The sequence below is a fragment of the Centropristis striata genome, chromosome 18, assembly GCF_030273125.1.
Source record: "Centropristis striata isolate RG_2023a ecotype Rhode Island chromosome 18, C.striata_1.0, whole genome shotgun sequence".
Taxonomy (NCBI): Eukaryota; Metazoa; Chordata; class Actinopteri; order Perciformes; family Serranidae; genus Centropristis; species Centropristis striata.
Window position 1 is genome coordinate 11,288,541 of NC_081534.1, and position 212,901 is coordinate 11,501,441.

A 212,901-nucleotide genomic window follows, 5' to 3' on the forward strand; every position below is an offset into this window, starting at 1 on the left:
GCAGTGGGCCCGGACAGGCTCAGAGGCCGGTTGCTCAAAGAGTGCTCCACCCAGCTCGGCGGAGTGTTCACCAGGCTGTTCCAGCTCCTCCTGGACTCCAGCACAGTCCCAGCACAGTGGAAGGAATCCTCCATCATCCCCCTTCCCAAAAAGGCCAGACCCAGGGACCTGCAGGACTACAGGCCAATAGCTCTGACCTCGGTCAGCCACAACCCTCTCCATGCACTTGCAGAGGACTAACTCATGTCTGAACTGTCCGACAAACTAGACCCGCTCCAGTTCGCATACAGGTCCAAGCGTGGCACGGAGGATGCAAGCCTCATGCTTTTAGACCGAATCACCAAGCAACAGGATTCTACACACCCCCACACAAGAATTTTATTCATGGATTTTTCGTCAGCCTTTAGCACTGTAAACAATAACATTCTGTTACAATGTCTCTCATCACTGCAGACTCACACAACACTAATTTTATGGATCAGGGAGTTTTTATGTAACAGACCACAGCATGTGCTCCTGAACGGTGTCAGATCCAGCCAAATCGTCTTGAAGACAGGACTTCCCCAGGGCTGTGTGCTGTCCCCCATCCTCTTCTCTGTCTACACCAACAACTTCTCCTGTCACAGAGAGGGAATGTCCCTCCTAAAGTACGCAGATGACATGGCTCTGGTGGCACACCTCAAAGACGCACAGGCACTGGCACAATACCAGCAGGAAGTCCACGCCTTGGTCTGTGGATTTGAGCAGAGCTCACTGGAGCTCAATATCTCCAAAACCAAGGAGGTCTGCTGTGGCGCTGCAGGGAGGGGGGGCTCACTGGATCTGTTCCAGCCCCTTCTCATCCATGGACAGGAGGTGGAGCAGGTGGGCTGTTTTAAATACCTGGGGACAGAAATTGACAGCAAACTGTCCTTTGGACACCAAACAGACTCTGTTTTTAAAAAGGCACAACAGCGCCTCCACCTCCTCAGAAAGCTGAGATCTTTTAATATCAACAAGGACATTTTATCTTTGGTGTACACTTCACTCATTGAATCCATCCTCACTTACAATATCTCTTCCTGGTTTAATTCCTCACCCTCAAACACAAAACAAAACTCACCAGAATAGTAAACCAGGCCCCTCTGTGAACTGTACAGACGATCAGTGCGGAGGAAAGCAACCCTCATCACTGATGACGTCACTCACCCTCTGCATCACTCCTTTTCTCTGCTGCCATCAGGCAGAAGATACAGAACCCCACTGGCCCATAAAAACATTTATAAAAAGTCATTCCTACCATCTGCAGTCGCTATACTAAATAGTGGCCGGTAACACTGTACCCCACATCATTCATTCTTTTTATTGATGTGTGTTTTTACTGAAGTGTTGTTGTTTTATTTTATTTATTTATTTCACTTCATGTAATTGTTGTGTGCTCTGCATGAATTTTTATAGCCGTGTGGAAAGACAAATTTCTGCTCTGTTGAACAGACAATAAAGATATATTCTATTCTATTCTAAAATAGGCTCAAGTTCAAACAAACACAGTATGTGTGTTGGGCTATTATGTCACATGTGAACAGAATGTAGTGTATCCAGTTTAATTGGGCAAGATAACGTGTAAATATGGTAATTAGGCGGGGATTAATTATTTTAATATCACATCCAAAGGTTCTGCAACGTGGCACAGAGGACACACATCATCTCTGATGTGCCAGCTAACCCGAGGCGTACGGTAAAAACTTAATTAACTGTTGTGTTGTTGTTTTAACTTAGTATCTCTGATTCTTAATCACACTGATGAAAAAAGATTTAATGTTTAAACAGTTTTCTCAATGTAATCTATTAATGTTGAAAATTTCAGGATTCTAGAAGCATAAAAGAAGAAATGACTGTCAACGGGACTTACAGTGTTATTGACACACATCCCTGCTATGTATCAGATAATACAAGATATGTATTTACAAGCAACCCCTCCATTATATGCGTATTATTATATATTTTTCTTGGCTTATTGTCTTTTGCCACAGTATGTGGAAACCTTCTTGTAATAATCTCTGTCATTTATTTCAAACAGCTCCACACTCCTACTAACTACCTTATTCTCTCTCTGGCTGTGGCTGACTTGTTTGTTGGAGTTTTAGTTTGCCCATTCAGCATGGCATTCACTGTAACCTTTTGTCAATACAATGCAGCTTTATTTTGTAAAGTACGAGTAAGCATTGATGTTACACTGAGCACAACTTCAATTTTGAACTTGTGCTGTATTTCTATTGATAGATATTATGCAATATGTCAGCCTCTCATATATAAAACTAAAATAAATGATCGTGTTACTGGGATTATGATCTTGCTGAGCTGGGCAATTGCTACTGTTGTTGGAATCAGCATCATGGTAGTAAGTTTTTACCAAGGAAAATGTGACAAAGGTTGTTTAATTGATGCTGTATTAGCAACCGTTATGTCATGCGTTTTCTGCTTTTATATCCCAGTCATTGTAATGCTTACTATCTACCTAAAAATTTTCATTGTTGCACGAAAACAGGCATTTAGCATCCAGAACACGACCTGTCAGAGCACGAAGTCTGGAGCAGTTGTCAGTAAGATGGAGAGAAAGGCCACCAAGACTCTGGCTATAGTTATGGGAGCGTTTCTCTTATGTTGGACTCCTTTCTTTTTTTCAGTGACATTTCTTTCTTTTGTCAGGCTTCCAGTGCCACTCTCTGCGATTGAAACACTTAACTGGATAACACTGTCAAACTCGATGCTCAATCCATTAATTTATGCTTTCTTTTACAGCTGGTTCAGGGCAGCTTTTAAAATGATCATCTCAGGAAAAATATTTCAAGGGGATATTTCTAACTCAAAGCTCCTTTGATGTGATGATGATCAATACAGGCGTTAACAACTTACATCTATATATCTATCTATCTATCCATATATATATATATATATATATATATACACACACATAATATTACTAGGTGACTATGATTGCAGAGTTTGACAGTATATATTTGGCATGGAGAGTAAATGTAACAGGCAGGAATTTAAAAGACTGGCTGCCTTGGCCATATGACTGGGCCTCTCCTACTTAATTAAAATATTGCTTAGATCAAAAGTATTACAAATAAAGACAGTGTTGAAATGCCTCTACCATAATGTCAAATTGAAATATTTAGTGTGTCTTGTTAATTGTTACAATCTTCCCATAAAGGTCAGCCTGACATATTTAATTTTGAAACTGTAATACTCTGGAACAATAATTTATCTTTTGTGCATAGTTCTATGGGTTTTTAACAAATTTTGTCCACACAAAACTAGTTTGAATTAACTGACCAAATATGCAATGTCTTTTAACTGTATAAGGCAATGGCTCTATTTAAGTTTTGGAATCATGGAGTTTTCCTTACAAGAAACGTTTTCTTTGTTTTGGACGTGAAAAGTTTTAAATAGCATATCAAATATCCCGTCAAGAACAAATGATGACTCTTTCTACTATGAATGTACTTTGTAACACAAGTGACCATCACCTTGTCAATGTGATTTTATTCATGAACTTATATGAAATGTAATGCCATATATAATTTATGTGGTCTAGGTTTTGCATGTTTAGATGCATGCAAAACAATCAGAATTCACAATAAATATGTAAATTATAACATGAATAGATTGTATCATACATTACAAGTACGGAAAATACTGTCAAAGGTAGGGTGGTTTGCCAAAGGCGTCAATTACTGTTGAACGTGCAATATGTATGATATTATCCTACTAATATCATGACTATTTGCCTACATTGCCTATTTGATGCCAAGCTATCATAACAAAAGTAATAATAATATGTATATTTACATCAATAAAATCATATATTAAGTGTGATTGAAGTAATTGTAATAACTGAATATTTCTGGGAAAATCTATAACATATGACACAATTTACACATGTCTGTATGATTGTATGTGTATGTGTGAAAGAAGAGAAAATATAAAAAATTGCAGGCAAATAGTAAATAAACCATTATTTCAATTTTATTCTTGTTTTTTCACATTTTTCTATGTAACCATTATAATAATCACCACCATGTAACAATCAAAAATGAAAAAGGTCATAAAAGACAGCAATTAATAGTTACAGTAATAATAGGGGGAAAATAAAAATAAAAAACAAAAACATTGTTTGTAATTGATATGAATGCCTGTGGAAGCATGTCAGCCAGTAGAGGAATGTCGAGGATAGTAGTATAGCTGCTTGCTCATATGATCGACTTCACACTCCATACTCCACTCTCTTGGTTCCTCAGTAAACACTGTGAAGTCAATTAGATGACATGAACACCTTGACATATGCTTAGGACAATTATACATACACACACATACACACTGATTCCTTCCCTTGTCGTTAGATGGTGCTGCTTCGGTGCCACGTATTTGCCAAATGGCACCCAATTTGTCATGGCCACTCAGATATGATATCTACACATGTCCACTAAATATGGCTGCACAAAGCATTTAGGTAATATCACGTCTTTGTACCAAGAGTCCTGTCCACTGCATTTGAACATTTAGTTATGGCAAAACTGAATGGAACCTCAATAAAAAAGATTAGCTTTTTTCAAGCTTGGTCTATAGATGTTCTACCAAATATGGCATGGTATCTAGAATTCAACACATTTGAAAAGGGAAAATTAGGGAAATGACATGGCTTACATGGATAAATCTGTCTTGAATCACAGGATCCAGGAAAAAATATTTTGTTTCTAAGATGGTTCAAAATTAATAGACAAAAATATGAAGCTCTTTTTTTAATGCCCTCATCTGACTGAATACTAGACGGTGAGAAACCTGGAGGGGTGTGATTGGGAGGAATGGCCTGCCTAAACTGAACCAGAGTAAGGCTTTGTTACTGAACTTCTTGGGCCTGTCATGGAACGTCTGTGAGAAATGGTCCCTGTTTTGACCGAGTGTACTCTACATGGTACCAGAACATATGAGATCAAAGATCAAATATCAACTCTGATGATATGTCCTGAAGTCCTGAATCTGTATCTGGTCCAAACTTCCCTTGAGGAGGAGGCAGTCGCACAATTTAGGAGAGGCCTTCTGCAAAGTCTTGATACAATGGTCCAACGAGGATTAATTTTACTGACTTTGGTGAGATCAGATTCTCTGATTTTCCTCAAGCGCTTTTATCAGGTGGCCAAAGATGGGAACAAAATGTTCTACAGATATTAGTGGTTCTCAGACGATGATGTGTGATCCTGTGTTTTCCTCTAGCATCTGACATCTAGCATCTGGTTGGGAGTTTAAATAAAAACTTTGCCAAAATCCATCCTTCCACCTTGTTTTTCCCTCTCTCTGTCACTCTATATCTCAAACTCACACACCCTGTTGGTTATAATCTGATAAGAAGGATGATGTTGACTAGAAAAGACTGGGCAATGGTGACACTTTCCAATCTGACTCTAGTTAAATTGGACCATAAGGTTTTGATTTTTTATTGACTGAAACTAGACTAAGATTATGAAGGCCAAAAATGAAAGTACCTGGAAGCCTTTTTGTCCAAAGACTTAAACTCGGTGCAGATTAAACAATTACTCTGCCTCAGAAATGAACAATTCAAATAAATTGAAAGCCCAATATTGCCATGACAATCATGTCCATTATGTGTGTATCTAACAATGAGGCCTGTGTAGTGCCTCAGCTGAAGCCAGGCATGTGGGCAACATAACTGGGTTCAACAGCCTCTATGGACTTAATGACAGAAGCTAAAAAACCAAAGAGAATATTGAACAAGGAATCCAAGAAGAGAAAAGGAGAGAGTGACCGACTATCTCAGACTGGATTTTAGAGAGCTTCAACCAGATGGACGCTTAGCTGGTCATCTTGCTGTTGGATTAGTAGGTACTATTAGCTTATGTGACCTGTGACATATAATGATAGCACAAATGTAAGTGCAAATCTTCTAAATTACTATCTCCATCGTATCCAAGCTGCTGGCAATCTAAAGCTATATATTGTAGCTTCTGTTTTGGATAGGTTTTTGTTGTGCAAAAAATGCAGTTATCCACATGATCCATGGCAATGTCCTTACCAGGTATTTCAGAATGACAATCCACCATACATCATATTATTATATAAGCATTTTGATAATTATTTTTTTGCTGTGAAATATCTGGTTATTGTTGAAAAGCTGACTGATCTCTGTCACAAAATGCATAGCAAAAAGAGAGCCATCTGTCAACAGCTGTGCATAGTGTATGCATAAGTGATTTCAAAGTGCTTTTAAATTCCTGTTTGCCATGTGAACTATCACCCTGACTCTTGCATAATAATAAGAAATACTGAGAGTTATTTTTGTGTCACCATGTTGGGTCTTTGTTATTTCTTAGCTGCTCTTCGTTACAGCTTGTAACTTTGTTGGAAAGATTACATCATTGCTTAGTGACAATTAGAGAGTCTGCTTATACAAGGTACCTCGGGGAAAGCAGAGCCCTGTGCACCACAAGAGCAGTCAGAGACGATACGCGCAACTGTTTTTCACACCTCTAATGGGAGAGGTGTCAGTTTTCACAATAGACTTTAAACAAACTTTGAAGGCAGAACTGAGTTCATTGTATGTTTAACAGTTTATGTTCATGTAATATTTATTTCAGTAATACAACTTAAACCTGGCTTTTGCATAGTCTGTATTAATTATATTAATGAAATATGCCCATAATTTTTAGACATACTATTAATTTACAAGGAGTTAAGGGGTCTGACAAGGAGATGAGTTTTAAAACAAATGTTTTGTGGCATTTTGGCTGTTTTGACAATAAGGCAGAGATATGAAGCTCTTTCCAATCGATCTATTTGGGGTGGCAATAACAGACTAACAACTGTACAACCCCTTTGAACACAGATGGATGGTGGGGTATCTAACCAAACCCCCCACCATGGTCATGGTAACATTACGGTAAAACATAAAACACATGAGTAACTGCCTTATACAAACAAGCCTAACATAAACACAACAACTACACTGATTATGACAAAATACCAGCAGAACACAACAATGAATGAAAAACAACAAAGCATCATGGGAGGCATGTTTACATTTTTAAATGTGTGGACTCCAGCGCTACACAGCCCTCACATAGCAGGTTAGCTGACCCCAGCAACCCAAGTGTCCACCACAGATAGAGTTCTCAGAGGTTCTGTGGCAGCCTAAGTGTTCGCCGAGTCTGCCTGGGAGGTGTTTCGAGTTGGTCAGGAGGACAAGCAGGGATCGAGGGTCTAGCCTTCACATCAACCCCGTTGCGAGTCTAGATCGAAGGGACCTTATCATCCTGTGTCAAGGGCTGGTAGGGGGCAGTGCCACCACCCGACCCCACTTGAACATCCTGACTTGTACACCACATCTGAAAGTCTCTCAAGCACTGTGCACTGCCCCACCCACTGGCTCATCAGTTTGGGGGACAAACTCTTTTTCTGCTAAGGGCTATACACCCACACTTGGTCTCCTGCAGCAAAGTCATACCCCTGGCAACGATAGTCATAGGCCTGCTTCTGGCGGACCCGGCATTGGTAAGGGCCGGCCAGTTCATGAACCTCTTGCAGCCTCTCACGGAGGCAATGGAGGTAGTCAAAACCCTACTTCAGGTTCTGGAGAGGGGGCCAAGAGGTGGTCTGGTCACGAATAGCATACGCCTCAGGCCACTTAGTGAAGTAGTACATGGCCACTAGGACATACTGGTTTCCTCTGTCTGAGACTAGGAATGGCTGTTGACCTGCCTCCAGACAAGTGCAGACTCATGAGTTTCCTGGAGTTGCAAGGGGTCGAGGCTTGCCAGGTTACTCGGTGCCGTGTCACCGGCGTTGTTGACTGGGGGAACGATTTGCAGGGCCGCTTTCCTTGGGACTCACATTCACCCACCTGTTGGCAATGTCAGCAGTCTTCCTCCTTGCACGGCCATCAGAACAGGGCACCGGTGTTGTTGTGGAACCGGCCGGACGGATGTTGGACCTCAAAGATTTAGTCTTGTAGTATCTCGAGCCATCTGGCCAGATGGTCCTCAGGTTCCTTGAAGTGTAACAGCCATGTGAGGGATGTAAGGCAAGGCAAGGCAAGGCAAGTTTATTTGTATAGCACAATTCAACACAAGGTAATTCAAAGTGCTTTACATACACACTAAAAACAGCAAGACACAATTGAAAACAGTAAAAACAGTCAATTAAAACAGGGAAGATACAGCAGGATAAAAAAAGAGATAAAATAATAAAAAGCACAAGTCAAACATTGTGTAGTTAAAAAGTAAGGGCAGTAGAGTAGAGCAGATAAGTGTTAAAGTTAAGAGTACGCTTCAGTAAACAATAGTGTTTTTAGTCCTGATTTAAAGGAGCTGACCGTTTGGGCAGACCTCAGATCTACAGGTAGTTTGTTCCACAGGTGAGGAGCATAATAACTGAAAGCTGCCTCACCCCGCTTAGTTCTTGTTTTTGGGACACGCAACAAGCCAGTTCCAGATGACCTAAGGGGTCTGGATGCTTCATAGAGAGGGAGCAGATCAAGCATGTAATTTGGTCCGAGACCATTCAGAGCTTTGTAGACCAGCAGTAAGATTTTAAAATCTATCCTCTGACTCACAGGAAGCCAGTGTAGTGATTTAAGGACCGGTGTAATATGGTCCAGTTTCCTGGTGTTTGTGAGGACTCTGGCGGCAGCGTTCTGGATCAGCTGCAGCTGCCTGATTGATTTTTTGTTAAGACCTGTGAAGATGCCATTGCAGTAATCCAACCTACTAAAAATAAATGCATGGATAAGTTTTTCCATGTCTTGTTTGGACAGAAGACCCTTAATTCTAGCTATGTTTTTCAGGTGGTAATAGGCAGATTTAGTGATAAGCTTTAGATGGCTGTTGAAGTTCAGGTCTGAGTCAATAATTACACCAAGATTTCTGGCTTGATTTGTAGCTGTCAATGACATAGAGCCAAGGTGAGCGCTGATCTTAGATCTTTCATTTTTAGGGCCGAAAATGATCACCTCTGTCTTCTCTGCATTTAGCTGGAGAAAGTTCTGGCACATCCACTCATTGATTTGATGAATACAGTTACTCAATGAGAGTAAGGGACTGTAGTCGTGTGAGGACACTGAAATGTAGAGTTGTGTGTCATTGGCATAAGTATGGTAGGCGATGTTGTGATGTTCCATAATCTGAGCTAGCGGTAGCATATAGATGTTGAATAGAAGCGGCCCGAGAATGGACCCTTGAGGAACCCCACATGTGATCTTAGTTCGCTCAGACTCACGGTTTCCAATTGACACAAAAAAGTCCCTATCTTGTAAGTAAGATTTGAACCATTGTAGCACAGTGCCAGTGAGCCCCACCCACTGTTCCAGTCTGCTGACTAGTATGTTATGATCAACTGTGTCAAATGCAGCACTGAGATCCAGTAAAACCAGGACAGAGGATTTGCCTGCATCAGTGTTCAAATTAATATAATTTAAGACTTTGATAAGTACAGTCTCAGTGCTGTGGTGTCGCCGAAATCCAGACTGAAATGTGTTAAAAAGATTATTTTGCATCATAAAAGCATGAATTTGCTCAAAAACAACCTTTTCAATGATTTTCCCCAGAAATGGCAGATTTGATATTGGCCTATAGTTACTAATTGTTGTGGAATCCAGATTAGATTTTTTTAGGAGAGGTTTTATTACTGCAGTTTTCAAAGTCTGTGGAAACTGTCCTGCTTGGAGAGAAGAATTTATTATCTGCAGTACATCCGGAGCTATGCAGTTGAAAACAGTTTTAAAAAAGTTTGAAGGCAGAATATCAAGGCAGCAGGTTGTGGGCTTTAATTTTGAAACCGTTTCCGTGAGTGTTGTGTAATCTAGGAGGCTAAAATGTCCTAGCTTGACTAGAGGATGGGAAGGCACCAGTGTAATCATTCCTGAGCTGGAGCTGCACACTGCTTGTCTTATCTGTAATATTTTGTTTGTGAAGAAGGCTGCAAAGTCATTGCATGACTTGTTAGACAGCAGCTCAGGAGGGACTGATGCTGTGGGATTTGTCAGTCTGTCTACTACAGAAAAAAGTGTGCGGGCATTATTACTGTTTCTATTGATAATCTCTGAAAAATATGACTGCCTTGCATTCTTCAGTTCCTGATTATAGTTGCGAAGACCCTCTTTATAAATATCGTAATATACTTGGAGTTTGTTCTTTCGCCACCTGCGTTTCTGCACTTTAACCAGTTTGGCGTTTCTCCAGGGTGACTTTTTCCTCCCCGACAGAACTTTGGTCTTAATTGGGGCAATAGAGTCGATAACAGTCATAACATTGGAACTAAAACTGTTAAAAAGGTCATCAACTAGAGCTGAGGGCAGGGTTGGTGATGGTGTAAAATCCTGGGTGAATAATGCACAAGTGTTTTCATTTATATAGCGCTTCCTGATTACCTCTGCTTCACCTTTTGTTGGATTGGCAAGGGTGGTCATTTTAAACAAAACACAGTAGTGATCAGAAAGAGCAACATCATTCACCACAACCTCAGAAATATTAAGACCTTTGGTAATAATTAGATCTAAAATGTGTCCTCTGTTATGTGTTGGATCTGTGACATGCTGAGAAAGCCCAAAGTTATCCAGAATATTTAAAAGTTCTTTAGCACACCCATCTTCAGGATTGTCAGGCTTGGGCAAAAAGGAGGACTCAGATGCAGATAGGCAGCAGTAATGACATGAATGTAATGTGATGAAATGAAAGATTTCTCTTTAAACAGCAATGATAAATAAACAGGCTATGAACTTCTAGATGGTCCGAAGACACAACAAGAACACAAAACAAACACAGAACCAAAAACGCTCCCGAAGGAGGAAAAAAACCTACTCTGATCTTATCAGGAAAACACTATAAAAAGTTAGAAACAAAAAATCACTCCGAAGAGGAAAAGCACAACGGCTAAGAAACTATCTACTCTAATTTATATTACAAAATTTACAAACAAAAAACGCTCCAAAGGGAGGAAAACAATGCTACAAAAAATTACTTAGACTTAGAAAATAAAAGAAGCTAACCAGAAAACTATGAACAAAAAATCACTCTGTTAAAGAGGAAAAGTATTCAATAAACAAAACTTGACACACTTAACTTTGGTACAAGACAGGACTGTGAACAAGGCTGGAGGTATTTGACAGGACGACAAATACTCTGGCAACATGGACAGGGGAAGACAAAGACTATATACACACGGGGGAGGGGAACACAGGTGGAAACAATCAGGAATCAGGGAAGACACCAGACCTGACACAGGAGGAAGGGCAAGTGACCTGAAACGAGAGGGAAGTTACTATTTCAAAATAAAACCAGAAGTTACTTTTCAAAATAAAACCGTAAATTCACAAGACAAAAAAAACCAAGACAAGACATCCCTCACCGCGGTGTGACAAGGATTATCAACATGAATGTTAAAATCACCTACTAAAACAACAAAGTCAAAATCTATGCACACAACAGAAAGTAGTTTGGCAAAGTCATCAAAAAACCTTGCATCATATTTGGGGGGTCTGTAGATGGTCAAATAGATTGCTCTATAGGGTGATTTTAACTGAATGGCAACATATTCAAAGGAGTCAAACTGACCATAAGACATGTTTTTGCATTGGAAGGCTGCACTATTATCCTGACTTAACCAAGGTTCAGTTAAAAACATAAAATCAAGGTTGTGCTTGTGAATAAAATCATTGATTAAGAAAGATTTGCCAACCAGAGATCTGATATTTAAAAGAGCTAAATGTAAATCCTTAACAGGAGACGCTGGTGAGTTTGGAGGATGACATGCTATACTCAGTAGATTGGCAGAGTTAATTGAACTCTTTTTATTTCTCACCAGTTTGGTCCCTTTTCTGTTACCTATTATCACAGGGATTGAGAAAGCTGACTGAACTCCATGGGGCCCTGACTGCTGCTGGAACAGAGCAATCTTGATATTGATATCAGAGTCTGGACCCGGCACATATCAGTCAGACTCACAGATAGGGTCATTCAGGGATTCCCAGGTATGGTGATTCAGAGGGGGTGGGGGAGGGCGGTGACTTTTGGTTGAGCGTTCTTTCCGAGGTGGTGGAGTGGGAGGGGCTGGATGTGGGAGGTTAAGGGGGGTAAATAAGGGATTTTGGCGAGGTGTTAGCTGGATTCCAATCTTGACAAGGCTCTTCATCCTGTCTGTGAAATCCAGAAGTGGGGAGTCCTGGCTGCATGGAGAGAGTTGGAGGCTGGGTGGGGTCTGGGGGGGTGAGGATTGGGGGCTGGGTGTTCATCATGTTGTGTTTTTTCACACAAATTACAGCTTCAAATTTTTTTTATGGTACGCTGACTTGTGATTGGGAGAATGGTGCCCCAAACAGCTAACTGCTCCTAACTGTAGCTGCTGTCATTTAGCTCAGTGAGCTGTACTGCAGGGTTGCTTGGAGTGCTGGGAGATTGTTGATGTTTACACCACTAGCACAGAGCTTTGGACCGTGAGGAGAAGTAGGTTTTCAGGTCTGGGATGAGGAGCATCTCTGGTGTTGTACCATTACTGGTACTGGGCAAGTGGTCAACGGACCCTACAGCCCGAATTTTTATACTGCAACTGCTGCACAACAGTTTCTCTCAGGATTAAATTATAATTCTGTCCATTTTAAATTTAATCTAAATGTGTGGTACATGTGTTCAAAACAATTGAGATATTGAGTCCAACTATATTTTCATGCTGGGTCTAATTACAATAGATGTGTACTAATTGTTGCTTCTGTCAACAGTGCAGTATATCTTGTTAGCCATCTAACAAACATTACATTATTCATTTTAAAAGTTATTGAGAGAAATGTTAAAACAGACCCAAGGACACACACACTGTCTTTTATCATTCATATCACATGCAAACATAATGTAGGGGCTCTCAAATCTGATTGGACAACAGACATAATTCTGGTAATTTGATGGCATTGATCATTTTAATATTAAGTCAAAAGGTTCTGCACAATGGCACATTGAACTAGAAAATTTCCTCTGGGGAAATTCTGAAAAGGCCACGGGGGCTACTGCCGGTGTGTGTACACTATGATGAGATTCTTCAGAGATTTCAAACTATGCCCTTTAACCTCAAAATGTGTGTGTGTGTGTGTGTGTGTGGCGAAAATGGCATAAAGTTACCTGTGGGTCCACAGAGAGCCGGAGGCCTTGAGATGAATTCAGATTTAAAAGTTTTGAGCCAATCAAAGTCGCCCCCCTTATCTGGCGTTGATGGTTGTTGCACCCACAACTTAAACAGTGTGGGTTTTTAAAGACGAACCAAATGTTGGTTCATTGCCGGAAAACAAACAGTTAGTGGCTGTTGTTCACTTTCTGGAATTAAAATCACATAAAGTTTGAAGCATGTGTATGCATGTGTGAGGAGTGTGCGCGCTTACGCGCATGTGTGTGTGTGTGTATCTGTAACTGTAATCACACCAAAGATCAAAGGCAATCAGATCAAAGCAATCAACAGAATTAACTGACACCTGTCCCGGAAGAGTAACAGCAGCCAGAGGTGGACAGAGCTTCTGGCCTCGAACAGAAAGCATTTTTGGCAAAACCATAATACCTATCATTGATCCGACTTCACCTTGAGCGTCCTGAGTTCTTCCTGAACGATATTTTAAGAAAAACTAGAAAATTTCCTCTGGGGGAAATTTTGAAAGGGCCACGGGGGCTACTGCCGGTGTGTGTACACTATGATGAGATTCTTCAGAGATTTCAAACAATTAATACTAGTAATGTTATGATACTATTCCTCTTCAAGTATCTATTTATACAGCAACCTATGCCCTTTAACCTCAAAATGTGTGTGTGTGAAACATTTGTATCTGGAGGAGTGTGCGCGCTTACGCGCGCATGTGTGTGTGTGTGTGCGTGCGTGTATCTTTAACTGTTATTACATTAAATGACCAGTGTGTGTGTGCGTGCGTGTATCTTTAACTGTTATTACATTAAATGACCAGTGTGTGTGTGCGTGCGTGTATCTTTAACTGTTATTACATTAAATGTCCAGTGTGTGTGTGCGTGCGTGTATCTTTAACTGTTATTACATTAAATGACCAGTGTGTGTGTGCGTGCGTGTATCTTTAACTGATATTACATTAAATGACCAGTGTGTGTGTGTGCGTGCGTGTATCTTTAACTGATATTACATTAAATGACCAGTGTGTGTGTGTGCGTGCGTGTATCTTTAACTGTTATTACATTAAATGACCAGTGTGTGTGTGCGTGCGTGTATCTTTAACTGTTATTACATTAAATGACCAGTGTGTGTGTGCGTGCGTGTATCTTTAACTGTTATTACATTAAATGACCAGTGTGTGTGTGTGTGTGTGTGTGTGTGTGCGTGCGTGTTTCTGTAACTGTAATCACATCAAAACATCAAAGCGTTGGGTCGACCAATCAGAGCAGAGCAATCAACAGAATTAACAGCTGTGGAATCTTCTGGCAGAGTGAAAGCAGCCAGAGGTGGGCAGAGTGAAATTTCTGGCCTCGAACAGAAAGCATTTTTGGCAAAACCATAATACCTATCATTGATCCGACTTCACTTTGAGCGTCCTGAGTTCTTCCTGAACCTCTACATATGTTTTTTTTTTAAGAAAAATGAAAAAATAGCTTTGTTAGAGCGATCTAAAAAAACAGTTAAATCTCACTTTTTCCGAAATCTTGCTGCGTTTTTAATATGGGACCCAATGAGGCTGTTGGTGGTTTTGGTGGCGCATCTTTGCGTCGTACGCCCAAATTATAACTCTGACAGCTTTACCAGAGGATTGTGAGTGAGAAGACAAATTTTCCTACATTTCTATGTATAAATTATTTCTGTAGAGTGGAATTTTCGGCCTGGAGCGCAGTTTTCAAATTTATTTTTTGACAGTTTTACCTCTCCCTCTACACTCTGAGCGATGACATCACACACTCTGACACGAACATTCCGTGCAATACACACCCATTATAATCTCAGAATTTCTCCAAAAATGATCATGGTCATTGAACAGGGATTGATAAAAAACTATATGACCTATCGAAACGCAAAGTAATACACCAATACACAAGACTTGTGTCTACTGTTTAAAGTTTAAATGGAGTCTCTAGGTGAAATTATGCCGGAGAAGTAGACGTCTGAAAATCTTCAATTAATGTTCTTTTTTGCTCATTTTCTTTCGGCCGTCCCATTCATTTCAATGCAAAATTTTGGGCAGTTTTTCGCTTACGTCGCGAAAAATTCATATTCCGTAGAGAAAAGTAATAGCACACCGATCCCGATCAAACCGCACATTTTGATATATAATTTGTGACTAGTAGCGGGAGGAAATTGCGTCCGGAAGAGGAATAAGAAGAAATCCACAGTATAACAGTAGTTCTCGGTGCGATTGCCCCGAGGCCCTAATGAAAAAATAGCTTTGTTAGCGCGATCTAAAAAAACTGTTAAATCTCCCTTTTTCAAAACTCTTCCTGCGTTTTTAATATGGGAGCCAATGAGGCTGTTGGTGCATGTTGGTGCATGTTGGTGGCGCATCTGTGCATCCTACACCCAAACTATAACTCTGACAGCTTTACCAGAGGATTGTGAGTGAGAAGACACATTTTCCTACGTTTCTATGTATAGATTATCTCTGTAGATTGGAATTTGCGGCCTGGAGAGCAGTTTTGAAATTTATTTTTTGACAGTTTTTTCTCTCCCTCTCTCAGAATTTCTCCAAAAATGATCATGGTCATTGAACAGGGATTGATAAAAAAAAAAAAACTGTATTACCTATCGAAACGTGGATTATTACACCGATACACAAGTCTTGTGCCTACTGTTTAAAGTTTAAATGGTGTATTATTATATGTTTTTCTCGGCTCATTGTCTGTTGTCACAATATGTGGAAACCTTCTTAATGTAATTGATCTGTACTTATTATTGTGTCTGTCAACAGTGCGGTATAGCTTGTTAGTCTTCTAACAAACATTACATTATTAATTTTAAAAATTATTGAAAGAAATGTTAAAACAGACTCAAGGACACACACAAACACTGTCTAATATTATTCATATCACATGCAAACATAATGTAGGGGCTCTCAAATCTGATTGGACAAGAGACCTTTGTAATAATTATGGTAATTTGGTGACATTGATCATTTTAATATTAAGTCAAAAGGTTTTGCACAATGGCACATTGAATAAGGACACACATCAACACTGATAGTGAGGTGTATGTTATTATCTTAACTTATCTATCTAGAAGTTTAGGACCAGAAGCGGCTGTAAACAGTACTTATAATATCAGTATGCATCCCTGCTATGAATCAGATAATACAACTTATATATTTACAAGCAACCCTTCTATAATATGTGTATTATTATATGTTTTCCTCGGTTCATTGTCTGTTGTCACAATATGTGGAAACCTTCTTGTTGTAATCTCCATATTTTACTTTCAACAGCTCCACACTCCTACTAACTACCTTATTCTCTCTCTGGCTGTGGCTGACCTGCTTGTTGGAGTTTTAGTTTTTCCTTTCAGCATGGCATTCACTGTAACATCATGTTGGTATTATGAGGGTTTATTTTGTAAAGTACGAGGGAGCTTTGATGTTACACTGAGCACAGCTTCTATTTTGAACTTATGCTGTATTTCTATTGACAGATATTTTGCAGTGTGTCAGCCTTTGACTTATAAAAGTAAAATAAATGGTCGTGTCATTGGGTTTATGATCGGGGTGAGCTGGGGAGTGGCTGCTCTCATTGGCATTGGCATTATAGTTGCAGGTTTTAATCAAGGAAAATGTGAAGACAGTTGTTTAATTGATGCTCTAATATCAACCACTCTGGGATGTATTTTTGCATTTTACATCCCAGTTATTATAATGCTTAGTATCTACCTAAAAATTTTCCTTGTTGCACAGAGACAAATGCAGAGCATTCAGAGCACAACCTGTCAGAGCACAAAGTCTGTTGCAACTGTCACAAAGATGGAGAGAAAGGCCACCAAGACTTTGGCTATTGTTCTGGGAGTGTTTCTGTTATGTTGGACTCCTTACTTTATTTGTATCATTTTTCAGCCTTTAACATATGATGTTACACCAATTTTTGGGATTGAAACACTAAACTGGCTTGCATTGTCAAATTCAACACTGAATCCATTTATTTATGCTTTCTTTTACAGCTGGTTCAGATCGGCATTTCGAATGATCATTTCTGGACAAATATTTCAAGGCAGTTTTGTTAACTCAAAACTCCTTTGACCTGTTTCAAATGTTCAAATAGCATTTTAATTAGAGTGATGATCAAGGTTGAAACAAAAAAGATAGCCTAACTTACTTAAACAGACATTCAAGTCTACGCCTCTGTGATAGACAGTTTTCCTCTTTAACCTTAATGTCTGTTATAACAGGTAGTCTCTGTTTCAAAGAGTCCACTTACATACAGTCCGACAAGGAATCAATTGACAAATGTTACGTGACTGTTGGCCTGTACAGTACAAACCAATTCTAGTACTTCTACACACCTATGTTCATAATTTGTCAAGTCCATCTGACAGACAAAAATGAAAGCCATATTGAATGCTGTATTCATTCCTCCACTCTGTACAGACTGTAAAGGTGTTTTTATGCAGAACAACCACACACACACACACACACACACACACACTTTTATGTAAATCGTCCTTGGGTTTTTTGAAAGGTGCTGTATGAATTTAAGTTATTATTATTATTGTTATTATTATTATTATTATCATGGGGCTCAAGTTCGGCTGTATAAATGTCTGATGCATTTAAATGAAGTTGGCATCTTCAAAAGTGAGGGCCCAGTAGATGTTTTTATTTTGCTAATCATATAGAGTATACAAAAATAATAATAACAAAACCTTAAAACTTGTAAAACTGCTGAAGAAATAAAGTACTCAAAACAGCCTGAAACCAAATGTCTTTCTTCACACTGGGAACAGAATCTATGTTTTACTCAGTTGCTTTGGTAAATGGTAAATAGACTACTTACACAGCGATTTTATCCAAAGCGATTCACACTACAGACTGCACTCATTCACCCGTTCATGCACACATTTATACAGGTCGCAGAGGCTACTAGGGCACAACGTGCCACCTGCCACCATTAGGAGTTCATTCACACACACCGATGAACATAGTACGGAAGTACGGAAGCCCTGAACCGCAAGTGAAGAAATTTTTTTTTGAGATGTTATCTCGTTATTTCGAGATCATATCTCGTAATTACGAGATAATATCTCGTTATTTCGAGATAATATCTCGTTATTTCGAGATAACACACCTATGTAAAAAAAAAAAAATTTTTTTTTTATTTTTTTTATTTTTTTACTCCCTTCCGTACAGGGCTTCCGTAGAGAGTAAAAAATAAAAAATAAAAAAAAAAAAACGTTTTTGTTTTTTTTACATAGGTGTGTTATCTCGAAATAACGAGATAATATCTGAGAGTAAAAAATAGAAAAAAAAAAAAAAATTTTTTTTTTTTTACATAGGTGTGTTATCTCGAAATAACGAGATATTATCTCGAAATAATTAATTAATTAATTTAATTAATTCATTAAATTAATTACGAGATATGATCTCGAAATAACGAGATAACATCTCAAAAAAAATTTTCTTCACTTGCGGTTCAGGGCTTCCGTAACATAGCATTGGTGGGCCATTTGGGGTTCAGTATCTTGCCTAAGGATACTGAGACATGTAGGCTGCCATGGTCGGAGATTGAACCACCAGCCTTCCGATCAGTGTGTGACCGATGTACCAACTGGGCCACAGCTGCCCCTTTGGTAAATTTCGCAGATCAGAATTCAGATCAGGTCGCTTGTGCACACCTTAAAAGCAATTTTACATTGTTTTGAAGAATTTGCAATTGATTTGGCACACAAGGAGAAAGACAAACTAGTAAACTAGTGGCAAGCAAGGAAAAACATACATGCATATCCTTCTCACACAGCAAATATATATATATATATATATATATATATATATATAATACCAAAAAATATATATTTTAAAAAGACACACTTCTGAGTATACTGGTATTCTTATCAAACTAATCGAACAAATGCTTATGTACAGCTGTTCATATTTAAGAAGAGGTGTAAAAGTAAATTGCACTCTGAAACTGTATTATTTGCAGAATAGGCAAATGCTACGCAATGTTGTGTGAAAGGCTCAGTTGTTTACAAGTAGGGATGGGGCAAGGTTCACCACTTTCTGAAAACTGTGTGGTCAAATAATGACTTGATAGTATAAAGGACATTCCTACATGGTCTCAGCAGCACTTCAGAAAACTGTTGTCAGTGAATACAGTTTGTCACTGCACCTAAAAATGAAAGTTAGGACTCTACCATGCAATGAGAACGACAGAAACGCCGCCGACTTCTCTGGGCCCAAGCTCTTCTGAGATGGACTGACACGAAGTTGAATAGTGCACTCCGGTCTGATGAATCAACATTTCTAATTGTTTTTGGAAGTCAGGGACGTTGTGTCCTCCAGCTAAAGAGGCAAAGGTCAATCCAGATTGTTACCAGTGCAAAGAGTAAAACCCAGAACCTTAAATGGTTAATCCACCAATACTTCAAAGGAAATGAGTGCAGGTGCAAGAATGGCCTGCCTGCAGTCCAGACCTGTCTACCACTGAAAATTTGTGGCGCATTATGAAGCACAAAATATGACCGGAGACCCAGACTGTTGAGCAAGTCCTATATCAAGCAATAATAGAAAAATAATTTTGTTTTCAACACTACAACAGTTGGTGATGTAGCATCACTTTTCAGTTAAGAGAGTAATTAAACGCCACACATTACTTGTCATTCTGTATTTCTGTACCTCACACAAACATGACAATGGTGCCAGAATCTGATTGGACGATCAAATGTTTTAACATTTAGCTAATGAGATTGAGGTTTATAAGTACTGAAGAAGTCCAAAACCTGTGCACTGTGGCACAGTGACTGGCATAGATTGGGCTCAGTAGGTAAGGGAAAGAAATTGGTGGAATGCTCAAATTGAAAATCATGTCTTGTTTTCTTTGTAAGATTGTTTCTGCTCTAGTTGTTCATGCATTCTGAGCTAAATATATTTTAAATGTTTTTAATATAACAGATTATTATCGGAGAAATCGAAAAACATGGAACAAGAATTGACTGGTTCTTCCACTGTTGATGACATTCATCCCTGCTATATATTAGATAATACAAGTTATGTATTCACAAGCAACGCTTCCATAATATGTGTATCAGTATATATTTTCCTTGGCTTATTATCTGTTGCCACTATATGTGGAAACATTCTTGTAATAATATCTGTCATTTACTTCAAACAGCTCCACACTCCTACTAACTACCTTATTCTCTCTCTGGCTGTGGCTGACCTGCTCGTAGGAGTTTTAGTTTTTCCTTTCAGCATGGCATTCACTGTAACTTCATGTATGTATGATGAAAATGTATTTTGTAAAATACGAGACAGCTTTGATGTATCACTATGCACATCTTCTATTCTGAATTTATGTTGTATTTCCATAGACAGATATTATGCAATATGTCAGCCTTTGATATATAAAACTAAGATAAATGTTCATGTTACCGTGATCATGATCCTGGGGAGCTGGGGGGTTTCTGTTTTAATTGGAATTGGCATCATAATTGCAGGATTCAGTCAAGGAACTTGTGAAGAAATGTGCTCAGTTGATGTTATAATGGCAAACACTATGGGGCCTGTTCTCTCATTTTACCTGCCTGCCATCATTATGCTCTGTATCTACCTTAAGATTTTACTTGTTGCTAAAAAACAAGTGAACAGCATCCACAATAGCACCAAGTCCGGAGCAAGTGTCAGCAAGATGGAAAAAAAAGCAACTAAAACTCTGGCTATTGTTATGGGAGTTTTTCTTTTGTGTTTGACTCCCTACTTTCTTTGTGTTGTCTTCCAGCCTTTATCTTATAATCCCCCACCAGTTCAGGTGATTGAAACACTAAACTGGCTTACACTGTCAAATTCAATGCTTAATCCATTTATTTATGCTTTCTTTTACAGCTGGTTCAGATCGGCTTTTAGAATGATTATTTCTGGACAAATATTTCAAGGAAATTTTGCTAATTCAAAACTCCCTTGACTTGTTTTACATGTTCAAATACCATTTTAATTAGAGTAGTGACCAAGTTTGAACCAAAAAAACAACACTTTAATGTACTCACATAATTTATTGTCTGAGAATAATGTTGTGTATGTACACCAGCAATTTGTATAGGTAACATTTGATTGAAATTAATAAAAGTTATGCCCATAAAACAGCCATTTTTCAAAAGTAATTAATTTCACCACCCTAAATTACTCATGAAGACCATTCAATTCTATGCGTCCGTGACTTTTACCCTAATGTTATAACAGAAAATCCCAGCTTCAAAGAGTACACTGATACATAAAGTTGAACAGGGAATAAGGCAAAGAATGCCGTTGTATCACAAGAATAGGTTTGTTGAAGCCAATGTGCTTGAATATGTTAGATCAGCTTTGAGAATTCTCATATTAATAAAAATACTTAAAGCTGATTTGACGCTAAGACAGTCTAAAACAGCAGCTAGGCTTCTTGGGTCAGCAGGTCTCAGGGGGAGGTATATCTGTGTGTCATCTGCATAACAATGGAAAGAAACATTGTGGCTTTCAATGATCTGGCCAAGGGGGAGCATATAGATAGAGAATAAAATTGGACCTAAAATAGAACCTTGCGGTACACCACAGGTAATGTGAGCTGACGAAGACGAATAATTACCTGTGGTGACCGAGAAGGTTCTTTCTAAAACATAAGAGTAAAACCAACCAGGTGCAGAGTCCTTGATGCCCACCCAGGTTTTGAGGCGGTTAATTAAAATAGAGTGATCTATAGTATCAAAAGCTGCACTGAGATCTAAAATAATTAAAATTGCACACTCGCCCCTGTCAGCTGCTAAAAGGAGATTGTTTGTGACTTTGAGGAGGGCAGTTTCAGTGCTATGGAGCTTTATTAACCTGATTGAAATTCATCAAAGATGGTGTTGTGACTCATAAAAGATAGAAGTTGTGAGGAAACAACTTTCTCTAAAACCTTTGATAAAAATGGAAGTTTAGAAATTGGTCTGAAAGAGCTAAAAACAGAGTTGGGTTTCTTTCAAACATGCTGTGGTCCAGCCCCTTTTAAAGCAGAAGGATAGATACCTTCTTCGAGGGATCTGTTAATAATAGATGAAAAAAAAAGATGCTCTTGCTTCTTTGGAGAAGATAAGGATATCGTCTAAGCAGACGAACACACAGCGTTTCAGCATGTCTCTGAGCACGTTGATCACCAAGGCCTGGAACACTGCTGGGGCATTGCTAAGCCCGGAGGGCACTGCTAGGTATTCATAATGTCCTGTGAGGGTGTTAAAGGCAGTCTTCCATTCATCACCCTCTCGAATCCGCACCAGGGGATAGGCTTTGCGAATGTTGAGCTTGGTGTAGATGGTGGCTCCCTGAAGGAGTTCGAAGGCCGAAGAGATGAGAGGAAGGGGGTAGCGGTTCTTGATAGTGATATCATTTGAACCCCGCTAGACAATACAGGGTCTCAGAGTCTTGTCCTGCAGGTGATGAAGAAGGGCGGATGATGCCAGCAAATGAGTCATTGATGTAGGCCTCCATGGCCTCTCTCTATGGGGCAGACAAGGAATACGGCCATCCCTTGGGGTTGCAGGTCTATGACAATCGTAGGGATGTTGAGGAGGCAGAGAGTAGCCTTGGACATGCTGAACACCTCCTTGAAGTTGTGGTACTCGAGCGGGACCCTGCCAGATCCAGGACAATGCTTGTAGAAGGTGAATGCTGAATCTAGTGCGTCCAAGTTGCATTGGTTCCGACCTTGGTTCGTAAGAAACCAGTTCTTCTTTTTTATAATCTGCAGCCTGTGCAGGAAAGCATCACTTGTGCAGCTAATGCAGCTAACACCTGCTCATGGGCTGCTGTTGACTCTCTGGATTCAGTGGTGGCAGAATTAATTTGAGCCTCATGCTGCTCGAGGATGGCCTCAATCTTCTCAAAGCTGTTCTGTGGTGAGCTGACATGTGCTCGGTCCATGCCTGGCCAGACCCAATGGTGTGTGAGGACCCAATTTCAGTAACTCAAACCACAGGATCGTTAAATACAGAGTCTTTAATCTCTTCTTGGATGGTCTTTACAGCAAACAGGCAATAACAATGCAGCCCAAAAATAGGCTTAAACACAGGTGCGACACCGGCAGGCAAACACCAGGAAGGGTTAAGACAGAGGTCATTGCTCACAGACAGAGAAAATTGCTGGCATAGCAGCAGAGGAATGGATTGTGACAGAGCCAGTCAAAGGCAAAAACAATGGATTTTCAATGAAAGTGTTCCCCCTTGTGATTAAACTGCAGCTTGAGTCACAGCACTGTTTCTCAAAACTGGACTCATTTTTTTTTTTAAATGCTACTCGTAGTCACTTTGACATGAAAACATTAAAACAAGGGCCAGGGTGGAAAATATAAAAGTCCCCTTTAATTGCTATCAAAGGTTTCTACAAGGTATTGTGTAATATTGCCAGAAACTTTTATTTAATCAATTTGAAATTCAATTTATTTCACGAGTTTGCAAAAATGTATTATTCTGTAAAAAAGTATGTAAATACCAGGTATTTCATTCCAGAAGAGGAATAGTAATGTGTTTGTAAAGAAAATACAGTTTTTTAGTTTAAATTAGTTTTCAGGATTCAAATTTACAATTGTGTGTGGTTATGGGAGATTGAAAACATACATACACATACAAAATAAGTGTGGTCTGCACTGAACGCAACTCCTTTAAGACTGATATGCTAATGAGCTCAGGACAATAAATACAACTTAAAAATACAGCTCAGTGGCATACAGACCCAGGGCCCCTAACAGTGTAATTGGAAATCTCAGTTTAATCAAAGTTATACTGTTGTGTTAATAATTTCTGATTTAAGGTTCATCATTACAAATGTTACCCGAGTATTAATAATTATTTGTGCATGGAACCTGAATTCTCTCTCAACAGGGATGATGATCTCTGTAATGATTCCTCAAATGTATCTGGTATAACAACAGTCATCAGTTCATATTTATTATGTATTTGTGTTGGTTTTTTATCAGTTCTTATCATGTGTGGAAATCTTCTTGTAATAATCTCCATCATTTACTTCAAACAGCTCCACACTCCTACAAACTACCTCATCCTCTCTCTGGCTGTGGCTGACCTGCTTGTTGGGGTTGTAGTTTTGCCTTTTAGCACAATTCTGGTTGTAACTTCATGTTGGTATCTGAAAGATTTACTCTGTAAGATACGAGGCAGCTTTGATGCATTTCTGAGCGTATCTTCTATTTTGAACTTGTGCTCTATCTCTATTGACAGATATTACGCGGTGTGTCAGCCTCTGAACTACAGAACTAAAATGAATGTTCATGTTATTGTTGTCATGATCCTGTTGAGCTGGACTGTTTCTCCACTAGGAGTTGTCATCAGCAAATGGGGACTCAAGCCAGAGGAATCAAATAGGTGTGTTTTATTTCAACAAGCAAGAACAGCAATTTTTGGAATTTTTTTTTATTTTTACCTCCCAGCTATCATAATGTCCTCCATCTACCTAAAAGTTTTCATTGTGGCACGGAGACAGGCACGCAGCATCCAGAACACAACCTGTCAGTGCAAAAAGTCTAAAGCAGCTGTCAGTAAGAGTGAGAGAAAGGCCACCAAAACTCTGGCTGTTGTTATGGGAGTATTCCTCATCTGTTGGTCTCCTTTTTTACTGTGTATCACCTTTTACCCTTTAAGTAATTACACAATACCAGTTCCTTTGATTGAAACATTTAAATGGCTTGGATGGTCCAACTCAATGCTCAACCCATTTGTCTATGGTTTCTTTTACCGCTGGTTTCGATTATCTTTCAGAATGATTATTTCTGGGAAAATATTTCAAGGTGATTTTACTAATTTTAAGCTCTTTTGACTCAATATTGAAGACAGTGAAAGTTAGCATCTCTTTATCATGATTTACATCAATATTGTAACTGTACTATGTATACAGTATGGGTACAGCTCAATGTGATAATACTTTAACAATCTGATTTTGAAGAGATTAATAAATGGTCCAATGATCTTTCCTGGTGCAGTAGTTTTCAGTCAGCACCTTGCATTTTGTTTTGGCTGTAATTTAATCAAGTCAACTAGCAAGTATTTAATGGGTATATTTTTAGTTAGATCTCAATCAGTCATAGTACCAGCAAGATATGTATTGTTTGCAAAACTGAGACACTTACTCGATGACAACCAATCTTTCCAGCGACCTTTAACATCCTGGCTAGGCCATCCTTTGTGACCTCTGACAACTCAATGTGAACATTGTAAGTGCCTAGATGGATAAAGATGTTCCTCACGCAAACAGCAGAACAGTTGTATTCCTTTTTTAGCTTTTGAAATGATAAAAACGCAAAGAGACTCGACTTCAACCTACGATAAAGAGCAGCAACAGAAGTTACGATAATATTAAACTATTAAAAAGACACACAGTTTTAACTATATCGGTATTCTTAAACCTAGATCCTCTTTTGCACTATTTTCCTATTTTTTCTAAACCACGCAGAAGCAAAAACAGAAGAAGCAAAACCTCTTGGTTTCACTCTGTGAAATTGGCTACATCCTTCTTTGTGTAGCCTGCTAATGTATTCATGATAAGACTAGATAAGATAATACTTTTGTGTCCTTTATTATACAAGGAGATAAAAGTTAGTGTGTTCTCATTAAGCCTTTGCTTTGACTATGTTGAAATTATGTGAATGAAAGATTTAAAGGAGATAATGTCCACTTTTCTTATGACCTATGGTGAAAATGGCCATTTACTGTATCCACAGTGCAGGAAGTGTTTCTTCCCAGTTATTTGTTTAACTTGGATTACTAGTGCTAAGTTATTTTTCTCAAGTGAAATTACTTATGTAACAAGACCAGGTCTAAACCGAGTGTATGGCTGACCGCATTAAGTCAATTAATACAGAGATTTTGTGAGTGAATATTTTGGATATGAGTAGTTAGTATGCTTTTGTGTCTGTTTACTAACAAGTAATAATATGCTTAATGGTATAATGAACTCCACGTCCATCACTCTGACGAATCAATAAGTTAACTTTCATAATATTAATTTTGATGTCTCACTATATTCTACACTACCTCTCCTGTCCTCCTCTCCTTTTATACATCAGTTAGGACCATTCCTGTATTAGCACTCCAGCTAATATTTCTTAAATTTATTGTCTTTATTATTAGCACTCCTGCTCATGAAAAGAGAACCTAACCTCCCTCACATCCATGGCTGGACTGGGACAAAAAATCGGCCCTGGTATTTTTTTCCCTGACCGACCCACCACAACTGCTTACTCACCAACTATCTAAGTGCTCTGTTAACCATGTAGATATACTAACCATCACTCCACTCTACACTACACCATGTTAATCAAAACATAAGAAGTCAAAATGGATAATTTTCACTTTTTAACATAAATGCAATAACATGCAGCACAACAGTGCAAGTCCATAGGCCTGCAGGAAAATATGAAAGAACACAGTACTGTAAAAATAAAGTGGAAACTCCATTGCTCACTGAAAAAGTGTGTTTTATTAATGTCATCATCTACCAGCACTGTGCTAAGTAAGGTCCAGCTACACTAAACATTTAAGTTAGTTTAGTGTTTTATTTTCTGGCTGCACTGATTGATTGATTGATTGATTGATTGACTCTTTTTTTTATTGTCCATTGGCCAATGAGTTGTAGGGGTATGTGGTTACAGATACAAAATGCCTCTCAAAAATATGTAAGGATTTTGCTTATTAAGATCAATCTTGCCATCAGAAATTGACTAAATTAATATTAATACTTTAAATAAATTTTGGTTTAAGTTTTACAGGGCAACATCCCTTTTCTTAGAAAAGGGAAAGACAACCAAATCAGGTCAAATCAGTCTCATAAAGTTACAAAACTTGCAATTTGGAACACCGATAAATGATCAACTTAATAATTATAATCAAATTACCATATTCATATGAAGTAGTGGTTGAAGGAATTCAGAGTTATTTTCATAGAAGAGGTCGGCATGTCACTCATTCATGTGCAACATTAAATGAAACAGCGTGTATAGTCCAAAAATATTGTTCTTGTTTGTTCTAACTGTCCATAGTACTATACCACAAAAAGGGGGAAGCATTCCCCTTTTTCCAGCCTCACTGTTTATCCAGTGTGCTACCAGGGGCTTTGCATTGCTGCTGCATGCACTGCCAGATCAACACTCACACAGTCCAGCCCTGAGAGGGAGAGGCTTAATTGCAGGGACAAAAGAATTCTGGGCAGCGCTCCCATCCTCGGCCTTGGTGCTGAGAACAATATAACAGGGATACAGGCTGCAGTTCGACTGTCACCCCCCCTCGCTTCTCAGGCATAATATATTCCCAGGTTCTCGGAGAGTCAACTCGCATTCTACAGGAGGAAATTCACACACTGTTAGATAAAGGAGCAATATGTATTTTGCCTCCCAATCAGAGTCAATACCTCAGTAAGAAATACAAATTCAGGATGCTCACTCAATCGTCACTACTGTGTCTGGTGCGTCGGGGCGATTGGTTCACTCCTGTCGATCTGAAAGATGTCTATTTCCATGTTCCAATTTACCCCCCATACAGGAAACATCTGAGGTTCGCTTTTCGAAGTGTTACAAATACATATTTTTGCTGACCTCCAGCACTAGGATTTGTTTCACTGAAACAAGCAAAGCTGTCAAGGGGCTGCGATGGTTTCACAGAGAAATTAACCTCATCAACTAACTGTGGTGTTTTTGCAAAATATGTTTGTTACACTAACTAGGACAACCCTAGTGACCACAATGTACACATCATTTGATTAGGAACCCAAACAGAGTGTGAACAATGCTGTTTGGTGTTTGTAACTGCGTTAACCAGTGACACAGCTAAATGTGTTGTGGTTACTCATTGTTCAGAAGGTCACCCACTCGCACCATCAGCTGTGCATGCGGTCCCCATGACATTACGTTACATCTTACTGATCCAGGGACCAATAGGATTTCAGCAATTAAGTATCTTGATTGAAGAGACTCTCCTTAGTTCAGTTGCTGTCGTCCCAGGGGACACTGCTATCATATCTAAACTTTCATTGTAGTTTCACAGTTCATCTTCTGGATTACACGCCATTTCAAGTTTGGACTGTGTTTTCTTTCTTTTTCTTTCATATCTGGGTGCGTCCTTAAGAGGTGAGTGCAGTGTTTTGTTTGTTTCTGTGTTTTTTGTCGCCCTGTTTTAATTATTATACTTATTCCTATATCATGTGTATATTGTTCAGTTTATTTTTCATGTTTATAATCAATATATGCATAGTTTATGTCGGACTTTTCCCTCCCGTTAGGGTCAGTTAGGGACTATCATGTAATTACCTATTCTGTGTGTGATTAATAGGCCTATGCAGCAGCACCTTTTCGTTTAAATATGTAAAATATTGACGCTCCCTTATTCATTTCATGCCTCTCCTTAGAATCATTCATTGCTGTTCAATTTGTTCATCATATATGTCATTTTCAAAATTGTTTATATTATATTATATTGTTTATTCATTACTGTTTCAGATGTTTAAACTTTTATATTTGTTTACATATTTATTTTTCTCTTTCTAGCCGACTTTCATCTGCGCTAGAATCCTCCAAAACACCTTAGCTCTCAGACCACAAGCAATACACTGATAAGGGATGTAAGCCACCACAACTGGGAAGCTCTCTCTGGGAAATGCGTGCAAACGTTACATTGTTTTTTGGCTAATAGCCATGGCTAACCGTAGCATATACAGAGTCGAGGCAAAATAATATGATCAAAACAGTGAAACTTACCTACTGCGCTGAAATCCTGCTGTATCCATTGCTGCAACACTTGAACATCTGCCTCTTCCTGTCCATGGCCAGATTCGGGAACTAGCATGTATTCTTCTTAATACATGTAAAGCAATTAGCTTAGTGATATATCTATCAAGACGACATACAACAGGACCTATTGTGCCAACTGTCAGCTGGGTTAATTGTGTCAGTGTGTGCACTGATAGTGCAGCAGCAATGACTGGCCGCCTATCTGGCTTACCGCCAGAGTAAAACAGGTTGCATCACATTGTGAGTTCACTGACTGTGTTATTCATCATTAAATTTTGACAAGTAAGAAAGTGACTCTGCAGCAGACTAGGGGATTAAGAAAGATTAATGAGGCAGCCAAATAACCCCTACATTTGCAATATGAAGGTCATATTTGGTTACTTCTGGTAGTCTATGTAATTTAGGTATCGTCATAACCAGGGGCCTCATGTATGAAAGAGTGCGTAGCTTTCATACTGAAAGATGGCGTACTCCCAAAACTAGAAAAGTACGTACGCAAACTCACCTCCACATGTATCAAACTCTTCCTACGCCAGGTTCAGCGCATCTTTCCTTGATACATCCCAACCTGCGTGGAACTGAGCGCACATGCACGAGCCACCAGCCATGCCCCGGCTCCTCCCGAAAATGAATCGTAAAATGACATGCAAATGACTATAAATCGCCGGCATGCCCGCTGATTATCGACAAAACAACGGCAAATCAACTCACTGCCACTGCGCGCGAGGTGGACGTGGTGATCTCCAGATGGAGGCAGGAAAACTGAGCTTTTTATTGCCTCAGGTCTGGGATCAGCAACAAGGTGTCACTGTGGCTGTTATCGCAGCCGGATCAGAGACCTGCACCATGGTAGAAGGGTCCCTCCACACACGCTCCTTCTAAACGCCACCGTTATTGGATGTAGTGCGTTATGCGTGCCAAAATCATTTTTACGCATCAGTTTATAAGCCACACTTAACTTGTTGTCCCAATTAAACATCACATACGGGATCAAATATGCACCACACCTGACTTATTCTGAAAGGATTTCATACATGTTTTTTAGGGATCTGTGGTCATGGATCACTGTACACCTGCAGCGTTAACATCTCCATGTTCAACCAAAGGGGAAACAGTCGGCGATCGGCACTTTGACACAGTAATCAAGGCAGGTTAACTTTGAAGAATGTATACGTCCATAATCAGAATCTCAAGTACTTTATTGATCCCCGGAGGGAAATTCGGTATATATATATAAAAATAGTGGCAATAGCAGAATATATAGACTTAAGAAAATATACAATCTTAACATCAAAACAAATAGACTTCAACATACTTTCATTGCACAAGTAAGCAGCAGTATGCAGGTGAAGAAATATGATAATAGATGAAAAAAAAATCATCCATCCCCTCATATTTAGAGCGGGTTATTGATGGTGGAAAACGGCATTTTCTATGAACTGTAAAAATAATGTCAGTTGTGTGTAGTATGAGTTTAGACATGAAACAAGTTTTAAATAGAGCATAAAAGACAGTAGTTTCTGCCAAACAAAAGTTTGTGGTGCCACCGCACATTCTCACGGCACCTCCAAAGGTTGCAGAGCGGTCAGCACATTGTCACGGCAAGTTAACTTTTCATACATGTGGCCTGTGCGGAAAAAACAGCGTACGCAATGTTTTTGTGCCTATGCAGCGTTGATATATGAGGCCCTAGGTCCATCCCTATGTGTTCATCGACTTTTGCATTGCCCAGAGTGAAAAAATGTGAGTGTAAAAATGTTCCTGTTTAAGTCTGACCTTTCCAACATGAAATACTGGCCCATTATGCCCATCCTAAAGAGTAAAATAAAACCTATGTATAACTTTATAATGAGTAAACTTTCCCCAAGCCTTCTTTTTCTACTTCCCCGTACTTTGGATTTGTGACCAGTCCTCCTCACTTAATTAACATTTTAAATCTTTCTGCCAGATGATTTTTACATACACCTTTTTGTAACCCATTCAATAGTTTGTAGAACTGAGCTGCCCTATGTGCTTTAAAGGGTAATTCCAAAAATTCAATCACATGGTTCTTACTCTGAGTGAATTGGCCCTTAGTAAAACAGTTGCCCTTCATACTCCAAATAATATTTTTGTGGGTCTCTTTTATAAGCCATTGATACCAAATGACAGACCTTTTCCCAATCCGTATGTCCAAGTTGCACCATAAAGAAGCATATCATTTTGTTAAGTCAGACGCTCTACATATCGTGGGAACTTCTTTTCAGACTGATTTAGAACCTTTCTCGTTTAGTTTTGATCCAACTCAACTCATTGTACGTTAACCCAGAGATACTTGAGTTCAAGTTCAAGGAGTCTCTATTGTCATAACCATCTAACGTACATTGGTGGAAATGGAAATTTGAAGTAAAATACAATCGAATAAAGCTAAATGCAATAAAATAACAATAAAACACCATAAACAGCCAAAGTGGCTATCAAATACAGTCCGTGCACATGCTGCCCATGTGCAATTACAGTCAATGAGCAAAAATAGTACTTGCAAATTTGCAAGTAGTCTGATGGCAGTGGGCTACAGAGCTCCACCAGAGTTCAAAAGTCTAAAGCCTCTGGGTAAAAGCTGTTCCTCAATCTGGTGGTCCTGCTCTTAATGCTCTGCAGCGGGGTGGGTGGGGTTTTTCATGATGCAGGAGGCCCTTCTCCTCCTCATGAAACCACCACAAACCTGTAGAAAGATGCCAGGACTGAGCTCCCCAGTCCAGTGCACCACAGCCTCCTGAGGAAATACAGGCGCTGCCATGCCTTCCTGTCCACAGGAAGTGGTCTTACTCCAGGTGAAGTTATTAGTTTGATGTACGCCCAGGTACCTGGAGCTGGAGACCACCTCCACTGCTGTTCATCTCCTTGGTCAGAGAGTTTGTGAAACAGGGTTTATTGAAGTGATATTGTGTTAAATGCTCATGTGAAGTCCATGAAGTGCAGGCGGAAATAAGAGCTTTTGCCCTCCAGGTGGGTGAGGGTTGTGTAAACCACAGATGATATGGTGTCCTCTTGCGGCAGGCATATTGTTGTGAGTTCACAGTGATGGAGTCCTTAACGTGGGTCATGACCAGTCTCTCGAAGCACTTCAAGGCGATCAGGTTGAGAGCTACCGGCCGATAGTCATTCAGGCTTGTCACTGTGGAGCTTGTGGGGATGGGGATGATGGTGGTAGTCTTAAGGCAGGTGGGACAACTGCCTGTGTGAGGGAGGTGTTTAAAATGTCCACCATTGGGGCGCTGTCGAGCTGGCGATGGAGTAGGACGTGTTTGTTTGAGCTCCTGTCGAACTTCTTTTTTATTTTTAGTTAATAAGCGCGCTGTACATTAAAACATCGACTAATCTGCTCTGAAAATATTTCCGAAGCTGAGAGAAAGTCTACATGTGAGTGAATGGCGACGAATCTGCGTAAATTTCAATATACTCCGGCAGCGAGCACGAGGACCAACACCACCACTAGCCACACTGCTAGTACCAACACGGCAAGAACATCTCCACCACAGCTACGGTCAGCTAACGCTAAACCAGAGATGGAGTCCAAGTCCCTGAAATCGGAGATTCTTCTCTCGCTGAAAACTGAAATTTCAGCTGTGATAAAATCGGAAATGAAAAACGCACTTGCCGACGACTTTGACTTCCTTAAAAACGAGCTACAGGCACTAAAAGCAGAAGTTAAGAATAACACGGCGGCGATTCACTCGGAGATCGACCAAGTAAAACCACAGTCCGAGACATGGAGACTGGATTATCAGCATGGTCAGACGAGGTGGTGATTTTGCAGACTACGGTGAACACCCTGAAGACGGAGGTGGCCGAGCTCCGGGACAAATGCGAGGACATGGAAGGAAGAGCGCGGCGGTGTAACATCAGAATACTGGGGGTGCCTGAGACGCCTGGATCGAGCTCCACGACATCGGTCTCAAAGCTGCTGCGGGACGCGCTGCAGCTGGACAAGGATATGCTCATTGATCGCTCACACAGAAGTCTGGCTCCAAGAAAACCCGGCGGGAAACCACGAGCGATAGTAGCCAAACTTCACTATTTTCAAGACTGTGTTGAGATACTAAAGCGGGCGCGCACCCGTGCGCCACTTCGGTATGACGGAGAAACCGTTGCTGTCTTCCCGGATTATACTACGAGAGTCGCCAAAGCCAGAGCCGCGTTCGCCGAGGTCAGAAAGCTGCTCCACAACCGCCAGAACGTCCGGTTTGGCATACTGTTTCCAGCCCGTCTTCGTGTCACGCACAACGGAGAAGAAAAGGAATTCACCGACGCAGAAAAAGCGATGACCTACGTGAGGAGCTTATATTTCTCTTACTTGAACACATAGCAGATGTTATAATGTTACAATAACAATGCGCTGAATTGGTTTTCATGAAGCGTTTGATGGGAGCTTGAGCAGTTGGCTCTATAGAGGTCCCCAACACAAACACATATATGTGTGGATTTGTTCTTGAGGGGTACCATGTTCGCCTCGTTTCTCTAGGCACTAGGCGGGGTGGGGGAGGGTGGGGATTATACCAGACTTGTTCATTTCTTGGATTTATTTTATGTATGTCTTTCTTCCTTTATATTTGCTTAGCCAGATGTGAATTTCAAGTGCATTACATCTCTTACCTAGTAGGTTATGACTGATCCTAACTCTGCCAGAGGGCCGGATAGACTTTCATCAGTGAACTTTGTGAGCTGGAACGTGAAGTCACTTAATCATCCAATTAAGCGAAAAAAGATATTTACACACTTAAAACAACTTAAAACCGATATTGAATTTCTTCAGGAGACGCACTTGCGCACAACAGACCTGTTCCGAATAAGAAGAGGATGGTCAGGGCAAGTTTATCATTCTAATTTCCATACCAAGACTAGGGGGGCAGCCATCCTCATTGATAAAAATATACCATTTACAATGACTAATGTCGATTCTGATCCTGCAGGGCGCTACATTATTGTGACTGGAGCACTTTTTTCATTTCCAGTCATCCTGGCCAATATTTACGCACCAAACTGGGACAATCCAGAATTCGTTTCAAATTTTTTTTCGTCTACCAAACATGACATCACACCATCTTATCCTTGGTGGTGATATAAATTGTGTCCTTTCCTCTACCTTAGATCGCAGTTCTTCCAAAAAGACGTCTAAATCAGCGCACACAATCCAGCTTTTTCTTAATACATATGGTGTAGTGGATGTTTGGTGATTTCGTAATCCCACTGATAGAGCATACTCCTTTTTTTCCCCTGTGCATGAGAGTTATTCTCGCATAGATACTTTTTTCCTGGATAAAAGACTCCTATCTTCTGTAACTAAGTGTGATTATGATGCCATAGTCATTTCAGATCATGGTCCGTTAACCACAAAAATCATCATTCCTAACACACAAAATAGCTACCGCCCATGGAGATTCAATCCTCTTCTCTTATCAGAAGAGTCTTTTACCAACTTAATTTCATCTGAAATAAAAAATTTTCTTGATACTAATCAAACGCCAGGAATGTCATATTCAACTATATGGGAATCTTTAAAAGCATATCTACGAGGCCAAATAATTTCCTATTGCGCAAATAAGAAAAAAACGAATACAGTACGTCTTAAAGAGCTCAAATACTGGAATTAGATATGTTATACAGCCATCAACCATCTGCTGACATAGCAAAAAAACGTCTGTCTTTGCAGACTGAATTTGATATCCTATCTACACAACAGGCTGAATATCTCCTCTCCAAATCTAGACACGGATGCTATGAACATGGGGAAAAAATTGGACGTATTCTCGCAATCAGCTACGACAAAGAACTGCCAATCAGATTATACCTGCAATCAATGATGAACAAGGCTCCAAGTGTACAGATAGCCTCAAAATTAACTCGTTTTCAAAATTTTTATCAAGTATTATACACATCAGAATGTCCAACTACACCCTCCGTGTCGGAGGAATTTTTAAGATCTCTACATGTTCCATCCGTAGACCCAAGCATAGCTGATTCTTTGGAGAAAGACTTCTCTGCCCTGGAAATAATATCTGCAATCAGTTCTATGCAAAGTGGTAAATCCCCAGGGCCAGACGGATATCCGACAGATTTCTTCAAAAAATTCTCGGACCAACTTGCCCCTTTGCTATTGTCTGTTTTTGAAGAATCACTTTCATTTAAGACCTTACCTCCGACCATGCGGCAAGCAGTAATCTCTGTAATTCTCAAAAAAGGAAAAAACCCTATAGAATGCAATTCATTCCGCCCAATTTCTCTCCTTAATACGGATGCAAAAATCCTTGCCAAGTTTCTGACACGCCGACTTGAAGGTGTTCTTCCTTCCATTATATCACCTGACCAAACAGGTTTTATTAAGAATCGTTACTCTTTTTTCAACGTCAGACGCCTTTTTAACATCCTTTATAGCCCCTCTCCACCTGGTGTGCCAGAGGTCGTCCTCTCACTCGATGCTGAAAAGGCGTTCGACCGGGTGGAGTGGGGATATCTTTTCAGCACACTGGAGAGGTTTGGATTTAATGTCACCGCTTCTTTTTGCGGTTGCAATGGAGCCGCTAGCTCTAGCTCTGAGGCAAAATACTGATATCAGAGGAATTCACCGAGCAGGGGAGGAGCACAAAGTCTCGCTTTACGCGGACGACATGCTACTATACATATCACAACCCCTTTCGAGTTTTCCTAAGCTAATGGCCTTACTAACAGAATTTGGCAAATTATCCGGCTACAGGGTCAATGTTCAAAAAAGTGAGCTGATGCCTGTTGGCGCTACCGATGACGTGACATCCTTAAATTCACTCCCCTTTAAAATTAGCCCCAAAAAATTCAAATACCTCGGTATATGGATTACAGATCAACATAAAGATCTTTTTGCTGCTAACTATCACCCCCTGTTGTCAAACTTAAATCAGGATATTGAACGATGGGATCCCCTGCCTCTTTCTCTGGGTGGAAGAATTAATACAGTAAAAATGAATATACTGCCCAAGTTTTTATATATATTTCAGTGCCTTCCCGTCTTTTTAACTAAGTCTTTTTTTACCAAATTAAATAATCAAATATCAAGTTTCATTTGGAACAAAAAACTGCCCCGGATAAAGACAAGTGTACTTCAAAGACCTCGCTCAATGGGAGGGATGGCACTCCCTAATTTCTTATATTACTATTGGGCAGTTAATATTCGAGTATTGTTATACTGGTTGGATAAGGATAATGATAACACTAACACAGACACTGAATGGCTAAATCTGGAGGGGGCATCTGTAAATTCCACTTCTTTAAAAGCCTTACTGTGTTCCAAGTTGCCATTCACACAGCCCATTTCTAACTTTACCTCTAATCCGGTTGTTTTGCACTCAATCAAGATCTGGAACCAATTTAGAAGATCCTTTGCACTTACAGATCTATCTCAGGCTGCTCCAATTGCGATGAATCATATGTTTGTTCCATCATTAATAGATGGGGTCTTTGATATGTGGTCCAGAAGAGGTATGGTATCGCTATCTGATTTGTATATTGATGGCAGCTTTGCCTCCTTTGAACAGCTGGTACAAAAATATCACATTCCCAAATCACATTTTTATCGATACCTGAAGCTTCGGAATTTTGTGCTCTCAAACTTTAAATGTTCTTCCTTACGTCCTCCAACTGGCCTGTTGGACTCAATTTTTAATTGCAAACTGGTCAGAAAACGAACTATTAGCACAATATATGATATACTATATTCTCATAACTTGATGCCTTTGGACCTCCTCAAAAATAAATGGGAGACAGATTTAAATGAATCACAGATGACACTTGGCACAAAATAATACAGGGATTTTTTTCATCTTCCATTTGTCTTAGACATGCTGTCATTCAATTTAAAATTGTACACCGTCAGCATTGGTCTAAAGTTAGACTCTCTAAGATCAATGCTGAGATAGACCCCACTTGTGATAGATGCAGACAAGATACAGCCACTCTCTTACACATGTTCTGGACATGTCCAAAGCCGTGCACTTCCTGGCAGCCCATCTTTTTTCTAAGATCTTTGCAAAAAAGCTTGCACCGTCTCCATTCATTGCGCTGTTTGGTGTAACCCAGATAGACTCTCATCTGGGGATGTGGGAAAAAATAATGGTGGCTTTCTGCTCTCTCCTAGCTAGGAGACTGATATTATTGAAATGGAAAGACCCAACACCTCCAACATACAGTCATTGGATTAGGGAAATCATGTACCATATAAAGTTGGAGAAGATCAGATACACAATTAGGGGGTCTACTAGAAAATGTTATAACATTTGGCAGCCTTTCTTAATGTTTGTTGAAGATATGGAGGCAGACAATATAATACTGTAAACCTCTGCTGTTGGCCTCAGTCATCATTATAATTATATTTATGTATTTGTTGTTATGTTTTTGTTTCTTTGTTTTCTTTTTTTTCTTTCTGATTTTTGCTAATTTGGCTATGTGAATTCTGTATTTTGAACTATGTATTTCACACTGTGAACTCTTAAGTCTGGTACTTGGGGAGGGGGGGGGGGGGGGGGGGGGGGGGGGGGGGGTGGTTACTGAGGGGTTTTTTTTCTCCCTTTTTCCCTGTGTGTTCTGTTGGACCTATGTTAAATTGTAAACTATAATCTGTAAAACAAAATAAAAACACCTTGATCAAAAAAAAAAAAAAGTCCACCAGCACCTCAGAGACCTGGTGTGCACAGTCCCTCAGCAACCGCCCAGGGATGATGTCAGGACCAGCAGCTTGGTCAGGGGTTGATCCCCTGGAGGGTCCTCCTCACTTCCACTGTGGTCACACTGAGGGGCACTTCTCCTGGTGGTGGGGTAAATCTGGTGCTGGGGGAGTGTTGGGAACCTCAAAGCGGGCATAGAACCTGTTGAGAGCATCGGGCAGAGAGGGGTCCTTGGGACACTGTTAATTCCAGGTGTTGTATTCTATAATGCACTTGACCCCACTCCACATGCTCCCTGGGTCGTTGTTCTAAGCGTATGTGGCTTTTGCCCTTTTAATGCCTGTCGTTGGCTCCCTTCTTGCCACCGTGAGTACTAGTGTGTCATCAGACCTGAACACAGCATCCCTGGCTTTAATCAAATAACTGGGAAGATGCACCTCCAACACTGTGGATGCAGTAAATGGCCATTATCATCATAAAATTAAAATAAAGTGGACATTTTATCCAATAAATCTTTGGTTCGCATCAATTTCAAAATCACCAAAGCAAAGACTCAATAAGAAAATCTTCACTTTTATCTCCTTGTATGACAAACGGCAAAAAGTATCAATCCATTAATGTTTTATTTTCATATCATGAATACATTTAGCAGTGTACACAAAGACGGATGTAGCCAATTTCACATAGTGAAACCTATAGGTTTTGCTTCTTCAGTGTAAACTTCTTCTGTTTTTGCCTCTGACTGGTTTAGAAAAATAGGAGAAAATAGGATCTCGGTTTTTGACTCAAAACTTTGTGTCTTTTTGATAGTTTAATATTATCGTGTCTTCTGTTGCTGCTCTTTATCTTAGCTTGAAGTCGAGTCTTGCCTAGCATGCCTGTTTTTTCTCTCTCACTTGAAAGCTAACAAAACATCACAAGCTTGTTACAATGGTTTTGGTTGACTGTTCGGCTGTTGTCCTATGGGCCTTGCGTGAGGAACATCTTTATCCTTGTTGGCACTAAAATGTACAGATTGAGTTGTCAGAGGTCACAAAAGATGGCCTCGCCAGGATGATGTACTTCGCCAGAGAGATGGGTTGCCATTGAGCAAGTGTCTTAGTTTTACTAAGACTACTCTGCAGTCAAAACAAAATGATGACGGTGCTGACTGAAAACTACTGCACCAGGAAAGATCAGTGGAGTCAAAAGAGCTTAGAATTAGTAAAATCATCTTGAAATATTTTCCCAGAAATTATCATTCTGAAAGATAATCGAAACCAGCGGTAAAAGAAACCATAGACCAATGGGTTGAGCATTGAGTTAGACAATCCAAGCCATTTCAATGTTTCAATCAAAGAAATTGGTATCGGGTAAGTACTCAAATGGTAAAAAGTGATACAAAGGAAAAAAGGAGTCCAACAGATTAGGAATACTCCTATAACAACAGCCAGAGTCTTGGTGGCCTTTCTCTCACTCTTACTGACAGCTGCTTTAGACTTTTTGCTCTGACAGGTTGTGTTCTGGATGCTGCGTGCCTGTCTCTGTGCCACAATGAAAATCTTTACGTAGGTGGAGAACATTACAATGGCTGGGAGGTAAAAAGCAAAAATTATTCCAATAATATCTCCTCTTGTTTGTTGCAATATAACACACCCATTTGATTGCCCTTCATTCAATGCCTGTATTGTGACGCCAATTCCAATTTGTGCAGAAACAGTCCAGCTCAACAGGATCATGACAACAATAACACGAACATTCATTTTAGTTCTGTAGCTCAGAGGCTGACACACTGCGTAATATCTGTCAACAGAGATAGAGCACAAGTTCAAAATAGATGCTACGCTCAGAAATATATCAAAGCTGCTTCGTAACATACAGAGTAAATCTTTAAGATACCAACAAGAAGTTACAACCAGAATTGTGCTAAAAGGCAAAACTACAACCCCAACCAGCAGGTCAGCCACAGCCAGAGAGAGGATGAGGTAGTTTGTAGGAGTGTGGAGCTGTTTGAAGTAAATGATGGAGATTATTACAAGAAGATTTCCACACATTATAAGAACCGATAAAAAAACAACACAAATACATAATAAATATGAACGGATGACTGTTGTTATACCAGATACATTTGCTGATTCATTGCAGAGATCATTAGACCTGTTGAGAGATAATTCAGGTTCCATGCACAAATGATTATTAATACTCAGGTAACATTTGTAATGATGAACCTTAAATCCTAATTTATAACACAACAGTATAACTTTTATTTTCAGTTATTTTTTGTGCCAAGTATGTTTCATAGCATGCCTGTTATTCCAGGTTTGTGCATATGCACTGTTAGGGGCCCTGGGTCTGTATGCCACGGAGCTGTATTTTTTAAATCATATTTATTGTTCTGAGCTCATTAGCATATCCCTCTTAAGGGAGTGGCGTTCAATGTAGGCCAAAATGCTGAGCAATCATTCAACTTCTTTTGTATATGTATGCATGTTTTTAATCTCCCATATCCATTAGTTTTGTTGAGATAAGGGACAAAACAAAATATTTGGATAATTTCCTATATGTATGTATATGTTTCCTATATTCCTGTATGTTTGCTCAATCAACACTTATTTTTTGTCAACACCATCAGACACATAAAAATACTTAAAATTATTTACAATGGTAAAGATCCAAACACACACAAAGGTGGAAGAGGAGCTGCACAAATAAATCAATTTCATTCATCCATGTACTTATTCACTCTCAATTAACAAACACTTACTATATTTACTTCAAAAGAGAGTGCAACATAGTAGTGTAACAAAAGTACATTGCTTTATATTAACTAAACCAGACATATTCAACAGGGGGTCTACAAATCATTGAAATACACATTTCGATTTCTTATTCCAAAAAAAAAGAAAAAAAGAAACGGAACAAATCAAACCTAATGTCTTGGGTATTAGTCTGTTGATAATCATTACATTTTTGACAGAGTATTACAATGTACTTGACACTACCGGCCTCTTACATGTTAATGTTGGCCTGGTTAGTTATCCAGTTAATGTTCAGTGGGTCTGCCGGTGGACCAGCGGAATTTCCGCCGTATTTTTTTATGACATAGCAGGCTCAATATTAGGGCTATCCTGAAGATACTGATATTATATCAACTAGAACTGAACTGAAATAGAAATCTAAGGAATCTATAGTTGTTGAAAAAACTATACAAAGTTAGTGTTTTTTTGTGATTTTCAAAGCAGTCATGTGACCTCATGCTGAATGACAATCTGTGTTCCCACAAGTCTCTCCTTTACAGCCATGCCTACTTTACAGTCATGTGAAAAAATTATGACACCCTTTGAAATAAGTGTTTTTTTTCCACATATTTGGACATATGGATATTTAATATCAATTTCAACAATACTGAGAGATTCAAATAATATAACTAAACAATTTAAACTGAATAAAATATTTTTTAAAACCTGTAAAATATAATTAAAAAAAAATAATTTCTGGTGAGGAATAAATTAGGACACCCCCACATTTATTCACACTTGATGGCTAAAATCACACACAGGTGTATCACATCAGGTGCACATGATTAGAACATCGTTACTCTGCATTTTGAAGGAGGCTTGCCCTCTTTAAACCTCAGACATTTAGCTTGGTGTGCTCCTGACTGTTGAAGTGAGAGTGAAGACCATGGTGAGATCAAAAGAGCTGTCTGAGGCCTTCAGAAAAAAGATTGTAGCAGCTAGTGAGTCTGGTAAGGGATTTAAAATGATCTCAAAAGAATTTAACATCAGCAATTCCACTGTCCGGAAAATAATCTAAAAGTGGAGGACATTCAAAACAACTGCCAACATGCCCAGGTCTTGCCGTCCAAGCAAGTTCACCCGGAGAGCAGACTGCAAGATGCTGAAATTAGTCACCAAAGACCCTAAAATGTCATGACGGGACTCTTGGCTCTTGCTACTGTTGATGTGAAAGTGCATGCCTCTACAATCAGAAAGAGACCACACAAGTTTAACTTTCATGGGAGGCGTGCAAGGAGGAAACCATTGCTCTCTAAGAAAAACATAAAGGCCAGAATGAAGTTTGCCAGCGAGAACATAGACAAAGACCAGGACTTCTGGAATAATATTCTTTGGACAGATGAGTCCAAAATTGAATTATTTGGACACCAGAACATAGGACATGTTTGGCGTAAACCAAATACAGCATTCCAGGAAAAGAACCTCATCCCAACTGTGAAGCATGGAGGTGGAAGTGTCATGGTTTGGGGATGCTTTGCTGCAGCAGGACCTGGCCAGCTCACCGCCATAGAATCCACCATGAATTCTACCGTGTATCAGAGAGTGCTTGAGGAACATGTGAGACCATCTGTAAAAAAAATAAAGCTGAAGAGGAACTGGACCCTGCAACATGACAATGACCCAAAACATACCAGTAAATCCACCAGGGACTGGCTGAAAACTAAGAAATAGAGAGTCCTGGAAGGGCCGAGCCTAAGCCCAGATCTTAATCCCATTGAGATGCTGTGGGGTGACTTGAAACGGGCTGTAAATGCAATAAACCCCTCAAACATCTCACAGCTGAGAGAATTATGTGTTGAAGAGTGGGGCAAACTTTCCTCAGACTGATGTCAGAGACTGGTAGATGGCTACAAGAAGCGTCTCACTAAAGTTATTTCAGCCAAAGGGGTAATACCAGCTATTAGGGGGTAGGGTGTCCTAACTTTTTCCTGACTTAGAATATGCATTTTTGTTGTTATCTTTTGTTTAATGAGTAAATTAAGGTTATTTTTTGTTGTTTAGCTGCAATTAAATCACTTTCTTTCCCATAGATAAATAAAAACAAGATTAGATATCAGTATGTGAACATTTCTTAATAAAGAACTGAATATTTAATGGGGTGTCCTAATTTTTTCACATGACTGTATGTGGATAACATGCAATTTCAGGCAAAAAACACATAGTTTTTCTCATGTATTCAAATTTGCCATTTCCACCTACTGTCTGTGAATAATTGTGCATACTGTTGTTGGGATCGCACCACAGGTGAATCTTGGGTTCATTTGTGGATTATTTTTTATTTTTTGGACTATATTTTTTCTGAGTCAACTCACAAGATGGCAGGTCAACTCCATTTTGTGTCCTCTCAAGAACTTTCCTCCCAGAATGCTCGGAATTTACGACACCTTCCAGGTCACGTCATTGGTCAATGGACCTTGACACTGCAGGAGGTCCCCCCCATCTCCTGCAGAGCCCTGCTGTGATGAGGCCTGTTCCTCAGAAAATCAATTCTGGTACAACTGCAACTCTGACCTTCTCTGCACACCAAAGTTGCATTAATGAACACAAAGTTCATTGCAACTGCCAGAGAAAGCTTTACCTCAACAACAAGGACAACCAGCAACTTGATTTGCAAGACGGCAAATTATTGAACTCAACTTCCTTCTTTCCACGCCTGCCACTGAAAAAGGATTCCCTCCCTTTTCAACTGGATTTGTGAGTAATGTAACTGGGCTTAGATAAGCAATCAGCAAGGACTTTAGCAGAAAGGATTTCCTCCATAGCCTCCCCGAATTCCTCCAATACCTGAGTTTTTGCTTCAGTGACTGCTGCAGCTGCGGTCCTATTGGCCGAACGGTACCTCTCTGCTGCTTCCGGAGACCCCTCGGCCAACCAAGCCCGAAAGGCCTCCTTCTTCAGCTTGACGGCCTCCCTCACTGCTGGTGTCCACCGGCGGGTTCTTGGGTTGCCGCCACGACAGGCACCGACGACCTTCAGACCACAGCTCCTACCAGCCGCATCAACAATTGAGGCTTTGAACATGGCCCATTCAGATTCCATGTCCCCAGCCTCGCCCGGGATGCTGGAGAAATTCTTCCGGAAGTGTGAGTTGAAGATCCTGCAGACAGGGGTCTCCGCCAGATGTTCCCAGTTCACCCTCACTACACCTGGGTTTTCCAGGTCTGTCCAGCAGCCTCTGTAGTATATTTTGTGCCACAAATAGTATAATTCATGTTACATGGGGCAGAGGAGATTGGCACCGGTAAAGAGGGGCCTCTCTGACCCTTTGGGGCACACCCTGACCCTTTGTAGAAAGAGAGTCACCAGAGTCTGCCTCTTGGAGACTGGGGACAGGTGGATTTGACAGAGGAGATGTTGGAATGTGAACATAGATCAGATAGAAGAGGGGTTGAGATGTCGGCCTAAATAAGGTTAAAAAGTAAATTTAGTTAGTGTATTTGTGCCCTTGGAAGACGCGCCCATGCGTTGAACCGAGGGCTTAAAAAATAAAGAAAACTAAAAGGAACTTCAACTTGGTCTTCAATACATTTTTTCTCACTCAGAGTGGTAGTGAACTTACACTACACCTCCCCCGCTACCTGATGCAACTCACCACCAGGTGGTGATCAGTTGACTCTCTTCACCCGAGTGGCCGCAGATCTGACGATACAATAATAAAATCAATAATCGATCCTTCGCATAGAGTGCTCTGGTACCAAGTACACTTATGAACACCTCTATGTTCGAACATGTTTTTTGTTATTGACAATCTGTGACTAGCACAGAAGTCCAATAACAGAACACCGCTTGGGTTCAGATCAGGCAGGCCGTTTCTCCCAATCATCCCTCTCCAGGTACCATCATCATTACCCGCTTGAGCGTTGAAGTCTCCTAAAAGAACTATAGAGTCCCCAAGTGGTACACCACCTAGAGACTCCAAGAAGGCCGGGTACTCCAAACTGCTGTTTGGTGCATAAGCACAGACAACAGGGGACCCTCTCCCCGGTCGCAAGGAGGCGACCCTCTCGTTCTTCGGGGAGAACTCCAATACAGCGGCGCTCAGGGCATGTGAGTATCCCCACACTCGCCCACAGCTCTCACCCTGGGCAACTCCGGAAAAGGAGAGAGTCCAGCTTCTCTCCAGGAGTTTGATTCTAGAGCCCACGCTATGCGTTGAGGTGAGCCCAACTATTTCCAGCTGGTAACGATCCACCTCCCGCACAAGCTCGTTACACATCCCCAGAGCTAGCTGCTGCAGCCTATTAGTTTAAACTTGACACATGAAACTGCAGTGGCAATAAAAATGCATAAAAAGTGATATTATTGGTGTAAACAAACAAACAATAAGATGGTCACAAAAATGGCATTAGTCAACACCATCAGGGAAAGCATCAACAACACCAAATTTTGTGTCTGATGGTGTTGATGCTTTCTCTGGTGTTGACAAATTGGCACATTTCTTCTTATATCACACAGGATTCTCACAGTAGCCCTCCAGTTTATCATATGTTGATCATGGTCCAGCCAATCTATATAAATCAGTGCTATATTGCACTACATTGCTCAAATTTAGACTTTTAGTTAATTTGGAGTTGACATACATAGTAAAGGTTGTGACATGTGTATATTAGTAAATAGATGAAAATACAAAGTATTACTAGAAACTTACTAGAGCTAAAATTGTCTCATGCCATCAGGAAGACCAAGGAGGAAGTAAATGGGTCCTTTGAGTTATATCCATCCATCCATCCATTCTTGTCCGCTTATCCGGGGCCAGGTCGCGCGGGCAACAGGATAAGCCAGGCGCCCGACTCTCCAGCCACAACCTCCAGATCCTCCTGGGGGACCCCGAGGTGTTCCCAGGCCAGGCGTTGAGTTATAGCTGCACTAAATTATTACTGATTGTGTTCCCAATGTAAAAAAAGTCTGATGGTGTTGACGAAAACTCTGGATACATTTTCAATCAAAAAGAAAGCACATAAACATTTCAAAACATTTTTTTTTATTTACACATAGTATTGATAAAGTGGTGGTGACATTAGTCGATCTCAGGCCTGTTTCTTCAGAGAGCTGAAATCATTAAATATAGGTCTAGGAGACTCATTAACCACCTGCAGTTGTAATGACCTCTCTGAAGAGGGAAATGTGAATGAAGAGACAGGACACAGTTGAACCCTTTGCCAGCTTCATTACAAGTGAAAAAACATAATTTATACATTTAACATTCTCATGTACTCATTAATACACAAGAGAATAACCTTACTGAGAATATACACACAATATTTCTCTCAGACTTTAACACACGTGCACACACAGTACTTTCCCAGACCTGAGAATATTAACCGGGAGCCACAGGTGGCTAGTTAGCTTAGCTACTGCTACTTAACAATGCTTCACTAGCGACACACAACAAAAGATACAAAATAACACTTCCGACGACTCTCTACTTTACGTCCGGGCACTCACAAATTATGAACAATATATACCTGTAACCACATTACACAATTACTGTGTTTTTCATACCTGAAGAGGGAAATGTGAATGAAGAGACAGGACACAGTTGAACCCTTTGCCAGCTTCATTACAAGTGAAGCATCGATCGGCAAGGGCTCCCTCTTCAGGCCTGTAGGCAAAATTAATCAATCACTGAGAACACAGGCAAAATGAATCAATCACTGAGAACACATCCTCTTAACAACACTGTGCACTGTAATGAAGTTTTTACCATTTAACATGTATTTTAACGCATTTTACTCAATTTTTAACCCATGAACACATATTTTTAATACCTTTAATGAATTATGAGTTTTTAACCCTTTTTAACATAATTTTACCAAACATATAAACATATTTATTCTGTGTCTTTAACCACACATGAACTCATACTATCACACACTCCCCTGCAAAATTAGATGTCGTCCCGACATCACATACTCTCAAGATTCAAAAGCTTGCATACTGATGCCTTAACTATCGCTTGAACATAATATCAACACAATGACAATAAGTCTGGATGTACTACCCAAGCATAATTTCACTAAGCATAGTGATTCTCTTTCTTTAATCCAATACCCTCTGTTTGTGCTAAAACAGTTTAACTTAGTTTTTATGTCTAATATCCATGCATATATACAGGCTGGTAAAACTGAAGTGGATTTGCCCACATTGTTGGTTGAACTTCTCTATATGACCCAGGTTGGTACTGGTTGAATATCTGATCTGCCTGTACTCTATTGTAACATACTGGAGTCCCAAGTTGGTCATAGGTGAACACTTTTGGAGCTCTCCTTTCTCTCATCGGCCGCTGTTCTCTTGGTTCGTCCTCGTTAGCAGTCTCACTGTTCGTTGGATGAGGGGAGGGCATTTCCTCTTCCTCCATCACCTCATCTGGTTGTCCTTCACTGTAAGACTCATTACTTTGTGTCCCAATGTTTACCTGATCTTGATACTCTTCCATCTCATGTGCTTCCTCAAGTTCAAACTCTGTGTTGGTCACTTGTGTTTCCAGTTCTTGGTTCTCTGGTTGGTCAGTATGGATGATGTCTCTCCCTCCTTCGGTTGCACAGGTTGGTCTCATGTTAGGGTATGCAGAGGGCTCAAAGAAGAATCCATCCTCCTCTTCCTCATCCTCTTCCTCCAAGTTTGTACCTGTGGCAGGAGTGGCTGATGTGTTTTTCTTTCTTTTAGGCTTTGTCTGGAGATCTGTTTCCAAAGGTAAGTGATCACATGGTAACAATAGATTTCGATGTAGAACTCTTGATCTTCCTCTTCCTTGTTCTGGCTTCACTTCATACACTGGGATTCCTTCGCCCATTTGACGAAGCACTACATGAACACTATCCTCCCAGTGATTGCGAAGCTTCCCGGTGCCACCTCTAGGAGTCAGATTCCTGACCAAAACACGGTCACCTGGGTACAGGACAGAACTTCGCACTTTGCCATCATAGTTCCGCTTATTTCTTTCTGTCGCTTTTCTCACATTCTCTCTTACTATGTCATAAGCCTGTTGCATTTCCTGTCTCCATTTCTCCACGTATGTCTTATGATCTATGTTCCCACTTTCAGAGTCACGACCAAACATGATATCAACTGGTAACCGTGGTGACCTCCCAAACAGTAAGTAGAAAGGCGAGAAACCTGTCACCTCTGACTTGGTACAGTTGTATGAATGTATGAGTTTGTTGAGTGAACCCTTCCAGTTTCTCTTTTCTTTTTCAGTAAGTGTTTTGAGCATCTGCAGGATTGTGCGGTTAAAACGTTCTACCTGCCCATTTCCTTGGGGGTGGTACGGTGTCGTCCTTGAGCCTAAAACACCGCAATGTCTCTTTAACTGTGCAAAAAGTTGGTTTTCAAACTCACCACCTTGATCATGGTGAATCCGGGCTGGGAGTCCAAACTTTAAAACATAGTCATTAAAAATCTTGTCCGCCACTGTTTTTGCAGATTTCGAGCTGGTGGAATAAGCTTGGGCGAAGCGGGTAAAATGATCAACAATGACCAATATGTACTGCTGCCCGCCTGGACACTTATCTAGATGAAGAAAATCAATTGGCACTAGTTCAAAGGGCTGGGTAGTGACAATGTTAACCAGTGGGGCTCTCGTTCCTCTAGGGGGAGTCTTCTGTTTCAAGCAGGTGCATGTTCTGGTGACATAATGTTCAATTTCTTTTTGCATATATGGCCAGAAAAATCTCTCTCTAATTAGTGATGTTGTTCGATCGATGCCCTGATGGCCCATCTCATCATGCAACTGCTTCATCACTGTGGCCTTATATTGCTCAGGTAAAACCAGCTGAGTGTCACTTGCTACCTTCCGATAGAGAACGCCGTCCCCATCTAAATAGAGTTTCTCCCAGCTACGTACAAGACACTTACTCTGATCACTCAGGGCTCTCAGTTCACGTGTTGATGGTTTTATGTCTGTGAGTTTGAACTGTACTACTGGGCTAATGTGTTGGTCGTCTCGCTGTGCTTGCCGGATATCAGCTGTTGAGAATGATGCTAACCTGTCTCCACAGTCAGTGGCGCACAGCAAGGGTGACGTGATCATTGTGCAGGCCCAGGGTATCGAGTCTTGGGTTTGAATTGCTTGAGTTGTTGCTGCCACACAGTCAGACGAGAGCTCCTCCGTACATTGACTCATCATTGCTTCTATGTCCAAAGGCATCCTGGACAAACTGTCCGCGTCCACATTCTCTCTGCCTGGACGGTAGCGAATGGTGAAATGGAAGTCTGCGAGTTCCGCCACCCACCTGTGTCCGGTGGCGTTGAGCTTGGCACTGGAGAGCACATACGTTAAGGGGTTATTGTCACTAAACACAGTGAATGTGGGGGCGTAGTACAAATAATCTCTAAATTTTTCCGTAACTGCCCATTTTAGTGCTAAAAACTCTAATTTACCTGAGTGTAAATGGTAGTTCTGTTCTGCTGTGGTCAATGTCCTAGACCCATAAGCTATTACTCGAAGTTTTCCCTCTTGATGCTGATACAAAATGGCCCCAAGTCCCTGATTTGAAGCGTCAGTATGTAAAATAAAAGGTTTTAAGAAATCTGGGAACCCTAGCACTGGCGGCTCAACCAGACAGTCTATTAACTGTTCAAGTGTAGCTTGATGTCTATCAGTCCATACAATTGGTGTATGTGAGGGCACACCTTTGTTTTTACTTTTTGCATGTCTTGTGTTTGCGTTTGCGTTTGCCCTGTTCGGTTTCTCTTTGTCACTGTCTGGTGTTCTTTTTAACAGGTTGTAAAGTGGCCCCGCAATCCAAGAGAAATCTTTTATGTACTGTCTGTAATAACTCAATAAACCCATTATTGCTCTCAGCTGCCCCACTGTACTTGGTCTCTTATCTTTCAATGACCTCACAGCTTCTGTGTCAGCTGGGTCTATTTTGCTCCCTTCAGCTGAAACAATTCTCCCCAGGTAACGAACCTCACGCCTGAAGAGCTCACATTTGCTTGGCTTCAGCTTTATCCCATGCTCTCTCAATCTTTGCAGCACCTGTCTCACATGGTCCAAATGACTCTCAAATGACTGACTGTATACCAATGTGTCATCCAGATATGGTACACAGATATTGTCCCGCAGATCTCCCAGACACTCTTCCATACAGCGTTGGAACGCCGCAGGGGCGTTCATCAGTCCAAACGGGATTCTTATCCATTCATAAAGGCCCCACGGAGTCACAAATGCAGTCAGGGGTCTGCTAGCCTCGTCCATAAAACCTTGATGATATGCCTTCCCCTGATCTAATACTGAAAACCAGCTGTTGCCGCCAAGGCCATCAAGAATATCCTGCACCCTCGGGATTGGTTGTCGATCTGGGTGGGTTTTCCTATTTAGCTCTCTGTAATCTATACAAAGACGAAGGCTACCGTCCTTTTTTCTAACACACACTACTGGCGAGGCGTAGGAGGAGTCTGATTTTTTAACCCACCCCTGTGCAATGAGGTTGTGGAGGTAGTCTTTTATCTCTTTGTATAGCGGCTTTGGAACAGACAGGTAAGTGCGTGCTACTGGATCCATATCTTTCAGGGATATGCTCATTTTCAGTGTTGGGATATTTCCAATGTCATCATCAGATTTTGCGAATGAAGCACACTCCTCACGCAGCATCTTCTGCACCTCTACTCTTTCTGTTGAACTGAGGTAACTTACGTCGACAGGTGGGTCCCACACACTGTCGTTCAGTCGCTCACTGCCAGCCTCGACCTCGTTCACTGACACTGTAGGAGGTGGGATGAATTTTTCAAAAACACTCGCTGGATACACCGCTTGCACTTGGTTTAGGGTACCCACCACAGTCTTCCCTGACAATGTGATATCATGATCTGTGGGGTTTTGAACATCAAGTACAACGTAAGGTGGGGCTCCACTTCTTAGAGTCACCAGTGTCTCACAAAATTCAAGCCCTTCACCCCACTGAGGGTTCACATCTGGCTCAAATAGAAGTGTGACATCTCTTTTTTGAGGCCGTGTCTGTACTTTACATTCAATCTGAACTGAGGTGAGCTTTGGGATGTTGACTCTTTCTTTTGTTGTCTTTACAACATAGTCACAAGATGTTTCAGCACTCACTAAATCTACGAAAACTGGGACACTTGTCTTTCCTAAGCTAGGGAATGTAGCTTTAAGGAGTGCATGTAACTGTTCTCTGCTTGTCTCATCTGGGTGATTTATAGCTGTTGTCACTATTCTTTCGATAACATTATAGCCTATTATGGGCTGGGAAAGATGTTGACCCCTCATAACTAGCATAGGAACAACAACTTCCTCTGCAACAGCGCCACCTGCAGCTAGTTCAAAAGTGGTCTCTATCCACCCTATGTAAGGCATGTCCTGCCCATTAGCGGCTGCTATTCTTAGATCATCAGGCCCATCAATCAATTCAGACACATTTCTCAATTTTTCAGCAGGTAAGTATGTTTTTTTCCATTTCTCATTTACAATAGAAACTTGGGATCCAGTGTCCCATAATGCCTGAGTCTTGGAACCCTGAATGTAGCAGTCAATGACACAGCGTTTTCCTACAAGATCAACTAGCTGAGGCTGTCTGTCTTTTCTTGTTGTGTGACCTTGTACTCTAGGATGGTTCTCAGATCTACATTGTTTCTTATGTTTAGACCAATGTTGTGCTTGACACATCTTTGAGCAGTAAGTGCCCTTCTTACAAGATGAACATACTCTTAGTTCCTGACATGTTGCAGAGACACCACAGCGCAAACAGTCCTGCTGGGACACTTTATCACCCCTGGTTACTCCCTGTCCCGTGGGGGTAACCTTTGCTCGTTTAAATATCCTTCTGGCCTTGTCTCCCTGAACCTACACCCAGCAAGGTAGTGTTCCCCACTGCCACATCTGTAACAATGAGTACAGTATTCTACATTATGTTGTTGACAGCCAACACATTTTCTCTGGCGTGCACGTGGTGATGGGTGATAGTAACGCTGTCTTGCAAACCCTTGTTGGTATTGTGCCATGTGATTTCTCACTCCTGGCCCTGGGGGAGGCCAGTGATTTGGTGATAGCTGTTGGAACTGAGGGGCAGGGGTATACTCTTGCATGACTGGTGGAGATGGAGTTTGCACTGGCATGGGAGAGGGCTGTCGGATTGACTCTTTAATCTGTGCCACTTCAGCACTCAAAGTTTTCAGTAATGCCATGTCTGAGCGCATTGCTTTCAGTTCATTCAGTACATCTGGTTGTGTCTTGCCTGGATTGTCTCTGTTTGGTTCTTTGTTTTTCCTCTCCAGGACGGAATCATCAGATTGAGTTGCATGGACAGTGGCTGACCGTTGCTGTGTTATCTGTTTTCTTTTATTTTGTCTTTCAGTTTCGTTTGCACAGGCGATGTTCAGTTTTTCGAGGAGCAGTTCATCACTACAGGTTTGTTGCTGTAAGTATGGGAGGAGGTCGCTCCTGATGCTCTCGTTCTGTAAACCAGTGAGGACAGTGTGGAGGAACATGCTCTGCACGAGGACTGGATCATATCTTAAGGCTGACTCAGCTTCTTGGGAGGCAAATAGGATTTTCTGTCTTAAGTCAAGGGCTCTGATCACAAAGTTTTGTGGGCTTTCCTTGCTACCCTGCACTTCTGAAGTTAACTGTTTGTACAACTCTGTCGCACCTTTTTCCTGATAATGAAAGCGAAGGATTCGCCTAAGCGTGGGTAAGGTCAAATCTGCTTTCCCTTCTAGGTAGCTGCGGAGCTGTAAACCTGGTGCAATAGCCCTAACCACAGCATCAACTATTTCTGCCTCAGTGTACCCCCTATTTATGCCTTGCTCAATTTGGTGGGCTAGACTGGAGAAACTGAGTTTTTCTTTCTGACCTGGTTCACCCACCTGACCGGAAATCTTAAATTCTCTGCCCCACTGCAAGGGGAAGCGTCCCTGTGGCATCCGCTGCTGAGCAAAAACCTGATCTTGGCTAGTACTGGACCCACCCACACGTTCAGGTTCCTGACTCCCATCTTTCTGTAATGATAACTTCAAAGCTAAGGTTACTGCTTCTAGCTCCCTTTTTAACCTTTGCTCTTCTGAGACCTGAGATACTTGTTCCTGAATTTCTTCTATCTGCGCTTCACCTGAATCTGTTTGATTTGGTATGTTAGTTTCAGCAGACTCTTGTAATTCACTTATTTTGTCCCTCAGCATTAACAACTCTGCCATGCCCTCATCTTCTAATTCCTGCAACTCATCTCTGTCAAGGTACTGTACAATATGTGCAATGAAAAAGGAGCGTGTTTTCTTAGATAAATCTAGCTGTCTCAAATCCTTTATGTCAAGGGCGCAGCATATTTCTAAAAGAACATCTTTTGTCAAAGTATACAGTGTTCCTATAACTTCAAGTTTCAAGTCCTCTGTTTCTGATGAGTCCATTTTTGTTGATTATTGTTTCGGTGTGTGTGCCACTTATCTCCTGTGTTATTGTTCTTCCAATGCCTTTTGACGTCCTCCTGCTGTAGCTGGTCCCCTGTAGGCTAATGCTGAATGTCCATGGGCTGGTGTCAGAGTTCCTCGCACTGTCGTTGGTAGCCAGACGTCGTTGCTGTTGTCTCCCCGCTGCCTCTGGAGCACTGCTGTGGTGGTCTACTGCTCACCGCTGCCAGGCCTCCGCTGCTGCCACTGGAACACTGCCGGACGCTGCCAAACCGCCACACACCGTCACCGCTGAACCCCCGCCGAACTGCTGCCACTGAACCGCTACACACAGCTGCCGCCGAACCGTGCACACTGCAACCGCTGCCGCTGAACCCCTGTACACTTTGCGTCGTTGATGTGGGTAGGGATGAATAGAGAGAGGGCAGTCACCGTCTGAGAAACTGGCCCTGGTCACTTTCAATCCCAGCGGTGCCTCCAAATGTAATGACCTCTCTGAAGAGGGAAATGTGAATGAAGAGACAGGACACAGTTGAACCCTTTGCCAGCTTCATTACAAGTGAAAAAACATAATTTATACATTTAACATTCTCATGTACTCATTAATACACAAGAGAATAACCTTACTGAGAATATACACACAATATTTCTCTCAGACTTTAACACACGTGCACACACAGTACTTTCCCAGACCTGAGAATATTAACCGGGAGCCACAGGTGGCTAGTTAGCTTAGCTACTGCTACTTAACAATGCTTCACTAGCGACACACAACAAAAGATACAAAATAACACTTCCGACGACTCTCTACTTTACGTCCGGGCACTCACAAATTATGAACAATATATACCTGTAACCACATTACACAATTACTGTGTTTTTCATACCTGAAGAGGGAAATGTGAATGAAGAGACAGGACACAGTTGAACCCTTTGCCAGCTTCATTACAAGTGAAGCATCGATCGGCAAGGGCTCCCTCTTCAGGCCTGTAGGCAAAATTAATCAATCACTGAGAACACAGGCAAAATGAATCAATCACTGAGAACACATCCTCTTAACAACACTGTGCACTGTAATGAAGTTTTTACCATTTAACATGTATTTTAACGCATTTTACTCAATTTTTAACCCATGAACACATATTTTTAATACCTTTAATGAATTATGAGTTTTTAACCCTTTTTAACATAATTTTACCAAACATATAAACATATTTATTCTGTGTCTTTAACCACACATGAACTCATACTATCACACAGTCTGCTGAGCATTAAGTACAGTATCTATGTCAAAGTTGCTGAAAACACCTGTCTGTATTCCGAATAAAATAGTAGTGACTACTCCACTCGGTGAAGGCCATCTGCTCTCAGCATGTCGGGACAGCACCAGAAAGAAGTTTATGACTAAACTAAGAGCAGAAATAAGCCAGCCAGCAGATGATTGCAGTAAGCAAATTATCCCTCACAGTTAAGGGACACTTATAGTCCATGGGCCAGACCAGATTTTGGTACCACTCAAGGTGGCAAAATCTAGTAATGTTTTTTGAAAAGGTACATGTCCATAGATGATATTTTGGTATGATAGCCCATCCAAAGTGGTAGCTTTATGACAGTTATCAGCACATAAAGTTATACACCCCCTGCAATAAATAGGTCTCTAAATGCAGGGGGCATATCCTGTTTGGTGCACATTTTAAGATCTTTACTCATATGTTATGAGGGCATGTTTGGTATCATTGTAAAGTGTACAATGCTAGCTTTCATTTAGACCTAGTTTTGGGCCTATCTAAAAAAATATAAAGGTCACAGGTCAAAGGTCAAACTGTCTTAACAACTATTTTAAAACTATTTTCGCCTAAACTGTTGTCTTTTTTATAGCACTGGGAAATGTAGTAACAGCACTAACACAAATAACAAAAACTAAAATACTCACAGGACTGTAACAATTCAGGAAATGTATAATCTTCCCATAATATCCTACTATGAGGGATGAATATCTGTCTCAAAGTGGAACATGGTAATTCTTTGGTATTTCTCAAAGAGCTTTTATTTAGTTTTGGCCTAATCATCATCACCATCATCATCATGGTCCAGGGTGAAGGTAACTTCTTCATCCTCCTCCACCCTCTGATTTGTGCATTTTTGAAGTTTGCACATTTCTGTGCACTTCAAGTTGTTGGCGAGGCAGGAGCAGCCTGGAAGCCTACAGGTCTTTACACACTTGCATGCCAAGAGCTCCAAGACAGCCATTGGAGCTGGGGGCCCTTTCATCCAGTCCAACACCAGGATACCTACAGTAAAAAAAATGGGGTGCACTTTTATAGCGATATCCAAAGCGCTTTGCACGACTCACTACGCTCATTCACCCATTCACACACACATTCATACTGGTGGCCGAGGCTACCAGTGCATACTGGTGCCACCTGGCATTGAATTAATTCACACACCGATGAACGCAGCATCGGAAGCAATTTGGGGTTCAGTAGCTTGACTCAACTTCACCCCTTAAGCTGCAGAACAGCAGATACCGAAGGTCGTTCACGTCACATATTTCAGATGAGGGTGTGAGTAGCATGCAGGAGCATGCGGGTGTCTGCCTCCTCATGGGAACACTTCAACTCCATCACAACTTTACATTACATTACATTACATGTCATTTAGCTGACACTTTTGTCCAAAGCGACTTACAATAAGTGCATTCAACCTGATGGTACTAGACATAGACCACAGAAATCAAGTAAGTACAGAACTTAAAGAGCTAACTGTCATTGCTACGGGAGTGCTATATGTTAAAGAAGAAAAAAAGAAGAGAAAAAAGAAGCGCATTTTTTTTTATTATTATTTTTTAAAAATAAATATATATGTTAGGTGACCATGACTTAACCGAGGTATTGTTGGAAGAGATAGGTCTTGAGCCTGCGGCGGAAGATGTATAGGCTGTCTGAGGTCCTGATGTCAGTAGGGAGCTCGTTCCACCATTTGGGATCCAGAACAGAGAAAAGTCTGGAGGAGGTTTTGAGGCGAGTTGACCCACGCAGGGTGGGAGTCTCCAGCTGTTTGGCTGATGCAGAGCGGAGAGGACGGGCAGGAGTGTAGAGTTTGACAAGGTCCTGGATGTAAGTAGGACCTGAACCATTAGCAGCGGAGTACGCCAGAGCTAAAGTCTTGAAGCGTATCAGCAGGGGTGAAAGTAGTTTTAAATTCTTGCCGGTACTATTACAAAAACCTTCATCTTTCTTTCACTTCATGCATTTTAAAATAGCAAAGTCAAAACCCAAACAAATAAAAACATTGAAATATTTTACTGTAGACTATCTGTAGGCCAGGAATTAGAAACACTTGACAATATGGTAACCCTAACCCTAACAAAGAAGTTATTTTTCTCTGCATTATTACTTTGGGGAAAAATTGACTGTTTTGTAGTGTTTCTCTCGGTTTTATTCCCAAAATTTGATAACTGACAGATATTTAAATCAAGTTGAAAGTGTTTCAGGCAACCACAAGAATTTGTGGAATTTCGTTGGTTTAATTTATCGTTCGTCCTGTCCTGGCGCAAGCGACAGACAAAGTAGTTTTTAAGACTGCATATTGCTAGCGTATCTATTTTCTGACCCAGAGTGCGGCCGTGACTGGCTTTGAATGAGGGTCATATAGCAGGCAGCCGCTCTCCCATCTTCTTGGTACTGCGTACCGCCACTGAATCTTTTAGTGGTATGCAGTACCGGCTTACTTTAACCCCTGCGTATCAGCCACCGGTAGCCAGTGGAGGGAGGGAGGAGGGGTGTTGTTACTCAACGCCAACCCATCTTTCTGGCCAACTAAAACATCCTGGCTCAGTTATCTTCTGCAAAAAGTAAAAATATGTTCTGCTATTGTATGCCTCAGCAATCTTTAATTTTGTAAAAGAGTATGTAAATATACTGTATATACTTTATTTAACCAGGTAAAAGTTTCGTGTAGATTTAAAAAAATCTCTTTTCCAAGAGAGACCTGGCCAAGAAAATACCAGATAAAAAACAAAATAAAAGAGGAATAGTAATGTGATTGTAAGGGAACTACAGTGTGTATTTGCTTTAAATTAGTTTCTTTCAGTTGTAGGAATTTATTTATAAAAAGATAATTTACAATTATGTATGGTTATGGAAGAGAAAAAACATACATACACATACAAAATAAGTTAAATAATTGCTCAGCATTTTGGCCTGCATTGAACACCACTCCCTTAAGAGGGATATGCTAATGAGCTCAGAGCAATAAATATGATTTAAAATCACAGCTCAGTGGCATACAGACCCAGGGCCCCTAAAAGAGCAGATGCACAAACCTGGAATAACAGGCATGCTATGAAAAATACTTAAATTAACTGAAAATCTCAGTTAAACCAAAGTTATACTATTGTGTTATAAATTCTGATTTAAGGCACATCATTACAAATTTGATGTGCTATTAATAATTATTTGTGCATGGAACCTGAATTCTCTCTCAACAGGGATGATGATCTCTGCAATGAATCAGCAAATGTATCTGGTATAACAACAGTTATCAGTTCATATTTATTATGTATTTGTGTTGGTTTTTTATCTGTTCTTATCATGTGTGGAAATCTTCTTGTAATCGTCTCCATCATTTACTTCAAACAGCTCCACACTCCTACAAACTACCTCATCCTCTCTCTGGCTGTGGCTGACCTGCTTGTTGGGGTTGTAGTTTTGCCTTTTAGCACAATTCTGGTTGTAACTTCATGTTGGTATCTAAAAGATTTACTCTGTAAGATACGAGGCAGCTTTGATGTATTTCTGAGCGTATCTTCTATTTTGAACTTGTGCTCTATCTCTGTTGACAGATATTACGCGGTGTGTCAGCCTCTGAGCTACAGAACTAAAATGAATGTTCGTGTTATTGTTGTCATGATCCTGTTGAGCTGGACTGTTTCTCCACTAGGAGTTGTCATCAACTCAAGAATCAAGCCAGAGCAATCAAATGGGTGTGTTTTATTTCAACAAACAAGAACAGCAATTATTGGAATTTTTTTTGCTTTTTACCTCCCAGCTATTATAATGTTCTCCATCTATGTAAAGATTTTCATTGTGGCACAGAGACAGGTACGCAGCATCCAGAACACAACCTGTAAGAGCAAAAAGTCTGGAGCAGCTGTCAGTAAGAGTGAGAGAAAGGCCACCAAGACTCTGGCTATTGTTATGGGAGTATTCCTCATCTGTTGGACTCCTTTTTTCCTTTGTATCACTTTTTACCCTTTGAGTAATTACACAATACCAGTTCCTTTGATTGAAACATTTAAATGGCTTGGATGGTCAAACTCGATGTTCAATCCATTGGTCTATGGTTTCTTTTACCGCTGGTTTCGATCATCTTTGAGAATGATAATTTCTGGGAAGATATTTCAAGGTGATTTTACTAATTCTAAGCTCTTTTGACTCAATATTGAAGAATTAAAGTTAGCATCTCTTTTCCATGATTTACATCTGTATTGGAACTCTGCTATGTATACAGTATATATGGGTACAGCTCAATTTACAGATAATCCTTTAACAATATAAAAACAAAGGCCCTAAACGTAACACACAAAGCTTTATCTGACCTGGAAGGGATTAATAAATGGTCCAATGATCTTTCCTGGTGCAGTAGTTTTCCGTCAGCACCTTCATCATTTTGTTTTGACTGTAATTTAATCCAAGAGTATACTCTTAGTAAAACTAAGACACTTGCTCAATGCCAACCTATCTTTCTGGCTAAGTACAACATCCTGACGAGGCTATCTTTTGTGACCTCTGACAACTCAATCTGTACATTTTAAGTGCCAACAAGGATAAAGATGTTCCTCACGCAAGGCCCATAGGACAACAGCAGAACAGTCAACCAAAACCATTGTAACAAGCTTGTGACGTTTTGTTAGCTTTGAATGGAGAAAAAAGCAAAACAGGAATGCTCGGTGAGACTCGACTTCAAGCTAAGATAAAGAGCAGCAACAGAGGTTATTATAATACTAACCTATTAAAAAGACACACAGTTTTGGGTATACCTGTATTTTTCCGGAATGATAATTTTCCGGTAATATCCTATTTTTTCCAATATTTTTCTGAGCCAGTCAGAGGCTAAAATAAAACATTACACTAAAGAAGCAAAACTTTCACCTTGTGAAATTGGCTACTTCTGTCTTTGTGCCTTCATGTCCTCAATACTAGATTTTTGCAACTCGTTGTACGTAGGTTTAGACCAGCGCTCATTGCGAAGCCTACAACTTGTGCAAAATGCTGCTCTCTTTTAACAGGCACTGGCTTCCTGTCCGTTTCAGAATTGATTTTAAGATCCTGATGTTTGTTTTTAAAATTTTAAACAGATTGGTCCCAGCTTCACGGACCGACCAGAGTTCTGATGTCTGCAAATGAGTCATACATGGATGTGCTTAAATGCAGGCTAAAAACTAAAGGCGTTCGATCTCTTGCAGTGGAAAGTTGTTTTTGTGTGCTGTATTGTATATCTAATATCATATATTACTTGATGTATTTATCTTTTTTAATTTTATCTTTGATTTTATTGTTATTTACGGAGCCCCCCAGGGGACACGGGGGAAAAAAAAAGATGGGTGAAAAAAAAAAAAAATGATGGGTGAAAAAAAAAAAAGGACGGACTTTTGCGAGATCCCGAGTTACTTTTGCGAGATCCCGAGATAGTTTTGCGAGATCCCGAGTTAGTTTTGCGAGATCCCGAGATACTTTTGCGAGATCCCGAGTTACTTTTGCGAGATCCCGAGATAGTTTTGCGAGATCCCGAGTTAGTTTTGCGAGATCCCGAGATACTGACGAAAGAAGAGGAGCAATGGAGGAGCGATATTCGCCTATTTTCCGGCCTTCTAACTGGAATAGCGTCACGAAAACCGCACCAATTTCCCCCAGGATGGTTTTATTTTGTACATAAAACTAAGACTGACATTTCACAGGCTTGATCAACTCCCCAAAATCAGCGAGTCTGGCGAAAGATTAAAGTAACCGGGCCGAATATATGTCCTAGTGCCCAACGGCAGCCAGAGTGCTTAGGGACCGTCGCAAAAGTGCAACGTCTTTCTTTTCTATTTTTAATAACTCACTGGAAATTCATCTAATAAACACCAAACGACTTCTGATGTGTTCATGAACTCACTGTGGACTTCCCACACCCTTTATTTTCAATACACACCTTTTCAATTCCTTTTATTCAGTGTGTACAATATTTAAGCCTTTTATTTTGTAATAGCTCTCTTGTTTTTATAGATAGCCTATCATCACCAAACCACTTCTGATGTGTTCATGAATTCATTGTGGATTTCCCACAACCCTTTATTGTCATTAAAAACTCTTTCAATTTTTTTAAAAGGCATAAGTAATCAGTATATATAATTATTTCACATCTTAGGCTTTTATTTTGTAATAGCTCACTTGATTTTATAGATATCAACACTAAACCACTTCTGATGTGTTCATGAACTCATCGTGGATTTCCCACAACCCTTTATTTTCAATAAACCCCCTTTTTTAAAGGCACAAGTAATATGTGTGTATAGTTCTTTCATATATAAGGCCTTTCTTATTTGATAGCTGTTTGAATCAGTCACAACCCTTTAGTTTCAAGCAAAACCTTTATAAGTTGTTTAGATATAAGGAGCAATAAGCGTGTATATTCTATTCATACTTAAGGCTTTTATTTTTTAATAACTCACTTGTTTTTCTACATATCGACTTCAAAACACTTCTGATGTGTTCATGAACTCACTATGAAGCTTCCACAGCTTCTTGCTTTCCTTTAAAACCCTTACAAGATTCTTAGACATCATTCATTTCTTTACATTTCTCATTTTTTATTTTGACTTCACTGTTCTTTTTCTTCAAAATTGCTGCTGTTAATTCAGGTCAAGCATGCAAATTGTCATTCAAGCATGACACATACAACCTTTCAGGTAGTTTAGCATTAATTGCAAGCTGTTAAAGCAAAGTGAATAAACAAAAATATGATTACTACAGCCACAAGTATGCATCTGTACTTGACCATCAGCTCGTGATGCTTTCCAAAACAGAAAATCGAGAACAACTATAGCAAGCAATAGTGAGGAGTTAAAATACTAAGAGCAGTCTTTGTCTTTTGTTGAACATAGTCATATATAAATTGGGCTGCACAGTAATTAAATACGTAAATTACATTTTTATTCATTGTCTTACAGATGTCTTATGATTGGTGACACACTGGAAGGAATGATATCTGAAATTTAAAGTGTTTGTTTTACGACAATAAAGGATGTGGGGAATCCACAATGAATTCATGAACACATCAGAAGTGGTTTGGTGTTGATAGGCTATCTATAAAAACAAGAGAGCTATTACAAAATAAAAGGCTTAAATATTGTACACACTGAATAAAAGGAATTGAAAAGGTGTGTATTGAAAATAAAGGGTGTGGGAAGTCCACAGTGAGTTCATGAACACATCAGAAGTCGTTTGGTGTTTATTAGATGAATTTCCAGTGAGTTATTAAAAATAGAAAAGAAAGACGTTGCACTTTTGCGACGGTCCCTAAGCACTCTGGCTGCCGTTGGGCACTAGGACGTATATCCGGCCCGGTTACTTTAATCTTTCGCCAGACTCGCTGATTTTGGGGAGTTGATCAAGCCTGTGAAATGTCAGTCTTAGTTTTATGTACAAAATAAAGCCATCCTGGGGGAAATTGGTGCGGTTTTCGTGACGCTATTCCAGTTAGAAGGCCGGAAAATAGGCGAATATCGCTCCTCCATTGCTCCTCTTCTTTCGTCAGTATCTCGGGATCTCGCAAAACTAACTCGGGATCTCGCAAAAGTAACTCGGGATCTCGCAAAAGTATCTCGGGATCTCGCAAAACTAACTCGGGATCTCGCAAAACTATCTCGGGATCTCGCAAAAGTCCGTCCTTTTTTTTTTTCACCCATCATTTTTTTTTTTTTCACCCATCATTTTTTTTTTTTTTCACCCATCTTTTTTTTTTCCCCGTGTCCCCTGGGGGGCTCCGTAGTTATTAAATCATGTATCTTGGATTTTTTGTTGTTATTCATTTATGTAAAGCACTTTGGTCAACCTTGGCTGTGTATAAGGTGCTCTAGAAATAAACATGACCTTGACCTTTGTGTGTCATGCTAATGCATTGATGATAAGAAAATAAAACATGAATGGATGGATACTTTTGCATCTTTTGTCATACAAGGATGTATATAATATGTTCTCATTTAGTCTTTGCTTTGAATTTTTAAAAATTGATCCAAATCAAATATTTAACTGACAAAATGTCCCCTTTTCTTATGACCTATATAGCCATTTACTGTATCCACAGAGTAGGAAGTGTATCTTGCCAGTTATTTGTTTAACATGCCATTGTGAGCAGTTTCGTCTTAAATTCAGTGGTGAAAGGAAAACTAGTGCTCAATTATTATACTTAAGTATAAGTACTTATGTAACAATACCAGGTCAAAACTTGACCATGTTAAGTCAAGTAATTCTGAGATTTTGTGGGCAATGTGTGTTTTGTTGTGAATATTTTGCAAATGAGTAGTCAGTATGCTTTTGTGCCTTTTATACAAACAAGCAATAATAAGCTTAGTGATATAATAAACTGCATGCCCATCATTCTTATTCATATCAAATAAGTTCTCTTTCATAATATTATTTTTGATGTCTTACCTCCACCACGGACTGGAGCATTCATCACCTGCCATTTAACACGTCAGTTGGCACCATTCCTGTATTAGCACTCCAGCTAATATTTCTTAAATTTATTGTCTTTATTAGCACTCCTGCTAATGAAAATGGAACCTAACCTCCCTCACACCAGAGGAGAAAGGGACACTGGGCTCGACTTCGTGTTTGCGGCAACAACATATCGACGTTCCCCTTTCTGCAGCCTCACATTTCTACAGTGTTTAACGAGGGGCTTTGCAGGACCCCTATCCACTGCTGCTGCTTGTGGTGCCAGAGGGACACCCACACATCCAGCCAAGAGGGGTAGAGGTAAGAGCTAAGAATGATATCAGAGGGATACAGGCTGCAGTTCGCCACCATTCCCCCTTACTTCTCAGGCATAATATATTCCCGGGTTCTGGGAGAGTCAGCTCACATTCTACAAGAGGAAATTCACACACTGTTAGATAAAGGAACAATATTTATTGTGCATCCCAATCAGAGTCAATACCTCAGAAATAAAAAAAATTCTGGATGCTCACTCAATCGTCACTACTGTGTCTGGTGCGTCGGGGTGATTGGTTCATGTGTGTCGATCTAAAAGAAGAAGATTTTCATATTCCAATTTACGGTTTGCTTTTCGGGGTGTTACAAATGCATATTTTTGACTGACCTCCAGCACTAGGAAGCTAAGCTGTCCAGGGACTGCAGTGGTTTCACAGAGAAATGAATTTATTCAACTGACTGTGGTGTTATGGTTACTTTGAGTAGGGCAACCCTAATGACCATGTAGTATATTTTATGTCACATGTGGTATTTTATATTACTTTTGAGCATAAGTCTTCTGCTTTAGTTAAAGACCCATTGTGACTATCTGGATGCATAACAGCCAGCATCCAGCCAGAGTCTCCTTGTACGTTTACAGTCAGACTATGAGGTGATGTCAGATATTAGAGGCGTTTGGGAGCATAATATAAACAGTATCCTTTTAAGGTTTAAAAGTATAACCTAGAAGTTTGCACGTGTGAGTACACGTGCGCCATGCATTGAGCTGTAGGCAGGCACAAATTCTGGTTTGCAGAAGGGTTAAATACGCCCCGACAGAGAGAGAGAGAGAGAGAGGCAGAGAACTCAGGACTGAATTGGAGACGGGACCCTGTTAATCAGTTCTTAAGATCTGACAAATTGTTCTCCCACTGTTTGTAGGCAGTGTATTTGATGTCTGTCAATAAAAAGACACTACCAGGAATTTCATCGTGTTCTTTGATGTTATTTTCCTCACTCAAGAGGGGCAGTAGTATGTTCACTACAACCACAATGTACACATCATTTGATTAGGAAACCCAATGAGAGTGTACACTGTTGTCAGGTGTTTGTAACTGCGTATTAGGGGACACAGCCAACTGTGTCGTGGTTGGTCATAGTGACAGCAGCCATTGAAAACATTAACAGAACATGAAGATGTTCTCTTAAAAGCCTTCAATGTTAAATACATAATGTTATATATCCGTGTGAACTCCTCTGTAACCATGCTTACCAAGATACTACTTGAACTAAAATGAACCGAAACACCGCAGCAATGCTTCGTAAGATTGATGTTTAAATAATGGAGAACATATCTGTTATTTTGCAGTCAATAACATACGTTGAAGTGTAACCCTTCTCTGAATGAAGAGATTTTCTCTCCATTCTGTGACATATGTCATATGTATGGGTAATGCCCCCCCGCTTGTCAGGGTACGTGGTAATTTCTTTAAGGCACACCAGCTTGCCCGCCATGACTAGAGACTATCTCTCCACTCCGTTACATATTTCATAAATACGGAGTGCAGTGGCTCAATTGGTAGCACGGTCGCCTACTGATCGGACGGTTGGTGGTTTGATCCCTTACCGTGGCAGCCTACATGTCGAAGTATCCTTGAGCAAGATACTGAACCCCAAACTGCTCCCGATGCTGCGTTCATCGGTGTGTGAATGAATTCCCAATCGTGGTAGGTGGCCCCAGTGTACCCTGGTAGCCTCGGCCACCATTATGAATGTGTGTGTGTGAACGGGTGAATGAGCGTAGTGTCTAGTGTAAAGCGATTTGGATAAAAGCACTATATAAGTTTTACCATTTATGTATGAGGTAACACTTTAAGACTCCACGTGATGAGACAGTGCAGCAAATAAAGTCTAACACCATTTTGCGATTTGACGTATGCCAAGGTACCTGAAGCTGGAGACCACTTCCACTGCTGTTCATCTCCTTGGTCAGAGAGTTTGTGAAACAGGGTTTATTGAAGTGATATTGTGTTAAATGCTCATGTGAAGTCCATGAAGTGCAGGCGGAAATAAGAGCTTTTGCCCTCCAGGTGGGTGAGGGTTGTGTAAACCACAGATGATATGGTGTCCTCTTGCGGCAGGCATATTGTTGTGAGTTCACAGTGATGGAGTCCTTAACGTGGGTCATGACCAGTCTCTCGAAGCACTTCAAGGCGATCAGGTTGAGAGCTACCGGCCGATAGTCATTCAGGCTTGTCACTGTGGAGCTTGTGGGGATGGGGATGATGGTGGTAGTGTTAAGGCAGATGGGACAACTGCTTGTGTGAGGGAGGTGTTTAAAATGTGCACCAGCACCTCAGAGAGCTGGTGTGCACAGTCCCTCAGCAACCGCCCAGGGATGTTGTCAGGACCAGCAGCTTGGTCGGGGGTTGATCCTCTGGAGGGTCCTCCTCATTTCCGCTGTGGTCACACTGAGGGGCACTTCTCCTGGTGGTGGGGTAAATCTGGTGCTCGGGGAGTGTTGGGAACATCAAAGCCGGTGTAGAACCTGTTGAGAGCATCGGGCAGAGAGGGGGCCTTGGGACTCTGTTCATTCCTGGTGTTGTATTGTATAATGCACTTAACCCCACTTCAAATGCTCCCTGGGTCGTTGTTCTGAGCGTATGTGGCTTTTGCCCTCTTAATGCCTGCTGCTGGCTCCCTTCTGGCCGCCCTGAGTGCTAGTGTGTCATCAGACCTGAACACAGCATCACTGGCTTTAATCAAATAACTGGGAAGATGCACCTCCTACACTGTGGATACAGTAAAGGTCCATTATCATCATAGGTCATAAATTTAAAATAAAGTGGACATTTTCTCCATTAAATCTTTGGTTCGCATCAATTTCAAAATCATCAAAACAAAGACTCAATAAGAACATCCTTACTTTTATCTCCTTGTAATAAAGGGCAAAACCGTATCCATCCATTAATGTTTAATTTTCTTTTCACGAATACATTTAGCAGTGTACACAAAGACAGAAGTAGCCAATTTCACATAGTGAAACCTAGTGGTGTTGCTTCTTCAGTGTAAACTTCTTCTATTTTTGCCTCTGACTGGTTTAGAAAAATAGGGAAAAATAGGATCTCAGGTTTTTACACAAAACTGTGTGTCTTTTTGATAGTTTAATATTATTGTGTCCTCTGTTGCTGCTCTTTATCTTAGCTTGAAGTCGAGTCTCGCCTACACAGTAAAATCGCCAGTGTACATATAACACTTAAAGAGTTAATTTTAACACTATCTCAGTGAACATATGGTCCCTATCTACAGAGTGTAAAATGTACACTGAACACAGAGTTAAATTTCCAGAGTCAATTTTACTCTGGTAAGAGTTAATATTTTACACTACACCACACTATGAAGTGTCAAACAATTTTTACACTATGTAAGAAGTAACACCCATAGTGTTATTCACATTTAACACTAAAGAGTTAAGTGTTAAGAAATAACTTTTCCAGTGTTAAACCTATTTTACACTATGTTGATTATGAAATTACTCCAACGAGTGTTGATTTTTAACCAACTCCTACCAGTGTTACATATGATCTACTTGTGCAGTCCCAGTGATATGACACAAAACTTGCATGGGGAAAAAACACACAATTGTATCCATGCCTTAATACATATTTATTCCAAGTAAACATGAAATATTGGCATTAAAAGTAAACATTTAAAAGCTCAAATCTTATCACAGTCTCCATTATAAAAACATATGTTCAGTTGAACGCTGGAGAAAATCTCTTGGTACATGTTAAACTGCATAATACTGTATTGACATTTCTCACAGCCATGAAAATGTCTTTAAAGTGCATTTATAACACTACACATTGAATAATTTCAGCAGTGTTAAACCAAGAGCAAACTTTGCCATCACTTGGAAACAATCAACCAAGTCAAACCAAAATCTAAGGTACTAAGGTACCTTAGGTAAAAAAGGTACTAAGAACACGACAACATCCTCCCTGAGCACATTTTAGGCGAAGTGATTTACCTGGATATAAACCATGAATCAACCGCAAATGCCTCACAAGGGCATTGGTTCCCACAAAATGACAGTGGCAAACAAAACAAATCAGGCCCATGATATCAATTAAGGCTGAGTGACATGGGAAAATCACTCAAAATACAGATACAATAGCTTTTAGTGAAAAGTGACAAATATGTTGCTGACCCTGAGTCATCTATTAACTAGTGCAGCAGCCTGGCCCTAACCTCAGCAACACGTGGGCTCTCCTGGACTTGACCAATATCTATGTTGTAAATGGTTGTCTGAATGAAGGTGTACATGTTGTGGAGCATCTGGTTGTACATGGTACCAAATACAAAGTGTGCTTTAAAGAGTTCGTCAAAAGCTCCGAGGGTACTGGATGACTTGCACGGTATGACCTGCTTGTCCAGAATGATGAAGAACTCATGGATGGTGCTCCTCTTCATCCCAACAGCAAGAAGATACGGTTGAGTGGTGCATTTGATTGCATCAACATGTTCTTGAATACTCGTTCCACTCTGAGGATAAAGAATAAGTCAAAATCAAAAGTTGAAACTCACAGATTAAAACAGTCCCAATCTCTTATTGCCATCTGTAAAGATAATACTCATAAGCAATAACACAAACCTTCTTGAACACGACAAGATGTTTCTCAGCTTGGGCTGCTGACACCTTGCCTGGTCTTTTCCGGCCTTGGGCTGAAGGAGGTATCAGGTGGAGGAGGAGGATAATGGATGAAAGATCACTGTCCCAGCCTGTATTTGGAAATAACAGCAAAATGTTTCATAAATTGTTGCATACCATGTTATAATTTAAAAACATCATTATTTTGAATTACAGCTGGACCAAAAAAAGATGAGAAAATAAAATCAGAAATCAAAAGAAATCAACCCCCTAAAAAAGATAAACCACACTACCAAGGGCAAGAGTGTCATCAATTTCCTCTTCATCCAGTGTAGCTTCAGCACAATGGATAAGCTCTTCAAGGTCACTTGTAGAAGGGAGAGCCTTACACTGCTGAATGACTTTTTGCTTGAATATTGTTGGCCACCTAGATAGAGAAAAGGTTATTTATGATCAAAACATTCAAACACCCATAGATAGTGAGAAACAGAGAAGATCCAAGAATAATTAATGTACAAGAATAAAAACTAAGTGCCAAAAATATCAAGGAACCATTTTGCCATTGGCATACTAACATGGCAATGCCAAATCCCAGAATTCCCCACTGTAAGGCAAGTGTAGATGTGACACAGAATGAAAACAATGGCCATTTGGAAGACCTCATCATAAACCCTCAGCTCAAACCACTACTGTTGTGACTAACCTTTCCATAAATCTTGCAGCTACATCTTCTCCAAACTGCAGGATGAAATCTTGCTCAATCTGCAACAGAAAAATGAAATACCAAAAGCTTTATTAATTGGGACTGACTGGAAAAATATTACGTTTTATATTTAGCAGTTGAGCAGATACAGTATGTATGTATACACCTAAATGTATGGATGTGCAAACAGTTTAAAAGTGTATTTATTCAATTCAAGAGATTGAGAGAGAGAAATGTTGCTGTTAACAGTAATTCATACTGAAAGGACAATTACATGTTTTAATGCAAAAATTCAATTACCAGGCCTTTGACATCTTTGAAGCGGGGAAATTCAGTCAAGACATCTGAGGATTTCTCTCCATCGAGGACCATACTGCGACGATGTTGAAATGTCATTTTCATCTTCTGCTTGATAGTAGCCTCGTCAGTACAGTATCTCATTAAGGCCATGGCCTCCTTGCATTGCTCTTCACTTAAGGTCATCTCAGGACTAAAGGAAGCCTCTCTTCTGGCTGCTGGTCCTCCAGTCAGCTGACGTGATGATCCTCTGCTTTCTGATGAAGCACTTCTCCTCTGTATAGTTTTGAGCCGCCATGCCAGATAGCCACTGCCACTTTCACCATCATAGAAATGTTCCTTCAAAAATACAAAAACTTTATTAGTTCCAGAAAAGCAAGATAGTTGAAATTAGGAAGTTATATTAATGTAAAACTGGATCATTGGTGTGGAAATATAAATGCATCATTTTCAAAATCAGGTCTCTAAACAATTTTATTAGCACATGCACACAATAATTTGCTCTCAGTCTGCAAACTCTTTAAAAGGCTTACATATCCATTTTTAGAGTAGGGATCCATCAAGTACGGGAAGAGCTGAACTATGCCTCGAGCGTACATCTCTCTCACATTCCGTGGCGGGGCCGTCCTGACAAGAGTAAACTCAATACTATTAAAAGACATACTTCCAATGATTTCACAGCAAAGCCAATAACAAGAACAACATAAATGTTTTCAGCACAAAAAAGTTCTCGCAGACACAACCAAATTACCCATGTGCTTCTGTCATATCAGCCACAAGTATGTTGACCATTTGTCGGCGTGAGGAGTCGGTCAGACTTTTAGTGCGGTTGTACTCTTTGATGATACGGTCGCCCCCAGGTCTCCTTGTTAGCGCCAATTCAACCACCTGTGAAGTGGACAAGCCTTTCACAACTGACAATACATACACTCAAAAATCTAACCGAACATGGTAACTCCCAGAGTAATGAATTGCAAAAAAGATTTCCTACACCAACTTACACGTTTGGCCTCTTCATTTGCCCTCTGTCGCTTTCTGGGTGGACTGTCACTCTCCTCCAGTATGATTGTGTCATCTGAGTTGCAGGACACGATTTCGAGGATGACTGTGTCATCACTGCTACCAGTAGACAGTACACTGGAATTTGCTTCTTGGGAACTGCTGGACAAAGTTTCCTTCAAATTTGTAGTTCAGGAGAAAGAGACAGGACAGAATAATACAAATTTGTTTTATTCTGTAACAATAAAAAAAGTTGAGTTCATCATTCCATTCCATGAATTATAGTGAGCAACTATACCGTCATCAAACTTGATGGTTAGTATGCCAGTATTGGTCTGCTGCGCTATGTCAGAGAAGACCTCTGCATCCACCTCAGTTCCTGTTTCATCAAAAACCTTGACACCATTGACTGGCGGAACTGAGAACTTCAAGAAAGCTATGACCAAAAAAACAAAACAAGATTTCAATCACTACAAAATGCTCATGATTAGCCAAGGCCATTCTCCAAAAACACATCAATGCATTTGTAGCATGGTCTGAGGAGCCAACATGCCCTGATGCTGCGAGGCATTGAATCTTTCAGTGGTGTACAACTGAACAACTTACCACCTAAACCAACCACAAAACTCAGATCTTAATTGCTAACCCCTTAACATTCCAATAGGGTAGCTTGCCAAAAGCAATTATTTAGCAACAATTATTTTCAATAAAAAAAAAAAATATGAACACACCAACACGCTTAGTTTTACCAAAGGTGTGTAACTGACAGTGCCATTCTGGGTACGACTTACCAGAATTTAAGAATTCCTCAAGGCTTGGCTCTTTTATCTTGACATATTTCTGACTACTGTAGATTCTGGTTTTGATCAACATGATGGTATCTGCAAAGACAGCAAACTGAAATCAACATTATGATCCACACCAGTACAAGATGACAACCTGAAAATTGCCTATTTCAGCTTTAAAAATCACAAACACAATTCAATTTTCTATCAAGTACATCAACTTATTACTTACCACCAGAGCACCACAGTACATTACAGAACAGTCTGAAAGAAAAAAGAAGAAAAAATTATGCACCTTAAGTAAACCTCATATTCTCAGAGAAAAACCCATGAAAGATGTATTTGTAACAAAGCCTATCTGTTTTAAAATAGTTTACCCCCAGAAAACTTGTTGTCATGGAAACGTGTCACTCATCTACTGTTTGGACCAGAGTGAAAACATGTGTCTGAACAGAACCGAGTGCGCAACGTGTGAAAGCAGCAGCAGCTTAAACCAGCCTTGTGGCGCTGCTGCTCTGGCTAACGACTAACAGCTAACAGCAGCTACAGACAAACACATATAAAGAGTAGACGCTGCATCGGCTGCTGCTGCCTATTGGCGCTGACGAGACGTGGGGCCGCCATCTTGGACTGGTCACCCGCTCCACTCAGTGTAATCTGTCTGGCAGGCGCAATGAAGTGTCAGCACATTTAATCAATCATTACTCAATGAATTCAAAACTTATTTTTACGAGATTTTTTCTGCAAATGTCATACATGTAGGCATGATACCAGACACAAGATTCAACGTATTTTAATATTCATTGTGTATTATATTATATATCGTGTGTCTTTTGCAAAATACCTATCATACATAACATATATCACATACCAGAATATTCTTTTACTGTTAAGCCTACTATGAATATTAAAATACAACGAATCATGTGTCCGGTATCATGCCTACAGGACGTTTGCAGAAAAAAACCCTTTTTCACCTTTTTTTCACCGTTTTCACCTCGCAAAAACTGATTGAAGGCATAGTATAGTTACTGAGAGGTTATTTCTGCCTAAATATGACTTGATCTCATTCATGAGCTTCATAATGTAAACACTAGAGCTCACAGGACAGCTTGGAATCCCTTTAAAGCACCATTACAACACAAAATAGGCATTTTCACCTGCCAAAAAATGATTGAAGGCCAGATACAGTTACTCAAAGGTTATTTCTGCCTAAATATGACTCGATCTCATTCATGAACTTCATAATGTAAAGATCTGACCGCTCAACGGGCTGCCGTGCGCGCTCCCGCGGCCAGAAATCAGATTCTGGCAGGCAATCACTTTTTGGCACGACACCGGTCGAAGACGGCGGCCGTATTTCTTGCGCCTCAGCAGCCAATGCGGCGTCCACTCTTTATATGTCTATGTCTACTTTGTATATGTCTGTCTACAGCAGCTGACTGAGTATCTTGGAGCCGCGGCTCGGTTCCCGTTAACGGGGGTCGACTCGGTGCATTGCTCTCAGTCTGCCGGTGAACCAGCAGGTCCAATGAGCATGTCCGCATGTCCGTGACATGTCCCGGTATGCTCGACCAAATTGTGACGTGACGCTAAAGCAATTTGCTACGGCTCAAATATAAATAATAAATATGACTGCGCGAATTTTTGTCGTAATTTTACTGAAATAAATGTGCAAGCATGACACATAACACACCACGACAGCCCGTCCTCGCTGACATTAACGTTACCTCGTGTCTTTTTTGTTCAGTTTGGTGTTGCGTGGTTGCGTCCTGCTACATTTAAGCTAACCGTGACCGAGCTAACGTTAGCCACTTGAAATTCGCTATTTGAAGACACGTACCTTACATTGACTAGTGTGGTGAATGACGACGTCCCTTTATTCTTATACAGATTCTACTTGAATGAAGAACAAAAACAATGGCAATAGTTTATCTAGAAAAACTTACCACAGTATTTTGATGCGAGGAAGATGTCGATGCCAGAGTCCAAATTCTCAGTTTGACCGGTCAAGTTGATGGGCGGGGCTTTTCAGAGTATTGACACTGAATCTTGTTCTAATAGGTGTTGAATTAACTCTGAGAGAGTCAATGACACTGACAGAGTAAAACCTCTGTTAACTCCGATTATTTTCACCAACACTGGAAGTTTTCTGGTTCAATTTTACTCTGTCCATTGTTGGAAGAACTCCGTAAGAATTAAAATACTTTGACACTGCATTTTTAACACTGGCAAATTTACTGTGTAGCATGCCTGCTTTGCTTTTTTCTCACTTGAAAGCTAACAAAACGTCACAAGCTTGTCACAATGGTTTTGGTTGACTGTTCTGCTGTTGTCCTATGGGCCTTGCATGAGGAACATCTTTATCCTTGTTGGCACTTAAAATGTACAGATTGAGTTGTCAGAGGTCACAAAAGATGGCCTTGCCAGGATGTTGTACTTAGCCAGAAAGATGGGTTGGCATTGAGCAAGTGTCTTAGTTTTGCATACAATGCTAATCTTGCTGCTAATATTACTGATATAATTCTAATTAAAAATACACCCGTTAAATACTCTGCAGTTGCTTTGATTAAACTACAGCCAAATCTGCACATTGACCTGTACCCATATATACTGTAAACATAGTACAGTTACAATACAGATGTAAAGCATGGGAAAGACATGCTAACTTTCATTGTCTTCAATATTGGGTCAGAAGAGCTTAGAATTAGTAAAATCATCTTGAAATATTTTCCCAGAAATTATCATTCTGAAAGATCATCGAAACCAGCGGTAAAAGAAACAATAGACCAATGGATTGAGCATTGAGTTGGACAATCCAAGCCATTTCAATGTTTCAATCAAAGGAATTGGTATCGGGTAAGTACTCAAATGGTAAAAAGTGATACAAAGGAAAAAAGGAGTCCAACAGAGGAGGAATACTCCCATAACAACAGCCAGAGTTTTGGTGGCCTTTCTCTCACTCTTACTGACAGCTGCTTTAGACTTTTTGCTCTGACCCGTTATGTTCTGGATGCTGCGTGCCTGTCTCTGTGCCACAATGTAAACTTTTAGGTAGATGGAGGACATTATGATAGCTGGGAGGTAAAAAGCAAAAAAAACTCCAATAATTGTTCTTCTTGTTTGTTGAAATAAAACACACCCATTTGATTGCCCTTCATTCAATCCCTGTATTGTGATGCCAATTCCAATTTGTGCAGAAATAGTCCAGCTTAACAGGATCATGACAACAATAACACGAACATTCATTTTAGTTCTGTAGCTCAGAGGCTGACACACTGCGTAATATCTGTCAACAGAGATAGAACACAAGTTCAAAATAGATGCTACACTCAGAAATATATCGAAGCTGCTTCGTAACATACAGAGTAAATCTTTCAGATACCAACATGAAGTTACAACCAGAATTGTGCTAAAAGGCAAAACTACAACCCCAACAAGCAGGTCAGCCACAGCCAGAGAGAGGATGAGGTAGTTTGTAGGAGTGTGGAGCTGTTTGAAGTAAATGATGGAGATTATTACAAGAAGATTTCCACACATTATAAGAACCGATAAAAAAACAACACAAATACATAATAAATATGAATTGATGACTGTTGTTATACCAGATACATTTGAAGAATCATTACAGATATCATCAGACCTATTGAGAGAGAATTCAGGCTCCATGCACAAATGATTATTAATACTCGGGTAACATTTGTAATGATGTGCCTTAAATCAGAATTTATAACACAACAGTATAACTTTGATTTTCAGTTAATTTTAGAGCCAAGTATGTTTCATAGCATGCCTGATATTCCAGGGTTGTGCATCTGCACTGTTAGGGGCTCTGGGTCTGTATGCCACTGAGCTGTATTTTTAAATCGTATTTATTGTTCTGAGCTCATTAGCATATCCCTCTTAAGGGAGTGGTGTTCAATGTAGGCCAAAATGCTGAGCAATCATTCAACTTCTTTTATATATGTATGCATGTTTTTAATCTCCCATATCCATTAGTTTTGCTTGAGATAAGGGACAAAACAAAATATTTGGATAATTTCCTTTTTTTTTTTTTCTCATGTAAATTGTGTGTTTGCTCAATCAACACTTATTTTTTGTCAACACCATCAGACACATAAAAATACTTAAGATTATTTAAAGTGGTAAAGATCCAAACACACACAAAGGTGGAAGAGGAGCTGCACAAATAGATACATGTCATTCATCCATTTACTTATTTTCTCTCAATTAATAAACACTTCAAACTATATTTACTTCAAAAGAGAGTGCAACATAGTAGTGTAACAAAAGTACATTACTTTATATTAACTAAACCAGACATATTCAACAGGGGGTCTACAAATCATTCAAATACACATTTCGATTTCTTTTTCGGAAAAAAAAGAAGAAAAGAAAAATGTCTTAGATATTAGTCTGTTGATAATCATTACATTTTTGACAGAGTATTACAATGTACTTGACACTACCGGCCTTTTTACATGTTAATGTTGGCCTGGTTAGTTAGGGCCTCGGGGCAATCGCACCGAGCACTGGTCCCATACAGCAATAGCTGTAGGGACCTACTGTTATACTGTGGATTTTTTCTTCTTCCTCTTCCGGACGCAATTTCGTCCCGCTACTAGTCCTACAACTTAAAGAGTTGCAGGACAAATTATATATCAAAACGTGCGGTTTGATCGGGATCGGTGTGCTATTACTTTTCTCTACAGAATATGAATTTTTCGTGACATAAGTCGCGAAAAACTGCCCAAAATTTTGCATTGAAATGAATGGGACGGCCGACAAAAAATGAGCGAAAGAGAACAATAATTGGAGATTTTTAAACGTCTACTTCTCCGGCATAATTTCACCTAGAGACTCCATTTAAACTTTAAACAGTAGACACAAGTCTTGTGTATCCGTGTATTAATCCACGTTTCGATAGGTCATATAGTTTTTTATCAATCCCTGTTCAATGACCATGATAATTTTGGGAGAAATTCTGAGATTATAATGGGTGTGTATTGCACGGAATGTTGGTGTCAGAGTGTGTGATGTCATCGCTCAGAGTGTAGAGGGAGAGGTAAAACTTTCAAAAAATAAATTTGAAAACTGCGCTCCATTCGAGTCTGTCCACCTCTGGCTGCTGTCACTCTTTCGGAACATTAACAGCTGCAGTTAATTCTGTTGATTGCTTTGATCTGATTGCCTTTGATCTTTGATGTGATTACAGTTACAGATACACACACACACACACATGCACTAAAGTGCGCACACAGGTAACTTTATGTGATTTTAATTACACCTACACACACACACACACATACACACATTTTGAGGTTAAAGGGCATAGTTTGAAATCTCTGAAGAATCTCATCATAGTGTACACACACCGGCAGTAGCTCCCGTGGCCCTTTCAAAATTTCCCCAGAGGAAATTTTCTAGTTATCCAGTTAATGTTCAGAGGGTCTGCTGATGGACCAGTGGAATATCCACTGTATTTTTTTCTGACACAGCGGGCTCAATATTAGGACTATACTGAAGATACTGATATTATATCAACTAGAACTGAACTGAAATAGAAGATCTAAGGAATCTATAGACCCCAAGCATGTCAGGATATCATATTGGGAAGTTTTTGAAAAAACTATACAAAGTTAGGTTTTTTTGGTGATTTTCAAAGCAGTCATGTGACCTCTGATGTCATGCTGAATGAAAATAGGCTATCTGTGTTCCCACAAGTCTCTCCTTTACAGCCATGCCTACTTTACGTGGATAACATGCAATTTCAGGCAAAAAACACATAGTTTTTCTCATGTATTCAAATTTGCGATTTCCGCCTGCTGTATGTGAATATTTGTGCATACTGTTGTTGGGATCGTACCACAGGTGAATCTTGGGTTCATTTGTGGACTAAATGAAACATTTTTTCTGAGTCAACTCACAAAATGGCAGGTCCTCTCCATTTTGTGTCCTCTCAAGAACTTCCCTCCCAGAATGCTCGGAATTTACGACACCTTCCAGGTCACGTCATTGGTCAAGGGACCTTGACACTGCAGGAGGTCCACTGGTCTGCTATAAGGTAGCCAGTCCTCCCTCCCTTCTTTCTCCACTGCTCCCCAGAAAAGCAACACCTCTTCTTCAGGAGGGGGCCAGAGGCCTAGATTCACCAGCCCCACCCCCCTCATCTCCTGCAGAGCCCTGCTGTAATGAGGCCTGTTCCTCAGAAAAGCTCCTGTCCAGGAGTAATTCTGGTACAACTGCAACTCTGACCTTCTCTGTGCACCAAAGTTGCATTAATGAACACAAAGTTCATTGCAAGTGCCAGAGAAAGCTTTACTTCAACAAGGACAACCAGCAACTTTATTTGCAAGATGGCAAATTGATTGAACTTCCTTCTTTCCACGCCTGCCACTGAAAAAGGATTCCCTTCCTTTTCAACTGGATTTGTGAGTAATGTAACTGGGCTTAGATAAGCAATCAGCAAGGACTTTAGCAGAAAGGATTTCCTCCATAGCCTCCCAGAATTCCTCCCATACCTGAGTTTTTGCTTCAGTGACTGCTGCAGCTGCAGTCCTATTGGCCGAACGGTACCTCTCTGCTGGTGTCCAGGGTTATTGGGTTGCTGCCACGACAGGCACCGATGACCTTCAGACCACAGCTCCTACCAGCTGCATCAACAATTGAAGCTTTGAACATGGCCAATTCAGATTCCATGTCCCCAGCCTCGCCCGGGATGCTGGAGAAATTCTTCCGGAGGTGCACTCAAAAAAAGGAAATGTCACTGTTGTTAGCTATAAAACATAGTATTGTGTTTGAATTACTCAAAAACCACAAGTTTTTAGTGTCAACTTCAGTTAGTTGTAGTGGTTGACAGCAAAAATATGCAACGTAAGGTTTACTTGGCTGTGTTAGTTACCCCTACTCAACTCTGTCATGTAAAAATTAAATAAAACCGAAAGCAGTAGTAGCTAGTTTGTCCCTTTGAGGACACCACTCATCCCCTCTAGTCTCGTTCACAATCACGCAAGTTTGTATTACATCCACCATTATCCTGTTGATTGCACGTGGAGAAACACGCCCTGGACACATACACAGCCATCCTCCAAATAGAGGTAAGTAAAAACATTTTTCCTGCCAGTAAGTCACGGCATTTTACTGCAAGTAAGTCATGGCACCGATCACATCAGTTTACCATTTAGCTCCGTTAGCGTCGTTAGCGCGGCTACAGTCGAAAGCGAGCGGCTTCTTTATTAAACACTATGAGCAGCTCTGTGAACATATATATATATATAAATATATATATATATATTTATATATATAACTGTATACTAGTATGTGTGAAAACGGCAACTGTGGCTGCATCTAGGCAGTTTGCAAATCAATTATTCTTAGTGTTTCCCCTACCACTATATTGTATGTCTAAACCCATTGGGGGTTTCATTGCCTTTTTCCAAAGACCAAAATATTGGACCTTCCGACAAAATTCTTCCCATCTTCCTTTAAGCTCATTCATGAAGTTTGGGTTGTCTTTGTCCAGAATGCGCTTAAGCTCGTCCATCACCTGTGAAATATATACCAATAAAGACATTTGAATATATCATTTAAATCAGGGGTGTCAAACTCAAATACGCCGTGTGCCAAATTTAAAACTTGGCAAAGTCGAGGGCCGGACAGGTTCAATTTTTGCGAACTTATTGAAATGACCTTAATGCACTTATTGAACCTGATACTAACAAAGCCTGTAAGTTACAATATATAAAACAACATTAATCATTAAATAAATTAAAAAATCAGTTTCATTAATTTCTTATGGCTCTACCTGCAGCTTTCCAAAGTAATTTCTAATTAGGGATGCACATGATTAACTGTTAACTAATAACAAGAACTGACCAGACCGATCAGTACTATTGATTAATATTTCTTTATTAGTTTCTGTCTGGGTGTCTTGAAAGAAACTATATAAATCGAAATTATTATTCTTATTTATTTTATCAACTTATGGGGGGCTTGCTGACACGTGCAGACGCACACATGCCTCCAGTAATATTTTGCAGCAAGAAGTTACACAGGAGGACCGACAGTATGTGCCACTTCTGCAGCGAAGCCCCGTGAGGGAAGATCAGACGACAAACTTACAGGGACATCTGCATGTGCTTCACCTGTAACAACGGTACTGCTAAAATAAAATAAAATTTTAAAAAAGACAGCTGCTCTCTCTGCAGCTCCACAGACGAGCTGTCAGAAGAGCTTCTGCTTTTCCTCTCTTCAGGCTGCACTTTGTATGAAAAGCTGTAGCATGTGTGTTTTATAATGGCAAGAAGAAAAAAAAAACACTTTGTCATGCACATTCAATAATAACTTACATGGCCTATGTCCTTGAAACAAGGATATGCTTCAAGAACCTTCTCGTATCTCTCCTCCTCGCGAATGGTATTTGAATCAATGAAGGCTCTTCTGGCTACGAATTCCAAATCCAAGAGATGAGAGACGTCCTGGTGGTTTGGATTTTTTCTTTTAAACAAAGCTTGTAGGGTCTTGTAGTGCTTGGCCAAGGTTGCTGGACTGTAGGGGTCTGGACTGTCAACATCTGCAGACTCAGCTGTAAGATACATAAATACATAATGCCTCAGTGGCATGACAAAAAATATGCAAAAAAATTCCATTTTCAAAAACGTAATAATTTTTGTATACTAAATGCATGACAACTATTTGCTTGAAACTCATATGATCATGCACACCCCCACTACACACATTCATGAGGAAGTTGGACAAACTCACCATCAGGACTGGACAGGGCAGAGGGTGCTGCTTCAGGTGGGCTTTGACCCACCCATGTGTCCTTCAACACATAACACAGAGATATTTCTGATAGGATCATGTACTTTAAGGATGATTTCGGTATTTTGGAACCCAAGCCAAAAATAACATTCAGGACTGTCATCTTGACCAATAAAGTGGGTTTATTAGTTTATCTAAAATATAAACACATTATGGCAAATATGTAAATGCAAAATTGAAACTCACCTTCTAACTCACTTTCTTTACTGGATGAGCCTGGGCTGCCACTTCCTTCTGTGGACCGATCCAGAATGATTGTTGAGTCACTTGAATCGATTTCATCTTTGTCTGTTGTTGGTTCAAGACGGCACCTCTTTTTAGAGCTGCAAAGATTAGTCAGTTAATTGACAACTACTAAAATCATTCCATCTTATTTTATTTGTATAGCACTTTTCATACAAACAAAATGTAACACAAAATGCTTCATAATAAAAAGCAACATCCTCCACACACATCCACAATTATTTTGTAGTCAACACTAAAATAAGAGCACTCATTAAAAAGGGGAAGTGAGGAAACACTAGGGACAGATCACCAAGGACATTGACATGATTGATCATTTTGAGTAATTTTTATTTACTTTTTTGAATGTCCAAATATGATTTCAGCTTCTTCTGTGAATATTTTCTATCTTATTTAATCCTCTATGACAGTGAAATTAATCTCTTTAGGTTGTGGACCAAACAAAATTTTTGAGGACATCACCTTGGACTTTATATTAACAAGACAACAGATCAATTAATCTTGAAAATGACTAACAGATGATTTTTTTGATGAAAATAATCATTAGTTACAGCCTCACCTCTTTGAATGTCTCCCATCTGGACTTATTTTTTGGGGGATCTCACATTTTGCAATCTTTTGTATAGCTGTGAGTACACAGTGACCTGCACAAGACATTCAATATTTTTTTTTAAATCACTACTAAAAATGTCCAACATGAAACACAGTCATCAACTTCATGCATTTCACTTACCCATGTAGGAAAGCCTTGGTCCTGCAGCATGGGGTAGTATAGTACCATTCTCTTTGCCATTGCTGTGTGATTCTCCATCCCCCTTTGCCCTCAGGATTGCAATCATACTGGTCATGGTGTTTCGAATGAGCCGGCATCTGAGGTCCTTTAACATCTGGCAGTTGCGCTGTTCGCCTCTCGATGACAACTCAAAGTACTGTTGTCGCACTTGCTCAAGTTCTGTGTCGGTGTGCAATACATATTCTGGAAAGGATAACTTCACAACCTTTTCAGGGGTTGTGTACTTTGCAGGACTTGCATTTAAGGGAATGGAGGTCTGTTGCATGGGTGACGCATTAAAGGAGGAACTGCCCAATAATTTTGAGTGTTCTTGCCCAGACTCCTGTAAAATAAAAGATAATGAACTATTGCAAAAAGCTAAATTTTTTATTGACACCTTAATCTAAACTGAATTGAACACACATGTACACTACCATGCCTGTTCCAAAAACACTGTGATTTTAGCTAAATGTGCTGCTGCAAACTTAAATAGATGATTAGTTTAGGCCATTTACGTGAGAAACTGACCTCCTCCGACGCACCATGACAGGCACTCCAGACCGCTTTTCTCCGTAAAAAGTTCTCTGGGCCTGGGAAAATATCCCACAAGTCTTCACAGGACAGGGTGCTCATCATTGTCTCTGTGATGTTTGCAGCTATGAACATTGGAAGACAAGCAAGATGAAACAGTGCCCTAGAAATGAAACTGCATGAGACTATTACAAGTTGACACCTCAATGCTAACCAGATACCTCATTGGCTACTGTTGTATGTCATATAGACGTTAGTATAACTCGAGCTGCCACCAACTAAGAATTTTCCTAGTGACCAACAATTGTCAACAATTTGTCACCATTAGTTGACTAGTCTCCACAGTTGATGAATTTAACTGTTAATGGAAAATGACACAAGTAATGGTAGGCAAAAAATAAATTTACTTTTAGTCTGAACACAACAACATAATATACAACATTATCCTGAAAGCGCAATTCAGTTCCTACAGTCCGACCACACATAACACTTCACACAACAGGTGACAGAAGGAGCGCAATGGGACAAATGGGTTTGAGGCCCACAGTGCTTCTATAGAGGGTCACATGTGGAGCAGCGCCAGGAAGCCTTTAGCTTCTTTTTTTGTTGCTTAAATTATGTGTAAACTAATTTCGTTTACACTCCTCTGCATTAGTACGTTCATATATGATAAAGAAAAATATTTGCATACGTTACCCCTTAAAGTCAACACTGCGACATCATCCAATTTTTCCATGCTGTTAGCTTACTGAGCTAGTTATCTCTGCTGATGTTAGCTCGCCTCGCTGTCTCTGTTTGGCTGCAACGACACACGATAAACACTGAAAACACATTGAAACATCGATAACGTCAAAGGGTGTGCAATGTGAAGTACAAAGAAGGAGCACTGGGATACAACGCTTTACTTTACTTTACTTACAATGAAAATCCAAGTCGAACGGTCAACGCCTGGACGGCAGGCAGCTCTGTCGACCGTTAGTTTTCGCCAGGCGACTTTGTTTACACCCACATTCTCATTTGCAGCAGCTAGCGCGCGGGTGTAACCATAGTAACGACTTTTTACGGAAGTTTTGTTTTACTGACCTGTGACCAGTTTACCGTTCTGCTACGTATTTGTGGCATTGACTCTGAAACAACTTTTGAGTCACATTAACACCATGCACAGTCGCAGCCCTGACTTTCGCGTCGTGTGCGGGATTGATGGCTGTCCAAGTGAGTACAGGGTGTACAACTCCTTTTACTATCACGTGAAGCGGACACATGCGCATCATCTTCTCCGAGTTGAAGCGGCGGAGGAGGAGGTCGGAGTGACTTCTGGTTCACCTGGAGCAGGTGAAAGAACAGCTGCAAGCCCTGTGACTGAAGCGGAGGGCTCAAGCATCGTCATTCCAGCGGTAAGTCGTTACACAAGCTGAAATTGAACTTAACATTTATTTAGGTCAACTATGCCTGATCCAAGTACGTCCATTTAACATTGTTTTTGTCAATGAAATGCTCAGGTTTTAATTTTAAGATAAAGTAATAGCAGTGTTGAAAGTAATGCGTTACTGTGATTCCACTATTGTCAGTAACGAGTAATCGACCCAGTAACGCAAATAAAACTAGCCTACTGAGATTGAAATCGGCTAATGCTAACATTTATGTTGATAAACGCAGCCTACCGCCCCACAGGTTGTTCAACGTATGATCTAATGTCACCAGACGTTACATTACAGCGAGCATCAATTAAACTGTGCAGTATTTGATTGCAAACATATGAGACTCAGTAATGATAAACTTACCTTGGTTGAAAAGTGGAGTGGAGTGCATACGGTACAGATATACTGGGCTGCAGCTTTGTGTCTCTACCTCTTGCTGCTGCAGCAGTCCAGTCAGACAGTTTTTACGAATCCATCCGATGGTAAATACATTCAAAGTTAGTAGCAAGTCCCGTTAGTTAAAAATGGTAATCCTGTGTTGAAACACCTGTTGAAAACAGCAGGGTGAAAGCTACCCGACAGAAGGAGGTTTACTATGATGTGTTCAAAGGGGGGCTGCAGTAAAATGACTATTTGGTAAAGTTAAATAAAATGTCACCATGAGGTGTTCAAATGTGTAACATTGTAATGTGTAATGTGTCAAAGTCTTTTGTAGTACTGTTTTGTTTTGTTTTTATTACTTGTTGTTTTTGTTTTTTATTTTACATACTCAAAATAAAGACACCAATCAGTAAAAATACACCCATCATGTACCTTTTTATAGGGTAGTTTTTGTCAGATTGTGCTACCTACAAATGCCAGTATTTTCTCTGTTTTAATAAATATGTTTGTTGTTAATCTCTTTCAGAGTGGATTTCAAGAAGATGGAGAGGGTCGCATGATTGTTGACCTTTCTAAACATGCAACTGCATTTCTTCTTCAAGCTAGAGAAACCAATCGACTGACACAGGTAATTTATGCAACTGATTTTCCAATTAATTGTATTTCATTTTAATAGCAAGCCTACTTAAAAACAATAAGCTTAAACCGTAGAATGTCTTAGCCACTGTTCATACCTGGCATCTTGATTGATCCAATCACAGGTGGACAGCTAAAGGTATGCCAGAGAAACACCTGACATTAGAATGTGTCTCCACATGCATCTTCAGTGACCACTTGTGATCGGATCTGCACTTCCCTGCTATATATGCAAATGTGCACATACTTTGCTTACAAAATCTGCCCATCCACTATATTTGTTGAGCATGGGCTAAGAATAGAGACAACATAATACACCCAACACTTAAACTTTTATTTAGCACTGTCCATTTGTGATCCTCAAAACACATTTTAAGACCAAGTGTAAACAAGCTGCAGAAGGCAATAGTTTTTCATGATAGTTTTGCTGGAAAGCAGCCTATTTTGATCATTGCATGTCACTAACAATATGTAATTGAAGGGTTACTTTTTAAAAAATGTCTGAGTTTGCATGTTGACTGCATTTTTATATGGATTTTATAATTTAGTTTTTTTGTTTGTTTGTTTGTTTGTTTTCTATTCCCCAGAGAGCTGTTAACCAAATGGTGAGTGGAGTCCAGCAATATCAGGCCGCATTATTGGAGCAACTAAAACAGCAAATGAGCAACGTGATTAAGAGACATTCTGGGGACCTGGATCAACTAAAGAGTGATGCAATGGGGATATTTGACCAGTTTGTTGACCCTTACAGTCAAATTGCTTCCCCCCATTTGCAGGATAAGACCATCAAATAACTGTTAAAACCAGTTGAACCAGAGATTGTTGTTGCAAAACAAACAGTATGTTATGTGAAACATGGAAACTCCAGAGTTCTTACCATTAAGGACCATTTTTTTCATTATATACCGAAAGGCTTGTTGATTGTACACCATGCTACTATGTAAACTTCAATAATAGCAAGTACATTCCACTGAAGTATGATCTCACAGACATCATCAAACATCATTCTTGAGTCTGTATTGAGTATGGGTATTAGGGCTGAATTTTTTTTAAGCACTGACAAAGACTGTAATTGATGACAGCATTTATTTTTACTTATTACTTTTGGAATAATGTGGTGCAGTATGTCCAGAGTGCAAACGAACAGAGAAGGAAACATAATTCCTGCTTTTGCCTGTGTCTTTTTTTACATATATGGACATGTTTTGACACACGCTGTACTGTGCATTGTGAGTTGTGAGTTAGGCATGTAGACCATGCAGTTTTCAATAAAGCAGATGTGTTGTCTCAATTCAGGTTAAGTCTTTTTCTTGAAACAAGAATATTCATGTCTTACAAATAACACAGCAGCTTAAAAACCTTATGAAATGTCAAAAAAGCTTGTTTCATCTGAGTTATGACTCAAAACAAGATGATTTCAAGACTGTTTCACTTAACAAGATATTAAAGATGCACTGTCTTAAAACAAGCTCCTTTATCTCAGTAAAATCACTCTTTAGGTGATTTTGTCTTAAATTAAGTGTGATGAGATATTTTGACTTGAAATTAGTAAAATATACTTGGCAAGATTTTGAGTTTTTGCAGTGTAGCATGCCTGCTTTCCTTTTTTCTCACTTGAAAGCTAACAAAACGTCACAAGCTTGTTACAATGGTTTTGGTTGACTGTTCTGCTGTTGTCCTATGGGCCTTGCGTGAGGAACATCTTTATCCTTGTTGGCCCTTAAAATGTACAGACTGAGTTGTCAGAGGTCACAAAAGATGGCCTCGTCAGGATGTCGTACTTGCCAGAAAGATAGGTTGGCATTGAGCAAGTGTCTTAGTTTTTACTAAGAGTATACTCTCCAGTTGCTTTGATTAAATTACAGCCAAAACAAAATGATGAAGGTGCTGACTGAAAACTACTGCACCAGGAAAGATCATTGGACCATTTATTAATCCCTTCCAGGTCAGATAAAGCTTTGTGTGTTACATTTAGGGCCTTTGTTTTTATGCTGTCAATGGATTATCTGCACATTGAGCTGTACCCATATATACTGTATACATAGCACAGTTTCAATACAGATGTAAATCATGGGAAAGAGATGCTAACTTTCATTGTTTTCAATATTGAGTCAAAAGAGCTTAGAATTAGTAAAATCATCTTGAAATATTTTCCCAGAAATTATCATTCTGAAAGATGATCGAAACCAGCGGTAAAAGAAACCATAGACCAATGGATTGAGCATTGAGTTTGACCATCCAAGCCATTTCAATGTTTCAATCAAAGGAACTGGTATTGGGTAATTACTGAAATGGTAAAAAGTCATACAAAGGTGAAAAGGAGTCCAACAGATGAGGAATACTCCTATAACAACAGCCAGAGTCTTGGTGGCCTTTCTCTCACTCTTACTGACAGCTGCTCCAGACTTTTTGCTCTTACAGGTTGTGTTCTGGATGCTGCGTGCCTGTCTCTGTGCCACAGTGAAAATCTTTACATAGATGGAGAACATTATAATAGCTGGGAGGTAAAAAGCAAAAAAAATTCCAATAATTGCTGTTCTTGTTTGTTGAAATAAAACACACCTAATTGATTGCCCTTCATTCAATCCCTGTATTGTGATGCCAATTCCAAAGTGTGCAGAACCAGTCCAGCTCAACAGGATCATGACAACAATAGCACGGACATTCATTTTAGTTCTGTAGCTCAGAGGCTGACACACTGCGTAATATCTGTCAACAGAGATAGAACACAAGTTCAAAATAGATGATATGCTCAGAAATGCATCAAAGCTGCTTCGTATCATACAGAGTAAATCTTTCAGATACCAACATGAAGTTACAACCAGAATTGTGCTAAAAGGCAAAACTACAACCCCAACAAGCAGGTCAGCCACAGCCAGAGAGAGGATGAGGTAGTTTGTAGGAGTGTGGAGCTGTTTGAAGTAAATGATGGAGATTATTACAAGAAGATTTCCACACATTATAAGAACTGATAAAAAAACAACACAAATACATAATAAATATGAATTGATGACTGTTGTTATACCAGATACATTTGAGGAATCATTACAGAGATCATCAGACCTGTTGAGAGAAAGTTCAGGTTCCATGCACAAATGATTATTAATACTCGGGTAACATTTGTAATGATGAACCTTAAATCAGAAAATATAACACAACAGTATAACTTTGATTTTCAGTGAATTTTAGTGCCAAGTATGTTTCATCGCATGCCTGTTATTCCAGGTTTGTCCATCTGCACTGTTAGGGGCCCTGGGTCTGTATGCCACTGAGCTGTATTTTTAAATCGTATTCATTGTTCTGAGCTCATTAGCATATCCCTCTTAAAGGAGTGGTGTTCAATGCAGGCCAAAATGCTGAGCAATTATTCAACTTCTTTTGCATGTGTATGCATGTTTTTAATCTCCCATAACCAACAGTTACGCGTGAGATAAGGGACAAAACTAAATATTTGGATAATATCCTAAATATATTAAATCAATTTTATTCATCTATTTACATTCCATTCATCTCCATTAACAAAAACTTCAAACTATAATTACTTCAAAAGACAGTGCAACAAGACAGTGTAACAAAAGTACATTAATTTATATTAACTAAACCAGACATATTCAACAAGGGGTCTCCAAATCATTGAAATACACATTTTGACTTATTTTTGAAACAAGGAAATCTAAACACCCCAAGCATGTCAGGATAGTTGTTGAAAAAACTATACAAGGATAGGTTTTTTTGGGTGATTTACAAAGCAGTCATGTGACCTCTGATGTCATAGTCAATGATAACAGGCTCTCTGTGTTCCCACAAGTCTCTTCTTTACAGCCATGCCTACTTTCATATATTTCATAGATTACCTGACAGGAAGACTACGGTATGTCAGGTTGGGGAACTGTGTTTCTGGGACATTAATGAGCAGCACAGGGGCTCCACAAGGGACTGTTCTGGCTACATTCCTGTTCACACTGTACACAGGGGACTTCAAATACAACTCTGAGTCCCGCCACATCCAGAAGTACTCCGACGACACTGCTATTGTGGCGTGTATGAGGAATGGGATCTGAATATAGGGATCTGATAAAAGTCTTCAGTGACTGGAGTCACAACAACTGTCTCCTACTGAACACCTCAAAGACTAAGGAAATGATCATAGATTTCCGCAGGTTCAACCCCGCTTTTCAGCCAGTGAATACCTGTGGGGTGGACATGGAGGTGGTGCCAAGTTATAAGTATCTAGGTGTATACCTGGATAATAAGTTGGACTGGTCCCTAAACAGTGATGCTCTCTACAAAAAGGGGCAGAGTCGCCTCTTTTTCTTAAGGAAGCTCAGATCTTTGGACATCTGTAGTAAGATGCTGCAGATGTTTTATCAGTCTGTGGTGACAGTGTGTTGTTTTATGCTGCAGTCTGCTGGGGAGGCAGCATCAGACACAGAGATGCAAGGCAGTTGGATAGACTGGTCTAAAGAGCTGGTTCTGTGGTTGGAGCCAGGTTGGACACACTGGAAGAGGTGGTGGAGAGATGACCTGTCAAGATGAAAAACAGCAGTGGACGGCTCCTCTCTCTCCGTTGCAGGACGGAGAGATTCAAAAGATCCTTCACTCCTACAGCCATCAGGCTGTCTCATTCTTCAAGAGATTTGATTTGATCTAAGGATTTGATTTGATTTGATTTGATCTATGTGGATAACATGCAGTTTAAGGCAAAAAACACAGAGTTTTTCTCATGTATTCAAATTTGCCATTTCCACCTACTGCATGTGAATATTTGTGCATACTCAGGTCCCTAAAAGGCTTTTATTTACACAAACTGGGTATCACTGGTAAGCTAAGACTCTTGTGGATTCAGTGAGGCCAGTTTGCTTTCTGGGATGATGTTAGTCATCAGTAATAGCCAGTTCATTGCAGTGAGGGCATTTCTTGAGTCTCTACCCCTCTGTATAAAATGAGGTGCTGTGACCTCTAAGATAATCACAGCCTCATGAAACTTTACAACCACAAACTAAAGACCTAGAGCATTCAGAGGTTGTGCAGCTTTCCTAGGTATATAGACAATGAGGAAGTTTCTCAGCAGTTTGAAGAACAGAAGTGCTTGTCATCTAATCGCTGAAAATACAGAAATCTCCAAAATGACCAAAGCTTTTGAGCCCAAATCACAGCATGGATTCTTCTATGTTGTTCCAAAGGTATTGGCATATTGATGTTATATACTGGAGGGTTTTCTGACCATTTTTATCCATTCTCAATATGAATAAAATTGCATTATTCAGCACAAAATGTGTGTAACAAATGGTATCAACCTGAAAATTGCTGCAACCACTTATGGGACATAGTTGAACATGGAAATGGACTTCAGAAAGCCACCCCTAATTTTATGACCCTTTATACACCATAATAAGTTGCAATAATTAATTAAGTCATTATAATTACACATTTTTGACCAGAACAACTTGACACACAGTGCTGAGCTGCATCTGAAATTAGTCTTCCCGTTCACAGCTTTCACATGATGTTCACATCTTCTATGTGGCAATTATATTTGGCCTGCTATCTCCCCCTAAACATCCATTGCCCACAACAAACAATTCTCAACAAAAGGATCCTGATTGATAAGTCGGTATACCATTTTAAATGTTAGCTAACATTGTAGGATTGTAGAATTGCCAAGGTCCCCTCAGTTTATAGAGAGACAGTGGAGGGGACCCTATGTCATTTAGCAGATGCTTTCATCCAAAGCGACGTACAAATGAGAGTTAATACAACACAAGCAAGGAAGTCAAGAAACACAGCAAGAGTAAGTGCAGTGGGTTAAGTTTGAGTCCATTAGGACAAAAGTGCTTTTAGGTCGCATGATCGGTCAGTGCGTTACTTGTCGTAGTCATCAGTGTAGATCAAGAGTGAAGGTGTTCAGTAAAGAGTTGGGTCTTTAGTCTCTTTTTTTAAGATTGAGAAGGACTCAGCAGAACGGATGGAGTTAGGAAGTTCGTTCCACCACCGGGACACTACAAAGGAGAAGAGTCTGGTTTGCGACGCAGAGGCCTTCAGCAGCAGAGGAGCCAGACATCTTTCACTCGAAGAGCGTAGTGGGCGGGAGGGTTTGTAGACCTGAACAAAGGAGTTCAGATAAGCAGGGGCTGTGCCCATTGCTATTTTGTGGGCAGGAGACAAGTCTGTGAATTTGCACGCTGGAAGACCTGCCAGTAGCGAGTTGCAGTTGTCTAAATGAAATAACACAAGGGCCTCAGTCAGGTAGGGTCTGATTTTCCTGATGTTGTACGGGGCAAATCGACAAGATCAGGCAATTGACGAAACATGAACCTTGAAGGTCAGTTGGTCATCAATCATGACATCCAAGTTTTGTGCAGAGCTCGTAGGTACAAGTTGCATGGATCCAAGCTGAAGTTTGATAGGCTGATATAAAGTGGGACGGGGTGGGATTAAGAGGAGCCGTCTTTGAGAGGCTGAGCTGAAGGTGATGTTCTCCACAAGACAAGCAGAGATGCGGGCCGAGACTGTAGGGTCGTTCGGTGGGGAGGGACACTGAAGACCCCTGAACTAAACTATCCCTCTTTGAACCTACAATGAAATAAATCAAACATTAATGAATCACATTTTTTTTGCATTAACATGTACTCCTAATTCTTTCCATGGAATTACATTTTCTAGCTCAAAAAATGAATTATTTAAAATCATTGAACACTAAAAGACTTCTATTCTTGAAAGTCTTATATTCTTCTTCTTAAAACAAATGCCATTCTAAGTCATGGCATTGTTTAAATCTTAACTTTGGCATTAGGGTTTAAACAGATTCAAATACACTACTGTATATCACAGCTAGTTTGAACTTCCATACCGCCGCTTATCCGGGGCCGGGTCGCAGGGGCAGCAGGATAAGCAGGGCATTCCTGACGTCCGTCTTCCCAGACACACGCCTCGGGGGCCCCAGACCCCCGAGGCGTGTGTCTGGGAAGACGGTTCCCTGGCCAGGCAAGAGACATAAGCCCTCCACTGTGTTCTGGGTCTTCCCCGGGGTATCCTACCAGTTGGACGTGCACGGGAGGCATCCTTACCAGATGCCCAAACCACCTCAGCTGGCTCCTTTCGATGCAAAGGAGCAGGGGCTCTACTCCGAGTTCCCTCCGGAAGTCTGAACTCCTCACCCTATCTCTTAGGCTGAGCCCAGCCACCCTACGGAGGAAGCTCATTTCAGCCGATTGAATCCGCGATCTCGTTGTTTCGGTCCCTAACCAAAACTCATGACCATAGGTCAGTGTTGGAACATAGATGGACGGTAAATTGAGAGCCTTGCCTTCTGGCTCAGCTCCTTCTTTACCACAACGGTTTGGTACAACGCCCACATCACTGCTGACGCTGCACCAAACCACCTGTCGATCATGCTTAATGGAGGAAGCTAATTTCGGCCCGGCTGCACCTTGAGATCCTGTCCATGAAGACCATGAAGACTTTCGAGACTCCTGGAGGGGGAGTTTGCTCATCCAGTCTACATGTGTTTTGTGGATTTGGAGAAAGCTTACGACCATGTCCCTCGGGGAGTCTTGTGGGGGGTACTGCGGGAATATGGGCTATCCGGTCCCTATAGAACATGCAGATTTCCCTGCCTCCATTTAGGACTGCAAAAAGTACAGGATGTCGTTGGCTGTGGCTGAGTAGGGGTCTGCCTGGTTGGACCCGTACTGATGTACTTTAATTTATAAGTCAATATTGGGACTGCTGCCTTCGTACATTTGCACCTTAATTACTGTGAGAAATGCTGGATCTTATTCTCTTCGTTCACAAGATCAATTGTTGCTTTCTGTCCCTTATGCTCGTACGGTGTTGGGTAAAAGGGCATTTGTTTACTCTGCACCTTATGCATGGAATATGACTACAGAAAGACTGGAAACTAAACGACTTTGTTTCTTTGAGCACTTTTAAATCCAAACTAAGAGTTATAGAGGCCAATTCCACAACATGCACTTGTTTCTCATGACGTGTTTAAGGTCTGTATCTTATGTAAATATGTAACTAGGAAGCCAATCAGAGTGGCTCCTCATTAACACAGCTTCCCCATCCCTCAAAACAGTCTCTGTAGTCAAGGAGGCAGAAACCCAGTGAAACTCAGAGTAAAGCTTAGTCAGGCTGTATGTGTGTGTTTATTTAGATTTCATAATCTTGATTTAAAGGCCCATTGGACATGTATTACAAAGTTCAAAATAGCACAATAGGAGACCTTTAAGTGAGAGGAGAATATCTGAACAAGACAGTCAGAGGCAAGTGCTGAAGTCTGCAACTTCAGTTAATGTTGCTGCATCGAAAGCCTCATATTTGGTGGCGAATTGTATCCCCAAGGCAAAGAAGCCTTTTTAAAATTGGGGGGAAATTGATTCTTCCAGCAGCAAAGAATTTTTGGGCACATTTGCAACGCAGTAAAGAGGAGAAAAGATGAGATGGCAGACGATACTGAAACCCAACTGTTTGATAGGCTCAATGTATCCTCCGTGGTATGCCAAGTACAAAAGTCCATAATCATGCAAAGTAAGGCAATTTTTCTCGTTTATGTGCGATATATCAATCAAAATGACAAACAACAGAACCTATTGTGCCAACCATCAGCTGGGTTAATTATGTCAGTGTGTGCACTGATAATGCAGCAGCAATGACTGGCCGCCTATCTGGCTCACCACCAGAGTAAAACAGGTTGCACCACACTGAGTTCACTCACTGTGTTATTAATCGTGAAATGTTAACAAGTAAGAAAGTGACTCTGCAGCAGACTAGGGGATTAATGAAGATTAATAAGGCAGCCATTCAACCCCTGCATTTTTCATATCAAGGTCATATTTTGAAACTTTTGGCAATTCTCTTTGATCCCCCAGTCTATGTAATTTAGATATCGTCATACCCAGCTCCATCTCAATGTGTTGTTCGACTTTTGCATTGCCCTGAGTGTAAAAGTGTGAATGTAAAAATGTTCCTTTTTCAGTCTTTCCTTTCCAACATAAAATATTGGCCAGTATGTCCATCCTAAAGAGTAAAATAAAACCTATGTATAACTTTATTTTGAGTAAACCTCCTTTACATACTTCCCTGTACTTGACAGGATTTTTGACCAGTCCTCCTCACTTAATTCACATTTTAAATCTTTCTGCCAGATGATCCTCAGATTTTTACATATACCTTTTTGTAACCTATTCAATAGTTTGTAGAACCCAGCTGCCCTATGTGCTTTAAAGGGTAATTCCAAAAATTCAATCACATGGATCTTACTCTGAATGAATTTGCCCTTAGTAAAACAGTTGCCCTTTATACTCCAAATAATATTTTTGTCGTTCACCGTTGTACATAAACCTTCCATTTAATATAGGTCACTTATCTTCTCTTTTATAAGCCATTGACACCAGTCGTTGTCCCATAAAGAAGCATATGATTATGTTAAGTTAGACAGTCTACATATCATGTGAACTTCTTTTCAGACTGGTTTAGAATAAGCCAGCACTGGGTTTGAAGGATAATCATGTCCATAAGGTCTTGATTCATGTAAGAGAACATCTCTTGTTTAGTTTTGATCCAACACAACTCATTCTACATTGACCCAGAGATACTTGAGTTCAAGGAGTGTCTCTTGTCATAACCATCTAATGTACATGGGGTGAAACGAAAATGTGTGCTAATATAAAATATAATAAAGCTAAAAGCAATAAAATAACAATAAAATATCATGAATGGACCAAGTGTCCATCAAATACAGTCCGTGCAAATGCTGCCCATGTGCAAATAGTCAATGTGCAAAAATACTGTCCATGTACAAATTGCAAATTTGCAAGTAGTGTGATGGGTGTTTCAGGGTGGGTGGGGTTTTTTATGATGCAGGAGGCCCTTCTCCTCCTCATGAAACCACCACAAACCTGTAGAAAGATGCCAGGACTGAGCTCCCCAGTCCAGTGCACCACAGCCTCCTGAGGAAGTACAGACGCTGCCATGCCTTCCTGTCCCCAGGAAGTGGCCTTACTCCAGGTGAGGTTATTAGTTTGATGTACGCCCAGGTACCTGAAGCTGGAGACCACTTCCACCGCTGTTCATCTCCTTGGTCTTCTTCACATTGATGCAGAGGTTGTTGTCTCTGCACCAACTCTCCAAGTGTTCCACCTCCTCAGTCCAAGTGCAGAGAGTTTGTGAACCAGGGTCTGTGGAAGTGGTATTGTGTTAAATGCTCACGTGAAGTCCATGAAGTGCAGGCGGAAATAAGAGCTTTTGCCCTCCAGGTGGGTGAGGGTTGTGTAAACCACAGATGATATGGTGTCCTCTTGCGGCAGGCATATTGTTGTGAGTTCACAGTGATGGAGTCCTTAACGTGGGTCATGACCAGTCTCTCGAAGCACTTCAAGGCGATCAGGTTGAGAGCTACCGGCCGATAGTCATTCAGGCTTGTCACTGTGGAGCTTGTGGGGATGGGGATGATTGTGGCAGTCTTAAGGCAGGTGGGACAACTGCCTGTGTGAGGGAGGTGTTTAAAATGTCCACCAGCACCTCAGAGAGCTGGTGTGCACAGTCCCTCAGCAACCACCCAGGGATGTTGTCAGGACCAGCAGCTTGGTCGGGGTTGATCCCCTGGAGGGTCCTCCTCACTTTCACTGTGGTCACACTGAGGGGCACTTCTCCTGGTGGTGGGGTAAATCTGGTGCTCAGGGAATGTTGGGAACCTCTAAGCGGGCATAGAACCTGTTGAGAGCATTGGGCAGAGAGAGGTCTTTGTGGCACTGTTCATTCCTGGTGTTGTATTCTATAATGCAGTTGACCACACTCCACATGCTCCTTGGGTCGTTGTTCTGAGCATATGTGGCTTTTGCCCTTTTAATGCCTGTTGTTGGCTCCCTTCTTGCCACCCTGACTGCTAGTCTGTCATCAGATCTGAACACAGCATCCCTGGTTTTAATCAAATAGCTGGGAAGATACACCTCCTACACTGTGGATGCAGTAAATGGCCATTATCATCATAGGTCATAAAATTAAAATAAAGTGGACATTTTATCCAATAAATCTTTGGTTCACATCAATTTCAAAATCACCAAAGCAAAGACTCAATAAGAACATCTTAACTTTTATCTCCTTGTATGACAAACCGCAAAAAAGTATCCATCAATTATGTTATGTAATGTAATGTAATTATGTTTTATTTTCGTATCATGAATACATTTAGCAGTTTACACAAAGACAGATGTAGCCAATTTCACATAGTGAAACGTATAGGTTTTGCTTCTTCAGTGTAAACTTCTTCGGTTTTTGCCTCTAACTTGTTTAGAAAAATAGGGGAATATAGGATCTCGGTTTTTTACTCAAAACTGTGTGTCTTTTTGATAATTTAACATTATTGTATCCTCTGTTGCTGCTCTTTATCTTAGCTTGAAGTCGAGTCGAGGCAGGAATGCCTGCTTTGCTTTTTTCTCACTTGAAAGCTAACAAAACGTCACAAGCTTGTCACAATGGTTTTGGTTGACTGTTCTGCTGTTGTCCTATGGGCCTTGCATGAGGAACATCTTTATCCTTGTTGGCACTTAAAATGTACAGATTGAGTTGTCAGAGGTCACAAAAGATGGCCTTGCCAGGATGTTGTACTTAGCCAGAAAGATGGGTTGGCATTGAGCAAGTGTCTTAGTTTTGCATACAATGCAAATCTTGCTGCTAATATTACTGATATAATTCTAACTAAAAATACACCCGTTAAATACTCTGCAGTTGCTTTGATTAAATTACAGCCAAATCTGCACATTGAGCTGTACCCATATATACTGTATACATAGTACAGTTACAATACAGATGTAAATCATGGGAAAGAGATGCTAACTTTCATTGTCGTCAATATTGAGTCAAAAGAGCTTAGAATTAGTAAAATCATCTTGAAATATTTTCCTAGAAATTATCATTCTGAAAGATAATCGAAACCAGCGGTAAAAGAAACCATAGACCAATGGATTTAGCATGGAGTTGGACCATCCAAGCCATTTCAATGTTTCAATCAAAGGAACTAGTATTGGGTAATTACTCAAATGGTAAAAAGTCATACAAAGGTAAAAAGGAGTCCAACAGATGAGGAATACTCCCATAACAACAGCCAGAGTTTTGGTGGCCTTTCTCTCACTCTTACTGACAGCTGCTTTAGACTTTTTGCACTGACAGGTTGTGTTCTGGATGCTGCGTGCCTGTCTCTGTGCCACAATGAAAATCTTTACATAGATGGAGAACATTATAATAGCTGGGAGATAAAAAGCAAAAAAAATTCCAAGAATTGCTGTTCTTGTTTGTTGCAATATAACACACCTATTTGATTGCCCTTCATTCAATCCCTGTATTGAGATGCCAATTCCAAAGTGTGCAGAAACAGTCCAGCTCAACAGGATCATGACAACAATAACACGAACATTCATTTTAGTTCTGTACCTCAGAGGCTGACACACTGCATAATATCTGTCAACAGAGATAGAACACAAGTTCAAAATAGATGATATGCTCAGAAATGCATCGAAGCTGCTTCGTATGATACAGAGTAAATCTTTCAGATACCAACATGAAGTTACAACCAGAATTGTGCTAAAAGGCAAAACTACAACCCCAACAAGCAGGTCAGCCACAGCCAGAGAGAGGATGAGGTAGTTTGTAGGAGTGTGGAGCTGTTTGAAGTAAATTATGGAGATTATTACAAGAAGATTTCCACACATTATAAGAACTGATAAAAAAACAACACAAATACATAATAAATATGAATTGATGACTGTTGTTATACCAGATACATTTGAGGAATCATTACAGAGATCATCAGACCTGTTGAGAGAAAATTCAGGTTCCATGCACAAATGATTATTAATACTCGGGTAACATTTGTAATGATGAACCTTAAATCAGAAATTATAACACAACAGTATAACTTTGATTTTCAGCGAATTTTAGTGCCAAGTAAGTTTCACAGCATGCCTGTTATTCCAGGTTTGTACATCTGCACTGTTAGGGGCCCTGGGTCTGTATGCCACTGAGCTGTATTTTTAAATCATATTTATTGTTCTGAGCTCATTAGCTCTAATTAGCCCCTCTTAAAGGAGTGGTTCAATGCAGGCCAAAATGATGAGCAATCATTCAACTTCTTTTGCATGTGTATGCATGTTAATCTCCCATAACCAACAGTTACGCGTGAGATAAGGGACAAAACAAAATATTTGGATAATATCCTAAATATATTAAATCAATTTTATTCATCTATTTACATTCCATTCATCTCCATTAACAAACACTTCAAACTATAATTACTTCAAAAGACAGTGCAACATAGTAGTGTAACAAAAGTACATTACTTTATATTAACTAAACCAGACATATTCAACAAGGGGTCTACAAATCATTGAAATACACATTTTGACTTATTTTTCCAAAAAAAAGAGAGAGAAAGAAATGGTACAAATCAAACCTAATGTCCTAGATATGAGTCTGTTGATAATCATTACATTTTGACAGAGTATTACAAAGTACTTAACACTCCCGGCCTCTTTACATGTTAATGTTGGCCTTGTTAGTTATCCAGTTAATGTTCAGAGGGTCTGCCGGTGGACCAGCGGAATTTCCGCCGTATTTCTTTCTGACATAGCGGGCTCAATATTAGGACTATACTGAAGATACTGATATTATATTAACTAGAACTGAACAGATATAAAATATATAAGGAATCTATACACCCCGAGCATGTCAGGATATCATGTCGGGAAGTTGTTGAAAAAACTATACAAAGATCGTTTTTTTTGGGTGATTTACAAAGCAGTCATGTGAACTCTGATGTCATAGTGAATGATAACAGGCTCTCTGTGTTCCCACAAGTCTCTTCTTTACAGCCATGCCTACTTTCATATATTTCATAGATTACCTGACAGGAAGACTACGGTATGTCAGGTTGGGGAACTGTGTTTCTGGGACATTAATGAGCAGCACAGGGGCTCCACAAGGGACTGTTCTGGCTCCATTTCTGTTCACGCTGTACACAGGGGACTTCAAATACAACTCCGAGTCCTGCCACATCCAGAAGTACTCCGACGACACTGCTATTGTGGCGTGTATCAGGCAGTGGATCTGAATATAGGGATCTGATAAAAGTCTTCAGTGACTGGAGTCAAGAGCTGGAGACAAGAACTATCTCCTACTGAACACCTCAAAGATTAAGGAAATTATCATAGATTTCCGCAGGTTCAAGCCCCCTCTTCTACCAGTGAATACCTGTGGGGTGGACATGGAGGTGGTGCCAAGTTATAAGTATCTAGGTGTATACCTGGATAATAAGTTGGACTGGTCCCTAAACAGTGATGCTATCTATGAAAAGGGAAGCTCAGATCTCTGGATATCTGTAGTAAGATGCTGCAGATGTTTTATCAGTCTGTGGTGGTAGTGTGTTGTTTTATGCTGCAGTCTGCTGGGGAGGCAGCATCAGACACAGAGATGCAAGGCAGTTGGACAGACTGGTCTAAAGAGCTGGTTCTGTGGTTGGAGCCAGGTCGGACACACTGGAGGAGGTGGTGAAGAGATGAACTGTCAAGATGTTCCAGGCCATCCTGAAATACCAGGATCATCTGCTAAACAAAACCTTTATGGACCAAAAAAACAGCAGTGGACGGCTCTGTCTCTCCGGAGAGATTCAAAAGATCCTTCGCTTCTTCAGCCATCAGGCTGTCTCATTCTTCAAGAGATTCTACCAGACTTACTGAATGTCCCCTTGGGGATGAATAAAGTCATTTTGATTTGATTTGATTTATGTGGATAACATGCAGTTTAAGGCAAAAAACACAATTTTTCTCATGTATTCAAATTTGCCATTTCCACCTACTGTATGTGAATATTTGTGCATACTCAGGTCCCTAAAAAGGCTTTGAATTACACAAACTGGGTATCACTGGAACGCTAAGACTCTTGTGGTTTCAGTGAGGCCAGTTTGCTTTCTGGGATGATGTTAGTCATCAGTAATAGCTGGTTCATTGCAGTGAGGGCATTTCTTGAGTCTCAACCTCACAGTATGAAGTGCTCGTCATCAAATCACTGAAAATACAGAAATCTCCAAAATGACCAAAGCTTTTGAGCCCAAATCACAGCATGGATTCTTCTATGTTGTTCCAAAGGTATTGGCATATTGATATTGTATTCTGGAGGGGTTTTCTGACCATTTTCATCCATTCTCAATATGAATAAAATTGCATTATTCAGCACAAAATGTGTGTAACAAGTGGTTTCAACCCGAAAATTCCTGCAACCACTTATGGGATACAGTTGAACATGGAAATGGACTTCAGAAAGCCACCCCTAATTTTATGACCCTTTATACGCCATAATAAGTTGCAATAATTAATTAATTAAATCATTATAATTACATATTTTTGACCGGAACAACTTGACACACAGTGCTGAGCTGCATCTGAAATTAGTCTTCCCGTTCACAGCTTTCACATGATGTTCACATCTTCTATGTGGCAATTATATTTGGCCTGCTATCTCCCCCTAAACATCCATTGCCCACAACCAACAATTCTCACAAAAGGACCCTGATTGATAAGTCGGTATACCATTTTAAATGTTAGCTAACATTGAGGATTGTAGAATTGCCAAGGTCCCCTCAGTTTATAGAGATACAGTGGAGGGGACCCCATGTCATTTAGCAGATGCTTTTATCCAAAGCGACATAACAAATGAGAGTTAATACAACACAAGCAAGGAAGAAACATAGCAAGAGTAAGTGCAGTGGGTTAAGTTTGAGTCCATTAGGACAAAAGTGCTTTTAGGTCGCATGATCGGTCAGTGCGTTACTTGTCGTAGTCATCAGTGTAGATCAAGAGTGAAGGTGTTCAGTAAAGAATTGGGTCTTTAGTCTCTTTTTTAAGATTGAGAAGGACTCAGCAGAATGGATGGAGTTAGGAAGTTCGTTCCACCACTGGGGTACTACAAAGGAGAAGAGTCTGGTTTGCGACGCAGAGGCCTTCAGCAGCAGAGGAGCCAGACATCTTTCACTCGAAGAGCGTAGTGGGCGGGAGGGTTTGTCGACCTGAACAAAGGAGTTCAGATAAGCAGGGGCTGTGCCCATTGCCATTTTGTGGGCAGGAGACAAGGCTTTGAATTTGCAAGCTGGAAGACCTGCCAGTAGCGAGTTGCAGTTGTCTAAACGCAATAACACAAGGGCATCAACCAGGAGTTGTGTTGACTGCTCGGTCAGGTAGGGTCTAATTTTCCTGATGTTGTACGAGGTGAATCGACAAGATCCGGCAATTGAGGATACATGAACCTTGAAGGTCAGTTGGTCATCAATCATGACATCCAAGTTTCATGCAGAGCTCGTAGGCACAAGTTGCATGGATCCAAGCTGAAGTTTGATAGGCTGATATAAAGTGGGACGGGGTGGGATTAAGAGGAGCCGTCTTTGAGAGGCTGAGCTGAAGGTGATGTTCTCCACAAGACAAGCAGAGATGCGGGCCGAGACTGTGGGGTCGTTCGGTGGGGAGGGACACTGAAGACCCCTGAACTAAACTATCCCACTTTGAACCTACAATGAAATAAATCAAACATTAATGAATCAAATTTTTTTTGCATTAACATGTACTCCTAATTCTTTCCATGGAATTAACCATGGAAAGAATTAGTTCAATTAAATTAAATTCTATTCTTTAAATTCTTATATTCTTCTTCTTAAAACATATGCCATTCTAAATCATGACATTGTTTAAATCTTAAATTTGGCATTAGGGTTTAAACATATTCAAATACACTACTGTATATCACAGCTAGTTTGAACTTCCATACATTTTCCGCCGCTTATCCGGGGCCGGGTCGCGGGGGCAGAAGGATAAGCAGGGTATTCCTGACGTCCGTGTTCCCAGACACACGCCCTGGCCAGGCAAGAGACATAAGCCCTCCACTGTGTTCTGGGTCTTCCCCAGGGTCCTCTACCAGTTGGAAGTGCCCGGAACACCTCTAACAGGAGGTGCCCGGGAGGCACCCTTACCAGATGCCCAAACCACCTCAGCTGGCTCCTTTCGACGCAAAGGAGCAGCAGCTCTACTCCGAGTTCCCTCCAGATGTCTGAACTCCTCACCCTATCTCTAAGGCTGAGCCCAGCCACCCTATGGAGGAAACTCATTTCAGCCGATTGTATCCGCGATCTCGTTGTTTCGGTCACTAACCAAAACTCATGACCATAGGTGAGTGTTGGAACATAGATGGATGGTAAATTGAGAGCCTTGCCTTCTGGCTCAGCTCCTTCTTTACCACAACGGTTTGGTACAACGCCTGCATCACTGCTGACGCTGCACCAAACCACCTGTCAATCATGCTTAATGGAGGAAGCTAATTTCGGCCCGGCTGCACCTTGAGATCCTGTCCATGAAGACCACGAAGACTTTCGAGACTCCTGGAGGGGTCATGGGAGTTTGCTCATCCAGTCTACATGTGTTTTGTGGATTTGGAGAAAGCTTACGACCATGTCCCTCGGGGAGTCTTGTGGGAGGCACTGCGGGAATATGGGGTACCGGGCTTGTTGCTACGAGCTATCCGGTCCCTATATTACCAAAGTGAGAGCTGCGTCTGCATACTTTGCACAACGTTAAACACATTCCTGGTGGGTGTTGGCCTCCGCCAGGGTTGCCCGCCCGACCCGTCCAGCAAAAATCTGCAACAGTCACTATGAACTGACAGGGCTTGGAGCTCGTCTATTCTCCTGGCCGAAGTTATGGCCAGCAGAAACACAGTTTTAAGGGACAACCATTTCAAATCAGCAACCCCCAAGGGTTCGAAGGTGAAGTGCACTGAGAAATACATCCAAATCTCATGTCGCAACCAAATGTTTAGTCCTGGAGATGGTAATCCTCCAGGCGCCTCTGAGGAACCAAGAAATTAGAGAGTAAACATCCTCATTCAGTGAATGTTCACTTACGCGAAAATGCAGATTTCCCTGCCACCATTTAGGACTGCGAAAAGTACAGGATGTCGTCGGCTGTGGCTGAGTAGGGGTCTGCCTGGTTGGACCCGTACTGATATACTTTAATTTATAAGGCAATATTGGGACTGCTGCCTTCATACATTTGCACCTTAATTACTGTGAGAAATGCTGGATCTTATTCTCTTCTATGGAATTAGAACACTGACATAAATCGCGCACTCGTAATGAGACCTGTGCGATCGCAAATCAAACATCCGCGGGCGCATTTTGTTTTTTGGAGCGCTTTCAAATCACTCGCAAGCTTTTTTGTGCCCTGCATCTCTGCTCCCTAGAGCAATATAGCAGCCTGTGAGGAGGAAAACACGCTTTGCACGTGCGCGGGTCCGCTCTCCTCTGCTCACTCGCGACCATAGACTGTGCTTGAGACACTTTCACCTGCCCGCTCTCGAGTGAGTTTTTTTAGTGGGCGGTTTTTGTCAGTAAGGGGGCGGGCGTGCCAATCACCATTGTACCAAATATGATTGGTTGAGCGACTTCGCTGATTCGACAGCAAGGTACGGCAGTTCCACTAGGACAAACGGGACAAATCTCACAGCCCTGAATGCCTGAAGAACATGGGTTGTGATTTGGTGCTATATATTGCCCTGACTTGAAAGTTTACCACCCCTCTGAGTGAGAAGAGTGGATTAAAAACCAAGTCGAAGTTCCTTTTAGTTTTCTTTATTGTCAATCAATCAGAACACTGCCTAAATACAGCGGAGACAAAACTTTGTCAATTTGAGGCTGCTGAAAAAAGGTGTCCCGAATCCAATGAAGCCCTCAGTTCGTCTGACTCTCTGTCTGTGTGTAAGATAATTTAATTCAAATGTTACAGCCCATGCATGTGTACGTTTTCCCGGACACGAGCACGCTGCTAAGCCTACTTTTTAACCTTAAAAGGATACAACCTATACCTGTTTATATTCAAGTTCCAATGCCTTTACATTCTGACAATTCCCAGATATTAATGGTCATTAAACTGGTTGGAACCAGTTTCTACCGGAAGACTGGCTGTTCTGAACAAAGGTTCATACAGAGGCCTTTTAACACAGCATAACTTTTAGTATTAGAGTATTAGAGATGTAAATCTGGAGAGGAAAATACACTACAGTTTGCAAAATGTCACACAGAGCAATGTACTCCAATATGTTTGTCTGAGCGCTGTCTTTTGTTTCCTCCATCGTTGACATTAATCTGATAAAACGCTCTGATTTTTGTAACTTGGATCGTTTTATTTTGATAAAAATGTTTTGTTCATATTCTAGATGTAATTATTTGTCCCTGAAAATCATAAACGTGAAAATCCGAAAAATTCAATCACACAGTTCTTACTCTGAGTGAATTTGCAATTTGTGAAACAGTTGCTTTTATACTCCAAATCATATTTCTGTAGTTCACAAATATACATAAACCTTCCATTTAATATAGGTCGTTTATCTTGTGGGTCTCTTTTATAAGCCATTGACACCAGTCGTTGTCCCATAAAGAAGCATATGATTATGTTAAGTTAGACAGTCTACATTTACATTTACATTTAGTCATTTAGCAGACGCTTTTATCCAAAGCGACTTACAGGAAGAGTAAAAGCAAACAATCAAGGTATAGTGCAATAAGAGCTATCAGTGCATCAATAAGTGCTAGTGACAATTCTTTGAGGAGTAGAATTATCGTGTGGTGCTAGGAGTGAAGATGCTCTCTGAAGAGCTAGGTCTTCAGGAGTTTTTTAAAGGTAGAGAGGGACGCCCCTGCTCTGGTTGGAACTGGTAGTGTGTTCCACCAGCGGGGAACAACAAATGCATAGAGTCTGGATTGCCTTGGACCAACGGGGGGTAGAGCCAGGCGCCGTTCATTGGAAGAGCGCAACGGTCGTGAGGTAGCATATGTCTGAATCAGGGCATTTAGGTAGGTAGGAGCAGTACGGGAGACAACTTTGTAGGCCAGCATTAGAGATTTGAATTTGATACGGGCTGCAACAGGTAGCCAGTGGAGCTCAATGAGCAGTGGTGTGACATGTGACCTTTTTGGCTGGTTGAAGACCAGGCGCGCCGCCGCGTTCTGGATCATCTGAAGCGGTTTTATTGTGCAGGCTGGCAGGTCTGTCAGGAGGGCATTACAGTAGTCAAGTTTGGAGATGACAACAGCTTGTGTCGAGAGTTGAGTGGCATGTTGAGTTAGGTAAGGTCTGATTTTTCTGATGTTGTAAAGTGCAAAGCGGCATGACCGGGTAATTGAGGCGACATGACTGGAAAAGGTGAGTTGGTCATCAATCATCACCCCTAAGTTCCTCACCACCCTGGTGGGGGCAAGACACAGGGAGTCAATTTTGATGTTGATGTTGTGGTGTATTGTAGGTTTAGCAGGGAGGACCAGCAGTTCAGTTTTTGAAAGGTTCAGCTGGAGGTGATGTGCCTTCATCCAAGTGGCTATGTCAGAGAGGCAGTCAGAGACCCGTGCAGAGACCGATGGGTCATCAGGAGGAAATGACAGCTAGAGCTGAGTGTCATCTGCATAGCAGTGATAGGAAAAGCCATGTGAGTGGAAAACATCACCCAGAGAGGTGGTGTATATAGTGAATAGCAGGGGTCCCAGCACTGAGCCCTGGGGAACCCCTGTGGTGAGGCACGACAAAGTAGACAACTGTCCATGCCAGGATACACTGAATGAGCGTCCTTTGAGGTAGGAATCAAACCAGGACAGAGCCAAGCCAGAGATGCCCATTTTAGAGAGAGTAGAGAGGAGGATGCGATGGTTAACTGTGTCAAATGCAGCTGACAAGTCAAGCAGAATGAGAACTGAGGACTTTGCTGCTGTTCTTGCTTCTTTTAAGGCTTCTGTCACAGACAACAGAGCAGTTTCAGTTGAGTGACCGCTTTTGAAACCAGATTGATTTGGATCAAGAAGATTGTTCTGTAGGAGGAATTCTGAAAGTTGCTTAGCGACCGCCCGTTCAATAGTTTTGGATAAGAATGGAAGAAGTGAGACAGGACGATAGTTCTCGACTTCAGCAGGGTTGAGAGAGGGTTTCTTGAGAAGAGGAGTTACCCGAGCTGCTTTGAATGCAGTGGGAAAAGTGCCGGAGGACAGTGAGGTGTTAATCACATGTGTGACAGCTGGCGTGATGGTTGGGCTATTGGACTGAAAAAGGTTTGTTGGTATAGGGTCCAACGAGCATGTAGTAGGACGGCTACATGTCAACAGTTTGGATACCTCACTCTCAGAGAGGGGTGTAAAGCCAGAAAATGAGGTGCTAGCAACTGATTCAGTGCCGCCCAGCTGAGATACAGAAAGACATGTAGTAGGACTTCTACTTGTCACAGTATTAGGAGTCGGGTGGGGGTTCGGAGAATTGGCTGGCAATTGCTGCAACTTTGCTTGTAAAGAAGGATGCAAATGTGTCCTCGGTGAGGCAGGTAGGAGGAGGAGGAGGCGGAGGGTTGAGTAGTGATTTGAAGGTGGAAAAGAGTTTCCGGGTGTCAGTGACACTGTTGACTTTGTCGTTGTAAAAAGCAGTTTTTGCATCGGTGATGCTGCCTGAGAATGAGGACAATAGTGTCTGATAGTTTATGAGATCGTCGGCAAGTTTGGATTTGAGCCATTTTGTTTCAGCAGCTCTGAGCTTGGTGCGCTGTGATCGGAGGGTATTAGTCAACCATGGGTGGGATTGGTTGGGTCGAGCAGGCCTTGTAGATAAAGGACATAGCCAGTTCAGGCATGAGTTCAGAGTAGAGCAGAGTGAGTCAGTGCATCATTAGCCTTCAGAGAGGAGAATGTGCTGAGTGGAGGTAGGGCAGAGGCGACAATAGAGGAGAAGTGAGCTGGGGATAAGTTCCGGAGGTTACGGCGGAACCATTGGTGCAGGAGCAGAGGGTTGCTCTGGTAGAGTGTCATTAAACTGGATAAAAAGGTGATCTGACAGGTGGAGAGGCGTTACCACCAGTGCATCTGTGGCACAGTTACAGATGAGAATTAAGTCAAGGTTCTTGCCAGCTTTGTGAGTAGGAGGACTTTGGACCAGCTGGAGGTCAAATGAATGAATTAACGTCATGAAGTTATTAAAGTCTGGACTGTCGAGGTGGATGTTCATGTCACCCAGGACAAGCAACGGACAGTCATGATCAGGTATGGAAGAGAGCAGGGTATCTAGCTCATCTGTAAAGCCACCCAGCTGGCCTGGTGGACGGTAAATGAAAACAACGTAGGGTTTTACAGGAGCAGTTACTGTAATGGCATGGTATTCGAAAGTGTCATATCTGATGGAATGTAGCAGAGGGGTGAATTTCCATTTATTGGAAATTAGCAGGCCAGTCCCACCTCCTCGCCCAGAAGGACAGGGGGTGTGGGAGAGGGTGTAATTAGTGGAGAGAGCAGCAGGGGTGGCTATGTTCTCAGGTTTGATCCAGGTCTCAGTGAGAGCAAGGAGCTGAAGAGAAAGGTGGTTTGTGTAAGCCGTAATAAAATCGCTTTTGTTTACTGCGGATTGGCAGTTCCACAGGCCCATGGAAAAGGAAGTGACAGTGTGTGAGGACTGTTTGAGGGGCCGAAGGTTATTTAGGTTTCTGCACCTTTTGGCAAGATTTCTGCATGGACCAGAGACAATGACAGGAATGGAGTGGCACATGTTGTAAGACTGGGGAGGGAATAGGACTGGTTCCCTTTGCTCGGTTAAGCACAGGTAAACTTGCTTGTCTAACGCCTGGATTCCACTGGATGCGTAACGACTCCGACAGGGGTCTGTCCGCAACGGCTGCGTATCTACGCAGTCCGTCAACACCCACCAGATCCGTCTGTGTCGGAGCTGTTGCGGACAGCAGAGTCCCGAGGACGCACGAGATCTCGCGAATTCACGCCTAATCAATTGATATAACTGGAAGATAATCAACATCTCCTCGTTAATGACTGGAGACAAATCCAGCGACTCCGTCTTAACGAGCGCTAACGAGGTCGGCCGGCTTGTTAACGAGCCGTTAGCGAACCCGAGGTATTTTATTTTGAAAATATACCGGTGTTTTATTTTGTGTCTGTGCAAGACTTCCTGTCCCGAACGATCTGCTCTGTGCTGAATTTATGCGTAGTGCTCCGTCGTCCGACAAAAATAGAAGCTCTGCGCAAGTGTTGCGAGGGCTGTCGGATGGCCCTGCGTTGTCGGAGTCATTACGCAGCGGATCTGCAGTCGGTGGAATCTCACACATTGATTATAATGGGTGCGTAACGGCTCCGACGACGGATCTGCAGCCGTTACGCATCCAGTGGAATCCAGGCGTTAGCCTTGTCCGTCTTACCCAAGGACGGCTGCCGCTGCCGCTTTAGCAAACGCCCCTGTTATTATACTGTGATTGGAATTGAACGCGGCACATATAATTTGAACTTCTTTTCAGACTGATTTAGAATGAGCCAACACTGGGTTTGAAGGGTAATCGTGTCCATAAGGTCTTGATCCATGTAAGAGAATGTCTCTCGTTTAGTTTTGATCCAACTCAACTCATTCTACATTGACCCAGAGATACTTGAGTTCAAGTTCAAGGAGTCTGTATTGTCATTACCATGGGGTGGAAATGAAATTTTGTACTAATATAAAATAGAATAAAGCTAAAAGCAATAAAATAACAATAAAATACCATAAATAGACCAAGGACCAAAGTGTCCTTCAAATACAGTCCGTGCAAATGCTGCCCATGTGCAAATAGTCAATGTGCAAAATTACTGTCCATGTGCAAAGTCCAATTTTGCAAGTAGTCTGATGGCAGCGGGCTACAGAGCTCCACCAGAGTTCAAAAGTCCAACAGCCTCTGGGGAAAACCTGTTCCTCAATCGGATGGTCCTGCTCCTAATCGTCTGCAGATTCCTGCCTTAGGGGAGGGGAACAAACAGTGTGTTTTGGGGTGGGTGGGTTTTTTCATGATGCAGGAGGCCCTTCTCCTCCTTCCCCAGTCCAGTGCACCACAGCCTCCTGAGGAAGTACAGGCGCTGCCATGCCTTCCTGTCCACAGGAAGTGGTCTTACTCCAGGTGAGGTTATTAGTTTGATGTACGCCCAGGTACCTGAAGCTGGAGACCACTTCCACTGCTGTTCATCTCCCTGGTCTTCTTCACATTGATGCAGAGTTTGTTGTCTCTGCACCAACTCTCCAAGTGTTCCACCTCCTCAGTCCAAGTGCAAAGAGTTTGTGAACCAGGGTCTGTCAAAGTGGTATTGTGTTAAATGCTCATGTGAAGTCCATGAAGTGCAGGCGGAAATATGAACTTTTGCCCTCCAGGAGGCTGAGGGCTGTGTCAACCACAGATTATATGGTGTCCGCATGAGGCAGGCATATTGTTGTGAGTTCACAGTGATGGAGTCCTTAATGTGGGTCATGACCAGTTTTTCGAAGCACTTCATGGCAATCAGGTTGAGAGCTACCGGCCGATAGTCATTCAGGCTTGTCACTGTGGAGCTTGTGGGGATGGGGATGATGGTGGCAGTCTTAAGGCAGATGGGACAACTGCCTGTGTGAGGGAGGTGTTTAAAATGTCCACCAGCACCTCAGAGAGCTGGTGTGCACAGTCCCTCAGCAACCGCCCAGGGATGTTGTCAGGACCAGCAGCTTGGTCGGGGGTTGATCCTCTGGAGGGTCCTCCTCATTTCTGCTGTGGTCACACTGAGGGGCACTTCTCCTGGTGGTGGGGTAAATCTGGTGCTCGAGGAGTGTTGGGAACCTCAAAGCGGGCATAGAACCTGTTGAGAGCATCGGGCAGAGAGGGGTCCTTGGGACTCTGTTCATTCCTGGTGTTGTATTGTATAATGCACTTAACCCCACTCCACATGCTCCCTGGGTCGTTGTTCTGAGCGTATGTGGCTTTTGCCCTCATAATGCCTACTGTTGGCTCCCTTCTGGCTGCCCTGAGTGATAGTGTGTCATCAGACCTGAACACAGCATACCTGGCTTTAATCAAATAACTGGGAAGATGCACCTCCTACACTGTGGATACAGTAAATGTCCATTATCATCATAGGTCATAAATTTAAAATAAAGTGGACATTTTCTCCATTAAATCTTTGGTTCGCATCAATTTCAAAATCATCAAAACAAAGACTCAATAAGAACATCCTTACTTTTATCTCCTTGTATAATAAAGGGCAAAACCGTATCCATCCATTAATGTTTTATTTTCTTATCACTAATGCATTTAGCAGTGTACACAAAGACAGAAGTAGCTAATTTCACATAGTGAAACCCAGTGGTGTTGCTTCTTCAGTGTAAACTTCTTCTATTTTTGCCTCTGACTGGTTTAGAAAAATAGGGAAAAATAGGATCTCGGGTTTTTACACAAAACTGTGTGTCTTTTTGATAGTTAAATATTATTGTGTCCTCTGTTGCTGCTCTTTATCTTAGCTTGAAGTCGAGTCTCATCTAGCATGCCTGCTTTGCTTTTTTCTCACATGAAAGCTAACAAAACGTCACAAGCTAACAAGCCGTCACAATGGTTTTGGTTGACTGTTCTCCTGTTGTCCTATGGGCCTTGCATGAGGAACATCTTTATCCTTGTTGGCACTTAAAATGTACAGATTGAGTTGTCAGAGGTCACAAAAGATGGCCTTGCCAGGATGTTGTACTTAGCCAGAAAGATGGGTTGGCATTGAGCAAGTGTCTTAGTTTTGCATACGATGCAAATCTTGCTGCTCATATTACTGATATAATTCTAACTAAAAATACACCCGTTAAATACTCTGCAGTTGCTCTGATTAAATTACAGCCAAATCTGCACATTGACCTGTACCCATATATACTGTATACATAGTACAGTTACAATACAGATGTAAATCATGGGAAAGAGATGCTAACTTTCATTGTCGTCAATATTGAGTCAAAAGAGCTTAGAATTAGTAAAATCATCTTGAAATATTTTCCTAGAAATTATCATTCTGAAAGATAATCGAAACCAGCGGTAAAAGAAACCATAGACCAATGGATTTAGCATGGAGTTGGACAATCCAAGCCATTTCAATGTTTCAATCAAAGGAATTGGTATCGGGTAAGTACTCAAATGGTAAAAAGTGACACAAAGGAAAAAAGGAGTCCAACAGATGAGGAATACTCCCATAACAACAGCCAGAGTTTTGGTGGCCTTTCTCTCACTCTTACTGACAGCTGCTTTAGACTTTTTGCTCTGACCCGTTGTGTTCTGGATGCTGCGTGCCTGTCTCTGTGCCACAATGAAAACTTTTAGGTAGATGGAGGACATTATGATAGCTGGGAGGTAAAAAGCAAAAAGAATTCCAATAATTGCAGTTCTTGTTTGTTGCACTATAACACACCCATTTGATTGCCCTTCATTCAATCCCTGTATTGTGATGCCAATCCCAATTTGTGCAGAAACAGTCCAGCTTAACAGGATCATGACAACAATAACACGAACATTCATTTTAGTTCTGTAGCTCAGAGGCTGACACACTGCGTAATATCTGTCAACAGAGATAGAGCACAAGTTCAAAATAGAAGATACACCCAGAAATATATCAAAGCTGCTTCGTAACATACAGAGTAAATCTTTCAGATACCAACATGAAGTTACAACCAGAATTGTGCTAAAAGGCAAAATTACAACCCCAACAAGCAGGTCAGCCACAGCCAGAGAGAGGATGAGGTAGTTTGTCGGAGTGTGGAGCTGTTTGAAGTAAATGATGGAGATTATTACAAGAAGATTTCCACACATGATAAGAACTGATAAAAAACCAACACAAATACATAATAAATATGAAGTGATGACTGTTGTTATACCAGATACATTTGAAGAATCATTACAGATATCATCAGACCTGTTGAGAGAGAATTCAGGCTCCATGCACAAATGATTATTAATACTCAGGTAACATTTGTAATGATGTGCCTTAAATCAGAATTTATAACACAACAGTATAACTTTGATTTTCAGTTAATTTTAGTGCCAAGTATGTTTCATAGCATGCCTGTTATTCCAGGTTTGTGCATCTGCACTGTTAGGGCCCTGGGTCTGTATGCCACTGAGCTGTATTTTTAAATCGTATTTATTGTTCTGAGCTCATTAGCATATCCCTCTTAAGGGAGTGGTGTTCAATGTAGGCCAAAATGCTGAGCAATCATTCAAATTCTTTTGTATATGTATGCATGTTTTTAATCTCCCATATCCATTAGTTTTGCTTGAGATAAGGGACAAAACAAAATATTTGGATAATTTCCTTTTCTTTTTCATGTAAATTGAATGTTTGCTCAATCAACACTTATTTTTTGTCAACACCATCAGACACATAAAAATACTTAAAATTATTTAAAGTGGTAAAGATCCAAACACACACAGAGATGGAAGAGGAGCTGCACAAATAAATACATTTCATTCATCCATTTACTTATTCACTCTCAATTAACAAACACTTCCAACTATATTTACTTCAAAAGAGAGTGCAACATAGTAGTGTAACAAAAGTACATTACTTTATATTAACTAAACCAGACATATTCAACAGGGGGTCTACAAATCATTCAAATACACATTTCGATTTATTTTTCCGAAAAAAGAAAAAGAAAAAAAGAAATAGAACAAATCAAACCTAATGTCTTGGGTATTAGTCTGTTGATAATCATTACATTTTTGACAGAGTATTGACACTACCGGCCTTTTTACATGTTAATGTTGGCCTGGTTAGTTATCCAGTTAATGTTCAGAGGGTCTGCCGGTGGACCAGTGGAATTTCCGCCGTATTTTTTTCTGACATAGCGGGCTCAATATTAGGACTATACTGAAGATACTGATATTATATGAACTAGAACTGAACTGAAATAGACGATCTAAGCAATCTATAGACCCCAAGCATGTCAGGATATCATAATGGGAAGTTGTTGAAAAAACTATACAAAGTTAGTTTTTTTTGGTGATTTTCAAAGCAGTCATGTGACCTCCGATGTCATGCTGAATGAAAATAGGCTATCTGTGTTCCCACAAGTCTCTCCTTTACAGCCATGCCTACTTTATGTGGATAACATGCAATTTCAGGCAAAAAACACATAGTTTTTCTCATGTATTCAAATTTGCCATTTCCGCCTACTGTATGTGAATATTTGTGCATACTGTTGTTGGGATCGTACCACAGGTGAATCTTAGGTTCATTTGTGGACTTTAACATTTGTGGACTAAATGAAACATTTTTTCTGAGTCAACTCACAAAATGGCAGGTCCCCTCCATTTTGTGTCCTCTCAAGAACTTCCCTCCCAGAGTGCTCGGAATTTACGACACCATCCAGGTCACGTCATTGGTCAAGGGACCTTGACACTGCAGGAGGTCCACTGGTCTGGTATAAGGGAGCCAGTCCCTTATAGCCCTGCAGTGTGTAATCAGACCTGAACACAGCATCCCTGGCTTTAATCAAATAACTGGGAAGATGCACCTCCTACACTGTGGATGCAGTAAATGGCCATTATCGTCATAGGTCATAAGATTAAAATTAAGTGGACATTTTTTCCATTAAATCTTTGATTTGCATCAATTTCAAAATAGTCAAAGCAAAGACTGCATCAGAAAATATTAACTTATGTTAATTACGTATGATAAAGTAAGCAAAAGTATCCATCCATTAATGTTTTATTTTCTTATCATGAATACATTTAGCAGGTTACACAAAGACAGAAGTAGCCAAATTCACCTTCAGTGTAAACTTCTTCTGTTTTAACCTCTGACTGGTTAAAAAAAAAAATAGGAAAATTAGGAATACCGGTTTAAGAATACCTGTATACCCAAATCTGTGTTTCTTTCTAAAGTCAAATCTAAAACTTGTTGCAATGGTTTTGGTTGACTCATCTACTGTTGTCCTATTGACCTTAAGTGAGGAATATCTATATCCATGTCGGCATTTACAACGCAGGGATCCAGTTGTCAGAGGTCACAAAAGATGGCCTCGCCAGGATGTTGTAGTTTGCCAGAAAGATGGGTTGGCACTGAGTACGTGTCTCAGTTGCACATACAATTCAAATCTTGCTGCTAATACTACTGATTTAAATCTAACTAAAAATACACCCATTAAATATTTGCTAGTTTATTTGATTAAATTACAGCCGAAACAAAATGATGAAGGTGCTGACTGAAAACAACTGCAACAGGAAAGATCATTGCACCATTCAATAATCCCTTCCAGATCAGACAAAGCTTTGTGTGTAATTATCTACACATTGAGTTGTACATATACTGTATACATAGTAAATCATGGGCAAGAGATGTTAACTTTCATTGTCTCCAATATTGAGTCAAAAGAGCTTAGAATTCGTAAAATCACCTTGAAATATTTTCCCAGAAATTATCATTCTGAAAGATGATCGAAACCAGTGGTAAAAGAAACCATAGACCAATGGATTTAGCATTGAGTTGGACCATCCAAGCCATTTAAATGTTTCAATCAAAGGAACTGGTATTGTGTAATTACTCAAAGGGTAAAAAGTGATACAAAGGAAAAAAGGAGTCCAACAGATGAGGAATACTCCCATAACAACAGCCAGAGTTTTGGTGGCCTTTCTCTCACTCTTACTGACAGCTGCTCCAGACTTTTTGCCCAGACAGGTTGTGTTCTGGATGCTGCGTGCCTGTCTCTGTGCCACAATGAAAACTTTTAGGTAGATGGAGAACATTATGATAGCTGGGAGGTAAAAAGCAAAAAAAATTCCAATAATTGCTGTTCTTGTTTGTTGAAATAAAACACACCTATTTGATTGCCCTTCATTCAATCCCTGTATTGTGATGCCAATTCCAAAGTGTGCAGAAACAGTCCAGCTCAACAGGATCATGACAACAATAACACGAACATTCATTTTAGTTCTGTAGCTCAGAGGCTGACACACTGCATAATATCTGTCAACAGAGATAGAACACAAGTTCAAAATAGATGATACGCTCAGAAATACATCAAAGCTGCCTCGTATCTTACAGAGTAAATCTTTCAGATACCAACATGAAGTTACAACCAGAATTGTGCTAAAAGGCAAAACTACAACCCCAACAAGCAGGTCAGCCACAGCCAGAGAGAGGATGAGGTAGTTTGTAGGAGTGTGGAGCTGTTTGAAGTAAATGATGGAGATTATTACAAGAAGATTTCCACACATTATAAGGACTGATAAAAAACCAACACAAATACATAATAAATATGAACTGATGACTGTTGTTATACCAGATACATTTGAGGAATCATTACAGAGATCATCAGACCTGTTGAGAGAGAATTCAGGTTCCATGCACAAATGATTATTAATACTCAGGTAAAATGTGTAATTATGTGCCTTAAATCAGAAATTATAACACAATAGTATAACTTTGGTTTAACTGAGATTTTCAGTTAATTTTAGTGCCAAGTATGTTTCATAGCATGCCTGTTATTCCAGGTTTGTGCATCTGCACTGTTAGGGGCCCTGGGTTTGTATGCCACTGAGCTGTATTTTTTAAATTGTATTTATTGTTCTGAGCTCATTAGCATATCAGTTTTAAGGGAGTGGCGTTCAGTGCAAGCCAAAATGCTGAGCAATTATTCAACTTCTCTTGTACGTGTATGTATGATTGTAAATTATCTTTTATAAATAAATTCCTACAACTTAAAGAAACACATTTAAATGAAATATGCACTGTAGTTTCCATACAATCACATTATTATTCCACTTCTGTTTTTTAAAGTGCTATTTTCAGATTTTGTAAGTCTTTGTAAATTTAATTTCAAATTGATTAAATTGAGGTCTTGGGCAATACTACACAATACCTTGTAGAAACCTTTGATGGCAATCAAGGTTGACCTTTTTTCCCCCACATTGACGCTTTTTTAAATATTCTGGTGTCAAAGTGACTAGGGGTAGCATTTTAAAAAAATCTATTCCAGTTTTGAGCAACTGTGCTGTGACTCAAGCTACAATTTAATCACAAGCTGGAACACTTTCATTGAAAATCCACTGTTTTTGCCTTTGACTGGCTTAAAAAAAAAAAAAAAAGGAAAAGAGGTTTAAGAATACCAATATACATCAAACTGCCTGTCATTTTAATAGTTTAATGTAGGGCTGTCAATTGATGATTGTCTAAAGTTAGCTTGCGAATAATTGCACATTTTTTATCTGTTCTAAATGAGAGTGGACACATATGCTGCTTCATGCAAATGTGTCTTAATTATTATTGCAACAATCCAAAAGAATGACAAATACTGTCCATGATATCCTCAAAGGTACTGCATGCTCAAAAAATATGATGAAATCATAACATGGCAAACTGAGGCCCAACAAGAAACAACAAATGGATGTAGCCTGACCAGAGCCAAGGCATTATAAGCGAACTAAGCGACTGCTTAGGGCCCCGTGGCCGCTAGGGGGCCCCTAAGAGGAATTAAAAAAGATATTTTTTATTTTATTTTTTTGCATGTATGAGTGATGATTTATATTTGATCAAATATATATTATTGTACAAAAACACAATTTAATGTCAACAGAGTGCTGCTGCTGTAGGCTTAGTGATTCTTACTGCCTCTCTTTATAATGTAAAAGCTCCGCTGCTCCGGCAGTGCGCACTGCTCGTCCAAAGCGCAGGTAGTTGGAGGCAAAATATTGTCGCAAAAAGGACATATCCTTCAGTGGCAGAGAAAAGAAAGAGGAAGAAAGAGGAGGAGGAGAAAAAACGCCAAGATAAAGGTATGTTTTCATGGCTTGGTCTATCAAAGAGATTTGTGTAGCTGTTAATAGCAAATTAGCCAGCTAGTTAAAAACGAGAGAAATGTGTCTTTTAACTGGCCTGTTAAATACATACTAGTCATGCTAACATGTTTGTATTTGAGGGTTGGTCCTATATATTTCTGCTTCAAAATAAAGTTTTTGCTAATGTTTGATAGCAATCATTAATTAAAACGTCACCTCGTTTGCTAGCAAGTGCGGTGCTAGAAATATGTTTTTGCATCGGGCTACTAGTTATAGTTTGTTTGCACAAATTGTTTGCTGCAGAGCATGGTTATTTTTGTGAGTTAAATAAACATTCTTTATCACATCATCTCATAAGGTATGTGAAACTTCCCCAGGAGTTGTTAAACTTTGGAGAATCAGCCCAGAGCCATTCCACATCCTCAGGCTCCACTATGGGAAAAGCATCAGGTGAGGGAAAGACTGTCACCATACACTATACATTTAATTTATAACTATCAGAATTGCACCTAGAGGGAAATTAATTTTGTCAAGTATCTCATTAATATGTGTGTATATGTAAGTATGTATTTCATCTTAGGTCCATCTCCATCATCTACAGAGCTCAGTCTGTCCCCCATCCTCTGGGCCCACTGTCCCCTCCGTGTCTGCAACCACAGCTGATCTACCTGGTAAGTTAACAGTAAACACCCTTTATAACTGCTCATTGTACTGCAGAACTTTCTGAGATTAATAATTATGCCCAAAACTTAATTAATGTCCATATTGTTTGTCATTGTCTTTCTTTGGTCACTTCCTTAGCACCACAATGTCCCCTTGATACCATGAATCATCATCAGCTCACGTTGACCCAGCTGAGTGGCCTTGAGGTGGTTGACTTATTCATGAAGTAAAGGTGTTATATGATATATATAGATATATAGATATTTCTAAGTGATTTTATTTGTTGTTGCACTTTATTGTTGTTCTTGCACTACAATGCATTTTCACACAATGCTGCTGCAGTTTTTTGAAGCCAAAAATAATAAACCATATGACACTTTTACTAAATTATCTATAATACAGTTTTTTTATATAATGTCTTACCATTTGGACCGTTGTGTGAACCAACCCTAGCTCGCTCTTCTAGTTGAATATGCTACATTTTGAGAATAAAAACCATTTGTGACACCCTGGACATCATTCATTCATTGGTATTATTTGTATTATTATTGCATTGGTATTATTCATGTTATTACATTACATTAAGGATAATGTAAACAACACTATTGGCAGAGTTAGAGGGCCCCAAAATCAAATTCTGCTTAGGGCCCCATGGAGGCTTGGGCCGGCTCTGAGCCTGACCCAGTAATACTAACACCATGTAGTGTATGCATGTAATGTATTGAATAATGATTGTCCCTTGTTAGCTGATGACATAGTGTCATTCCAACTCCTGATCCCTTTGCAAAAACATGATATTTCAACGGTGTTGTCAAAATGCCAAAATCAAGGTTTCAAACCAGAGTCCATAAACTCACGTAACTCACGGGTAATATCACAGTGATTAAGTCCACTATTTGATTTTACAATCTGTGCCCTGAACAGTTGTTTTTCAGCGACACAACTGCATCTATGCTTATTGATATGACCACATTATTTTGACCATGAGTGAAAGTATGGATGCTGGGTGAGAATGTATGCATGTAGTATGTGTTTCTTTGCTTGCCTTGGTTTTAGTAGTTTGTCTTGCTCCTTGTGTTCCAAAGCAATTTGCACTGTGCACAAGTGACCATGAGGTGAAAGTTTAACAAATAATTTTGATGTTGTTTGGAATTCTGATCTGAGAAATTTACCAAAGCAACTGAGAAAAACTGTCATAGATTCTGTTCCCAGTGTGAAGAAAGACATTTGGTTTCAGGCTGTTTTGAGTACTTTATTTCTTCAGCAGTTTTACAAATTTTAAGGTTATTATTATTGTTATTATTATAAAATACATAATAATAATAATAGTAATAATAATAATAATTTACTCTGTGTGTGTGTGTGTGTGTTCTGCATAAAAACATCTTTACAGTCTGTACAGAGAGCATGAATACAGCATTCAATATGGCTTTCATTTTTGTCTGTCAGATGGACTTGACGAATTATGAACATAGGTGTGTAGAAGTACTAGAATTGGTTTGTACTGTACAGGCCAACAGTCACGTAACATTTGTCACCTGATTCCCTGTCGGACTGTATGTAAGTGGACTCTTTGAAACAGAGACTACCTGTTATAACAGACATTAAGGTTAAAGAGGAAAACTGTCTATCACAGAGGCGTAGACTTGAATGTCTGTTTAAGTAAGTTAGGCTGGTAAAATTAACTGCTTTTGAAAAAAGCTGTAAATAACCTTTACTAACACAACTTTTATTTATTTCAATCTAATGTTACTGATACGAATTGCGGGTGAATATACACATTATTCTCAGACAGCGCATATATAAGTACATTATAGCGGTAATATAGGAATCTTTTTTGTTTCAACCTTGATCATCACTCTAATTAAAATGGTATTTGAACATTTGAAACAGGTCAAAGGAGTTTTGAGTTAGCAAAATTTCCTTGAAATATCCGTCCAGAAATTATCATTCTAAAAGCCGATCTGAACCAGCTGTAAAAGAAAGCATAAATAAATGGATTGAGCATTGAATTTGACAGTGTCAGCCAGTTTAGTGTTTCAATCACATTAATTGGTGTAACATCATATGTTAAAGGCTGAAAAATGATACAAAGAAAGTAAGGAGTCCAACATAACAGAAACACTCCCAGAACAATAGCCAAAGTCTTGGTGGCCTTTCTCTCCATCTTTGTGACAGTTGCAGCAGACTTTGTGCTCTGACAGGTTGTGCTCTGAATGCTCTGCATTTGTCTCTGTGCAACAAGGAAAATCTTTAGGTAGATACTAAGCATTATAATAACTGGGATGTAAAAGGAAAAAATACATCCCAGAGTGGTTGATATTAGAGCATCAATTAAACAACTGTCTTCACATTTTCCTTGATTAAAACCTGCAACTATAATGCCAATGCCAATGAGAGCAGCCACTCCCCAGCTCACCCCGATCATAAACCCAATGACACGACCATTTATTTTACTTTTATAAGTCAAAGGCTGACACACTGCAAAATATCTGTCAATAGAAATACAGCATAAGTTCAAAATAGAAGCTGTGCTTAGTGTAACATCAAAGCTCCCTCGTACTTTACAAAATAAACCCTCATAATACCAACATGATGTTACAGTGAATGCCATGCTGAAAGGAAAAACTAAAACTCCAACAAGCAGGTCAGCCACAGCCAGAGAGAGAATAAGGTAGTTAGTAGGAGTGTGGAGCTGTTGAAAGTAAAATATGGAGATTACAACAAGAAGGTTTCCACATATTGTGACAACAGACAATGAGCCGAGGAAAACATATAACAATACACATATTATAGAAGGGTTGCTTGTAAATATATAAGTTGTATTATCTGATTCATAGCAGGGATGCATACTGATATTATAAGTACTGTTTACAGCCGCTTCTGGTCCTGAAAATTCTAGATCCCCGAACGTTCAATTTTCCAATTTTAACCAAATTAATTTAGGAAACTTCTTAAAGATTTGATTTTAGCATGTGAACACTTCAGTGCTGACATTAAGTTAAGATAATAACATACACCTCACTATCAGTGTTGATGTGTGTCCTTATTCAATGTGCGATTGTGCAGAACCTTTTGACTTAATATTAAAATGATCTATGTCACCAAATTACCATAATTATTACAAAGGTCTCTTGTCCAATCCGATTTGAGAGCCCCTACATTATGTTTGCATGTGATATGAATAATATTAGACAGTGTTTGTGTGTGTCCTTGAGTCTGTTTTAACATTTCTTTCAATAATTTTTAAAATGAATAATGTGTTTGTCAGAAGGCTAACAAGCTATACCGCACTGTTGACAGACAGAATAATAAGTACAGATCAATTTTGTATGTTAAAAAATAAAATTTTGACCCAGCTTGAAAATATTAATGGACCAAATATCTCAATTGTTTTGAACACATGTACCACACATTTAGATTTAAATTTAAAAAGGACAGAATTATCGTTTAATCCTGAGAACAAAGTGTTTTACCGCAGTTGCATTATAAAGTTGGAAATATATATATATATATATATATTGCACAGAGTACAACAAAATTATAGATGCTCAACCCAATCAGTGCACAGGAAATATATAATAAAATACAAGATGAATTAATAAAGATAAAAAAGACATGTGAATTATAAACATGAGGAAATTATTGTATAAATAAGTGATGAATATTGCACAGAAATGAGTAGAAGATATTGCACAGGTCAAGTAGGTTCTATTTAGGAGTAATAAATATGAAATATTGAACAGTGGGTGGGGAGGAAGGAAGTCTGAACAAGTGTTCTCTTAACAGCTTTCCATTCCATACATGAATCAGCTTGAAAAACACAATGTTATCAATCCACATTAACCAAGATACTTCAAGCAATCATGGAAGCTGAAAACAGAATCTCACGGAAACTTTTAAGTGTGTCACAGGAAGTAGAGTCACAATTAGCCTTGCATTATGACATTTGGGCTTGTTCCATCCTCAGTATGGAGATGGTCACTTCAAATCCTCATGTTGTGTTTCTTCTTACAAATTGCAGCTTTAAAAAATGTTTTATGGTACGCTGACTTGTGATTGGGAGAGTGGTGCCCCAAACAGTTAACTGCTCCTAACTTTAGCTGCTGTCATTTACAGTTTTTCCCGATCGTTTTGGCCCATTTTTCCATTCACAGTTTACTTTTTCAAAACAGCTCACACAAAGCCCTTAACAGAAGCTGAAATAACCAAAACACTTTATGATGTTTGCAGAATGACACCACTTTCTCAAAACTTGTCACACATCCATCAAAACCAAACTTTTCCATCAAAACCTACAATTTGTGCTCAATTGAACATGTATGTTTTCTCATTTATTTAACAATGGATAACAAAATTGAAACTACAGCTATCAATATCAACTTTTGTTCAACACCCTCATAGTATTGACTATTTTACAACTGACAACATACTACAATTAGGGTTTTGTATTGAGCACTCTAACTTAGTTATATAACTTAGAAATATACTGTCACAGAGTATTTACAGTAAAATCAGAAAATGTGTATACAGTAAAATATTGTAGATCTGTTTTTGTATTGCTGAAGTACCTGTCAACACCATTGATTTACATTTGTTCTACTGTGTACAAAATGGCAAGATTCTGACACGATTCTGACAGAAAAATATTTATTGCAGTACTTGTCACATGCACATACTGTAAGCAATCAAAATGACAGGGTTCAATATGCAGTACAACAAAGGTCAATTCTCAAAAAAGAAAGTACTGTAAATGAAACACAATGAAATGAAACCCTGTAAATATGAAAAAAATAAAAATACAGGAAAATTACGCATTGTCGACACGGGCCTGACGATCAGGCCACATGTTCTCATCCACGTCACATAGTATGTCATCCATTGCAATACATTGAGGGAAAAAACGTCTTGAATGGCGAATCCACCCCTGGCAGTCTTCTGCGCGGATTGTCAAGCATGCAGCATTCATTGCATCGAGCAATGACATCTGGTCATGAGGCCTATGGTCATATACTTTCCAACGCCAGCAGGAGAAAAACTCCTCGATTGGATTTAGCATGGGAGAGTATGCAGGGAGAAACAATATCATCAGGCGTGGGTGAGCCGTGAACCAGTCATTCACTAACCTTGAATGATGGAAGGCCACATTGTCCCAAATTATGACAAAATGGGACATGTTTGCCCTGAACAGGCCTCTCTCCTGTGGCAGTACCAGCCGCTCATGCAATGCATTGAGGAATGTGATTAGGCGATCACTGTTGTATGGGCCTATAGATGGGATATGGCAAAGGACTCCATTTGTGGAAATAGCAGCGTGCATAGCAACATGGTGATGTTTGCTCCCCTCTGTCCAGGCACGGTTACTGTGGCCCTCTGACCAATGATGTTTCGGCCACGTCTCCTAACTTTGGAGAGGTTGAATCCAGCCTCATCGACGTAGATGAAGACATACTGCCTTTCGTCTGCTTCCAGATCCATTACTCTCTACATTCAAAAAGAAATTCAGAGTAAATCATACAGTAACATATACAGAAGATGCTGTTTTCTACTGTAATTGAATTTTACAGTATGCAGCAAGACAAATCCAAATGCAGTGACAGATCCATACCTGTACATACTGTGCACGTGCTGCCTTGACGCGGTCGCTGTTTCTTTGAAATGGCACCTTATATAGCTGCTTGGTTGCCACCAGATTGCGTTTCAGGATGCGGTCTATTGTTGCCAGACTGACACTGTTTATGTTCATAAAAGTCACCTGGTCAGCTAAGACTGCTGCCTTTATCTCACGCAATCTGATGGCATTGTTAGCAACTACCATGTTCACAATGGCAGCCTCCTGTTCAGCAGAGAAAATTCTTCCCCTGCCACCAGTGTGGGCCAGTGTGTTGATTCTGTGAAAATAGTGCCAATGACTGTCAATACTGTAAATGTACAGTAATCAGAATTCTACTGTATATTTTGAAAGTCAGTTACAGTACTCTATTGGAAATGACTAGTAAAACTACAGTAATGCATTGTATTACTGTATGGCAACACTTTACAAAAGTACAGAAATGGCTGTTGCCAAGAGTGCAAATACAGTGAAACACAGTACAGTACGTAAATTGACCAGCAAAGTGACTTACCTATTTTCATTGCGGAAAGTACGAACTATTGATGCCACCGTATGCCTGCTCAGGTTTGGCTGCACCCTTAGTCTGGCCTCTCTCATGGAGAGACCATGATTTACAACATGGTCAATGATTGTTGCCCTAATTTCATTGGAACTCCTAACACCAGGGCCACCTCCCCTGGCAGGGGCCTGTCTAGCTCTCCCACGACCTCTTCCTCTTCCTCTTCCTCTTCCTCTTCCTTGTCCTCGTCCACGTCCTCCTCGATCCATGCTTGGTATCAACTTCAAGCTATTGACCTCTTTGATAGGTTGAGAACTACTTGCTTTGTTTTGCAAAGAGAGTTCACACAGGTGCTGATAATTTTTAGAATTGAGAGAGCAGTTCCAATTGGCTGCTACTAAGTGTCTGCAATGTGTTGCCATGGTAAATCAGTTATGTTTCGTGTCTCTTTGTGAGAAGTGTGTTAACTGTTTTGAAAAGTGTATTAAAAGTCAAAGAAAATTGTGTGAAAGCACTGAGAAATAGTTAACTGATTCACCAGAGAGGACTCTTGCTGTGCAAAGAAGGTGTGAGCATTAGATAAAGTTGACCCATGATGTGCAAAATGTGTCAAAGCAATCAAGAAAAACTGTAACTCGGTGAGCTGTATTGCAGGGTTGCTTGGAGTGCTGGGAGATTGTTGTTGTTTACACCACTAGCACAGAGCTTTGGACCGTGAGGAGAAGTAGGTTTTCAAGTCTGGGATGAGGAGCATCTCTGGTGTTGTACCATTACTGGAACTGGGCAAGTGGTCAACGGACCCTACAGCCCGAATGGACTTTATGGTAGAGATGAATAAGGTGAAGGTGAAATATAATTCAAATCACTGATTCACTAAACTACTTTCAAATTCACTACCACCTACTACTACTACTTACTGTACTAAGATCTTATATTGTAAATACTATAATTTTATGCCACTTTTAAGCCACAATTCTACAAATAAATTTGATACTTAGATTGTGCATGTTTTAGATTTGCACCGTACTGATATCTTTATGATCCAAACTGTTAATGTTAACATTTCTGGCATTGTGTACGTTTGTTTTTGCACATTATTGATCATCTTTATATTTCCAATCAATACATTGACATCCTTCCTGGGCCATGTTGTCAGTGCAGCAGGAGTTTCCACCGATCCTGAGAAAGTGGTGGCCGTGAGGGACTGGCCGGTTCCCCAGCACCTTCGGGAGCTGCAGCGTTTCCTGAGTCTGGCCTCCTACTACTGACGGTTCATGAAGAACTGCGCCAGCATTGCCAGCCCTGTCCATCGGCTGACACAGAAAGGTCAGATGTTTCATTGGAGTGAAGAATGCACCTTTGCATCCTTTCATTGTGGACACCGATGGCAGAAATGTGGGTCGGCATTGTGCTATCCCAGGAAGGAGAGCAGGGAGAGCGGCTCAGTGGGTGGGGCCGTGCACAGTGCTTGAGAGACTTTCAGATGTGGTGTACGAGTCAGGATGGTCAAGTGGGGTCGCGTGGTGGCACTCCACCGCAACAGGTCTGCCCCCTACCAGCCCTTGACACAGGATGATAAGGTCCCTTCAATCCAGACTCACAACGGGGTTGACGTGAAGGCGAGACCCTCTATCCCTGCTTGTCCTCCTGACCAACTCGAAACAGACTCAGCAAACACTTTGGCTGCCACAGCACCTCTGAGACTTTGTGCTGGACACTTGGGTTGCTGGGGTCAGCTAACCTGCTATGTGATGGCTGTGTAGCGCTGGAGTCCACACATTTAAAAATGTAGACATGGCTCCCATGATGCTTTGTTGTTTTTCATTCATTGTTGTGTTTTGCTGGTATTTTGTCATAATCAGTGTAGTTAGTGTGTTTATATTAGGGTTGTTTGTATAAGGCAATTACTCATGTGTTTTATGTTTTACCGTAATGTTACCATGACCATGATGGGGGGTTGGGTTAGATACCCCACCATCCATCTGTCTTCAAAGGGGTTGTACAGTTGTTAGTCTGTTATTGCCATCCCAAATAGATCGATTGGGAAGAGCCTGATATCTCTGCCTTATTGTCAAAACAGCCAAAATGCCACAATGCATTTGTTTTAAAAATTAACTCCTTGTCAGACTCCTTAACTCCTTGTAAATTAATAGTATGTCTAAAAATATTTTATAGACAGGGTGGACTCTGGAGTTGTCAGTTCTCGACACATTTCAGTAAAAAAAACAACTAATATATAATAAGTATAAAACTCATAACCCAAAAAATTATGGGCATATTTCATTAATATAATAGAATCAGGCCGTGCAAAAATCAGGTTTTAGTTGTATTACTGAAATAAATATTGCATAATTAAAACATACAATAAACTCAGTTCTGCCTTCAAAGTTTGTTTAAAGTGTGATGCAATGCTGAATGAAAACTGACACCTCTCCCATTAGAGGTGTGAAAAACAGTTGTGCGTATGGTCCCTGACTGCTCTTGTGGTGCACAGGGCTCTGCTTTCCCTGAGGTACCTTGTATAAGCAGACTCTCTAATAAGCAAGTCACTAAGCAATGATGTAATCTTTCCAACAAAGTTACAAGCCATAACAAAGAGCAGCTAAGTAATAACAAAGATCCGACATGGTGACACAAAAATAACTTATTATTATTATTATTATGCAAGAGTCAGGGTGATAATTAAAAGCACTTTGAAATCAGTTATGCATACACTATGCGCAGTTGTTGACAGATGGCTCTCTTTTTGCTTCAACCAGATGGACGCAGCAGTCTCTTGCTCGGTCACTCCCTTCTTAGATTCCTTGCTCAATGTCCTCTTTGGTCTTTTCACTTCCGCCATTAAGTTCATAGAGGCTGTTGAACCCAGTTATGTTGCCCACATGCCTAGCTTCAGTTCAGGCACTACACAGGCCTCATTGTTACATACACTCATAATGGACATGAATGTCATGGCAATATTGGGCTTTCAATTATTTATTTGAATTGTTCATTTCTGAGGCAGAGTGATTGTATAACATACATTTTAATAGGAAAAAAAAAGAATTTGGTACACAAGTTTTAATTAATTTGTTTTTTTCTGTCAGCAACCTGTATGCAAGTTATACATACAGGGTCAAAAATATGCATACAGCTCACATAGATTATTAATTCAGTGGTGCTGAAAAGTTCCAAAATGTCTACTTTTTTGTCTTACTTTTCTCCACTTCCTGTTTGTGATTACGATTGACTACAGCTTGTAGCATATGTGCCAGCACTCATTGGACAGAGCAACACACAGTACAATGGGAAAGTCCAAAAAGTGTAGTGCAGATCTAAAAAAGAGGATGGTACATTTACATAAGTCAGTAATGTTTCTGTACAACTGCAGATTCCAATATCATCAGTTTAAGTTATTGGGAAGTGTAGCCACTTTGCCAAGATCTGGATGAAGACCCAAACTGTATATTTCTATTTCTTCCCCAACACAAAAGCTTGATAATGGTGTGCAAGCTTTCCTAAGAAAAACACTAAATCTGTTTTCATAAATTTGCACGTAAGTTTTTCAAACAAAAATCTGTGCCGAGTTTAAGTTTTTGGACAAAAAGGCTTCCAGGTACTTTCATTTTTGGCCTTCATAATCTTAGTCTAGTTTCAGTCAATGAAAAATCAAAACCTTATGGTCCAATTCAACTAGAGTCAGATTGGAAGAATGAAGTGTCACAATTGCCCAGTCTTTTCTAGTCAACATCATCCTTGTCATCAGATTATAACCAACATTCAATTCAATTGTGCTTATTAGTGATATGTTGGTCAGCTGCACTATTATTAAGGCCAATCCACACTGTCCAACAAGCAAAAATATGCATTGGTCAACTCACCAAACCCACCCAGACCAGCAAACCACAAACTATACATTAAGGCTACGTTTACACGAGGACGGTCTGAACAGAAGACGCAAAAGTGCCGTGGCGTCTTCACTTTTTATTCCTCGTTTAGACGAGTGTTTTCGGGAGGAAATTTGCGTGCATACGGTGACGCAAAAGTGTGTGAAATTCGATTGTATGCGTGCCAGGCGGCATCACTTAAAGCGATAAGAGCATCTTTGGGTATGCAGAAGTTTTCACGCCACAAATTTCATCATCTACTCCTTCCACAAAGTTATCCACCATCCACTAGATCTCCCAGGTCTCGTTCACAGCCGTCTGGTTCGCCTCCGACGAATTGCTGCATCCAAAATGTGATAGAGGTAATTACAGATCCTTCTCTGTTCAGTAATACTATCTGTACATATCCTGTACATTTGGTGGAAAGACTCCTGTAAGTTTATTAGAGCTGTCAGAGCAGCTTGAAGGTCCGACGTATGTAAATAATACCACATGTTTGTTTATTTTCCTGTACTGGAGCATGTATGTGACGTAAACACATACGTGACGTGAGCAGATCTGAGCAGAGTTTTGCGTCTTGGCAGTGTAGACGGACACGCTACGGCGGAGCGTATTTAACTTTTCCACTTTGGAGGGTGGTTTCAGATTTTTGATTTATTTAGCAATGCCATCTTGTCCTCATCATAGAAAAAAAGATTCATGAAAAAGATTTCATCATAGATTTCATTCATGAATAGCAAAGTTGTCAGGTCTGATGAGGACAGAGACAAATCTCTGCAGATGTGTCAATAGGGTGTGTGAGTTTGAGATATCGAGTGACAGAGAGAGAGAAAAACAAGGTGGAAGGATGGATTTTGTGCAACTGCCTTTTGTGCAACTGAAATTGTGCGACTGCCTCCTCCTCAAGGGAAGTTTGGACCAGATTCAGGACATATCATCAGAGTTGATATTTGATCTTTGATCTCATATGTTCTGGTACCATGTAGAGTACACTTGTTCAAACAGGGACTATTTCTCACAGACGTTCCATGACAAGCCCAAGAAGTTCAGTAACAAAGCCTTACTCTGGTTCAGTTTAGGCAGACCATTCCTCCCAATCACACCCCTCCAGGTTTCTCACCTTCTAGTATTTTATTAATAATTCAGTGAGATGAAGGTGTTAAAAAAAGAGCTTCATATATTTTTCTAGGGCTACACGGTGGTGTAGTGGTTAGCGCTCTCGCCTCACAGCTAGAGGGTCGCCGGTTCACCTCCTGCCTGAGGCTCTTCTGTGTGGAGTTTACATGTTCTCCCCGTGTCAGCGTGGGTTCTGTGAATGAGAGTGTGATTGTCTGTCTCTATGTGTACCCCCGCCTCTCGCCCAATGACAGCTGGGATCGGCTCCAGCCCCGCTCGGCTAATGGATATATTTGTCTATTAATTTTGAACCATCTTAGAAACAAAATATTTTTTTCTTGGATTCTGTGATTCAAGACAGATTTATCCATGTAAGCCATGTCATTTCCCTAATTGACCCTATTCAAATGTGTTGATTTTTAGCTACCCTGCCATATTTGGTAGAACATCTATAGACCAAGCTTGAAAAAAGGTTGTTTTCTTTTTCTTTTTCTTTTTTATTGAGGTTCCATTAAGTTTTGCTGTAACAACGAAATGTTCAAATGCAGTGGGCAGGACTCTTGCTACAAAAATGTTATATTATCTGAATGCTTTGTGCTGTTGCAGCCACATTTAGTGGAGATATCATATCTTAGTGGCCATGACAAATTTTGGCAAATACGTGGCACCGAAGCAGCACCATCTAACTATAATGGAATCAGTGTGTATGTGTGTGTATGTATAATTGTCCTAAGCATAAGGTGTTCATGTCATCTAATTGACTTCACAGTGTTTGCTGAGGACCCAATTGAGTGCAGTATGGAGTGTGAAGTCGATCATATGAGCAAGCAGCTATACTACTATCCTCGACATTCCTCTACTGGCTGACATGCTTCCACAGGCACTCATATCAATTACAAACAATGTTTTTTCTTTTTACTTCCCCCCTATTATTACTGCAACTATTAATTTCTTTCTTTTATGACCTTTTTCATTTTTGATTGTTATATGGTGGTGATTATTATAATGGTTACATAGAAAAATGTTTAAAAAACAAGAATAAAATAGAAATAATGGTTTATTTACTATTTACCTGCAATTTTTTATTTTTTCTCTTCTTCCACGCATACACATACAATACATACATGTGTATATACAAGCATGTTATAGATTTTCTCAGAAATATTCAGTTATTAAAATTACTTCAATCACTCTTAATGTATTATTTTATTGTTGTAAATTTACATATTATTATTATTATTATTACTTTTGTGTGATAGCTTGGCATCAAATAGGCAATGTAGGCAAATAGTCATGATATTAGTAGGATAATATCATACATATTGCACGTTCAACAGTAATTGATGCCTTTGGCAAACCACCCTACCTTTGACAGTATGCTCCGTACTTGTAGTGTATGATACAATCTATTCATGTAATAATTTACACATTCATTGTGAATTATATATTGATATATATTGATATTTGATATGCTGTATAAAAATGTGCACGTCCAAAACAAAGAAAACATTTATTGTAAGGAAAACTCCATGATTCCAAAACTTAAATAGAGCCATTGCCTTATACAGTTAAAAGACATTGGATATTTGGTCAGTTAATTCAAACTAGTTTTGTGTGGACAAATTTTGTTAAAAAGATAAAATATTGTTCCAGAGTATTACAGTTTCAAAATTAAATATGTTAGGCTGACCTTTATGGGAAGATTGCAACAATTAACAAGACACAAAATATTTAAATTTGACACTATGGTAGAGGCATTTCAACACTGTCTTTATTTGTAATACTTTTAATCTAAGCAATATTTTAATGACGCAGGAGAGGCCCAGTCATATGGGCCAAGACAGCCAGTCTTTTAAATTCCTGCATGTTACATTTACTCTCCATGCCAAATATAAGTTGTTAACCCTTATTATTGATCGTGAGTAAAGATATTAAACTTTGTGACAACCTTAATCATGAATATTAACAAATTAATTTTCCAATTCAGCTTTATAAACAACACATCAAAGGAGCTTTGAGTTAGAAATATCCCCTTGAAATATTTTTCCTGAGATGATCATTTTAAAAGCTGCCCTGAACCAGCTGTAAAAGAAAGCATAAATGAACGGATTGAGCATCGAGTTTGACAGTGTTATCCAGTTAAGTGTTTCAATCGCAGAGAGTGGCACTGAACCCCTGATAAAAGAAAGAAATGTCAATGAAAAAAAGAAAGGAGTCCAACATAAGAGAAACGCTCCCATAACTATAGCCAGAGTCTTGGTGGCCTTTCTCTCCATCTTACTGACAACTGCTCCAGACTTTGTGCTCTGACAGGTCGTGTTGTGGATGCTAAATGCCTGTTTTCGTGCAACAATGAAAATTTTTAGGTAGATAGTAAGCATTACAATGACTGGGATATAAAAGCAGAAAACGCATGACATAACGGTTTCTAATACAGCATCAATTAAACAACCTTTTCCACATTTTCCTCGATAAAAACTTGCTACCATGACGCTGATTCCAACAACAGCAGCAATTGCCCAGCTCAGCAGGATCATAATCCCACTAACACGATCATTTATCTTAGTTTTATATATGAGAGGCTGACATATTGCATAATATCTATCAATAGAAATACAGCACAAGTTCAAAATTGAAGTTGTGCTCAGTGTGACATCAATGCTTCCTCGTACTTTACAAAATAAAGCGGCATTGTATCGACAAAAGGTTACAGTGAATGCCATGCTGAATGGGCACACTAAAACTCCAACAAACAAGTCAGCCACAGCCAGAGAGAGAATAAGGTAGTTAGTAGGAGTGTGGAGCTGTTTGAAATAAATGACAGAGATTATTACAAGAAGGTTTCCACACACTGTGGCAAAAGACAATAAACCAAGAAAAATATATAATAATACGCATATAATGGAGGGGTTGCTTGTAAATACATATCTTGTATTATCTGATACATAGCAGGGATGTGTGTCAATAACACTGTAAGTCCCGTTGACAGTCATTTCTTCTTTGATGCTTCTAGAATCCTAAAATTCGATTTTCAACATTAATAGATTACATTGAGAAAACTGTTTAAACATTAAATACTTTTTCATCAGTGTGATTAAGAATCAGAGATACTAAGTTAAAACAACAACACAACAGTTAATTAAGTTTTTACCGTATGCCTCGGGTTAGCTGGCACATCAGAGATGATGTGTGTCCTCTGTGCCACGTTGCAGAACCTTTGGACGTGATATTAAAATAATTAATCCCCGCCTAATTACCATATTTACACGTTATCTTGCCCAATTAAACTGGATACACTACATTCTGTTCACATGTGACATAATAGCCCAACACACAAACAGTGTTTGTTTGAACTTGAGCCTATTTAAACAATTTACAAAAGTAACTTCTTCCTTTTTTAAGAATTTGTTTGTTGGGATTTTTAGATGAAAATAAGTCCAGGATTCATGGATAGGTTAGGAAAAAGGTCTTAAAGTTTAGATATAATATGGATGATTCATTATCTGACTAAATGTCAAGTATGAATTATGTTGTTTAATAATGGCCCAAAAAGTGTTGTGATGTAAAGTGATGCTGACCTTGGATTTTTCAGATATAAAACGTCATCACTTTTTCCTATTAAACTTTTTTCTTTTTAATTGATCCGATCCCAGGTCACAGTGACCCTGACCTATTGCCACAAAAATATAATCAGATCATTCTTCGTTGGATCAAGGGTTAGGCTTATCTGTCTCGCCGACTGTCTAAGGCGGAGCGAAATTATGACGTCGCCAACAGAGAACTGCTCGCAGTCAAGGTGGCTCTGGAAGAATGGCGGCATTGGTTAGAGGGGGCCAGCCAGCCGTTCATGGTGTGAACGGACCACAAGAACCTGGAGTACATACGTCAAGCTAAGAGACTTAATTTACGCCAGGCCAGGTGGAGGCTGTTTTTTAACCGTTTCTCTTTTTCTCTCTCTTACAGGCCGGGGTCCCGGAACGTTAAGCCAGACGTCCTATCTCGACTCTTTGACCCCGAGCCTGTAGCCAAGGAGCCTGAACCCATCCTCCCACTGTCCTGTGTGGTTGGAGCGGTAACTTGGCAAATAGAAAAAGCAGTTAAGTTGGCCAACGGTGTAGCTCCACCACCTAGTGGGTGCCCTGAAAACAAGCTTTTTTTCCCAGTTAATCTGCGCCCACAGGTGATCCATTGGGCTCACACCTCGCCGCTTTTCTGTCATCCGGGAGTCAGGCGGACCATGTTCGCCATCTCCCGGAGGTTCTGGTGGCCGTCTATGGAGCCGGAGGTTCGGGAGTACGTCGAAGCCTGCTCGGTCTGCGCCCGCAATAAGTCCTCCACTGGATCACGCATGGGTCTGCTGCAACCACTTCCCATCCCCTCCCGCCCATGGTCAGAAATATCCCTGGATTTCGTCACGGGGCTCCCGGTCTCTCAAGGTAACACCACAGTCCTGACTGTGGTGGATCGTTTTTCTAAAATGGTTAGGTTTATTGCATTGCCCAAACTCCCATCAGCCAAGGAAACTGCTGAAATCATGTTGACTCACGTTTTCAAGATCCATGGTTTTCCAAGGGACATTGTTTCTGACCGGGGGCCCCAGTTCGTCTCCAGATTTTGGAGGGACTTCTGTAAGCTAATCGGAGCCAGGGCCAGCTTGACGTCGGGATATCATCCAGAGGCTAACGGCCAGACCGAGCAGCTTAACCAGCAACTAGAGACCGGCCTCCGGTGTCTTGTGTCACAGAACCCTGCTACATGGAGCAAACACCTGGTCTGGGTTGAGTATGCGCACAACACACTTCCTACATCTGCCACAGGATTCACCTGTGTTGAAACTTGGACACAATTGAGTGTTCCAACAGGACAGTGACCCTAAACACACGTCAAAGCTGGTTGTGGAATGGATAAAGCAGAGTAAAATTAAGCTTTTGGAATGGCCTTCTCAGTCCTGACCTCAAACCTATTGAAAATCTGTGAACTATGCTTAAAAGTCGAGTCAGGGCCAGAAAAAATAACAAATGTCGTTGAACTCTACCAATTCTGCCAAGAACAGTGGTTAAATATCCTACCAGAAGCTGGTTGATGGCTACTAAAAGGTCCTGCTTAAGGTGAAACGTGCTTAGTGACATTCAACTAAATATGTATAATTTTGGAAATTAGGACCTAAAACTAAATTATTTTTTTCCCAATAAAGATGTATGTTATACAATCACTCTGCCTCATAAAAAGAAAAATTCAAATAAAGCCCAATATTGCCATGACATTCATGTCCAATATGAGTGTATGTACACTTCAGACAACAACTGTATATTTCTATTTTAGCCTCGCAACACAACAGCGATGATGGTGTGCAAGGTTTTCTTGAAACCCACAAAATTAGTTTTCATAATTCGTAAGTATGTTTTTTTTTCTGACAAAAATCTGTACTTGTTGTGTGAGACATATTGGGCCTTCATAATCTTTATCTAGTTTCAGTCAATGACAAATCAAAACCATATGTTTTTGCCTTGCTATTATTGTTTTGTAGCAGATATGCATAGACGAGACCTGACTTCCAGCTAAGATAAAGAGCAGCAACAGAAGATACAATAAGCTAAGCTATCAAAAAAAGAAGCAGTTCTGAGTATACTAGTATTCTTAAACCTAGATCCTATTTTTCACTATTTTTTCCTAAGGCCAGTCTAAGGCAAAACAAGCACTTTTAGTAGATATACACCAAAAGTGCGCAGTTTCCCCTTGCGATTACTTTGCAGCTTGAGTCACAGTGCTGTTGCTCAACACTGGACTAAAATTTAAAAAAATGCTGCGAGCATTAGTCATTTATTTATGAAAACATTACAAAAAATAAATAAATAATGAGGTCCAGGTGGAAAAAAAGTTCCCTTTTAATTGCTGCAAAAGGTGTTTCTACAAGGTATTAAAAAGTTGATGAATACTTAATAAAAGTTTATGACCCAAATGGCTTTTTATAAAAGATAACTTAAACGTATGAATGGTTATGGGAGAATAAACACATCCACACACATCATAAGATGCATCATTACTTTTCTTTGTTTTTAAGCTACTTTGAATGCCACTCCCTTGAGCCTAATATGCTAATGAGCTCAGAGCAATAAATCCTCATAAAAGAAGCTGAAAACCTCTATACAGAAACTGATACTGCTATGTTTTATTTTCTTGATTTAAGGCATGTTATTTCAAATGTTACCTGAGTATTGATAATCATTTATGCATGGAACCTGAATTCTCTCTTAAGAGGTCTGATGATCTCTGTAATGATTCAGCAAATGTATCTGATATAACAACAGTCACCAGGTCATATTTATTGTGTATTTTTGTTGGCTCTCTATCTGTCCTTATAATGTGTGGAAATCTTCTTGTAATAATCTCCATCATTTACTTCAAACAGCTCCACACTCCTACAAACTACCTCATCCTCTCTCTGGCTGTGGCTGACCTGCTTGTTGGGATTGTAGTTATGCCTTTCAGCATAATACTGACTGTAACTTCATGTTGGTATCTTGAAGATTTACTCTGTAAGATACGAGGCAGCTTTGATATATTTCTGGGTGTATCTTCTATTTTGAACTTGTGTTCTATCTCTGTTGACAGATATTACGCAGTGTGTCAGCCTCTGAGCTATAGAACTAAAATGAATGTCGGTGTTATTGTTGTCATGATCCTGTTGAGCTGGACTGTTTCTGCACTACTTGGAATTGGCATCACATTACAGGGATTGAATGAAGGGCAATCAAATCGGTGTGTTTTATTTCAACATACAAGTTCAGTAATCAAGGGAACTTTTTTTGCTTTTTATCTCCCAGCTATCATAATGTTCTCCATCTATCTAAAGATTTTCATTGTGGCACAGAGACAGGCACGCAGCATCCAGAACACAACCTGTCAGAGAAAAAGTAAGAGGGAAAGAAAGGCCACCAAAACTCTGGCTGTTGTTATTGGAGTATTCCTCATCTGTTGGACTCCTTTCATCCTTTGTATCACTTTTTACCCTTTGAGTAATTACACAATACCAGTTCCTTTGATTGAAACATTTAAATGGCTTGGATGGTCCAACTCAATGCTCAACCCATTTGTCTATGGTTTCTTTTACAGCTGGTTTCGATCATCTTTGAGAATAATCATTTCTGGGAAAATATTTCAAGGTGATTTTACTAATTCTAAGCTCTTTTGACTAATTATTAAAGTGCTGCAATTTCACTAATGCTGTAGTTTGACACTGAAGATTAGCATCTTTTTCTCTGCATGTCATAGATTTACCTGTATGTACAACAGATACTTATGAGCATACATTAGACATTTGTATATGTGCATGTTTATTCATATAAAGTGCAATTAATAACAAAACAATTAAAATTGTTTTACCGAAATACATATACAATCAGGCATTATTATATACAGAAAGGCACCATTTGCAAAAACACAACATGGATGTCAAAGTAAACTATTTACAAGTGTGCAATCAAAGTTCAAAGTTGATCACTAATTTTCAGTTGCACCAGTGAAGCTGTGATACACCTTGTGACAGTTCCTGTCCACAATGACACACAGCGGCACTTTGCATGCCTCACATATGAAGGGAGCGCACTTTGCACACAGCTTGCACTTCCTGCGCACCTGTGTGACTTTTTTGAGCCAGATGACAACCCAACAACATTAAAAAGCCAATTTCATAAGAAGATGCCAAAAGTTCAATGTATGTGAAAACACACATTAAGACTTAAAAGCCACATCTTAGCCACATCCAGCCGTCTTTTGCTGTGATTGGTTGCAGGTGGTTTTTTCGCTCGCTCCTGTTAATTTGAAGAAGTGGAGAGGCCTTCTGTTGTGATCTCCGGTTGTTGTAGTGAACCTTATGTTCACTTATCAAAGTATTGAGGTACAGAGCAGTCGGTCATGTGGCTGCAGGACTTGTGTCTCTGAAGAAAGATCTCTGTAGGAGGCCTCCAACCTGAGGAGCAGGAGAGAAAAAGGGAGGGTCTCGTCTCTGGAGGATCCAGACCTGTGTCCCTTTGCAGATCCAGTTGAGAAAAGAAAGTAGAGGAAGTGAGACTTTTGGGTCTATTAGGGTCTACAAACATTTGTGACACACACACCTGTGGCCCCTAGATATCCCCCTTTGGTCACATAATTTATCTTTGTTATCTTTCGTGTTAATGAAAAGAAAAAGGGTTCACAGTTGACAGGGTTCATTTTTCAGTTCATTTAGTTTGTAATGTCTGGGCAGTTCATTCTATCTATCTACCTTAGCTAAGCAAGAAGTTAGTAGTTAAAAACACAATCCAGTACAAACAAGAAGTTGGTCCAAGTGTAGATGCAAAAATAGACAGTGGTGTGTAAGTCCAATCAGAAATTAGGCTTTTATTCAACTAGTAGGACCATTACTAAGTTGATTTTTTTTTTTAAATGCTGCTGTTGCTAACAAACCCAAGTTTGCCTTATTTACTGCAGAAGAAACAGAAGAAGAAAGGAACTGAATCAGTATTTGGTTTGCTGTCAGTGTGTGACAGGGTGTGAGTAGTGCCCTCTGGAGCTCTTGTGACTTCTCTGTACTCGTGGCTCAGGGCTGTAATGCTCCATGTGGCCAGAGGTAGAGATGCAGTCGGAGGTGATGTCAAATTGATTATGAGCATGTTGTGAGCCCTGGTCAGAGATGCTGAGGTCATCATCTGAATAGTTCACTGGCAGCTCATAATTTTGGGCCAATATTTCCGAGTAGGCTTCCTACAGCTTCGCTTGCGAAAATGCTTGTCTCAGCACAGTTGGTGGACAATGCGGTTCGCTGACTGTCTCTGTGAGGCCTTTTGTCACCCCCCTTTTTCCTGATGAGAGGGTGGGAGTTTGAAGCACGGGAGCTGTTACACACTGCAGTGTTTCAGCTAGCAGGCACTTTACCTTCAGCATAGAGGGGCTACTGTGATGTGCCGTGAGTACAATGTACACATGGGTGGAAGTTCTGCAAGAATAAGGCCATAAAGTTGCAGTCTTTCTCTAAACCTGGTGCATTCTTGACCTGAAAGTACACCTGCCTTAAACACTTGTAATAATCCCTGGGATTCTCACGACGGGAATGTTTAATTTGGAGGGCTGCAATCAAGGATGTAAAGTCATTAATCGTAGAAGAGAATTCTTCTATTGATGCCTGACGGAAGTTGATGTAGTCATCCCTGACACTAGGAGGCCACATATGACAGAGGAGTCATATGACAGAGGAGAAGTCGGACCTAAAGTCTCCAATAGAGATGTTGAAACTTCTGTCAGCGAGATATGATGTAAACCAGTCTAACGCTATGCCTGATATGCCCACACAATCCTGTAATCTCTTAATGAGGATATGATGATCTCCTGTGTCAAACGTGAGGTCTGAGGTCAAGTAGAACCAACACTGAGCAGTCACTTGCATTGGAGGACATTAAAATGTTGTTTGAAACTCTCAGAAGAGCTGTTTCAGCGGAGTGTTGTTTTCAGACAACCTGATTGAAATGTATCATAAAATATTGTACCTTTCCAAGAAGTCAATTAATTGATTAGCCACAACCTTTTCTAAAAAAAAATTTATAAAATTGGGAGTTAGATATAGGTCTAAAATTGCTGGGCAGGGACATTAGAACCTAAAACCAAATTATTTTTTTCCCAATAGAGATGTATGTTATACAATCACTCTGCCTCATAAAAAGAACAATTTTTCCTCAGGGGAAATTTTGTAAGGGCCACGGGGGCTACTGCCGGTGTGTGTACACTATGATGAGACTCTTCAGAGATTTCAAACTATGCCCTTTAACCTCAAAATGTGTGTGTGTGTATGTGTGTAGCGAAAATCGCATGAAGTTACCTGTGTGTGTGTGTGTGTGTGTAGCGAAAATCTCATAAAGTTACCTGTGTGTGTGTGTGTGTGTGTGTGTGTGTGTAATTAAAATAACATAAAGTTACCTGTGTGTGTGTGTGTGCGCGCTCGTGTGCGCGTGTGTGTTTGAAGCATGTGTATGCATGTGTGAGGAGTGTGAGCGCTTACGCGCATGTGTGTGTGTGTGTATCTGTAACTGTAATCACATCAAAGATCAAAGGCAATCAGATCAAAGCAATCAACAGAATTAACTGCACCTGACAGTGACAGCAGCCAGAGGTGGACAGAGGTCCAGAGGTGGACTGGAATTTCTGGCCTCGAACAGAAAGCATTTTTGGCAAAACCATAATACCTATCATTGATCCGACTTCACTTTGAGCGTCCTGAGTTCTTCCTGAACCTCTACATATGTTTTTTTTAAAGAAAAATGAAAAAATAGCTTTGTTAGAGCGATCTAAAAAAACAGTTAAATCTCACTTTTTCCGAAATCTTCCTGCGTTTTTAATATGGGACCCAATGAGGCTGTTGGTGGTTTTGGTGGCGCATCTTTGCGTCGTACGCCCAAACTATAACTCTGACAGCTTTACCAGAGGATTGTGAGTCAGAAGACAAATTTTCCTACATTTCTATGTATAAATTATTTCTGTAGAGTGGAATTTGCGGCCTGGAGCGCAGTTTTCAAATTTCTTTTATGACAGTTTTACCTCTCCCTCTACACTCTGAGCGATGACATCACACACTCTGACACGAACATTCCGTGCAATACACACCCATTATAATCTCAGAATTTCTCCAAAAATGATCATGGTCATTGAACAGGGATTGATAAAAAACTATATGACCTATCGAAACGTGGATTAATACACCGATACACAAGACTTGTGTCTACTGTTTAAAGTTTAAATAGAGTCTCTAGGTGAAATTATACCGGAGAAGTAGATATTTAAAAATCTCCAATTATTGTTCTTTTTCGCTCATTTTTTGTCAGCCGTCCCATTCATTTCAATGCAAAATTTTGAGCAGTTTTTCGCGACTTACGTCGCGAAAAATTCGTATTCTGTAGTGAAAAGTAATAGCACACCGATCCTGATCAAACCGCACGTTTTGATATATAATTTGTCCTGCAACTCTTTAAGTTGTAGGACTAGTAGCAGGACGAAAAGCGTCCGAAAGAGGAATAAGAAAAAATCCACAGTATAACAGTAGTGCTCGGGGCTTCGCCCCATACAGCAATAGCTGTAGGGACCAGTGCTCGGTCCGATTGCCCCGATAAAGCCCAATATTGCCATGACATTCATGTCCAATATGAGTGTATGTAAACTTCAGACAACAACTGTATATTTCTATTTTAGCCCCGCAACACAATAGCGATGATGGTGTGCAAGGTTTTCTTGAAACCCACAAAATTAGTTTTCATAATTCGTAAGTACGTTTTTTCTTCTGACAAAAATTTGTACTTGTTGTGAGACATATTTAAGTTTAAGTCATTAGAAAAAAAGGCATACAAGTACTTTTTTTTTGGCCTTCATAATCTTTATCTAGTTTCAGTCAATGACACAAAACCTTATGTTTTTGTCTTGCTATTATTGTTTTGTAGCAGGTATGCATAGACAAGACCTGACTTCCAGCTAAGATAAAGAGCAGCAACAGATGATACAATGAGCTAAGCTATCAAAAAAGAAGCAGTTCTGAGTATACTAGTATTCTTAAACCTAGGTCCTATTTTTCACTATTTTTTCCTAAGGCCAGTCTAAGGCAAAACAAGCACTTTTAGTAGATATACACTAAAAGTGTGCAGTTTCCCCTTGCGATTACTTTGCAGCTTGAGTCACAGTGCTGTTGCTCAACACTGGACTAAAATTTAAAAAAATGCTGCGAGCATTAGTCATTTATGCATAAAAACATTACAAAAAATAAATAAATAATGAGGTCCATGTGGAAAAAAAGTTACCTTTTAATTGCTGCAAAAGGTGTTTCTACGAGGTATTAAAAAGTTGATGAATACTTAATAATAGTTTATGACCCAAATGGCTTTTTATAAAAGATAACTTAAACGTATGAATGGTTATGGGAGAATAAACACATCCACACACATCATAAGATGCATCATTACTTTTCTTTGTTTTTAAGCTACTTTGAATGCCACTCCCTTGAGCCTAATATGCTAATGAGCTCAGAGCAATAAATCCTCTGTCAAAATAATGCTCAGCAGCACAAAGACCAGGGACCCCTATCTGTGCAGATGGATGGACAGTAATGCATAGTTGGGTTGAGAAACATAAAAGAAGCTGAAAACCTCTATACAGAAACTGATACTGCTGTGTTTTATTTTCTTGATTTAAGGCATGTTATTTCAAATGTTACCTGAGTATTGATAATCATTTATGCATGGAACCTGAATTCTCTCTTAAGAGGTCTGATGATCTCTGTAATGATTCAGCAAATGTATCTGATATAACAACAGTCACCAGGTCATATTTATTGTGTATTTTTGTTGGCTCTCTATCTGTCCTTATAATGTGTGGAAATCTTCTTGTAATAATCTCCATCATTTACTTCAAACAGCTCCACACTCCTACAAACTACCTCATCCTCTCTCTGGCTGTGGCTGACCTGCTTGTTGGGATTGTAGTTATGCCTTTCAGCATAATACTGACTGTAACTTCATGTTGGTATCTTGAAGATTTACTCTGTAAGATACGAGGCAGCTTTGATATATTTCTGGGTGTATCTTCTATTTTGAACTTGTGTTCTATCTCTGTTGACAGATATTACGCAGTGTGTCAGCCTCTGAGCTATAGAACTAAAATGAATGTCGGTGTTATTGTTGTCATGATCCTGTTGAGCTGGACTGTTTCTGCACTACTTGGAATTGGCATCACATTACAGGGATTGAATGAAGGGCAATCAAATCGGTGTGTTTTATTTCAACATACAAGTTCAGTAATCAAGGGAACTTTTTTTGCTTTTTATCTCCCAGCTATCATAATGTTCTCCATCTATCTAAAGATTTTCATTGTGGCACAGAGACAGGCACGCAGCATCCAGAACACAACCTGTCAGAGAAAAAGTAAGAGGGAAAGAAAGGCCACCAAAACTCTGGCTGTTGTTATTGGAGTATTCCTCATCTGTTGGACTCCTTTTTTCCTTTGTATCACTTTTTACCCTTTGAGTAATTACACAATACCAGTTCCTTTGATTGAAACATTTAAATGGCTTGGATGGTCCAACTCAATGCTCAACCCATTTGTCTATGGTTTCTTTTACAGCTGGTTTCGATCATCTTTGAGAATAATCATTTCTGGGAAAATATTTCAAGGTGATTTTACTAATTCTAAGCTCTTTTGACTAATTATTAAAGTGCTGCAATTTCACTAATGCTGTAGTTTGACACTGAAGATTAGCATATTTTTCTCTGCATGTCATAGATTTACCTGTATGTACAACAGATACTTATAAGCATACATTAGACATTTGTATATGTGCATGTTTATTCATATAAAGTGCAATTAATAACAAAACAATTAAAATTGTTTTACTGTGTTGAAACTTCAGAACAGATGAACACAAATTAAATAATTTTTTAAAAATCGAAATACATATACAATCAGGCATTATTATATACAGAAAGGCACCATTTGCAAAAACACAACATGGATGTCAAAGTAAACTATTTACAAGTGTGCAATCAAAGTTCGAGTTGATCACTAATTTTCAGTTGCACCAGTGAAGCTGTGATACACCTTGTGACAGTTCCTGTCCACAATGACACACAGTGGCACTTTGCATGCCTCACATATGAAGGGAGCGCACTTTGCACACAGCTTGCACTTCCTGCACACCTGTGTGACTTTTTTGAGCCAGATGACAACCCAACAACATTAAAAAGGCAATTTCATAAGAAGATGCCAAAAGTACAATGTATGTGAAAACACACATTCATACTTAAAAGCCACATCTTAGCCACATCCAGCCGTCTTTTGCTGTGATTGGTTGCAGGTGTTTTTTTCGCTCGCTCCTGTTAATTTGAAGAAGTGGAGAGGCCTTCTGTTGTGGTCTCTGGTTGTTGTAGTGAACCTTATGTTCACTTATCAAAGTATTGAGGTACAGAGCAGTCGGTCATGTGGCTGCAGGACTTGTGTCTCTGAAGAAAGATCTCTGTAGGAGGCCTCCAACCTGAGGAGCAGGAGGAGAGTAAAAGGGAGGGTCTCGTCTCTGGAGGATCCAGACCTGTGTCCCCTTGCAGATCCAGTTGAGAAGAGAAAGTAGAGGAAGTGAGACTTTTGGGTCTATTAGGGTCTACAAACATTTGTGACACACACACCTGTGGCCCCTAGATATCCCCCTTTGGTCACAGAATTTATCTTTGTTATCTTGCGAGCTAATGAAAAGAAAAAGGTTCACAGTTGACAGGATTCATTTGTCAGTTCATTCAGTTTGTAATGTCTGGGCAGTTCATTCTATCTATCTACCTTAGCTAAGCAAGAAGTTAGTAGTGTAGATGCAAAAATAGACAGTGGTGTGTAAGTCCAATCAGAAATTAGGCTTTTACTCAACTAGTAGGACCATTACTAAGCTATTTTTTTTTTTTTAAATGCTGCTGTTGCTAACAAACCCAAGTTTGCCTTATTAACTGCAGAAGAAAGAGAAGAAGAAAGGAACTGAATCAGTATTTGGTTTGCTGTCAGTGTGTGACAGGATGTGAGTAGTGCCCTCTGGAGCTCTTGTGACTTCTCTGTACTCGTGGCTCAGGGCTGTAACGCTCCATGTGGCCACAGGTAGAGATGCAGTCGGAGGTGCTGTCAAATTGATTATGAGCATGTTGTGAACCCTGGTCAGAGATGCTGAGGTCATCATGTGAATAGTTCACTGGCAGCTCATAATTTTGGGCCAATATTTCCGAGTAGGGCTTCCTACAGCTTCGCTTGCGAAAATGCTTGTCTCAGCACAGTTGGTGGACAATTCGGTTCGCTGACTGTCTCTGTGAGGCCTTTTGTCACCCCCTTTTTCCTGATGAGAGGGTGGAAGTTCTGCAAGAATAAGGCCATAAAGTTGCAGTCTTTCTCTAAACCTGGTGCATTCTTGACCTGAAAGTACACCTGCCTTAAACACTTGTAATAATCCCTGGGATTCTCACGACGGGAATGTTTAATTTGGAGGGCTGCAATCAAGGATGTAAAGTCATTAATAGTAGAAGAGAATTCTTCTATTGATGCCTGACGGAAGTTGATGTAGTCATCCCTGACACTAGGAGGCCACATATGACAGAGGAGTCATATGACAGAGGAGAAGTCGGACCTAAAGTCTCCAATAGAGATGTTGAAACTTCTGTCAGCGAGATATGATGTAAACCAGTCTAACGCTATGCCTGATATGCCCACACAATCCTGTAATCTCTTAATGAGGATATGATGATCTCCTGTGTCAAACGTGAGGTCTGAGGTCAAGTAGAACCAACACTGAGCAGTCACTTGCATTGGAGGACATTAAAATGTTGTTTGAAACTCTCAGAAGAGCTGTTTCAGCGGAGTGTTGTTTTCAGACAACCTGATTGAAATGTATCATAAAATATTGTACCTTTCCAAGAAGTCAATTAATTGATTAGCCACAACCTTTTCTAAAAAAATTTTATAAAATTGGGAGTTAGATATAGGTCTAAAATTGCTGGGCAGGGACATTAGAACCTAAAACCAAATTATTTTTTTCCCAATAGAGATGTATGTTATACAATCACTCTGCCTCATAAAAAGAACAATTCAAACTAGAAAATTTCCTCTGGGGAAATTTTGAAAGGGCCACGGGGGCTACTGCCGGTGTGTGTACACTATGATGAGACTCTTCAGAGATTTCAAACTATGCCCTTTAACCTCAAAATGTGTGTGTGTGTGTGTGTATGTGTGTAGCGAAAATCGCATGAAGTTACCTGTGTGTGTGTGTGTGTGTGTGTGTGTAGCGAAAATCTCATAAAGTTACCTGTGTGTGTGTGTGTGTGTGTGTGTGTGTGTGTGTGTGTGTAATTAAAATAACATAAAGTTACCTGTGTGTGTGTGTGTGCGCGCTCGTGTGCGCGTGTGTGTTTGAAGCATGTGTATGCATGTGTGAGGAGTGTGAGCGCTTATGCGCATGTGTGTGTGTGTGTATCTGTAACTGTAATCACATCAAAGATCAAAGGCAATCAGATCAAAGCAATCAACAGAATTAACTGCACCTGACAGTGACAGCAGCCAGAGGTGGACAGAGGTCCAGAGGTGGACTGGAATTTCTGGCCTCGAACAGAAAGCATTTTTGGCAAAACCATAATACCTATCATTGATCCGACATCACTTTGAGCGTCCTGAGTTCTTCCTGAACCTCTACATATGTTTTTTTTAAAGAAAAATGAAAAAATAGCTTTGTTAGAGCGATCTAAAAAAACAGTTAAATCTCACTTTTTCCGAAATCTTCCTGCGTTTTTAATATGGGACCCAATGAGGCTGTTGGTGGTTTTGGTGGCGCATCTTTGCGTCGTACGCCCAAACTATAACTCTGACAGCTTTACCAGAGGATTGTGAGTGAGAAGACAAATTTTCCTACATTTCTCTGTATAAATTATTTCTGTAGAGTGGAATTTGCGGCCTGGAGCGCAGTTTTCAAATTTCTTTTTTGACAGTTTTACCTCTCCCTCTACACTCTGAGCGATGACATCACACACTCTGACACGAACATTCCGTGCAATACACACCCATTATAATCTCAGAATTTCTCCAAAAATGATCATGGTCATTGAACAGGGATTGATAAAAAACTATATGATCTATCGAAACGTGGATTAATACACCGATACACAAGACTTGTGTCTACTGTTTAAAGTTTAAATAGAGTCTCTAGGTGAAATTATGCCGGAGAAGTAGACATTTAAAAATCTCCAATTATTGTTCTTTTTCGCTCATTTTTTGTCGGCCGTCCCATTCATTTCAATGCAAAATTTTGAGCAGTTTTTCGCGACTTCTGTCGCGAAAAATTCGTATTCTGTAGAGAAAAGTAATAGCACACCGATCCTGATCAAACCGCACGTTTTGATATATAATTTGTCCTGCAACTCTTTAAGTTGTAGGACTAGTAGCAGGACGAAAAGCGTCCGAAAGAGGAATAAGAAAAAATCCACAGTATAACAGTAGTGCTCGGGGCTTCGCCCCATACAGCAATAGCTGTAGGGACCAGTGCTCGGTCCGATTGCCCCGAGGCTAGGGTTGCCAACCGTCCCTTGAAAAATGGAATCGTCCCGTATTTAGAAACAAAAGCACCCGTCCCGTATTGAGGTGAAAAGGGACGCACTTTGTCCCGTATTATTGTGACAGTCAACAAATAGTCAGTAAATGCCAATGAAAATTTAATAACCGGGCGCTTTATATGTAAACTTACGGTAAACTTGTTCCCAGGCCCCGTCCTGCTCTGTGACCAATGAACTGACAGCATATTCACAAACGAGTATGACGATACAGAATACGCTCATCCCATTGGTTGAGGAGAAGATAGCTGAAGACAACGAAGCAGCATGCGTAGGTGACAGTGACACAGACGCCGACACTGCTTTACGGGGCGATACACCTTCGAGCAGCAATGTGTCTAGTACCCCTCCGAGAAAAAAACAGAAAAGGATGCAAAAATACTGAAGAATGGGTAAAAGGAAGCACCTAGGTGGAAAAAGTGCTTGATAACATCTATAAAGCACACTGCACGTTGTGCCGGCGCTCTTTTTCCGTAGCCCCTGGTGGACTTACTGATCTGAAACAACATGCTTCCAGTACTGCAGTCACGCCATCTGCACTTTAAATTTTAGTGCGCAATTACATTGCACTTTACGGCCCGTTTGTCAGCTGCATGACTCCAAAATAGCCATTCAATTGTATTCATGCTGCTCCAATAACATAAATACATCAATTTGTTATCAGCAAACTCCAGTGCATTCTTGAAGACCAGGTCCCCATGTGTTCATGACATGAATTTAATGCCTTTTTACTGAACCAATTTGGAATTATGGAATGCTATAATCTTCCAAAATGGCCATTCAATTGCATACATGCTGCATTTTAACCCATTGACGCCGGGAAAGCATTAACGCATTTCTACCATTAAGACCGGGAGTGCTGTTGCGTCACTCTACCATTAAGGCCGGGACAGCAGATATGTCATTTTGTAGTATTTGTATTTTTTTCCACCTATTTTCGGTCTCTTGGCCAATGAAATGCATCAGAACATGATCAGAATACATGCGGGAGTGTCGCAATACAGCATTGGACTTTTCCAGAACTTTGAAATCATGACGGAAGACGACTATAGCGGAGGAGCTCAGCAGTAAGTGACGGAAACAGCGCCGATCATTTAATTGCTGATCCGGACTTTGAACCCTCGGAACCAATCAACCGGGATTTATGGATGAGGAATATGTTTTTAGACGACATATTTTCACCAAAGAACAGACAGATTTGTGGCCATCTGGAGATAATAATAATAATATTAATAATATATTAATATTATTAATAATAATAATAGGCTAATTGATTGTGATGATGATATAAGAAATCATGACTGTTTATGTCTTATATTACTTTATGCGTTGTTGAGTACCCTGAAAAGTGCAATATATAAAATGTATTATTATTATTTATTATTATTATTATTATGATTTTTTTTTTTTATTAGAGTAGGCTAATGAGAACTATGTCTTGTTCTTCCAGTGGTCATATCATGTTTGCATCTTGCTAATGGGCATGTATTAGTATTATGCATAGGATTTTTTATTCAGTCAAATGTTACATTTGCTGAGTTTGTTGATTTAAAAAAAAAATGTATTGAAGGTTTGGACAAATAAACTCAACTTCGTATGAAAGCCACGGGTATAAGCTCTCAAATACTTTTTGAATTTCATTTTTATCTGCTACAGAGGCTGAAAAATCTATTATTTAGTAGGTGTTGAATTTCCAGAAAAACTTCAGGTTTTAGGGGGTCATTTGAAAATCGCCCATAGGTTTTCCAGGCATTTTTTTCCAGGCGCTTTAGGCCTTAATGGGTTAAAAGCCAACAAAAGGAGTGAATCAAGTTGTTATTAGCAAACTCCACTACATCTTTGAAAAACAGGGCCTAGTTGTTATTTTGTGCTAAAGTGAATTGCTGGATAATCATTTGTTTTCCATGTATTCATGTCACACAAAAATATGCATCTAATTCAATTCAGGTTCGAGTCAAATTGTTAAAAAATCATTTTACTTACAAAAAAGGGGCTAAAAAATTTCACCACGCCAGGATGGGTGAAGGCAATCGGGTCAGCCGGCCCTGCCAATGAAGTGTCCCTTATTTATTTTTCTGGGAGTTGGCAACCCTACCCGAGGCCCTAATAAAGCCCAATATTGCCATGACATTCATGTCCAATATGAGTGTATGTAAACTTCAGACAACAACTGTATATTTCTATTTTAGCCCCGCAACACAATAGCGATGATGGTGTGCAAGGTTTTCTTGAAACCCACAAAATTAGTTTTCATAATTCGTAAGTACGTTTTTTCTTCTGACAAAAATTTGTACTTGTTGTGAGACATATTTAAGTTTAAGTCATTAGAAAAAAAGGCATACAAGTACTTTTTTTTTGGCCTTCATAATCTTTATCTAGTTTCAGTCAATGACAAATCAAAACCTTATGTTTTTGCCTTGCTATTATTGTTTTGTAGCAGGTATGCATAGACGAGACCTGACTTCCAGCTAAGATAAAGAGCAGCAACAGAGGATACAATGAGCTAAGCTATCAAAAAAGAAGCAGTTCTGAGTATACTAGTATTCTTAAACCTAGATCCTATTTTTCACTATTTTTTCCTAAGGCCAGTCTAAGGCAAAACAAGCACTTTTAGTAGATATACACTAAAAGTGCGCAGTTTCCCCTTGCGATTACTTTGCAGCTTGAGTCACAGTGCTGTTGCTCAACACTGGACTAAAATTTTAAAAAATGATGCGAGTATTAGTCATTTATTTATGAAAACATTACAAAAAATAAATAAATAATGAGGTCCAGGTGGAAAAAAGTTCCCTTTTAATTGCTGCAAAAGGTGTTTCTACAAGGTATTAAAAAGTTGATGAATACTTAATAATAGTTTATGACCCAAATGGCTTTTTATAAAAGATAACTTAAACGTATGAATGGTTATGGGAGAATAAACACATCCACACACATCATAAGATGCATCATTACTTTTCTTTCTTTTAAAGCTACTTTGAATGCCACTCCCTTGAGCCTAATATGCTAAGCAATAAATCCTCTGTCAAAATAATGCTCAGCAGCACAAAGACTAGGGACCCCTATCTGTGCAGATGGATGGACAGTAATGCATAGTTGGGTTGAGAAACATAAAAGAAGCTGAAAACCTCTATACAGAAACTGATACTGCTGTGTTATATTTCCTTGATTTAAGGCACGCTATTTCAAATGGTACCTGAGTATTGACAATCACTTATGCATGGAACTTGAATTCTCTCTCAACAGGTCTGATGATCTCTGTAATGATTCAGCAAATGTATCTGATATAACAACAGTCACCAGTTCATATTTATTATGTATTTTTGTTGGCTCTCTATCAGTCCTTATAATGTGTGGAAATCTTCTTGTAATAATCTCCATCATTTACTTCAAACAGCTCCACACTCCTACAAACTACCTCATCCTCTCTCTGGCTGTGGCTGACCTGCTTGTTGGAGTTGTAGTTTTGCCTTTCAGCATAATACTGACTGTAACTTCATGTTGGTATCTTGAAGATTTACTCTGTAAAATACGAGGCAGCTTTGATATATTTCTGTGTGCATCTTCTATTTTGAACTTGTGCTCTATCTCTGTTGACAGATATTACGCAGTGTGTCAGCCTCTGAGCTATAGAACTAAAATGAATGTTCATGTTATTGTTGTCATGATCCTGTTGAGCTGGACTGTTTCTGCATTAATTGGAAGTGGCATCACAATACGGGGATTGAATGAAGGGCAATCAAATGGGTGTGTTATATTTCAACATACAAGTTCAGCAATTATGGGAACCATTTTTGCCTTTTACCTCCCAGCTGTCATAATGTTCTTCATCTATCTAAAGATTTTTATCGTGGCACGGAGACAGGCACACAGCATCCAGAACACAACCTGTCAGAGCAAAAAGTCTGGAGCAGCTGTCAGTAAGAGGGAGAAAAAGGCCACCAAAACTCTGGCTGTTGTTATGGGAGTATTCCTCATCTGTTGGACTCCTTTTTTCCTTTGTATCACTTTTTACCCTTTGAGTAACTACACAATACCAGTTCCTTTGATTGAAATATTGAAATGGCTTGGATGGTCGAACTCAATGCTAAATCCACTGGTCTATGGTTTCTTTTACCGCTGGTTTCGATCATCTTTCAGAATGATAATTTCTGGGAAAATATTTCAAGGTGATTTTACTAATTCTAAGCTCCTTTGACTCATTGTTAAAGTGTTGCAATTTCACTAATACTGTAGTTTGACATTGAAGATAAGCATCTTTTTCTCTGCATGTCATAGATTTAACTTTATGTACAACTTGGCCTCTCAAACAGTATGTAACATCTGTGTGAATGTCTATAAATAAATGTAGATCCATAGTCTCCTTTGCTGTTTGCATTTAATAATTATATTTCTTTAGATGCTGCATCTATATGTTAATGCACGTCGTGTATTCTTATGAATTAAAAAGGAAGACCCTTTTTATAGCACACAAAGCTTTAAACTGGCCTATAAGGAATCTGGAAATAAATAGTCCAAAGCTTTTTGCTTCATAGTAGTGTTATCGCCTTCATCTTCTCATTACAGAAATTGAAAGTAAAATTACAATGCAAACATCTTGTAATGCTAATTTTTTGGTGCCACAACATTTTGTTTTGATAGTGTTTCTTAGAAGAACAGCCCTGTGCAAGGAGAGCTGACCCCAAAGTCTTGCTGCCAGCCTTAAGAGTGTCAAAACAGTGCAGATGAAGGCGATGAAGAGAGGTCTGGAACTAGAACCCATTGCAGCAACACATTACACAAAGCTCACTGGTAATCTAGTATATCCTCGTGGCTTTGTTGCAAACAATGGGTTACAAGGTAACCCTGGTTCTCTGAGTATAGAGAATATCTCTCCACTACATATAGAATATATGTTATGTTATGGGATTGCTGACATCCTGGCAGCTGACATGAATCAAAATTTAAGACACACCACGCCTATCGTGGCTCCCCCTGCGCCGTCTATAAATAGACCCAGCTGCGCAGGGTAATGCTGATTATTCTGATTTGAACTGGTCCCAAGCGGCCTCGATGTGGAGAGATATTCTCTATACTCAGAGAACCAGGGTTACCTTGTAACCCAACGTTCTCTTTCTTATGAGAATATCTCTCCACTACATATAGAATATATGTTATGGGACTCTGTAAGACACACCGCGAGAGCACCAAGGAGACAAGAGCAGACGCCGCTCCTATAGCAACTCCCTCTGGTATTTTCGAATGAGACGTCCCCACCACCAAGTGCACAAACAATAAAACACACAGTGTGTGCAAATCACCCAAGAACTACATACAAATACCCTCCTCACACACAGGGAGGGGTCAGTGACACGACACAACCTGAACAAAACAAGCCCTGCAAGACGCAATGGCTGAGTGTGAGGAAGAGGCCACTCAGCTGGCCACCACCCTGCTAGACCACTGACAAAGACTTGGGACATCACCCTGGCTGGTCCAACCAGCACAGGGGCGTGGCGAATCACCTATTTTGGAGTGGCCCTCAGCACCCGCTCACCGAAGGAGGTGCCGGCAGCCACATTCAAACAGTAGAACTGTGTAAACGTGGTCGGAGTCGACCATGTAGCGGCCGCACACACCTCAGAGAGGGTGGCGGTGGTAGACAACCTAGCCTTAGACAGTGGTTCACCCAGGCACTGGGGCCTGAAAGAGACGAACAACTGGTCTGTTTTTCTGAATGCCGCTGTGCGCTGAATATCGACCTTCAATGCCCTGACCGGACATAGCGCTGACATCTTCCTGACCCTCGCCTGCCTCCTGGGGGGGCCTAAGGGAGCGCAGCTCTACCGACTGATTCAGGTGAAAGTCGGTGAGCACTTTGGGTAGGAACACCGGATTCGGACGCAGGATAACTCCTGTGTTGTCCGGCAGAAACCGACAGCAACTCTCATGTACAGAGAGAGCCTGTAGTTCCCCCACCCTCTTGGCTGATGTTATTGCCAAGAGGAATGCCGCTTTGAGCGACATCCACTGAAGGCTCACAGATTCAAGGGGCTCGAAGCGCTCCTGCTCCAAGGCAGACAGAACCCGATCCACGTCCCACGACGGGCTAGCTGGCCTCCTGCTGCGTGGCACAAGCCTCTACGCACCCTTCAGGAACCGCGATAAAAGGCTGCTGTCATCCACAGACTAGTCTAGTCTAGCCAGTCTAGCCTCACCCACATGAGAGGCTTTGATGGCTGCCACCACACCCCTCAGGGTCGATGGGGACTTCCCAGTTTCAAGGAGCTCCTGTAGGTACCTAAGCACCTCTGGGGCCGAACATGTCACAGCGTCGATCTGGTTAGTGGCGCACCATGACACGAACAGCTCCCAGTGGAGTATGCCGCCCTCGTCGATGGGGCTCGAGCACTGTGCAGGGTCCGAACCATCGAGCTTGTGAGCCCCATGTCTAATAGACCGGCCCTCTCAGGGGCCAGGCCAAGAGATTGAGCCCCTGAGGGAAGTGATGAAACAGGGTCCCCTGTGCCTGGCCCAACAGGTCCCGGCGAACTGGAAGTTTCCATGGTGTCCTGTCCAGGAGTGGTGTCACCCACGAGAACCATGTCATGTGGGCCCAGTCTGGCGCCACCAGGATCACCTGGACCTCCTCCCGACTCATCCTCTGCAGCAGGCTTGGCAGAAGGCTGAATGGGGGAAAGGTGTAGAGCAGCCCCTGAGGCCACTGGTGTGCCATGGCGTCGGTGCCTAGGGGAAGCAAGTCCCTCCCCACGGAGTAGAACAGTGGGCAGTGAGCATTGTCTGTGGAGGCAAACAGATCGGCCACCGCTCTGCCGAATCGGCACCAGATCTCTTCTACCACTGCTGGATGCAACCTCCAGTTCCCTGGATGTGGCCCATTCCTGGAGAGGAGGTCCGCTGCCACATTCACCACTCCTGGCACATGCATGGCCCTGAGTGACAGGAACTGTGTGTATGCCCATGTCCACAGTTTGTGTGCAATCCTGCACAGACGCAGAGAGCCCATGCCTCCCTGTCTGTGTCATATGCCGCTGCTGTGGTGCTGTCAGTTCTTACGAGAACATGGCGGCCCTGCAGCCTTGGCAGGAAGTGCCAAAGGGCCAGGTGGGTTGCCCTCAGTTCCAGGAGATTGATATGCTGGCCCTGCCAGAGGACACCTCAGCGGCCGCTGATGCCCCTGCCTTCGTGGAGAGTGCCCCAACCCTCAAGGGATGCATCTACAGATATCAACTGCCGACACAGGACTGGGCCCAGCCTGCTGCTCCTCGAGATGTTCCCTGGAACCTTCCACCAACTGAGGGCTGTGCACAATCTCCTGGTGACCAGCACCACAGCCCGTAGGTCTCTCCGTTGGCACAGGCCCAGGCTGAAGAGACACCACTGTACTGACCACATGTGCAGAAGAGCTAGTGGGACCACCTGCACAGCAGCGGCCATGAGGCCCAAGAGGCGCAGGCACAGCCTCCTAGTGACTCTGGCCCCCAGACGAAAGTGCGCGAGCCAATCGTTGAAGGAGTCCTGTCTTTCCTGCGTCAATCTCACCGAACCTGTCCTGGCATCCAGCCACATGCCGAGGAACCAAGTGGTCTGAGCTGGCTGCAGACTGCACTTTTCGTCGTTGATACACAACCCCAGGTCCTGGATTTGCACATGGCAACAACACTGCTGCTCTGTCTGAGCCCATATGAGCAAGTCGTCCAGGTAATTCAATATCCTGAGACCCCACTGCCGCAGAGGCCCCAAGACCGCGTCCCTACACGTGGTGAAGGTGCGGGGAGCCAGTGAGATGGCAAAGGGGAGGACACAGAATTCGAAGGTTTTGCCATCGAAGGCAAACCTGAGAAATGTCCTGTGGCCCTCCCAAATTGGGATTTGAAAATATGCGTCTTTGAGGTCGAGTGTGGCAAACCAGTCGTTCACAAGGACAGCCTGCTTCACTCGTGGCACAGTCAACATCTTGCATTTCAGGGGCCGGAGGAACTTGTTCAGGTCCCTGAGGTCCAGAATTGGCCTGAGTGTCCCATCGCGTTTCAGAACAAGAAAGTAATGGGAGTAAAACCCCGCCTGCTTGTCTCCCAGCCCTACCCCTCTGATGGCCTTTTGGGTCAGAAGAGTGGACACTTCTGAGCGCAGGACCTCTCTGTGCTGGTGATCGACCGTGACGGAGAGTGCAGGCACCGAAGTCACAGGAGGGGCGCTCAGAAACTGAAGACGATACCCCTGGATCATTGTTGAAACAACCCAGGGGTCTGCCCCCAGGGCCTCCCATGAAGCCTGGGACCCCTGAGGGCGAAGGCAGGCTGGGGAAGATGTGACGTCAGGACCCCTTCCGGCGCGTCCCTTCGTGCCGCATCCAGCCTAACCCTCAGGTCAGGCTGAATGCGGCACGGCTGTGGCTGCAGCTGCTGCCGCTGACGCCCTTCCTGCCAGCCGGTGTTCTGCCTCAAGGTGTTTGACATCTCTCCGGCTGCGCGACGAGCCTCCTGTGCCTGCTGGATCATAGCTGTCGCGTCCGGCCCAAACATGGCTGTAGGCTCCACTGGCAACCTGAACAGACATGCCTTGTCTTCAGGCTGCAACTGGGACTGCGACAGCCACAGGTGGCGACGTGCCTGCCAGAGCCCTGACAAGGCCTTGCCTGCCGCCACCCCTTGCTCTCTCATGAGCTTAGGGAGAAGGGAGGAGACCTCCTGCAGTTCATCTACCAGCAGTCCCCCACCCTCCTGTGACAATTGCTTCACCAAATGTCGTTGATACAGGGACAAAATGGCTGCTGTGTTGGCTAGTTTTGTCTGAACTGCCATAGCACCATGCATTTTTCCCAGCAAGCTATCCATTGCACTGCAGTTCTTGCTTCGGCTTTTCCCTTTCCCGAGAACTGATTTGGAGGAGCCACCAGAGCCGTCGTGCAGAAACAACTCATGCATGCAGCAGGACCTTCCCTTGCTGCCTGCACATGGTCCTCCCCCAAACAGTAAACACCTAAATGATGTGGGTCTTCCATAGGGCTTTTCCTCCCACAGCCCTGGCACAGCAGGCCCTGCCGACTTGCAATAGCCATGACCTCACCGTCACGTGACCCGGAAGTGCCCACAGTGTTTTGATAGCAACGGCTAATTGGTAGCCTGTTACTTTTCAACAACCCTCTGAATGAATGAATGGAGGGGAGAGACAGCCGACAGCAAGCTTGTGTTGCTCTCGTAGCTGTGTGTGTTTTTGTTTTTTTTTGCTTAGTGTAATGTCAAAGCAGACCAGGGGGTAGGACGCCGGCCGTGCCCACGACTCGTCGCTTCTCCGGACCAGCTGTAACACACGCGGTACCCTCTCCCGATGGAAAAACTTTGACCGCATAAAGTGCAAGAAAGGAATTTATTGAGAGAGGACGCTGGCTGCACCCGTGACTGTGTCGCTGCCTCAGACCAGCTATGCCGCACCCGGTCCCCACAGCTCACTTTCCCTTTTTAAACAAAAAGAGCAAGAGAAGAAGGAAGAGCAAGACAGCGACTTTGCAATCCTGAGAGGAGCCCAACGTTAGACCAGCTCTCCACCCAAAGGTACCGGATCACACACAAAGCCACCGTTCAAACTCTCCTCCTTCTTCCTTTGTCTTTCTTTTTCTTTTCTCACGTTGTCTGATCTGCCATAGTGAAAATCAGATGATCAACAATACCCTGCGCAGCTGGGTCTATTTATAGACGGCGCAGGGTGAGCCACGATAGGCGTGGTGTGTCTTAAATTTTGATTCACGTCAGCTGCCAGTGTCAGGCTTGGGCAAAAAGGAGGACTCAGATGCAGATAGGCAGCAGTAATGACAGGCTTTATTTATCTGAATAGATTTCTCTTAGACAGAATGATAAATAAACAGGCTATGAACATCTAGAAAGTCCGAAGACACACCAAGAACACAAAACAAACACAGAACCAAAAGCGCTCCCGAAGGAGGAAAAATTCTACTCTGATCTTATCAGGAATACTCTATGAAAATGTATAAAACAAAACAAAATCACTCCGAAGAGGAAAAGCACACAGGCTATGAAATTTTCTACTCTTATCTATGTTACAAAATTTACAAACAGAAAACGCTCCAAAAGGAGGAAAACAACACTACAAAAATTACTTTGACTTAGAAAAATAAAGAAGCTAACCAGAAAACTATGACCAAAAAATCACTCTGTTTCAGAGGAAAAGCAATTCAGAAAACAAAACTTTACACACTTAACTTGATTCAATACAGGACTGTGAACAAGGCTGGATGCATACGATAGGACGACAAAATACTCTGGCAACGAGGACAGGGGAAGACAAAGACTATATACACACCGGGGAGGGGAACACAGGTGGAAACAATCAGGAATCAGGGAAGAAACCAGACCATGACACAGGAGGAAGGGCAAGTGACCTGAAACGAGAGGGAAGTTACTTTTCAAAATAAAACCGGAAGTTACTTTTCAAAATAAAACGGTAACGGTAACAGACAAAAAACCCAAGACAAGACATCCCTCACCGCGGTGTGACAGCAGGATGTCAGCAATCCCATAACATAACATATATTCTATATGTAGTGGAGAGATATTCTCATAAGAAAGAGAACACCCATGCCCCACATCTTTGAATATCACCAGACCATAAGGTCATAGGGAGAGGAGAGAGCAAAAGCCCAATATATGGGCAATCACAAATTTTTTTCCTGAGGCCAGTCAGACGCAAAAGCACTTTTAGTGGGTATACACTGAAAGTGTGCAGTTTCCCTTGCGATTATATTGCAGCTTGAGTCACAGTACTGTTGCTCAACACTGGATTAAAATTTAAGAAATGCTGCCAGCGTTCGTCACTTATAGATGAAAAAATCACCCCAAAAAAGGAGGTGGAGGAATGTTCCCTTTTAATTGCTGCAAAAGGTGTGTCTTCAAGGTATTGAAAGGGTGATGCATACTTAATAATACTATATGACCCAAATGGTTCTTTATAAAAGATAATTTAAAAGTATGTATGGTAATGGCAGATCAAGCACATGCATGCACATCATAACACATCATTATAATTTTTTTATTTAACCTACTTTGAATGCCACTCCCTTGAGCCTCATATGTTAATGAGCTCAGAGCAATAAATCCTCTTTCAAAAGTTAATGCTCAGCAGCACAAAGACCAGGGACACCTATCTGCAGATGGATGGAAAGTGATGGATAGCCTTGTTGTGAACATACAGAAACTGATACTGCTGTGTTATATTTTCTTGATTTAAGGCACATTATTTTTAATGCTACCTGAGTATTGATACTCATTTATGCATGGAACCTGAATTCTCTCTTAACAGGTCTGATGATCTCTGTAATGATTCAGCAAATGAATCCAGTATAACAACAGTCATCAGTTCATATTTATTGTGTATTTTTGTTGGCTCTCTATCAGTCCTTATAATGTGTGGAAATCTTCTTGTAATAATCTCCATCATTTACTTCAAACAACTCCACACTCCTACAAACTACCTCATCCTCTCTCTGGCTGTGGCTGACCTGCTTGTTGGGGTTGTAGTTTTGCCTTTCAGCATAATACTGACTGTAACTTCATGTTGGTATCTTGAATATTTACTCTGTATGATACGAAGCAGCTTTGATGCATTTCTGTGTATATCTTCTGTTTTGAACTTGTGCTCTATCTCTGTTGACAGATATTACGCAGTGTGTCAGCCTCTGAGCTATAGAACTAAAATGAATGTTCATGTTATTGTTGTCATGATCCTGTTGAACTGGACTGTTTCTGCTCTTCTTGGAATTGGCATCACAATACGGGGATTGAATGAAGGGAAATCAAATCGGTGTGTTATATTTCAACATACAAGTTCAGCAATTATGGGAACTGCTTTTGTTTTTTATATCCCAGCTTTCATAATGTTCTCCATCTATCTAAAGATTTTCATTGTGGCACAGAGACAGGCACGCAGCATCCAGAACACAACCTGTCAGAGAAAAAAGTCTGGAGCAGCTATCAGTAAGAGGGAAAGAAAGGCCACCAAAACTCTGGCTGTTGTTATGGGAGTATTCCTCATCTGTTGGACTCCTTTCGTCCTTTGCATCACATCTTACCCTTTGAGTAATTACACAACACCAGTTCCTTTGATTGAAACATTTAAATGGCTTGGATGGTCCAACTCAATGCTAAATCCATTGGTCTATGGTTTCTTTTACCGCTGGTTTCGATCATCTTTCAGAATGATAATTTCTGGGAAAATATTTCAAGGTGATTTTACTAATTCTAAGCTCTTTTGACTCATTGTTAAAGTGCTGCAATTTCACTAATGCTGTAGTTTGACACTGAAGATGAGCATCTTTTTCTCTGCATGTCATAGGTTTACCTGTATGTACAACTCGGCCTCTCAAACAGTATGTAACATCTGTGTGAATGTCTATGAATAAATGTGGATCCATAGTCTCCTTTGCAGTTTGCATTTAATTATAATAATTCTTTAGATGCTGCATCTATATGTTAATGCATGTGTATTCTTGAATTAAATGAATGAATTAAAAGGGAAGGCCCTTTCTATGGCAAAAAAGGTGAAAACTGGCCTATAAGGAATTTGGAAATAAATAGTCCAAAGCTTTTTGCTTCATAGTAGTGTTATCGCCTTCATCTTCTCATTACAGAAATTGAAAGTAAAATCACAATGCAAACATCTTGTAATGCTGATTGTTTGGTGCCACAACATTTTGTTTTGATAACAATGTTTATTGCATTAGATTTAATTATGTCATTCCAGTTAACTTTATTGCTGGAAATTTCTGATAATGTGCTAAACAATCTTACAATAACATGCAGTTCTTTTTACTCAGTAATAAAATACATGTTTATATGAACGCCATGAAGTGCTGATTCAGATGTTGGAAGACTCTGATTCACCATTGCTGCTCGAGTTTGAGGTAGACATCTGAAAGACAAAAAAATTGTTAATAGAACAGCTTATATTAAGAAAACGGAAAGAAATCTAAATTTAAAATAACTTGCATCTTCTTCCACGCAGTCAACTAAAGCTTAATCCACTGAAAGAGGAAATACCACCACTTGTACTCTATAGTAGAATATAAGTCAAATTAAGTGATTGCCGTTTAACAGGTCTGTAGATTCAGCCACAGACAGACACAAAGAAAACATGCATTGACTTAAAACCAATGTATGAAGTGTTTTTTTGATATATACAGTGCTTAACATATTTGTTAGACCACCTGTCATAAAAACTAGAAAACATAAATATTTTAAACATCTTTTACAAGCTTTTTTAAAACTAAAATGTTATTGTTATTCATTTGGCAAATAACAAACTGAATTCACCTTTTTATAACAAAATTTGAGTCGTCTCACTGGCTTCTCTGAGAAGTCAGAAATGAATGAAGCATAACATTCAACCACTAAAACTCATTTTTCTGTTCAGGAATGCAAGTAAATAACTGTAATTTGATATCTTTATCAAGAAATAATATTGTGCTTTACTGTTTTAACTGTTTTTTGCAAAACAGTAAATTAAAAAAATTCATGGATAACAACGGTACCTATATTTTAGCATTAAAATATAATTTTGTTGAAAGAGCTTCTACATACTGGTGTATTAACCATGACAGAAACATAAAAAAATAATACAGCCCCTCTAATACTTTTTGAAAAAATACTTTTGCATCCCCTTTAATACTTTTTTAAGCCCTTTGCTTAACAAATGTATAAGAGGGGCTGCATTATGTCCTTAAGGCATGCATTAAGTTTGGCTAGCTGATCAATCAATTTCACCTGGCTTGATTGATCTATATAACTGGGTGTCATCAGCATAACAATGAAATTAATCAAATGTTTTTAATGATATTACCGAGAGGGAGCATATAAAGGGTGAATAAAATTGGTCCAAGCACAGAACTCTGTGGAACACTGTTGTTAACATCAGTGTGCATGGAGAATTCATTGTTCACATTAACAAACTGGGAACATACTGATAAGTATGATTCAAACCAGCCCAGTGCCGTTCCTCCAATGCCAATTACATATTCCAGTCTCTGTAATAGGATGCAGCAAATGCAGCACTCAGATCTAGCAAGACAAGTACAGAGACAAGTCTTTTGTCTAGAGCAATTAAAAGGTAATTTGTAATTTTTACCAGTGCTGTTTCTGTTAAGAAATGCTGCCAGCGTTCGTTACTTATACATGAAAAAATTACCCCAAAAAAGGAGGTGGAAAAATGTTCCCTTTTAATTGCTGCAAAAGGTGTGTCTTCAAGGTATTGAAAGGGTGATGCATACTTAATAATAATATATGACCCAAATGGTTCTTTATAAAAGATAATTTAAAAGTATGTATGGTAATGGCAGATCAAACACATGCATGCACATCATAACACATCATTATATATTTTGCTTTAACCTACTTTGAATGCCACTCCCTTGAGCCTAATATGTTAATGAGCTCAGAGCAATAAATCCTCTTTCAAAAGTTAATGCTGAGCAGCACAAAGACCAGGGACCCCGATCTGTGCAAATGCATGGACAGTAATGGATAGGCAGGTTGTGAAACATATACAGCAGTTAAAGAAACTGAAAACCTATATACAGAAACTCATACTGCTGTGTTATATTTTCTTGATTTAAGGCACATTATTTTAAATGTTACCTGAGTATTGATAATCATTTATGCATGGAACCTGAATTCTCTCTTAACAGGTCTGATGATCTCTGTAATGATTCAGCAAATGAATCCAGTACAACAACAGTCATCACTTCATATTTATTATGTATTTTTGTTGGCTCTCTATCAGTTCTGATAATGTGTGGAAATCTTCTTGTAATAATCTCCATCATTTACTTCAAACAGCTTCACACTCCTACAAACTACCTCATCCTCTCTCTGGCTGTGGCTGACCTGCTTGTTGGGGTTGTAGTTTTGCCTTTTAGCATAATACTGACTGTAACTTCATGTTGGTATCTTGAATATTTACTCTGTATGATACGAAGCAGCTTTGATGCATTTCTGTGTGTATCTTCTATTTTTAACTTGTGTTCTATCTCTGTTGACAGATATTACGCAGTGTGTCAGCCTCTGAGCTACAAAACTAAAATGAATGTTCATGTAATTGTTGTCATGATCCTGTTGAGCTGGACTGTTTCTGCACTTCTTGGAATTGGCACCACATTACGGGGATTGAATGAAGGGCAATCAAATCGGTGTGTTATATTTCAACATACAAGTTCAGCAATTATGGGAATTGCTTTTGTTTTTTATATCCCAGCTTTCATAATGTTCTCCATCTACCTAAAGATTTTCATTGTGGCACAGAGACAGGCACGCAGCATCCAGAACACAACCTGTCAGAGAAAAAAGTCTGGAGCAGCTGTCATTAAGAGGGAAAGAAAGGCCACCAAAACTCTGGCTGTTGTTATGGGAGTTTTCCTCATCTGTTGGACTCCTTTTGTCATTTGCATCACATCTTACCCTTTGAGTAATTACACAACACCAGTTCCTTTGATTGAAACATTTAAATGGCTTGGATGGTCCAACTCAATGCTAAATCCATTGGTCTATGGTTTCTTTTACCACTGGTTTCGATCATCTTTCAGAATGATAATTTCTGGGAAAATATTTCAAGGTGATTTTACTAATTCTAAGCTCTTTTGACTCATTGTTAAAGTGCTGCAATTTCACTAATGCTGTAGTTTGACACTGAAGATGAGCATCTTTTTCTCTGCATGTCATAGGTTTACCTGTATGTACAACTCAGCCTCTCAAACAGTATGTAACATCTGTGTGAATGTCTATGAATAAATGTGGATCCATAGTCTCCTTTGCTGTTTGCATTTAATTATAATATTTCTTTAGATGCTGCATCTATATGTTAATACATGTGTATTCTTGAATTAAATGAATGAATTAAAAAGGAAGGCCCTTTCTATGGCAAAAAAAGCTTTAAACTGGCCTATAAGGAATTTGGAAATAAATAGTCCAAAGCTTTTTGCTTCATAGTAGTGTTATTGCCTTCATCTTCTCATTACAGAAATTGAAAGTAAAATTACAATGCAAACATCTTGTAATGCTGATTGTTTGGTGCCACAACATTTTGTTTTGATAACGATGTTTATTGCATTAGATTTAATTATGTCATTCCAGTTAACTTTATTGCTGGAAATTTCTGACAATGTGCTATACAATCTTACAATAACATGCAGTTCTTTTTACTCAGTAATAAAATAAATGTTTATATGAACGCCATGAAGTGCTGATTCAGATGTTGGAAGACTCTGATTCACCATTGCTGCTCGAGTTTGAGGTAGACATCTAATAGGACAGCTTATATTAAGAAAATGGAAATAAATCTAAATTTAAAATAACTTGCATATTCTTCCAAGCAGTCAATTTAAGCTTAATCCACTGAAAGAGGAAATACCACCACTTGTACTCTATAGTAGAATATAAGTCAAATTAAGTGATTGCCGTTTAACAGGTCTGAAGATTCAGCCACAGACAGACACAAAGAAAACATGCATTGACTTAATACTAGTGTATGCAGTGTTTTTATTAAATATATACAGTGCTTAACATATTTGTTAGACCACCTGTCATAAAAACTAGAAAACATACATATTTTAAACATCTTTTAAAAGCTTGTTTAAAACTAAAATGTTATTGTTATTCATTTGGCAAATAACAAACTGAATTCACCTTTTTATAACAAAATTTGAGTCGTCTCACTGGCTTCTCTGAGAAGTCAGAAATTAATCAAGCATAACATTCAACCACTAAAACTCATTTTTCTGTTCAGGAATGCAAGTAAATAACTGTAATTTGATATCTTTATCAAGTAATAATATTGTGCTTTACTGTTTTAACTGTTTTTTGCAAAACAGTAAATTTAAAAATTCATGGATAACAACAGTACCTATATTTTAGCATTAAAATATAATTTTGTTTAAAGAGCTTCTACATACCGGTGTATTAACCATAACAGAAACATAAACATGTTTTGTTTAATTGCAGTTGAAGTTTAATTTTTTTATGAGGTTATTTTGAACAACTCCTCTTCTGTAAGAACCTGGTTTAAATAACTTAGCTTTGGGAGGACGGGGGACAGACACAGTCTCTATTTGGTTTTGGGTGGGAGACTGCTCTAAAGGAAGTGCAGAGAAGTGTTTTACACTGCGACTCTGCCTCCTGGTCTCAACTCTGAGTTGTCATGGGTTCAGACCGCAAATAAACTTGGTCAGGTTGCTAGATATGAGAGCGGCTCCATCCAAAGTAGGATGAACACCATCTCTCCTAATAAGACCAGGTCTCCTCCAGAAAGTTTGCCAATGATTAACGAAGCCCACATTGTTTGCTGGACACCACCTCGGCAACCAGTGCTGGAATGATGAAATGCGGCTACACATATCGCTGGTCAAATTCGGCAGGGGACCAGAGAAAACTACGGAGTCCGACATTGTTTTCGCATATGCACACATCGATTCCACATTCATTTTAGTGACCTCTGATCAACGTAACTGGGTATCATTACCGACCCAAATAATCACTTTAATGAATTTACGCTTATGCTTAGCCAGCAGTTTCAAAAAGGATTCAATGTCGCCCGCTCTGGCCCCATGCACTATGATGCCTGGTTTTGCTAACTCCATGTTCCGGAGGGTGGTGTCACCTATGATCAGAGTTGGTTTCTCAGTAGGTGTGTTACTAAGTGGAGAGAATCTGTTGATGTCAAGCGGTTGGTGGTTAATCATCATTTCAGGCTTCGGCTTCAGACTATTCTTCCTTCGGACACCCACCCAGCCGTCCGGCCGCTCGAGAGGTGTCAGGGAATGGCTAGCTATGCTATGTCGGCTCGCACCAGCAAAGGGTGCCGGATTGGTTTCCGCCGCATTTCCAATTCACTAAGCCTCGCCTCCAACACGGACCAGAGACATGGCTTGAAATTAGCCGACCAACTTTAGTCAGCTGTAGTTCAAACTAGTTAAATGCTCACTGAATGGCAAGAGAACTGATTTTTCCAGACCACGGCAAGACCAGTCAGACGTGGAGTCTAAATAGAACAATCCATTTGGCACAATTCATTTAGATGGATAAAATCCATATCTCGCTGCCAGGTTTCAGTTAAAAATAAGAAGGAAAGTTTTTCTCTTGCAAGCAAGTATTTCAAAATGTGAGCTTTATTCGCTACAGAACGTGGTCATCAGTGCAGAAAATTGTGGGGGTGCGAGCAATTTGCTGGATCACTCCAGTGAATTCCACCATAATAAGGTCGGCATGAGGGCTTATTCGTGATTCTTACTGGGAATTTTATGGGAATTGGGGAAGACACAGGAATAGTGGTAGGAAACCCACCTCGCCACAAGAAGGAGCTAACTTTGTTTGTAGGGGAGGGAGAGGCTTGCTTGTTGTGACCGGAGGTGACCTGAGGACTGTGAGGCCATTTGTTGTGGGTTGGTCAGTGCGAGGATGAAGTCAAGGTGGAGTAGAAGATGTTGTCTGATAGAGAGCGTGAGCCTAGGCTATTGGGGTGAATGCCATCCTGAGCCAGTGTGTGTTTGGTCAGGATGCTGGTAAACTTTTCCTGGTTGGCAGACACTTTAGCGCCAGGAAAGCAAAAAGTAGTTGTGAATCTGGAGATGGACGGACAGAGTGGGGGACAGGACCCCACCATGGAGCAAGTGGAAATTGGGGGATTGAGCGGCGAGTCCTGGCACAAGCTGAGCACTGTGATGTCCGGGTCAGAGGTGACAGAGTGCTGTGGGTGCCAGAAGATGGTCAGAGACATGGCTTGAAATTAGCCGACCAACTTTAGTCAGCTGTAGTTCAAACTAGTTAAAGGCTCACTGAATGGCAAGAGAACTGTTGCTCCTACGCCGCTCGCTAAAGACAGTGTAGGATGACAGACAGTGGACATGCTGCCTTATATACTGTTAGATTGCACATATTCAGGTAAGCACATCCTGATTGGCTGGCTACATTAATACAAATTTCAGTGAATGAATGAGTGCTTATGGTAGGAGGAGTATTACATTCCAGAAGAGGGCTCCGCCTGTGCTAATAGAAATAGAGTTACAAAATCATAACCTTCGTTAGAACCAAGGTATGCATAAGACCATCTCTGAACGCACAAGAAGTCCAACCTAGAAGCAGATGGCTACATCAGCAGAAGACAACAGTGCCACTTTACCTTGCTAGCTCATTAAAGTGGTCAGTGAGTGTACATCATTAATAATATATTTTCAGTGTGTTCCCTAGCCAGAGTTTAGGGTCATGGTGTGTCTAGTTTGAGTAGTCTCGCTGGTTAGCAAGAATGCTGCAGCTTCCATGGCCACTGTAATCACAGCCGAATGCCCTGCATGCTGTGGCTCGGGGTTCACAAAGTATCCAAAGGATGATGCGTAGAAACACAGCAAAATATGCCGAAACCATAACCATGACCATATGGGTCATAAGTGGTGATTGGAAGGGATTATTTTCGAATGGGTCTATACCCATACATACTACATACTACTACATTTATTTATTTTTACAAAAATAAATGTATTCAATGTATTCACTCATTCTGGATTTTTAAACTTTCTCAACTATTGTTAGAGCTGCATTGATCTTGTCATCTAGCTTTCTAAAGACAAGTGAGTATATTTCACAAATTATCACAAACTATTTCTTTGAAATCAACATAGTGTCCTTAACACTAAAATGACTATTGATGAAAAACTATAGTCTAGGCGGGTATCACCATACCAACGCAGTTCAGCCAAGAATCATAGTCCTTCCTGCTGCATCTGTTTCTCTGTACTGTGACAGCAACAGTACGGGGTTCTTATCAATACTGGCAGCAATGATGAAACAGACAATCGCAGTCTGTTACAAGGCAGTATAAATGATGTATGCATGAAGGCAGTGCTATTTCTGGTGATGGCTTTCCAAGCGCACCCTTCAATAATGGGACAGGTGACTAAGCTTACCAGAGATATCCCAACTCTAACATAAGTGATTATATGTGACGCGCTCCATCGAAATGAGTCGGAAGTCGCAACCGCCCGTTCTTATAAAAACACGTTTAAACATGAAAAAAGTGATTTCGGGCTGTTTTGGGGTTTTATGCGTTTCTGAATAAATAAAGTCTCAGCTTTAAGACAATGTTAACATTATTATGATGCCGCACACAGACAGGCTGGATGACGTGATTCAGATAGTGGTCAAGATCGCTGGCTTAAGTAGATGGATTAATGTGAGGAGAACATTGCAAAATGTTTCAATTTAATCAGAGATAGAGGTGCTGCATGTGTTGATAACTGGACAGAGTTAATTACGGACTATTTCACCGCACCGGTAGGTGAGGAGACGAGAGGAGAGAGAGACAGCGGGACCACCGACTAGGACGCGGACGGTGCAGCTAACGTTAGCCAAGATAATGCCGGACAGATTGAGTTGGAGGAAGATGATGAGGAAGATATTGCGCTAATGGATGAGCCGATGGTAGCATACAATGTCTCTGACTGTAGTTATCTAAACGAGGACAATGTTAAAGAGACTGCGATAGCTCAAGAGTACAAGTGGAGCCGCAAACTTCACAACACAACAGCGGGCCTGCTAGCTGCTGTTTACCGGAGGAGACGTGAGAAGACGCGACCTAGTTAAAGAGATGACTGATGGTAAGTGCTTATACTTTATCTACACGATCCTCTTTTTCTCTGTTAGTAAGGGCTAATAAAATCACTAGAGCAGGCTAAGAAAGCAGCTAATAATGCTCGATAACTACACTACACTGTGTGTAACGTTAGCCCAGGTGTGGGCGTGTCAGGTGTGTATCTCAGTTGTCTACTGTCTCCTATAAATTACATTTATTAACATAATGAGGAAAATCAGTGTTTTATTCACTCAAAAAATTGTTGTTTCTGAACATAATCCAGGCAGTGATTACCTTATCACCACACCAACTGATGCTAAATATTAAACAGTAATATACAAACATAATTTGTAGGAGACAGGTTTGCTGTGAGACACAAAAGTGAGGAGATCTTTAGGCTAAAACAAAATAAACAGCCTAAAGTATGGTTAATGTATAGTAAAAGTATTTTTTTTAAAGATCTGATATGGTGAATCAAACTGTATGGTGAATATGTTATGTTTCTGAATATGGGGCTGTATTAAATCCTGTGCAGTCTGTCTATCAGTGAATGCACTGATCATATTGAAGCAATAATACAGAAATGATCAGGCCTCATTCAACAATGATTCAATGTGATTTAGCCAGCCCAAAATGTTTGTGATGACTGGATTTTTCATTTATGCTATCTTATTTTGTAGATGAAAACATTTGGTCCATCCTGTGAAGCCCCATACGACTGTCAGAGGATGCAGTGTGAGAAGCAGCAACACCAGAGGACTGCCTACTTCCTTGATGCATGTGAAAGTTTAATTATGAAATAATATAAAATATATTCTGTATTATTATATTAAAAGGGCCATTGTCTGTATATATATTTTTAATTGTATGGATATGTACTTGTAAGTAAGTAAGTACATGTGTGCACGTGGCTCACTATTTAATATTTTATAAATATTCTTTATATTAATATTTTGAAAGTATTATTATATTTAAATACCCATCATATATTCTGTATTACATCATATGTACAGTATATTTGTTCATATTTTATCATTATTGTATTCCATATGTTTTGGATACTTATCTACATGGGTTTCTAGGCCTGTACTGTGTTGTGTATGTGCTTGTGCACGAGGTCACGTGCACGTGATCACGTGCATGTGTATGTGTGACAGTATGAGTAGACTACACATACAGATGTGGGGTATCACCTTTGACCCAAAAATATTGTGTTCATTTGGACTCTAGTCTTAATAAATGTGTTTTAATGTGAAACATGGAGTAATCTGTATCATTTTCTTTAAAGCCCTTTTTCTCAAAACTAACTTTTGATAACAGTCGAACTTTGGATGATCATATCTCATGGAATATTTGGCGTAGAAACATAATGTTGGTATTGACATGAAGCTAAGAGTCTCCTCTTTACAGACACATCAAAATCTCAAAATGTGTTTCGGGGTCAATGTGACTCATTTTGATGGAGCAGGTCACATATCAAAGACTTTTGTCAGTTTTGGAGGGCTGTTTGTTGCCATCCGAATAGACAGAGGTGAGATGGTTACAGTTGCACCATACTGTGTTGTTTATGTCGGAAACAAACGTACAACCCTCAACATCCAAAGCATCCAGATTATCAAACCGCATGAAGTTCCAACATACTGTTTAGCTTTCTGAATTGTTGCATTTATTTTGACCGAACCTTTAGTACCTGTGATATTCTCGTTGCAGAAGTCAATGACCAACCAGAGTGTTTAGAAAATTAGGTTTTATATCTCGGAGGCAAACATAGTACATCCGTAATGTTTACATAGTAACGGGCTCTGCCGAGACTGAACACCAAAATCTGCTCATGCCCATAAGGGTCATGCAGTACGTCACTGTTGTGACAGTGTTAGTTCTCATCAACATTACTGTACCCCCCACAGAACAAGGACATAAGTCTTCAACAAAAGTCCACAAAACACATGTGGATTGGATGGCCAAACTCCATTGCCAAGGTGAAGAGTTGGTCCACTGCTCTACGACCAGCACCACGAGACGATATCCCCATTCCGGGTCAGCAGTTCTCCCCTGCTAAACACAGCTTCAAACCAAGCCCTGCTCCCCTCTTCCTGAGCCTTCAAAGGGTTTGCCTGAACATCCTCGAGCCCAATTGAAAGTCGTTCTTTATGTTCTCACAGTATTACTCCCAAACCTGAGTTGTTGCTGCTATGCTATTAGTCCAGGAGGCTGTCTGACCACCTGCAACCTGCAGAGCATTAAGTATCTAATGTCAAACTTGCCAAAAAACATCTGTCTGTATTCCTAGAAAAAAAAAAATAGGAGTTGAAGGCAGGGGCAACCTCAGAAAGCTGTTTATGACTAAACTAAATCCCTGTTCCCTACAGTGATGATCGAGCCAGCAGATCATTTTAGTGAGCCAATAGTATATCTAATTGTTAACCCTCACAGTTAAGGGACCAGAGACACTTACTTGACCCCATCCAATCTTTCTGGCAAATTAAAACATCCTGGCTCAGCCATCTTTTGTGACCTATGACAGCTTCATTAATACATTATAAGTACCGACATGTATAACAATGTTCCTAACGCAAAGTCCGTAGGACAAGAGCACAACAGTCAACCAAAACCATTGTAAGAAGTCTGTAACATTTTGTTAGCTTTAGAGTGAAAAGATAGGGCTACGCAGGTATTGACTTTGAGCGAAGATAAAGAGCAGCAACAAAGGTTACAATAAAACTAAGCTATAAAAAGAACAAGCAGTTATGAGTATACCAGTATTCTTAAAACCAGATCTTATTTTTCTTAATTTTTTCTGAGACAGTCATGAGCAAAAACAAGTACTTGTAGTGGATATACAGTGAAAATGTCAGTTGGCCCTTGCCAATACATTGCAGCTTGAGTCACAGTGCTGTTGCTCAACACTGGACTAAAACCCCTTCTAATTGCTACAAGGTATCAAAAAGGTGATGAAGACTTAATAATAATACATCACTCAAATGGTTATAAAAGATATGTATGATTATGGAAAATCTAACACATGCACCCACATCACAAGACGTTTTCATTTCATTTATTTATTTGTTTATTTAACAGGGACAGTGCATGGCTCTCAGCCGTACCAGAATTAACAAAATTCTGCAAAACTGCAACAACAAAGTTTCACACTCATAAAACACAATACAACACAGGACAACAGCAAGAAAAAAATCACAGTATTAAGCCACAACACAAAACAATGTTAAAGTACAACACTTAAGAGATTGCAAAATAGTGAACTAATGTTTGAGTTTATAGTTGGTGGGTGCATGATTGGGTGGATTTAAGCCATGATTTTATTTTAGATTTAAAACCAACGAATGTGCTGATGTCTCTGATCTAATTTGGTACTGAGTTCCAATAATTAGTATTAGTACTTATAGAAAAAGCTGATCTGCCAAATTCAGTACATCTGCGCTGTACTGCACAGTGACCTCTACTGGTCGTCCTAGTTGTTCTCCTGTTGTCTGGGCGCATTTATATAAACTCCTTTAACGGAGGAGCAGCCAGACTATGAATCACCCTATACACTAAGTACACTAACACTGGCAAGACACACAAAATTTTCAAGGTCAAGAGTTTGTGCTTTTGAATGATATTGCAGTGATGATGACTTGATGGCTTTTTGTCGAATACCTTGAGAGTTTGTTTATGGAGCGTTTGTAGTGGAGCAAGTGTTGTTTTTCCAGTTTGTGACCAACTTGTGATGCAGTATGCAACATGTGAAAAAATCATAGAGTGCATATATAATTTGGCGGCATCTAGTGGTAGTTGAATTCGAATGTGTCTGAAATTTCTTAAATTAAATTTGACGGTGTTACAGACCTGTTTTATATGTTTCTTAAAAGACAACTGTGAATCAACAATGACTCCCAGATATTTAAAATGTGACACAGTCTGGATTTTTTCCCCGTTTACAAGGATATCTGGCTGATTTCCATTTTTTCTTATATAAAAATACATGCATGCAGTTTTACTGACGTTTAGTGTCAGGCAAGACTCTGAGAGCCAGGTGGCAATTTTGGCCATCGCTGCTGTCAATTTGGCTGCCACTTCACATCTGTCCCTTCCATGTGCCAGGATGACCGTGTCATCCGCGTAAATTTGGGTTTCAACTTCAGGACATGCAAGTAGTAGGTCGTTAACATACAAACTAAATAGTAAAGGGCCTAAGACTGAGCCGTGTGGGACACCAACAGAACAATTAATAAATGATGACATTTTATTCCAAACTCTGGTACATTGTCTTCTATCACACTTCTAACGTATCATTACTTCTTCTTTTTTTAAACCTACTTTAAATGCCACTCCCTTGAGCCTGACATGCTAATGAGCTCAGAGCAATAAATCCTCTTTCAAATGAATGCTCAGCAGCACAAAGACCAGGGACCCCTATCTGTGCAAATGCATGGACAGTGATAGAAAGCCATGTTATAAAACATACAGAGCACGAATGAAAACCACGTTATTTTAAATGCCATTGATAACCGTTTAATGCATGGAACCTGAATTCTCTCTTAACATGTCTGATGATCTCTGTAATGATTCAGCAAATGTATCCGGTATAACAACAGTCAACATTTCATATTTATTGTGTATTTTTGTTGGCTCTCTAACAGTCCTTATAATGTGTGGAAACCTTCTTGTAATAATCTCCATCATTTACTTCAAACAGCTCCACACTCCTACAAACTACCTCATCCTCTCTCTGGCTGTGGCTGACCTGCTTGTTGGGGTTGTAGTTTTGCCTTTCAGCATAATACTGACTGTAACTTCATGTTGGTATCTTGAATATTTACTCTGTAAGATACGAGGCAGCTTTGATATATTTCTGAGCGTATCATCTATTTTGAACTTGTGCTCTATCTCTGTTGACAGATATTACGCAGTGTGTCAGCCTCTGAGCTACAGAACTAAAATGAATGTTCATGTTATTATTGTCATGATCCTGTTGAGCTGGACTGTTTCTGCACTTCTTGGAATTGGCATCACAATACGGGGATTGAATGAAGGGCAATCAAATAGGTGTGTTATATTTCAACATACAAGTTCAGCAATTATGGGAACTCTTTTTGGTTTTTATCTCCCAGCTATCATAATGTTCTCCATCTATCTAAAGATTTTTATTGTGGCACAGAGACAGGCACGCAGCATCCAGAACACAACCTGTCAGAGCAAAAAGTCTGGAGCAGCTGTCAGTAAGAGGGAGAGAAAGGCCACCAAAACTCTGGCTGTTGTTATTGGAGTATTCCTCATCTGTTGGACTCCTTTTGTCCTTTGTATCACTTTTTACTCTTTGAGTAATTACACAATACCAGTTCCTTTGATTGAAACATTTAAATGGCTTGGATGGTCGAACTCAATGCACAATCCATTGGTCTATGGTTTCTTTTACCGCTGGTTTCGATCATCTTTCAGAATGATAATTTCTGGGAAAATATTTCAAGGTGATTTTACTAATTCTAAGCTCTTTTGACTCATTGTTAAAGTGCTGCAATTTCACTAATGCTGTAGTTTGACACTGAAGATGAGCATCTTTTTCTCTGCATGTCATAGGTTTACCTGTATGTACAACTCAGCCTCAAACAGTATGTAACATCTGTGTGAAAATGTGGATCCATAGTCTCCTTTGCTGTTTGCATTTAATTATAATATGTATTTAGATGCTGCATCTATATGTTAATACATGTGTATTCTTGAATTAAATGAATGAATTAAAAAGGAAGGCCCTTTCTATGGCAAAAAAGGTTTAAACTGGCCTATAAGGAATTTGGAAATAAATAGTCCAAAGCTTCTTGCTTCATAGTAGTGTTATTGCCTTCATCTTTTCATTACAGAAATTGAAAGTAAAATTACAATGCAAACATCTTGTAATGCTGATTGTTTGGTGCCACAACATTTTGTTTTTATAACAATGTTTATTGCATTAGATTTAATTATGTCATTCCAGTTAACTTTATTGCTGGAAATTTCTGATAATGTGCTAAAAAATCTTACAATAACATGCAGTTCTTTTTACTCAGTAATAAAATACATGTTTATATGAACGCCATTAAGTGCTGATTCAGATGTTGGAAGACTCTGATTCACCATTGCTGCTCGAGTTTGAGGTAGACATCTGAAAGACAAAAAAATTGTTAATAGAACAGCTTATATTAAGAAAATGGAAAGAAATCTAAATTTAAAATAACTTGCATCTTCTTCCACGCAGTCAACTTAAGCTTAATCCACTGAAAGAGGAAATACCACCACTTGTACTCTGTAGTAGAATATAAGTCAAATTAAGTGATTGCCGTTTAACAGGTCTGTAGATTCAGCCACAGACAGACACAAAGAAAACATGCATTGACTTAAAACTAATGTATGAAGTGGTTTTTTGATAAATACAGTGCTTAACATATTTGTTAGACCACCTGTCATAAAAACTAGAAAACATAAATATTTTAAACATCTTTTAAAAGCTTGTTTAAAAGTAAAATGTTATTGTTATTCATTTGGCAAATAACAAACTGAATTTACCTTTTTATAACAAAATTTGAGTCGTCTCACTGGCTTCTCTGAGAAGTCAGAAATGGATAACAACAGTACCTATATTTTAGCATTAAAATATAATTTTGTTTAAAGAGCTTCTACATACCGGTGTATTAACCATTACAGAAACATAAACATAAATATGTTTTGTTTAATTGCAGTTGGATTTTTATCAGGTTATTTTGAACAACTCCTCCTATGTTAGAACCTGGTTTAAATAACTTAGCTTTGGGAGGACGGGGGACAAACACTATGATGCCTGGTTTTGCTAACTCCATGTTTTGAAGAGTGGCGTCACCAATGATCAGAGTTGGTTTCTCAGTAGGTGTGTTACTAAGTGGAGAGACTCTGTTGATGTCAAGCGGTTGGTGGTTAATCATCATTTCAGGCTTTGGCTTCAGACTATTCTTCCTTCGGACAGCCACCCAGCCGCTCGAGAGGTGTCAGGGAATGGCTAGCTATGCTATGTCGGCTCGCATCAGCTAAGGGCGACTGGCTAACTGCTGCAGTTAACTTTACCGGATTGGTTTCCGCCGCACTTCCAGTTCACTAAGCCTCGCCTCCAACACAGCTGAAGCGCTACACTTATTACATGTACCATTATCATTAAAGGAGGCTAAGCAGTAACTAAACATTTGACACACCGGGCAAGAGAGAGCAGGAGAGTGAGGGGGAGAAGACTAAGCTGCTATTAGTCCAGGAGGCTGTCTGACCACCTGCAACCTAACCTAACCCTAACCCTAACCCTAATCTCAGCATGTCGGGGCAACCTCAGAAAGCTGTTTATGACTAAACTAAATCCCTGTTCCCTACAGTGATGATCGAGCCAGCAGATCATTTTAGTGAGCCAATAGTATGTCTAAATATTATCCCTCACAGTTAAGGGACCAGAAACACTTACTTGACCCCATCCAATCTTTCTGGCAAATTAAAACATCCTGGCTCAGCCATCTTTTGTGACCTATGACAGCTTCATTAAAACATTACAAGTACCGACATGGATAACAATGTTCCTAACGCAAGGTCCGTAGGACAAGAGCACAACAGTCAACCAAAACCATTGTAAGAAGTCTGTGACAATTTGTTAGCTTTAGCGTGAAAAGATAGGGCTAAGCAGGTATTGACTTTGAGCGAAGATAAATAGCAGCAATAAAGGTTACAATAAAACTAAGCTATAAAAAGAACAAGCAGTTATGAGTATACTAGTGATGTGCGGATCGATACTAAAATATCGATACTTCCGATACCAGATCTGTATGCTCTAAAATCGATTCTCAAATGAAAATATCCATACTTTTGATACTTCAGTCATTTGTGGTAATGTATATCATTAACAGGAATACGGTGGAAAGTAACTAAACTATTCAGATCTTGTCTAAATGACACGCTGCTGGTAGGAACTACTTTTTCTTCCGCCTGGGGAAGTGCCTTAACGTAAGCGCAGTGGCACGGTGGCACGCTGCTGCAGCCAGCTGCTCACTCATCTCGTTGTCAGTCAGTGTGTATGTAATTGAATGGCGGAGCGAAAGAGAAGTCGTGTGTGGAGCTATTTTAGCTCCACAAACACCCAAGATGCGACGTGTGACATCTGTGGTAAAAATGTTAAGAGTTGTGGCAAAACAACAAATCTTGTCAAACACCTAAAAAACAACCACACCTCTGAATATGAGGCATTTGAGGAGAGGCGGACAGAGGAGCAGTCCCAGGTTAGGACAGATGCTAGGGGAAGGCAGACGTCCCTGGCGGAGTCCTTCGGCGCGACAGCCAGACAATACCCAGGTAAAGAGAGAGAAAATGCGGAGCTTTCAGCGCCGCTAAGCCCTGTTGTTGTTGGAGTTGTTATAGGGTTATAAGTAACAAAAATGAATACATGCTTCAACAAATAGCTGCATGAGTTCAATTTGGAGTAATAGCCTAATATGTGTATCACTGAGATAATCTCACATATAAAGCCTAGATTTATTCAGGTAAGGTTTCCTAAAATATCGATCATTTAAAGTGGATTACATAGACTAGGTGTCATTAATTAAATTATACAGAGCAATTGTAATAAAACAACCATGGTGAACTTAGAAAAATATAAGGCCTACTGGAAAAGATGGATAAAAAATATTGTATGTATATAATTTATTATTATTTACAATGAGTCTAATTTGCTTTAACTGTTAAATACATATTTTAAACTGTTGGTATTGACCAACTTGTGCAAACATTGTGGCATCTATTTAATTAAATATTTTACTGGCAATTTTTGAGTGACCCAGGATTATTAAAAAAACAAGCATCCCCTTATTCTAGGCTATTTGGAGAGACATACATACATACACACACACACATATACATACATAGTTGAAACTAAATAAGATTAAGCATTCAGTATAAAGTAGCCCCCTCGTTAATTTTGTCCTGTGATTTTATATTGTTTAAAGATGATTCCCCAAGAGCAGCAACACTCACAAGATGCCTGGGAGAGATGATTGCGAAGGATCTCCAGCCTCTGTCCATAGTGGAAGACCAGGGTTTCCAAGGATTTGTGAGAGCTCTTGACCCAAAATATAAACTCCCAGGAAGAAAGAAACTGACAGAGACTCATCTTGTAGGAATGTTTGATGAATGCAAAGGCAAAGTAAGGGCATCTTTGCAAAATGCTTACAGTGTTGTACTTACCACTGATATGTGGACTTCAGTGGCCACAGAGGCATATCTGACCGTAACATGTCATCTCATTGAAAACTGGGAAATGAAGGATTTTGTTTTGGAAACCCACACTTTCAAAGGGTAGCATACAGCCGACAAGATCAGTTTAGCGCTTAAACGCATCACAGAAGAATGGGGCATGTAGAACCTGATAATGTAATAAATTCCCGTTAATGTAATAACCCCGTTAATGTAATAAAAATCTGCACTTGAGTCCAGTGAAAATGTAATAAAACCTGATAATGTAATAACTTCCCAATAATGTAATAAAGTGCATTTCCCAATAATGTAATACACTTTTAACCAATAATGTAATAAAGTATTACATTAACGGGAGGTTATTACATTATCAGGTTAGCCTTCATTTCACAAGTCCTGATAATGTAATAACTTCCCGATAATGTAATAAAGTGCAACAGACCACCCATTACTTGAGTTAAAGTGGTGATACTGTGTTGGCAACACTAGCTCAAGAGCTCTAGCGCCACCAACAGGTCAAAGTTGAATGTTTATTAACTTTTGACCCGTTCATCCGTTTTTCACAAACGAGGTATCCATGACACACGAATGCATTCAAAAGCTTCTTGAAATCTAAAGGTGCTTGGCCGTGACAACCAATCAAACGTAATGGCTATGTCGCCAAACAGGAAATTAGCCCATTTCTCAGCAACCCTTTAACATATCTTAACCAAACTTGGTACATAGAGTCATGACATCATCCTGGGAACACCTAAACAATTTGGTGAACTTTGACATCTAGGGGGCCTTGCAATATCGAAAATGTGTTTTAGCTCCTATATCTTCACATAAGTGGATTGCAAACTTATTTTTCAATGTCTGGTGATATTGCCAGACCTCTCCAAATAGCTCCAAAACTATTTTGCACATCAGAATTTGGCTGCCATTCTGATCTTTGAGCATTCTGCAGTGGACTCCAAATGCAACAATTTTGTATTTTTTTTATTTATTTAATTTCAACACACAAGAAAAGTAACCTATATCCAGAAAAGCCAATACTATATAGTGTTACCAACAGTGCTCTGAACTTTTTAAATATCACTGGCAAATGACAGTGGACTCCAAATGCAACAATTTTGTATTTGTTCAGTTAATTTCAACACACAACAAAAGCAACCTATCCAGAAAAGCAACCTCATTTTAGAGCCACCATTTTAGAACTTCTTTATGGTTGATGTCTTCATCATGGCTATTTTGAACATGGATTTGAACTTTCTTTCGGCATCCATATACTGAACTGGTGTATAATCCATAAACCAATAGCAAATAGACAATGTATTATCGTTATTGATTGTGAATATTATATGAAATAACTTCACTAACCAAAGCCTCATTTGCCCTCCATGTTTAAGTAGATAGACTAATTGAAGTAAATATAGAATATAAAATACATTTATAATAAAACAAGGGACTTTATACACTGGACAGCTATCGATGAGCCTTTGGTACCAGCATGTAGTTAGAAAAACTATGTAGGTAATGCAATACTTGTAATGTAATACTATACTTTTGATTATTCGTATTAGTAGTAATAATATATTACTGGAGATGATTGAAGACAATAATAGTAGTAATAATAATAAAAATTAGAAACAACTAGAGTGGATGCAATATACTGGCTAAAATGTTGCTATGTTGCTGAGCTCACTGAGCTAGCTGCTTAATTTGAAACACGTGCATCAAGGACATATAAGGAGAGACCTTTGACCTTCATCATCAAATCAATTAATCTTGAAGTCCCTACAAACACCCATACCAAATTTGAAGCACTTGCACCAATGCATTCTGGAGATACTGCACTCAAGATTATCATGGCTGTCAGAGAGCCAAATGGTTTTGAATCTGAAAAAGCTGTTTGACACATTTGTTCAACTTGGTCTGAAGATCATATGCCAAGTTTCATGAAGATTGGACAGAATATGTGGCCCCCTAGAGGTCAAAGGTCAACAGATGTTTTGGGCGTCCCCTGGATGATGTCATGAGTCATATGATGATGTCATGATGTTATATGTACCAAGTTTGGTTAAGATATGCTAAAGGGTTACTGAGAAATGGGCTTACTTCCTGTTTGTCACAGCCAAGTGCCTTTGAATTTCGAGAAGATGTTGAATGCATTTGTGTGTCATGGTCTGAAGATCATCTGGGCCAAGATTAGAGAAGAGAAGAAAAAAATTGTGATAAGAGAGGCCTTTTAAAAGGTTTCTGATCAAATCAAAGATGGTAGAAAATCCAATATGGCCGAAAACCCCCATTGAGAATGCATTGAGTTCGGATTGGCCCAAGGGTCCCAGTGATATCTCGTTTGTGAAAAACGGATGAACGGGTCAAAAGTTAATAAACATTCAACTTTGACCTGTTGGTGGCGCTAGAGCTCTTGAGCTAGTGTTGCCTACACAGTATCACCACTTGAACCCAAGTAATGGGTGGTCTGCTGCACTTTATTACATTATCGGGAAGTTATTACATTATCAGGACTTGCGAAATGAAGGCTAACCTGATAATGTAATAACCTCCCATTAATGTAATACTTTATTACATTATTGGTTAAAAGTGTATTACATTATTGGGAAATGCACTTTATTACATTATTGGGAAGTTATTACATTATCAGGTTTTATTACATTTTCACTGGACTCAAGTGCAGATTTTTATTACATGAACGGGGTTATTACATTAACGGGAATTTATTACATTATCAGGTTCTACAGGGCATAACTGACAAGGTTGCTGCAGTAGTGACAGACAATGGTGCAAACATGGTTGCTGTTGTGCACAAGGCTGGATGGAGGCACCATCCATGTTTAAAGGGCATAAAGAACAGTTTAAAAACTGTCCCGGAAGTGGTGAAAGTGCTGGAAAAATGCAGTGCAATTGTGTCGTTTTTTCACCACAGCACACAGGCCACCGAGAAGCTCAAGGCTATTCAGCAACAGTTGAAAGTGGCAGAGCACAAGCTAATCCAGTCAGTGACTTCTCGCTGGAATTCAGTTTTTTACATGCTGGAGAGGCTCTGTGAGCAAAAGAAAGCTGTGACCACGGCCCTTTGCCTTTTAGGGAGGAATACATTGTGCTTAGATGACGGAGAATTATCCCTCATCAAGCAAACAGTTGATGTACTACGGCCATTTGAAGAAGTGACACTGGAAGTTTCAGCTGAAAAGTATGTTTCAGTCTCCAAAGTGATTCCGCTCGTGTCACTTATTCACAGGGCCGTAGCAGCCTGTGAACGTCAAGGCAGCACCCTTGCCACACAACTGGCACAGCAATGTCAGTGCAGATTCAGGGGTATTGAGAACATTTACTGTCTAGCTGCCAGTACATTTCTGGATGTGAGGTTTAAACATCTTGGTTTTCGAGACAAAGACAATGTGGAGGTAATGAAAAGGCGTCTCCTCTCTGAAATACAGGAAGTCTATCAGACAGGACAGGCAGCTCCCAGTTTAGCCCCAAGCTCAACAGCTACTGTTAGCTCTACCTCAGGGCCTTCTACCTCAGGGCCAAACCAGAGTCCTGCCCCCTCAGGTTCAGGTGTATCAAAAGGAGGGATATGGACTGATTTTGACATGCAGGTTTTATCAGGACAACATCACCGGTCAGCTACCAGTGATGTGCTCATTGAAGTACGTTGGTACTCAGAAGAAAAAGTGATTCCCAGAGACAGGGATGCACTGGTTTGGTGGAAAGAACATAAACAAACCTTCCCAGCACTGAGCAAGGTAGCAGTGAGATACCTGGGAATTACTGCCACTTCTGTACCGGCAGAGAGAGTCGGAGAGGCAGGAGAGGTTCTGAGCAAAAAACGGAACAGACTTAAGGGGAAGACAGTAAATATGCTAGTGTTCCTTAACAAAAACTTGTGAATGATGGAAAGTGTCAATGTTGGATGCTTTTGTTGAAGTGTTTTCATGTTAACATGTTCATGTAACGTGAATTAAGATGCAAGCTTTCATTTTTATAGTCGTTCTTATTTTTGTTTATTATTCTCTTATTTATTTTAATGGTTTTATTATTTTATTTATAATCTTTTTTTTAGTGATAGAAACACCTTTTTTTAATACTGTGGGTTTTCTGTTGTTGTAATAGCTCGGCTATATTTTGAATAAGGCCGCGACCTCAGTATACTTCTTCAGTTTAAAATAAATAGCTATATAAGTGACTCTGATGTCTTGTGTTCTTAAGCTATTTGAAATACACTCCTTTTTTATAGATTTACCAGGCACATTAGGTGTATTTGCTCAAAGTATCGGTATCGGATCGGTATCACCGATACCAGCCTGAATTTTACTTGGTATCGGATCGGAAAGGAAATTGGTGGTATCGAACATCACTAGAGTATACCAGTATTCTTAAAACCAGATCTTATTTATCTTCATTTTTTCTGAGACAGTCATAAGCAAAAACAAGTAGTGTGGATATACAGTGAAAATGTCAGTTGGCCCTTGCCAATACATTGCAGCTTGAGTCACAGTGCTGTTGCTCAACACTGGACTAAAACCCTTTTTAATTGCTACAAGGTATCAAAAAGGTGATGAAGAATTCATAATAATATATCACTCAAATGGTTATAAAAGATATGTATGGTTATGGAAAATCTAACACCCACATCATAAGACGTATCCATTACTTCTTATTTTTAAACCTACTTAAATGCCACTCCCTTGAGCCTGACATGCTAATCAGCTCAGAGCAATAAATCCTTTCAAAATAATGCTTAGCAGCACACAGACCAGGGACCCCTATCTGTGCAGATGCATGGACAGTGATAGAAAGCCATGTTGTAAAACATACAGAGCAGTTAAAGAAACTGAAAACCACGTTATTTTAAATGCCATTGATAACCATTTATGCATGGAACCTGAATTCTCTCTTAACAGGTCTGATGATCTCTGTAATGATTCAGTATCCGGAATAACAACAGCCACCAGTTCATATTTATTGTGTATTTTTGTTGGCTCTCTATCAGTCCTTATAATGTGTGGAAATCTTCTTGTAATAATCTCCATCATTTACTTCAAACAGCTCCACACTCCTACAAACTACCTCATCCTCTCTCTGGCTGTGGCTGACCTGCTTGTTGGGGTTGTAGTCTTGCCTTTCAGCATAATACTGACTGTAACTTCATGTTGGTATCTTGAAGATTTACTCTGTAAGATACGAGGCAGCTTTGATATATTTCTGTGTGCATCTTCTATTTTGAACTTGTGCTCTATCTCTGTTGACAGATATTACGCAGTGTGTCAGCCTCTGAGCTATAGAACTAAAATTAATGTCCGTGTTATTGTTGTCATGATCCTGTTGAGCTGGACTGTTTCTGCACTTCTTGGAATTGGCATCACAATTCGGGGACTGAATGAAGGGCAATCACATCGGTGTGTTATATTTCAACATACAAATTCAGTTATTATGGGAACCATTTTTGCCTTTTACCTCCCAGCTGTCATAATGTTCTTCATCTATTTAAAGATTTTTATCGTGGCACGGAGACAGGCATGCAACATCCAGAACACAACGTGTCAGAGAAAAAAGTCTGGAGCAGCTGTCAGTAAGAGGGAGAGAAAGGCCACCAAAACTCTGGCTGTTGTTATGGGAGTATTCCTCATCTGTTGGACTCCTTTTTTCCTTTGTATCACTTTTTACCCTTTGAGTAACTACACAATACCAGTTCCTTTGATTGAAATATTGAAATGGCTTGGATGGTCGAACTCAATGCTAAATCCATTGGTCTATGGTTTCTTTTACCGCTGGTTTCGATCATCTTTCAGAATGATAATTTCTGGGAAAATATTTCAAGGTGATTTTACTAATTCTAAGCTCTTTTGACTCATTGTTAAAGTGCTGCAATTTCACTAATACTGTAGTTTGACATTGAAGATAAGCATCTTTTTCTCTGCATGTCATAGATTTACCTGAATGTGCAACTCAGCCTCTCAAACAGTATGTAACATCTGTGTGAATGTCTATGAATAAATGTAGATCCATAGTCTCCTTTGCTGTTTGCATTTAATAATTATATTTCTTTAGATGCTGCATCTATATGTTAAAGCACGTGTAATTCTTATGAATTAAAAAGGAAGGCCCTTTCTATGGCAAAAAAACTTTAAACTGGCCTATAAGGAATCTGGAAATAAATAGTCCAAAGCTTTTTGCTTCATAGTAGTGTTATCACCTTCATCTTCTCAATACAGAAATGGAAAGTAAAATTACCATGCAAACATCTTGGAATGCTGATTTTTTGGTGCCACAACATTTTGTTTTGATAACAATGTTTATTGTTATTTATTGTGCAAAAGCACTTTTAGTGGATATACACTGAAAGTGTGCAGTTTCCCTTGCAATTATATTGCAGCTTGAGTCACAGTGCTGTTGCTCAACACTGGATTAAAATTTAACAAATGCTGCCAGCGTTCGTTACTTATACATGAAAAAATGACCCCAAAAAAGGAGGTGGAGGAATGTTCCCTTTTAATTGCTGCAAAAGGTTTGTCTTCAAGGTATTGAAAGAGTGATGCATACTTAACTAGAAAATTTCCTCTGGGGAAATTCTGAAAGGGCCACGGGGGCTACTGCCGTTGTGTGTGCACTATGATGAGATTCTTCAGAGATTTCAAACTATGCCCTTTAACCTCAAAATGTGTATGTATGTATGTGTGAAATGTGTATCTGGAGGAGTGTGCGTGCTTACGCGCGCATTTGTGTATGTGTGTGTGTAGCGAAAATCGCATAAAGTTACCTGTGTGTGTGCGCGCGTGTGTTTGAAGCATATGTATGCATGTGTGAGGAGTGTGCGCGCTTACGCGGGTGTGTGTATCTATAACTGAAATCACATCTAAGATAAAAGGCAATCAGAGCAAAGCAATCAACAGAATTAACTGCCACCTGTCCCGGCACAGCGACAGCAGCCAGAGGTGGACAGACTGGAATTTCTGGCCTCGAACAGAAAGCATTTTAGCAAAACCATAATACCTATCATTGATCCGACTTTGCTTTGAGCGTCCTGAGTTCTTCCTGAACGTCTACATATGGGTTTTTTTAAGAAAAATGTAAAAAAATAGCTTTGTTAGAGCGATCTAAAAAAACTGTTGCATCTCCCTTTTTCAGAAATCTTCCTGCGTTTTTAATATGGGAGCCAATGAGGCTGTTGGTGCGTGTTGGTGGATCATCTATGCGTCCTACACCCAAACTATAACTCTGACAGCTTTACCAGAGGATTGTGAGTGAGAAGACTAATTTTCCTACGTTTCTATGTATAAATTATTTCTGTAGGGTAGAATTTGCGGCCTGGAGTGCAGTTTTCAAATTTATTTTTTGACAGTTTTTTCTCTCCCTCTACACTCTGGCGATGATGTCACACACTGTGACACGAACATTCCGTGCAATACACACCCATTATAATCTCAGAATTTCTCCAAAAATGATCATGGTCATTAACTATATGACCTATCGAAACGTGGATTAATACACCGATACACAAGACTTGTGTCTACTGTTTAAAGTTTAAATGGAGTCTCTAGGTGAAATTATGCCGGAGAAGTAGACGTTTAAAAATCTCCAATTATTGTTCTTTTTCGCTCATTTTTTTCCGCCGTCCTATTCATTTCAATGCAAAATTTCGGGCAGTTTTTCGCTAAAAATTCATATTCTGTAGAGAAAAGTAGTAGCACACCGATCCCGATCAAACCGCACGTTTTGATATATAATTTGTCCTGCAACTCTTAAAGTTGTAGAACTAGTAGCAGGACGAAATTGTGTCCGGAAGAGGAAGAAGAAGAAATCCACAGCTTCGCCCCGAGCACTACTTCGTATGTATGGTAATGGCAGATCAAACACATGCATGCACATCATAACACATCATTATATATTTCGCTTTAACCTACTTTGAATGCCACTCCCTTGAGCCTAGTATGCTAATGAGCTCAGAGCAATAAATCCTCTTTCAAATGAATGCTCAGCAGCACAAAGACCAGGGACCCCTATCTGTGCAAATGCATGGCCAGTAATGGATAGGCAGGTTGTGAAACATACAGAGCAGTTAAAGAAACTGAAAACCTCTATACAGAAACTGATACTGCTGTGTTATACTTTCTTGATTTAAGGCATGTTATTTCAAATGTGGACACAGGGGCCCTAAGAAAAGAATTTCTCACAGGTATGTATAATTTAAAAAAATCTGAGAGCAGTTAGGAATTAGGGATGGGTATTGTTACCATTTTCATCGAATCCCATTCTGCTTTTTGAATCTGATCTTTTTTGAATCCCCATTCTTACATTAAAATCTAAACAAATGACACACAATCATTGAAACAATACTATCAAGTATATTTTAAGGATTTTTTGTCATGGTACTCACTGATCAAATCTCATCCTGTGAATCCCCTCTGTCCTCGTGTAGCTGGACAGTGCCTTTTTTTAGTGAAGTTGAGCAGTTGTGAAAAGAGTTTTTATGCTCAGGTTGATGCTTCCAGTCTCTGTATTGTAGCTAATCTATCAGAAATGTATGCTTTATCATGTTAACGTTCACAAAGCCAAATGTAAGCTTATCTGTTTTGCACCAGCCTTTGCTAACGTTAGAACTGCTGTGTTAATGTTTTTGTCGGCCTTCAGGTTATTCCTCTGCTCAGGCATTGCTTTGGTCACTGTGACAAGTTGCACACCCTCACATTAACCCTGTGTGTGCAACAAATGTCTTTTGGAAATGGCTGGTTCATCTGCTTTCTTCTGCACGTAATGAAGACGCACTTTGGAGCGTTCAGATTTCCCACCGATTTCCAGTATGACTTGAATGCGAGTAAATAAACAAGAACAGCTGTAGGGACGTGCGTGTCTGACATAGTGCACTCCTCCCGACAGGTCCTGGCACTTAATACTCCGCTGTTCACTCTGAACGACTCAAAAAACAATCATACCTGCCAGGATTCAGGTACCAAAATCAGGATACCAAATTCACATTTCCAAACGAACCCTACAACACAATGCACTTGGAATTCGGTTCCAATTTCGGAACCAGGTTTCGATGCCCATCCCTATTTGGAAGGTTCCATATTTACATTTTAGTTATATTTGAAATGTTTTTCAAAGTATGCAGGATGTCAAATTGTTTCATTTTTTCATGAAATGGACTTGTTTCATCTAATCCTGTTTCAGGTATGGTGGCAGGCTTTGAAGAGCGATTCTTCGAATCTGGACCTCACGGCAGAAGGCCAAAATATTCTCTGTCCGATTTGGACAAAGGCCATTTCAGGTATATGTTCAATTGTCTGTTATCTTGATGTAAATCAGGTCAACCGCTATGAACAATATACCTTGTCCTGCAATTATGTTCTTTGGGGCCATATAAGCCAGCTGTAACAGCAATTTTGGCACATCAGGTTTGAAATACAAATGGAAAAGATGGCAGCAAGCAGTTTCTCATTTACTCATATACATACATACTCATACACAGCTGTTGGGGAGCAACATTGATTTGAATATTTGTTATTTCACTTGTGTATGAAATCTGTTAATCTATCTGTTAACTCTGTTATGGTTATCTACCCACTGCAGAGGGGAATATCACATCCTGTCGCCACTTAATCGTCCATTACGCTCACAAAGAGATTATAAGGTGCAGTTTCAGAGAGAAAGCTCTGAAACCTGCAGTGAAAACAGTGCTATGAGAGTGCAGATAGTTATAAATGGTAAAATAAAACTGAGCAAGTTTTATCAATGTGTATAACATTGAGAGCATAATACGATTTTTTGTCACATTTCATTGTGATCAGCCTCTTTGAGGAAACTACTAGTTAATTTAAACTGGTTGTGAAAGTGTCATCAGTTTTAGACTGATGCTTCTATACGACCTATGGCAACACTTATGTACTACTGTAGCTTTATGAAGTACAGTACTTACTATGACAAGGGGACAAGACGGTAGGAGCATTTTATGTCCTTTGCTGCATTAAAACTTAATTTTGATTGTATTTCGGCTTCCTCTCAGCTTATGACGAACGACTGAGAAAGACAGTGAGAGCATCCTTAATATAGTGAGGTAGATATTAAAAGGGGAAATCAGTGAATCAGAGCAATAACATATTCTTTTTTTATCGTTATATTTTATGAATAACTTGTACAACCCAGTAGGAAGTTGCTCTATGAAATGCAGCCCAACCTTCATTCAAAGACAGATTTTTACAACTTGATGCAGTGGTGCTCGCATGCAAGCAAAAATTTGTCGTAGTTGCCTCAAAAAGGACTTGTGTTAATGTTTTCTCAGGACTGTTGGAGAAGTTATGGCTGCCAGCTTGGCCCAAGGAGGACCACCCCCAAATTACCTCATGCTGTGGTGCTACAGGTTCCTTTGCACAGGGTCCATCGATTTTGAGCATATGGAAAAGAATGATGTGGGAGATGAAGAATACGTAGATCTCCTTTCAAGAGTAAGAACCTAAATGTTAAGTTGTTAGCCCAACCTTAAAGACACCAATTATGTAAAAACTCCTGAGCACACAGTTACAGAGCTTATGTAAGTCTTTCTTGACATAAAGTAAAGATCCGTCAGCAGTTGAGAAAACACTTGAAGCTTTTATTAATCTCCAGGAGGAACATTCAATACAAGAATAGATTAGGGCACTGACTGTTTGTGTCATTGATACTACCCTGTCAGTTAACACTTCTGTAGCTCAAATTGTGTTACAGTTGTAGAGCCTTTGCAAAGCTGTCTGACCAGCATACATGGTCATATTACTATATTTGATGTGTATCTTCACAATACCTTCAGTGTTTGTTGTCTATTTTAATTTCAGGTGGAGGCAGCCACTGATACCTCACTTCCAGATCTCACCAATGAGATATTAAACTGTGGATACACAGGACAAATCTCTATTGGAAAAAGGGAGGAAATAATGCGGTATGTAGGAGGTGTTGATGCTTAATGTTCAAAAAGTGTGAAATCACTCTGCCCAGAGCTGTAGGTAATGTACTTACTCATATGACTATAGAGATTACGGCAATAGGCAAATTTTCAGAAATGTTGAACTATCCCTTTAAACTTAAAACATTATTACATTTAATACCTAATGTTTTGTAGTGTGTCATTTATCGAATCTCTGACTTTTTTTATAATGTAGTTTCATGTGTTTCTGCCTGTTTGTTTGTTTGTGTGTGCATGTGATTCATATCAAAACAGTGCGATTGTCCTCCATGACAAGCTGAGGCTGCTGCCAATGCTGCTTCAAATAAGGGACGGGTTGAAGCTGTATGGCTTGTTAGACCTCATGGCCAAATACCCTGATGTCTGTCAGCCTTTGTTTGTGCCGGGTCTTGAGATGACTGTAAGTGCACCACAAATAGAATTTTATGATGTATGCTTTCTGTCCCATCAGGAGTCTTATTTCTGTCTTAGGATTTACAACACAGCTGCCCAAATTTGGGCAAGTAGGCCAAATTGTGACCTTTCTTACATATATATTATTTAAATATATATATATATATATATTAGCCCTCTGTAACATATGACAAAATTATGCCCTTTTTACGTTCATTTCACAGGCTGATGCAGACTTCGTACTGTCTGTGTGCCAAGCACAGTACAGTGAAAGAGGCACGAACCAGGAAACAGTGGAGGTAATGGTTATGAATCACCTGCAGGATTTCCTCCAGGAACTGGAGCAAGGTAAAACAAAAATTTGACTCTGGTATTGACACATATTTTTTTTTGCTAAAACTCAATAACTCAATTAAGTTACCAAATATTACAGATTTCCAATATGTAATACTTTGTAAGTACAGTACATCATCTCCTTCAAAAGTATTCTATTTAAGGGAGGTTATGCATCTTTCTCTGTCCGTATTTACAAACAATTTAAAATCGTTGAGGATGAGGAAGATAGAACAGTGGTCAAGCAGCATACAGAGTAGCTGCGCTGTGAGACTAAAGTTGTGATTTGGAGAAATGGGGGGAAAGTACTATTCTTTTTAAGTGGTACTATTCTAAGGCACAAATAAAGAAGTGTGAACGTCCTCACAACCCTGCAGACGGATGATTACTGTCAGATTTGTATGCACTTGGGTTTAATTTTGTCTGGACTCTACAAAAAAACATGCAAAACTGTCCCGAACACACCACAATAACTATAAAACTTAAGAATACTTGTAGAGGGTATGATTTCTACAGATAAGACAACACAGCATTCTTCTGTACAAAGTGATAATTGGGAGGTAACTTTGTACTTGTAACTTTGTTTTTTAGGGCAGGGTATCTTTTTTATGATTTCTGCTATATCAATCACATAAAATGTTACATGCTTTCCTCATTGCCTTAAATTTCACTCTTAACAGAATCTGTGATGGAGAGAGATTCACTTCCCTCATTGTCTCCAAAAACATTTCTCCAGTGGATTACTGGGCAAGGCCATCTTCCTGTCCTTAAGGAAGAGAGGAGACATTTCAATGTCACTATCAAGTTCAATCATCACTGCCAGACAGACTTTGGGGATCACAGAATATGCTATCCATCTATTGCTGCTTGCAGTATTACCATAACCTTGCCTGTGAAACACATGACATCATACGATGAATTTAAAACTATCCTGGTGGAGGCATTCCATCTGGGCCAAGAATTCTCCAGAGTTTAGATTATGGTTTCTCAACAGGGCTGGTACAGACTCCTAGGGGGCGCTCTAAGAACATAGGGGAGCGTTAGTGACATTTTTTTTTTTTTTTGGAAGGGGGGCGTTTAGGTTTGGTAAAATGTTCATAACGTCACAAGTTGAAAATAGCATTTCGGCCAACTTGCATTGCATTGTCATCCATGTTGACAAAACATGTTTACTCCTGTTTCCATTTCCTTCTGAGGTCATCCTGATTTTTTTTTTCTGTGAAAGCATTATAGTGACAAGAGTGACTAAAAACGATATAATTATTATTTTGGACTAATTGTAATGATTTGATCTCCTTTAGGCTGTCAAGCATGTGAAATGTTCTCTAATAAAACAAACATAAAAGAATTAGCAGTTGCTGCCTGTTTATTTTAGTTCACAGAAACATTTGCAGACAACGGCAGTAAATGTTACGACCATGGGAGTCAGAAGGCTCCATTGGGTCCACAGCAGCTTGAAGGTCTACTATTTGTCCTTCAGTCAGGGGCATGGGGAACTCAGGAACAATAACTCCTGCTTCTGGTAGGGTCTCCTCGCTGTCAAGGGCAGACTCCCAGTCGATGTCAAGTTCCTGTAAATCATAGAATTCAGATTTTGTTTCATTTAAATTAAGCACTCATTACAAAGCATTACTAAAGATGCTCTTTAAACAGTTTTTAGTCAATTACGAAAAAATTGTGGAAGGAGATAGATTTGACATGTTTTACATTTTGGGACTAAAGTACATTGATGTACTTCATAATTTTCTCTTGGTGTCAATACTAAAAAGAAAAAGATTCTTCTGACAAAGGGACACATTTTTGCCAAACTTTTGAAGTAGTCACATGTACGGTTCACGAATTATGAATTTTTGTCTTTGGTCAAATTTTTGCCTTTAACCGCTTGCTGTAGCCCTCCCAATGACAAAAATTGGCATTTTTTTAAATTTGCAAATTATCAAAAATGGAATGGACCTTTGTGTCAAGTTTTTGAAAATATCTACCCACGGCCTCTAAAAAGTGTACTTTGTACGTTAAGGGGTCTTAAAAGAGATATTTGTAGAAAAGTGTGCACCTCCACATTGTCAGCCTCATGTGTGCTGTTCTGCAGCAGGCCCAAATCCCACAGCTGTTGAGGGGTCATGTTTCCCTCAGTGCGGAGTGGGTGGTGTTTCCAGCCCTCTGCAAAGGTGTGGAGGTCTCTGCGCAGACGAGGAAGGAACACAAAGTGAACCAGGAAGATGTGCAGTGTGTTTGTGATGTCGACAAGTCCCTCTTCCTCAAGACTGTGCAGGACATCATAGTATCTGCAGGTCACTGCGGTCCAGACATCACGCCAAAGACGTTCAATTCTGTCATGGAGAAATGACAAATCTTAGGGAAAAGAAGCAGTCACATTTTAACTTGTAGATTGTGTAAAATGTATTAGGACTACTGATAATAATCACAGGCCTTGAAATCTACACAATAAAAACCACTGTAATAAGACAATATTTTATATAAAAAAGAAGCAGCCAAAATTAAATGACTAGATGTACAGTTTTAAATTACATTCAATAAATTATGCTGTTTGACATTAAACTTGTCACACACACAAGACAAATTAAGGATTAATTAATTAATCAATGCTGACTCAAGGTTAATAAGACATTGTTATAGATATTTATTTACCTCTGATTGTGAACACTTTTTCCTGAAATATAACTCGACCGATCAGTTCCTCGGTCAGTGAACATGAATCGAGCAATATCTACGTTTTCCACGCCTTGATCACCTCTGACCCTGGTATTTATATGGAAAAAGGAAAGCATAAAATTAACAAAAAAACATGAATGAAGTTCTAATGCATTACACCAGGGTAATTACAACGTGAAGCATATCTAACTGTATAGGCCCTGTACTGTACATACGTACCTTGAGGGCAATCCATTCCTCTCACAAGAGTTCAAGAAAAATGTAAGGCCCGTGGATGCCTTATTATTGTCGGCAGGTTCGAGGTACATGATCTGGACACAAACAGATATGGGACAAAATAAATAGCTGGTGTTAAAGTGTAAGTTAAAATGTAAGTAATTGAAACAGCATCATTAGATAGTATTATGTTGCACAAAACATGTGAGAAATATTCCAAAATTAGTGATAACAGTATTATATTTAATGATATTAATCTCATTTGAGTACCTTTCTCGAGAAGCCATCAATGCCCCCAAAAATGACTATGTTATACCTGTTTATGAGAAAAAAAATAGGTGAGTGTACTGTATGTATGTTACATAGTATTAATATAACTTTCTATGCAATTTGCAATTCAACCTAGAGTTACCTGATCAATTTATGGTTAGTGTCCACATGAACCAGAGAAAGAGGTGCCTTAACAGAATAGCTCCTCCTCACAACACAGCCCACCTGTGTCAAACGAGCAATAGTCCCAGCTGCATCTACTCTGTGCATAGCTGCCTTCACTCTGTTCCACTGCAACCTGTGGCCTAAGGACCTCAGCCTTCCCTGGACTAACCTGTAGCCAATATGGGGCATCTCAGCCTTGATTTCCCTCACTAAACTGTTTAGCTCCTGGTCTGGCATTGAACTGTATGACCCAGCCACAGAAATGCCAAATTCTGCCATGCGACGGAACACTGTCACCTGACTTACTCCCAGCAGTTTCGCAATACATGTAATTGGCAACTGGGTGTCTATCAAGGCCTGTAACTGATCAGGCTTAATATCAAATTTTGGTCGTCCCCTTGCCCCTTGCACCGTCTGTATTTCCACAGATGGAAACGGTTGCTCATTTTCAACCTGACGTCTAATCAGGTTGCGCATCTCTCTTAGAGAAGTAACTATATCCACAGGCAACTCTACTTGGTCTGCCAGTGCGTCCATGATTATTAATTCATGAGTGCACATGAAATCAAGGTAGTCCAAGTCTAGCTCTGAGTCAGGACGGCTGAACACATCTTGCAGCTTGCTCTGCAGTCTCTCCAAGATGTGACGTGCAAGGACATTCTGTGGGAAAAGTAGACAATGATTATGTTGCACACATTTTCTTGGAAAAAAAAAAGCTTATTAAACAGAGTGAGGTCAACATATGATCTTAAATTCAAAATGACATTCAATGACATGTATCACTATGATAAGGCTGTTCAATACTTTTAACGCTTTTTCAAAACTCTTCACACAGTAACCACAACATCAGCCTGTGTGGGCGATACAATTAACACAATTCTTCTTCTTTTGACACAAAATACACACATTTTACACATTTAAAATTAGTTTTAACTCCTTTTACACACAAGCTCAATCAAGACCAAAACAGTAGATGTTAACTGGTGAATTCTCTATTGATTTCACACGGTTTGTCATAACAGAAAACCTCATGTTCAAAACTAATGGATTGAAGATAACTACATTGATCAGCTTCTGCTCCTTTTTCTTTTTGCGTATTTGACAATACAGTAATGAATGACAGCTATTTTTCCCCTCTTTACTCTACTGCAAGTCATTTTCATCAAGTGTTTACTGCAAATCCTGTCATTTACTGTCTTCTTCCATACAGTTTTTTACAACCGTTATGACCCATTTGTCAGAACCTTAACAACTGTTAACGCACATCACATCTGATACACACACTTTTCCTAACAGTTAATTTCATGCTCAAAATCACGCAGTGTAACTAAACACAGACGCACACTTCCAAAATACAATAATACACTAACACAGTTCACCAAATCTACCAAAACACTGACACACGTTGTCTTCCAACAGACAAAATGGTTACTGTACTGTTATTGAAACTACTGAATATGATCGATGTGTTTTGAGTTGTAGCAACATTTAGCAATGAACTTACTTGAGGTCTTTGGCCATCCATTTCGTCTTCCACCATTCGCTGCCGCGCTCATGGCCGCGCTCCGAATCCTGCTCAAAGTCTTCTTCTTGTGAAAGCATTACCAACATTAGCCTGATTATGCGCCCCCTGGCTTTGACCGCGTAAACAGCACGGTGATACACTGCATTACACGCACCAATGTTATTCATTATACCTTTTTAATCACGTAGCCAAGTCTATTTACCCATCATCTCTTGTTAAACGTTTCAATAAGAGAATCAGCTGGTTACGAGGATTGTATTACTGTTACATTAATTTATCAATTAAAATTTTAAATGATAATAAGACATGCAGCAAAAATGCGGCGGACAGGATGCGAACCGGCGTCCCATGGTTTAAAATGCAACAGAAGGTAGTGTACTTCACCACTAGACTATCGTGACACCTCTATTTCAGTGAAAAAAAAACATATATAAAAATAATAATAATAATAATTACAAAAAAAAAAAATATATAATCTAAACTACGATAACTCTTTTTAGGACTACTTAAGATTAATTCTACATAAATATGCTGCGTTTTAAATAGGTGACGATTCAAATAGCTGGCTAATATGGTAAATTGGTGTATTTTAAGAGAGAAGCAGTTTTACAAACAGACCATATACCCGCCCCGACGGAGCGCTCAAAAAGGCGAGGCAACGCACCTAAGACGGGATCACAATCTAGCTGTCTCCCTATTGGCTGGTGAAACACACTATTTCAAGCGCAGGGCGGGACATCGTTCAGTCTGAGCAGACACCTCAACCTGAGAGGACGTGCGTGTTCTGGGTGCGAGCACAAAAGTTTTGAGCGCGCAGAGTTGAGATCTGAGCGCGTAGACTTTAGATTTGAGCGCGCACAGGACATATTTGAGTGCGAGCGGAATGTTTGTGTCCAAGAAGAAGAAATGTGAGCACAAGCATGTGATTTTTAAGTGCACACACACATTTTGAAAGAAAGCAGTAGAAATCTGAGTGCGAGCGCAAATTGTGAGCACGAGGAGAACAAATCTGAGCACAAGAAAGACAAATTATGCTCTCAAACTGAAAATCTACGCTCTTGAATAAAGATAGGATAATTCTTCCATATTTTTACAAGGTATCAAAAAGGTGATAAAGACTTAATAATAATATATCACTCAAATTCTTATTGATAATATATTTGTATGGTTGTGGTGCACACACATCACAAGATGTATCATGACTTCTTTCTTTTTTTTAAACCTACTTTAAATGCCACTCCCTTGAGCCTAATATGCAAATGAACTCAGAGCAATATATCCTCTTTCAAATGAATGCTCAGCATCACAAAGACCAGGGACCCCTATCTGTGCAAATGCATGGACAGTAATGGATAGGCATGTTGTGAAACATACAGGGTACTAAAAGAAACTGATACTGCTGTGTTATACTTTCTTGATTTACGGCATGTTATTTCAAATGTTACCTGAGTATTGATAATCATTTATGCATGGAACCTGAATTCTCTCTTAACAGGTCTGATGATCTCTGTAATGATTCAGCAAATGTGTCTGGTATAATAACAGTCACCAGTTCATATTTAATATGTATTGTGGTTGGCTCTCTATCAGTTCTGATAATGTGTGGAAATCTTCTTGTAATAGTCTCCATCATTTACTTCAAACAGCTCCACACTCCTACAAACTACCTCATCCTCTCTCTGGCTGTGGCTGACCTGCTTGTTGGGGTTGTAGTTTTGCCTTTCAGCATAATACTGACTGTAACTTCATGTTGGTATCTTGAAGATTTACTCTGTAAGATACGAGGCAGATTTGATATATTTCTGTGTGTATCTTCTATTTTGAACTTGTGCTCTATCTCTGTTGACAGATATTACGCAGTGTGTCAGCCTCTGAGCTACAGAACTAAAATGAATGTTCATGTTATTGTTGTCATGATCCTGTTGAGCTGGACTGTTTCTGCACTTCTTGGAATTGGCATCACAATACGTGGATTGAATGAAGGGCAATCAAATAGGTGTGTTATATTTCAACATACAAGTTCAGCAATTATGGGAATTGTTTTTGCTTTTTATATCCCAGCTATCATAATGTTCTCCATCTATCTAAAGATTTTCATTGTGGCACGGAGACAGGCACGCAGCATCCAGAACACAACCTGTCAGAGCAGGGCCGGTTATTCCTACAGGCCACCAAGGCGGCTGCCTAGGGCGCCAAATTGGCAGGGGGCGCCCCCTTGTGGCGCCCTTAAGCATACATCTTTGTTTTAACAACATTGATTAACGAAACATTTTTTAAAAAGTCTTTACAATCAACAGATCTGTGTTTTCTCATTTATTTATTCTTATTTTCAATTCAGTTGTTGTTGGTAAAGTTCCAAAGTTTCTAAAAATTAAAATGTTGAGACCATTATATTGCCTGTATGTAGTTCATGTATCAAATATAAATACATTTAAATTTCATTTTTATGTTTATTTTTATTGCATTTGTATGTCTACATTTTATTTATTTTCAGTCTCAATCTCAATATATCAATATCGCCTAGGGCAGCCAATGGGCTAGAACCGGCCCTGTGTCAGAGCAAAAAGTCTGGAGCAGCTGTCAGTAAGAGTGAGAGAAAGGCCACCAAAACTCTGGCTGTTGTTATGGGAGTATTCCTCATCTGTTGTACTCCTTTCGTCCTTTGTATCACTTTTTACTCTTTGAGTAATTACACAATACCAGTTCCTTTGATTGAAACATTTAAATGGCTTGGATGGCCGAACTCAATGCTAAATCCATTGGTCTATGGTTTCTTTTACCGCTGGTTTCGATTATCTTTCAGAATGATAATTTCTGGGAAAATATTTCAAGGTGATTTTACTAATTCTAAGCTCTTTTGATTCATTTTTAAAGTGCTGTTATTTTACTAATGCTGTAGTTTGACACTGAAGATTAGCATCTTTTTCTCTGCATGTCATAGATTTACCTGTACAACTCACTGCAGAGGAAGCCCCTCGAACATTATGTAACGTCTGTGTGAATGTCTATGAATAAATGTCTCCCTTGCTGTTTGCATTTCTTCAGATGCTGCATCTTTATGTTAAATGCAGGAATTTGGAAATTAATGGTCAAAAGCTTTTTGCTTCTTAGTAGCGTCATCACCTTCATCTTCTCATTACAGAAATGGAAAGTAAAATTACGATGCAAACATCTCGTAATGCTGATTGTTTGATGCCACAACATTTTGTTTTGATAGCAATGTTTATTGCATCAGATATATGTCATTCCAGTGAACTTTATTGTTGGAAATTCCCAATAATGTGCTAACATTTTTTACCATAATATGCAGTTCTTTTGACTCAGTAATGAAATAAACGTTTTTATGTACACCATAATGCGGTGATTCAGATGCTGGAGCATAACACTGATGCAACATTGCTAATTGAGTTTGCCAAATCTGACAAATGATAGACATCTGAAAGACAAATAAATTGTTGATGACAGCTTATATTAAGTAAATGGGAAAAACAATCATCTGAATTTTAAACAACTTGCATCTTCTTCCATGTGGTCGACATAGCCAGCTTAATCCACTGAGAGAGGAATACCACAAGTTGTAAAAAGTAAAATTAAGTATTAAATTGCCATTTAACAGGTCTGTAGATTCAGCCACAGACTGAAACAAAGAAAACATGCTTAAATTTAAAACTAATGTATGCATGTAACGTTTGCACTGAATCATGGCTTGTGTGCAAAAACCCAGTCTTTATTTAATAAATACATTTTTAATTCTATAGACACATTCACTGTAATGTTTACTCTATCAAGACACTACCATGCCATGAATGTAATATTTTACAGAAACATAAGCCAATTTAAGTAATCACTGAGCGAACAGTTAACAACAACAACCACTGCCCTTTATCACTTTGATTATGTTCAAACTTGATTTTTAGGAAAAAGTAACCAAGTTTGCAATGCGTCTTAGGGATGACTCTGCTTTAAAAACAGCAATGTAATAAAGACAATTCATTAATTTGTTCATTCTGTTGGGACCACATTTATGCCATGGATTTAGTCTGTGGTCCCTTTGTTCTCTGAAAGCCAGCAAACTCACGTCCCCACTGAACTGAACTGAACTGTAAATAGGGGCAACAACAGTACTATCCCTCAGATGGGGAAATCAATTATGTAAGGGTTTTCTATGCCTTGAACATGAGCAACACTTGTGTAGGTCTCACAGTTCAAAAGTGTGTATGTGAGGCTGACAGAATTAGAAATGATTATTAGAAAAAGTTATTAATTATAATAAATTATATGACTTGATTAACTCTAAGTTACATTGAGTTGGGGCACCACTCTGGTTCTCTGTAAAACAGAGAAAAGATAGCCAATTAACCCAAATCAGTATCACAAAGTAACTAAACTATTGTAACCCACTTATAGTGAATACACTGAATGGCTAGGTTCGTAAAGAGCTCATGTACCATAGACCTGAACAGCCGAACAATGAACAACACCAACCACGAAACAATTTGCAAAGTAAACTCTTTTAGCGAGTACTGTATCACAATAGTTTACTACATTTATATGAACAATGGTATGGAAAATAACAAACAAAATAAAATGGTGCCTTTAAAATAAAGAGTCTTGTGTTTCTTAGTACCGGTACTGTTTTACTGTGTTCCTTTCAAATGTTCCTCTAATAGGATGATCAGAGTCACGCGCTAACTCTTTTGGGTGTGTAGCAATCCTGCCAACCAGGCTGGCCCTTCCACCACTTGTAGTTAGTGACGAAGAGTCAATCCCGCTTCCTTAGGATCTTTGGGAGGCTCGCCATCTATGAATCACCGAATGATCCCGAATCCTTCATCCAAGGCTCTGGATCCTCTCCAAAAGACTGGATATGAAGACTAGGGGTCTCCAAAAGACCTGACCTGTTTAATTTGATAAACAGGACCTTTAAGTAAACTGTTGTACAACAATAACACTAAAGTATAATGAGAATGTCACCTTTAACATTCTGGCCTTTCATTACACTAAAGCTCAATCATTTCAAATCTAGAAATCAAGTGTCCTTTCATGAACCATTGGGTTATAATTCAAACAAATACATATCAGAAATTGTGATTTAACTCATGAACAAAGTATATTCATTCATTTATCATCATAATATGAGTTTCTATAATAAGGATCACAAAATTAACCTCTAACTCATAACTGAAAGAAGACAATTCCTTCACATTACAATTTGTATAACAAAAAGATAAACTAATTCCCCTTTAACATATATTGACACAATTGGCTGATCAACATGTACTTTGTGCTGCCTGCCGTCATGTGTACTAACATAAACATAATGCTAATCAGCTAATAAATGCGCAGTTTAGTGTATTAAGTGCACAGGTTAAGTGTTCACAGAACAACAAACTTAATGCAACAGTTCACCACAGTATATCTCCATATAGCTAACCCGTTCAGCATATGAGTAGCAGCAGCAGCTAACAGTCATCAGAAACACCGAAAATATCACTCTCATCGATGCGCTTCGTTCCAGTGCTGAGCGCCGTCGGGGACTCTCAGCTCTCACAAGATGACAGACGGTTCGTCTGTGTAACCACTTGAGCACAGTGCTAAACTGTAAACAAAGAAACTAGTTGGAGCGAACATCAACTTAAATGATTTGCGGTAGTTTTACTACAATCAATATCTTACCGCTCTTGTTTAGGGGATTGCTGCCTTCTCGCTGTCGCGGCCAGGGTCAAAAGGAAGTAAAAAGCACTACGTACAGACTTGCTTCCTTCACCATAGGCGGAACATGCACGCTAATTGACCTATGGCTAAGCCACACCCCCAAACGCGATGAGCCAATCACAGTGCGCATAGCTAACTCAATACACTCGGACATTCTCTGCTTCCACATCCATTGAAATGCATTGGAGTTAGTCCGTTTTCGATCATTTTTATGTGTTTTTTGTTGAGATTTTAAGTTTAAAATGGTCAAACGGTGTGCATGGGGTACATGCAACTCTGACACAAGGTATAGCCCAATAATATGGGAGCAGTAACCCGGTTCCCTATGGCAGTGATTCCCAACCGCTGTTCCGCGGCACACAAGTGTGCCGTAAGAAATCAATATCTATCAATATCAAATCCAGCGACTCCGTCTTAACGAGTGCTAACGAGGTCGGCCGGCTCGTTAACAAGAGCCTCTTGTAACGAGCCGGCCGACCTGTTAGCGGCAGTTGGCTACAGTTAGCTCTGTAGCAGTACAGTGTGTATGTGCTGCTGCTGCAGGAGGTGTTCACTTAGCGATCTCTGTTTGTTTACAACAAGCACCGGAATGAGCGGTGTCAGTGGGATGAAAAGACGAGTGAAAACCTCTAACCTGTTAATGAAGGCCCTTTTGGTGACTTCGAGATGATATTTCATTTTTCTGTCTCCAAAAGTGATTAATTGCCTCCTGTGAAATTTCTCTGACTGTCACAGCTGCCATAGCGCCCGTCACCGAATGTTGACAGTTTGTCCGAGTGAGTGGAGGGGGCGGGGCTTAGCCATAGGTCAATTGGTTGCTAAAAGGCTACCTGCCTTTCGTTAGGTTAGATGCGGTGAACCTGGGTGCTGCATTCAAGTGCAGTAGGAATGTGTTGCTTTCAAGTGCAACTCAGAAATATGTTGCAACTCAGAGAAATATTAAAGATATTTTAACACATGAACAGTAACACAATAAAACAACAATTTCATTCTAGGGTTAAACTTATGGTTTAGTTAACCAAGTTTTACACCTGGGTTACACTATCAATTTCAAATTCTGATTAACCCTGCATGGCGTACCATTAGTGGAGCGGCTAAGTGCTCATTTTTGGCAGAATCGTTCAGTTTATGATACAAGCGTTAAAATTGGCATGAACACTCTCCATGGGTCACTTAACAAGAAAATTGTCCGAGACATTTGAAATTTTAAGATGGCGGCCATTTCTCAAGATGGCCGACACCTAAATGGAGCACTTAAGTGATATAATGGTTTATTTTGGTGATACAAGCATACAAATTGGCATGAGCAGTCTCTGTAGGTCACTTGACAATAACCCACCCACAGTTACTTGAAATTCCAAGATGGCGGCCTTTTTTCAAGATGGCCGACACCTTAGTGTAGCAATTAAATGATATCATTGTTTATTTGGTGATACAAGCATAAAAATTGGCATGAACACTCTCCATGGGTCACTTAACAAGAAAATTGTCTGAGACATTTGAAATTTCAAGATGGCGGCCATTTTTCAAGATGGCCGACACCTAGTTAACCGGGTGGTGTACAGATTGTACAGGGTAAAAATGGCATTGGATGAACGATCGGACTAAGTGTAGGGTTAAGGCATGATCTTAGTTGTATCCCATACATCAAAGTGCTTATTAAAAGGTGGTAAAAGGATAAACCCTCGGCCTCCGGAATTTGCTGCAGACATTGCAGAAGCCATCCTAACGGTTGAGAAAACAAACTGGTACAGATGTTTCCTTTGTCAACAGGACACCAAGATCGTACTGGTTATGATACCATTGCAAGAAATGTTCCATTATTTCATAGAATAAATGCTCTGCCTATCTTACTTAGTCTAACCCGACTCGATGAAGGTGATGGATTAGAAAGCACATTGACAAGAAACAGAGCAAAATATCATTCAAGCTGTAAACCTATGTTCAACAACACACAGCTGGAAAGGGCCCAAAAGAGAGCATCTACTGCTGCTAAAGACACTGAAGATACCAAAGATATCCATGTCAAGAGGTCAAGACGATCCCAGACTCGTACTGATGAAAACTATAGTCGAGGCATTTATCACCATTGCCAGCAGGGCCTTTGTCTCAAACCAGTTGAGCCAACAATCATAGTCTTTCCTGATGTATCTGTTTCTCGGTGCTGTGAGAGCAACAGTACGGGGTTCTTAGCAATACTGGTAGCAATGATGAAACAGATGTCAGCAATAGAAAAATTTAGTCTTTTCTACAATATTCCACAAAACACATGTGGACTGAATGGGCAAATTCTCATGTCTGGGTAAAGAGCTGGTCCACTGTTCTACGACCAGCACCACTCCACGATATCCCCAGTCCGGGTCAGCAGTTCTCCTCCCTTTCTAAATACAGCTTCAAATCAAGCCTTGCTCCCCCTTCCTGAGCCTTCGAACAGTTTACCAGAACATTCTCAAGGCCAGCTGAAAGTCCTTTATGTTCTTACAGAATTCCTCCCAAGCCCAAGTTTTTGCTGCTTTACTATTGGTCTAGGAGGCTGTCTGACCACCTGCAACCTGCAGAGCATTAAGTTTCTGATGTCGAAACTTGCTGAAAACCCCTGTCTGTATTTCTAGAAATAAAATAGGAGTAACTACTTCAACTACTTCACTACACTAAACTAAATCTCTGCTCCCTACAGTGATGATCCAGCCCGCAGATAATTTCAGTAGGCCTATCGTCTTGGTCTCTGAACACCTCCATCCTGATAAAGAAGGCTCACCAGCGGCTCTTCTTGAGGAAAATTAAGAAAGCCCACCTGTCTCCTCAAATCCTGGTGAACTTTTACCGCTGCACCATCGAGAGCATCCTTACCAGCTGCATCACAGTCTGGTACGGTAACTGTTCCGTCGCAGACCGAAAGGCGCTGCAGAGGGTGGTGAAAACTGCCCAGCCCATCTCTGGCTTACCACTCCCCACCATCAAAGCTGTCCACATCAAGCGGTGTCTGCGGAGGGCACGCAGCATTGCCACAGCTGGGACAGAGGGACAGCTCCCACCCAGGCCACAAACTGTTTACCCTCCTCCCCTCCAGGAGGCGCTACAGGTCCCTGCGCTCCAGAACCAGCAGGTTCAGGAACAGCTTTTTCCCCTCAGCCATCACCCTCTTGAACTCTACACAGAGGTGACCCACCTACTGTTCTGTAATCTGCCCACATTAATGACTATTTTTGACTATTTATGACTATTTATTACCATCCATTCATCTACCTGCACTGCTGCTTTGCTGTACATTCTTTACTGTATATATTTATATAACATATTCATTCACTGTATATATCCTATAGCATATTCAATTCATACCTGCACTATATTTATACACTGTGTTCATATGTAAATACCTTGCACTTTACTACTCTGCACTTCTGGTTAGATGCTAAACTACATTTCATTGTCCTAGTACTTGTACTCTGTTCAATGACAATAAAGTTTAATCTAATCTAAATATTATCCCTCACAGTTAAGGCACCAGAGACACTTACTTGAGGTGTCTCTGGTCAAATTAAAACATCCTGGCCATCTTTTGTGACCTCTGACAGCTTCATTCATACATTATAAGTGCCGACATGGATAACGATGTTCCTAACGCAAGGTCCATAGGACAATAACACAACAGTCAACAAAAACATTGTAACAACTTTGTGACATTTAGTTAGCTTTGAAGTAAAAACAATAGGGCTTACACCGAAAATCCACTGGGCCCCTCTGCGGCGTGTTGTGTGGGCGTCGTGTATTTGGTTCGTCATCCACACGGCGTCAACATCCACCAGGAGTGTTTAAAAAGCGGCACCTCTTGCGTGCGCCACAGTGTTTACCTTTTGTCCGACAGTGTTTACTTGCTGATATGATGGTATGACTCCCGTCGAGATGTAAAGACGAGCTTAACGTTGATTCTGTTTACGGGCGTTTATTGAGCCGTGAAAACTACATTAACACACAAAGCACAAATAAATACAAAACAATCTCATAATAATTACAATAATACGTACATGATACAAAAATTAAATGCTTGCAGCTTAAGTGAGTAAAATATGCACTTGAGCCTATGCAAATGAGCTCAGAGCAATAAATCCTCTTTCAAATGAATGCTCAGCAGCACAAAGACCAGGGACCCCTATCTGTGCAAATGCATGGACAGTAATGGATAGGCAGGTTGTGAAACATACAAGGTACTAAAAGAAACTGATACTGCTGTGTTATACTTTCTTGATTTACGGCATGTTATTTCAAATGTTACCTGAGTATTGATAATCATTTATGCATGGAACCTGAATTCTCTCTTAACAGGTCTGATGATCTCTGTAATGATTCAGCAAATGTATCCGGTATAACAACAGTCATCAGCTCATATTTATTTTGTATTGTTGTTGGCTCTATATCAGTCCTTATAATGTGTGGAAATCTTCTTGTAATAATCTCCATCATTTACTTCAAACAGCTCCACACTCCTACAAACTACCTCATCCTATTTCTGGCTGTGGCTGACCTGCTTGTTGGGGTTGTAGTTTTGCCTTTCAGCATAATACTGACCGTGACTTCATGTTGGTATCTTGAAGATTTACTCTGTAAGATAAGAGGCAGCTTTGATGCATTTCTGTGTGTATCTTCTATTTTGAACTTGTGCTCTATCTCTGTTGACAGATATTATGCAGTGTGTCAGCCTCTGAGCTACAGAACTAAAATGAATGTTCATGTTATTGTTGTCATGATCCTGTTGAGCTGGACTGTTTCTGCATTAATTGGAGTTGGCATCACAATACATGGATTTAATGAAGGGCAATCAAATAGGTGTGTTTTATTTCAAAATACAAGATCAGCAATTATGGGAATTGTTTTTGCTTTTTATATCCCAGCTATCATAATGTTCTCCATCTACCTAAAGATTTTCATTGTGGCACAGAGACAGGCACGCAGCATCCAGAACACAACCTGTCAGAGAAAAAAGTCTGGAGCAGCTGTCAGTAAGAGTGAGAGAAAGGCCACCAAAACTCTGGCTGTTGTTATGGGAGTATTCCTCATCTGTTGTACTCCTTTCGTCCTTTGTATCACTTTTTACTCTTTGAGTAATTACACAATACCAGTTCCTTTGATTGAAACATTTAAATGGCTTGGATGGTCGAACTCAATGCTAAATCCATTTGTCTATGGTTTCTTTTACCGCTGGTTTCGATCATCTTTCAGAATGATAATTTCTGGGAAAATATTTCAAGGTGATTTTACTAATTCTAAGCTCTTTTGATTCATTGTTAAAGTGTTGTTATTTTACTAATGCTGTAGTTTGACACTGAAGATTAGCTTCTTTTTCTCTGCATGTCATAGATTTACCTGTATGTACAACTCACTGCAGAGGAAGCCCCTCGAACATTATGTAACATCTGTGTGAATGTTTATGAATAAATGTCTCCCTTGCTGTTTGCATTTAGTAATTATATTTCTTCAGATGCTGCATCTTGATGTTAAATGCAGGAATTTGGAAATGAATGGTCAAAAGCTTTTTGCTTCATAGTAGCGTCACCACCTTCATCTTCTCATTACAGAAATTGAAAGTAAAATTATGATGCAAACATCTTGTAATGCTGATTGTTTGATGCCACAACATTTTGTTTTGATAACAATGTTTATTGCATCAGATTTATGTAATTCCAGTGAACTTTATTGTTGGAAATTCCCAATAATGTGCTAAAAATTTTACCATAATATGCAGTTCTTTTGACTCAGTAATGAAATAAACGTTTTTATGTACACCATAATGCGGTGATTCAGATGCTGGAGAATGACACTGATGCAACATTGCTAATTGAGTTTGCCAAATCTGACAAATGATAGACATCTGAAAGACAAATAAATTGTTGAAGACAGCTTATATTATATAAGTAAATGGGAAAAAAATCTGAATTTTAAACAACTTGCATCTTCTTCCATGTGGTTGACATAGCCAGCTTAATCCACTGAAAGAGGAAATACCACAATTTGTACTCTATAGTAGAATATTAAAGTAAAATTAAGTGATTGCCGTTCAACAGGTCTGTAGATTCAGCCACAGACTGGAACAAAGAAAACATGCTTAAATTTAAAACTAGTGTATGCAATGGCTTGAGTATAGTTTAGTATATACACAAAGGTCTTTATCAGCTTCAATTTCCTGGCAAGCCTCCCGTTTGTACTGAATCATGGCTTGTGTACGAAAACCCAGTCTTTATTTAATAAATACATTTTTAGTTCTATGGACACATTTACTGTAATGTTCACTCTATCAAGACACTACCATGCCATGAATGTAATATTTTACAGAAACATAAACCAATTTAAGTAATCACTGAGCGAACAGTTAACAATAACAACAACTGCCTATATCACTTTGATTATGTTCAAACTTGATTTTTTAGGAAAAAGAAACCAAGTTTGCAATGCGTCTTAGGGATGAATCTGCTTTAAAAACAGCAATGTAACCAAATCAATTCATTAATTTGTTCATTCTGTTGGGACCACATTTATGCCAATGATTTAGTCTGGGGTCCCTTTGTTCTCTGAAAGCCAGCAAACTCACGTCCCCACTGAACTGACAGCAAACTGAATGCTGATTCAGTACCTTACCTTTCCCCATTCATGTTGTAAATAGGGGCAACAACAGTACTATCCCTCAGATGGGGAAATCAAATATGTAAGGGTTTTATATGCCTTGAAAATTTGCAACACTTGTGTAGGTCTCAGAGTTCAGTGTGTGTGTGTGTGTGTGTGTGTGTGTGTGTGGCTGACAGAATTAGAAATAATTATCAATTATAATAAATGATATGACTTGATTAACTCTAAGTTACATTGAGTTGGGGCACCACTCTGGTTCTCTGTAAAACAGAAAAAAGATAGCCAATTAACCCAAATTAGTCTCACAAAGTAACTAAACTATCAATTTAGAATTCTGATTAACCCTTTATGGCGTACCATAGAACAAGTCCGCTAGAGCATATCTGTGCTCTGTGTAGTGCCATTTTTGGAGCAATTTAATATGCTATACATCAATACAACCTTTATATTACTTTTTTTTTTATGATATGTTTCTATTTTTAAATGTATGAATAATGTCCCAAACACTAAAATTAAGAAACCCTGGAGAAAGATAGATGACATGCACATTTTTCAAAGATTGTCAGGAAGGACAGATTGTTCTAGTTAACAAAAATACTGCCATGTGAACATAAAATCATACCCTTGTATTTCAATGGATGCAAATACCTGTAGCGAATTGAAGAATGCAAAAGCAATGTGGATTCCCTGAGTTGTTGACGATCAACGATATCATGTTTCCCACTCCCAGAGACCAGGTCAGTCTAAATAAAGGAGTCAAAATGACTACATACCTTAAATTAACTACAAGCATATGCTTTTCATCTGTCAGGGCAATGTCTCCGTCACCTCTTCTCAACATTTTGAACAAAACAACAATTACAACTAGAAAATTTCCTCTGGGGAAATTTTGAAAGGGCCACAGGGGCTACTGCCGGTGTGTTTACACTATGATGAGATACTTCAGAGATTTCAAACTATGCCCTTTAACCTCAAAATGTGTGTGTGTGTGTGTGTGTATAATTAAACTCACATAAAGTTACTGTGTGTGTGTGCGTGTGCATGTGTTTGAAGCATGTGTATGCATGTGTAAGGAGTGTGCGTGCTTACGCGCATGTGTGTGTGTGTGTGTGTGTGTGTATCTGTAACTGTAATCACATCAAAGATCAAAGGCAATCAGATCAAAGCAATCAACAGAATTAACTGACACCTGTTAATGAAAGAGTGACAACAGCCAGAGGTGGACTGGAATTTCTGGCCTTGAACAGAAAGCCATCCATCCATCCATCCATTCTCGTCCGCTTATCCGGGGCCGGGTCGCGGGGGCAGCAGGCTAAGCAGGGCATTCCAGGCGCCCCTCTCCCCAGCCACAACGTCCAGCTCCTCCTGGGGGACCCTGAGGCGTTCCCAGGCCAGGCGAGAGATATAATCCCTCCACCGTGTTCTGGGTCTTCCCCGGGGCTTCCTACCAGTTGGACGTGCCCGGAACACCTCTAACGGGAGGCGCCCGGGAGGCATCCTTACCAGATGCCCAAACCACCTCAACTGGCTCCTTTCGACGCGAAGGAGCAGCGGCTCTACTCCGAGCTCCCTCCGGATGTCTGAGCTCCTCACCCTATCTCTAAGGCTGAGCCCAGCCACCCTACGGAGGAAGCTCATTTCGGCCACTTGTACTCGCGATCTCGTTCTTTCGGTCACTACCCAAAGCTCATGACCATAGGTGAGGGTTGGAACGTAGATGGACCGGTAAATCGAGAGCTTTGCCTTCAGGCTCAGCTCCTTCTTCACCACAACAGTCCGGTACAACGCCCGCATCACTGCTGACGCCGCACCAAACCGCCTGTCCATCTCACGTTCCATTCTACCCTCACTCGTGAACAAGACCCCGAGATACTTGAACTCCTTCGATTGAGGCAGTACCTCTCTCCCCACCCAGAGGGGGCAGTCCACCTTTTTCCGGCAGAGAACCATGGCCTCAGACTTGGAGGTGCTGACTCTCATCCCAACTGCTTCACACTCGGCTGCAAACCGCCCCAGTGAGTGCTGGAGGTCTCGGCTTGATGAAGCCAAAAGAACCACATCATCTGCAAAAAGCAGAGATGAAATTCTGAGGTCACCAAACCGGATCCCTTCCTACCCCCGGCTGCGCCTTGAGATCCTGTCCATGAAGACCACGAACAGAATCGGAGACAAGGGGCAACCCTGGCGGAGGCCAACACCCACCGGGAACGTGTTTGACGTTGTGCCGAGTACGCGGACACAGCTCTCACTTTGGTTATATAGGGACCGGATAGCTCGTAACAACGAGCCCGGTACCCCATACTCCCGCAGTGCCCCCCACAAGACTCCCAGAGGGACACGGTCATAAGCCTTCTCCAAATCCACAAAACATATGTAGACTGGATGGAGCTGCAGCTGTCGCTGAAGCAGAAACTTGGGTATGGGAGGAATTTGGGGAGGCCATGGAGGAGGACTTTCGGTCGGCCTCAAAGAGGTTCTGGAAAACCGTCAGGCGACTCAGGAAGGGAAAGCAGGGCTTGGCCCAAGCTGTGTTCAGCGGGGGAGGAGACCTGCTGACCCGACCTGGGGATTTCCTTAGACGGTGGAAAGAACACTTTGAGGAACTCCTCAATCCAGCCAAAACGTCCTCCGTAGAGGAGGCAGAGTCTGAAGACTCAGGGGAAGACTCATTAATATCCCTGGCAGAGGTCGCCGAGGTAGTTAAAAAGCTGCCCGGCGGCAAGGCACCAGGGTTGGATGAGATTTGCCCTGAGATGCTGAAGGCTCTGGACACTGTTGGGTTGTCATGGTTGACACGCCTCTTCAGTGTCGCGTGGAGGTCTGGGACAGTGCCTGTGGATTGGCAGACCGGGGTGGTGGTTCCCATTTTCAAAAAGGGGGACCGGAGGGTGTGTTCCAATTACCGTGGAATTACACTTCTCAGCCTCCCCGGGAAAGTCTACTCACGGTGCTGGAAAGGAGGCTCCGGCCGATTGTCGAACCGCAGATTCAGGAGGAACAATGCGGCTTTCGTCCTGGCCGTGGAACAACGGACCAGCTCTTTACCCTTTCAAGGCTCCTGGAGGGGTCATGGGAGTTTGCCCATCCAGTCTGAACAGAAAGCATTTTTGGCAAAACCATAATACCTATCATTGATCCGACTTCACTTTGAGCGTCCCGAGTTCTTCCTGAACGTCTACATGTGATTTTTTTTAAGTAAAATTAAAAAATAGCTTTGTTAGAGCGATCTAAAAAAACTGTTACATCTTCCTTTTTTCCGAAATCTTCCAGCGTTTTTAATATGGGACCCAATGAGGCTGTTGGTGGTGTTGGTGGCGCATCTTTGCGTCGTACACCCAAACTATAACTCAGACAGCTTTACCAGAGGATTGTGAGTGTGAAGACACATTTTCTTACATTTCTATGTATGAATTATTTCTGTAGAGTGGAATTTGCGGCCTGGAGCGCAGTTTTCAAATTTATTTTTTGCCAATTTTTTCTCTCCCTCTACACTCTGGCGATGATGTCACACACTGTGACACGAACATTCCATGCAATACACACCCAATATAATCTCAGAATTTCTCCAAAAATGATCATGGTCATTGAACAGGGATTGATAAAAAACTATATGACCTATCGAAATGTGGATTAATACACCGATACACAAGACTTGTGTCTACTGTTTAAAGTTTAAATGGAGTCTCTAGGTGAAATTATGCCGGAGAAGTAGACGTTTAAAAATCTCCAATTATTGTTCTTTTCGCTCATTTTTTGTCGGCTGTCCCATTCATTTCAATGCAAAATTTTTCCTATTCTGTAGAGAAAAGTAATAGCACACCAATGCCGATCAAACCGCACGTTTTGATAGATAATTTGTCCTGCAACTCTTCAAGTTGTAGGACTAGTAGCGGGATAAATTGCGTCCGGAAGAGGAAGAAGAAAAAATCCACAGTATAACAGTGCTTGGTGCGATTGCCCCGAGGCCCTAATAAAACTTTACCATCATGGAATATCTGCACCATCAGGAAAGAAACAACAAAAATACTTGCAAAACAGAAGCGGCAAACAATAGTTCCACTATTACCATAACTTTTCATATTAATTCTACAAATATGAACTTTACTATTTATATATTGTTTATTAAAACTGCTTCTGGCAGTTACAGAATGTTTTCGTCAATATTTTCTTTTCTACCATGGGTAAGCAGGCTTCGTAGTTAAATGTCTTTTGTGTTTTTGTGTGATTTAACTTGTGCTTATTGTTGTTTCATTCCTTTTATGCTATAGCCTGTGTACTTCTATTTACTGCCTAAATTACACTTATAGGCTACGTGAAAAAAGCTTGGTGTCTGTGTTTTAGTCAACAGAAGCATTAAGCCACAATGTTGATGATTGATTCTTAAACCTAGGTCCTATTTTTCACCTTTTTTTAGCCAGTCAGAGTCAAAAATAAGTACTTGTAGTGGATATACACTGAAAATTTCAGTTGGCCCTTGCCAATACATTGCAGCTTGAGTCACAGGGCTGTTGCTCAACACTGGACTAAAATCCCTTTTAATTGCTGCAAAAGTATCAAAGAGGTGATAAAGACTTAATAATAATATATCACTCAAATTCTTCTTGATAATAGATATGTATGGTTGTAGAAAATCTAACACATGCACACACATCACAAGATGTATCATGACTTCTTTCTTTTTTTTAAAATCTACTTTAAATGCCACTCCCTTGAGCTTAATGTGCTAATGATCTCAGCGCAATATATCCTCTTTCAAATGAATGCTCAGCAGCACAAAGACCAGGGACCCCTATCTGTGCAAATGCATGGACAGCAATGGATAGGCAGGTTGTGAAACATACAGGGTACTAAAAGAAACTGATACTGCTGTGTTATACTTTCTTGATTTACGGCATGTTATTTCAGATGTTACCTGAGTATTAATAATCATTTATGCATGGAACCTGAATTCTCTCTTAACAGGTCTGATGATCTCTGTAATGATTCAGCAAATGTGTCTGGTATAATAACAGTCACCAGTTCATATTTAATATGTATTGTTGTTGGCTCTCTATCAGTTCTGATAATGTGTGGAAATCTTCTTGTAATAGTCTCCATCATTTACTTCAAACAGCTCCACACTCTGGCTGACCTGCTTGTTGGGGTTGTAGTTTTGCCTTTCAGCATAATACTGACTGTAACTTCATGTTGGTATCTTGAAGATTTGCTCTGTAAGATACGAGGCAGATTTGATATATTTTTGTGTGTATCTTCTATTTTGAACTTGTGCTCTATCTCTGTTGACAGATATTACGCAGTGTGTCAGCCTCTGAGCTATAGAACTAAAATGAATGTTCATGTTATTGTTGTCATGATCCTGTTGAGCTGTTCAGCAATTATGGGAATTGTTTTTGCTTTTTATATAATGTGCTAATGATTTCAGCGCAATATATCCTCTTTCAAATGAATGCTCAGCAGCACAAAGACCAGGGACCCCTATCTGTGCAAATTCATGGACAGTAATGGATAGGCAGGTTGTGAAACATACAGGGTACTAAAAGAAACTGATACTGCTGTGTTATACTTTCTTGATTTACGGCATGTTATTTCAAATGTTACCTGAGTATTGATAATCATTTATGCATGGAACCTGAATTCTCTCTCAACAGGTCTGATGATCTCTGTAATGATTCAGCAAATGTATCTGGTATAACAACAGTCACCAGTTCATATTTATTTTGCATTGTTGTTGGCTCTATATCAGTCCTTATAATGTGTGGAAATCTTCTTGTAATAATCTCCATCATTTACTTCAAACAGCTCCACACTCCTACAAACTACCTCATCCTCTCTCTGGCTGTGGCTGACCTGCTTGTTGGGGTTGTAATTTTGCCTTTCAGCATAATACTGACTGTGACTTCATGTTGGTATCTTGAAGATTTACTCTGTAAGATAAGAGGCAGCTTTGATGCATTTCTGTGTGTATCTTCTATTTTGAACTTGTGTTCTATCTCTGTTGACAGATATTATGCAGTGTGTCAGCCTCTGAGCTACAGAACTAAAATGAATGTTCATGTTATTGTTGTCATGATCCTGTTGAGCTGGACTGTTTCTGCATTAATTGGAATTGGCATCACAATACATGGATTTAATGAAGGGAAATCAAATAGGTGTGTTTTATTTCAAAATACAAGTTCAGCAATTATGGGAATTGTTTTTGCTTTTTATCTCCCAGCTATTATAATGTTCTCCATCTACCTAAAGATTTTCATTGTGGCACAGAGACAGGCACGCAGCATCCAGAACACAACCTGTCAGAGAAAAAAGTCTGGAGCAGCTGTCATTAAGAGGGAAAGAAAGGCCACCAAAACTCTGGCTGTTGTTATGGGAGTATTCCTCATCTGTTGGACTCCTTTCATCCTTTGTATCACTTTTTACTCTTTGAGTAATTACACAATACCACTTCCTTTGATTGAAACATTTAAATGGCTTGGATGGTCGAACTCAATGCACAATCCATTTGTCTATGGTTTCTTTTACCGCTGGTTTCGATCATCTTTCAGAATGATACTTTCTGGGAAAATATTTCAAGGTGATTTTACTCATTCTAAGCTCTTTTGACTAATTGTTAAAGTGCTGCAATTTCACTAATGCTGTAGTTTGACACTGAAGATTAGCATCTTTTTCTCTGCATGTCATAGATTTACCTGTATGTACAACTCACTGCAGAGGAAGCCCCTTGAACATTATGTAACATCTGTGTGAATGTCTATGAATAAATGTCTCCCTTGCTGTTTGCATTTAGTAATTATATTTTTTCAGATGCTGCATCTATATGTTAAATGCAGGAATTTGGAAATTAATGGTCAAAAGCTTTTTGCTTCATAGTAGCGTCATCACCTTCATCTTCTCATTACAGAAATTGAAAGTAAAATTATGATGCAAACATCTTGCAATGCTGATTGTTTGATGCCACAGCATTTTGTTTTGATAACAATGTTTATTGCATCAGATTTATGTCATTCCAGTGAACTTTACTGTTGGAAATTCCCAATAATGTGCTCACATTTTTTACCATAATATGCAGTTCTTTTGACTCAGTAATGAAATAAACGTTTTTATGTACACCATAATGCGGTGATTCAGATGCTGGAGAATGACACTGATGCAACATTGCTAATTGAGTTTGCCAAATCTGACAAACGATAGACATCTGAAAGACAAATCAATTGTTGATGACAGCTTATATGAAGTAAATGAGGAAAAAAATCTGTATTTTAAACAACTTAAAACTTACAACTTATATTAAAGTAAAATTAAGTGATTGCCGTTTAACAGGTCTGTAGATTTAGCCACAGACTGGAACAAAGAAAACATGCTTAAATTTACATTTGTATTTGTGCATGTTTATCCATAAAAAGTGCAATTCATTTTAAAAAAACCTATGAAAATTGTTTTTTTCTGTGTTGAAACTTCAGAACAGATGAACACAAATGAAATCATACTTATTTTTTATTTATTTATCAAAATACATTTACAGTCAGGCATTAATATATGCAGAAAGGCACCATTTGCAAAAACACAACATGTACATCAAAGTAAACTATTTAGTGTTATTAAGTGTGCAATCAAAGTTGACCACTAATTTTCAGTTGCACCAGTGGAGCTGGTGGCTCTCTTGCGTGAATGCTTGTCTTGGCACAGTTGATGGACAATGTGGTGACACTTACTGTCTCTGTGTGGCCTTTTGTCACCCCCCTTTTTCCTGCTGAGGGTGGGCGTTCGAAGCAGGGGAGCTGTGAGACACTGCAGTGTTTAAGCTAGCAGGCATTTACCTTACCTCCAGCATAGAGGGGCTACCGTGATGTCTCATGAGTACACTCAAAGTTACTGGCTTCCTCTAAGCATAATTTTCAGTTGCACCAGTGGAGCTGTGATACAACTGTTCGTGTCCACGATGACACACAGCTGCACATCACACATGAAGGGAGTGCACTTCGCACACGGCTTGCACTTTCTGCGGGGCGCAGTGTGACTTTTTTTTGAGCAGGATGACCACCCATCAATGTTAAAAAGCCAATTTGATAAGAAGAAAGCCACATCTTAGCCACATCCAGCCGTCCTTTGCTGTGATTAGTTGCAGGCTGTCTTCCAGTAATTTTCTGTTTTGCAAATTCAGTTTTTCACTCGCTCCTGTTAATTTGAAGCAGTGGAGAGGCCTTCTGATGTGGTCTCTGGCTGTTGTTGTGAACCTTGTGATCTCTCAAAAAATCTTGAGGTACAGAGCCGTGTGGCTGTAGGATTCTTATCTCTGAAGAAAGATCTCTGTAGGAGGCCTCCAACCTGAGGAGCAGGAGGAGAGAAAAAGGGAGGGTCTCGTCTCTGGAGGATCCAGACCTGTGTCCCCTTGCAGATCTAGTTGAGAAGAGAGAGTATATCACCATAGGTTTTAATCTTTGGTGGGAGCCACTTCATCAAGATTGCGGATCGGAGATGGCACCCATATAAATTCTATGCAAACCAATATATCTTCCAAGCCACTTAGAAGTTCAACTTTGGTGTCAAAATATACATTCTCTGGGTTAAGGAATCATTTAAAGCTATTGAGAATATCACTAGATGATTATTAGATCAAATAGATTTGTTCACTATCGCCATGTATTTATGTAATTTCCAAGTTCCTAAGAGATCAGACATATATTAATATAGGTCATATACAGAACATGTATTCTGAAAAATGAATAACATGCATACATTTAATTGAACTTTATTAGCTTCAGTTGTATTATTTGTTACATTTATAACTACAAATATATTTGAATTTCCAGTGTGCCTTCCTGCTTCGCTTCATGACCGATTCCAAATCACTTGTCTTGTCGTAAAGGATGACGGTGTAGCGCTCCAGAAGTTGAAAATGTTTGGAATCTATGTTCATCCACAGTGGTGTATGCATCCCTACGTTAGGGCATTGTGCTTTATTGGACGTCCACACTGGCAGTGATTTTGTGTTCTCCAGGTGGCTGCCGGACACTGGAACAGCCGAGGCACTAGAGAAACATGACGCCACAGCAAGTCTCCTCCTCTGGATCCCATGTGCCACAACTGTCCCGGTCTGACAGACTTTTAGACTTTTCCTTTTATGAAACAGAGACTTCTCTTTTCATGGACTTTTAAGCACTTAGCTTTTTAACCCTTATTTAGAGAGTTTTTATTGTTGCATTGATGACTCCTGTGTACAAAAAGAACCTTGTAATAAATGATTGTATTGCACCAGCATCTTTCGCTGTGGAGGGGGCGTGGTGCATCAGCTGCATGAGAGAGGTGTGGAGAGGGCTCAGGAGAGCAGCGCCAGGTGAGAGTGATTGACACACCTGAGTCTGGTTAGTTGATCACTCTCCTTTTTAACACAGTAGCGTACTGGACCTGGGAGAAAAGACTGTTGACAACACGGAGACTGGGACGCGAACGATGGCAGCGTAAAACCTGGAAGGTGGCTGTGAGCGGCTTTGTGTGTAATTAAGTGTGTTGTGATTCAATAAAATATACACAATCATCTCCACACTCTGTCATCACTGCTAAGGAACCCACAGTCGCATCAGAGAACGCCACATTGGCATCCAACATGCTTCAGCAGTAAAAAGGAAAAGAGGATGACAGTCACAGCAACCAGTGACCACGCTGGCAGATGTTGGCGGAGGTTGCTGCAATGAGCCGGGACCAGGCTGCGCTCAAGAGACAGCAGCTGGCGGCACTCCAGTTCCAGGCGGAGAGACAGGCCGAGCTGCTGGAGGTGATGGTGGGGCGGGCAGGGGCAGCGTCATCAGCCCCCTCGCTTGCCGGAATCATGCTCCATAAGATGGCAGCGCATGATGATCCACAGACTTTTTTGGAGATGCTTGAGGCAACAGCGACGGCGTACAACTGGTGGTTGGCGGTGCGGCATCTTCCCGTAATGTCAGGGGGATGAAAAAAACAGCAGCATTCGGCCTGTCTGGACCCTCCTGATGCCAATATGGAGAGATCAATCGAGCAGTCCTTGACCGCCTGGGGTTTTCGTCGGAAGACCAGCGACGCAGGTTCCGGGGGGCCAAGCTGGGACCTGCTGATCGGCTATTCATTTTTGCTCAGCAGCTGAAAGATGTGGCGACCAGGTGGCTGCAACCGAGGGGTAAGAGTCGTCTTGGAGCAGTTCGTGGAGGGACTCCCAGCTGCCGCCTCGGACTGGGTACGCTGCCACTGCCCGGATGCCGGATGCCATTACCCTGGCGGAGGACCATCTGGCTGTTTTCTCCTGGGGCCAGGCACATGAGTGTCGGCCAGCCTCTCCAGTCTGTCCCACACCGGCGCCCCGCAAGAGACCAGTGCTGGGTCCCCCGCCCTCCACACCCGCTAGACCCTTTCCTTGCCTGCGCACTAATCCTCCTTTTTTTGTCCTCCCAGGCTCCAGACGCTACAGACACTGCTCTCGACCCACAGATGATTCCTCAGGCGGCAGGGCAGGAGTGCTGGAGGTGTGGACAACCCGGACACTTCCACCAAGAGTGTCCACTCATGGAGTTCGGTCAAGTGGTCAGGGTTGTCGGCCAGCACCCTCCCCCGGTCCAGGAGGGACGTACAGCATTCCGGTAAGGATCCAGGGCGGTACACATCAGGCGATGGTGGACTCTGATACGACCCGGGGCATTGAGGTGGGCTGGGTGGATATTAGGTGTGTGCATGGGGA

General features: G+C 40.2%; 24 protein-coding genes and 1 pseudogene across 24 annotated transcripts; 15 read left to right on the top strand and 10 right to left on the bottom strand.

Annotated features, from left to right (window-relative positions):
* The first annotated feature begins 243 nt into the window (after positions 1-243).
* LOC131991482 (trace amine-associated receptor 1-like) lies at positions 244-2,860 on the top strand. The gene is made up of 3 exons (XM_059356935.1): positions 244-344; positions 531-864; positions 1,847-2,860. The coding sequence occupies exons 1-3, from the start codon at positions 244-246 to the stop codon at positions 2,858-2,860; spliced, it is 1,449 nt and encodes a 482-aa protein (XP_059212918.1).
* A 13,437-nt stretch (positions 2,861-16,297) lies between these two features.
* Positions 16,298-17,254, top strand: LOC131991483 (trace amine-associated receptor 1-like). Its single transcript, XM_059356937.1, has 2 exons — positions 16,298-16,580; positions 16,653-17,254. Exons 1-2 carry the CDS (start codon positions 16,298-16,300, stop codon positions 17,252-17,254), a joined length of 885 nt encoding a protein of 294 aa, XP_059212920.1.
* Positions 17,255-20,130: 2,876 nt separating this feature from the next.
* Positions 20,131-21,131, top strand: LOC131991491 (trace amine-associated receptor 1-like). The gene has a single exon (XM_059356946.1). The coding sequence runs from the start codon at positions 20,148-20,150 to the stop codon at positions 21,129-21,131; it is 984 nt and encodes a 327-aa protein (XP_059212929.1). The 5' UTR covers positions 20,131-20,147.
* A 1,985-nt stretch (positions 21,132-23,116) lies between these two features.
* On the top strand, positions 23,117-25,006 carry LOC131991493 (trace amine-associated receptor 1-like). The gene is made up of 2 exons (XM_059356948.1): positions 23,117-23,140; positions 23,987-25,006. Exons 1-2 carry the CDS (start codon positions 23,117-23,119, stop codon positions 25,004-25,006), a joined length of 1,044 nt encoding a protein of 347 aa, XP_059212931.1.
* Positions 25,007-57,239: 32,233 nt separating this feature from the next.
* On the top strand, positions 57,240-58,211 carry LOC131991494 (trace amine-associated receptor 1-like). Its single transcript, XM_059356949.1, has 2 exons — positions 57,240-57,543; positions 57,616-58,211. The coding sequence occupies exons 1-2, from the start codon at positions 57,240-57,242 to the stop codon at positions 58,209-58,211; spliced, it is 900 nt and encodes a 299-aa protein (XP_059212932.1).
* An 8,172-nt stretch (positions 58,212-66,383) lies between these two features.
* LOC131990631 (uncharacterized) lies at positions 66,384-72,407 on the bottom strand. The gene is made up of 10 exons (XM_059355710.1): positions 72,117-72,407; positions 70,400-70,431; positions 69,385-70,263; positions 69,135-69,271; positions 68,917-69,010; positions 68,387-68,722; positions 68,087-68,145; positions 67,677-67,810; positions 67,387-67,514; positions 66,384-67,277 (listed from the first exon to the last, which is right to left on the bottom strand). The coding sequence occupies exons 4-10, from the start codon at positions 69,173-69,175 to the stop codon at positions 66,960-66,962; spliced, it is 1,110 nt and encodes a 369-aa protein (XP_059211693.1). The 5' UTR covers positions 69,176-69,271; positions 69,385-70,263; positions 70,400-70,431; positions 72,117-72,407; the 3' UTR covers positions 66,384-66,959.
* Positions 72,408-72,924: 517 nt separating this feature from the next.
* LOC131990632 (trace amine-associated receptor 1-like) lies at positions 72,925-73,707 on the bottom strand. Its single transcript, XM_059355711.1, has one exon. The coding sequence runs from the start codon at positions 73,705-73,707 to the stop codon at positions 72,925-72,927; it is 783 nt and encodes a 260-aa protein (XP_059211694.1).
* Positions 73,708-85,082: 11,375 nt separating this feature from the next.
* On the bottom strand, positions 85,083-93,954 carry LOC131991495 (trace amine-associated receptor 1-like). The gene is made up of 6 exons (XM_059356950.1): positions 93,931-93,954; positions 93,496-93,687; positions 93,277-93,436; positions 93,006-93,152; positions 85,757-85,939; positions 85,083-85,684 (listed from the first exon to the last, which is right to left on the bottom strand). The coding sequence occupies exons 1-6, from the start codon at positions 93,952-93,954 to the stop codon at positions 85,083-85,085; spliced, it is 1,308 nt and encodes a 435-aa protein (XP_059212933.1).
* An 878-nt stretch (positions 93,955-94,832) lies between these two features.
* LOC131991497 (trace amine-associated receptor 1-like) lies at positions 94,833-96,843 on the bottom strand. The gene is made up of 2 exons (XM_059356951.1): positions 96,838-96,843; positions 94,833-95,855 (listed from the first exon to the last, which is right to left on the bottom strand). The coding sequence occupies exons 1-2, from the start codon at positions 96,841-96,843 to the stop codon at positions 94,833-94,835; spliced, it is 1,029 nt and encodes a 342-aa protein (XP_059212934.1).
* An 11,952-nt stretch (positions 96,844-108,795) lies between these two features.
* On the bottom strand, positions 108,796-111,381 carry LOC131991498 (trace amine-associated receptor 1-like). The gene is made up of 2 exons (XM_059356952.1): positions 111,358-111,381; positions 108,796-109,818 (listed from the first exon to the last, which is right to left on the bottom strand). Exons 1-2 carry the CDS (start codon positions 111,379-111,381, stop codon positions 108,796-108,798), a joined length of 1,047 nt encoding a protein of 348 aa, XP_059212935.1.
* Positions 111,382-112,203: 822 nt separating this feature from the next.
* LOC131991499 (trace amine-associated receptor 1-like) lies at positions 112,204-114,136 on the bottom strand. The gene is made up of 3 exons (XM_059356953.1): positions 114,130-114,136; positions 112,878-113,060; positions 112,204-112,805 (listed from the first exon to the last, which is right to left on the bottom strand). The coding sequence occupies exons 1-3, from the start codon at positions 114,134-114,136 to the stop codon at positions 112,204-112,206; spliced, it is 792 nt and encodes a 263-aa protein (XP_059212936.1).
* A 3,033-nt stretch (positions 114,137-117,169) lies between these two features.
* On the bottom strand, positions 117,170-121,093 carry LOC131991500 (trace amine-associated receptor 1-like). Its single transcript, XM_059356954.1, has 4 exons — positions 120,884-121,093; positions 120,654-120,759; positions 117,844-118,104; positions 117,170-117,771 (listed from the first exon to the last, which is right to left on the bottom strand). Exons 1-4 carry the CDS (start codon positions 121,091-121,093, stop codon positions 117,170-117,172), a joined length of 1,179 nt encoding a protein of 392 aa, XP_059212937.1.
* A 7,280-nt stretch (positions 121,094-128,373) lies between these two features.
* On the bottom strand, positions 128,374-129,363 carry LOC131991501 (trace amine-associated receptor 1-like). Its single transcript, XM_059356955.1, has one exon. The coding sequence runs from the start codon at positions 129,361-129,363 to the stop codon at positions 128,374-128,376; it is 990 nt and encodes a 329-aa protein (XP_059212938.1).
* Positions 129,364-130,131: 768 nt separating this feature from the next.
* Positions 130,132-133,562, top strand: LOC131991502 (trace amine-associated receptor 1-like). The gene is made up of 5 exons (XM_059356956.1): positions 130,132-130,166; positions 130,334-130,442; positions 130,551-130,806; positions 132,679-132,906; positions 132,979-133,562. The coding sequence occupies exons 1-5, from the start codon at positions 130,132-130,134 to the stop codon at positions 133,560-133,562; spliced, it is 1,212 nt and encodes a 403-aa protein (XP_059212939.1).
* A 5,058-nt stretch (positions 133,563-138,620) lies between these two features.
* Positions 138,621-140,501, top strand: LOC131991504 (trace amine-associated receptor 1-like). Its single transcript, XM_059356957.1, has 3 exons — positions 138,621-138,924; positions 138,997-139,551; positions 140,479-140,501. Exons 1-3 carry the CDS (start codon positions 138,621-138,623, stop codon positions 140,499-140,501), a joined length of 882 nt encoding a protein of 293 aa, XP_059212940.1.
* Positions 140,502-143,887: 3,386 nt separating this feature from the next.
* On the top strand, positions 143,888-147,694 carry LOC131991505 (trace amine-associated receptor 1-like). Its single transcript, XM_059356958.1, has 3 exons — positions 143,888-143,891; positions 146,838-147,020; positions 147,093-147,694. The coding sequence occupies exons 1-3, from the start codon at positions 143,888-143,890 to the stop codon at positions 147,692-147,694; spliced, it is 789 nt and encodes a 262-aa protein (XP_059212941.1).
* A 1,466-nt stretch (positions 147,695-149,160) lies between these two features.
* On the bottom strand, positions 149,161-151,725 carry LOC131991506 (uncharacterized; annotated as a pseudogene).
* A 2,023-nt stretch (positions 151,726-153,748) lies between these two features.
* On the top strand, positions 153,749-155,801 carry LOC131991507 (trace amine-associated receptor 1-like). Its single transcript, XM_059356960.1, has 3 exons — positions 153,749-153,890; positions 154,908-155,090; positions 155,163-155,801. Exons 1-3 carry the CDS (start codon positions 153,749-153,751, stop codon positions 155,762-155,764), a joined length of 927 nt encoding a protein of 308 aa, XP_059212943.1. The 3' UTR covers positions 155,765-155,801.
* Positions 155,802-158,013: 2,212 nt separating this feature from the next.
* Positions 158,014-159,143, top strand: LOC131991508 (trace amine-associated receptor 1-like). Its single transcript, XM_059356961.1, has 3 exons — positions 158,014-158,020; positions 158,287-158,469; positions 158,542-159,143. Exons 1-3 carry the CDS (start codon positions 158,014-158,016, stop codon positions 159,141-159,143), a joined length of 792 nt encoding a protein of 263 aa, XP_059212944.1.
* A 6,403-nt stretch (positions 159,144-165,546) lies between these two features.
* On the top strand, positions 165,547-171,156 carry LOC131991510 (trace amine-associated receptor 1-like). Its single transcript, XM_059356963.1, has 4 exons — positions 165,547-165,649; positions 168,759-168,941; positions 169,014-169,586; positions 171,059-171,156. The coding sequence occupies exons 1-4, from the start codon at positions 165,547-165,549 to the stop codon at positions 171,154-171,156; spliced, it is 957 nt and encodes a 318-aa protein (XP_059212946.1).
* Positions 171,157-172,184: 1,028 nt separating this feature from the next.
* LOC131991511 (uncharacterized) lies at positions 172,185-185,993 on the top strand. The gene is made up of 9 exons (XM_059356964.1): positions 172,185-172,449; positions 178,349-178,531; positions 178,604-179,176; positions 182,527-182,623; positions 183,635-183,797; positions 184,164-184,267; positions 184,547-184,691; positions 184,909-185,032; positions 185,698-185,993. Exons 1-9 carry the CDS (start codon positions 172,185-172,187, stop codon positions 185,991-185,993), a joined length of 1,950 nt encoding a protein of 649 aa, XP_059212947.1.
* A 383-nt stretch (positions 185,994-186,376) lies between these two features.
* Positions 186,377-189,866, bottom strand: LOC131991512 (uncharacterized). Its single transcript, XM_059356965.1, has 7 exons — positions 189,846-189,866; positions 188,319-189,001; positions 188,177-188,222; positions 187,910-188,001; positions 187,667-187,777; positions 187,071-187,347; positions 186,377-186,588 (listed from the first exon to the last, which is right to left on the bottom strand). Exons 1-7 carry the CDS (start codon positions 189,864-189,866, stop codon positions 186,394-186,396), a joined length of 1,425 nt encoding a protein of 474 aa, XP_059212948.1. The 3' UTR covers positions 186,377-186,393.
* Positions 189,867-191,335: 1,469 nt separating this feature from the next.
* LOC131991513 (trace amine-associated receptor 1-like) lies at positions 191,336-198,801 on the top strand. The gene is made up of 4 exons (XM_059356966.1): positions 191,336-191,639; positions 191,712-192,016; positions 192,434-192,698; positions 198,290-198,801. Exons 1-4 carry the CDS (start codon positions 191,336-191,338, stop codon positions 198,799-198,801), a joined length of 1,386 nt encoding a protein of 461 aa, XP_059212949.1.
* A 1,047-nt stretch (positions 198,802-199,848) lies between these two features.
* Positions 199,849-200,987, top strand: LOC131991515 (trace amine-associated receptor 1-like; the record flags this gene model as incomplete). Its single annotated transcript, XM_059356967.1, has 1 exon — positions 199,849-200,987. A coding segment is annotated over one exon (1,008 nt), but the record flags the coding sequence as incomplete, so codon positions are not given.
* Positions 200,988-206,376: 5,389 nt separating this feature from the next.
* On the top strand, positions 206,377-208,799 carry LOC131991516 (trace amine-associated receptor 1-like). Its single transcript, XM_059356968.1, has 3 exons — positions 206,377-206,380; positions 207,898-208,125; positions 208,198-208,799. The coding sequence occupies exons 1-3, from the start codon at positions 206,377-206,379 to the stop codon at positions 208,797-208,799; spliced, it is 834 nt and encodes a 277-aa protein (XP_059212951.1).
* Positions 208,800-212,901: the final 4,102 nt, after the last annotated feature.

Bases quoted from the DNA above. Each gene is read 5' to 3' on its own strand.
- LOC131990632 (XM_059355711.1), bottom strand. From the start codon at position 73,707: ATGTGTGGAAATCTTCTTGTAATAATCTCCATCATTTACTTCAAACAG.
- LOC131991493 (XM_059356948.1), top strand. From the start codon at position 23,117: ATGGTGTGTGAGGACCCAATTTCA. The intron at 23,141-23,986 runs GTAACTCAAACC...TTCTGATTTAAG, and splicing joins TGTGTGAGGACCCAATTTCA to GTTCATCATTACAAATGTTA.
- LOC131991505 (XM_059356958.1), top strand. The intron at 147,021-147,092 runs GTAAAATACGAG...CTATCTCTGTTG, and splicing joins GTATCTTGAAGATTTACTCT to ACAGATATTACGCAGTGTGT.
- LOC131991498 (XM_059356952.1), bottom strand. From the start codon at position 111,381: ATGGCCATTTACTGCATCCACAGT. The intron at 109,819-111,357 runs GTAGGAGGTGCA...TTCTGATTTAAG, and splicing joins CCATTTACTGCATCCACAGT to GCACATCATTACAAATGTTA.
- LOC131991510 (XM_059356963.1), top strand. From the start codon at position 165,547: ATGTGTTTCGGGGTCAATGTGACTCATTTTGATGGAGCAGGTCACATA. The intron at 165,650-168,758 runs GTGAGATGGTTA...GCTCTCTAACAG, and splicing joins TGCCATCCGAATAGACAGAG to TCCTTATAATGTGTGGAAAC. The intron at 169,587-171,058 runs GTGATTTTACTA...TCATCATTTCAG, and splicing joins TTCTGGGAAAATATTTCAAG to GCTTTGGCTTCAGACTATTC.
- LOC131991500 (XM_059356954.1), bottom strand. From the start codon at position 121,093: ATGGTAGTTGCTAACAATGCCATCAGATTGCGTGAGATAAAGGCAGCA. The intron at 120,760-120,883 runs GTATGGATCTGT...TTTTGAATGTAG, and splicing joins CACGTGCACAGTATGTACAG to AGAGTAATGGATCTGGAAGC. The intron at 118,105-120,653 runs GTCAGAGGGCCA...GCTATGAATCAG, and splicing joins ACGTGGCCGAAACATCATTG to ATAATACAACTTATATATTT.
- LOC131991502 (XM_059356956.1), top strand. From the start codon at position 130,132: ATGACGTCGCCAACAGAGAACTGCTCGCAGTCAAG. The intron at 130,167-130,333 runs GTGGCTCTGGAA...TCTCTCTTACAG, and splicing joins GAGAACTGCTCGCAGTCAAG to GCCGGGGTCCCGGAACGTTA. The intron at 130,807-132,678 runs GTAACACCACAG...ATATAACAACAG, and splicing joins GGGGCTCCCGGTCTCTCAAG to TCACCAGGTCATATTTATTG.
- LOC131991494 (XM_059356949.1), top strand. From the start codon at position 57,240: ATGGAACCTGAATTCTCTCTCAACAGGGATGATGATCTCTGCAATGAA. The intron at 57,544-57,615 runs GTAAGATACGAG...CTATCTCTGTTG, and splicing joins GTATCTAAAAGATTTACTCT to ACAGATATTACGCGGTGTGT.
- LOC131991482 (XM_059356935.1), top strand. From the start codon at position 244: ATGTCTGAACTGTCCGACAAACTAGACCCGCTCCAGTTCGCATACAGG. The intron at 345-530 runs GCAACAGGATTC...GAACGGTGTCAG, and splicing joins CTTTTAGACCGAATCACCAA to ATCCAGCCAAATCGTCTTGA. The intron at 865-1,846 runs GTGGGCTGTTTT...TGAAAATTTCAG, and splicing joins ATGGACAGGAGGTGGAGCAG to GATTCTAGAAGCATAAAAGA.
- LOC131990631 (XM_059355710.1), bottom strand. From the start codon at position 69,175: ATGGTCAACATACTTGTGGCTGATATGACAGAAGCACATGG. The intron at 68,723-68,916 runs GTAAGCCTTTTA...GTATTTTTGAAG, and splicing joins CCTACTCTAAAAATGGATAT to GAACATTTCTATGATGGTGA. The intron at 67,278-67,386 runs GTTTGTGTTATT...CTTTATCCTCAG, and splicing joins ATCTTGTCGTGTTCAAGAAG to AGTGGAACGAGTATTCAAGA.
- LOC131991491 (XM_059356946.1), top strand. From the start codon at position 20,148: ATGGAACAAGAATTGACTGGTTCTTCCACTGTTGATGACATTCATCCC.
- LOC131991508 (XM_059356961.1), top strand. The intron at 158,470-158,541 runs GTATGATACGAA...CTATCTCTGTTG, and splicing joins GTATCTTGAATATTTACTCT to ACAGATATTACGCAGTGTGT.
- LOC131991495 (XM_059356950.1), bottom strand. From the start codon at position 93,954: ATGGCCATTTACTGCATCCACAGT. The intron at 93,437-93,495 runs GTGCTGGTGGAC...ACCTGCCTTAAG, and splicing joins GTGCACACCAGCTCTCTGAG to ACTGCCACAATCATCCCCAT. The intron at 85,940-93,005 runs GTACATCAAACT...TTTTTTTATCAG, and splicing joins CCAGCTTCAGGTACCTGGGC to TTCTTATAATGTGTGGAAAT.
- LOC131991507 (XM_059356960.1), top strand. From the start codon at position 153,749: ATGCATACGATAGGACGACAAAATACTCTGGCAACGAGGACAGGGGAA. The intron at 153,891-154,907 runs GTGACCTGAAAC...GCTCTCTATCAG, and splicing joins TGACACAGGAGGAAGGGCAA to TCCTTATAATGTGTGGAAAT. The intron at 155,091-155,162 runs GTATGATACGAA...CTATCTCTGTTG, and splicing joins GTATCTTGAATATTTACTCT to ACAGATATTACGCAGTGTGT.
- LOC131991512 (XM_059356965.1), bottom strand. From the start codon at position 189,866: ATGGATGGCCAAAGACCTCAA. The intron at 187,778-187,909 runs GTACGTATGTAC...TATAAATACCAG, and splicing joins AGGAATGGATTGCCCTCAAG to GGTCAGAGGTGATCAAGGCG. The intron at 187,348-187,666 runs GTAAATAAATAT...TCTCCATGACAG, and splicing joins AAAAGTGTTCACAATCAGAG to AATTGAACGTCTTTGGCGTG.
- LOC131991516 (XM_059356968.1), top strand. The intron at 208,126-208,197 runs GTAAGATAAGAG...CTATCTCTGTTG, and splicing joins GTATCTTGAAGATTTACTCT to ACAGATATTATGCAGTGTGT.
- LOC131991504 (XM_059356957.1), top strand. From the start codon at position 138,621: ATGGAACCTGAATTCTCTCTTAAGAGGTCTGATGATCTCTGTAATGAT. The intron at 138,925-138,996 runs GTAAGATACGAG...CTATCTCTGTTG, and splicing joins GTATCTTGAAGATTTACTCT to ACAGATATTACGCAGTGTGT. The intron at 139,552-140,478 runs GTGATTTTACTA...GTCCCCTTGCAG, and splicing joins TTCTGGGAAAATATTTCAAG to ATCCAGTTGAGAAGAGAAAG.
- LOC131991483 (XM_059356937.1), top strand. From the start codon at position 16,298: ATGCATCCCTGCTATGAATCAGATAATACAACTTATATATTTACAAGC. The intron at 16,581-16,652 runs GTAAAGTACGAG...GTATTTCTATTG, and splicing joins GTATTATGAGGGTTTATTTT to ACAGATATTTTGCAGTGTGT.
- LOC131991511 (XM_059356964.1), top strand. From the start codon at position 172,185: ATGGCGGAGCGAAAGAGAAGTCGTGTGTGGAGCTATTTTAGCTCCACA. The intron at 184,268-184,546 runs GTATGTAGGAGG...ATATCAAAACAG, and splicing joins AAAAGGGAGGAAATAATGCG to TGCGATTGTCCTCCATGACA. The intron at 184,692-184,908 runs GTAAGTGCACCA...TTCATTTCACAG, and splicing joins TGCCGGGTCTTGAGATGACT to GCTGATGCAGACTTCGTACT.
- LOC131991513 (XM_059356966.1), top strand. From the start codon at position 191,336: ATGGAACCTGAATTCTCTCTTAACAGGTCTGATGATCTCTGTAATGAT. The intron at 192,017-192,433 runs GCCGGTTATTCC...CAGAGCAAAAAG, and splicing joins ACACAACCTGTCAGAGCAGG to TCTGGAGCAGCTGTCAGTAA. The intron at 192,699-198,289 runs GTGATTTTACTA...TAATTTCAGTAG, and splicing joins TTCTGGGAAAATATTTCAAG to GCCTATCGTCTTGGTCTCTG.
- LOC131991501 (XM_059356955.1), bottom strand. From the start codon at position 129,363: ATGACTGTCAACGGGACTTACAGTGTTATTGACACACATCCCTGCTAT.
- LOC131991499 (XM_059356953.1), bottom strand. The intron at 112,806-112,877 runs GTAAGATACGAG...CTATCTCTGTTG, and splicing joins GTATCTGAAAGATTTACTCT to ACAGATATTATGCAGTGTGT.